This window comes from Dendrobates tinctorius, unplaced genomic scaffold (genome assembly GCF_039654945.1).
Source record: "Dendrobates tinctorius isolate UK_male_01 unplaced genomic scaffold, ASM3965494v1 ptg000095l, whole genome shotgun sequence".
In the NCBI taxonomy this organism is placed as follows: domain Eukaryota; kingdom Metazoa; phylum Chordata; class Amphibia; order Anura; family Dendrobatidae; genus Dendrobates; species Dendrobates tinctorius.
The window spans coordinates 28,812,235-29,063,287 of record NW_027361763.1 but is presented as its reverse complement, the minus strand read 5'-3'; the positions used below and the strand labels follow the sequence as shown (position 1 = coordinate 29,063,287).

At 44.9% G+C, this 251,053-nt stretch overlaps 2 protein-coding genes and 1 long non-coding RNA gene across 3 annotated transcripts; 1 reads left to right on the top strand and 2 right to left on the bottom strand.

The window, feature by feature from the left end:
- Positions 1–10,211: 10,211 nt before the first annotated feature.
- On the bottom strand, positions 10,212–213,603 carry LOC141098791 (uncharacterized). The gene is made up of 4 exons (XR_012234361.1): positions 213,533–213,603; positions 13,510–13,590; positions 13,335–13,426; positions 10,212–12,569 (listed from the first exon to the last, which is right to left on the bottom strand). It is a non-coding gene; the product is annotated as an uncharacterized lncRNA (long non-coding RNA).
- LOC141098790 (homeobox protein not2-like) lies at positions 21,162–24,816 on the top strand. Its single transcript, XM_073586775.1, has 3 exons — positions 21,162–21,636; positions 21,889–22,082; positions 22,253–24,816. The coding sequence occupies exons 1-3, from the start codon at positions 21,303–21,305 to the stop codon at positions 22,409–22,411; spliced, it is 687 nt and encodes a 228-aa protein (XP_073442876.1). The 5' UTR covers positions 21,162–21,302; the 3' UTR covers positions 22,412–24,816.
- A 23,394-nt stretch (positions 213,604–236,997) lies between the features above and the next one.
- LOC141098867 (homeobox protein not2-like) lies at positions 236,998–238,700 on the bottom strand. Its single transcript, XM_073586826.1, has 4 exons — positions 238,376–238,700; positions 237,900–238,099; positions 237,066–237,215; positions 236,998–237,015 (listed from the first exon to the last, which is right to left on the bottom strand). Exons 1-4 carry the CDS (start codon positions 238,698–238,700, stop codon positions 236,998–237,000), a joined length of 693 nt encoding a protein of 230 aa, XP_073442927.1.
- Positions 238,701–251,053: the final 12,353 nt, after the last annotated feature.

Here is a 251,053-nt window from a genome sequence, read left to right as displayed (position 1 = left end):
AGAGAGAAAGGGACAGAGAGAGAGAGAGAGAGAGAGAAAGGGACAGAGAGAGAGAGGAGAGAGAGAAAGGGACAGAGAGAGAGAGAGAGGGACAGAGAGAGAGAGAGAGAAAGGGACAGAGAGAGAGAGAGAGAGAGAGAGCAGAAAGGGACAGAGAGAGAGAAGAGAGAGAGAGAAAGGGACAGAGAGAGAGAGAGAGAGAGAGAGAAAGGGACAGAGAGAGAGACAGAGAGAGAGAGAGAAAGGGACAGAGAGAGAGAGACAGAGAGAGAGAGAGAGAGAGAGAGAGAGAAAGGGACAGAGAGAGAGAGACAGAGAGAGAGAGAGAGAGAGAGAGAGAGAGAGAAAGGGACAGAGACAGAGAGAGAGAGAGAGAGAGAGAGAGAGAGAGAAAGGGACAGAGAGAGAGAGACAGAGAGAGAGAGAGAGAGAGAGAGAGAGAGAGAGAAGGGACAGAGACAGAGAGAGAGAGAGAGAGAGAGAGAGAAAGGGACAGAGAGAGAGAGAGAGAAAGGGACAGAGAGAGAAAGGGACAGAGAGAGAGAGAGAAAGGGACAGAGAGAGAAAGGGACAGAGAGAGAGAGAGAAAGGGACAGAGAGAGAGAGAGAAAGGGACAGAGAAAGAAAGAGAAAGGGACAAGAAAGAAAGAGGGACAAGAAAGAAAGAGAAAGAAGAAAGAGAGAGAGAGAGAAAGAAAGAAAGAAAGAAAGAAAGAAAGAGAAAGAAAGAAAGAGAAAGAGAGAAAGAAAGAAAGAGAAAGAAAGAAAGAGAGAGAAAGAAAGAAAGAAAGAAAGAAAGAGAGAGAAAGAAAGAAAGAAAGAAAGAAAGAAAGAGAGAAAGAAAGAAAGAGAAAGAAAGAAAGAAAGAAAGAAAGAGAGAAAGAAAGAAAGAGAAAGAAAGAAAGAAAGAAAGAAAGAAAGAAAGAAAGAGAAAGAAAGAAAGAAAGAAAGAAAGAAAGAGAAAGAAAGAAAGAAAGAAAGAGAAGAAAGAGAAAGAAAGAAAGAGAAAGAAAGGAAAAGGGAAAGAAAGAAAGAAAATGAAAGAGAACGAAAGAGAAAGAAGGAGAAAGAAAAAGAAAGAAAAAAAAAAACAAAGGTAGGAGAAAGAACAGAGGGAGAAAGAAAAAAGAAAGGGGAAAGAGAAAGAAAGAAAGAAAGAAAGAAAGAAAGAAAGAAAGAGAAAGCGAAAGAAAGAAAGAAAGAGAAAGCGAAAGAAAGAAAAAGAAAGCGAAAGAAAGAGAAAGAAAGCGAAAGAAAGCGAAAGAAAGCGAAAGAAAGCGAAAGAAAGCGAAAGAAAGCGAAAGAAAGAAAGAAAGCGAAAGAAAGAGAAAGTAAGAAAGCGAAAGAAAGAAAGAAAGAAAGAACAGAAAAAAAGAGAAAGAGGGGAAAGAAAGAACAGAGAAAGAAAAAGAACAGAGAAAGGTGAAAGAACAGAGGGAGAGAGAAAGAAAGGGGAAAGAAAAAAGTACAGAGTGAGAAAGAATGAACAGAGAAAGAACAGAGAAAGAGGAAAGAAAGAAAGAAAGAAAGAAAGAACAGAAAGGAGGGTAAAGAAAGAACAGAGAAAGAACAGAGAAAGAAGGAGGGGAAAAAGAAAGAACAGAGCAAAAGAAAGAACAGAGAGAAAGGAAGAGGGCAAAGAAAGAAGAAAAACAGAGAAAGAAATAAAGATACTATAGCAGCCCGACTCACATTGTAGTGCCCACCTGAGCCTCCTGATGCAGGACATATCATGATCCGCTCACATGGCCGGCATCCCCGAGTCCAATGCAATCCAGCTATTCGCACTGTCGGAGGACGACACTGATGGATCTGAAGCATTCACTTAAGTGCCTCCATGGTTCTGTCAGTCACCTCCCGAAATTACCTCACTTCCGGTCAGCTTCCAGCATGTAACTTCTGGTGGAACGTCACATGCGAATTTTGAAGTGCTCCTCTGGTCTCTGCCGTGTACTCCTGTGTCCACGGTAAAAGTAACCTCCTGGCCGGGGCCGTGGGGTAGACTCAAAATCGGGACTGTCCTGCTAGATCCGGAATGGTTGGGAGGTATGAATGCTCCTCACCATACACCTTGTGCATGCATGGCTCCGCCAACACCTCACACACACAGTTCCGCTTTGTATGCCTTGTACACACACGGCTCCGCTCCGTACACATGCGGCTCCGTTTCGTATGCCCTACACATGCGGCTCCGCTCTGTACGCCTCGTACACACGCAGCTCCGCAGTGACATTCCTGAGGCATCAGGGAGGTCCCAGACAGAGCGCTACAGGACCTGGCGGGGAAAATATTCTCCTGGGCAGAGTACACAGTCCTCTCGATAACCGCGGTACACCTAGATATTTCAGTTACTGTGTCACTGCTGGGGGGACTCCCCGGATAGATCTCTTTGCCACAAGGAAAAATTCAAAGATGCCCAGATTCTATTCTCGGAATCCATCAGACGTGCCAGAAGCGGTTGACGCCCCGAGTCAGACATGGGAAGAACCTCTTTCCTACGCATTCCCACCGTTGGCACTCATTCCAGCAGTGTTCAGGAAGATCGGGCAAGGGTTGTGCTGATCGTCCCATTCTGGCCGAAAAGGAGCTGGTTCCCACTGCTGAGATCCATGGCCATAGAGAAGCCAATTGAGCTTCCTCTGTGGAGAGACATCATCCACCAGGGCCCAGTCTTACACCAGAATCCAGGGAGACTACACCTTTCAGCATGGATCCTGAATGGGACATATTGAAGGCTTATTGGACCAAGTCATATCCACTCTCCAGGCCAGCAGGAAACCGGTAACCTCGGCAATCTATTACAAGATCTGGAAGAGTTTGTCTGGAAGGTGGCAGATGCGACGTCGTAGCAGGAGTCAATGATGTCCATCGGGTCTTGGACTTTATCCAGGCAGGGTTTAATATGGGTCTTAGACCCAGCACCCTAAAAGTTCAGATCTCAGCACCAAGTACCTACTTGGACTACCCACTGGCCTCTCACCCAACCTTCGTTCTTTCTATATTAAGAACTGTCACACCACTCTCAACACTCCCTTATAGAAAGATACATTCCATTAACGCATGAAGAATTTGCAGCCATTGTTAGCCCCAATCTCTCCCCTCATGTCATGACTATGCAGTGTTAATGATGTTTCATATCAAAAGTGCCCTAGATGAAGCTGCATCTACTACACAGAACAGCTTGGCAGATGTGGCAACCCCAGCACATGCTGCAAACAAGTGTTCTACAGCAGTGCTCAAGGTTCTGCAAATGTCTGGAGAAAATCCCTTTTTGCTGAATTCATCTATAAGTTTATGCTTAAAAAACATGCAACTCTGCCTTTCACCTCTTCAAAATAAAACTACTTCTCTATCCAACAATCCTAACTGACCAACAATTCTCTTCCTCAGTCCAAGAGAGCAGGCTCCAACCACCAACCTCAGCACTGTAAATCTGCCAATTTCTGCAAAGTGAAAATTGACCATGTCAGGCAGGAAATTTATACCAATCCCCTAATATACATCCTATTCCCTCCAGCTCTTCATCTAGCTCAGTCTTTGAACTTGTCACAGAGGTAGTCACCAGGTGCCTCACATCTTCTCGCCATGCTACCTGCACTATTGACCCTATTCCGTAACATCTCAAGTCCCTTTCCCAGTCTGTCACCACTCAGCTAACTAAAATGTTCAATCTCCCGTGTTTCCCTCCTCCATCAAACATGCCAGCATACACCCCTCACAAAAAAAAAAAAAAAAGCCAACCCTCGACCAGAACTGCACTGCTGCCTACAGACTGGTCTCACATCCCCTTTATCTCTAGCCTTCTGGAATGTTTGGTCTACTCCAGTCTAATTCACTATCACACAGACAACGCTCCTCTTAGTCATCCTTTTCCTTTACAATCCTTGTTCTGCTCCTTAACCTTTATTGAAACTTCCCTTATAGTCTAATGATCCACTGACGGCTAAATCTAATGGTTACTACAGTTCTCCCTGCTGATTCTCCTGGACCTCTCTGCAGCATTCAACACTGGATAACCAGCTCTTCATCACCGTGCTCCGCTCCATCGGTCTGAAGGATACCCCTCTTGTTTCTCCTATTTTACAGACAGATCCTTCACTACCTTTTGCTTGCTCCTCTTCCGCTATTTCCTACTGTTAACATTCCTTAGGGTTCAATCCAAGGTCCCCTCTTCTCTATACACCGTCCCGATTAGCAAAGTCATCAGTAGATTTGGTTTTCAGTACCATATTCAGTAATATTGCTAACACACAATTAATCCCAAATTTCAAAAACTGACCGTCACATCCAAGTATAAGCATAGTGTGAACAGGTGCTTAACCTAGAGTCACCAACTCATACATTCAAGCAAAAAAGGAAGCACACTGTAGCACCAGTTTTTGAAATTTGTATTCATTTGCCTTCTGACTGAGCACGCCACCTGTTAGCTGCAGGCATTTTTAATCAAACCAGGGCCATTTCCCCTCCACAGAGATATAGACTTCAGTCCTAACACAGGATTTTTCATAGGTTCCCATTCAGATGGAGACTACAGTCTTAGTGAGGATTGGCATAGAATAGGGACCTTGAAAACGAGAACTGCCTTAACGTGGCTTCCAGGTACACATAACTTTGCCATTTTATGCACTAAACTTTCTCAATTTTTCATACTTCTAATGCAGTAATGCAATTCATTATTCATTTTTCATGTTTGCATGGCTTGGCGCTACAGTGCACTTCCTTTTTTGCTGGTACACAATTAATCCCATCATCTCCTGACATCACCCTTGCATTACTTAAATACACCAGTGATTGTCCATGGTCTCCAACATGTACCCTCATCAAAACTTGAACTCCTTGTGTGTTTCATCACCAACCTTCTTAAAAGCAATATTGTCATTTCCGAATTCATGTTTCCGTTATCTTGTTCCACTTGACTCAGATGTTTCCTTCACATCCTATCACTTGCTTGACTCATCTGCAACTCAAAAACATCTCTAAAAGTCTACCTTTTCTTATCTTTGACTCTACAAAAATGCTTACTGTTGCTGTTATTCATTCTTGGCTGGACTATTGCAACTCTACTAAGTCAGTCAATCTCCCTCTTCCTAAACTCTCCCCTCAATCCAGTAGCCAGGGTCATATTCATGTCCAACCACTACACCAGTGTCACTACTCTGTTCCAGTAATTGCACTGGTTGCCCATCTGCTACAGAATCCAAAATTAAACGTAAGAGAAAACCAAAATTAGCAGATCCCCTGCAGTAAGTGGCATCAGTGCTTGAAAATATAGGATGCTTAGTTAACATTTTTGATTAAAAAAAAACCTAAAAGCCATCCCACAACATCATCTCTTAAAACCTTACCAAGTGTCGAATGTCTATGACTAAGTGCCGATAAGTGCCGAGAAGGACCGAGGCCCTAATTGATGGCCATCCAGCAGTGGGGAGCTTTTTAAAAGCAATGTTCAGTTCAAAGAAAAGGGAGGCCATGCCCCTATATGAACAGGGTGCAGCAATTAAACTAGAAAGCAAAAAGCATTGAAGTGGAACATAAGATTGTGTGCATGCCATGTGTAGACTGTTCACATTGGCCACTAAACAGACAAAAAAAAAAAAAAAGAGAAAAAAATAAGATGAGCAAATACCCTGCAGTAAATAAATAGCAACCGTGTGTGAAAATATAGGGTACTTGGTTAACATTTTTGATAAAAATGTAAAAGCCATCCCACCATGTCACGGTGACCCTATTCGGGATGGTCCTAACCTCTAGTATTAAAACCTTGCCATGTGTCTAGTAACATGTGAATAAGGGCTGACAAAGACTGAGGCGTACTTCACACTAAGCGAGATCGATGATGAGTCACTAATTTTGTGATGCAACAGCGATCTCGCCAGCGATCTTGCCGTGTGTGGCACGCATCAGCGATCGGCCCCCTGCCGGGTATCGCTGATCATGCAGGAATGTCCTGGGCCATTTTTTGATCGTTGGTATCCCCCTGGCCAGCACGCATCGCGTGGCAGCAGGAGACCAACGATCAGCGAGCTCCCAGCACTGTAAGCAGACGCTGGGAGCTGGTATTCAAGGTAAATAGCGGGTAACTAAGCGCGCGCATTGCTTAGTTACCTGCTGTGTACCCTGCATACCAGCGTGCTTGCACTGGGAGCTGGTATCCAAGGTAAACAGCGGGTAACTAAGCGCCGCGCACACTTAGTTACCCACTGTTTACCCTGGATACCAGCTCCCAGCGCAAGCACGCTGGTATCCAGGGTAAACAGCGGGTAACTAAGCAATGCGCGCACTTAGTTACCCGCTATTTATCCTGGATACTAGCGTCCTTGCTGGTCCTGATCGCTGGTGAGATCTGCCTGTTTGACAGCTCACCAGCGAACATGTAGCGACGCACCAGCGATCCTGACCAGGTCGTATCATTGTCGGGATCGCTGGTGCGTCGTTTAGTGTAATGGGACCCTGAGGCACCCAACTAATTGACACCCAGCAGTGGACGAGAGTTTATCACTCTCACAAAGCGCTGTATGGTTCAGCACCACTACACACTTCCTCCCTCATCTCTGTCCATCACCAATATGTCATATCTATGCCCTCCTTTCTTGTAATGACAGACTAAAATCCTCAATAATCAGAGCCTTCCTCTATCTCCAAGACTCCTCCCGTGCTGCGGCAAATCTCTAGAATGCACTATCCCGAACAATGCAATTAAAACACTGGATATTTGGAATTAAACGTGCCCTAAAGACGCACTGCTGTAGGCTGGCTTATTGACTGACATATCCAACAATTCCCGCTTCACTCTAAGGCTATGTGCACACATTACAGAATTCCTGTGGAAGTTACCGTGGGATTTCCATTCCGTGGGAAAACCGCCTTTTAAATTCCTGCGATTTTCCCATGGAAAAACGCGATTTGCAAGCGTAATTAGCTTGCAGAATGCTAGCGTTTTCCCAAGCGATCTGTAGCATCGCTTGGAGAACTGATTGACAGGTTGGTCACACTCGTCAAACATAGTGATTGACAAGTGTGACCAACTTTTTACTATTGAGGCTGCCTATGTGGCATCAGTAGTGAAAAGATCTAACGAGACCGCGACATCACCACAGGTCCTTGCCGCAAGGCATTACTGGGTACAGGAGTTGGCGGGAGCATCGGTAAGGCTGCGCGGGACGCCGGAAGGTGAATAACCTTTTTTTAATTTATTCTATTTTTTGCAGGGATATGGTACCAAGAGCCTGGAGGACAGTCTCCTCTCCTCCGGACCGTGGGTACCATCCGCAAATGTTCTGCTTACTTTTCGCATGGTGTGCACAGCCACATGCGGAAAGTAAGCAGAACAATGCATTCCTATGTGGGCGGAATCGCTGCGATTCCGCAAAGTTAATGAGCATGCTGCGTTTTTTCCGCGATGCGATTCCGCCGTGGAAAAATCCGCAGCATTAGCACAGCATTGCGGAATCCCATAGGAATGCATGGGATTTTTTTTTGCATTTTCGTGGCAAAAATGCGCATTAAAAACGCAGCGAAAATGCAAAAAAAAAAAAAAAACGCGATGTGTGAACGCAGCCTAAAAATAATACAATGAAAAATGAGGATGAATGAACTCATGGAGATAAACATCCAACACTGCGGAGACCCCATCACATGCTTCTCAACGCAGTGATTCTAGAGCAATGCCCCCCATCCCTTATGGGAAATATGCAAAAACATGCAAGCCGCAGAGACACCATCACATGTTTGTCAACGCAAGCAATGACTAGCCAGGTCTTTCCCCGGTAAGGAACAACCACGGGAAGGGCAGTCTCCAATGAAGCCACCTATGCCAAAACATGGTATCCATCCACAGACAGCTGTTTCGGGGTATTGCCCCTCATCAGTGTGGAGTAGGAAACTGGCGAGTAGGAGCAATGCCTAGTAGAAGACTGAAAAATGAGGATGAATGAACTCATGGAGATCAACATCCAACACTTCGGAGACACCATCACATGTTTCTCAACGCAGTGATTCTAGAGCACTGCCCCCATCCCTTAGGGGAAATATGCAACTAGGCATTGCTCCTACTGGCCAGTTTCCTACTCCACACTGATGAGGGGCAATACCCTGAAACAGCTGTCTGTGGATGGATACCATGTTTTGGCATAGGTGGTTTCCTTCATTTGAGACTGCCCTTCCCATGGTTGTTGCTTCCCGGGGAAAGACCTGGCTGGTCATTGCCTGTGTTGACAAACATGTGATGGTGTCTCCGCGGCTTGTGTTTTGCATGTTTTTAAAAATGCAAGGCACCAGATTTGGTGGCAACATCTGTTTACACACACTCCATGCATTTAATAGCACTCAATTTCTCAAACAAAAGGATTGTTGGCATGGACTCTCCCTGGGTGAGGTTATTATGTCACGTGAGCACTGTGCCCAATCAGCACTGGTGTCGGCATCTCCACCTTTGGAAGTATTCAAGAGGAAGTGAGCTGCCAGCCGCTGAGTGTCGACACTGCTGGAACAATGCTGGTGGAGGGTGTTCCAATTTTAAGGAGGGAAGATATTTAGATTGAGTAGAGTTTGACTTAGTGGACAAACTCTTTAGTATCTGATTATACTGAGTGTATGGAGGTGTCTGACCTTGCTGCTCCCAGCAGAAGTCATGGAGTGAAAGGATGGGGCTGTTGGACTTCAGCATGTCCAATTCTTTGCTCTCACTGGAGAGTCTTGCGACAGTGTACTCCCATTTCTCCATGAAGCCCCATCCATGCCATCTTGAATCTACTCTTAAAACACTACAAGTCCCAGCATCCACATACGACCAACCTTTCCTCCTCCTTGATAGATGTAAGGTGCTGTGGCTTTGAAGACCTGCCAGAAGCTCTTTAGAGAAATAACAGCAGATCTGGGCCTTTAATCTGACGGGCAGGTGGGTCAGACAAGTAATTACGAGGAGTTCTCAGTAGTATGATTACATTGGGACAATCTTATATGGACATGACGTATTGACTATGAGAAACCTCCCGAATTGGCCAGAACTTCCCATATCTGCCGAACTCCAGGGTCTAATAGGAGAACGCAAACAAATCCGAGAATTCCCATTCTGAGACAACCAGTGATTGTGATTCCTGCACATGTAGGTTTTATTCTGGCGTTTTTTTTTTTTATCCTCGTTTTCTGCACTAAACGATGCAAGAAAATCTTCTGATTGTTGCTGCATTATTTGCCTTTCTCCTTTTTTCATGTTTTTTGGTACAAATTTGATGGACGTTTAAAAGGGGTTTTTGTAGACAATTTTTTTTGCTTTTAAAAATGCATCTTATTTTACATGCAGTTTTTAGTTCCCCATAGAGATAACGCACATATCTGCTCTACGCACGTCATTACAGGGGATTGTCTGCTGAAAAAAAATGAAATTGTGAACAAACCGTATTTACATTTGAACAGGTGCCAACAAGCTCCGTTAACCTAAGGCTGTGTGCACACGCTGCGGATTCACCTGTGGAATTTTCCACGCGGATTTCACTAAATCCGCAGGTAAATCCACAGGTCAAAAGACCTGCAGTTTTCCTGCGGATTGGCCAGTGGTTTTCCCCTGCGGTTTGGCACCAGGACAATGGAATAAGTGTCAAACCGCAGCAGGAAAAAAAAAAATTGACATGTCAATTCTTTCTGCAGATTTAAAACTGCAGCTTTTCCGCGGTGAAAAAAACGCAGCATGTGCACTGCGGATTGTAAATCCCATAGACTTACATTGTACTGTACACTGTCTGCAGGACTGCTGCGGATCCGCAGAGGCCAATCCGCAGCAGAATCCGCAGCGTGTGCACATAGCCTAAAAGTTCTACTATATAGGAAGCATTTTTATGGTCATTCCTAGAAATGTGATAAATTCCAAAACTTTTACTGCTGTAACTTCATGCAAACAGGAAAGTGGTTTCTTGCGTTTTCCTTACACTGTAAGACCTCAGATTGTCCAGATCCGATCCCAATCTAATATTAATCCAGCAGCTGATTGTTCTGCAGCATTTATCGGCCACATTAATGTCAATTACGGATTTTATCCCATTTGTAGCTTGAATTTCTGTAAAGATAGGTTCACCCCATCATTAAGGTTTTTTTTTTATTTACATAATATTGTTCACTTTTAAAATAATAAATCTATTGGCAGGGTTAAATTTTACATTTTATATCATTTTTTATTCTACATTGCCTCCTGTTGATTTATAACCAATAGCCTTTTTTTATATATAGTAAAGTAAATTTATTTTTCTTTCTCCACATGGCAATCAATTCATAGGAGATCCCCAAAACTCTGTCAGAGGGTTAATGTGGGAAGAAGGGGGGGGGGGGGAATGATGATGATGTGTACAGCTGCGTGGACACTTGTACATCTCCCATCCTGAAGAATCACCATCCCCTGGTCACAGCCCCATGTCACTTGCCCAGACCCCCAGCATAGGGGGGACCCTCTGTGTTCCTCACTACCGGGTGCTACATTTCCCACGTCGTTACCACAGGGTGAAATTCTGCAGCTTTTTAAGTGAAATCCATTAATAAAATCAACAGAGCTAATGGGGGACAAAGTGCAGCAATTCCCTTTACTAACTCATATAACGAATCTTAAGTCCAAAAAAAGCCGGATTACTTACCGGTAATGCTCTTTTAACGAGTCCACAACAGCACCCACATGAGTGAAGGATCTGCCCATAGGAACAGGAAACCTACAGAGGTTAAAGGGGTGGTCCTCCTCTCCCCCTCAGCTGTGTTTCAGAGTACGAGAGGAACCGCCAAGAATTAGTTCAAATACTTCTCCACAGTTTTAATATATTGATTAACATCGCTATGATCACCAGTGAGAAAATCATTACTCTATCTGTAATACATCTGACTAAGGGAGGGTAGTGAGTGGGTGCTGTCGTGGACTCATTAAAACAGCATTACCCTTCGCCATGATAGCACCCACATGAGAGATTTGCAGAGAACCGTCACCTGGGTAAGATCACCATGTTGAGGACAGCTCTACTAAAAGCCAAGTCAGATGAAGGCAGATCAAGCCTATAATGATTGTAGAAAGTCGAAGATGTCGACCAGGTTGTGGCCTTACATATAAGGTCAATAGATATGTCTGCCTTCGCCGCCCAGGAGGATGCCATAGCCCGAGCAGAATGCGCCTTTTCTCCTGGAGGATTCTCGCCTTCTGCCGAGTAGGCCAAACAGATGTCATCCCTGATCCATTGGGACAAGGTAGCCTTTGTCACACCGTGACCTTTCCTGTGGCCCTGAAAGGGGACACAGAGCCCTACTCTGCCTTCAGGACCGGGTTCTTTCTATGTAACTCAGGACTGCCCTCATCACATCCAACATGTGAAACTTCTCTTCCTCTGGACTTGACGGACTATCAAAAGGAAGGGAGAAAAATTTCCTGTGATCTATGGTAACTTTTTGCCACTTTAGGGAGGTACAATGGATCTGGCTTGAGTTTTACCCTATCCTGGATTATTAATAGAAGGGAGGGTCTACAGAGAGCCTGGACATCAACTCTTCTGGCAGATGTTAAGGCTTCTAATAGAGCTACTTTGTATGAGATGTTTTTTAGAGAGATGGATTCTAACGGCTCAAAAGGGGGGCCAGTTAGGGCATCAAGGACCAAATTTAGATCCCAAGGAGGCAAGCATAGAATGTGGACCGGGTTGCTTCTCACACGCCTTAATGAATCGTGACACCCATCTATCCCCCGCTATATTAGCGCCATAAAGAGCTTCCAAAGCAGAGACCTGGACCTTTAAAGTATTAACTGATAGGATGGGACCTGGGTCTTTCTGCAAGAATTCTAGGATGGCTCTGGTTGGGACTACCTGGGAGAAGGGTTCCATATAGTACTCTAGAAACTTTCTCCACACCCTGCCATATATTGTAGTTGTAGATTGTTTTCTACTCTGCAGTAGTGTATTGATAAGGTTATTGGAAAAGCCCCTTGATCTTGGCAGCAGCCTCTCAAATTCCATACCGTCAAGTGGAGGCCTTTCACTTGAGGGTGACTGAATGGCCCCTGAGAGAGCAGGTCCTGGTCTGCTGGAAGTATCCAAGGGTTGCATACTGACTGGCTTGGAGACAAGAGAACCAAGGTCTTTTCAGCCAGAAGGGAGCCATGAGGATCACCCTTGCTTTCTCTTCCCTTACCTTCCTGATGACTAGCAGTATTAGCATCATTGGTGTAAAAGCGTATGCTAGGTCAAGTTGCCAGGGAAACAGAACAGAGTCTACCCGCTATGTTTATGGATGCGAACCTCTGTACCTGTGTTTTCCCTGGTAGCAAATAGATCTATTTTTGGGAGTCCCCATAGTTCTAGTATTCTTCTGAATATGCGACATTTGAGACACCATTCTCCCTGGCGAAGCGTATAGCAACTGAGGAAGTTGGCCTTCGTATTTTCATCGCCTTTGATGTGGAGAGCAGTCAGGGACAACAGCTTGATTTCTGCTAAGTCGAAGATATCCCTTGTCGTAGACAGACTTTCTGATCACGTTCCGCCTTGATGATTTAAATACGTGACCACTGTCATATTGTCCGAAAGAATTCTTATGTGGGACCCTCGGAGCTGGGGAAGAAAACAATTCAAAAGCATAATCAACCATTTTTAACTTTCCAATTGGAAGAGCATTCTATTTCAACAGTGTCCCAGAGGCCCTGAGCTAGATTATCTCCCAAATGGGCACCCCACCCATCTGGACTGGCATCAGTGGTAATTATTTTGGAAGGTTTTATAGTCCACGGTACTCCTCTGGACAGTTGATTTTGATTTAGCCAACAGGATAAGGAATCTAGCACCTCCTCAGAAAGGGTGATCTTTCTATCTAGACGTCTCTGACAACAGTGCTGTGTATATAGAACCTCATGCTGTAAGGTTCTGGTATGATATTGAGCCGATTGAACTAATGGAATGCAGATGGTGAGGGGCCCCAGGAGGGACATGGCTTTCCTCCGTGACATGTGACGGCTGTCCCTAGATGACTTGACTTTTGAAATTAGTCAATTTTTTTGGATTCTGGGAGGAGAAACCTCTGACTTAGAGTCCAGGTGTAATCCCAGGAAAAACTGAAGGGTTTCTGGGACCAGTCACCTCCAGCATTACTTTCGTGAAAACTCGAGGCGCCCTCAAGAGGCCGAACGGCATCGCTGCAAACTGAAAATGATGGACTTGACCTGCCAGGTTGACTGCCACCCTGAGGTACTGTTGATGTTCGGCATGTATGGGAAGATGGTAGTAAGCATCTTTCAAGTCTAAATTGAAAAGGATTCACCAAGCTAACTGAGAAGAAAACAAAACAAAAAAAAAAAAAAATCTGATTACACGGATACTCACTTAATGGTGTGAGAAGGAACCCAAGGTCAGAGGTGATACTTGATGTCAGGGATGCTTCACTCTGTTTGGTGATCCGTATATAGGAAAAACTGCTGGATAAAGTAGTAAGAATTTTTAGGATTGTACTGACCAATAGAAAAGGTAGCAAGCTGATACCTGGACAGATGGTACTCACTTGAGTATGTCCAAGTCCAATGGTGAATGATCCCGATGTCAGATTTAGGCAATTATAGATCCAGAATAATCTGATTCTTAACTGGGGATATAGCAATGACAGTAAGAAGTAACAATGACAAGTTTGGCCTGAGGTAGAGATAATAGTTAAGTAACTGGAAGCTGCACTTACTGTGCAATGGTATAAATTGCAGTATTAAATGATGGATTCCTTAAGAGCGCTGCTGGAAGTGAAGCGCTGAATTAAGTTTATAGACGGGTAATTTTACTCAGCTCTCCATCTATAACCTTAATTCAGCGCTTCACTATTTCTTCCTTGGGTCTTTTCAACAAAAGTTGTTTTCAACCACCCCGGTCGTATTATGCAGCTGAGGCATGTATAGACTTGATCCACAGAGACGAACAGGACATCTTCTCTAAACACCAGAGAGGATTATTTCCCACCAAAAATAATATAATATAACACCACTAGAAAGACGAGCTATCAAAACTCTTAGAACAAACAAAAATAAAATTATCAAACCGGCCGATAAGGGCGGGGCGATTGTTATTATGAACCAAGCGGATTACATTAAAGAAATCAATAACCGACTGACACGTCCACAAAAAAAAAAAAAAAAAAAAAAAAAAATCTATTGACCCTACCTCAAGGATCAAAATCGAGATAGATGCAATACTGAACGAATATCTAACATGCAACTGCATCGTCCAAAAAACAGCTTCATTTTTATCCAACCCACACCCAGTTATACCAGTTTTCTATGTCCTTCCAAAAATTCACAAGTCACTCACTAATCCCCCTGGATGCCCCATTGTCGCATCGATGGACTCCATTTTATCAATCTCAGTCTTTTTAGACAAAAAAATTTGACCCCAATGGTTAAAAAGACCAAATCATTCATTCTAGACACGGGCCATTTTATCAGGATCATCAACCAATTCTCTACAGTATCGGCACAATGTTTCCTTGTCACATTGGATGTCAAAAGCCTCTATACCTCGATCAAACATGATCTTGGTATAGAGGCAGTAGCTAACCAATTGCAGACTTCCGAGCTCAACCCACGTTCCCAGCGGTTCATCCTGGACCTCTTAGCCATAGTTCTCAATGAGAACTACTTTGTTTGGTGACCAATTCTTTTTTCAGATCTGTGGCACCGCTATGGGTTCGAACATGGCGCCCGCATATGCCAATCTGTACATGGATGCATTTGAGAAAACTTACATATACAATAATAACTAGTTTCAAAGATACTCCAAATGTTGGCTCCGTTACATAGACGACATTTTTTGTCTATGGGACGGAGCAACTGACACCCTCTCGGCTTTTGTGTCTGAGATCAACAACATTAGACCTGAACTAAGGTTCGTACTCAATTGCGATTCCCAGAGAATTTAGTTTCTTGACACGATAGTCAAAGAATGGACAAGGGGGTCTAGACACAGGCATCTTTGTCAAACCCACCGACTTGAGCAATCTTATTATGCAGCAGTTGTCATCCGAAATCTACTAGAGAAAGTCTGCCTCACTCTCAGTTTCAGAGAATGACTAGAATAGTTTCTGACAAGAGTCTTATTGAAACCCGCTTGGATGAGATGACACTAAAGTTTAGAGAGATTATCCAGTCATAATCCAGATTAAAGAAAAACAGAGGGCTCTGGATCATCATCCTCTCCCTAACCATACCCACAAACCAGAACGGGTCCCGTTTATCCACACTCACCATCCGATTATGCCTATGGACTATAGGGCGATCAACAAACATTGGCCTCGCTTATCTGAATCGTACCCACAGATCGCACCTTTTCGATCACCAGCACTAATGTGCAAACGTAGACCACGCAATATTAGAGACCAACTAGTTAAGGCCGACATTGGCAGCTTTACTAAACAACCTAGCCGGTTATTTCTGGGTACACAGAGTAGGCACATTCCCTTGGTTGGGATGTGCCTGCTGTGCAAATGTCAAAGTCTAGCGACATTGTACATCCACACACAGGAAAGATACAGAGCCAGAGGATTATACACTTGTGATACCAACTTCGTGGTCTACTCAAATGTCCATGTGGCCTCCTCTACATAGGGGAGACCACACAACATATTCGCGATAGAATTTCAAGTCACAAGTTGACTATCAGGTTGGAAAAAAAAAAAAAAAAAAAAAAAAAAAAAAAAAAAAAAAAAAGACATGGCTCCCCCTCCCCCACCATTTTTCTTTGGCGAACCACTCGATTTTGCAATTGTGTTAGCAGGTAATTGAACAGGTACCTAAACCGAGATGAGGGGGTAATCATGTAAGGATCCTCAGGGAATGAGAATACTTTTGGATTCACACATTAGCCCCCAGAGGTCTAAACAGGGAACTAGACTTAAATTTTTGGTTGATGTAATTGTTGGATTCCTGTATTGTAATGTTCTAGTCTGATATCCTTAATGTATACCAGTATCACCATGTTTTTTGGTTTTTGTCCAGTGCCATCATCCTAACCTTTTCTATTCTTTAGATTTAACAGGTAACTACCTGAATCACTCCTCTTTTCAAACCATACATTTGGGTAAGTTCTTTCTCCCTCCCTCCCCCTTTTTTTCTTTGGTTCCGATTTTGGTTTTTACTTTTATTTTTAATTTTAAATTTTTACATTTACTTCTTTTTTTCTATATTTTAATTTCATTCTTTTTATTTTATTTTTATATTTATTTTTCCATCATTTTTGCTAATTTTTATCCCCCCTTTATAGTTTATGTTCTTCAATTTTTTCCCCCCTTTTTTTACATTTACATTGATTGAATATTTTTTCCTATAGGTTGTAGATTCGTGTATTTTCAGTTTATTTGCAATTTCTTCATTTCTTCCATATCAAGCCCCCCCTTCCCCCCCCCTCTTATTGTCCAATTTTTATTCCCGCCTTCCATTTACATACAATTTCCCCTACGTAACCTGAGCCCCTGGTTTTCCATCTCCCAGGATGCAGTATTGGCCTTTTTTACCCTTTAAGCAGAATCCTTAGTAATAACCATTACAGACAGCGTGCGTGCACCGATCTGGCGTTCTGCATAATGACATAGTCCTCTGTTTTGAGCCCTTCACGCATGCGCTAGTCTCTGCTCCAGGACAGCTGATGGGGCGGTGCTCTATCGGCTGTGACGTGTTCACCTAGCGCTATACACAGGGGCGCATGCGCCGACTTCCCTCCCAGCTCCAGCCTCACCGCAGATCTTCTGAGCCCGGAAGTAACAACGCGTGCTTCCGTTACTTGCCACTGCCACCTATATGACGATTATAGCGCCATACCCTTTGTTCCAAGCCTCGTCTTGGATGCCACAAGCCTCACTCGGGACCCTATGACCGCGGATGTGACAGCAAACGGGGGGTTTTAATAGCGCCACAGCCACCACAGCATCCCTTACCAGGTGGACAGGACACATTCCACTAAGCACAAGGTTTATTTATTTTTTTCCTCCTATGGACGCTTCCCCTGACAGACCTGAGGTTCCAGGCTATGCCTCTTGTTAACCCTTGCCCCTACCCACATGTTTATACTTTTCTTTTTCTATAGCTTACCCGGGACTCTCCTCCCATGAACGCTACTTCTATTTTTTTTCTCCTCATAAGGTTAGCGGATGAGTATATTGGCCTGTTCAGCATGCCTAATGACGTTTGGATATGTATTTGCCCATGTTTATTTATCCGAGTGTCTGAAATTTTCCCTACTGCTCGGATGGTATATGACCTTGTGCAATCAGTTGATGTGTTTTTGTGGCAGATCAACCTAGCTAGGTGATCTTTTTGATGTAAATACTGTACACTTGTATATATGAGTAGGGATTAGGCATTTTTAACTTGTGATACTTTTTTTCTATGTGTTCACATGTCTCTGTACAAGCACACTTACATTAATGTATTTATTGTGGCAGTGAGGTTTTGAAAAAGACCAATCGTGGTGGAAACGTCAACTTCAACCTCTTCATACGCAAGCCTTATATGTCACTTTTTCCAATGCACCTGGTGAAGCTTGTTTGAAAGGAAGAAACAAAGAAATACTTGCTGACTCTGCAGCGACTCACCTGCCGAGGCTCCCGCCTTCGGAAGTCTGGGTCACATTATTCAGCCGAATCCTCCCGGATGGCGCTTCAGACCGGGGGGGGGGGGGGGGAAGATTAGAGGATGCATGCAATGGCTCCCCTGTGAAGCCCCTGCTGTTCCCAAGGAGACCACACAGGTGGGTGCAATGGCCCAGGAATCATCTTATGCAGGCATTTCCAGGGATTCCTATAGGACCAGGAAACCAACTGAGGGGGGAGAGGGAGACCGCCCCTTTAATCTCTGTAGGGTTCCTGTTCCTATGGGCAGATCCCTCTCATGTGGGTGCTGTCATGGCAAAGGGTAAAACAGTAGGTATGCGGCACTACACAATGCATAAACCAACCAAGTCAAAAAGGGGATACACAACCAGCAGCACCGGTCTCTGGACTTCTCTTAGGTGGATTATGCGTTTTTAACATGGCCTGACCATTGATCTGGTGGTTCCAGTTACTTGTTCCATATGGAGCTCCCCTGGAATCCTTTCTCCCCCGATATAGTGGGCAGAACTTGAAATGTTACTGCACCCACAGACAGTGTAACAAGGGTTTTTGCACAGGGAGTTGTACCACTGGTAACCTTATTTGAAGCCCTACAACCCCTACATATCCTTTACCTGTTAATGTCACCTTCTTGGCTGCAGTCTCCTGATTTGGAGGCTTTTGCCCTTTAGTTTTTTAAACCGTATAAATTGTTTTTTATGATTGAATAAAACAGTATTTATATCGACTCAATCTGTTTGGAATCGCTTCTTGGTAAAAGGTAATGCCCCATTTAACTTTGTTGATTTAACTAATATAACGCCCCAGTGTTAAGGGGGAAAAGAAGGGAGGACCCCCAGCAATGTCACCATTACGTGTGTCTCCCATGGGACTGATGGGGTTAAAATATGAACAGAATGATTGCACAATATTAGAAGTGAGGATTAGCTATAGCGCTTACCAAATAGCTACATCAGGAACCGGATACCTGGAGCGCTCCCGATAATCAGCTGTTGGGCTGTGTGTTGGGTTCTCCATGCTTGTGTTGTGACTGACACATGCAGCTGTGGCGCCGGACAGCTGATTATCGGGAGCGCTCCAGGTATCCGGGTTTCTGATGCAGCTATTCGCTCATCCTAGTGAGGATTGATGCTTAGAGAAAGGAAAAAGTGACTTCATGATCGGAATAACCAGATTGTAAAGAATCAAAACTGGAATAAGAGGAAGGAAAAATGTCAGAAACTGGGAATACGTGGAGCTCAAGGGTTACCAAAGATCAGTGGAGGAACGGACACCAAATGTGGATTGTTGGGCTGGAGACACCGGAGCTGCCGCCATCTTCATCTCATACAGTGACCGAGATTGTCCACAGTATCGGCCGAGGTGAGAAAGCAGCAGACACCGACACTGAATAATCAGATCTCCTCTAATTATCCAATCACACCTCATTATATGGAGCTGAGGGGTCTGATCAGCCCAACTTGTAACAAGAGATTCAAAAAGGTAGAAACAGATTAATACGAAAGTCACTGATATGGGTAAAAGGGGGGGGGGGGGGATTTAAAGCAAAAATAGAAATTAAAGAAAAAAGGACCATAAGAAAATCCTACATGTAAAAATTAGTGAATTACTTAATCAAAGACATACTGATGGGTAATTTAGATTGTGAGCCCCACTGGGGACAAGGATGATAATGTGTGAAAAAACTGTAAAGCGCTGCGGAATATGATAGTGCTATATAAATAAAGAGGATTTATTACTACTATTCTTGCCACTAATCCAAGTGAAGGAAAATATATAAAAAAAAAAAAAAAAAAAAAAAAAAAAAAAAAAAACACCTCAAAAGTACACATGAAGGAGCATAAAAAAAAGAAATTAAACATGTAAAGAGCGAGTCAAGTTTGAAAGAAAAATGCAAAAAAAAAAAAAACCACGAAGTGACAAATAAGTAGTAGAATAAAAAAAAAACAAAAAACTAGTAAATTACTAGTAAAACCTAGCAATTGTGGAAAAACAGTAAATTACTGAACAAGTCATACAAATAATGATTCTGTAGAAGAATAACTTCTACACCAAAAGTTAAAAAATTATATAGTTTCATTTATTCCAATTTAGAATGTAAAAAAATGGAACTTTATAAAGAATATGGAAAATATAAGTAAATAAAGATCAAATTAAGCATCTCTCCTTTATGAATACATATGAGAACTCAGAGCTGGACCCCCGTATGACCCCAGGAGAGCCCACCCTGGCAGCAGAGATCACTTTGGATCTGACTAATGTCCGGTTATTACACATTTGAAAGGTAAACTTGCCACCTTCAGCAAGAAAACAGCCAAACAAACCACACATGCACGATTTTATCACTAAATACAGTTTAAACATTAATTTTCATAAACCTGAAGTAAAAATGACTTGTAGGTGGCACCACAGTCCCCCAAAGCACACTACCAACACATTTGTAAACATGCACTGCTTTTTCACTGATTACCTTTAAATTGGTGTATCATTTGTGTGTGTGGGGGCGAAGTAAACTTGCCCCCTTCAGCAAAAAAACAGTCAAACAAACCACACATCCACAATTTTATCACTAAATACAGTTTAAACATTAATTTCCATAAACCTGCAGAAAGACTCAATGACCTGCAGGTGGCACCTGAACCGGAAAACATTTTGGCCTCTACCTATCAAACCAATTTATTGTATTACCAATCTACATATATAAATACCTGTCTGTGTTCATCAGCTCATGAAATACATTTACATTTTACCAGCTTTTTTTTTCTGAAATTACCTGCGCCCCCGACAACCAGTGTGTGAAAATTTTGCACCGGCCAAGCTAGTTATATACAATTTATTTTATGTCATCTGGAAATGATTAGTAAAGACGGCAATAATAATAAATTTGTAATATTAGCCTTTTAAAGCAATTCTGTAGATTGTACTCACATCCCATATACTTTCTATTATCCATCTCGGTGGTAAAAGACGCAGATAAATATGAGATGTATACATAGATAATGGTCAGATAGTGATGAGAAATACAAGATATAGATTAATAGATATATATGTGAGATGTAGAGTTAGATACAGACACTGATTATATATTTCCATCTCCTTTTCACATCACTTGATTCCGATTATTCATTGATATCAGATATGTGAGATGTAGCGTTAGATACATAGATAAGTTGATAATCAGTTAAATATGAGATCCATTAATAACTACCAGCTAAATATGAGCTGTATACATAGATGAGCAGATAACAGAATCCTGCACCCCGTGGACGGGTGGATCACAGGTCGGTATATAGATACATGGATATATATATATATATATATATATATATATATATATATATATATATATATATATATATATATATATATTTACACTCATCACACGATTCCCGCTAATTATGGATTCATTACAGGTGTCCTGTGTCCCCTGGATTTTGGGGCCAGCTGGGGGAGGCTGTAGGAAGCTTTGCCCCATGGCCATTTCCTCTCCTCTCGGGGGCAGTGTGGGGTCTGTGTGCCGAGCCCACTCCTCCACTCAGTGCTGATCTCTGCTCTGGGCTATTGGCATGCTAATAGTGTATTTGCATTTCACAGAGCACAGCTCTGGATATAAGGAGGCTCAGAGCTCAGGACCCTACATTCTCCAGCAGTGATCACTTGCTCCTGGTACTTCTCACCACCTGAGGATACTTTCCCTTCTCGCAGCCATCATGCAGCCTACTCCCATCTTCCCAGGGCTTGGCCATCACTTGGCTCAGGCTCCTGCTCTGCCAGCAGCCATTCAGGACCAGAAGAGACCCAAGAAAGCATTTGATATTGACTCCATACTTTCCAGGAAGGAGAGACCGGCTCCCCAAGTCATTATGGAGGAACCCGGCTGTCAGATGCCCCCTGCACCCTTTGGCTATTCTTATGGGGCCATGTCCTACCCTCCAGTGTGGCTTTGCCAACCTGCAGCCTTTCCCGGCTATGTCCAGCCCCAGCAGCATTACAGACCACACAGTGGAGGGTGCAGATGTCCATACCCCCTGTGCAGCCACAGAGGTGAGTCCACACTCCAACTTATATTAATTATATATAGTTAGTTTTGGTGCTAATATTTTTACAAAAAGTTGGTTAGCTCAGGAGAGATGTGGATTTTTCTTGAGATTTATTGCTGAGACTTCCATTTCTCACATCACAATAGTTATCTTGGATCTCACTTGTAGAAGTTGTAGCTCTGTGCGCTCCAGCCCTAGGAGCGCTCCTTCCTTACTTCTTGCCTGTGGTAACAGCGCCACCTTCTGCTTTTTCCAGGATATACATCCTTCAGCAACTGTGCCATAGGATCTCTGCCCTGCAAGTCAGGACCCTCCAAACTGAAGAGGATTAGGACGGTCTTCACTCCAGAACAGCTCGAAAGGCTGGAGAAAGACTTCCTGAAGCAGCAGTACATGGTGGGGACAGAACGAGTGGACCTGGCTGCCACACTTGACCTCACAGAAACCCAGGTAAGCACTGGCACATGCACTCTGTTCTCAAACTTTTTGTTTGGCAATGTATTTTTTAGCTGAATGTATTTGCTTTGTAACAGATATAATATGGGTCACTGTACTGTAACTAGAGTCTCACATTTTCTTTAGATCTAAGTTCTCAACTAGGTCTTCCCCTTTCTTCATAGGTGAAGGTCTGGTTCCAGAATCGAAGGATTAAGTGGAGGAAACAAAGTCTGGAACAGAAGAACGCCAAGCTCTCCCAGTTTGGAGTCCTTCCCAAAGAACCACCAGCTTCAGACACCAGAGAGACTGAAGGAGAGGATGAGGTGAATGTAGATCAGTAGATCTCCATCACCTTGTTTTACCTTGACAATTAGGGAAGAGTCACCTGGTCGCAAGACTTTGATAAAGGTCACAATGAAGTGCACAGACTCTCCCATCCCTTGTTAACAGCATGAATTTCTGTGCAGCTTCCATGCTCTGGTCAGGAGAGCTTATGGCTAGTCCAAAGGTTGCAAATCCCATCCGAAGTATATGGCCATCTGACTTTTCTCCAAGTGTGGAGGAGTCTGTAGACAACCTAAGGATGATGCAGTCTCATGCCAAAAAGGCACCACGGACAGGACAATGAGAGCAATGAATTAGTCTCTTGTCTGTGCAGACGTTTAATTTTTGGAAAAACCTAGCTCTACTTGTCACCCAACCAGGAAGGCTCCAAGCGAGAGTTGTGTGATGAACTTCATTATCCTACTTGTGGTAGAGATCTCAGATTTTAAATGACACATTTGTGTCCCATTTTGTAGGCCATTTGGTCACCTCAGAACATTACTATGGAGGTTTCCATATTCTTTTTGCCATCTTCCATAAGTGAAAGGTTGGCTTTACACCTTCATTGCTTGATGTATAATTTTAGGACAGGGGTTCAGTTAATTATCAAAGATCTTCCCGAGTCATTGGAAGGAAATTAAGGTGCAGTATATATGATTTGTCCCTCATCTTACTGTGGTCCTTTCTAGTAACTGTTATTACCCGTTATACTTGCGTTGTCTCAATGCACCATGTATTATTCCCCCATTTGCAGTAGAGTCAAGTAACATAGGATCTGATTTATGGATTTCTTCCAGTTTTACCCTTTAACACCATCAGTACTGGGGTTCTTGGCTGTGCCTGTGTAATATTAATAGCCTGTTCCCTGTCCTAGGATATCTCAGCCCCTATGGTGGCCTGTAAAGGACCATTGTAATTTATATTTGTGCGTAGGCCATTTTATATAAATAAGTTTTATACTGATATTTATTTACCTATTAAAATAAATATTTTTGTTATACGTATTAAATTCTCTCTGGTCAATCTCTTAGCTTTCACACCCATGTATTTTATTATAATGCTCCTCAACCCTAAAAACATCAAATATTAACCAACATAACCAAAAAGGTGATCCATATCCAAATCCCACCCAACAGGTACAAGTATTACAACAGAATTGAATAACCCGTCAGGGGTGATCGAGAAACCCAAAAGCACAAGGACACCAAGGAGTTATCTAGAAAAGTAGTAATTTTACTAAGCACAAATTGCAATAACAGCCCCCCACCCCCAAAAAAAAAAAAAAAAGTGTTAGTGACATGGAGTAAGAAAAGTATGAATAAAAACGAGATATGGAAAGAGAAAATTCACCACATCAATTGGAGACCAGAAAAGAAATCCCTCAAAAGACGCTCCTGAAAAATAACGAGCCCATACCAAAGCCGAGGTTATACTAGAAGCTGTAATCTGACAACTGTGTAATAGACAAGTCATGACGGCATAGTCTAAATGCCAAATAGATCAGGTACAAAACATAAGCAGATCTGCACAGACATAATATACTGAGTATAACAATACAGGGGAATGTAGAGCGTCAATGTAATAAGACACGATATTGACGCCTATTTTCATTTACCAAGTCTATATCCTGTAAACCACATAGATCAGTCACCGTCATAAGGCGATTAAACCCAACAAACCCACTCGAATATATGGTAAGAAATACATTGGGACATGAAGTCAGGTCAGGAACACATGAAGAATTGTGCATAAGCCTCAAACCAACTTACTGTATATATTTGTGTATAAGCTTTTTTTGTGCTAAAAATGCTCACCTCAGATTATACACTAGCCTTGGTCCCAAAAAGCCGGTGGGGGAGCAGCGAGTAAGACAGGAGCCGGCCGGGAAGGGGGAGCGGCAGAGCTGCGGGTCACAGAGCCAGGAGCCGGCGGCTGTGTCCAAAGCCTGTGCCGCTGCAGTAATAGCGCACAGTGCCAGCCGTAGGCTTCCAGCACACATACTCACCTGCCTGCAGACCCTCGGTGAATCAGTGGCACTGCATCTCGTTCCTTGCGCTCTTCCAGCCCAGCGGTCATGTGACGCCGCTCATTAAAATAATGAATATGCACGCATCTCCACTCCCATAGGTGTGGAGCGCATATTCATTACCTTAATGAGCAGTACTACGTAATTGTTCGTCAGGAAGAGCTGTTGGAAGCTGGAACAAGATGCAGTGCCACCGAGGGAGTGCAGGCAGGTAAATAAGATTTTTTTCTTTTAACAGGAATCATACATAGGGATAAGGGGATAAGGAGCCATGCATACCAGGGTAGGGACCGGGAGAGCCATGCATACCAGGGTAGGGACCGGGAGAGCCATGCATACCAGGAAAGGGACCGGGAGAGCCATGCATACCAGGAAAGGGACCGGGAGAGCCATGCATACCAGGAAAGGGACCGGGAGAGCCATGCATACCAGGAAAGGGACCGGGAGAGCCATGCATACCAGGAAAGGGACCGGGAGAGCCATGCATACCAGGAAAGGGACCGGGAGAGCCATGCATACCAGGAAAGGGACCGGGAGAGCCATGCATACCAGGAAAGGGACCGGGAGAGCCATGCATACCAGGAAAGGGACCGGGAGAGCCATGCATACCAGGAAAGGGACCGGGAGAGCCATGCATACCAGGAAAGGGACCGGGAGAGCCATGCATACCAGGAAAGGGACCGGGAGAGCCATGCATACCAGGAAAGGGACCGGGAGAGCCATGCATACCAGGAAAGGGACCGGGAGAGCCATGCATACCAGGAAAGGGACCGGGAGAGCCATGCATACCAGGAAAGGGACCGGGAGAGCCATGCATACCAGGAAAGGGACCGGGAGAGCCATGCATACCAGGAAAGGGACCGGGAGAGCCATGCATACCAGGAAAGGGACCGGGAGAGCCATGCATACCAGGAAAGGGACCGGGAGAGCCATGCATACCAGGAAAGGGACCGGGAGAGCCATGCATACCAGGAAAGGGACCGGGAGAGCCATGCATACCAGGAAAGGGACCGGGAGAGCCATGCATACCAGGATAGGGACCGGGAGAGCCATGCATACCAGGATAGGGACCGGGAGAGCCATGCATACCAGGATAGGGACCGGGAGAGCCATGCATACCAGGATAGGGACCGGGAGAGCCATGCATACCAGGATAGGGACCGGGAGAGCCATGCATACCAGGATAGGGACCGGGAGAGCCATGCATACCAGGAAAGGGACCGGGAGAGCCATGCATACCAGGATAGGGACCGGGAGAGCCATGCATACCAGGAAAGGGACCGGGAGAGCCATGCATACCAGGAAAGGGACCGGGAGAGCCATGCATACCAGGAAAGGGACCGGGAGAGCCATGCATACCAGGAAAGGGACCGGGAGAGCCATGCATACCAGGAAAGGGACCGGGAGAGCCATGCATACCAGGAAAGGGACCGGGAGAGCCATGCATACCAGGATAGGGACCGGGAGAGCCATGCATCTATACATATGACAGGGACGGGGGGAGCCATTCATACCATGTAGGGATGAGGGGACAATGCATACCTGGCTTACACTTGTGTCAATAAGCTGATCCAGTTTTTCGTGGCAGAAGTAGGTGCCTCGGCTTATACTCTAGTATATACAGTAACGAAAACTATATTTAATAATCAGCTTTTGTAATATAATTTATTACACCCCCTCTGCCCTCAAAAAAAAGAAGCAATGGAAGGTATATCCTAGATGTAGCAATTAGCACACATTAGAGGTCTCCATACATTTGGGGGAGTGAAAGACTCCGTAAAGCTGTGTAGATGTATGATTTGCCTCTAGTGTACATTGGACCTTAGGGTGGTTCTTCTGTTCATACAAGGCCATAACAGCCCCCTTGTTATCAGGTCAGTCATTGTCAGCCACAGGGAATAAAACCTGGTACCCTGCAGCTCTAAGTGGAAGGTCCACACCCGGCCAAGAGCTTCAGCTTCATGTGTTTTACCTCCAATGTCTGAACAGAGCTCTACACTGGGGAGGAGCAGACACCACAGGAGTCTCCTAGACTTAGGGCCCCGTCACACATAGTGACTCACCAGCGATCCCGACAACGATATGAACTTATGAGGATCACTGGTGTGTCGCTACATGATCGCTGGTGAGCTGCCAAACAGGCAGCTCTCAGCAGCGAACAGGACAGCGACACGCAAGTAACAAGCGACGCACGTTGCTTAGTTACCCACAGTGTACGTTAAGATACCAGCATGCTGGTGCAGGGAGCTGGTAACCAAGGTACACATCTGGTTTGTAAGCGCCACGCGGCGCTTAGAAACCCGATGTCTACCTTGGTCACCAGCTCCAGCTAGCTGATCGCTGGTCTCCCGCCTGCCACACGCAGCGATGTGTGCTGGCCAGCGGGAGACCAACAACCAAAAAAATGTCCAGACCATTTGAGCACGATCAGCGACACCCGGCAGGGGGGCCGTTTGCTGATAAGTGTCACACACAGCGATCTCCAGAGGCGTATCTAGGCTTTCTGGCACCCGGGGCAAGAATTTGGTTCGGCGCCCCCCCCCCCCCCCAAAGAAAAAAAAGGACATATGTGACTTACACACTTAGCCATGTACCCACGAGCTGCTCTCCCTAATGCTCTCAATGTTCAGTAAAAAACTGAAAGCAGGAAGAGAAGCTCGTTGTCACAAGACCACATCTATGAAAATCGCATATGTATGTGATTTGTATACTTCTGGCCACATTCCGACTAGACGTGCCCGGCCTCGCTCTGTTCATTTTCATTGAGTGAGGCCACACATGTCTAGTCAGCATGTGACCGCATGTATGTAAATTACCGGCACGAGAGAATCCTGACAGCGTTCAGTGAGCACTGTGAGAATTCAGACGTCTGCAGTCACATAGAATGTCTGCAGACTCAGCACAAACCTGGACATCCCCTTTAATGTTCCTAACAAATAAAAACATGAGAATTAGTCAGTATCACTAATAATATTTACATCCAGGTACCTTATAGATGACGTCGTCTCTGCAGTCGTTCTCCTTTTCTTCTTCAGGTCCAGACCCCATGATGAGTTTTCTCATCCACATCTCGTCTCAGTAGACTTCAATCTTCTCCGGTCTTCTGCAGCAAATCTTCACACGATGCCCTTAAAGATAGAAGTGTCATTATAATGCTCCTAAATAAAAATGTCTGCAATATACTGTCTCCTCACACTATTCCCCTCCCTCCTCATACTGTCTCCTCTATCATCCTCCTGTTCACCATACTGTCTCCTCATATATTTACCCCCTCACTCTCTATACTGTCTGCTCACACATATCCTCGACTCCCCATACTGTGTCTGCACACATCCCATCACCCTCACTCCCCATACTGTGCCCACATAAATTCATCCGTTCGCACCCCTTACTGTCTGCACCCATCCCCCATACTGCTTCCTGATATATGCCCTCATACATACTCTTCATTTTGTGTCCTCAAATCTCCCCACACACGTTAAATACCATCCCCACTCCAAATCCACCACACACATTAAGTACCCCCCATCCCCACTCCAAATCCCCCCACACATTAAGTATCCCCCATCCCCACTGAATAATCCCTTGTCCCTACTCCCAAATCCCCCCACACATTAAGTATCCCCCATCCCCACTCCAAATCCCCCCACACATTAAGTATCCCCCATCCCCACTCAATAATCCCTTGTCCCTACTCCCAAATCCCCCCACACATTAAGTATCCCCCATCCCCACTCCCAAATCCCCCCACACATTATGTACCCCCACCCCCACTAATTAACCCCATCTCCACTCATTAAACCCCATACATTAACCCCCCTTCACATTAACCCCCCCACTTATTAACTCCCATCCCCACATTAACCCCCATAGCCACTCATTAACGCACCACTCATTAACCCCCATACTTTAACCCCCACACTTTAACCCCCATCTCTACATTAACCCCCATCTCCACTCATTAACCCCCTCACTTTAACCCCCATCTACACTCAATAACCCCCCACTCATTAACCCCCATCCCCACATTAAACCCCATCTCCACTCATTAACCCCCCACTCATTAACCCCCACACTTTAACCCCCACTCATTAACCCCCCGACTCATTAACCCCCATCCCCACTCAATAACCCCCCCACTTATTAACACCCCCCCATCTCCCATCTTCGGTGGTTCTTCAGCTCCACAGAGGAGCACACTTACCACCGTTTGCTCTGGGCGCCGGGGAGTGACGTCAGCAGCGTGATCACATGATATGATCACGCTGCTGACGTCGCTCTGACCCGGCGGTCAGCGCTAATTCGCCAGTACAATTGCTGCCTGGGAGCCGGCACGGCCTCCTTCTCTGCATCGGCTGTCAGCTTGACAGCCGTCACAGAGAACAGCCGGCTCACAGGATGGTGGGCGGCAGATCGCAGCCGCAGGGGGGGGGGGGGGGAAGACACTGCGGACCACTGCATTAGGCGGCCCGACTGCGCCCCCCTGCTGGCTGCGCCCGGGGCAACTGCCCCGGCTGCCCCCCCTGGATACGCCACTGGCGATCTCGCTGGTGAGATCGCTGTTGCATCACAAAACTTGTGACTCAGCAGTGATGTGATCTCGCTAGCGACAGAAAAGTAACAGTAGTAATTACAGGGATGTGATAATTGTAGGGCAGCTCGGGCTGGAACTAGTAGAGACCATTTTATATTGGATACTGACATACATTAGTGAGGACAGTTTAACACACACACACACACACACACACACACACTATTGCTGGAAACAATAATGTAAGGTACATAGTTAGGAGTTTTTGATCAAAGCACAAAAGCTTCCAACCACGTCAAGGTGACCTAAATATGGATGGTCCCATCGCTAATGTCCTACCTCTCCATGTGCCAAACCAGAAGCCATTTCAATGGGGACTGAAAAGGAGACCATGCCCAGCTTGCAATTAAAGCCTTGTATGGAAGAGGTGTGCAACACCGCTGAGCACTGGAGGGACCCCACACCCCAATGAGAGAGCAAAACAGCCGGAACACTGGATGCAGTGACAAGCAGGAGGCAGATCATAACGGGTGTAACGGTGTCCTCTGTGCTGTAATATCTCTTACATTACCATCCCATGTCTCAGGAGGTCCACTCTGCTTTTCTTCACTTCTGGATGAAGGACGCTGGCTCGAAAGGCTTTGTAACATGGGAACAAATAAAAGATCACTGCTTCTCCACGTATTTCCAGTGTGACATTTTACTCACCGGTCTCAGAATGAATTATTTTTACATATACAAAATATATGTATATATTTTTTTAATTACACATACATATATACACACACACATACAGAGGACAGGACAATCAATATGTGGCGGGCCAGTAGGTAACAGTCTCCAATTAAGACACCAGACGTACACTACAATAGCCGCAGGTGGCCAGCGACCCCCGATCATTTACCATGGGATTTACAAAGGTGGGGGGAGGTCAGAAGTGGGATCTCATTTACCTCTGCCCAGGGGTCGCAGCCGGTCAGTTGCTGCATTAGGGGTATACATCTCACATTGCACCTATCATACATGCATCTCCTATTTGGGTGCTAGGGGGGGTTCTGTAACAGATATTACAGGTGTTACTCCTTCCAGTGAGATAGATAGGTGAAGGAGTAAGTTTGGGATTCAACACAGGAGTAAATATTGAGCAAAAAGGTAAACTTAACAGTGATGTTTTCACAGAGTGGAGGCTTGAAGATCCCACAGTGGCACCGCATACGTGTGAAGCCTCTTGCCTGGTCCTGGAGGAATGCATTGTACTGTCTCCTGACAGCCGTGATGTGTCCCGACTCTCCGATATGTTGCTTCGCAGTCCTGGAAAATGGTGTCGGTGGAGGAGCCTGCAGGACCTCTTTGGAAGGATAAAGTTCAGCGGTGGAGGTCAGGAGTATACTGTCTGACCCCACATGATCCCCCTGGTCAGGTCTGCAGCCCGCTCCGTATACAGTCAGCGGTGTGGTACGAGAAGTTACTTCGGTCTGGGAGGTGAGCAAGACCACGGCCATAGGTGGCTCAAGGTCTGTCAGCGTCTGGGAAGGCAGTAAGCAAAATGGCCTGGCCTTCTGGTATTGTGCAGCGGAGAGTGAGCAAACCTTCCCCTGCTGCGCACACTGCCTTCCCGCCAAAGACCCCGTCTTCCCACGCTCAGAGACTTATATCTGACCCACCCCCTGCAGTCAGGTGCCCAATTCTGTCCTGGTTAGAAAGTATCACTACTGGCAACAAGGGTGACAGCCCCAATAGTTCCGGCCCCGAAATGAGAGAAGCACTGCCAGATATATTACTAAAGACTGGCCCAGTCCATCTTCCTATAAAAAGCAAAAATATATGGTATAAATATTATATTTTAAGGGGTGTGTTGGCCTTAAGTCATGGCCTGCATCCTTTCCTGATAAAACGGGTACATTTAACTTGTAGGAGTGGTATACTATGTGACAATGCTTTATGTTATTCTATATGTCCCCATCTCTATCCATAGTCCATAAAGATTAATAACTTGCAGACATAAGAGTAAAGGCCCCGTCACACACAGCGATATAGTCAGCGAGATCGCTGATTTTGTGACATGGATCAGCGACTGGCCCCCCTGCTGGGTATCACTGATCTCGCTCCATCATCCTGGCCAGTTTTTTGATAGTTGCTCTCCCGAAGGCAAGCGTGCATCGCTGCGTGTGGCAGCTAGAGACAAGCGATCAGTGACGCTGGTTTCCAAAGTAAACAGCGGGTATCTAAGCTGCACGGTTCTTAGATACCCACTGTTTACATTGGAAACCAGCTTGCTCGCTGGTCCTGATTGCTGGAGGGACTGTGTCTATGACAGCTCACCAGTGATAAGCTAATTATGTCTCAGCGATCCCATCCACGTTGGATCGTTAGTGGGATCGCTGGGACATTGATACGTGTAACGGGGCCCTAAGGTCTAGTAATAGTAATGGGTAATATACGATTTAGTGCAGTGGGGGCACTGTAGATTAAGAGGTAAGATAAGGCTATGATAAGAACTGGTTAAGAAAAAGGGGATTTCAAGGTTAGGAGGGGCCAGAGTAGTGACAGTGGAGACACTTCCTGGGTTTAGTCAGTTTGCGACGTGGATGGAGAGAAGTGAGGTTGTTGCAGTAACAAGTTTAAGAAAAGATGTCCAGCAGTCCAGGACCTGAGGGATGAAAATCACAGGAACACACGGGGACAAGAGCAGCATGAGAGCGGCAGTGAGTAGATTCAGTGGGTGATCCCAGAACGTACAAGGCCTACGGTCTGGAAGAGGTTGGAGAGCACCTTCCTTTAGTAGCCCGTTGGAGGGGAAAACAGGCGGGGAATCCCAAACACAAGCTTGTCAGGCTAGTCCGGACGCTGCGGTACCAAAGGACACATCACCAGAACAAAATCTCAGGAGAACAAGGGATAGCACAGAGGAAAGGATCTATGATAAATGAGGATTACTGTGCGATGCATGTGACTGAACTGGATGTGCTGAGTAAAGTGGTTTTGATAAAAATTGAACTTGGACTCATCAGTGTGTGGATATCTGAAACAGGAACCCTGTAACCTGTGGAAAACTCACCTAAAAGTGATTGTTTTGCACTGCACACATCACACAGCAGTTGGGACTTTGTCATCTCTTTGCGGGGTGCCAGGGTGTAAACCAGTAGCCCCTCACCATGACTACCACCCTGGCCACCTTACAGCATGTCCCTTGCCTTTTTACATGGGTCAGAACATATTCTGGCTTTAATCCAATTCTTGGTTTCACAATCTCATAAGGGGCAAGAGACGCCTGGCTATGCTTATGGCATCTGTCAACCATCCTACCCAATTCCCCCAAACATATGAACGTTCAGCTCAGGCAAAGGAGAGAAAGCTGCAGCCATGATCCAGGCTCCATCCAGGCTCCCCAACAAGTCCTCTGATGGAGCATGCAGGGCTGAGGCCTGGGCAGAAACGGATGGAACGGATTGTAGGGAAAGAATTCGGTTATCTACAGAAAAAATACAATTGAGGATATGGGCTTGGGTGTTACGTTGCTGAGTGAGCTCTTGTTGGAGACTGGCTAACTGGGAAGCATTCTCAAGGTCAAAAATTACATAATCCTAGTCTGGTTTTCCTGAAGGAACACCAGTTCCTTTTGGGTGGGAGCTGTGGTCCCAGCGGGGTTCATGGCCTGATAATACTGTTATGGTTCCTGGAGTGGACCCTCTGGGTCGTGGCACCAACCCACCTAGGGCGAGCTGACCTAGTGAGGACCACCCCCTATACGGGGAGTGTAAGGGGAAAGTCCAAGGGGGTAAGGTACCACGACTTCTGGAACCAGGTGGCCGGCTCACAGGAGACACAAATAAAGTGAGTTTGCAGGAAGCAACTAGAAGTGTGCAAAGCATGGACAAAGGGACACACAGGATACAAGATAATACAGGGTGAGTGTACGGAAGCATGGAGAGTACAGGACAATACAAGGCGTGTACATGGGAGTGCACTAGATACAGGACAGTGCAAGGCGAGTATGTAAGGGGGTGGCATTTCTATGGACAGTAGAGACAAACTGCCACTTTAAGAGACAGAACCCCCTTGGCTAGAGCAATTGGACATTCCGATCTCCCCTGCAATAAGACTGTTTTTGGTTTGTTCTGCCTGCTAGGAGAGGGGAGGGGCTGTGTTTCCAGGGTGTGTTCTGAGCTTGGAGTCTGAAGGAAGCTGGCGTGCTGGATTCCATGGGGAGAAAAACGTGCAGCTTAGAACTGACTGAACCTGTGGGATTGCGTACCCTTCCCGGGATAACAAAGGTGGTTTTTCCTGTGTTACTGCGAGGGAGCCACAAAGATATACAAGGAAGGAACAGGCTCGGGATCTTCACACAAGGACAAGACCACATTGCACAGTTTCCAGGGAGGACGTCGCATCATCTTGCAGGGAACTGCAGGGGGCCCCCAGAAAGGAACTGCAACGCCAACTTCACCGTGAGTGTTAACCCTGTGTGCGCACACATGTTTAGGGCTTAGGATAGGCTGCAATAGACAGAGCATGGTAGCCGTGCGGCTGGTGTAGAAGCGGCCAGTGAGGCTAAAGTTAGAGTAGCAGCATACTGTATTTTATTGCATAGTTTTGCTTTTGAGAAATACACTGATCTGTAATAGTGCACCATTTGTACGGCCCAGCTAGAGAATATCCCCTGCATACCCTTGTTTACTTTTTCCTAACACTGCATTCCTTGCCTGTAAATAAATTAACCTTTTGTTGCTTGCACCTCATCTTGTGTACTGTAGTCTCCCTGCATTGTTTTGGTCCCCCAGCCATCGCTTCAAGTACAAGGAAGCACGTATGGCGCACACAGGCAAGCACGCCTGGGCAAAGCAGGGCACGTGCAAGGGAGTGCGCAAGACCACAGAGTTAGGCAGAAATAGAGCGTGTGCTAAAGAGCAAGACAGAGGACAGAGCAGAATGTACGTACGGAGCATGTGCTGGGAAGTACGACAAGGCAGAGTGCAGAACAAAGTAGTGCAGAGTACAGGCACGGAGCAGAAGGCAGAGGACCAGAGGACAGCGCACAGCCACGCCAGGACCAAGCATCCCTATATTCCTCAATTCCTCACAGCTTGGCTCTTATGACTTTAAGAGACCAACTTGACAAATATTCTTGCTATACCCCAGATCACCAGGATTTTATCATCAGTGTTAAAATAATAATTTTTCAAAAGAAAATTTGTATGTTTCTTAAGAAATTTTATTTACAGATTCAAGGTTGTGCAATGGGGGCCAAATTCAGCCCCTCTCTGGCTATTATCTTTATGAATTGGTTTGAACAACAGTATATAGTGATTTAAATCCTTTTCTGGATAGCGTCTATATTTACACACGTTATATTGATGATGTCCTGGTGCTCTGGAGGGGTGACAATTGAAATTAGTGCATATCTCAATAACAATCCCTGCAATATGACTTTCAGCTTTGAACAGAATCCACACACTATTTCCTTTTCGGATCTTCATCTCACGGGTAACTCCCATGAGAAGAGTATCAGCTGTGGTCTATATAGGAAACTAGTGTGTGGAAATTCCCTCTTACAAGCAGCAAGTAAACATCCGAAGCATATAGTTAATAATATCCCTACTGGAGAATATATTAGAGCCAAACGCTGCTGTACAACAGAGGCTTTATATTCTGCTGAATGCCAAATTGATAAACGTTCTATGCAGAGGATATAAAAAACCAATATTGGAGAATGCCAAGAGAAAAACTAATATGAGGAGTAGAGAGGATTATTTAAGGTATAGTGCACACACAGAATTTGGATCTCTCTCCGGTTTCTGAAATAAATTGATTACTATATGTAGTAGAAAAAAAATATCAAGATAGTGGCAATTGTAAAGTACCACCTTCCCATTTTAAATACTGACCCCACTACACAAAAAATTCTTTCAAAGGGTGTTAAATTTGTATCAAAATGCGGGGTTACTATCAGCAACTATCATTCACCCAGTGATCACTCAGCTAATAGGAATTTTCATAGGGAAGCCCAATCCACATGGCTCATATCGTTGTGGCCATAAAACATGTGGTGCCTGCAAATATATGGTTAATTCCAAAAATTTTTCTTCCTTCCAGACAAATAAGACCTATGATATAAACTTTCTCATGAATTGCAGTAGTACTAATCTGGTGTACCTCATTTGCTGCGAACAATGCCGCCTGCAGTACGTGGGATACACCACACGTTCGCTCCGTAAATGATCGGAGCATATTTATGATGCTCAAAATCGTACTACACGGACTCCCTCGGGTGCATCTCGACATTTTTTGCAAATGCATGGGGGTGATGTATCCAACTTAAAAGTTATGGCTATTGACAAACCAAATTTAAAATCCAGAGGAGGTAACATAAATATATGAATTACGAAAATGAGAGGCGAGGTGGATTCTGTGTTTGCAGACAAGAACGCCTGGCGGCTTAAATCTGAAAAATTATCTGAGTTTTTTTATATTGAAGGGAAAAGGGGAATTGTATTGTAAACACATGAGACTCATGCGTTTTTGTGGTTTTTTTGTGTCTCATGCGTTTTCAATTCTATAATATATACTGGGTCGGTTGCCTTTACATGTAGATGGTTTGACGGTACTCTTTGCAATCATATGATCCTTTGAGTTTATTGGCGGTTCACATTGAGTTAATCCATCAGGTGCATACTGATTTGTCTTCAGTTCCTAGCGCAGGATATATGGTTGGGAATTTTTAGTATGTGGTCTTTACCATGGTTTTTTAACCTGTATCCTGATTTTGGATTTTTAATGAAGATTTCTCAATAAAGATTCTATTTTTAAAGTAGCAAGATGTGCTGGAATATTTGGATCTTTGCATTTATGTCAGCTTGTGACATTTCCTAGCACCTTCATCAAAGAACTGCCTCCAACGTGACAAGTAAAAAGGTGAGCTGAAAATATTCATTTTTCAAGCTAGGAAGCGCAATAATAAATCAGGCCCCTCCCAAAGGAAGAGGTAGCCTGATATAGCACATGAGCACTTGGATTTCTGGGTCAAGTCCTCCAAGACCACAGAGAGGACAAATGATATAAAGACCGTTGGCACAACTTCTCAGAATGGTGGTGCACAAGTAGGGTCCCAAACCGTATACAAGTGCAAATTAACTTGGCACACACACGTGGAGATGCAAGTGACAATGAAATTTAATAAGTGCAGTACATACAGTAAACGTTTCGGTCAATAATGACCTTCGTCATTGTACTGAAACAAAGATTACAAAAAATAAACAGAAATATATACAACATAATACTGCTGGGTACAATTGTGTTTTAAATAGCGTTTTTTTGCCGCCCACCATACAAATATTACAGCAAACAAGCAGGATAATTAGAAATAGGAATCATTTGCACTGAAGTACACCAAAATAACAGAGCACGTACCTATATACTGTACTGAATGTACTTGTTTAATAGGGCCACCTGTCCTATAAAAGAACAGTATTGCTGTTTACCCATTGAGTTAATTGTCCCCCTAGGATCCCAGTGAGCCCGTAGTGATATAGTCATTTTACATACCGCAGGTAACTGTGACTAGGTATAATGGACTGGTTATCTGTGAATTAAGAAAAAGCTGAAGGTTAGTGGCGACACCCTAAAGAGGGACTTTGTGAGCACTTTACTGATTAAGGACTGCTGTGCCTTACCGGTAGAAGATTTAAGCGATGTGAGGGCATATGGACGCGGTTTCCACCGCTTGTCATCTGTGCTGCATGGAGTGCGCCCGTTTAGTGCTGGTGCCATATTTATACATAGAGGCTATTATCCCCTCAGGAAGTTCAGGGGCGGAGGTGCCCTTAGCGTGCGGCTCACCAGTGTCACGCTGCGTTCCACAGACATGGAGGCTGATACCGCCGACCGGAAGTTCGGGGGCGGAAGTGCCCCTGACAGGAAGTTCAGGGGCGCCGATGACCCGCACGCTAGGGCACTTCCGCCCCCGAACTTACGGTCGGCGGTAACAGCCTCCATGTCTGTGGAACGCAGCGTGACACTGGTGAGCCGCACGTTAAGGGCACCTCCGCCCCTGAACTTCCAGAGGGGATAATAGCCTCTATGTATAAATATGGCACCAGCACTAAACGGGCGCACTCCATGCAGCACAGATGACAAGCGGTGGAAACCGCGTCCATATGCCCTCACATCGCTTAAATCTTCTACCGGTAAGGCACAGCAGTCCTTAATCAGTAAAGTGCTCACCAAGTCCCTCTTTAGGGTGTCGCCACTAACCTTCAGCTTTTTCTTAATTCACAGATAACCAGTCCATTATACCTAGTCACAGTTACCTGCGGTATGTAAAATGACTATCACTACGGGCTCACTGGGATCCTAGGGGGACAATTAACTCAATGGTTAAACAGCAATACTGTTCTTTTATAGGACAGGTGGCCCTATTAAACAAGTACATTCAGTACAGTATATAGGTACGTGCTCTGTTATTTTGGTGTACTTCAGTGCAAATGATTCCTATTACTAATTATCCTGCTTGTTTGCTGTAATATTTGTATGGTGTGCGGCAAAAAACGCTATTTAAAACACAATTGTACCCAGCAGTATTATGTTGTATATATTTCTGTTTATTTTTTGTAATCTTTGTTTCAGTACAATGACAAAGGTCATTATTGACCGAAACGTTTACTGTATGTACTGCACTTATTAAATTTCATTGTCACTTGCATCTCCACGTGTGTGTGCCAAGTTAATTTGCACTTGTATACGGTTTGGGACCCTACTTGTGCACCACCATTCTGAGAAGTTGTGCCAACAGTCTTTATATCTGAGTATAACCCTTACGTTGAGCACACTCCACTGGGCAAATGACCTCGTTAACCTTATTCTACAATGCCGAGGAAACCTCAAATATTATAGCACAATCCACTTTATCTATTGATTTCCTCAAAATCCCCCCCAAGGAAACTAGGGGACGGGATCTGGAGCGGGAACTCAGACGATGCACTAATTTTGAACTACATTGTGCCACACTCACTGAGTATTTAAAGTTTCAAAGGATACCTAGAGGCCTACATGTTCCTTTGCGCCCTACCCTCTTCAGTGATTCTCAAGACTTCTGCTCACGTTTTGAACAGATTATTAACAAATGTTCTTTTGATCTCATAGCTCTCACGCTAGAGCACTTGCATCGAGGCATCACCAAGTGTAAAGAAGAGATCAACAATATCGAGAGTCAATTGGCCTCCTCTGCTCCCACAGAGGAATTTAACGCTCTGGAGACCAAAATCAACAGAATCATAGAACATCGCCGGGACACGGAAGCGAGAAAAAGAAACAAATTTGCCAGGGACATGGAGGACTACGATCTCAACAGGGTATACAAATGGCGGGAATCCTCCAATTCTATAAACTCTTCCATGTTCCAACTACAGGTCATCAACCGATGTTTCCACTTCTGGATCAGAATACGAGACACAAGCTCCTGTAAATCGTTTTTAGGACAGAGACGTCGATTCAACAGAAGAGGACCCACAGAGGAAAAAGGTCCACGGAGAAACAGACTACAATCGAGTGACTCGTTCACAGGTAATAGCCCACTTGTAATCTATTTGTCATCTAAAAGTCTGAGCATAGCGGAACACCAATTACAGAATGGTCTTTCCTTCTGTCCAAGCTTTAAACACATTTAACTTGGACATGGATTTACAGCGATTTTATAGATCACTAAGATTGAAACTACATTTCTCTGTGAATGTGAGAAATTTTGATTCTGTGTCTACCTTACCTAGTCCAATTATATCCTCAGATAGCCTAGGCCTTAGAAACAAGAGCTATTACAGGCCCCCTATTGGCTCACATGCTCTAGAGACATTTATTTCCTTCATTGATGGTACATTCCAGATTCTCAGGGATGACATCAATAAAGGTAGGGTCCACTTCCCTCGAAATAGGTCCTCATTAGACCAACAAGCATTAAAAAATTTACAAGATAATAAAGATATAATTATCAAACCAGCTGACAAGGGGGGGAGCAGTGGTGGTCCTCGACAAATCCATGTATCAAAATGAAATATATCGTCAGCTTGGTGATACATCTACATAACCGCTACAGGGAGACCCCACCAATGAAATTCAGATCCAAATTGAGGAGGTACTAATGAAATACATCAACAGAGGGGCTCTTGATAAAAAAAAAACCTGTGAGTACCTAACAAAAACCATCCAATTATTCCTGTCTTTTACATACTCCCCAAAATCCATAAAAACCTTGAGAATCCACCCGGAAGACCGATCGTAGCTTCCACTGAGTCCATTTTCTCGCCTATCTCTAAATACCTTGAGAAAATTCTAAGACCACTTATCAGATGTGCAAAATCTTTTATATTGGACACAGGTGCCTTTCTTGACCTCATTCAAAATCTGGGACAAATTCCCAAGGAGGCCTTACTTGTCACCTTTGATATAAAAGATCTGTATACCTCAATACCACATATAGAGGGTCTGAGATCCATGCGTAGACTATTGGAACTATTTGACTTCAACCCTGAACAAGTGAACCTCTGCTGTGACCTTCTCTGGATTGTACTAACAAAGAATTATTTTTTGTTTGAAGATAATTTCTATCTTCAAATCAAGGGCACAGCTATGGGGTCAAACACTGCACCCCCCTATGCAAACTGCTATGTAGCACATTATGAAGAAGACATCTACTTAGATGACCTCTTCCGCACACATGCTTTGGTATGGAAGAGGTATATTGATGATGTCTTCTGCATTTGGGGTGGCACTTTAGACATATTGAACTGTTTCTTCTCTCACCTGTGTTCCTCCTGGCCAGGCTTAGATTTTACGATGTCACAGTCATCATAAAATAAATTTTCTCGATACCATGGTCATTAAAGACGAGAATGGTATTCTTTCAACAGATCTGTATGTTAAACCCACGGATCGTAATAGTTTACTCCATTATGAGAGCTTTCATCCAACAAAAATGAAAAACGCTATTCCAAAATCCCAGATGAAAAGGGTTCAGAGAATACTATCCAATCGGGACATTCAGGAGCAACGAATGGAGGAGATGGGCTTAAAGTTCATGGAGAGGGGGTACCCCAAAAAGTCAATGGTGTTCTGAGGCTCCACCTAAACCAAAAATGGAAAATCGTATCCCTTTTGTCCAGGACTATCATCCCTTAGCATATCGCCTCCATAATAATATACGCAAACATTGGCACCTTCTAAGTGCAGCCTATCCTAATATCAAGGAATTCAAGGAACCATTTCTCCCCTGATTTAGGCGTCCACGTAACATACGAGACCATCTAGTTAGAGCAGATATTGGCTCCGCAGGTCCTCCTAAAAAACAACGGTTTTTGATGAATCCAAAATCAGGTACCTTCCCCTAACTACAATGTACTCCGTGCAATAATGTACTTAAAGGTAATCATTTTTTCCATCCCTATACGGGTAAAAGGTATGACATTAAGGATTATTACACCTGCAACACATCTTTAGTGGTGTATTTGATAAAATGTCCATGTGGACTCATGTGGGAGAAATCACACAACCCATAAAAGACAGGATTTCCAAGCACAAATCTATGATCAGGTGTAAAAATCTACTTCTTCCCATCCCATTACACTTTGTTACAGCGGGTCACAACATTGCCCAACTGAAACTTCAAGTAATAGAGCAGGTTCATACACCACGCATGGGAGGTAACCGTATTAATCCATTATAAAGGAGAGAAGCATATTGGATTCATGAATTGAATTCATTGGCACTGAAGGGACTAAACAAAGAATACGACTTGCAATCCTTTTTGACATCTTAATATACTACTATTCACATAATGGTTCTCCTGATGTCTCTCTCTCTGTTTAATTGTCTCAGAGGTTTTTTAACATGCTTAACCATTAATATGCTATATTTTATGATAAGACTATTATTCTTATAAAACTGACAATCTTAACCTCTATTTCAGAATGCCCGGAATTGAATGTTATGAAATACTATCTGTGAGCACGGACCAACACTGAGCACGTCCCCCTATGCACAGCGTAATGCATATATGTCCGGTATATCTAGTGCCACACGTACTGAGCACTTTGACAACAATCCACCATGACTGACAGCAATGATACACGCCCCCTCTCCTCCCATGCCCTTCCTGGCTATGGAGCCGATGAACCGCACGCTAGGGCACTTCAGCCCCCGAACTTCTGGTCGGCGGTATCAGCCTCCATGTCTGTGGAAAGCAGTGTGACACTGGTGAGCCGCACGCTAAGGGCACTTCCGCATATAGAGGATAAAACTGGAGACAGCAGAGAAGAGCGTGCGTGCGCACACGCTAAGAACATTGTGCAGTCAAGGAACTCAGTATGAGAGGTGCGCATGCACACCCATCAGGACCCCCGAAGCGGCATCTTAAGTGGTGACGTCGGGCCCGAGGTCCCGCCCCCAGGTGAAAGCAGCATAACAGGCGCTCTCATTAGCCTGATTACATTGGGACAATATGGACATGATATATTGACTGAGAAACCTCCCGAATTGGCCAGAACTTCCCATATCTGCAGAAATTCAGAGTCTAATAGGAGACTGCAAACAAATCCGAGAATTCCCATTCTGAGAGAATTAGTGATTGGGATTCCTGCACATGTAGCGGAAATGAACCTTATTCTGGCGTTTATCCTCATGTTTTCTGCACTAAACGATGCAAGAAAATCTTCTGATTGTTGCTGCATTTATTATTTGCTTTTCTCCTTTTTCTTGTGTTCTTGGGTGCAAATTTGATGGATGTTTAAAGGGTTTTTGTAGACAATTTTTTTTGCTTTGAAAAATACAACTTATTTTACATGTAATTTTATGCTCACCATAGCATTTTTCTTTGTCCATATTGCAATCGATTCATAGGAAGTCCCCCAAATGCTGTATCAGAGGGTTAATGTGTGAAGAGAAGGGGGGGTTGACGATGATAATGATGGTTGTATACAGCTGTGTGGACTCTCGTACGTCTCCCACCCTGACAAGTGTCACCATCCCCTGGTCACAGCCTCACGTTACTTGCCCAGACCCCCAGCAAAGGGGGGACCCTCTGTGTTCCTCACTACCAGGTGCTACATTTCCCACGTCATTACCACAGGGTGAAATTCTGCAGCTTTTTAAGTGAAATCCATTAACAAAGTCCGCAGAGCTAATGGGGGACAAAGTGCAGCAATTCCCGATACTAATTCATATGATGACTCTTAGGCCTCTTTCACACTTACGTTTTTTACAATCAGTCAAAATCCGCCAGGTTTTGAAAAAAAAAGGGATCCGCAATTGCATCTCTCTTTTAAATATCCTCATTTTGCGGATCCGTCAAAAAACGGATCCTGTGGCATCCATCCACATCAGTTAACGGATCCGCTTCTCTGCCTTTTTGGCAGATTTTAACTGACAAAAAACTGAAGTGTGAAAGAGGCCTTATATGTAGAGTTGAGCGAAACGGGTCAAAAAATTTCAAAAGTCGCCAACTTTTGGCAAAGTCGAGTTTCATGAAACGAAACCCGACCGTAGGATGAGGTCGGCCACGAGGTCGGCGACTTACGCGCCAAAGTCGTGTTTCAAAAGTTTGTTTTGCGCTCTTTGAGCCAATCAGGATCCACGGACACTGTGGGCAACGTGATGACATAGGCACGGGTCACCACGATCTTTCAGAAGGGCATGCAAGTGATTGGCTTGCTTTGGTGGGCGTCACAGGGGGTATAAAAGAGCGTGCACGCCGACCTCCATCTTACTTCTGCCGATCTTAGTATAGGGAGAGGTTGCTGCTGATTCTGTAGGGAGAGCGTTAGGCAGGGAAGAAGACAAAAAAACTGCTTCTGCTGCTAGCGATTGTGCCTGTACAACACACCAGTCACTGTGTGTGCGGTGCAAGGGGAGGCTATATTGTGGTCGATCAGCGGTGTTGGTTGTTAGGCTGCCTTCTAAGGCTTCCTGACAGCTGCATTGCTGTTTACCCACTGCTCTGCAAACTGCTTTTTTAAAAGCAATCCCAATTTTTTTTTGTCCTGCTGAGGTACTGAGCGTGCATTTTTTCACACCATACAGCGGTGTATGCTCCTCACACAGTACCGTGTAACGGCTGTTACCACAGCCACAGTGAAGCTGTGTGTCACTCTGTGAGAATAAGTCGAGGACATGTTCCGTTCTTACAGACCTGCACCTACTAGTTTTGTCTAGCTTTCAAACAGTTAAATATATTTGCTGTTTGATCACATTCAAAACTATAGAGAGACAGCGTGTGTCAGTCCGTATACTTAAAAAAACACGGAGCTTGACAATTTTACGTACACCTGACAGCCGTGTACGTGCACGCTCCGTACCGTGTAACGGCTGTTATCACGGCCACAGTGAAGCTGTGTGTCACTGTGGAAGGATAAGTGGAGGACATGTTCCGTTCTTACAGACCTACACTCTAGGGAGATTCCTATTCTGCCCAATTCTATATACAACTTGTAGTTTGTGATACACTAGCCAATTTCTGCCTGTGACATAGCGCTCTGATATTCAGTGGGCCTCACACAATCCAAAAGTGTCCAGTGTCCACAAGTGTGTGCAGAAATTCAAAATCTCCCCTGTCCTATAGACACCTTGTACCTTGTTTTACATTACTATATAGTTTGTTGGATTTTGTCTACATTTCTACAAAAAATGAGGAAGGCTGGTGGAAGAGGCCGTGGAATTGGGCGTGGGTTGGCAGCTGGTAATGATGGTGTTGGTGGTGGATCTGATGATCGTGGCAAGAGCAAAATAGGACCGAATGCAGAAGGTGTTGAGCCTGCGTCATCGTCTGGCTCCATAAGGCTTCGAAGGCTTAGTTTTCTAGGAGTTGGCAAACCGCTTTTAAAGCCAGAGCATCAGGAAAAAGCTTTGTCTTACATTGCTGACTCCGCCTCCAGCTCTATCGCCTCCTCTTCAGTTGTAAAAAGTAAAAGCACTGAGTCGTCATTGGAGGCTCATGTTCATGAACCACACCTGTCCTTGTGTCCTTCACCCCAACCAAGATTGAAGGATGACGCAGGCCATACTACTGATTACTCCATGGAGCTGTTTTCACATACCATGCCTGGATCATCAAGTCAAATGGTGAATTACCTAGGCCAAGATGAATCTGACATGGAGTGCACTGATGCACAGCCGCTGATGGATGATTCTGCTGGTACATTCACTCAAAGCACTACATTTTCCTCGCAGTGTACAGAGCCAGATTCTGACCCTGATGAGACTCAGGTGCCCCTTCCCGCACACTATACCACCATACACGGTGACACAGAGGAAGGTGCACATGACATTGAAGAGGAGGTGATGGATGACCCAGTTGTTGACCCAGATTGGCATCCATTGGGGGAAGAGGGTGCTGCTTCCAAAAGCTCAGATGAGGAGCATCCACAGCAGACATCGACATCGCAACAGCTGTTATCTGGCAGGCCTGGAGCACTCCAAAGACAGGTTCCAAACATCAAAAGAGTTGCTGGACAGCTTGTCCAGAGGGTCAAAAGATCACAGCGCGCTAGGCTGCAAAATGTCTGCCAAAGTAGGAAGAGTGCAGTGTGGCACTTTTTTTTGAACAAAATCCTCATGATCAGGCCAAGGTTATCTGTAAGAAGTGAGCAAAGACCTTTAGCCGAGGGAAAAATCTGAAAAGTTTGAATACCAGTTGCATGCTTAGACATTTAACCAGCATGCACTTGCAAGCGTGGACACAACACCAAACCTCAAGTGCCACATGTGCAACTGATCACAAAGAAGGTAGTCAGCAACGCTACATGGTTTCCCCCACTGTAAGCCCACCGGTTAGCACAGCAGCAAATGTTGAGGTGTCATTGCAAGGCCACAGCAGTCAGGGAATCCCACTGTTATATCAACGAAAGACTGATTCTAGGCCATCAGAAAGAACACCAACTCCATCACCATCATCAACCCTCTCTCTCAGTCCGCCCTGTCCACCGCTACTTCCACCATATGCAGCTCTCAAGTCCAGCTCACCCTCCCAGACACAATGAGTAGGTCAAGAAAGTACTCAGTCTCTCATCCGCGTACACTGGGTTTGAACGCCCACATTGCCAAACTAATCTCGTTTGAGATGATGCCCTTTCGGTTGGTGGAAAGCACAGCTTTCCGCGAACTCATGGCCTATGCAGTACCATGCTATGACCTACCCAGTCGCCACTTCTCTCGCAAAGCCATCCCAGCCCTCCACCATCATGTAAAAGACCGCATTGTCCATGCACTCAAGCAGTCAGTGAGTGGAAAGGTGCACCTCACAACTGATGCATGGTCCAGTCGGCATGGCCAGGGCCGTTACGTGTCCATCACTGCGCACTGGGTTAATGTGGTGGATGCAGGGTCCACAGGGGACAGCGGTGGTGGGACAGTGCTGCCTAGCCCACGGTATAGGAAACAGTTGGCTGTAGGCGTTCGACCCTCCTCCTCCAGAAGCGAAAGCTCGTCCACAGAGCGCAGTCGTACGAGCACTCCATCTGCAGCTACCTCTGTTGCACACGAGGTGTCCCCCTATCGAGCAGCTAGTGGAAAGCGTCAGCAGGCTGTGCTGCAGATGATGTGTTTGGGCGACAGACACCGCCGAGGTGCTGGCCGAGTACTTGAAGCGACAAACTGAGTCATGGCTGGGCAGTGTACATCTTGAGGCAGGCAAGGTAGTTAGTGATAACGGCCGTAATTTTGTGGCAGCCATAGCCCTTTCAAAACTCAGCCACATACCTTGCTTGGCTCACACCTTGAACCTGGTGGTGCAGTGCTTCCTCAAAAATTATCTGGAGTTAACAGCCCTGCTCGAGAAGGTGCGAAGACTGTGCGCGCACATCCGCCGGTCGCCTGTACACTCCGTTCGTATGCAGAAGCTGCAGCGATTGCTCCACCTTCCCAACCACCGCCTCATTATCGACATTGCAACAAGGTGGAACTCCACCCTGCACATGGTGGAGCGGCTGTGCGAGCAGAGGCAGGCCATAATGCATTTGTGGGAGGATACACAGCCAGGCACTTTGAGAGCAGACATGGAGTTGACAGGTGTGCAGTGGTCGAAGCTGAAAGACCTCTGTAAAGTCCTTCAGTGTTTTGAGGAATGGACATGGCTGGTAAGCGCAGACGACGCCATCCTAAGCATGAGCATCCCACTTATGCGTCTGCTCATGCAAACTTTGACGCACCTTAAGGAGCAGGCGTCTGCAGCCAATGTTGATGAGGAGGGAATCCTTGATGACATTCAGCCATTGTCTGCTCAGGGACCTCTCCTGGACGAGGTGGAGGAAGAAGAGGAGGAGGATGATGATGATGGGGATGATTACTTAGGGGAGGAGGATGCATCTCGTGGGGCAAGTGAAAATGTTGGCGTGGCAAGGTCTGGTACAGGGTTTGTGCGTGACTGGAGGGATGTGGATTTGCCAGAAAGTGCTCCTCCAACCAGCACTCGCAGTGCATCATTGACACCGGGAACATTGGCCCACATGTCAGATTATGCCTTGCAGATCCTAAAAAGGGACCCCTGCATTGCCAAAATGAACGATGACGACTACTGGTTGGCCAGCATCCTGGATCCACGCTATAAAGGCAAATTACAAAACATCATGCCACAGGAGAACCTTGACCTAATATTGGCTAATAAACAAGCAACTCTGGTAAATCAGTTGCTTGAGGCATTCCCAGCACACAGCAGCGGTGATGGTTCTCACACGAGCCATACGGGCAGCTTGGCAGAGGTGTTCGTGGTGCACACAGCAGAAGTGGCGTTGGAGACAGGGGTTTCATGACAATGTTGTGGACTGATTTTTCAAATACCGCTCACACAACTGGCAATACTGCATCGATGGAAAGTGACAGGAGACAGCAGTTGTCAACTATGGTTACAAACTACTTTTCCTCCCATATCGATGTTCTCCCACACAGGTCATTCCCCTTTGACTATTGGGGCGCTAAACTGGACACCTGGCCTGAATTGGCACAATATGCCTTACAGGAGCTCGCATGCCCAGCTGCAAGTGTGCTATCGGAAAGTCTTCAGTGCAGCTGGATCAATCCTGACAGAAAAAAGGACCCGTCTGTCAACCCAAAATGTGGATGATCTAACCTTCATTAAAATGAACCATGCATGGGTTTCCAAGGATTTTGTCCCACATTCCCCTGATGACACATAGGGTGACAGAAAAATGGCTTGCTTTGGTCCACCTCTTCCTGGGACTTCACCTATTTCGCCTTTTGCATCAGCTGAATGTCCAACATCAACATATGCCACTTTCTAAAACTCCCTAACTGTGCTGCCCCCCCCCCCCCCCCATGGCCGGGGTCACCACCTAGCGCACGACACTGTGCGAGTGCCGTTGCCCTGGACAGGTGGGTAGGCCGACTCTTGGGCGCGGGCACTGGCACAGGGTCCCTCATAGTGCAATTAAGTGTCTGACGTTGGTGGTGCACACCCGCCGTCAGACACCGCCGTACTATGAGGGGCCAGTGCCAGTACCGACGCCCACGAGTGGGCCCCCCTTGCTTGGGCAGGGCCCAGCATTTGCAATCTTTACCTCTCCCTGCTCCTCCGCTGTGTAGTCTGGGCCGTCAAATCCATACTGTGCCTGACACCGTCTGAGCCTGCCTCCTGATGTATAGACCATCTTTTGAATGTGTACGCTATCCATACATGTTATCCGGGGATACGGTACCCTTTCTCACCTTTGTGCAATCACGTGCAAGCCATACTGGGCCTAACACAGTCTGAGCCTGCCTCCTGATGTATAGACATATATTTTTAATGTGTACGCTAGCCATACATGTTATCCGGGGATACGGTACCCTTTCTCACCTTTGTGCAGTCACGTGTAATCCATACTGGGCGTGAGAACGGCTGGCGAGCTGTTAAGCAAGCTACAACACCTGTGGTTTGCACACGTATGTTTTTCATTTTTTCAGGAATGACGGTTAGGCCTAATTCCGGAACTGCGGTTGACCTGCACTAACTGGGAAATCATCGTTCGCGGGTAATAATTGTAATCAGTGATCCCCATCACTAACGTTGTTCAGCGGGTTATCTGCACCTGTAAGCGACAAACGCTGGCCTATTCAGTGTAGCACACATGCAGCCACGGACATGTAAGAGCATGACACACCAGTTATTGGCCAATCTCATGTGCCAGAGCCTCACGTGTCCCTCTAGTAAGCCGGACTCGGACCGCGGGGCATGACGGAGTCTCGTTCGTTAACGGAATTAAGCTTGCAATGTGTGCATCTGTTCTGTAGCTGGCATGATTGAGGTTTCCCAGGTGGAGTCGAATTTAACCGTAGGCTCCACTCCTGGTGGTGCCCTTCTGGACATTCCTTTAAGGTTCAGCTTTGCAACCATACTGCCCACGTAAAACAAACACTTTGCCTTCATGAATGCTGTTTGGAGGGTCATGACTCGTGGGAATAACACCGCCCAATCAGTTAACCTGCTTGAGAGATCCTTCGTTGCTCCCAAGCATGACATCACACTCCCTAGGAGGAAGGTAATGCCACTGTGGCGACCGTACTCCTGGGGGCGACACAAGTGCACTGATGCCCAGCCACTGCTCGATGAATCTGCTGGTACATTGACCCAGACCACTACATTCCCCTCGCACGCTACACGGCCTGAATCTGACCCTGATGAAACTCAGGTTACCCTTCCCATATACAGTTCCATCTTACACGGTGACAAAGAGGAAGCTGCAGATGAAAGTGCAGGTTCGGCCCACCCGCCATCAGACACCACCGTACTATCAGGGGCCCTGTGCCAGTACCGTCGCCAATGAGTGGGCCCCCCCTGCTTGCTCAGGATCACAGCACTTGCAAGGTTGAAATACTGTGCAGTGAGATGGAAGATGGGGGACGACAAGGAGTCCAGACTAGTACAGGGATTCCCTAGCGAGGAGACTTATTTCATTGTTTTCATTGTTGGGACAGCAATTTTTGGGGAGCACTATACTCTGGAGAATGATAGATGGGGCCCACCATACACTGGAACATTCCAAAGGTGGACATCAGACACTGGAGCAGCATTTACAGGGCCCATTATACACTAGAGCATTAGAAATGGGGCCCATTATGTTTGGAGCATTATTTGGGCCCATAAGACAGTGGAGCTTCATCCATGGGGACCAACATATACTGTAGCATTATGTGGAGCTCATCATATACTGTTTCAAACATTATATGGGACCAACGATTCTGTATGGAGAAATAGATGGGCCTCGTCATGAGATGTAAAAAGTGAAGTATTTTTCATTGTACTATACCGCTATTTCTCTGCCGTATCGGAGCATGATGAGTTGTGGTATGTGTTAAAGGGGCGCTCTTTCGCCCAGGGCACATGAAAACCTGCAGCCAGCCCTACCCCCCCCAGTCTGTAGCCAAATAACCCCCATTTTTCAGTGCGTAACTTGTATTATGAAGTTAATTAAGGTTGACAAGCTTAAGTAAGAAGAATTGATGCTTTTGGCATTCAAATGGGCACTGTAGGTGCGTTTCCTGTCCTCCTCTCACTGCCGACTTTTATTCCCCATTGACTTACATTGGGTTTAGTGTTTCGGGACGACCCCGACTTTTCCCTATAATCGGACGATCTTGCTCGACCCGACTTTTGGAAAAGTCGGGTTTCACGAAACGAAACTCGACCCTAAAAAACCAAAAGTCGCTCAACTCTACTTATATGTTCAAAAAAAAGAAAAAACCGGTAGGTATGCGGCGCTTCACAATGCATAAACCAAGTCAAAAAGGTGATACACAACCAGCAGCACCAGTCTCTAGACTTCTTAGGTGGATTATGCGTTTTTAACATGGCCTGACCATTGATCTGGTGGTTCCAGTTACTTGTTCCATATGGAGCTCCCCTGGTATCCTTTCTCCCCTCGATATAGTGGGTAGAACTGGAAATGGGACTGCACCCACAGACAGTTTAACAAGGGTTTTTGCACAGGGAGTTGTACCACTGGTAGCCTTATTTGAAGCCCTACAATCCCTACATATCCTTTACCTGTTAACGTCACCTCCTTGGCTGCTGTCTCCTCCTGATTTGGAGGCTTTTGCTCTCAATTTTTTAAACCCTAAATTGTTTTTTATGATTGCATAAAACCGCTGTTTGGAACCGCTGCTTTGTTAAAGGTAATGCCCCATTTCACTTAGATGATTTAATATAATGCCCCAGTATTAAGGGGGAAAAGAAAGGAGGACCCCCCGCAATATCACCATTACTTGTCTCCCATGGGACTGATGGGGTTAAAATATGAACAGAATGATTGCACAATATTAGAAGTGACACCTAATAGCTGCATCAGGAACCGGATACCTGGAGCGCTCCCGATAATCAGCTGTTGGGCTGTGTGTTGGGTTCTCCATGCTTGTGTTGTGACTGACACATGCAGCTGTGGCGCCGGACAGCTGATTATCGGGAGCGCTCCAGGTATCCGGGTTTCTGATGCAGCTATTCGGTAAGTGCCGTAGCTATTTGGGTAAGGCGTTATCTGAAGCTATTCGCTCATCCCTAGTGAGGATCGGTGCGATCTGACGAGGATCGGCGCTCAGAGAAAAGAAAAAGTGACTTCATGATCAGAATAAACAGATTGTAAAGAATCAAAACTGGAATAAGTAGAAAGAAAAATCTCAGAAACTGGGAATAATATGTGGAGCCCAAGGGTTCCCACAGAACCATTGAGGAACTGACACCAAATGTGGATTGTTGGGCTGGACACACCGGAGCTGCCGCCATCTTCATCTCATACAGTGACTGAGATTGTCCTCAGTATCGGCCGATGTGAGAATCATAGAATCGTAGAGTTGGAAGGGACCTCCTGGGCCATCTGGTCCAACCCCCTGCTCAAAGCAGGATTCGCTAAATCATCCCAGTCAGATGTCTGTCCAGCCTCTGTTTGAAGACTTCCATTGAAGGAGAACTCACCACTTCTCGTGGCAGCCTGTTCCACTCATTGATCACTCTGTCAAAGTTTTTTCTAATATCTAATCTGTGTCTCCTCCCATTCAGTTTCATCCCATTGCTTCTAGTCTTTCCTTGTGCAAATGAGAATAAAGTTGATCCTTCTACAATGTGACAGCCCTTTAGATATTTGTAGACAGCTATTAAGTCTCCTCTCAGTCTTCTCTTTTGCAAACTAAACATTCCCAAATCCTGCAACCTTTCCTCATAAGACAGGGTTTGCCGACCGGTCACCATTCTGGTCACTCTTTTCTGAACTTGCTCCAGTTTGTTGATGTCTTTTTTAAAATGTGGTGCCCAAAACTGGACACAATATTCCAGATGAGGTCTGACCAAAGAGGAGTAGAGGGAAATAATGACTTCACGTGATCTAGACTGTATGCTTCTGTTAATACATCCTAGAATTGCATTTGCCTTTTTTGCTGCTGCATCACACTGTTGACTCATTTTCAGTCTGTGATCTATTAGTATACCCAAGTCTTTTTCACATGTGCTGTCACTTAGCCCTATTCCTCCCATTCTATATATGCTTTTTCCATTTTTATTGCCCAGATGTAGTACTTTGCATTTCTCCCTGTTAAAAACCATTCTGTTAGTTGCTGCCCACTTCTCCAGTTTATTTAAATCTTTTTGAATCCTCTCTCTCTCTTTTCTCTAGTATTAGCTATCCCTCCTAGCATTTAATCAGTTTACCCTCAATTCCTTCATCTAAATCATTGATAAAGATGTTGAACAGTACAGGGCCCAGGACAGAGCCCTGTGGTACCCCACTTGAGACATTCTTCCAACTGGATGTGCAGCCATTTACGACCACTCTTTGGGTCCGATCACTAAGCCAGTTATGAATCCACCTAACAGTTGCCTTGTCCATTCCATACTTAATCATTTTTTCAATAAGGATTGTATGAGAGACTTTGTCAAATGCTTTGCTGAAGTCAAGATATACTATATCTACAGCATTTCCTTGATCCACCCAATCAGTGATACCGTCATAGAAGGAAATTAAGTTAGTCTGACATGATATCTATCTATATCTCTCTCTCGATAGATAGAGAGACAGAGATCTCTCTCGATAGAGAGACAGAGATCTCTCTCGATAGAGAGACAGAGATCTCTCTCGATAGAGAGACAGAGATCTCTCTCGATAGAGAGACAGAGATCTCTCTCGATAGAGAGACAGAGATCTCTCTCGATAGAGAGACAGAGATCTCTCTCGATAGAGAGACAGAGATCTCTCTCGATAGAGAGACAGATCTCGATAGAGAGATAGAGAGATAGATAGATAGAGAGATAGAGAGATAGATAGATAGATAGATCTCGATAGAGAGATAGATAGATCTCGATAGATAGATAGATATCTCGATAGAGAGATAGATAGATAGATATCTCGATAGAGAGATAGATAGATAGATATCTCGATAGAGAGATAGATAGATAGATATCTCGATAGAGAGATAGATAGATAGATATCTCGATAGAGAGATAGATAGATAGATATCTCGATAGAGAGATAGATAGATAGATAGATATCTCGATAGAGAGATAGATAGATAGATAGATATCTCGATAGAGAGATAGATAGATAGATATCTCGATAGAGAGATAGATAGATAGATATCTCGATAGAGAGATAGATAGATAGATATCTCGATAGAGAGATAGATAGATAGATATCTCGATAGAGAGATAGATAGATAGATATCTCGATAGAGAGATAGATAGATAGATATCTCGATAGAGAGATAGATAGAGAGATAGATATCTCTCTCGATAGAGAGATAGATATCTCTCTCGATAGAGAGATATCTCTCTCGATAGAGAGATATCTCTCGATAGAGAGATATCTCTCTCGATAGATAGATATCTCTCTCGATAGATAGATATCTCTCTCGATAGATAGATATCTCTCTCGATAGATAGATATCTCTCTCGATAGATAGATATCTCTCTCGATAGATAGATATCTCTCTCGATAGATAGATATCTCTCTCGATAGATAGATATCTCTCTCGATAGATAGATATCTCTCTCGATAGATAGATATCTCTCTCGATAGATAGATATCTCTCTCGATAGATAGATATCTCTCTCGATAGATATATTTACACTCATCACACGATTCCCACTAATTATGGATTCATTACAGGTGTCCTGTGTCCTCTGGATTTTGGGGCCAGCTGGGGGAGTTTGTAGGAAGCTTTGCCCCATGGCCATTTCCTCTCCTCTCGGGGGCAGAGTGGGGTCTGTGCCAAGCCCACTCCTCCACTCAGTGCTGATCTCTGCTCTGGGCTATGCACATGCCAATAGTGTATTTGTGTGGCGCCTCTGAGGCTCAGTCGCCACAGAGGTACTGCACCTTCTCCTAAGGTGTGGTGCCCCACCACCTAGGTAAGTTGGGAACTCCTTTCCACACTCCAACACATGCATCCCACACACAGGATAGTTCAGGAGGTCCACCTAGCAGCTTCAAGCTGGGGGTAGCAGAGCACCCTTCGTGGAACCCTGCTTCGTAACACGAGATGTGCTGGGAGGTGGGTGGAGTTAGTATAAAAGTGGGAAAGTTTAGAATTACAGGTCAGTCTGGAGTGCAGTCTGGCAGAGGCCAGAGAGAGCAGGCTGACAGCAGGTCAGCCTAATGGGAGCTCAAGGTGGAGGAAGAAAGTCAGTCAGGAGAGGCTGAGGACTGGTCTTAGTGGAATGGGCTCCCGGGAGAGAGAGAGAGAAGGAGTGCTGCAGCTGTCTGATCTGAGTCAGCTGGCACTGGGAAAGGAACAGAAGGATAAAGACGTAGAACTGCAACCTAAGCTTCCATAAGAGAGAGAAGGAGCAGCACGGAACGAAGGAGTAGGAGAACAGAGAGGAGTTGTGGGTTGGAAGAGGAACCCTGCCTATAGGTTCTCAGCGCAAGGCCAGGGTCCGGTCCCCGAGGTTGCATGGACACTTATGGTTCTGCAGCAGACACCGGTGGAGTAATTGGCTGTAAATGCACTACTCCCATCAAAGACTTGGGACACAACAGCAACTGGATAGAGAGCCAGGACTTCTGAGAAGGGAGTCCCCGATAGAGGCTACAGCTGTCAGTCATACAAGTAGAGACTAGGAACACCTAGAGAGAGGCATTCCAGGGTAACCAAGTACTGGAGTGCTTCGCCCTAAAAGGCGCATTGGAGGAGTCGATCAGAAAGGTACATGTTGGCGGAGTGTTGGAGAGGAGAAGCCTGACTTGCCCGGGAGGTTGATTGAGTCTCTGCCCCGGAGGACACGGCATGGAAGCGGGCAACAGTGGCTACTAAGAACTGTGAGTAAAGCATTGAAACTGCAAGCCCTGGTGTCCTCCATTCCTTCTTGCACCCACCAGCACTGCTACATCCCCTGCGCCAGACTCTACACCATCAAAGTGTCCCCCACATCTACACTGCCCTGGGACAACAGCCCTGCCTGTGGAGGGCTATACCATCACTGCTGCATCACACCATCTGTCCCAGAGGATCTGTCTGCAGCGCCGGCTTAACATCTCCCTTGCCGAGCACCAGAGGTGGCGTCACGAACTATTCCACTTCATTAAACTACAACATCACTGCCATTGATATCGGGGCGCCCAGGGCCACTGACCGGGCCACCACTGCTGTGACACATCCCCCTGACACCAGCCCGGTACCGAGTACCCCGCTTGCCCTGGGACTGGGGGCGACCCAATTGCATTTCACAGAGCGCAGCTCTGGATATAAGGAGGCTCAGAGCTCAGGACCCTATATTGTCCAGCAGAGATCACCTGCTCCTGGTACTTCTCACCACCTGAGGATACTTTCCATTCTCCCTGCCATCATGCAGCCTACTCCATTCTTCCCTGGGCTTGGCCATCACTTGGCTCAGGCTCCTGCTCTGCCAGCAGCCATTCAGGACCAGAAGAGACCCAAGAAAGCATTTGATATTGACTCAATACTTTCCAGGGCGGAGAGACCTGCTCCCCGAGTGATTGTGGAGGAACCCGGCTGGCAGATGCCCTCTGCACCCCATGGCTACTCCTATGGTGCCATGTCCTACCCTCCAGTGTGGCTCGGCCAACTTGCAGTCTTCCCCGGCTATGGCTAACCCCAGCAGCACTGCAGACCACACAGTGGAGGGTGCAGATGTCCGTACCCCCTGTGCAGCCACAGAGGCGAGTCCACACTCAACAATAATATATAATTAGTTTTGGTGCTAATATTTTTACAAAAAGTTGGTTAGATCAGGAGAGATGTGGATTTTTCTTCAGATTAATTGCTGAGACTTGCATTTCTCACATCAGAATAGTTATCTTGGATCTCACATGTAGAAGTTGTAGCTCTGTGCCCTCCAGTCCTGGGAGCGCTCCTTCCTTCTTTCTTGCTTGTGGTAACAGTGCCACCTTTTGCTTTTTCCAGGATATACATCCTTCACCAACTGTCCCATAGGATCTCTGCCCTGCAAGTCGGCACCATCCAAACTGATGAGGATTAGCACGGTCTTCACTCCAGATGAGCTTGAAAAGCTGGAGAAAGACTTCCTGAAGCAGCAGTACATGGTGGGGACAGAACGAGTGGACCTCGCTGCCACGCTTGACCTCACAGAAACCCAGGTAAGCACTGGCACATGCACTCTGTTCTCAAACTTTGTTTGGCAATGCTTTTTTTTTTTTTATAGCTGAACGTTTTTTCTTTGTAACAGAAAATATGGGTCACTGTACTGTAACTAGAGTCTCACGTTTTGTTTAGATCTAAGTTCTCAACTAGGTCTTCCCCTTTCTTCATAGGTGAAGGTCTGGTTCCAGAATCAAAGGATTAAGTGGAGGAAACAGTCTGGAGCAGAAGAACGCCAAGCTCTCCAAGTTTGGAGTCCTTCCCAAAGAACCACCAGCTTCAGACACCAGAGAGACTGAAGGAGGGGAATAGGTGGATGTAGATCAGTAGATCTCCTTCACCTTATTTTAACCTTGACAATTGGGGAAGAGTCACCTGGTCACATGACTGATAAAGGTCACAATGAAGTGCACAGAAGTGTAACAGCATGAATTTCTGTGCAGCTTTCATGCTCCGGTCAGGAGAGCTTAAGGCTAGTCCAAAGATTGCAAATCCCATCCGAAGTATACGGCCATCTGGCTTTTCTCCAAGTGTGGAGGAGTCTGTAGACAACCTAAGGATGATGCAGTCTCATGACAAAAAGTCACCATGAACAGGACAATGAGACCAATGAACTAGTCACTTTTCTGCGCAGAAGTGTAATTTTTGGAAAAGCCTAACTCTACTTGTCGCCCAACCAGGAAGACTCCAAGCGAGAGTTGTGTGATGGACTTCATTATCCTACTTGTGGTAAAAAACTCAAATTTTGTAGTACATTTGGTCATCTCAGAACATTAGTATGGTGGTTTTCATATTTTTGCCATCTTCCATAAATGAAAGGTTGGCTTTACACCTTCATTGCTTAATGTATAATTATAGGACATGGGTTCAGTTAATTAAAGATCTCCCTGAGTCATTGGAAGGAAATTAAGGCACAGTATATATGATTTGTCCCTCATCTTACTGTGGTCCTTTCTAGTAGTTATTACCCGTTATACTTGCGTTGTCTCATTGCATCATGTACTATTACCCCATTTGCAGTAGAGTCAAGTAACATAGGACCTGATTTGTGGATTTCTTCAAGTTTTACCCTTTAACACCATTAGTACTGGGGTTCTTGACTGCCTGTATAATAATACCCCCTCCCCACCTTCTGATTGGCTGGAGACTGTTCAGCCCATCCCCTGTCCTAGGATCTCTCAGCCCCTATGGTGGCTTGTGAAGGACCATTGTAATTTATATTTGTATGTAGGCCATTATAAATCAGATATTTTATACTGATATTTGCCTATTAAAATAAAAAAAAAAAAAAAAAAAAGTTTGTTAAACGTATTAAATTCTCTGGACAATCTTAGCATTCACACGCATGTATCCCAATATAATGCTCCTCAACCCTAAAAACATTAAAAAATTAACCAACATAACCAAAGAGGTGATCCATAGCTAAAAAAAATAAGCAAATCTGCACAGACATAATATACCGAGTATAACAGAACAGGGGAACATAGAGCACCAATATAATAACACGGGTTATATGGATATTTTCGCTCACCAAGTCCATATCCTGTGAACCACAGACCGATTACCGTCATAAGGCAATTAAATCCAATGAACCACCTCGAATATATGGCAATAAATACCTTTAGTCATAGGTCTGGAACACAACAGACTGTGCATAAGCCTCAAACCAATTAAATCAAAGCCATATTTTATGATCAGCTTTTGAAATCTAATTTATTACACCCCCTCTGCCCACAAAAAAGAAGCCATGGAAGGTGCATCCTACATATGGCCATCACACAATAGAGGTCTCCATACATTTGGGGAGCGAAGGACTCCGTAAAGCTGTGGAAATGTGAGATTTACCTCTAGGGTACATTGGACCTCAGGGTGGTTCTTCTGTTCATACAAGGCCATAAGAGCCCCCTTATCAGGTCAGGCATTATCAGCCACAGGGAATAAAACTGGCTACCCTGCAGCTCTAAAATGGAAGGTCCACACCCGGCCAAGGGCTTCACCTGCATGTGTATTATCTCCAGTGTCTGAACAGAGCTCTACACTGGGGAGGAGCAGACACCACAGGAGTCTCCTAGACTTGATCTAACAGAAAAGTAACAGCAGTAATTACAGGTATGTGATCATTGTAGAGCAGCTCGGGCTGGAACTAGTAGAGACTATTTTATATCGGACACTTACTGACATTAGTGAGGGCAGTTTAAGGCTAGTTTCACACTAGCGTATTTTACATGCAGCGCATGGTGCCGCTAAACCCCGCCCCGTCCGGTCATCTCCTCCTACTATTGCAGACAGCTGCATGCAATCTGCGCACCCTATCTTTAGCATTTTGGCACGCTTGGCGCACCTTCAAAAGTGAGCAGCGCACGCTAAAATCCTACTAGCGCACTGCCAGCACACCCCAAGCTAAAGATAGGGTGCGCAGATCGCATGCAGCCGTGTGCGATAGTAGGAGGAGATGACCGGATGGGGCAGGCAGGGAGCGCTGCATGTAAAATACGTTAGTGTGAAACTAGCCACACACAATTGCTGGAAATGTTAGGTACATAGTTAGGAGTTTGTGATCAAAGAACAAAAGCCGTCAACCTCATCCAGGTGACCTAAATATGGTTGGTCCCATCTCTAAAGTCCTACCTCTCCATGTGCCAAGCCAGATGCCATCTCAATGGGGAGTGAAAAGGAGACCATGTCCAGCTAGCAATTAAAGCTTTGTATGGAAGATGTGGGCAACACTGCTCAATACTGGAGGGGGCCACACACCCCACTGTATGCAAAATATATATGGTATAAATACTGTATTGTAAGGGGGTGTGCTGGGTTTAAGTCATGCCCTGCATCCCTTCCTGATAAACCAGGTCTATTTTACTTGCAAAGTGGTGTACTATGTGACAATGCTTTACATTCTACTGTATCTCCCTATATCTATCCCTAGTCCATAAAGATGAATAACTTAGGCTAGTTTCACACTAGTGTGTGGCCGAGATGCGGAGAGCTGCAGACTTCCTCTGTGTAGCTCCGCCCACGGCCGCACCTCCTCCTGTCAGCTCCGCCTACCTCTGCGTGCGTACCCCATCTTTAGCATTGGGTATGCAGGCCGTACCGATGTAAGCGGATTCCTCTGCATGCGTAATTTTGACAGTGCGGTGACCTGCGCCAAACGCAACGTTGCATTTGGGTGCAGTCGCCGCACAGTCAAAACAACGCATGCAGAAGCATCTGCATACATCAGCACGGCCTGTGTACCCAATGCTAACGATAAGGTACGCATGCCAAGGTAGGTGGAGCTGACTGGAAGAGGTGCGGCAGTGGGCGGAGCTTCACAGCCGTCTGCACCTCAGTCACACTAGTGTGAAACTAGCCTTAGACAGTATAAGAGTAAGGTCTAGTAATATTAATGGGTATTATCTTTTTTAGTACAGTGAGAAGCACTGTAGATTAGGAGATTGATAAGAACTGGTTAAGAAATAGGGGATTTCCAGGTGAGGAGGGGCCAGAGTAGTGATAGTGGAGAGTCGACCTTTAGTCAGAGCGGGATGAGGAGAAGTGAGGTTGTTGCAGTAACAAGTTTAAGAAAAGGAGTCCAGCAGTCCTGGGCCTGAAAATCACATGAACACGAGGGGACAAGAGCAGCATGAGAGTGGCAGTGACCAGGTTCAGTGGGTAATCCCAGACTGTACGAGACCTACGGTCTGGAAAAGGTTGGAGAGCACCTACCCTTTAGTAACTACTTGGAGGGGAAACCTGGCGGGGAACCCCAAGGACAAACTAGTCAGGCTAGTCGGGATGCTGCAGTACCAGAGGGCACATTACCGGAACAAAATCTCAGGAGAGCAAGGGACAGCACAGTGGAAAGGATCTATGATAAATGAGGATTACTGTGTGATGCCTGTGTCTGAACTGGACGTGCCGAGTAAAGTGGTTTTGTCAAAAATGACCTTGGACTCCATCAGTGTGTGGATATTGGAAACAAGAAACATGCCACCTGAGGAGAACGCTAACCTAAAACTGAGCGTTTTGCACTGCACACAGCAGTTGGGACTTTGTAATTTCTTTGCGGGGTGCCAGTGTGGAAAACAGTAGCCCTTCACCATGACTATCACCCTGGCCACCTCACAGTATGTCCCTCGACTTTTTACATGGGTCACAAAGTATTCAGGCTTTAATTCAATTTTAGGTTTCACAAGCTCATAAGGGGCAAGAGTTGCCAGGCTATGCTTATGGCATCTGTCAACCATCCTACACAATTCCCCGACACATATGAACGTTCAGCTCAGGGAAAGGAGAGAACGCTGCAGCCATGATCCAGTTTCCCCAACAAGTCTTGGGTTGGAACTTACAAATCAACTCTTATTTACAAACTTTTTATTTTTTCATAAAGTATATTAATAATTGTTCTAAATGCAGAAAGTTGTACAAGCTCCGATATTCTGTGTCTTGCACCCATATTACTTTAAACATACAGCGCTGATGGCTGCTAAGGATGGGATGACACTGGAGGTGCAAGAAACATGTGAGGAGGAAAGATCCCTGGTGCCAGGTGCACAGAGACTGGTGGGGACAAGGCTGGTATAACAGGCCAGATTAATCCCTGGTACATTCTGGGTGGGGGGCCCCGTTCTTGAGTATATCACTCAATGGTTCTCATTAAGCATGAAAAATGTGATCTACAGCAGTCGGGGTATAATCTGGCCTAGGCCAATTTATACCCCGGGGTACAGTTTGGCCTAGGCTATAATATACCCATGGTCTATACTCCTCTAGGGCAGAATATTTCTGTGTTTTTGCTGCTGTAGTGCTACAGTATACACAGATGCACATACACAAACCATATACTATTTCATGTGGCTTTTGTCAGATTTTGATGCGGTCTGGAGCACATCCCCTCTACCACGTGACACAAATCTGCTGTGATTCTCCACAAAAAATCCACATCATTGGGATGTGAATTTTGATGCAGATTGGCTGCTGATTTTTTGCCTGTGGAAAATCAGCAGCAAATCTAATGCATGGGAACGGGTGGAGGCATTACATTGAACAGATAGTAGATGGTGCAGTTCCATCAGTGCATAGTTAATGTTATGTGTTGTAACTTGATATGTATGGGTCTCCCAACTCTCCATGATATGCACTTTAAGTTCTCCAGTGTGAGTTCCTATTCTGTCCTGATAAGGTATATAAAGTGAACTTGGAACACCTCCAACAAATAAGTTTTCCAATTTTGACAACAATGGAAGACCAACTGTATGATCAGCTTTTGAGATTCTACACTGCCAAACAAAAAAAGTGCCCCAGTGAGTCTACGATCTACCTCCAGAGAACGTTCAAATGCCAAGTCCAAGTTTAGACAAACATCAAGCTATATCGAGCAGAGAAAGGGATTATTTACTAGGGAAAAAAGGAGGTTCTCACTAAAAGCCAGCTAGTAAGTATCCTGAAGGCCTGTCACAACTCAACTTCTGGTGGCCATTTTGGCAGAGAAAACATTTGCCAAAATTTGACCGTTATTGCTGGAAGGGAATGAAAAACGATGTTCACCAACATGTCAAAGCCTGTCAAAAATGTTTTGGCACAAGTCCCAAAATCAGCAAAGAAGCTCCACCACTCAACAGTATACCAGTGCCTGGAAAAGTATGAAACTTAGTTGGGATTGATCTGATCGGCCCTCTTCAGGAAACAAACGGTAACAAATATATAGTTGCTGCCACTGATCATTTTTCGAAGTGGACTGAAGCAACAGCTGTTCCAGACAAGAGTGCCATGTCAGTAGCAAAATTTTTTTACACCGTTATTTGCCGCTTAGGCTGTATGGACACTTTGATTAGCGACCAGAGAAGAGAGTTTGAACGCAATCATAGACAACCTGATGGATCATTTTCAAAACAGATCACCCAATTTCATCTGCCTACCACACACAAATGGCTAGCGGGAACGTGATAATCAAACACTCAAAGAATCTCTTAGCAAGCATGTCAATGACCAAGGAGCCAACTGGGACCAGTTCATCCCTGGTGTTTTGTTCGCCTATCACATCTGTGCATGCCTCAACCAAGTGCACTCCATTTGAGGTCATGTATGGATGAAAGCCTAAGCTTCCTATTGACCTCAATGTATCAGCAAATGACAATGTGGATGTCATGTCTCTTTCAGATGATGCCAGCCCTGATGTGCTAAATACATTTAACCATTCAGAACAGGATCCACTCAACTAAGTACCAACATCCATTCTGTTCAGGAAAACCAAAAAAAGTATGCCTTTGATCGCCAACAGCAACAAAGAAATCACTGCTGGTACCATTGTTTATATCAAGAATCAATGTCGTATTTGTAAGGGGGTGGCATTGCCATGGACCGTAGAGACAAGCTGCCACTTTAAGAGACAGTGGTTAGAGCAGTGGGACATTCTGCGCTTTCCTGCTGTAAAGACTGTTTTGGTCTCTTATGCCAGCACTGAAGAGGGGAGGGGCTGCTATTCTGTGTGAGAAGGGAGAGCCCAGATTTCTGCAGGAATGAGATATGTCTAAGCTGTGAAGGAAACACTTTGTAAACTATTCTGTGGAAAACTAGGTAGCTTTCCTATGTTGCCATGAGGACAAGACAAGAAAGGAACCCAGAGGAGGGATCCACCGTTTCTAGGAGCATCACTGGACCTGCACACAAGGAAAAGACCATGTTGCACAGATCTTCCAGGAAGAAGTGCGCACCATCTTGCAAAGCTACCCCGGGAATGGACTACGATACCAACGCTACTGTGAGTGTTAACTTCTTCTGTGCACATGTTTAGGACTTGGGATAGGCTGCAATAGAGTGAGCACGGTAGGTGTGTTGCTGGAGTAGCAGCGGCCAGTTTGGCTATAGATAGAGTAGCAGCATACTTTACTTTATTGCATTGTTTTGTCTTTTGAAAAATATACTGATCTGTAATAGTTTGTGTTGCGAGTTCATTCTCTGATTCACCAGTTGTGAGTTCTCCTTCCAGACTCCCTCTGGTGGTAACAAGAGGTAGGGAGGCTGATTTGATCGGTGGAGATCTGCCACCTGAGAATGAGGATGACGATTGGATCTCAGGAGTCTCAGATTGGATTTAAGACAGCCGACGCCCCAATTCAGTTGCTGGCAATTCCTTCTGGCTTGTGAGCTCTTGGTTTTCAGCTCTGTTCCAGTCATCTAAAGCCAAGTTTTTCTGCTAATGTCCACACTTGATTTTGTTGGTCTATTCAGTTTTTTGGTGTGGTCAGCCAGCCAGCCCCGGCTGGGGGCTGTGCTGAATTTCCACTCTTATTTATCAGTATTTTGCCAATTTGCTTTTTGTCCCTTACTAGTTTGCTCTTTTTTTGCTCTGTCTCAGAATATTTCAGAGTGCTGATATAGTGGGAGAAGTCTAGTGACTTCAGGGTTAATTTTGCCATCAGAAGTGTTGGACATTTTTGTAGGGTTTTTTGCAGGTTCCCGTCTAGTTAGTTTGGGCCCCATTGTTTGCTCAGCCTATTTTCCTGCCTGTGTTTGTGCCTTCATCTTGTTTCACCGTCAATACATGTGTGAGGGCTATCTATTCCTTTGGGGTCTGCTCTGGGGCAGATAGTTTTCCCCTTTTCATGCTTCAGGCTTATTTGGTCCTCTGGCTGTGAAGAAGCGTCTAGGAACATGGTAGGTACGCTCCACGGCTGCTGCTAGTTGTTTGGTAGGATCAGGGATCTGCAATCTGCATAGTTACTAACCTCACTGGTTTTCTGTGACTTAGCTTGTTTTGCTTTTTTCTCCTCGGTGACCCATTCATAAGTTTGTGTACTGTGCCATAAATTGTTTTAGGTCATTGCATACTCCTGTTTACACCTTCCTATCACTGCATTCCTTGCCTGTAAATAAATTCTTTGCTGTTTGCACTTCATCTTGCGTACCATAGTCTCCCTGCATTGTGGTGGTCCCCCAGCCTTCGCTTCATATTCATCGCATGGGTTCAAAGATGGAACCACGCTGGGTTGGACCCTACTTAGTGTGGAATCCTTAACCAAGGTACGAGTAAGACTGGCAAGATACTAAGCAACACCTACCATGCCACCAACTTTAAGATTTACCAGGATAGAGACTTTTCTACCACCCCAGTCCCCTGATGACTGTCCCAGTGACTGCCACACAAACACAAGTAAACCAAGACTTTCCACCCACTACCAAGTTCAGGTAGGAAGTATCCTAATACCACTCTTGACCTTGCATTTGGCAGGGATGTGTACTTTGGTTTTATATTTACGCCATGGTTGTCCAAGATCTCATGTGCATCCAAAGGTGATGGGAACTGCGACTTTTGGGCCATCAGCTATGTCCTGAAAGGAACAGAAGACAACTACTTTCTTCTCAGAGCTAAAGTCTGGCAGGCACGATACTGTATAGGCAATGTGCCTCTGACTGCAGAGCCCCTAGGAGAAAGCTAGAAGCAAACTGCAGTGCCAACTTCCCCCCCCCTCCCACTACTCCCCAGGTGATGCCATAATTGGTACGCCCAACGGGAAGAAAGAGGAAGGGGCGTCCAGCTGCACCCTCAGGGGTTAAATCCAGGTGCCTGAGACTTACTCTCCCCGGCTGACCCTTGTACAAACTAAGCCTCAGGCGCCTCAGACAGGCCCCGCCCACTTCCAACCTGCTGCCCCGAACATCCGGCGCCGCAGGCCAGCCTGCAGTAGCCCCTCCCACCTCCTGTAAGAGCAGAGCTGGTCCAGATCCCATGCCACAGCTCCAGATATCCTGTGCCCGGGCTCCTGTGACTTCCGCTGATGTCGCAGCTGGGGCCGGACTAGCCCCACCCACTTCCTGTCATAGCAGAGCTCTGCCTGTGCTTCAGGCACAGACTGGCCAGGTCTGAGCTCCGCTAGCCCAGGACATCCAAATGGCTATGGAACACAGACACCTCCTGATGGGGTCCACACAAGTTACCCCCCCGGCGGCAAGCGCCACTCACCCCACACCTGAGACTTGCAGTGTATCTCCTGTGGGCGCAGCTACACCATCTGCCCGGGACGACACGAGGTCAGGTGTCAGAATCCACAAAGCTGCTGCAGAGCGCGCTGTCCGTTTCAACCCGACCGTTCAACACGCTCTGCAGCAATGTCTCTAAAACAAGTAGCACAGTCACTCCAACCACACCGCCAACCCCCCCCCAATGACCCAACCATGTAGCAATGATGATCAACCCACATTAACACCCCCCTTCTTAAACTCATCTCACACTATATCTTTGGCGAATAGAACGCCCTCCCACATTACACCTCCAATTTCAGCTCATAGCCAGCTTAACCCCCTTCCCCTTTTACCTGAGGCAAACACCCCTAATACACCCCATAACCACTGTGGTCATACGCATACACTGCAGACCCTCACCCTCCTCCGAGGATTCCCACCACCATTCTCGCTGTCCCTCTGTCGCTGTTCCTGCAACAGACAGACGTAGCTCATACAGGAGCCGCCACAGGTCACGTTCCTCTAGATGGCGTTCCCCATCCATATCTGGACGGTTCGAAGCATTTCAGGGTGATGGCAGATGGTGTTGGGCATCCGACAGAAGACGGCACACACGTTCATCCATGGCTGACAGTCAGGGGGTAACTTCTACACCTCCCAGGGCCTCCAGCAAGATAGTCACCCATGAAGGAGCCAGAGTTCTGCCATCAGTGGTAGTCACTCAGCCTCAGGCACATGACAGTTGTCAGCTGCCACTTGCTCCATCTTTGGCTGCCAGCCAGGGAGACCCATTCCCATCTCCCAGGGTCACCAGCCAACCCCGACCTGTTGCATTAACAGAAGCCGGAGTTCCTCCATCTCTGAGCCACTCGTGCTCAGGCGCATGGCAGCCTCCCACAGCCATGCGCCCCGTCATCAGCTACTGGCCAGGGAGTCTCTGAACCATCTCCTTGGGCCGCCAGCCAAGAGCAAGTCATCATTACAGCGGGAGCTGGGGTACCTCCATCCGCAGGAGATGCTCGGTCTGCGCCACACAGCAGTGAGTTCTGTATAATCAATGAGCACAACACCGTACACAATACAGGAGAGAACGAACTAGCAACTGCCATCAAGGCGTTAGTTCACCAGGTCAACACCTCAATTTGCTAGCCTACACAAGGACGCGTTTTTCTGCGGAATTAGCCCGCTTGGTGCACACAGACCTAGAGATAAAACAAAAAATCTGGAACAATGACTACGTGGCCATATGGTCACTTAGCACAGGGCTCCCCAACTCCAGTCTTCAAGCCCCACCAACAGATCATGTTTTCAGGATTTCCTTAGTATTGCACAGGTGATAATTGTTTCACTTGTGCAATACTAAGGAAATCCTGAAAACATGATCTGTTGGTGGGTCTTGAGGACCGGCGTTGGGGGAACCCTGACTTAGCAGACCAACAGTCCATGGATAAGGAAAGGAGGACAGGAGAGTGGTCATATGATAGAAGTAGGGGAAAATTAGCTCATACAATGAACAATTGGCTACAGGCCTTCACAGTCCTCAGCTGCATTATGGGTCAAAAACACCCTGAACGCTGCTCAGTTATTTATTTATCAGGATTTAATATACAACTCAAATCTCATGGTGGTTTCGCATGGAGGCGCTATGACGAGGCGTTCGGCAGGCAGCCAGCCCTGCAACCAGATCTAGGCTGGGGAGTAAAAGTGACATGTCTGGCTACGACTAATGCTTTCACAAAAACATCCTCTCTTTTCCTCAATGGCCACTAGTTTCTCAACAGCCACAGGTCAGAACTCAGTGGTCGTACGGAGACCAGGGGCCTGCCTGTTATTTCATGAAGGAAACTGTTACTTCCAGGCGTCATGTAGATCTACACGACTGCTCAACCTGCGGAGGTGGACACCCTTCATCAAGGTGTACCCGCCAATCAAACGGAGCGGTTACAAGGTATAACCCCAGTGAGCGTAACCACCATGGGCCCCTGGCTAAGCCTTTAACCCAATAAAATCAGCGTGCGAATTTCCCGAGATTTTACATCAGAAAATAAAAAAACAAACAAAAAAAAACAAAAACCATGAACTAGGCAGGATGGCGGGCCCATTTAAAACATTGCCTTTCAGGAAATTCAGAATCTCACCGTTAAGTTTTGTGCCCAAAAAAGAACCCGAAAAAAAAACCGGCTGATACAATCACCTTTCCTACCCAAAAGGCGATTCGGTTAATGACGAGATACTCCATAAGAGACGTCCGTTACCTACGCGTTGTTTGACAGAGCAGTCGAACTCATAAACGCAGCGGGGCCTGGTGCCCTGCTGGCAAAATCCGACAGTCAGATTTCCGCCTATTGCCCATGCACCCTGAATGCTTCCATTTGTTGGGCTGTAAGGTGGACCAACTGTTTTATTCCGACATGTGCCTTTTGATTGGCTGCTCCATTTCATGTCACTACTTCAAGCTTTTCAGTACCTTCCTAGACTCAGTAGTGCGATATGAAACAGGCAGCAATTCAACAATTCACTACCTCAATAACTTTGTTCGTCAGACCTAGGGACTCGAAACTCTGTTCCTTCCTTCTCCAAAAGTTTATATCTCTGCAATTAAGAATACTACTATCACTGGAAAAAAACAGTCAAACCGGGCAACATGCTCCCTGTCCTTGGCATCGAAATAGATACCAATGCAATGGTTTTTCGTTTACCAGCAGATAAATTACAAAAACACTGCGAATGGTAGAAAGCTTCCAAGAAGCTAAAAAAAGTCACCCTTCAGCAGATGCAGTCTTTGCTAGGTTTGCTAAACTTTGCTTGTAGTGTAATGCCAGTGGGCAGAGCTTTCTCATGCAGATTACCACTGGCAATGAAGGGCATTGTTCATCCAGGACACAGAATTAGACTCTACCGCTCTCTGAAGGCGGATTGTTGGTCTGGAGGACATTCCTAGAATCCTACAATGGGCATTAGGGTGACTGGATCTCATATGGGGGTGAAAAAAATGTCAGAATCTTGTTCGTCTGGACCCCACAAAACGATTCCCCTTTCCAGATATTGAGAGAGCCAAAATTTGAGCTCGATCAAACGACGTTAACCCATGCCGCTCGTCGCTCAAAGTTTGAAAAAATCCAAATTGTGGTATTTTAAGATTTAGGTATTTTGCATAGTCTGTTAGACTATAAAGAATGTGACAACAACATTGCAGAAATAGCCCTGACCAAATTTTTGAACATTTGTGGTATTTGAATGCAGAGTTGGTGGGATTATCGTTTTTTGATCCCACCATTACAGACAATGAAAAGTTGTTAATGGCTAATAAATTGCTCAGTAGCACAGATGAACCATCAGAGCACGCTAACCTACATGAGTTGATAATTTTACATAGTTATCTAATCTATTCTAGAGCTTTTGTTAAAGTAGTTTTTGAAACGTCCGAATATAATGCTCGGCATTTGCTTACAACTTGCAGGACATATTGCTTTTGTTCTTCATCTTTTGTCAGAAGGTCGTTAAAGTCGGTTACTTCCTACCTCTTTTAATTTTTCTTTCCTAACTTTTGGATTTACAACCCTAGCGTGCTCTGATGGTTCATCTGTGCTACTGAGCAATTTATTAGCCATTAACAACTTTTCATTGTTAATATAAGATAAGATAGTTAACTCTTATCTTCTGATTGGCAGGCCTTCAAAGTCTTCCTCCCCAACGCACAGCCATCGGGCCTACAGTTCCCTCCTCCCCTTTCGGATACCGTGGACAATCACTGATGCCCTTAATCCACACTTCAGTGACACCGGTTACCTGGCAGGTTTATAGTAAGGCATTTGAAGAGTGGTGCTCGTTAATTAAAGGAAAACCAGTCGATATGTGTGATCAGGTGAGATGCAACGTGTTAGTAGAACTCTTGAATCGGCTCAAGTGTAGAGGCATGTCAGATACATTAGCGCAACGGCATTTATCGGGTATAGCCTTTTTCAGGTACTAGGATGGACAGACGTAACTAAATATTTTTCTCATCAAGCAAGCCGTTAAAGGCAGGAAAAGGCTTCAACCTAGTCAGGAATGTCGTCGCCCCGTTTCGCTAAGTCTGTTACATGATATCGCAATTTCTTCAGTGTACAAGTCACAATACGAGTCAACCCTAATATCTACAGCGCTCACAATCGCATTCTTCGGGGCACTTCGCATTAGCGAATTGGTAGCGCAGTCAAAAACTGCATCGGTAGGCAAGTTAATCAATGAAGATCTTGTCATATGCAGCAACGCCCTATGCATTAGGGTGCAGAATTCTAAATGGGATCCCACCGATAGAGGGCCGTGGGTCTTAGTCAAGGTGTTAAACTGCCCCATATGCCCAGTAAAAATAGTTGGACGCTTTATGGTTATAAGACACGTGAGTAAATTCGCTCTTTCACACACTGACGGGTCCCTGCTTACTAAGTATCAGTTTCACACAATCTTTAAACAGTGCTTAGGGTTAACACCAACTGCCTCTAAGGAATACGGGACACATTCTTCCGGATAGGAGCGGCCACCGAAGCAACTATGGCCGGTGTATCGAAAGTCGAAGTACAGAGACTGGGTGGTTGGAAATCTGTATGTTTTGCCAGATATACAAGACCAGACCTGCTCTAACACATTTTGTCTCTTACAGGCAGCTGTAAGCCCACAGTATGGGTAGTGGGACTTTTTTTTATTGGGCGTGCAAAAGGGCCAAGCTACGCTCTGGTGGAAAAAATTTTGGCTTCCCAAAACAGAATGTCAACTGGAGAGGCATCAGAGGGCTCAGGTGGCATCAGATCTTCCCGGAGATGGTCAACATCGCTAAGACGGCCAAAGGGCTGGCGATACTGGTGTTACATGCCGGCGGTAATGATTTGGGCAAGAATAAAAAGGCACTGAGCTCTACACAGTAATGTCGACAGTGCGTTTTACTGGTTTATTACCGGATATGGTGGTGGCATGGTCGGAGATAATACCACGAGTGGTCTGGCAGGGAGCTAAGGATGCAAAAGCCATTGAAAAATCAAGAAAGGATCAGCATGAGGATGGGCAAATTTGTGAAAGAACTACAGCATCATGGTTTGCCATCACGAGCTAGAAGGAGACAATTCAGCTTTACGAAGACCGGACGGCATTCATCACAGACATCGGGCTCGACATTTTTGGCCGGTTTGCAGGATGGTGTTGAACAGGCCAAAATGATGTTGCGGGGGGGTCAGAGTCCTGTGTAGGTCATACACATGATCCTCCGTGGTGGTAGTGTAGAGGGGGTCAAAGGTTCATAACCTTTCATCGGCTTGCTCGTCCAGCGATCAGTCCATTGCGAATTGTACTTGCCACTCTTTGCTTATTAAATTAGCAAACTGTGACCGACCTGTTCAACCCATCCAGGCCTGTCGGTGTTTTTATCATGGGATTGGTGGGAGGTGGGAAGGCACTGTTTACGTCACATGGATCTGTGCAGTCATCCACCACATGAAAACTGACTTGTTCAAAAAACTGCAGGGCTACTTCTTTGGCCCCTGAGGAAGTGGCAGATCTGCCACGAAACGCATTGGCACAATAAAGCTATGAAGAATATTTCTGTCCATGTGTGGTCAGTGTGGATATATTGAAAAACCAGGTCTTTTTCTTCCTCCTTTGTGACATTGGTATCTACGGGAGTCTACAACGACCACTGGTTCCTTTCACATTCTGCAAGTGGTTGTGACTTCACAACCTGTAAAAGGTGAGTGCACCAACCATGTATTGTCACCCCCCAAAAAAAAAAAATCACTTTTATCACCCTATGTGCGCTCTCTTTCCTTAATTCGAGTTGTGACAGTCAGCCACACAAAAGGCGGTGACACCATAAATTGGTTGATCTATCCTGCAAGCTTCAATCTGCAGTCATCAACAGAACATGCACTTTATCTTGAAAAAAAGCATGATCATTTTAATGTTATCAGTGATTATCTTTGAACGTTTATATTGTATTGTCCGGTCACCAGCCATGTGTACGATTATTGGCCGAAAGCCTTTCTGGAACCAATAATCGCCCCATGTAAAGGTATTTTTATAAGTTTAAGTTTCAGAATGTTATGACTTATTATATCCTGAACAGTCAAGTTTTATGAACTGTTAAGGTTTTCCTGTTGAAGTAAAAAAAAATCTGTTTAGTGTTTGAAACAATAAAATGTGGAAAAATTATGCAATTCTTGATTATATCACGCAATGATGTTCATAAACGTGTCAAATCTGATCTTTAATATAATTTAATATTTGATACTTTAATCTTTAATATACTCAAGAACGGGGCCCCAGACATCGCACAGGGGGCAGAGACAGTCTCTCCCCTCTCTGCATGCTGTATGGGGCCCTGTTTGCTGTCTCTGCCCCCTGTGCACTGCCAGAGGTCCCCGTTTTTGATAGTTCTAAAAAGCGTGAAAAACCTGATCTACAACAGTTGGGGTATATTCTGACCCAGAGGGGTATAATCTGGCCTAGGTCACTTTTACCCCAGGTATATTCTGGGCAGGGGGTTAATCTGGCCTGTTACACCGGGATCACACTGGAGGCACCAAGGGGAAGGGGAGAGGATTATATTTTAGCTGATCCACTGCTGCAAATTATATTCAAGTAGCACCAAAATCCACACAATTTGCTTCTGTGGATTTACAGAAAACTGTATACACAAGAATTCACAAAAGTGGCTACAGAAAAAAATGTCACTAAAAATCACAATTACATAAGAGTACAAAACCCCTCAAACATCTAGACCTTTAACGAACACACAAGAACAGGAGGCAGATGTGTCCAGAGATACAAAAGTAATAGGAAAATGAATTGCCTACACAATCTAATCTAGCCATTGCATTTTTTTACGCCTTTATCCCTTTGTTAAATGTGTTTTTGATTCAAACACTGCTTTATAAGACTATTTTTATAGTGCAGAAAAGTTCTCTTAACAAAGACTGCAGCTGGTCTCAAGCTTCCCATAGAAGCATCTAGGGAATAAAAACCAAACCCCACAGCATTTACGCTACATATGAACATGGATGAAATGTTCAGGCAGAAGATATGATTTCATGAAAACTCCGCCTGAAGAGGCTGTTGTACTGGGCGGTTTTTGTGCTCCCCCCCCCCCCCCCCCCTATAGGCTTTTGTAAAGTTTGAAAAAAGCATGTTAAAAAAGCGCTGTTGCATTCTTTAAGTGCAGAATCAAAGCTTTTCCCACCTATTAAGTGTTACAAACTTGGCCTCATATCAAATAAGGGGGAAAACAAGAAATGCAGCAGCCTCACAATAATCAGGAGAATGAAAACCTTTGGTCACTCCTCTTTAGGGGGTTTTAAGGGTAATAGAAACTGGTTACAGTTATTTTGTTTCTCAAGGAGAGGTTCTTCCTGAATTTTAAATCTGTGTGGCCATGATTGCATCCATAGTCTTGGGCGGCGGCTGTACATCCTTCAAGGGACCAGGTGGCACCCAGGCTCCCCTGTTACTTTGGTTTATAACAAACATTTATCTGACCCTGTTAGTTTGGCAGCTTGTTCATCTTCATATATTTTTATAGAACAGGCAGAAGTCCACCAAACAGGAGGCTTCCTGGCAGACTTCAGAAGCGAGATTTCAAGTCTACTATCTAAAACCTTTTTAACGCCCTGGACTTTCCCACTCTGATGGATCTATTAACCCTCCAATTTCCCAATACCAACAAAAGAATTTCAAAAATTACTGTCCCTGGGTACGTATTTCTCTTTAACCCAACAGCCTGCCCAGTCTCCGTCCACCGGGAAGAAGGGAAGTGGGTGTCTTCACCGGTTTGAGATGAATTCTCCCTTTTAGAGAACCCCCCTTTGTAGCCGGACTTCTGCTTCAGGAGACTGGGTTTGATCCCTGCCTAACTTTCCCTCAACCCTTTTAATAGTTTACAATGGAATAGATCTATAATTTATGTTCAGCAATTTTCACAGAGGTAGGAGTAGTCAATAGGACTTGGTAAGGACCTTCCAACTTAGGCTGGTGCCAGTGTTACTTTATCACCTTCACAAACACTTATTCAGCAGGTTTTTTTAGCTCTCCAGTAACAAAATTAGAGCTAGAGACTTTGTGGCTTAGCATCATAGCCATATATTCTGCTAATGTACAGTCTGCTTCCTCATCTACTCTCTTTTAGGGTTGTAGCTGAGCTAACAGTTCACCATATAGGCTTTCAAAAGAGTCAGCCCTAGAGATTGTGTGACTTGTTTCTTTAGTTCAATGTATGGAAGACCAGGCCAATTTCAGCTTTCTGCAGAGTTTCTCAGCTTGTTTTCAGTATACCATTGTATCGCTCCACCAGCCCTGCTGATTGGTGGGTGGTTGGCAGGGGTTTTCGTTTAGCTCAATGGATAGTATTTTGACTAATAGCGATATTACATGAGTTGCAAAGTGTGGGCCATTGTCAGTATATATTTTCTCTGGAATCCCTATTCTGGATATGATGATTTTTCTTAAGAGGGCCTATGCTATGACTCAAAAAAAGGATAGTATAAATACAGGGTGACAAAAACTAAAAATTAACTATTTGAGGCCAGTTTTAAATACACAATTCAATATATTGAGGTACGCGATTATCCACAAAACAGAAAATCAAGGGTACATATGTAACGCTCGCCTTTGACCATCCCGGTGCTGAACCGGCTACCTGACTTGAGGTTGGCACCCTAATTGATAAAACAAATGGTGCTCCCCTCTCCATGTTGGGTGACCCCAACTGGTCCTGTTGAACCCTGTTGTGGTATGGCAAGTCAAACAACCAGACCCAAATGGTATCCTAAGTGCCATCAACAGCCTACCAGCCTACCTATTTAAGCAGTCATGTAGTTCCCCAACTAAGGGTAGAGGCATGAGTGTGGATGGAGTCAGTGTGGTGCATCTCCATCACCAGATGTGGCCATCATAGTAACAGTCATACAAGAAAGATGCATTCTTGTTCTGCAGAAGTATGATGGCAAAATACTGACCTCCGCAAACACCTAGCTAATGATAAAAGGACTGAAGTTTGCTCCTTCAGTTAAATTCAATAAGTCTCAAGTATTTATAGGTATTAAATACATTGTTTAAACAGATGATTTTAAAATTAGCAGGAGACTGCTGTGAAGCAGTGACCAGTGTCATATGGGAGGGTCGCTATGCTCCCCAGGATGCGTACAGAAGCGTGTTGAGGCCGTGGGTGTGCATTGCAGTCACAGGCAGAGCTATGATTGCAATGCAAAATAAATGTAAGTGTTGATCTTGGGCAAGCTATTTGTCCAAGACAGATTTAGGTAAACCTGCCATGGACTTTTATTTTGTAAACGGACTACAGGATGGTAGTGGTGCAGTCAGTTTCCTTCTTGGCCAGGTTTTCCATGTGGCCTACAGCCACAGGTTCCTTGTAAAAACTCCTAAAGTAGAGGCTTGGGTATGTCCGTCTTGTTTTGCAAACCTGCAGAGCAGAAGGCTCTGCCATAGCTTCAGCCTGTGTGAAGCAACATGGAGCCAAAAGGCCTGGCACCCCCCAGCGTACACAGCGGTGCAGTTGCCCACGATAACGGTCCCAGACTTGTTTTCCAGCTGTGATCTAGAGGATCCTATTTACTTTGTTTTGTGAGTACGCAGATTAAAAGTTGTGCTGTCCCATCTAAAGTTATGATTATATAGATTGTGTTATGTTACCATTCTTTGTGTTCAGTTTTGCATTTGGTCTGCTGCCACCTGCTGTCCTTTTTCTGTATAGCAGACTGCAGCTAATTAATTTTAGTACATGCCTTCCATTTCCAGGTCGGGTGACTCATCTCCCTGCCGGTGGCCATTAATAGTTTCATCTTCACCTGGGAGAGACAGGCTTACCAGGTTGTGAAAGGCATCAGTTTTTTGACCACTCACAATTTGCTGAATCATGCTGCAAACATCTTGCTGTACCACCTCGGTCGTTACACCTGCATTTCTGGAGAATTACTGCATTACCAATCATACGCTGTATGTCCAGATTTCCAATAAACAAGTCTCGACTTCACAATATCTGGTGTGTATCATCTCTCCGGACGCATGAACAGCAAAACAGCAACAATGGTCCTGTCTGCTCTGCACTGAGGAAACAGAAGGTAGGAATCTTTCCCAGCCCAAATCAACTACACCTCCATTCGCCTCATGTGGGGACAAAACAAAAAAGTGACTGTTTTGAACTTTCCTGGGTCACTGCCTTTGTCACACTGCACCAACCCTGCTGCACTACACAGCATATAAAGGGGACGAGCCCATTTTTGTCCTCACTGGAGAGCTTGAGGAAGGAGTTAAAATGCTCCTATCCTTTGGTGTTGATGTTGTGTGGCAGCCATTGTTGCTGTGGTTTTGTGCTGGTGGGGCGGTGCAGTCTGGAGTCATGGGAACTCAGTCTTGCAGCATGGGCTCTGTTAGGCACCAGGCCATCCACCCTGCCGATGCAGCGTTGCTGCGATGGTGGTCAGCCCACGACTCCGCTCAGTTAGGGATATAGGGACCCACTAAAGAGGCTTGCCTGATGTGGCAGTGGACTTCATACAGTCTGATCAAAATGTTAAACTAAGAACCCCATGTTCAGTTATATTTTTTCCTAGTGGCATTAGATCAATGTATGATTTTGGAGGTTCTGTCCATTCTCTTTCAGCATATTGCAAAATTTCTGAGAACATTAGTTATGGTCTACCTGTGCATGCACTGGGGAAAGTTTCATTACTAATCCAAATGGCAAAAAACTATAGTCTCCACATCCAAGAGTCCTGAATGTCCTACAGTTCAGCCAGGTGTCTTGCTGGAGTGATAATTTATAAAAACAATGTACCAAACGATCACCAGTAGATATCCCTTTCTTATATGTGATATCGTGATATGGAGGGATTATCTCTTGACATATCCAGATCTAAACGACACCATATTGTCTTAAAAAGGACCTGAAGAACTCGATTATAATGATTAGCTATGATTCCTAGTACAATTCCCCTCCCCATCTTGCCCCTTGTATGAAGTAGTGTGTTAGAGGTCCAGACTCCCAGCAATGATTTTCTGTTTTGCTTTACAGGATTGTATTACTGTACTCATCCTGGCAGGGATATTGAATACATACAAGATTATAAATACTTTTCTACCTGTGGTTTACTTATAGCTAATCTACTTTATTTTACTTATCAGCAGCTATTTTGATACACCAAATTACAATCAATCCATTGATACAAAATCCCCAGAGTTCTCCAGCAGTCAGAGGGTTAATGTGTGAAGAAAGGAGGGGACGATGGCAACAATGTCCATCTACCACCCTGACAAGTCCAAGTATTGCCAATCCCTGGTCACAGCCCCATATCACTTGCCCAGACCCCCAGCATAGGGGGGACCCTCTGTGTTCCTCACTACCGGGTGCTACATTTCCCACGTCATTACCACAGGGTGAAATTCTGCAGCTTTTTAAGTGAAATCAATTAACAAAGTCCACAGAGCTAATGGGGGACAAAGTGCAGCAATTCCCGATACTAATTAACATAATGCCCCGGTGTTAAGGGAGGAAAAAAGGGAGGACCCCCAGCAATGTCACCATTACATGAGTCTCCCATGGAACGCATGGTTTAATATATGAATGTAACGATTGCAACATATTAGAAGGTATGATCTGAGGAGGATCGGTGCGATCTGACGTGGATCGGTGCTTAGAGAAAGGAAAAAAAGTGATTTCATGATCGGAATAATCAGATTGTAAAGAATCGAAACTGGAATAAGTTAAAATGTCAGAAACTGGGAACAATACGTGGAGCTCATGGGATCCCATAGAACAATGAAGGAATTGCCAAACGTGGATTGTTGGGCTGGAGCCACCGGAGCTGCCGCCATCTTGATCTCATTCAGTGACCGAGATTGTCCTCAGTATCGGCCAAGGTGAGAAAGCAGCAGACACCAACCAGGAGAAGATGGCTCTGATTAAGTAGACCTCTAATTGCCCTATCACACCTCATTGTATGGAGGCAACAGCTTAGCCCAACTTCTGACCAAGAGATTCAAAAAGGTAGAACCTAAACAGCAAAATTAGTGCATGACAAACCTTGCGTCTATTACAAAAAAAAAAAAAATGTGCGATTGGTGAGAATGTGATGCAGATGGCGTTTTTCTATGAGTGGGCAGTGGGACTGTGGAAGGTTCAAGGGCTGGAGGCAGAGCTGGGGAGGAGCCTAGGTGGAGTTTCAAGGGGACCCAAAAATTGCACCAGTATGAGGCTTGAAATTCCTGGTGGCAGCCCTGCATACATTACATAGGATATGCTGGAGCTGATCCATCTCATAGCTCCATCTTTTTAAGTCATCCATACAGCAAGAAATGACAGTGTACCATGCAGCTTGACCAGCACCCACAGGACAGGATCCAAGTAATGGAGCCATAGTGCAGAGGACGATGACTCCACCCACCAAGAACATCCTCTTAAGGTTGCAGATGGACAGTCCAGGCCTGGTTCTGTTAGCAGAGCTAACTCCTGCAGTCAGTTCTAATCTGTTCTGGGATATTCACATTTCACAGAGCGCAGCTCTGGATATAAGGCGGCTCAGAGTTCAGGACCCTACATTCTCCAGCAGAGATCACCTGCTCTTAGTACTTCACCACCTGAGGATACTTCACTTTCTGCTATCATGCAGCCTACTCCAGTGTACCCAGGGCTTGGCCATCACTTGACTCAGGCTCTTGCTATTCCAGTGTAATAAGGTTGCATGGGTTAGCAGTCATGGGCAAGTTCACTAAGCAAAGGAATGTGACCACCCCAGCAAATTGTACATTAAAAGATAAAGTCTTCTGTTTCTTATAAGTTATACGCCCTTCACCAAACATCCCATGGGAGCTCTGCCTTGTAGAGTAAAACCGTTCATACAGAAGAGGATGAGGATGGTCTTCACTCCAGAACAGCTTGAAAAGCTGAAGAAAAACTTCCTGAAGCAGCAGTACATGGTGGTGACAGAACGAGTGGACCTGCCTGCCAAACTGAGCCACACAGTAACATAGGTAAGGACTGGCACATTTGCTTTTTAATTAAGAAAACATTATGGGTGGCACAGTGGCTCAGTGGTTAGCACTGAAGCCTTGCAGTGCTGGGGTCCTGGGTTCAAATCCCACCAAGGACAACATCTGTAAGGATGTAGGTATGTTCTCCCTGTTTGTGTGGGGGTTTCTTCCGGGTTCTCCGGTTCCTCCCACAGTGACGATAATGTATGTAAAGCGCTGTGAAATTAACGGCACTATATAAATATGAGTAAAAATAATAAAAGTGTCTCTTCTGTCTCCAACATAAGAAATGACTTAATCATCTGTTCTGATAACATAACCATATTGCTGTATGTACAGAATATTCAGTTTTTCCTTAGATAATGTTTGTTTCCTTAGTTGCATCTAGTGGCCAAAAGATATTACTGCATAATGTTATGCATTGTACTTCCTGTATTATTTCCCTCCAATACCTAATGTAATCTGGGTAACTTTGCAAGGGATCATGGTCTATCCCGTCCCCCTTCTTTCCTTCAGTCGGCCACTTCTTTCAAGCCTGCAGATTAGAAGCACCTAATCGCTTTCTTTTCCCGTGTTAGTATCAGTGGTATGTAATTATTCTCCCTGTATATTCTGTCTTATATTAGCTAGCTTAGTTACAACCCCTGCTCAGCTAGTAGCTCAGATGGTATGCTATGTACAATGTATATTTCCATGAATCCTATACTGCTTCTATGTATCTGTTTCTATTTGTAGTTTTACCATACACATCTATATCTACGTTCAATAAATCACAGATTCAACTACAGTCTCCCTTATTGGATCCCGGTATAGCGGTTTAGCTGCTTGTTAAGCTATATGAATCCCGTTCATTTAGTGAGGACATGACAGTGTCTATTGTAACTACAGAATCTCATTTTCTTTGGATCCCAGTTCTCAATGTTTTCTTCATAGGTGCAGATTTGGTTTCAGAAGCGCCAAATAAAGTGGAGGAAACAAAAAAAATCAAAAACAGGCAAATTCTCCCATTTTGGAGTTCTCACCAAGGGTTCACCAGCTTCAACCTCCACAGAAGAGGCAATGTCTGAAGACATTGAAGAATCAGAGGGGGTGGAAGGGCTTAAGGGCCTAGAGGAGGAAGCGGAGCCACGCAAAGTCTCAGGTTGCCAAAAGATGGGACGAGGATCCCTGATCATTATCTGCAAGGCAGTGGCAGTTTGGTGATGAGCTGGAGCCTCTTGGCAGTTTAGTCCCAAATCTTTGGATAGCAGGGTAAAGCCACGCTGTAAATGTGGCGCCCCCAGGAGTAGGGCCGCCACAGTGGTTTTGCCTTCCTCCAGGGAGGGTAATGCCAGGCTTGGAAGCAGTGAAGGGTCTCTCTCGCAGTTAACCTATACATGCAACACAGTTCCACTCCAGGCCAGCAGGGGGGACTCTGAACCGGATTTGAAGGGAGGAGTTCTCTGAGGGCCAAGAGGAAGGAGTGGTCAGTTAGTGTGAGGATGTCCACATGTGCAGATGTATGGAGAGAAGCTGGAGGTTGAGCTGAGGAAAGAGAGCTCCCACACAGTGAGTGCATGAACTGGAGCCTGGTCCCCACGGTTGTACGGATACTAACGGTCCTGCAACAGACACCAGAGGAGTAGGAGGCTGTAAATGCCCTACCCCCATCTAAGACTCAGAGGCACAACAGCACAGAGTGAGCCAGGAGAAGAATAGCGGCTACAGCTGTCTGCCATATGAAGAGTGAGTAGGAGAATTTAGAGGAACTTCAGTGTAACTCAGTACTAGGAGTACTTCATTCAGATAAGCGCTAGGAAGGAGACTGCACAGCCCATCTGCCGAGAGAGAATCCCTGAGCTGCTTCCAGGCTAGCCCACTCCAATACCATCTGTAATAAGGACCCCGGACTGCATTTATCAAGAAAAGGTACAGAAACTGCATCCCGCTGTGTCTTTGTCTGCTTCCTACGCTTTCAGCACTGCTACATCCCCGTGCCAACCACATCTACACTGCCCTGGGACTAGAGCTTCACCTGTGGGGAGCTTTCACATCTTTGCTGCACCATACCATCAGTCCCAGTGGATCTGCATGCAGCGTCGGCTTATAATCTCACTTGCCGAATACCACAGGTGGCGTCATGAACTATTCCATTAACTACATTCCACCATTCAACTTCCCCTATTAATTGGGTGCCCAGGGCCACCGCTGCTGTGACACATCCCGCTGACACCAGCCCGATACAGAGAACCCCATGGCCCTGGGAGGGCGACCCATAAGCAATATAAAGAGAAAATAAGCCTGCTCACCAGTAACCACCGCAGAACTCGGAACTCCGTATAGACAGACGTAGAGATAAATAAGGAAAATGATTTGTTCCAGCTCCGTAAAAATTATTTCTTTATTTCATCAGTTTAAAACACAAAACTCCATGTAATGCCATAGCCACAGACACGGCAAAGCAGCTGGAACCAATCATTTTCCTAAAGCCACGCTGTACTTGTCTAGGGCTGATGCTAACACAACGAATGGGCAAGAGAAGACTCCAGAAAATACATGATTTGTTTGGCCTAAACCAGGCCATCAAAAAAGCAGTGTGCGAAGCATCTGGCACAGCGGCGAGAAGAGCCACATGCCGCACACTGAAGAGTGGTGCTCAAAAAGCATTGTCCTATCTTTACATTTCACCCATGACTGCGTTGATCAGGGAAAAGACCCTTGACATAGTGAGCTTCAGGAGCACTAATGTTAAGAAGTCTGTACAGACTTTATGCTAAAGAGGCTGGTTGGTAGATTTTTGATGCTAGATGGGCTCCAAGGCTGGTATTCTGTGAGCGTGGAATGCCCATGCATAGCACTAGAGACAGAAAGTTGGAAAGAAGCACAAAAAGCAGAGGTTGCCCACAAAGAGAAACATGGCTCTGCAAGATGACTGAGGAAAGGTTGCAGAGTGGCCCTGGAGTACAATGAAGCAGGGCAACAACGGGCGTATTAGTCAGCTCACACCCAATGGCAGTCCAGTCAAGCAACCCAAACCAAGCTAACAGAATCTAATGCTCAGCCTACAGATACTACAATGAAGCTAGCGCAGGGAACTGGGGTATTTGTCTGCAGAAACCAGCCCATTTGGAAAACGTTTTTGACGGATGAGTAAAAACACCCAAGGGACTAAAAAGAGCCTGCTTCAGCCATTCAGGCTTGACTTAGTTTTTATTTTGCCCTTTCCTGCTGGATGAAAAGGCACAGGTGCAAGAAATAAAGACTGGTAAATAAGGACTCCCCAAGGAGGACCAGTTCCGCTTGGTCTTAAAAAGGACTGCAACATACTCAAAGAAAGACTGTTCTTCCATTTTCCAGAGCTCTTAACCTAGAAAGGCCAGCACAAAGTAGTCATGGTCAAGGTTTTAAAATGAATTAACCTTGTTTACAAGTATGTATTGCCAAGGACGGCAATATTTAAAGAGTGAGAAGATGTGAGGGAGTGGTTGAGGACTCCCACGTGTCTGTAGTACTGTGTTTAACTGTATTTGACTACAATTTGTCTCAAGTATGACATGGCCAAGAGATGTAGTAATGTTTTATAGTGGAGTTACTCTGCCTGTCATTATTCGGTTAGTTGAGTACAGGGTTAACCATATAGGTGGTCCTTTAGGTGGGTGCTAGCTCCTGTAGGATCTGTGGGAAAGAGGGGACCCAGAGAGGAGCTCATTTCAGGGGAAACAGGACAAAGTAGTGTTTATATAATGAGACATTAGAATTTATTAGAAGTTGGGATGACATGACCATTACAGAATCTGATAAAGAGGAACACATTGTCTTCTTATCCAGAGAATACTACCTACAAGAGGTTAACAGACAACTCAGATACCAATACAAAACACCCAACTAAGACAAGACCCCAAGGGTAAATGCAGAAAAAAAAATGTGTTGCAACATTTTCTTAGGTCACAACTAGACTTAGGTGCCCTAAAAAACCCCCAGTAGATACACTTTTCATACCCAAATTACACAAGTCCTTAGAAAGGCCACCAGGACAACAGATCATATTGGGGATAAGGAGTCTAACCGACATGGATTGGCTTTTATGGCCACTCCTACCCACAATCCCCTCCTATATAAAGGATACAAGCGGGCTTCTAAATGTCCTTTAGGATTTCACATGGCAGGAAGACTTTTCATTGGCATCCATTGATGACAAAGACCTGTACACCAGAACACTCCAGAAACATGGAATAGAAGCAGTGCAGTCCTTACTGACAAATATAGGCAAGGACAAGGAATTTGTGGATTTAACTGATGGAGCTTTGAATTTGATACTCACAAAAACTTCCAATTTAAAGATTCATGTACCTGCAGAACACAGGCACAGCCATGGGCACTGCCGTGGCTTGTACCTTCACAAATTTATTCCATATGGCTTTGGAGGACTAATTTGTACATTCTTTGCATAATCCTTTTCTTCGGTACATTAGGTTATATGTAAGATACGTGGATGACTTCATTGTGTGGGCTGTGAATCGGGAACTTTTCCATGACTGTCACACCTGAACTTAACCAACACCGTGAATATGAAGTTTACCTCAGTGTATGTGAATACTACATTGGTCTTATTGGATGTTCAACTTGGAGGTGAAAGAAGGACTTCAGAAAGCCTTCTTAATCCAACTCCTTATTGCAACACAGTAGCACCCCCCCAGTTTACACTAAAAAAAGCCCTACTTTTTCCTGAATTTGAGACTTATCAACATTGATAATGACAGCTTCACTGAATAGGCCCTGGAATTGAAAAATAGGTTTCTAGAGATGAACTACCCAGATCCTTTGATAGAAGTCATAAATAAGGTCAAAACCTTCTCAAGGAGACCTAACCTTCTCAAGGAGACCTGAGGGGGCACTAAAAGTTGCTCACAGATCACATCCCGAAAGGTAATCAAGTGTAGGAACTGTAATTTGTCCCTATCACCTTAAACCAGCTGATACAGATAGGTGATGTGTTGTGTGAGATTAGAAAGGGTTAGATTGCCTACCCAGGGAACGGATTTACATTAACGCCTCCTTCAAAGAGAAGCTAGGTGGATTATGTGCTCATGGTACCAAGGCCCTACTGGTTTTAATGACAAATTTGATATGTCCATCTTATAGATTTGTATGGATTCATTTTAAATGTTCTAGTTTTATGCACTTTTTAAATCCAGACAGGTGAGGAGGGTAGCTAAATTATGCAACTAGGTTGGTTGATCCACAATATAATTAGGATCCTCGTAATTTCCCTTACGTTTGGACCCGTGGAAGCGCACTCCGTATAAAACGACCATAGTCCAACACTGTCAACATCCACCGTACCCGCTGATATGTATCCACATCACCGAATAAAGACCAGCACATGTAATGGTGAGTGCTGTTTTTTCTCTTTAAAGGCTATCTGTCACTTTTTTTGGCTTTGCAGCTGCTGGCATAGACATTGGTCCTGCAGTGCGCAGGCGTCGGGAGAGGTCTGGCACCTGCGCAGTGCTGAAATCTGCTCTGCCCTCAACAGGGGAGATCAATGCGCCTGCGCCATTTCAGGACGGGAGAAGAGGATGTCATTGCATGAAGGGAGGCGTCGGACCGGACCTCAACACCCATCGGACCGGACCGCCCACCTCGGTGATTATAATATGTGTTTTTCTTCTCTTACAGGTTACATCGGGGGCTTATCTACAGCAATACAGAATGCTGTAGATAAGCCCCCGATGTCTATGCCGGCTAATGGGGGATAAAAAGGGTGAGAGATTCCCTTTAACTGGATATCATGCTCTGTAGTATCCTTTTGGGTATGAATACAAGGCGAGAAGAACCGGAAGGACACTATTGTAGGCGACTTCTACCACCTGGACAGCCTGAAGATATGGATGAACTCTACATCAGATGTCTTGGTTCTCAAAAAAGTACAACATGGTGATCATGGGAGATTTTATCTATCCAGATATTTATACAAAAAAAAAAAAAAAAAATCGTAAATGTTGGATTGAGATAAATCAAGTACATCCCCCTAAAGTCAGTCAAATAAAAATAGGAGAAAACTCCCATAGCATAACTGAAACGAAGACAAAAAAAGGAGTAAACAAACACCATTATTGCAAGGGAATAAGTTAATCTCAGCAGAGTTGGCATGTTAAGTGAATTGGGTTAAAGGTGCAAGGTCCTGGTGGGAACTCAGTCTTCCAGCTATGGGTAAGCACTAGAGTTGAGCGATACCGTCCGATACTTCAAAGTATCGTATCGGATGGTATCGGCCGATCTTTAAAAAAAGTATCGGTATCGCCGATTCCGATACCGGAAGTCCCATTCAAGTCTATGGGACTTCCGGTATCGGAATAAGAAAAACCCTTTCCTGCCCTTGTACAGCCTCTCTGGGGTCTGTACGGGCCTTTCGGGGGGCTGTGCCGGCCTGCCAGGGGGTCTGTGCAGGCCTGCCGGGGGGCTGTGCAGGCATCGTCCGATGGGACTACAAGTCCCATCGGGCGATGCCTGCTACCATGACAGTGATTGACACATTAGCCAATGATGGGACAGTAGTAGTCCCATCATCCGGCTAATGTGTTAAATGAAAAAAAAAAAAAAAAATTACATGCTACATACATACAACATGCATACTACATGCATGCTACATGCTACATGCATGCATGCTGCATGCTACATGCATGCATGCTGCATACTACATGCATGCATGCTGCATACTACATGCATGCATGCTGCATACTACATGCATGCATGCTGCATACTACATGCATGCATGCTGCATACTACATGCATGCATGCTACATACTGCATGCATGCTACATACTGCATGCATGCTACATACTGCATGCATGCTACATACTACATGCATGCTACATACTACATGCATGCTACATACATACTGCATGCTACATACATACTACATGCTACATACATACTACATGCTACATGCTACATACATGCTACATGCTACATACATACTACATGCTACATACATACTACATGCTACATACATACTACATGCTACATACATACTACATGCTACATACATACTACATGCTACATACATACAACATGCATACAACATGCATACTACATACATGCTACATGCATGCATGCTACATGCATGCTACATGCTACATGCATGCTACATGCTACATGCATGCTACATGCTACATGCATGCATGCTACATGCATGCTACATGCTACATGCATGCATGCTACATGCATGCTACATGCTACATGCATGCTGCATGCTACATGCATGCATGCTACATGCATGCTACATGCATGCTACATGCTACATGCATGCATGCTACATGCATGCTACATGCTACATGCATGCTGCATGCTACATGCATGCATGCTGCATGCTACATGCATGCATGCTGCATGCTACATGCATGCATGCTGCATGCATGCATGCTGCATACTACATGCATGCATGCTACATACTGCATGCATGCTACATACTGCATGCATGCTACATACTGCATGCATGCTACATACTGCATGCATGCTACATACTGCATGCATGCTACATACTACATGCTACATGCTACATGCTACATACATACTACATGCTACATACATGCTACATGCTACATACATGCTACATGCTACATGCTACATACATGCTACATGCTACATACATGCTACATGCTACATACATACTACATGCTACATACATACTACATGCTACATACATACTACATGCTACATACATACTACATGCTACATACATACTACATGCTACATACATACTACATGCTACATACATACTACATGCTACATACATACTACATGCTACATACATACTACATACATACTACATGCTACATACATACTACATGCTACATACTACATGCTACATACATACTACATGCATACTACATATATACTACATGCATGCTACATACTACATGCTACATACATACCACATACATACTACATATATACTACATGCATGCTACATACATACTGCATGCTACATGCATGCTACATACTACATACATACTACATGCTACATACATACTACATGCTACATACATACCACATATATACTACATTCATACAATACATACATAGACATACAGTACATATAACATAGAGTAACATACTTACCAATACTTGTCACATTGTTCCCCGAAGCCATTGTCTTTTCCGGAATAAATATTAACATAACAAACCACAAAAATACTCACCCACGATCCGAAGCAGTCCACGAGTGTGTCCCACGACGATCTTGGGTAGAGAACTGCAGCATCAGCTGTTGCTGCCGTTCTCTACGGGCTGCAGGAATCCAATGACGGAAGGTAGGTATCCTTCCGCACTGTATTCCTCCGCCACTTAAAAAAAAAAAAGTCCCTAGTCTCACTTTATGCCATTGCTGTGTGGGAATTTCCCACGCAGCAATGGCATAAAGTGAGACTAGGGACTTTTTTTTTTTTTAAGTGGCGGAGGAATACAGTGCGGAAGGATACCTACCTTCCGTCATTGGATTCCTGCAGCCCGTAGAGAACGGCAGCATCATCTGATGCTGCAGTTCTCTACCCAAGATCGTCGTGGGACACACTCGTGGACTGCTTCGGATCGTGGGTGAGTATTTTTGTGGTTTGTTATGTTAATATTTATTCCGGAAAAGACAATGGCTTCGGGGAACAATGTGACAAGTATTGGTAAGTATGTTACTCTATGTTATATGTACTGTATGTCTATGTATGCATGTAGCATGCATGTAGCATGCATGTAGCATGCATGTAGCATGCATGTAGCATGCATGTAGCATGCATGTAGCATGCATGTAGCATGCATGTAGCATGCATGTAGCATGCATGTAGCATATATGTAGCATGTAGTATGTATGTAGTATTTTTTTTTTTTTTTTTAACATTTAACACATTAGCCGGATGATGGGACTACTACTGTCCCATCATTGGCTAATGTGTCAATCACTGTCATGGTAGCAGGCATCGCCCGATGGGACTTGTAGTCCCATCGGACGATGCTTGCACAGACCCCCGGACATCAGCACAGCCCCCCGGCAGGCCGGCACAGCCCCCCGGCAGGCCGGTACAGACCCCCACAGGGTGCACAGACCACCGGCAGGCCGGCACAGCCCCCCGGCAGGCCGGTACAGACCCCCACAGGGTGCACAGACCACCGGCAGGCCGGCACAGCCCCCCGGCAGGCCGGTACAGACCCCCACAGGGTGCACAGACCACCGGCAGGCCGGCACAGCCCCCCGGCAGGCCGGTACAGACCCCGGGCAGTCCACACAGCCCCCCGGCAGGCCGGCAGAGACCCCCGGCAGGCCGGCAGAGACCCCCGGCAGGCCGGCAGAGACCCCCGGCAGGCCCGAAATGACGGCGCATCATGATGCGCACACACCGCGCATCATGATGACGTCAGTCTGTCAATCAACTTTGAACTTCCGATTCCGATGCCGAATTCCAATATTGAAAAAATATCGGAAGTCGGTATCGGAATTCCGATACAGCAAGTATCGGCCGATACCCGATACTTGCGGTATCGGAATGCTCAACACTAGTAAGCACTACAGCTATATGGCCCCTTTATAATCACTGTCACTAACCCAATTAGCTTTATTTATGCCAACTCTGCTCCTTTAGGACACAATTCTTTCTACCCCCTTATATTAAATATGAGGAACTGCAAAGGTGGTTGTCTGTGTATAATCATATGGTTTGGTTTAGGGCCTCATGTTTTTCCCCACATTTTCAAGCAGAGCAGGTTAGGTATGACCTTGGTCAGATGTAACATCATTTGAAGTGTGACATCTTTAAAGTGTTACATCAGAAATATATCAGAAACAGTCCAGAAATTGGTCAGAAGGTAAGAATAACCACTGCTTTCTAATTTTAATTGCCTTTTTCTTACCCTGCTCTTTAACCATGCTTACATTTGCCCTCACAATTCTTGCTCCAGTAATAGTCTCTGCTTGGCTATACCCAAACCCCTGCACCTGGGAACAAAATAACCATCTCCCCCCCTCTTACCCCCCTACCTCACTTCATCTGCAGACATACTCCTTAACCTCAGACCTCTCCTACTAAAATACAATACAAGTCGATCATTCTCCTTCACCCACCTGCTTTCCCCTTCTCTGCTTCTCACTGCTGGTGACATATCCCCCAATCCTGCCCCCCCCCCATCTCATACATCCCACTTATCCTCACCCCTATCTTTCTCACACTAAGAAACTATCGCAATTCCTCACACTTAAAACCTGTGACATTGACCCCCACCCTCCTGCTCCCTCTCTAGAGCACTTGGAATGCCCGCTCCATCTGCAACAAGCTCCACGACCTCTTTACCTCCCACAACCTTTCCATCCTGGTCTTCACTGAGACCTAGCTGGCACGGCCTCCACTTTACCCACACTCCTCGCTAAGGCAAGAGACATGGTGGAGGAGTGGGTTTCCTTCTTTCTAAAAACTGCTCCTTTAACCCTATCCAGCCCCCACCCTCCGTTATTCTCCCTTCTTTTGAGGTTCACTCCGCTCGTATCTACTTTCCAAATGGCTGTCATATACCAACCACCTGCCTCTGTTCCCTACCTTATCTCAACCTCTCACTTCACCCTGACCACCATCTACTCACCTTCTCATCCTTGCTCTTCTCACCTGCCCCCCCCCCATGTCCAGCCACTAGCACATCCTCGCAGAAACCACGCACACCTAGACAGACTCACTTCTACCTCTGTCCTCCATATCTTCACTCGACGATATGGATACCACCAGTTTTCTACAACGCCACTCTCACACTAGCCATAGACTCAGTCACCCCTCTCCTGCATGGTAAAGTGCAATGAATCAATAGGCAACCCTGGCACAACAACCTCACCAAAAAACTTCAACAAGCATCCAGGGTTGTGGAGTGGCATAGGAAGAAAACACACCTGCCAGACAACTTCACTGCTCTCAAACAAGCTACTCTTGCCTTCAAATTAGCACTCTCCTCTGCTAAACAGACCTATTTCACAAACCTTTTCTCTTCATTATCCCACAAACCAAAACTGTTCAGAACATTTAACCCTCTCTTCCACCCACCATTGCCGAGGACTTTACCACCTACTTCAAAAACAAGATCGACCAAACAAGGCAAACCTTTACTGTTCCACCACCCCAACCACTCCACATACAGGACCTCTGCCCTAATTTAATAATCTCCCTCTTAACCCAACCGCTATACCCAGCCATTGCCCTATATCACTGCTCCAGTTTGCTTCCAAACTCCTTGAACAGCATGTCCATGCTCAAATTTCCTCCCACCTCATCTAAATCCCTCCTTGACATCCTCCAATCTGGCTTCCACCCCCACCACTCCACTGGAACTGCGCTGACCAAAATTACTAGTGACTTACAGCCAAAGCCAACAGACACTTCTCCATCCTCCTTCACAACCTGTCCTCTGGCTTAAACAGTCGACCACTGCCTACTGCTACAGATTTCTTCCCTTGGCATCAAAGACCTTGCCCTGTCCTGGATTGCCTCATACCTTTCTGACTGCACATTCAGTTTCCCACTCCCACACTACCTGCTCATCCCACCCTCTTTGTTGGAGTCTCCCCCCAAGGCTCTGCCCTGGGGGCCCTACTTTTTTCCCCATCTATACCCTTGGCCTAGGACAACTCAAAGTCCCATGGCTTCCAGTACCACCTGTATGCGGACGACAATCAGATCTACCTCTCTGGCCCAGATGTCACCTCTCTGGTGTCCAGTGTCCATCAGCCATATCCTTTTTCACCTCTCGCTTCCTAAAACTCAATGTAGACAAAACTGAACTCCTCTTTCCTCCATGTCACGTATCTTCCCTACCCTATCCATCCATTATGGTAAACGGTATGCTCTCTCCTGCACTTGAAATCCACTGCCCCGGAGTATCTGTAGACTCTGCCCTGTCCAAAAAAAAAAAAAGAAATAAAAATATAAGTCCACACTCTTGCCACCTCCTACTCAAAAATATTTCCAGTAACCATCCTTTCCTCAGCCCTCAATCTACTAAAACTCTCATACATGCCCTCATCTCCCGCCTTGACTATTGCAACACTCTGGCCACCCTGCTAACACTTGCACCACTCCAGTCTGTCCTCAACTCTGCTGCCAGACTAATCGACCTCTCACTATTCCCCTGTCTCTCCCCTCTGGAAATCCCTCCACTGGGTCCCAATTCCCCAACGAGTCCAGTTCAAACCACTATCACTAACCAACAAAGCCATCCACAACCTGTACCCTCCCTATATCTCTGAACTCATCTCCCAATATCTTCCCTCACGTAATCTTTGATCCTCCCAAGACCTCCTACTCTCCTCCATACTTATTCATTCCTCACACCCACCTCCAAGATATCTCCCGAATATCCCCTATCCTCTGTAATTCCATGCCTCAACATGTCAGATTATCCACCACCCTCGGATCCTTCAAACGGAACCTGAAAAATCCATATTTTCAGAAAAGCTTACAGCCTGCAATAACCATTGTTGCCTCACCACCACCCGAGTTGACGCCTCATCACCACCAGAGCTGCTGCACCCTTGTGTCTCTTCTCCACTATCCGGTAGAATGTAGTTTAAGTCGGCAAAGACACTGTCCCCTCCCCTCTGCACTAATTGGTGATTGTAAATTTGTTGACTGTTAACGATATCTAACTTTATATGTAAACCCATTCTCATGTAGAGCACCATGGAATTAATGGCACTATATATATTTTACTTTACCTGATCCACAATTTTATTGAATTTTCTACATTTTTTCATAATATAAAGGCGATTTTTATTCTTTTGCAAGTGTTTACTGAATGTGTGTGTCTTGGTTTCAGCTATTCAGATATTTGTTGGGACTCTCAGGCAAAAGTACTGGGTCCAGAAAATTCTTATTTATTGCTGGCATCAAAAGGTAGAATAGAGAACAAGAGGCTCTAATCTTAGATCCAATGCTTACCAACAGGGCAGAAATGGTTAAGGAAGCAAAGTGGCCCTGGAATTTAGGAGGCAGCGAGCATGCTATCCTTAAATTTTTTATTGCCAGAGGAGAAAAACCATTGAGGACTCAGACTTTAAAGGTTGGATTTCAGAAAGGCAAATTTTAAATGGACTCAAAAAGGGTAGGAAAGGTACAATGGTTGGATGCTCTAAAGGACAGATGTCCAAGAGGGATGGGAGATTTTGCATAATGAAATTCTCACTGCAGTAACAATCCTGAACAGGAAGAATTGGAAGCATTTAAATAGTCCAGGATGGATGAACACAGAACTTAAATCAGTTGTTAATGAAAAAAAAAAAAAATAAAATGGAAAGAGGGGGAATATCTAAAAAAAATTAATTTATATTAAATAATGCTGTCTGCATGGCATGCAGGGCAAAAGTTAGAAGAGCTAAAGCCTGTAATGAAGTGACGCTTGCAAAGGAGATCAAGACACAAAAAAGGATTCTGTGTGTCAGAAGAAAAAAGTCAAAGGTGTTTTAGGATTTTTACAGGATGAGGTGTGAAGTGGTCAAAAATGATGTTGAGAAGGCCAAACGTCTAAATTCCTATTTTGCATCTATTCTCCAAGAAAGCAATCGTAACATCTGATCTTCATAGTGCCATCAAAGGAATAAAAGAATCCCCACAATCCATAAACAGAAAGATGGTGAGGGAACACAGCTAGTTTAAATGAGTATATATCTCTTGGTCCAGATGAATTACATCCTAGGGTAGTGAGCCCTACTTCTATACCAGAAATGATCTTTGAACAATTTATTTAACATCATGTAAGTACTTGGATAAGAATACAGTCAGCATGGGTTTCTAGTAAATAAGTCATTCCAGACTAACCCAATTCCCTTCTATGATGGAATCACTGACTGGGTGAATCAGGGAAGTGTGGTAGATCTAGTATATCTTGACTCTCAATTGATTTGCTGACATCTAATACTATCCTTACTGAAAAAAAAAAAAAAAACTAAGCATATGATTGACAAGGCTACAGTTAGATGAATTCATAGCCAGCTCAGTGACCATGCTCAAAGAGTGGCAATAAATGGTTGCATAGCCAATTGGAAAAGTGCTTCAAGTGGGGTGCCACAAAGCTATGTTCAGGTCCCAGTGTTAATTTTATAAACAGATAACAGAACTAAAGGTAAACTATTCAAATTTGCAGACAATACAAAGTTAGGAAGATATAGCTAACACTAGAGAAGGCAGAAAGGACTCCGAATGATCTAGATAAGCTTGAGCAATGTGCAGCGACTAATAGAATGGTAGTTAAAAGGGAGAAATGCAAGATTCTACAAGTGGGCAAGAAATTTGAAAAGTACATCTGCAGAATGGGAGCAGTAGGGCCAAGCAACATCATGTGAAAATGACTTATGTATACTAAAATCACAGTCTAAACATGAGTCAGTGTGATGCAGCAGCAAAAAAGCAAATAGTTTTAGGATGTATTAAGAGAAGCCTAGAGTCTAGATTATGTGAAGTAATTATCCACCTCCACTCCTTGGTGAGACCTCATTGGGAATACTGTGTGCAGTTCTGGGAACCACATTTTATAAAAAAAGACATTGAAAAACTCTAGCAAGTTCAGAGAAGAGCAAACAGGATGGTGAGCAGATTGCAAAGTGTGTCCTAGGAGGAACAGTTAAAGGATCTGTGAAGGTCTAGCTTGCAAAAATGCAGCCAAGGGGAGACTTAGTAGTCTATCAGTATCTGTGATACTGTGTAAGTTATACATCTATGAGCTAGGGATCGAGTAAGGTTCAGTATTAGTAAGGGGTAATATAGGATTTAAAACAGTGGGGGGCACTGTAGATTAGGAGATTAGATCGAGGTAGGATAAGAACTAGTTAAAGTCAACAGGTGATTGCTAGTTGAAGGAGGTAAAGTAAGACGAGGAAATGTGTTCCTGAGGTTGGGTAGTTAGCGAGTAGGATGAGGAACAGTTAGGTTGTTGGAAGAAACCATGTTTATAGCAGAAGCTTATCTGTCCAGGTCTTACGGGTGGAAAGACACAAGCGAATCAGAGCAGCATGAGGGAGACAGCGGCTAGGATTTATGGAAAGTACCTGGATGTCCAAGACCTACGGTCTGATAACGATTGGCAGCGGCATCCTTTGGTTTCGCCCATGAAGAGGAAAATGGACAGGGAACGCGAGGAAAAGGCTAGTTCTGCTACTCCGGGAGCTGCGGTACCAGAGGATACGCTACAGGAACAAGTGGTGACAAGAAGAACCAGGGGCAGTTCAGGGAAAGGAATGTCCATAACATGTGAAGATTGCTGTGCGGTGTCTAACTAAACTGGACGAGCTAAGTAAAGTTATGTTAAAAATGAACTTTGACGCTGATGGTCATTGTGTGTTGTTGAAGACCAGAATGCTGCCACCTGAGGAAGACTCCAATTCACAAGTGAGTGATTGGCATGGCACACACATCACACATCTGACAGAACACCGAGTTATCATGTCGGGGTGCGAAAACCCCTCGGCATGACTATCTTGGCCCTCATTACACACCTTCCATAAATGAAAAGTTATTTAAGACAGGGGTTTGGTTAATTAACAAAGATCTTCCCGAGTCATTGGCAGGAAAAAAAGCGCAGTATATATTTGTCCCTCATCTTACTGTGGCCCATTCTAGTAACTTGTTACTTTTATACTTGCTTTGTCTCAATGCATCATTCTCCCATTTGAAGCAGAGTGGCTTGTGAGGGGCCAGTAAAATTTAGATCTGTATTTAGGCCATTATACTGTATTATACAATGTTTTATACTGGTATTTGTGTTGAAGATTCTATGTTCTTATTACCAAATTCCTTTCTGCAACGTCTTAGTATTTGTTCATGTTTTGTAATGACAAGCATTATAATAAGATACATTAAAATTTAAACACTTAATTGAGCTTTGGCAAAGCTATAAGTCTTTGATGTACTTTTACACCCCATCCCAAAAAAGAATAGCCATTGAAGGTTTATTCTAGCTGTAGTTAACAGAAATTTATTTAAGTTTGGGGAGTGAAGGACTCCGTAAAGCTGTGTAGATGTGCGATTTGCCTCTAGGCTACATTGGACCTCAGGGTGGTTCTTCTGGAAAAAAAAAAAAAAAAAAAAAAAAAAAAGGGGGGGGGGCTCTTGTTCTTGTATGAACAGGTCAGTAATTATCAGCCTCAGGGAATTAAACCTATTACCCTGCAGCTCTGAAGTGGAAGGTCCACACCTGGCCAAGGGCTTCATCTACATGTGTAATATCTGCAGTGTCTGAACAGAGATCTACACTGGAGAGGAGCAGACACCACAGGAGTCTCCTAGACTTGATCTAACAGAAAAGTAACAGATGAGGGGGGGGGGTGAAACTCATTGTAGTGGCCCACACCTTTTTACATAGTTCATGAACTAGTCTGGCAGCCATGGAGGATGGGGCCAGATGTGGCTTTAATCCATCCAATTCTCAGTTACAGAAGGGTGCAGGAGATGCCTGGTCATGGTGTCTGGCGATAACCATCCCTCCCAATCCCCCCATACATGAACATTCAACTGAGGTAGGGGAGAGAAAGATGCAGCTGTAAGTACAAGCAGGAATACGGGATGCAGTGACAGGATGCAGGCAGAGCAAGGGTGAACAGGTTTATTTACAGGAGAATACTCCACTCAGAGGTAAAAGGTTAAATATAAAGGACATCGGATTTCGTAAGTCGAGGTATAACGGTACAGTTAACGGAAGTTCAGTATCAAGGGTGTCCTAAACCTGCAGCTCCAGCTGCTTACTCCATTGCGCCAACAGCGGCTGGCACGATGTCCTTTCCAGTGTGGCCAAATAAATTACAATACCCCATCTTCTGGTGATAGTGGTTGGTCTCCAGTACCTTCCACTGTCCCTAGTCCATATACTGTAGAGACTGAACAATGGTAAGGGACACAGCCCTGTACGAGTCCAGAGTGGCTCTGCAAGTATACGAAGGCCAAGTAAAGTCACAAGTGTCTGGGGCAGAGATTTACTAGCACACAGTCGGTGTAGGCTACGGTCATGCTCCCAGTCTTTCAGGCGGCACACGGACAATACTCACGATCCTGAAGTGTCTGGCTCCTGGCTTTGTGTCGGCTACCAGGCACACTGACCTTCTCTCTGGTCCCCATGGTTGGCGGCAAGCAACAGCGGTCGCTGGTCTATGTGGGGCTTTTGCTCCCTGGGCAGAGCACTTCTCTCACTGCTGAAACACCTGGCTTAGCTCTGCTCTGTGCGCAAGGCTCTGCACAGCTCTCTGCAGGTGATTGGGCTCCTTCTAGATGGCCCATCACCACACCGGTACCCTGGTGGGGGAAGCAGAGAGTGCTGCTCATCACCAGCACAAGGCTCCCCCGCTTTTTCCTTTTATTCCTCTTCTGTGTGCCCTTTTATGTCCTCAGGAAGGTCCTCCTTTCTCAGGCTTCCCCCAGAAAGCAGGGGAAGGTCTGCCCCACTCAGACTCTCCCCCCCCTTACATTCCCCCTCTTTTTACTAGTCCTTCCATGGGCAAGGATTCTTCGCACTCCAGGATGCTCACCTGAGGGCCTACAGCTGCCCACAATTGTCTCAACACCTTCTGCCTTTCTGGCTCCATCTTCTCCCAGTAAGGCTTGTAGAGGTCACTCCAACCTTTGAGTGAAATGAAGCGGTAGGGGCATTAACATCTCTGCAACACTTTCACATCTTTTTTAACTTTTCTTAGGCTTTGTCAGCAGTTTGTCCTTTTCTTCAGAAACCTTAGGGACTTAGTCCACAGACTGAGGGGTCCGAGCAAAAAGTACTGGCAATTCTCCAAAGCACCCCCCCTGACAGGCGCACTCCCGTCAGGACTGAAATCAAATAGATTAAGACTATGCAGACAAGACCTTTCATTGTCCTTGCTGGGTACTGCAGGTGTCACTTCCCATTGCTTTTCAGCCTCACCCGGCTGCTTGGCCTCTTCCAACCAGTCAAGATCTCTGGGGCTGTCGGGCGTGAACTTGCCACTTCAGAGAGCGAAGCCAGTGGTTCCTCTTCACAAATGAGAATCGTGGATGTGGGCATACTTGGAATACTTGCCACTTGTTCCCTTTCTACAGGTTCCCATAACAGGCAGGGCTACAACAGGCTTCGGTGGATCATTTGATTAGACATCTTTTTCCCTTTCAGGTGGGTCTTCACAGACAGCACCCTTGGATCCAGATTGGAGGATCACCAGACTTGCCTTTTCATATTCTAGAGCTGCTGAATGTAGTGTCTCAGGACTTTCTTCCTAGTCTACCATTTCTGGAAGGAGTACCTAGGGGCAACTTGCTGGTCTTTCATTGGATCAGTGTCCCTCTGAGCTGATGGCCGGCTAACTGTCCACGTCAGAGAACAAGATAAACGTTTCTTCCTTCTCGCAAACAAACTGTGGGAATTTCAGGGACATCTGGCTCTTTCAGGCTGAGTATCAGACATGATGCAGATGGTGTATTTCTACGAGTGGGCAGTGGGAATGTGGAAGGTTCAAGGGCAGGAGGCAGAGCTGGGGAGGAGCCTGGGTGGAGTCTCAAGGGGACCCAAAAATTTTGCCAGTATGAGGCTTGAAATTCCTGGTGGCAGCCCTGCATACATTACATAGGATATGCTGGAGCTGATCCATCTCATAGCTCCATCTTTTTAAGTCACCCATACAGCTTGACCGGCACCCACAGGAAAGGATCCAAGTAATGGAGCCATAGTGCAGAGGACGATGACTCCACCCACCAAGAACATCCTCTTAAGGTTGCAGATGGACAGTCCAGGCCTGGTTCTGTTAGCAGAGCTAACTCCTGCAGTCAGTTCTAATCTGTTCTGGGATATTCACATTTCACAGAGCGCAGCTCTGGATATAAGGCGGCTCAGAGTTCAGGACCCTACATTCTCCAGTAGAGATCACCTGCTCTTAGTACTTCACCACCTGAGGATACTTCACTTTCTGCTATCATGCAGCCTACTCCAGTGTACCCAGGGCTTGGCCATCACTTGGCTCAGGCTCTTCCTATACCAGTGTAATAAGGTTGCATGGGTTAGCAGTCATGGGCAAGTTCACTAAGCAAAGGAATGTGACCACCCCAGCAAATTGTACATTAAAAGATAAAGTCTTCTGTTTCTTATAAGTTATACGCCCTTCACCAAACATCCCATGGGAGCTCTGCCTTGTAGAGTAAAACCGTTCATACAGAAGAGGATGAGGATGGTCTTCACTCCAGAACAGCTTGAAAGGCTGGAGAAAAACTTCCTGAAGCAGCAGTACATGGTGGTGACAGAACGAGTGGACCTGCCTGCCAAACTGAGCCACACAGTAACATAGGTAAGGACTGGCACATTTGCTTTTTAATTAAGAAAACATTATGGGTGGCACAGTGGCTCAGTGGTTAGCACTGAAGCCTTGCAGTGCTGGGGTCCTGGGTTCAAATCCCACCCAGGACAACATCTGTAAGGATGTAGGTATGTTCTCCCTGTGTTTGTGTGGGTTTCTTCCAGGTTCTGCAGTTCCTCCCACAGGGACGATAATGTATGTAAAGCGCTGTGAAATTAACGGCGCTATATAAATATGAGTAAAAATATATAAAGTGTTTGTTCTGTCTCCAACATAAAAAGTGACTCTTAATCTGTTCTGATAACATAACCATATTGCTGTATGTACAGGATATTCAGTTTTTCCTTAGATAATCTTTCTTGTTTCCTTAGTTCCATCTAGTGGCCAAAAGATATTACTGCATAATGTTATGCATTGTACTTCCTGTATTATTTCCCTCCAATACCTAATGTAATCTGGGTAACTTTGCAAGGGATCATGGCCTATCCCGTCCCCCTTTCCTTCAGTCGGCCATTTCTTTCAAGCCTGCAGATTAGAAGCACCTAATCGCTTTCTTTTCCCCTGCGTTAGCATCGGTGGTATGTAATTATTCTCCCTGTACATTCTGTCTTATATTAGCTAGCTTAGTTACAACCCCTGCTCAGCTAGTAGCTCAGATGGTATGCTATGTACAATGTATATTTCCATGAATCCTATACTGCTTCTATGTATCTGTTTCTATTTGTAGTTTTACCATACACATCTATATCTACGTTCAATAAATCACAGATTCAACTAGTCTCCCTTATTGGATCCCGGTATAGCAGTTTAGCTGCTTGTTAAGCTATATGAATCCCGTTCATTTAGTGAGGACATGACAGTGTCTATTGTAACTAGAGAATCTCATTTTCTTTGGATCCCAGTTCTCAATGTTTTCTTCATAGGTGCAGATTTGGTTTCAGAAGCGCCAAATAAAGTGGAGGAAACAAAAAAAAAAACAAAAAAAAAAAAAAAAAAAAAAACACAGGCAAATTCTCCCATTTTGGAGTTCTCACCAAGGGTTCACCAGCTTCAACCTCCACAGAAGAGGCAATGTCTGAAGTCATTGAAGAACCAGAGGGGGTGGAAGGGCTTACGGGCCTAGAGGAGGAAGCGGAGCCACGCAAAGTCTCAGGTTGCCAAAAGATGGGATGAGGATCCCTGATCATTATCCGCAAGGCAGTGGCAGTTTGGTGATGAGCTGGAGCCTCTTGGCAGTTTAGTCCCAAATCTTTGGATAGCAGGGTAAAGCCACGCTGTAAATGTGGCACCCCCAAGAGTATGGCCGCCACAGTGGTTTAGCCTTCCTCCAGGGAGGGTAATGCCAGGCTTGGAAGCAGTGAAGGGTCTCTCTCACAGTTAACCTATACATGCAACACAGTTCCACTCCAGGCCAGCAGGGGGGACTCTGAACCGGATTTGAAGGGAGGAGTTCTGAGGGCCAAGAGGAAGGAGTGGTCAGTTAGTGTGAGGATGTCCACATGTGCAGACGAATGAGAAGCTGGAGGTTGAGCTGAGGAAAGAGAGCTCCCTCAGAGTGAGAGTGCATGAACTGGAGCCTGGTCCCCACGGTTGTACGGATACTAACGGTCCTGCAACAGACACCAGAGGAGTAGGAGGCTGTAAATGCCCTACCCCCATCTAAGACTCGGAAGCACAACAGCACAGAGTGAGCCAGGAGAAGAATAGCAGCTACAGCTGTCTGCCATATGAAAAGTGAGTAGGAGAATTTAGAGGAACTTCAGTGTAACTCAGTACTAGGAGTACTTCATTCAGATAAGCGCTAAGAAGGAGACTGCACAACCCATCTGCTGAGAGAATCCCTGAGCTGCTTCCAGGCTAGCCTGCTCCAATACCATCTGTAATAAGGACCCTGGACTGCATTTATCAAGTAAAGGTACAGAAACTGCACCCCGCTGTGTGTCTTTGTCTGCGTCCTACGCTTTCAGCACTGCTACATCCCCGTGCCAACCACATCTACACTGCCCTGGGACTACAGCTTCACCTGTGAGGAGCTTTCACATCTTTGCTGCACCATACCATCAGTCCCAGTGGATCTGCATGCAGCGTCGGCTTAAAATCTCACTTGCCGAATACCACAGGTGGCGTCATGAACTATTCCATTAACTACATTCCACCATTCAACTTCCCCTATTAATTGGGTGCCCAGGGCCACCGCTGCTGTGACACATCCCGCAGACAACGGCCCGGTACAGAGAACCCCATGGCCCTGGGAGGACGACCCATAAGCAATATAAAGAGAAAATAAGCCTGCTCACCAGTAACCACCGCAGAACTCGGAACTCCGTATAGACAGACGTAGAGATAAATAAGGAAAATGATTTGTTCCAGCTGCGTAAAAATTTCTTCTTTATTTCATCAGTTTAAAATACAAAACTCTCCATGTAATGCCATAGCCACAGACATGGCAACGCAGCTGGAACCAATCATTTTCCTAAAGCCACGCTGTACTTGTCTAGGGCTGATGCTAACACAACAAATGGGCAAGGGAGGACTCCAGAAAATACATGATTTGTTTGGCCTAAACCAGGCCATCAAAAAAGCAGTGTGCGAAGCATCTGGCACAGCGGCGAGAAGAGCCACATGCCGCACACTGAAGAGTGGTGCTCAAAAAGCATTGTCCTATCTTTACATTTCACCCATGACTGCGTTGATCAGGGAAAAGACCCTTGACATAGTGAGCTTCAGGAGCACTAATGTTAAGAAGTCTGTGCAGACTTTATGCTAAAGAGGCTGGTTGGTAGATTTTTGATGCTAGATGGGCTCCAAGGCTGGTATTCTGTGAGCGTGGAATGCCCATGCATAGCACAAGAGACAGAAAGTTGGAAAGAAGCACAAAAAGCAGAGGTTGCCCACAAAGAGAAACATGGCTCTGCAAGATGACTGAGGAAAGGTTGCAGAGTGGCCCTGGAGTACAATGAAGCAGGGCAACAACGGGCATATTAGTCAGCTCACGCCCAATGGCAGTCCAGTCAAGCAACCCAAACCGAGCTAACAGAATCTAATATTCTAATAGCCTACAGATACTACAATGAAGCTAGCGCAGGGAACTGGGGTATTTGTCTGCAGAAACCAGCCCATTTGGAAAACGTTTTTGACGGATGAGTAAAAAACACCCAAGGGGCTAAAAAGAGCCTGCTTCAGCCATTCAGGCTTGACCCAGTTTTCATTTTGCCCTTTCCTGCTGGATGAAAAGCCACAGGTGCAAGAAATAAAGACTGGTAAATAAGGACTCCCCAAGGAGGACCAGTTCCGCTTGGTCTTAAAAAGGACTGCAACATACTCAAAGACTGTTCTTCCATTTTCCAGGGCTCAACCTAGAAAGGCCAGCACAAAGTAGTCATGGTCAAGGCTTTAAAATGAATTAACCTTGTTTACAAGTATGTATTGCCAAGGACGGCAATATTTAAAGAGTGAGAAGATGTGAGGGAGTGGTTGAGGACTCCCACGTGTCTGTAGTACTGTGTTTAACTGTATTTGACTACAATTTGTCTCAAGTATGACATGGCCAAGAGATGTTATAATGTTTTATAGTGGAGTTACTCTGCCTGTCATTCTGTTAGTTGAGTACAGGGTTAACCATTTATTCGGTCCTTTAGGTGGGTGCTAGCTCCTCAAGGATCTGTGGGAAAGAGGGGATCCAGAGAGGAGCTCATTTCAGGGGAAACAAAGTACCGTATATACTCGAGTATAAGCCGACCCGAGTATAAGCCGACCCCCCTAATTTTGCCACAAAAAACTGGGAAAACTTATTGACTCGAGTATAAGCCTAGGGTGGGAAATGCTCCATAGATTATTCCCCCATATACTGCCCCCATAAGAAGCTCCATAGATTGCTGCCCCCATTAGAAGCTCCATATTGTTCCCCCATATGCTGCCCCCATTAGAAGCTCCATATACTGCCCCCATTAGAAGCTCCATATTGTTCCCCCATATGCTGCCCCCATTAGAAGCTCCATATTGTGCCCCCATATACTGCCCCCATTAGAAGCTCCATATACTGCCCCCATTAGAAGCTCCATATTGTTCCCCCATATACTGCCCCCATTAGAAGCTCCATATTGTGCCCCCATATACTGCCCCCATTAGAAGCTCCATATACTGCCCCCATTAGAAGCTCCATATTGTTCCCCCATATACTGCCCCCATTAGAAGCTCCATATTATTCCCCCATATGCTGCCCCCATAAGAAGCTCCTTAGATTATGCCCCCATGTGCTGCTGCTGCTGCATGTAAAAATAAAAAAAATGACATACTCACCTCTCAGTCGCTGGGTGTCAGATACTCACCTGTCCTGCGTCCATGGCTGCTCACCGCTATCTGCCACGTCATCGGTCAGTGACGTTCAGACTGCAGGGGGCGCAGCGTGCACTAATCACGTCACCGCGCCCTCTGCTGTCTGAAGTCACTGACCGATGACAGACAGCAGCAAGCAGCCATGGACGCAGGACAGGTGAGTATCGCTATACTTACCTGTCCTGACGCTGTGTCTTGAGCCCCCAGTTTCTCCGCGCTCTCTCTTCCTGCCTTCAGCGGTCACGTGGTGCCGCTCATTAAAACTCATGAATATGCGCATATTCATGAGTTTTAATGAGCGGCACCACGTGACCGCTGAAGGCAGGAAGAGAGAGCACGGGGAGAAGCTGGGGGCTCAAGACACATCGTCAGGACGGGCAAGTATGACCTGACACACCCGCCCCCCTCCCCCTCTGACCCCCGGTGTATATGACTCGAATATAAGCCGAGAGGGGGACTTTCAGCCCAAAAAAACGGGCTGAAAATCTCGGCTTATATTCGAGTATATACGGTAGTGTTTATATAATGAGACATTAGAATTTATTAGAAGGTGGGATGACATGACCATTACAGAATCTGATAAAGAGGAACACATGGTCTCCTTATCCAGAGAATACTACCTACAAGAGGTTAACAGTCAACTCTCAGACACCAATACAAAACACCCAACTAAGACAAGACCCCATGGGTAAATACAGAAAAAAAAAAAAAAAAGTGTTGCAACATTTTCTTAGGTCACAACTAGACTCCAGTGCCCTAAAAAACCCCAGTAGAGGAGGGAGAAAGAAGAACCTTGAATCACGTTGCAAATCTGCATTTCGTGGATGAGATCAAGCTTATCTAGGCTCTTAGGCAGGACTGAAAACCCAGGAATTATGTCAGGAGCAGAACTGGGACTCCAGCTTCCAACAGCAGCTGGTCTCGCAGCAGTCATTGACAAAAACAAGCCAAAAGAGGAGAGTGTAGCACCTCCTGGAACAGGGACAGTGGCGCTGGTACAACAACCCGACCTCTCCAAAAAGGTCTGTCAGATTAATGTTACCGGTCCCAGGCTAAGCCCCGATGGGTTGGAGCAACACAAGAGATACTGTGACCATCTTCAGAAGAAAACTGATGCTGGAAATTGTCTCGCAGTTTTTAGGGGAATCACTCATGTATATGGGGTGTTAGTAGGAGACCAGATCCCGAAGAAGTCAATGCTATTACCATGGGAGCACTTGACAAATACTCGAACATCAGATGATCAAGTTTGGGTTACACACCTCTTAGCTAAAGGTGATAAAACCTCCTTGTGTTTATTAGATTTTGGCTGTTTGGCTCCGATATGGTATCGCGATAATGGCTATACTGAACAGGTGATTGCAACTTTAGAAAGGGGGGTATGGTGGATGGACATGCCAAATAAGAAGGTATACTCGCATGCAAATAATGAAAGTAGAGATATACAGTATGTTTTTGTGTCTGCAATAGGACAATTAATAGATCTAGATACCAGATTTCTTAAAGATCTCATACCTCATATTGTTGGAAATGGAGACAAGGTATACCAAGTAGCTACAGAAATTGCTACACTCGTGGCTTCTTCTCGACCCCAGTTTCTGGGCTTTACTGATGCTGGATATTGGAGATTGATTAAAACCAGGCTTCAAAAACCTTATGTAAAAATAAATCCATTTAAGCCTACCGTTGACAGCAAGAGTACATCTGAGCAGGAAAAACCGGAGGAGAAGGTCAAGTCCACAGAACCAACCCCAAATGACACAAAGCCGCCAAAGGCAGAGCCCGAAGTGACAGAGGGGAAAAAGACCTCTCTCTGGTGAAAGTGATGCATCATTTGAGCATGTAACAGAGTCAACTGAGACATTGGGAGACGCTGTAGAGGCGGAAGATCCAATTCTCTCTGCTGAGGTACAAAGAGAGATTGGATTATGAAAAATGTGTTAAAAAGATAATGGATTTGAGTGTGGAGTTAGAGGATACCAATGAGAAACTCAGTGACATGTATAACAAATGTCAGCTATTAGACAATATGGTTAAACAATGGATTCGAATAGTGAGTGAACTTCAGGGAACAGTCGAAAGTCAAAAAGGAAAGATAGATGGGCTCTCGAGGAGAGTAGCTGACCTAGAGAAGCTTACACTTCCGATACCTACCCTTCAACCTCCAAAAAAGACACCTGTTGGAGAGCAGCTATGGACTATGACCGTATTTTATCTCAAGCAATTACCTGATGGAGTGGCACCTGCATACTATGAGAAAGCTAAGTCAATTCATGCTGAAGGTAAGATCGAGAAAATAGAAAAATTGCATGAAATACTGAAGCGACTCGTTGAGACTTAAGTCCACAGTCCACTTGGTTCTCCCACCACCTACCTCCCACGCAGCTCCAGGTGGACGGTCCTCCAAGAGTGGACGTCCAAGTCACCAAACGATAAATCTCCATCATACAAATCCTTCTTATGTATGATCAAAAAAAAAAAAAAAAAACCCCAGTAGATCACTTTTCATAGCCAAATTACACAAGTCCTTAGAAAGGCCACCAGGACAACAGATCATATTGGGGATAAGGCATCTAACCAGACCCTGTCAATACACGGATTGGCTTTTATGGCCACTCCTACCCACAATCCCCTCCTATATAAAGGATACAAGCGAGCTTCTAAATGTCCTTTAGGATGTCACATGGCAGGAAGACTTTTCATTGGCATCCACTGACGACAAAGACCTGTACACCAGAATACCCCAGAAACATGGAATAGAAGCAGTGCAGTCCTTACTGACAAAAATAGGCAAGGACAAGGAATTTGTGGATTTTACTGATGGAGCTTTGAATTTTGTACTCACACATAAAACCTTCCAATTTAAAGATACATGTACCTGCAGAACACAGGCACAGCCATGGGCACTGCCGTGGCTTGTACCTTCACAAATTTATTCCAAATGGCTTTGAGGACTAATTTGTACATTCTTTGCATAATCCTTTTCTTAGGTACATTAGGTTTTATGTAAGATACGTGGATGACTTCATTGTGTGGGCTGTGAATCGGGAACTTTTCCATGACTGTCACACCTGAACTTAACCAACACCGTGAATATGAAGTTTACCTCAGTGTATGTGAATACTAGATTGGTCTTCTTGGATGTTCAGCTTGGAGGTGAAAGAGGACTTCTGTGCACAGAAAGCCTTCTTAATCCAACTCCTTATTGCAACACAGTAGCACCCCCCCAGTTCACGCTAAAAAAGCCCTACTTTTTCCTGAATTTGAGACTTATCAACATTGATAATGACAGCTTCACTGAATAGGCCCTGGAATTGAAAAATAGGTTTCTAGAGTTTAACTACCCAGATCCCTTGATAGAAGTCATAAATAAGGTCAAAACCTTCTCAAGGAGACCTAAGGGGGCACTCAAAGTGTCTCACAGATCACATTCCGAAAGGTAATCACGTGTAGGAACTGTAATTTGTCCCTATCACCTTACCAACCAACTGATACAGATAGGTGGTGTTTTGTGTGATTAGAAAGGGTTAGATTGCCAGCCCAGCAAATGGATTTACATAAACACCTCCTTCAAAGAGAAGCTAGGTGGATTATGTGTTCATGGTACCAAGGCCCTACTGGTTTTAATGACAAATTTGATATGTCAGTCTTATAGATTTGTATAGATTCTTCTTAAATGTTCTAGTTTTATGCACTTTTTAAATCCAGACAGGTGAGGAGGAGGGTAGCCAAGTCAGGCAACTAGGTTGGTTGATCCATAATATAATTCGGATCCTCGTAATTTTTTCCCTTACTTTTGGACCCATGGAAGCACACTCCGTATAAAACGGCCATAGTCCAACACTGTCCACATCCACTGTACCCGCTGATATGTATCCACATCACCGAAGACCTGCACGTGGAATGGTGAGTGCTGTTTTTTTCTCTTTAAAAGGGAATCTGTCACCCTGTTTTTGGCTTTGCAGCTGCTGGCATAGACATCGGGGGCTTATCTACAGCATTCTGTAATGCTGTAGATAAGCCTCCGATGTAACCTGAAAGAAAAACACGTTATATTATACTCACCGAGGTGGGCGGTCCGGTCGGTGTCGCCGTCCCGTCCGGAGCCCCCCTTCTTCATGCGATGATGTCCTCTTCTCCCATCCTGTAATGGCTCCGGTGCAGGTGCACTGCTCTGCCTTGTTGAGGGCAGAGATGAGTCCTGCAGTGCGTAGGCGTCAGGAGAGGACTGGCATCTGCTCTGCCCTCAACAGGGCAGAGCAATGCGCCTGCGCCGGAGCCATTTCAGGACGGGAGAAGAGGGCGTCATCGCATGAAGGGAGGCATCGGACCAGACCGCCCACCTCGGTGAGTATAATATAACGTGTTTTTCTTCTTTCAGGTTACATCGGGGACTTATCTACAGCATTACAGAATGCTGTAGATAAGCCCCCGATGTCTATGCTGGCAGCTAATAGGGGATAAAAAGGGTGACAGTTTCCCTTTAACTGGATATCATGCTCTGTAGTAGCCTTTTGGGTATGAATACAAGGTGAGAAGAACAGGAAGGACACTATTGTAGGCGATTTCTACCACCTGGACAGTCTGAAGATCTGGATGAACTCTACATCATATGTCTTGGTTCTCAAAAAAGTACAACATAGTGATCATGGATAGATATTTATACAAAATAAATAAAAAAAAAAACCCCACACCGTAAATGTTGGATTGAGATAAATCAAGTACATCCCACTAAAGTCAGTCAAATAAAAATAGGAGAAAACTCCCATAGCATAACTGAAACGAAGACAAAAAAAGGAACAAACACCACTATTGTAAGGGAGTAAATTAAAATCTCAGCAGAGTTGGCATGTTAAGTGAATTGGGTTAAAGGTGCCAGTTCCTGGTGGGCACTCAGTCTTCCAGCTATGGGTAAGCACTACAGCTACATGGCCCCTTTATAATCACGGTCAATAACCCAATTAACTTTACTTATGACAACTCTGCTGCTTTAGGACACAATTCTTTCTACCTTCTTGTATTTAATATGAGGAACTGCAAAGGTGGTTGTCTGTGTATAATCATATGGTTTGGTTTAGGGCCTCATGTTTTTCCCCACATTTTCAAGCAGAGCAGGTTAGGTATGACCTTGGTCAGATGTAACATCATTTGAAGTGTGACATCTTTAAAGTGTTACATCAGAAATATATCAGAAACAGTCCAGAAATCGGTCAGAAGGTAAGAATAACCACTGCCTTCTAATTTTAATTGCCTTTTTCTTACCCTGCTCTTTAACCATGGTTACATTTGCCCTCACAATTCTTGGTCCAGTAATAGTCTCTGCTTGGCTATACCCAAACCCCTGCACCTGGGAACAAAATAACCATCTCCCCGCTCTTACCCCCTTTACCTCACTTCATCTGCAGACATACTCCTTAACCTCAGACCTCTCCTACTAAAATACAATACAAGTCGATCACTCTCCTTCACCCACCTGCTTTCCCCTTCTCTGCTTCTTCTCACTGCTGGTGACATATCCCCCAACAACCTCACCAAAAAACTTCAACCAGCATCCAGGGTTGTGGAGCAGCATAGGAAGAAAACACGCTTGCCAGACAACTTCACTGCTCTCAAACAAGCTACTCTTGCCTTCAAATTAGCTCTCACCTCTGCTAAACAGACCTATTTCACAAACCTTTTCTCTTCATTATCCCACAAACCAAAACTGTTCAGAACATTTAACCCTCTCTTCCACCCACCATTGCTGAGGACTTCACCACCTACTTCAAAAACAAGATCGACCAAACAAGGCAAACCTTTACTGTTCCACCACCCCAACCACTCCACATACAGGACCTCTGCCCTAATTTAATAATCTCCCTCTTAACCCAACCGCTATACCCAGCCATTGCCCTATATCACTGCTCCAGTTTGCTTCCAAACTCCTTGAACAGCATGTCCATGCTCAAATTTCCTCCCACCTCATCTAAATCCCTCCTTGACATCCTCCAATCTGGCTTCCACCCCCACCACTCCACTGGAACTGCGCTGACCAAAATTACTAGTGACTTACAGCCAAAGCCAACAGACACTTCTCCATCCTCCTTCACAACCTGTCCTCTGGCTTAAACAGTCGACCACTGCCTACTGCTACAGATTTCTTCCCTTGGCATCAAAGACCTTGCCCTGTCCTGGATTGCCTCATACCTTTCTGACTGCACAGAGTTTCCCACTTCCACACTACCTCCTCATCCCACCCTCTTTGTTGGAGTCCCCCCCAAGGATTTGCCCTGGGGCCCCTACTTTTTTCCCCCCCATCTATACCCTTGGCCAACTCAAAGTCCCATGGCTTCCAGTACCACCTGTATGCGGACGACAATCAGATCTACCTCTCTGGCCCAGATGTCACCTCTCTGCTGTCCAGAATCCCAGAGTGTCTATCAGCCATATCCTCCTTCACCTCTTGCTTCCTAAAACTCAATATAAACATCTTTCCTCCATCTCACATATCCTCCCTACCCGATCTATCCATTATGGTAAACGGCATCACGCTCTCTCCCGTACCTGTAGTCGGCTGCCTCGGAGTAACTCTTGACTCTGTCCTGTCCTTCAAACTGCACATCAAAACTCTCGCCACCTCCTGTCGCCTCCAACTCAAAAATATTTCCAGAATCCATCCTTTCCTCAGCCCTCAATCTACTAAAACTCTTGTACATGCCCTCATCTCCCACCTTGACTATTGCAACACTCTCCTGTGGCCACCCTGCTAACTCTTGCACCACTCCAGTCTGTCCTCAACTCTGCTGCTAGACTAATCGACCTCTCCTCACTATTCCCCTGTCTCTCCCCTCTGGAAATCCCTCCACTGGCTCCCAATTGCCCAACGAGTCCAGTTCAAACCACTATCACTGACCAACAAAGCAATCCACAACTTGTACCCTCCCTATATCTCTGAACTCATCTCCCAATATCTTCCCTCACGTAATCTTTGATCCTCCCAAGGGCTCCTACTCTCCTCCATACTTATTCATTCCTAACACCCACCTCCAAGATATCTCCCGAATATCCCCTATCCTCTGGAATTCCATGCCTCAACACGTCCGATTATCCACCACCCTCGGATCCTTCAAACGGAACCTGAAAATCCATCTTTTCAGAAAAGCTTACAGCCTGCAATAACCATTGTTGCCTCACCACCGCCCAAGCTGACGCATCACCACCAGAGCTGCTGCACCCCCGACCTTGTGTCTCTTCCCCACTATCCCGTAGAATGTAGTGCAAGTCCGCAAAGACAGGGTCCTCTCCCCTCTGCACTAGTCGGTGATTGTTAATTTGTTTACTGTTAACGATATCTGTAACTTTGTATGTAAACCCATTCTCATGTACAGCACCATGGAATCAATGGCACTATATAAATAATTTTACTTTACCTGATCCACAATTATTTGGTTATTGAATTTTCTGTGTTATTTTTTCATAATATAAAGGCGATTTTTATTCTTTTGCAAGTGTTTGTTTACTGAATTTGTGTGTCTTGGTTTCAGCTATTCAGATATTTGTTGTGACTCAGGAAAAAGTACTGGGTCCAGAAAATTCTTATTTATTGCTGGCATCAAAAGGTAGAATAGAGAACAAGAGGCTCTAATCTTAGATCCAATGCTTACCAACGGGGCGGAAATGGTTAAGGAAGCAAAGTGGCCCAGGAATTTAGGAGGCAGCGAGCATGCTATCCTTAAATTTTTTATTGCAAGTGGAGGAAAACCATTGAGGACTCAGACTTTAAAGGTTGGATTTCAGAAAGGCGAATTTTAATGGACTCAAAAAGGGTAGGAAAGGTACAATGGCTGCATGCTCTAAACGACAGATTGCCAAGATGGATTTTGCAAAATGAAATTCTCACTGCAGCAACAATCCTGAACAGGAAGAATTTGAAGCATTTAAAGAGTCCAGGATGGATGAACACAGAACTTAATCACTTAAAGAAAAAAAAAATAAAAATGGAAAGAGGGGGGGGGAATATCTAAAAAAAAAAAAAAAAAAATTATTTTATATTATATAATGCTGTCTGCATGGCAAAAGTTAGAAGAGCTAAAGCCTGTAATGAAGTGACGCTTGCAAAGGAGATCAAGACCAGAGAAGATTCTGTGTGTCAGAATAAAGTCAAAGGTGTTTTAGGATTTTTACAGGATGAAGTGTGAAGTGGTCAAAAACGATGTTGAGAAGGCCAAACGTCTAAATTCCTATTTTGCATCTGTTCTCCAAGAAAGCAATCGTAACATCTGATCTTCATAGTGCCATCAAAGGAATAAAAGAATCCCCACAATCCATAAACAGAAAGATGGTGAGGGAACACAGCTAGTTTAAATGAGTATATATCTCTTGGTCCAGATGAATTACATCCTAGGGTAGTGAGCCCTACTTCTATACCAGAAATGATCTTTGAACAATTTATTTAACATCATGTAAGTACTTGGATAAGAATACAGTAATTAACCAGAGTCAGCATGGGTTTCTAGTAAACAAGTCATTCCAGACTAACCCAATTCCCTTCTATGATGGAATCACTGACTGGGTGAATCAGGGAAGTGTGGGAGATAAAGTATATCTTGATTCTCAATTGATTTGCTGACATCTAATACTATCCTTACTGAAAAACAAACAAACAAAAAAAAACAAAAAACTAAGCATAAGATTGACAAGGCTACAGTTAGATGAATTCATAGCCAGCTCAGTGACCATGCTCAAAGAGTGGCAATAAATGGTTGCATAGCCAGTTGGAAAAAAGTGTTTCAAGTGGGGTGCCACAAAGCTATGTCCAGGCCCCAGTGTTAATTTTATAAACAGATAACAGAACTAAAAGGTAAACTATTCAAATTTGCAGACGATACAAAAGCTAGGAAGATATAGCTAACACGAGACAGAAAGGACTCCGAATGATCTAGATAAGCTTGAACAATGTGCAGCGGCTAATAGAATGGTAGTTAAAAGGGAGAAATGCAAGATTCTACAAGTGGGCAAGAAATTTGAAAATTACATCTACAGAATGGGAGCAGTAGGGCCAAGCAACATCATGTGAAAATGACTTATGTATACTAAAATCACAGTCTAAACATGAGTCAGTGTGATGCAGCAGCAAAAAAGCAAATTGTTTTAGGATGTATTAAGAGAAGCCTAGTGTCTAGATTATGTGAAGCAATTATCCACCTCCACTCCTTGGTGAGACCTCATTGGGAATACTGTGTGCAGTTCTGGGCACCACATTTTATAAAAAGACATTGAAAAACTCGAGCAAGTTCAAAGAAGAGCTAACAGGATGGTGAGCAGATTACAAAGTATGTCCTAGGAGGAACAGTTAAAGGATCTGTGAAGGTCTAGCTTGCAAAAATGCGGCCAAGGGGAGACTTAGTAGTCTGAGTATCTGAAGGGCTGTCAGTGTAGAGGGATCATTCTCATTTGCACATGGAAACACGAGAAGCAATGCAATGAAACTGAAAAAGATACAGATTAAATATTAGTAAACAACTTTGACAGTGAGAGTGTTTAATGAGTGGATCAGGCTGCCACGAGAGGTTGAGAGTTCTTCAATGGAAATCTTCAAACAGACTGGACAGACCTATCAGAGATGGTTTAGTGAAACCTGTAATCGAGCAGGGGGTTGGACATGATGACCCTGTGAGATCCCTTCCAACTGATCTATATGTCTTCATGGAATAATAGAAAGGTTCCACCACTGGGAAGTGCGGTTATTGATGTATTTGAATGGTGCTGTTAGTAAAAATGACTTTACGTTTTTAAACTGTGTGGTTTCCTCATTCTGAAAACCTAAGGAAGTGGGGTCATGGATGGCAGATCAGGAAATTTCAACCACCAAAACACCTCAGTGCACATACCCAGGGACCCAAAGTTTCTTTTATTTCAGTAGCAAGCTGGGGTGAAGATGTGCCATTGTCCATGACTACAACCTTGCGCCCAGTTACGGACGCACAGTTTACAGTGGCTGGTGGCTTTCCCGACCCAAATGTGATACTGTGTAAGTTATACATAACATGCCCGAAAATTGTACCAAGAAAAGTCAACTCGTCACGCAAAAAATAAGACCTCACATGACTCGGTGGGTCAAAATATGGAAAATTATAGCTCTCAATATTAGGTGACGCAGAAACTATTTTTACAATAAAAAGCGTCTTTGCGTGTGACAGCTGCCTAACAAAAACCCGCTATAAATAGTAAATCAAACCCCCCGTTATCACCCCCTTAGTTAGGGAAAAATAAAAAAAGAGAAAATGTATTTATTTCCATTTTCGGGCTAGGGGTATGTTGAGGTTAGGGTTGGAGTTAGAATTGGGGGTTTCCACTGTTTTGGTACATCAGGGGCTTTGCAAACCTGACATGGCATCTGATCTCAATTCCAGCCAAAAAAGTCAAATGGCGCTGCTTCCCTTCCGAGCTCTGCCTTGTGCCCAAATAGTGGTTTACCCCCAGATATGGGGTATCAGCATACTCCAGACAAATTGCACAATGTTTGGGGTCCTGTTACTCTTGGGAAAATAAAAATTGGGGTGAAAAGATCATTTTTGTGGAAAATACATGATTTTTTAATTGTACGGCTGTACGTTATAAACTTCTGTGAAGCCCTTGGGGGTTCAAAGTGCTAACCACATATCTAGATAAGTTCCTTGTGGGGGTCTAGTTTCCAAAATGGGGTCATTTGTGGGGGATTTCCACTGTTTAGGCACATCAGGAGCTCTCCAAAACTTGACATGGCATCCGATCTGAATTCCAGCCAATTTCGCAGTGAAAAAGTCAAACGGCGCTCCTTCCCTTCTGAGCTCTGCCATGCGCCAAAACAGTGGTTCCCCCCCACATATCAGCGTACTCAAGACAAATTGCACAATAACTTTTGCAGTCCAATTTCTCCTGTTACCCTTGGTAAAATAAAAAAAATTGAACCTGAAGTAATTTTTGTGAAAAAAAGTTAAATGTTCATTTTTTTAAACATTCAAAAATTTCCTGTGAAGCACCTGAAGGGTTAATAAACTTCTTGAATCTGGTTTTGAGCACCTTGAGGGGTGCAGTTTTTAGAATGGTGTCACTTTTGGGTATTTTCTATCATATAGACCCCTCAAAGTGTCTTGAAATGTGATGTGGTCCCTAAAAATAAAAATGTAAAAATGAGAAATCGCTGGTTAACTTTTAGCCCTTATAACTTCCTAAACAGAAAAAAAATTTTGGTTCCAAAATTGTGCTGACGTAAAGTAAACATGTGGGAAATGTTACTTTTGTTTTTTGGGTGCCAGATCTGACTTAAGAGCATAAAATTCAAAGTTGGAAAACTGCAAAATTTACGCCAAATTTCCGTTTTTTTCACAAATAAACGCAAGTTATATGAATGAAATTTTACCACTAACAAAGCACAATATGGCACGAGAAAGCAATGTCAGAATCACCGGGATCCATGGAAGCATTCCAGAGTTATTACCTCATAAAGGGACAGTGGTCAGAATTGTAAAAATTGGCCCGTCATGAACGTGCAAACCACCCTTGGGAGTAAAGGGGTTAAACGCATATCTAATCTTAAGAAAAAAACAAGCACTTCAATTACTCAATTATTTGAAAAATTAATTTCTTAGATGAAATTATTATGCATTTATATAGCACCATTTATTCCATGGCGCTTTACATGTGAAAAGGGGAAGTATAGACAAGTATAATAAATGTGTAAGACAAGGGACACAAGTACATAAGGAGAGGGGACCCTGCCCGCGAGGGCTCACAGTCTACAGGGATGGGTGGGGATACAGTAGGAGAGGGTAGAGCAGGTCGTGTGGTGGTTCAGTAGACTGAGGACCATTGCAGGCTGTAGGCTTATTGGAACAGGTGGGTCTTCAGGTTCTTGAAGGTTTCCATTGATTGTGAGAGTCTGATGTGTTGCGGCAGAAAGTTCCAGCGTATGGGGTAAGCTCGGGAGAAGTCTTGTATACGGTTGTGGGAAGAAGAGTTAAGGGTGGAGTAGAGAAGGAGATCTTGAGATGATCGAAGGTTGCGTGCAGGTAGGTACCTAGAGACCATGTCACAAATGTATGGAATGGACAGGTTGTGGTTGGCTTTGTATGTCATGGTTAGGGTTTTGAATTGGAGCCTCTGGGCAATAGAAAGCCAGTGAAGGGCCTCACATAGGGGGGAGGCTAGGGAATAGCAGGGAGACTAGTAGATTAGTTGGGCAGCAGAGTGTAGGATGGACTGGAGTGGAGCCAGAGTGCTAGAGGGGAGGCCAGAGAGTAGGAGACTGCAGTAGTTGAGGCGGGAGATAAGAGCATGCACTAGTGTTTTTGTGGTTGAGGAATGAGCGGATCCAGGAAATATTTTTGAGTTTGAGGCAGCAGGAGGAGGCGAGGGCTTGGATATGTGGTTAGAAAGAGGGCAGAGTTGAGGATCACCCCAAGGCACCGAGCGTGCAGGACTGGGGAAATAAAGCAGCCATTGACATTGATGGATAGGTCTGGTGGAGGGGTAGAGTGAGATGGGGAAAGATGATGAATTATGTTTAGTCCATGAATACTATGTACAAATTGAAAAAAAAAAATAAATAAAAAAAAAAAAAAAAAAGGAGAATTTACCCGTGATAATATTCCATTTAACACCTTCCCAAGCATTACAGCTCACAATCATGAAGAATCTAACACCAGTTTAATTAACCAGTTCGTCACCCTGGGTGAGCTCAATATAACCCCCTCGATTTATCCAATGCATTTTCAACATACAGTAGTTCTACCCAATATACACCAGTCTTTGCCATACCAATAATAACCCTACATATTCCGATTCTCCACGGGAGGATCAACTATCACATACTGCACATCAGGGGGATTCCTTAACCCCTTCACTACCAAGGGTGGTTTGCACGTTAACTACCGGGCCAATTTTTACAATTCTGACCACTGTCCCTTTATGAGGTCATAACTCTGGAACGCTTCCATGGATCCCGGTGATTCTGACATTGTTTTCTCGTGACATATTGTACTTCATGTTAGTGGTAAAATTGCATTCAAATAACTTGCGTTTATTTGTGAAAAAAATGGAAATTTGGCGAAAATTTTGAAAATTTCGCAATTTTCCAACTTTGAATTTTTATGCCCTTAAATCACAGCGATACGGCACACAAAAAACTTAATACATAACATTTCCCACATGTTTACTTTACATGAGCACAATTTTGGAACCAAAATTTTTTTTGTTAGGAAGTTATAAGGGTTAAAAATTGACCAGCGATTTCTCATTTTTGCAACACCATTTTATTTTTAGGGACTACTTCACATTTGAAGCCACTTTGAGGGGTCTATATGATAGAAAGTACCCAAAAGTGACACCATTCTAAAAAATGCACCCCTTAAGGTGCTTAAAACCACATTCAAGAAGTTTATTAACCCTTTAGGTGCGTCACAGGAATTTTTTGAATATTAAAAAAAAAAATGAACATTTAACTTTTTTTCACAAAAAAAATACTTCAGGTTCAATTTTCTTTATTTTACCAAGGGTAACAGGAGAAATTGGACTGCAAAAGTTATTGTGCAATTTGTCCTGAGTACGCTGATACCTGATGTGGGGGGGAACCACTGTTTCAGCGCATGGCAGACCTCAGTAGGGAAGGAGCGCCGTTTGACTTTTTCAATGCAAAATTGGCTGGAATTCAGATCGGACGCCATGCCGCGTTTGGAGAGCCCCTGATGTACCTAAACAGTGGAAACCCCCCAAGTGACCCCATTTTGGAAACTAGACTCCCCAAGGAACTTATCTAGATATGTGGTGAGAACTTTGAACCCACAAGGGCTTCACAGAAGTTTATAACGTACAGCGGTACAATTAAAAAATCATATTTTTTCCACAAAAATGATCTTTTCACCCCCAATTTTTATTTTTCCAAGGGTAACAGGACCTTAAAAGATATTGTGCAATTTATCCTGAGTACGCTGACACCCCACATGTGGGTGTAAACCACTATTTGGGCGCATGGCAGAGCTCGGAAGGGAAGCAGCGCCATTTGACGTTTTTGGCTGGAATTGAGATCGGACACCATGTCGCGTTTGGAAAGCCCCTGATGTACCAAAACAGTAGAAACCCCCCACAAATGACACCATTTTGGAAACTAGACCCCCCATGGAACTTATCTAGATGTGTGGTGAGCACTTTGAACCCCCCAGTGCTTCACTGAAGTTTATAACGTCCGGGCGTGAAAATAAAAAAATCGTATTTTTTCCACAAACATCATCTTTTAGTCCCCATTTTTTTATTTTCCCAAGGGTAACAGGAGAAATTGGACCCCAAAAGTTGTTGTCCAATTTGTCCTGAGTACGCTGATACCTCATATGTGGGAGAAAACTACTGTATGGGCACACGTCGGGGCTCGGAAGGGAAGTAGTGACGTTTTGGAATGCAGACTTTGATGGATTGGTCTGCGGGTGTCATGTGCGTTTGGAGAGCCCCTGATGTACCTAAACTATTGAAACTCCCCACAAGTGACCCCATTTTGGAAACTAGACCCCCCACGGAGCTTATCTAGATGTGTGGAGAGCACTTTGAACCCCCAAGTGCTTCACAGAAGTTTATAACGCCTGGGCGTGAAAATAAAAAAAACATTTTTTTCTGCAAAATTATATTTTTGCCCCCAATTTTTTATTTTCCTAAGGGTAACAGGAGAAATTGGACCCCAAAAGTTGTTTTGTAATTTGTCCTGAGTAGGCTGATACCCTACATGTGGGGGTAAACCACTGTTTGGGCGCATGGCAGAGCTTGGAAGGGAAGGAGCACCATTTGACTTTTTCAACGCAGAATTGGCTGGAACTGAGATCAGACGCCATGTTGCCTTTGGAGAGCACCTGATGTGCCCAAACAGTGGAAACCCCCCAATTATAACTCCAACCCTAACCTCAACACACCCCTAACCCTAATCTGAGCCCTAGCCCTAACGGGAAAATGGAAATACATTTTCTTTTAGTTTTATTATTTTTCCCTAACTAAGGGGGTGATAACGGGGGGTTTGATTTACTATTTATGGCGGTTTTTATGTTTGTCGGCTGTCGCACGCTAAAAGACGCTTTTTATTGTAAAAGTAGTTTTTGCATCACCACATATTGAAAGCTATAATTTTTCCGTATTTTGACCCACTGAGTCATGTGAGGTCTTATTTTTTGCGGGACGAGTTGACGTTTTTATTGGTACCATTTTCGGGCACGTGACATTTTTTGATCGCTTTTTATTCCGATTTTTGGGACGCAGAATGAACAAAAACCAGCATTTCATGAATTTCTTTTGGGGGGGTGCGTTTACACCGTTCCGCGTGCGGTAAAATTGATAAAGCGGTTTTATTCTTCGGGTCAGTACGGTTACAGCGATACCTCATTTAGGTCGTTTATGTTTTGTCGGTTTTTTGCAATGAAAACAATTTTATATAAAAAATAATTATTTTGTATCGCTTTATTCTGCGAGCTATAACTTTTTTATTTTTTTGCGGATGACGCTGTATGGTGGCTCGTTTTTTGCGGGACAAGATGACGTTTTCAGCGGTACCATGGATATTTATATGTGTCTTTTTGATCGCGCGTTATTGCACTTTTTGTTCGGTGGTATGATAATAAATCATTTTTTTCTTCGTTTATTTTTATTTTTTAAGGGGTTCGCTAAAGGGGTTAACTAATGGGACAGTTTTATAGGGCAGGTCATTACGGACGCGGCGATACCAAATATGTGTACTTTTATTGTTTTTGTTTTTTTTTTATTTTGAAAAAATGGATTTATTGGGGAATATTTTTTTTTTTTTTTTTTACTAATTTATTTAGCGATTTTTTAAAAATTATTTTTACACTTTTTTTTTTACTTTATTACCTTGTCCCAGGTGGGACATCACTGTCCTGTGACAGATCGCTGATCTGTCACATCACAGATCACTGTGACAGATCAGCGATCTGTCACAGGCACTGCTGCAGACTTCCTCATGCCTGCGCTTTGCAGGCACTGAGGAGGCCAGCTTCCTCAGGCCCCCGAAGGCCCCCGTCGCCATCTTGGATTCGGGGGCCTGGAGGAAAGGAGCCCCCCGCAGCAGCGCTGCACATTGCGCTGCCGTGGGGGGCTCAGGGAAGCACGGAGGGAGCCCCCTCCCTGCCGATGCTTCCCTTTAACCCCCGGTACACCGCGATCGCGTTTGATCGCGGTGTGCAAGGGGTTAACGTGTCGGGGGCGGCCGTGACCGCCCCTGACACATTGTGCCGGGTGTCAGCTATGATAATTAGCTGACACCCGGCCGTGATCAGCGGCGCTCACCACGTGGGCGCCGCTGATCATGGTGACGTAATATTCCGTCCATGGTAATTAGGTCCATGGTCACATGGACGGAATATTACGTCAATTGTAGGTAAGAGGTTAATCCCCAAATACAGATATAATAGAGATTCCAACTCAAAACACATAGTCCCAATTGTCCTCACTGGTTGAGGAATCAGTTAAAATGGAGGAATGGGAAGAATCTACTCCTACCAGTACAAATCACCACTTCAAACATTCATCACTAAATATAACAGACCAAAACAAAAATTCCACTAAGTTGCTAAAACCAAACAAACCACCAATTACTCATGTAAAGAAATTTTCAGACAGATCTAATAACCCTACCGGTATCATCAAAAATGCTAAGACTAAAACAAATCCTACGAAAAAAAAAAAAACAAAAAAACAAAAACAAAAAAAAAAAAACACAGGATTTTTTCCGACCGCAAGCCATAAAACAAAAAAAAAAAAAAAAAAAAAAAAAAAAAAAAAGAGGCAAGAGGGGTGGGAAACTCAAAAATAAAATAGCAAACCTCAAATGAACAGAAAATTTTCAACCTCAGTTCATATCAATCACGAACCGAACAATCACCCTTACAAAAGGCTTAAAATTTGCTTTCACCGCCTCTGCCACACCATTTGACAAGCATAAGTGTAAAGAAATTAAGAAACTTAGCTTTAAAGAAATATTTTTAAAGAAAAGTAACTAACTCTAGTACTCACTATTCTTCTCTAAATACCATCGGAATATCCACATCAATCTTTCAAATCCTTCCATTTTCAACCAAGTTGAGGAGCACTCCAACTCCTTTAAGGCATTTGAAGTTATGCTAACTAAAGATATTAGAAATTTACGCAACCATCCAAAATATGCCTTTCAGAATCTTAATTATCAGGAAAGGAAATCCATCATGTGTCATCATTGCAGCTCCTGAGTGATACCATAGGAAAAAAAAAAAAAAAAAAGAAAAAAAAAAAAACACAACTCTGATGCTACTACAGTCTACATTAAGAAGCTAAACACAATAGCCACTAAAGGTAAATCCCTTGGTATCCTCACAAAAAAAAGGAACACAATCTTTTACCACATTCCAAAGATACATGAAAATGAGACACACCCTCCAGGCAGGCAAATTTCTGGTGTCAATTGTTTAGCTGCAAACCTTTCACGATATGCAGATTCACATCTCCAAAAGTGTGTACCATTACTACCCACATATCTAAAGGATATCAATCACACCCTACAAGTTCTAGATCAAATAAAAAGGCATGAAAATTTCTTCCTAGGTACTCTAGATATATCACTATAAACTGTGATCAACCATCAAAGGATGCCAAGCGGTCAATTTTTATCATGCCCTAGAACTCTATAAAGAACCCCAAATTCAATTTATCATGGATAGTATTGAATTCATTTGAAATCTTAACTACTTTAGTATGAGGATGAAATACTTTCTCCAAACACACGGGACCGCAATGGGAACGAGTTTCACTCCCAGTTATGCGAACCTTTATGTAAGGAAGTGGGAACACGAAGACATATATAAGGATAATATACTACAGGATGGGCTTATTTTATGCTGTCGATTCATCGACTATGTTCTATTTATTTGGGATGGTTCACCTACAACCCTACAACCATTTATCGCCAATTTGAATAATAATGATTATGGTCTTGTATTTACACCCACTGTTAGCAAAACCAGCGTTAACTTCTTAGATTTATCAATCTGTATAGAAAAACTAAGTTACAAAATGTATTCAGTTTCATTCCTATCACCAGTTGCCATTTACCAATCTGCCTGACTACAATTCCCAAGGGTCAATACATGCTTGTTAGGTGAAATTGCACCAACATTGAAGATCATTACACTGAAACCGATCACTTAACTGCAGAATTCGTGGAAAAGGGGTTCGATCCAATAGCTCCAAATCGTTCAAAAAATTTAATAGCAATTATACTAGAGAATCCATGATCCACAAAATTCAAGATCAATCCCACTCCAACCCTCCAATTACCCGTCATTACCAGATTCCACTCAAATGATAAAAAAGTTAATAATTCAGAATTATTGGCGACTTACTACCAAAATGTGTATACACAAAAGCCCAAAACCTAGGCCTTTTATTAGCCCCCACTACAAAACCAGTGATAATACAAATAGACAATGGTTTTGTATCTTGTGGCAGATGCCCGTGCTGTGTATGCACAAAATGTGGTAAAATTACCTACACTTCTTAGTGATTCAAACAATATAAACAAATACCTCAAAATCCATGGTCACCTATCATTCTACAGGGGTTAACTATATCCTTAAATGTCCATGCGATGAAATTTACATCGGCTGCATTAAAAGACGTCTAAGGAACGGGATTAAAAAACACCTAGACAACATAATCAAAGGTTTAAGAGGACACCCCTTATCACAACACTATGAAAACCAGTAAGTCATACATAGGTATTACATTATATGGAAATCAACTGGTCCCCAAAAATCCAAAAAAGGGGGGGGGGGGGGACTATATTAAAAACATGTTGATGGTTGAATCCAAATGGATTTTCACCCTCAGTTTAGCACCAAAAGGGTTGAACCAAGAAATTGAAATATATGAATTTTAAGTGATTATTTTAGTCCTAGGGCCAGATGGGGTTATTCATTCATTTATCCACTTTTTGAAGGACTAACCACTTTTCTCTATTCATTTTTATAGACTAAGATACCATCACAGAAAACTAAAGATAGATGCAAATAAAAATAAAAACAAAAACAGACAAAAAGGTAACAAAACTGTTTTTAGGGTTCACATTTTTAAACAATGCATATAAACTATTCACAGACTTAATTTGACTCATCTATATATGTATATCTTGTTTTTTTATACATTTCATAAGCAATTATAAAAGACATGTACTATACATTATAAAGCATGTAGCAACACCCCACAGTGCACTAGGAATACATAGTGTCTAGTACATGGCTTTTAACCCATCACAGCACTTTAATTAGCATGCAATATTTGTTTCCTCATTTGCATAAAAAATTTTTGACTATAGAATGGGTATATATTTACCCCTTTTCCTTCTTTTTAAACCTTCTCACTATATGGTTTTAGCCTTATATTAATAAAGGATTTTTATTTTTTAATTGTGCCCTATAGTATCCCAATTTTAGGTATACGGTGATGTGATCAAACATCAACCCACCCATTGCTTCTTACCACCAAATTTTAAATTTTATACAAACGAATTCCAGCAGTCCTTCCATCTTTTTTCTATTATTTATGTCCAACCTGAACAGAATTCAGCATATTGCAGACAAATGTATCACTCAATTAGCACATATCTTGGTATTTATTTCCATCATTTTCATTAATCCACTTGTATTATTTAATCATCGGCAGCCACACTAATTAATGGGAAGGTAGTGAGGGCGGGTGCCTACACCACATAAGCACGGTACTGAACACAGGCAGGCACAACCCTGACTAAGAGGGCCAGTGACCCTCAAAACGCGTTGGAAAGTGTTCTGTGTATCCGTCCTATCATTCCAGTGACATCACTGTAGCTCCGCCCCTTCCTTCCCGGCCGAGACCTCAGCGCTGCTTCCGGCCGGGGCATGCGAGGATCCGGCATCCTTCTGCTGCCTAGCAGCAAGCACATCTATAAGGAGTCCCTGCACCCGACACCCCCTCCATTGATACAAAGGAGCCCCACACGCTATACCACCAACGGTGCAGTGCGGCCATTAGGAATCCCAGTGCATGACAGTTGTCTGCACAAAAGATCTTCATACACTATAACCACCAATGGTGTAGCACGGACATCAGGAGTCTCTGTGCAGGACACTTGTTTTTCTTCACATGCTACACCAAGGGTTTAAACAGTGAGTACAATCTAAATATTTTTGGTATATTCACATTAAAGAGCTGCCAATACTTATTTTAGTGGGTTTCGTTACCAGACACGTAAAACAAGCTCTAAGCCCTGTGCCTTTCGGTAACTGGCGCCGATATTTTCAGTAGAACAACTCAACATATATCAGCTTTTCAGCAAACGAATATAATTGGTTTACGGAGCACCTCTAACAAAGATTTTATCACCAGTGAGTGAAACAAAAAACATTTAATTCTTCCCTTTATATTCCTATATTATCAAATAGCTCACAATTTTTCTAGTGGAACCAGTTTAGATGCATGGACTTCTATTCAAACATCACCGACAATTAACGCACTTCTCCACCAGTGCATTGTGCATGATCTTTTGGCATATTACAAATCTAAGTACCGTACATTCACTTATAAGGTCTACACTCTGCCTTCCCAATTCAACCATAATTATATACCATTTCCTTTAGTGGGTGATTCACCCCTTAAATCCATTGCACTTACTTTCCTACTTGCTAAACGGCTGGACCTATATCCACTAGATCACAAATGACAAAGGTGTATTTACTCTTGATTAGAGTTGAGCGACTTTGGTCGGATCAGGTTTCATGAAACAAAATTTGTTTCAGATGAAACTGGTCCGACTAGGGCAAAAAAAGTCAGAGTTTCGTCCGAAACCCGACCCCAATGCAAGTCAATGGGAAATAAAAGTCGGCATTGAGTGAATTTTATTCATCCACTCAATGCCGACTTTTATTCCCCATTGACTTGCATTGGGGTTGGGTTTCGGCCAAAACTCCGACTTTTTTTGCCCTAGTCGGACCAGTTTCATCTGAAACAAATTTTGTTTCATGAAACCCGATCCGACCAAAGTTGCTCAACTCTACTCTTGATTACTCAAATATTTAGCATGGTGATCATCATCATTGACTTTTTAAAGTCACAAATGTCTGGGGCAGAAATTTTCTAGCACAGTCAGGGTGTAGGTTACGGTCACGCTACCGGTCTCTTTCAGGCGGCACATGCACAGCACTCACGATCCTGAAGTGTCTGGCTCCTGGCTTTATGTCAGCCACCAAGCACATACTGCCTGTCTCTGGTCCCCATGGTTGGCAGCAGGCAACAGCATTCGCTGGTCTGTGTGGGGATGGTGCTCCTTGGATGGAGCACTCTCTTGCTGCAGCACCCGGCTCAGCTCTGCACGCAAGGCTCTGCAGGCGACAGGGGCTCCTTCTAGATGGCCCATCACCACACTGGTACTCTGCTGGGGGAAGCAGAGTGCACTTCTCACCACTCTGCGCTGCTTCCCGCTAGTGCCAGACTCCCCTGCTTCACACACCTTTTCCTTTTATGCCACTGCTGCTGCACACCCTTTTCTGGCTCTCCCCACCCTTCTCCATCTCCAGGAAGGTCCTCCTTGCTCAGGCTTCCCCAAGGCAGCAGGGAAGGTCTGCCCCACTCAGGCTTCCACCCAGGAACAAAGGATGCTGCCTTTCTAGTTCAACCCGGCATGCAGGTACACAGTCCGGTCCATCTCCTTACACAGGCATGATTCAGTCTTCTCCAAACTCCCCAAGAAGTCTTGCGTCAGGACAAAAGTCACCTCTTATTTCCAATTCTTTGATTTTTACAAAAAAAATTGTCTAAATGCAGAAAGTTGTACAAGCTCTGATATTCTACGTCTTGCACCCACATTATTCCTCCACAAAGTATACAGCGCTGACTGTCAAGGCCGAGATCACCTTGGAGGTGCACATCATGTGCGGTGAGACAAGTGTAGGGGGTGGAGGGAGATGAAGATGCCGGGGCAAGAGAAGGGTTATTACGTGTGAGATGTTAACCTTCACTTATGTAAAATTTATGTTTTATCCCCATGGCCAGTGTATTATTTCAGTTCTCTTTGCTTTTATGGTAGTCCTTGGGAATGAAGGGCTTACCACTAGAGCAACCATATAGTAGATAGGGATACCGTTTGCATTACACAGGAAATAGATAAACAGTTGGGATTAGCCAACAGTGGTGGATGGATTAGTTTAGTGTTTATAAGAAAGTGTTTTTCTGTATTAGCCAGTCAGTTCAAGTGCAAGTTAGAGGGAGAATGGAAATAAAGCTGGACAATGCAGCAGTGACAGGTGCTAGAAGAGTCAGATGCATCAGAGCTGAATGGGTGCTGTCAGGTCAAGTTTCCCCACAACATAAGGACTCATTCTGAGGTTTATCTGAACTCCTGGACAGTGTTGGGATTGAGGTCAGTAAGAGGTATTGAGCATCATATCTGTCCCCCCTGATGGAGAGGTTAGCCAGGTCGCAGAGAAAGAAAAGGCTGGTGCTCCTCAAGGAAGCGGTTATGCCAGGAGGAGAGTCCCTTGGGCCAGCTAGAACAGTTGTGCTAGGGACAAGTCTAGCAAAAAGGAGATGAAGACTGGCAGGCCAGAAAACATCACTAAAATGGGACTGTTATTCTGTCTGCTGCAGCAGTGTGTAACCAAATTATACAGTAAAGCTTGTGGCGCCTCTGAGGGTTCAGTCGCCACAGAGGTACTGCACCTCCTCCTGAGGTGTGGTACCCCACCATTCAGGTAAGGTGGAGACACCTGACCACGCTCCAACACCTGCATCCCACACAACACAGTAGTGTAGCAAAGCATCCTTTGGTGGCTCCGTTTGTAACACAAAGCATGCTGGGAGGCTGGTGGAGTTTAGTTGGCACCGAAAGAGCGGGAAGAGTTTAGGATTTAGTCAGTCTGACAGTCAGTGGAGGAGTGAAGATCCCCTGAGTGGGATGGATGAAGGAAGTGCTGCAGCCGACCTCAGTGACCTGGGTCCGCTGGCACAGGAGAAGAACATTGATGGAAAGCCTGACTCTCTCCATAAGAACGAAGGATTAGTGCGGAAGGTAAGGAGAGGAGGACTAAGGATTAGGGTTAGAGCAGAACCCTTCCCAAGTTCAAAGCGCAAGGCCAGGGTCCGGTCCCCGAGGTTGTATGGATACTAATGGTCCTGCGACAGATACCAGAGGAATAGAAGTTGTCACCACTTTATTCCCACACCAGACTTGGGGGCACAACAGCAACGCGAGTGAGCCGGGACTTCATAGCAAGGAGTCCCCTAAGCAGGCTACAGCTGTCTGCCGTACAAGTAGAGTTCACAGGAACATCTGACAGGAGGAACTCCAGTGTAACTCAGTACTGTGAGTACTTGACTAAAGGCGCTAAGAGGGAGACATCCAGAACAGGCACATATGTTGGCGGAGTGTTGGAAGGGAGCACTTCATCTTGCCTGGAAGTTGGCTGAGCCCCAGACCTGGAGGACACAGCATGGATGCGGGCACCTGTATGCACAACAGACTGACTAAAGCTTTGGAACTACATGCCCTGGTGTCCTCCGCTTATTCCTGCGCCAACTTACTCAGCACTGCTACATCTCTGCTCTTAACACTGCACCATCCACATCTCCCCTCCCCTTGCCGTCACTTCATCTACTCTGCCCTGAGACTACAGCCCTACCTGTGGAGGGCCACACCATCATTGCTGCACTACACCATCTGTCCCAGGATCTGCTTGCAGCGTCAGCTTAACATCTCCATTGCCGACCACCACAGGTAGCATCACGAATCATTCACTCAAACTTTATTCCATCACTTAATTCCCTTTTACATGGGCGCCCAGGGCCATGGACCGGGTCACCGCTGCTGTGACATTCCCCTCTGAGAGACCGGCCCGGTACCGAGTACCCCGCAACCCTGGCACGGGGCGACCCATTTAACCTATTATCCCCAACCCAAGGTCTCCCGTCTTGTCTGAAGCCCCAGCCAGATTCGATCCCATGAACGGGCAGGTAGAAGATAATCCCAAAGGAACAAGGAATAAAGAACCAACTCCCGCACACTCATGACCGACTCCTTTTTAGAAGAGTGGTTTCAGGGCAACTAGAACTCTGTTCTGACCCACAGGAAACTCCCCCTGTCCCCACCTTCAACGGGATCACTAGCAGCCAGGTGCAGAGACACGCAAGGAGGACAAGGCTGTCATTACAATGGAGGCACCTGGGGAGGGGAGAGCATTATTATAGTTGATTCACTGCTGAAAATTGTAATTAAAAAAAAAAATTGCAGCAAAATCCACACGATTTGCTTCTGTATTTTACAGAAAATTATATCCATGAGAGAATCTGCAAAAAGGAGTTGAGGAAAATCTCTTTAAACCTCAGTTCAATTCCATAAAAACCCCCATGAACAGACCTCTAAAGAACAAAGGTACGAGAGGCTCCTGAGATATAAGGGTAACAGGGGAAAAAAAAGCAAACTACACAATGACAACCTCACGATTATTGCTGCTTTTTTAGGCCTTTTCACCCTTATTGGATGGGATTTTGGTGCAGATGTGACGCCGTAAGTGTTTTACAGTACAGAAAAGCTTTGATTCTCCACTAAGTGTAAATAAGTGCAGCTTTTCTTCACGCCATAGAACACACACACACGAGAAAAAAAAAAAAAAAAAAAGGAAAAACCCCACAGCCAAAACCACATACCGGTAGTTTAGTTTTCATTTTGTGTCATCCACTTTGTGGATAGCTAAATGCAGACTGACGATTACTCCTTCTATAGCTCGATCTATACACTGGAAAAACTGGGAACACTATAGATTTATTGTTTTAAGCAAGGGCTTCATTTTTGAACTTTAGTGTTAAAATTTATGAGAACATTAGCTTAAAAAAAAATGAAAAATCCAAAAATTAATTAAAAATTTGATCACAAAACCTTCCAATATGCATGTACGGTACATACACATTTTAAGTTTAATTTTCACCCTATATATGAAGAATACTCCAAAAAAACATCCTTATTCCATTAGTAAAGTACATGGGTAATGCCTCAAAATCTGATACTTGATTGAGAATCGTCTCCATACTAAGAAAAAAAGAGCATAGAATCCAGATCCATTTCAAGCATAAACATATTTGTCAAAAAAAAGAAGACACACAGAGATAGAGGATAGTGAAAAAACTAATAAAATGGGTAATCACATAAATGGCCTTTTTTATAATATATATATTGAACCCGGATAGTGACTAAATAAAAATGCCAGTGGATGGTAGACAATACACTAGATGTAAATCACCAGTGTTGCAATAAATTGTAGATTATATGGCTCCCATATCTCGGAAAGAAAAATTCAGTGAAGGATATAATAATCCTATATATATGATTAGATGGGAGAGAAAGAACAATTATAAATACAGCACTGGCTATAAAGTGGCATTGAAAGTAAACATTACACCATCCAAATGGTATGTGGTAAAGTATGTTGCTCAGAGGTCGCTCAAAAAGGGCTTCCCCTGAGCAATGTTATATATTACAGTAAACCCGGGTAAAAAGTGACAGTGCCAGTTAGTAGTAGACTGGATGTAAGTCGGCCAGTGTTGAGATTGATGGTGTAACCCCCGTGTGTTGAAAAGTAAAATGACAATTAACACAATTGTCTATCACTATTAAGCAACCATCACTCACAGCACTGGCTGTGGTATATCATAAAGCCGAGTCTGTTCAGAACTCAGCAGTGCACCATATAAACATGTAATGAGACATGTAACAGACCCTGTAGGATAAGGAAGGTAAGCTTAAAGCTGGGTGAACATACCCATCATGTCCTGATGTGTAGCAGGTGCCAACTTGTATACCCCTTCAAGTCAATATATATATATATATATATATATATATATATATATATATATATATATATATATATATATACACACACACACATATACACACACACTCACTGGCCACTTTATTAGGTACACCATGCTAGTAACGGGTTGGACCCCCTTTTGCCTTCAGAACTGCCTCAATTCTTCGTGGCAGAGATTCAACAAGGTGCTGGAAGCATTCCTCAGAGATTTTGGACCATATTGACATGATGGCATCACACAGTTGGCGCAGATTTGTCGGCTGCACATCCCTGATGCGAATCTCCCGTTCCACCACATCCCAAAGATGCTCTATTGGATTGAGATCTGGTGACTGAGGAGGCCATTTGAGTACAGTGAACTCATTGTCATGTTCAAGAAACCAATCTGAGATGATTCGAGCTTTATGACATGGCGCATTATCCTGCTGAAAGTAGCCATCAGATGTTGGGTACATTGTGGTCATAAAGGGATGGACATGGTCAGCAACAATACTCAGGTAGGCTGTGGCGTTGCAACGATGCTCAATTGGTACCAAGGGGCCCAAAGAGTGCCAAGAAAAAATTCCCCACACCATGACACCACCACCACCAGCCTGAACCGTTGATACAAGGCAGGATGGATCCATGCTTTCATGTTGTTTACGCCAAATTCTGACCCTACCATCCGAATGTCGCAGCAGAAATCGAGACTCATCAGACCAGGCAACGTTTTTCCAATCTTCCAATCTTCTACTGTCCAATTTCGATGAGCTTGTGCAAATTGTAGCCTCAGTTTCCTGTTCTTAGCTGAGAGGAGTGGTACCCAGTGTGGTCTTCTGCTGCTGTAGCCCATCTGCCTCAAAGTTCGACGCACTGTGCGTTCAGAGATGCTCTTCTGCCTACCTTGGTTGTAACGGGTGGCAATTTGAGTCACTGTTGCCTTTCTATCAGCTCGAACCAGTCTGCCCATTCTCCTCTGACCTCTGGCATCAACAAGGCATTTCCCGCCACAGAACTGCCGCTCACTGGATTTTTTTTCTTTTTCGGACCATTCTCTGTAAACCCTAGAGATGGTTGTGCGTGAAAATCCCAGTAGATCAGCAGTTTCTGAAATACTCAGACCAGCCCTTCTGGCACCAACAATCATGCCACGTTCAAAGGCACTCAAATCACCTTTCTTCCCCATACTGATGCTCGGTTTGAACTGCAGGAGATTGTCTTGACCATGTCTACATGCCTAAATGCACTGAGTTGCCGCCATGTGATTGGCTGATTAGAAATTAAGTCTTAACACACAGTTGGACAGGTGTACCTAATAAAGTGGCCAGTGAGTGTGTATATATATATATATATATATATATATATATATATATATATATATATATATATATATATATATATATATATATATAATAAAAAAGTCCCTGCAGGATTTGTTTGGGTATCCATACTTATCATAGGCTGTCCACTTGTTTTTTCCAGCATCAGGCAATTTATGTGATTACCCATTTTATTAGTTTTTTCACTATCCTGTATCTCTGATGTGTGTCTTTTTGACAAATATGTATATGCTTGAAATGGATCTTAATTTTCACCCTGTTCATGAAAATTCAGATTCAAGGGAAGCCTTCCAAAAATGTATTAATGACATGAGAAATAAAAACACCAACGTGAAATACAATTTAACCATGAAGGAACAAAATGCCATTAAATGTCTCCAGGATAATAACAGTGGCCGCCCTACAGACAAAGGAGGGGAAGGTGATTATTATATTCAAGGTCTGTTATAACTAACTCAAGATGTTTATTGGAGGATGAAAAAGCCAACTAAATAGGATTATAAAAGGGTTAAAAAAGCATTAAACACAATAAAGGTGTGGATGGCGGGGGGATTTCTAAATAAAGAGGAATCCCAGTTCATTAGCGGTCGGCAACACTGGATTATGGCTTCTCTATATACAGTCAGCAAGGGAAGTGAAGCATCAGAATTTCCTTAATGCAAACAATCAGCATCTAGAAAAGTACATTAATGGCAAATGTGTGAATTTTATTTTAAAACCGCACAATTTTAACCCATTTATGACACATAGGCATGTCATAGGTCGCCTCCCCCTCTTGGGTGCAGGCTCCAGCACCGAGCCCACACCTTTTCCGGCACATGACAGCTGATTTGATCAGCCATCATGTGCCCCGTAACAGATGCAGGTGGCGATCCACCCACAGCAACTAAGTCAAAAAAACAAAAACACATTTGGTAGCACGGTTCAGAAACGCCCAATCAAAACATAAAAGAAATTAGTGTAGACAATAAACCACGTAAGGAGATAAACAGAATTACAGTTTGTATCTAACCAAAATGGTATCAGAAAGGTCAGCTCTGTGAGCAAAATATAAGCCCTCACTCGGCCCATGATCCTGAAAAATTGTGCCAGGATATATGTTTACCATTTAAATAAAAAAAGAACCTCGTATCTACAAACTCCGTGATCTGGAGAATCAGAATGGCAGGTCAGTTTTATCATTTCGTGAACACAGTAGAAAAAGAATTATAGAATTGCACTTATTTTGCAGCACTTTGATCCCCCCCACATTTTCCAGTACAGATTAATGACCGTAGTTCAAAAGTGCAACTTGTCCAGCAAAAGACAAGCCCTCACATGGCCATATGGCTCTGGGAAGAAGGGGAGCAAAAACCAAAGGTGGTAAAGGGGTTAAACACGAGGACTACTATGGAAACTAGGTTTGCACAGATTAATGCACATTTGTATGTAGGCAGATGGGAGGATCAATACATCTTCCCTAATGATGCACTACGCGAGAACCTAGTCTTCTGGCACAGGTTTATAGACAATATATTTGGTCTGGGGTGAATCAGTTTTTCAGAAGTTCAAAAAATGATTTTCTATTTCATCTTTATGTCAGTGTTAGTTACCAAAAAAATAGGTATTAGACCTACCGGTAATGATGTTTCCAGGAGTCCATCCTGACAGCACTATGGAGGACGTCCTCCTCCTCCTTACAGGGACAGGAAAGCACACGAGAGGTTAAAAGGCCATGTCCCACCCCCTTTCCCTCAGTGATTTGACAAGTACCACAAGGTGGATGATGCTAGTAACGGTTTAATGAAACAGTCATATTACAGCATATGACATAACATAATACAACATAGTATAACATAACAGGGAGGGAACTACCCGTGCTGTCAGGATGGACTCCTGGAAACATCATTACCGGTAGGTCTAATACCTATTTTCCAGGACGTCCACCTGACAGCACTATGGAGAGTACCAAAGCACCTCCTCAGGGTGGGATTACTGCTTGGAGAACTTTTCTCCCGAATGCGGTTTGTTGGCCAGCTAACACATCTAGTTTGTAGTGTTTGCAGAATGTATTAAGACTAGCCCAGGTTGCCGCTCGACAAATTTGATCAACTGACGCCCCTGCCCGCTCGGCCCATGAGGCCGATACCGCCCTTGTAGAGTGGGCTTTTAAGGAATCAGGCGGGCTGGCGCCTTCAGCCTGGTAGGCGTCCGAGATTACTGAGGTAATCCAACGCGCTATGGACGCCTTAGAGGCCTTCTTCCCTTTATTCCTACCACCAAAGAGAACGAACAGGTTCGGGTCGATACGCCAACTATTGGTGGCCTCTAGGTATTCTATAACTGCGCGCCTCACGTCTAGCGAGTGGAGCCGCCGCTCCTTCTCATTTCGGGGATTATCACAGAAAGAGGGTAACACTACCTCCTGGTTCAGGTTTCTTGTGGAGGCTACCTTCGGGGTAAATGCCGGGTCTAACCTAAGGATTATACTATCCTCTCTTATCTGGAGGTATGGATCCTTAGTGGATAGGGCCTGGATCTCCCCTATTCTTTTGGCCGTGGTAATGGCTACTAGAAAGGCCGTTTTACGAGTGAGAGCACGGATGGGTATCTTCTCACTAAGGGCGAAAGTGTCCGAGCAGAGGAACCGAAGTACCAGGCCCAGGTCCCATGGCGGGGTGAGCTGCCTAATCGTGGGACGCAGGCGTTGTGTGGCTTTTATAAACCTTATCACCCAGGGATGTGCAGCTAACTGATAATCAAAGAAGGCGCTCAAAGCTGAAACCTGGACTTTTAGAGTGCTGGGCTTGAGGCCTTTATTAAAGCCTGCCTGCAGGAACCCTAGTATGTTAGGGAGATCCGGGGTACCTGCCACGAGCTCGGACCTGCCACCCTCCAGACAGAATCTCCTCCATATCTTCCGATAGATTGCCGACGTCACCGGCTTCCTGCTGGCCTGTAGGGTGGATATGACCTGCTCCGACAATCCTTTTGCCTTCAGGATGTCCCTCTCAGGATCCAAGCCGATAGATGGAGTCTTGCTGGGCCCGGGTGGTGGATCGGGCCCTGGTGGATGATGTTCTTCCACAAGGGCAGCTCGACTGGATCTTCTACTGCCATGGCTCCCAAAAGGGAAAACCAGCTTCTCCTCGGCCAGTATGGCACTATCAATATCACTCTTGCGTGGTCCTCGCGTATCTTTCTGAGCACTGCCGGTATGAGGGCCAGTGGTGGGAACGCATAAGAGAGGGATTCTCCCCAAGTCTGACTCAGGGCGTCTACGCCCTCTGGATGGTCCATCGGATTTAAGGAGTAGAATCTGGGAACCTTCGCGTTCTTGCGGCTTGCGAAGAGATCTATACTGGGGTTCCCCCAGCGCTGACAAAGCTGGTTGAAGATCTCTATGTTCAGTTCCCACTCTGTCGGGTGGATCTGTTGTCTGCTCAGGTAGTCCGCCACTTCGTTTTGGGAACCTTCTAGATGTACCGCGGTCACGGATCGAACTGTCCGTTCTGCCCACGTGAATATCTTTTCCGCCAGTGCCTGAAGTGGTTGATGTCTGGTTCCTCCTTGGTGTTTCAGGAATGCCACTGTCGTCGTATTGTCGGATAAAATGCGGACATGACGACTCATTAGTACCGACCGGTTTCTCCGCAACGCTTCCCAGACCGCGAAGAGTTCCTTGAAATTGGAGGATCTGGCCTTGATGCTTGCTGGCCACTTCCCCTGGAAGATCTTCCCTTCTATGTGGGCTCCCCATCCCCACGCACTTGCGTCTGTGGTGACTACCACGTATGGAGAGGTTGTCCAATGCACGCCCACCTGAAGATTCCTGGCCTGTAACCACCAGCGAAGGGACTCCTTTACTCGTCCTGAGAGTCTTAGGGGTTTGTCTAGCGACGCCTGACTCCTGTCCCACCTCGCGAGAATTTCTCTTTGTAACAACCGCGAGTGGAATTGGGCCCAACGGACACACTGGATGCAGGCTGTCATAAGGCCCAGGACCTCCATTGCTTCCCTTATGGAGCATTGACGCTTCAACAGACCTCTGGTTCTGGCCTGAATGGACTTCTGCTTCTGCTCGGGTAGCCAGGATATTCTGTCGGCTGAGTCTAGGAGGACTCCCAGGAATACCTTTCTGGTGTTTGGAGTGAGGTCCGACTTCTCCCAGTTGATCACCCAGCCCAGGAACTCCAACACAGTAGTTGTTCGGATCCTGTCTCGGATGAGCGCTTCCTTGGATCTTGCCACCAGTAAGAAGTCGTCCAGGTACAGCACAATCACAATACCCTGATCTCTCAGGTAGGCCACCACCTCTACCACCAGCTTTGTAAAGATCCTGGGAGCTGAGGCCAGCCCGAATGGAAGACCCTGAAACTGAAAATGGCAGGTCCGGGCTGGTGAACTGATCGCAAACCTTAGTAGGCTTTGGGATGAGGGATGAATAGGAACCTGATAATATGCCTTTTTTAGGTCTAGGGTGCACATAACTGCGTCCCTGTCTATCAGAGGAATTGCGGATCGGATTGACTCCATCCGGAACCTCCTGTATCTGACCCAAGCATTTAGTGGCTTCAGGTTTATGATGGTGCGGGCCTCTCCGGATTTTTTTGTAATTACAAACAGGGAAGAGTAGTGACCTTTCCCTCTTTCTGATGGTGAAACTGGTATTATGACCCGAGTCTAGCATGTCCTGAAGATCCGACCACATTGCGGAGTCCTCCTGGACGACAGTGGGGCCAATATATCTGTCGGGGGGAGGAGAATAGAGCTCTATCCTGTAACCCTCTCTGATGGTTCTGAGAACCCACTGATTGTTGGTGACTCGCGACCAGTTTGCTGCAAAGTGGCGAAGTCTCCCCCCAATGCCTATGGCGTCATTGTCTCCTCGACCTAGATGTCGATGCAAATGGGGGATCTCTGCTCTTCCCACTTTGGCTGAAGGAGCCTCTGTAGGAGCTTCTATTAGACCTCGCCCGGCCCCTAAACTCTGACTGTCCTCTGAAGAAGGAGCCTCTCCGAAAGGACTGGGACCGTCTGGGCTTTTCTTCCGGGAATCCCTTATTCTTATCAGACACCAGCTCAAGGATATTATCCAGAGCTGGACCAAACACCCTCAGACCCGAGAAAGGGATGGCACATAACTTGGCCTTAGAAGGGTTATCTCCCGACCAGGATCTAAGCCAGACTGCTCGCCGGGCCGCATTAGAGAGGGAGCTGTTTCTGGCCGCAAACCTAACTGATTCCGCCGACGTATCCGACAGGAACGCCGTGGCTGATTTCAAAAGAGGAAGAGATGCTAGAATCTCTGACCTCGGGGTCTTGTTGGTTAGGTTTTCCTCCAACTGCCCCAACCACAGGAACATAGACCTGGCCACCGAGGTGGCTGCTATGTTGGCTCTAATCAGGGCCGCCGACGTCTCCCATGTTCTTTTTAACAAGACGTCCGCCTTTCTATCCATTGGGTCTCGAAGACCGGACGAGTCCTCGGCTGGGATAGCCGATTTCTTCGTAACCTTGGCAACCGGGACGTCGATCTTAGGGACCTCTTCCCACGCCCGAGTTTCCTCGGGATCGAAGGGCAGTCTATTTTTAAAGTTTCGGGAGAGTGTCAACCGATGCTCTGCTTCCTTCCACTCCTCCTGGATCATTGCTTTGATGTGCTCGCTCACAGGGAACACCACCTGTTTGCGGGACACCAGTCCTCCAAACATTAAGTCCTGTCTGGACTGTGGCTTAGGGACTTCTTCCATCTGCATGGTATTTCTGACCGCGTGTACCAGCTCGTCCGTATCCTCCAGTCTGAACAGGTACTTTCTGTTCTGTTCCTGACTATCCCCCAGGATCTCGCCTTCTTCCTCCTGATCTGAGTTCCGGAAATCGGAATCCTCGCTAGGGCTCGCCTCTGATACTGGGACTGGTTCCCACCTCGGACGCTTGCGACCTGGCCCAGGGCTGGGGGATCGACGGGACGTAGAGGCCTGAATCTCTTCCCTTATCAGCGACCTCATTTCGGAAAGCAGAGATGGCTGTTCCTCGCCTATGACCCTGGAGGTACAGGGACCGCATAGGGTCTTGCTATAGGTGTCTGGCAGCTTTACTCTGCACACCGGACATCTGACTGATTTGGCGGTAGCTTTCGCCGGGTCCTTTCCCGAGGGGGACTCAGCCGGGGTTCCCTTTTCCTAATAATATAAGGGGCACCTCATCAGATCTGGGCTGTGGGGACGAGTGGGGAGGGTGGTCTGCGCTATGCGCACTTACCCCTCCACCAGATGCAGTGTTGCCTTCCATCCCCTGGCGTCTGATGCAGTCACACAGCCTGGAACCGCCTGTGACGAATCTGGAGAAGGCTTTGGTCCAGGAGCGCGCGCGCCCTGGATTTGAAACCGGCGTCTGACGTCACCGGATGTGACGCTGGTAAGCCGCGCCTCCACTTCCTGCCGGGCATCTGCGCGCGACCGCGCTCGGCGCGAGCCCCCGGCTTCCACTGCCCAGCGTCAGCGTCGTTCTGCGGGCTCGGACCGCCGCCCCGCTTCTGTCGGTGCCCGCATGGCCAGCCGCCTGCGGGGAGCCGACCCGTCCTGGAGCCGAGAGCCCCCCCACCGGGAGGAACGGCTCCCTCCAGGAGCGCCGTCCTGCTCCTGGCCTTTGGAACCGAGGGACTCCCCACCGGGAAGTTTCGGCTCCGGGACCTCTTGACAGGGGAAGGATTGGACCGGCCGCACGATCCCCTGGGTCCCTCCGGTAAGCTCTCGCGTGTCCCTCCGTGCAGGGACAGGAAAAACACTGAGGGAAAGGGGGTGGGACATGGCCTTTTAACCTCTCGTGTGCTTTCCTGTCCCTGTAAGGAGGAGGACGTCCTCCATAGTGCTGTCAGGTGGACGTCCTGGAAATACACAATGGGTTAGACTATATAGAAGACTAATATTTGAACTTGCAGGAAACCCAGTGGATAGCAATAGTTCTATTTCTACAAGCTAAAACACAAAAACAAAGTTTGCTTTTAGTATACATGCAGCACATAAAGGCATGATTCACTTTGGCCATAAAGCACAAAACCTACAAGAAGCTAAACAAACCATGCTGTAACTAAGTAAAAAGCAAGAATGCTTTTAACACTGGGTTCTTAGCAATACTGCTTTTGATCACAAATAGCATAAAAGCTGTCCCACCACAACAAGGTGACCCTGATTGGGATGGACCTACACTGTGTAATATTGAAAACCTGTGTGTCAGAATTGACCTTAGTGTGAATAAGGGCTGACAAAAAGGACCAGGTCCTGACCTGTGGACACTAGGCTAGGGGAAGCTTTTTAATGTAATTTCCAGCTCATAGCCCTCAATGGCCATTTAATGTGCCAAAAAATACGAGACTATAGAAACTGTAGCAAATGCCAAGACTAACGTGAAAGAAAAAACTGCTACGTATACAGAAATAAAAAGATATGATTGGTTTAAAGGAAAAGTCCAAGCTACAGTTAAGGACACGTGACATCTACACTTATTGCTAAATTCACAACATAAAAATAAGGATTTGATGCAATAGATACACCAATAATACTAATACAATATTTTTCAAACGCTAGTTTGCGTAGCTATATATTTTGCCATCCCACAGGATATTCCAACAGGGAAACTTACCAAATTGTCCATGGCTCATCTATTGAAAGGCCCGGAGTATTGGAAGTTAAGTTGCCCCTACTATTCAAGAGCCACGTTCTAACACTAGGAGCATCAAATCCTTTGTAGATAGAAAAGGGTTTTTTTCAGTGTAGAAAATGAAGTGTGATGTAGGTTACTTTGATTCAACTTACAAAATAAGAACTTTTCAAAGTTCACAATTGAAGACCAACAGTGGCCGGATATTGCATTTAATTTCCAAGCAGTAATGATATATAGCTGGCACTAAAACAGCTAAAAAATGGTTATCAATTCTGCATGATCACCTACAAATTTGATTGACTGCCTTTGTCCAAACATTGCGCTGGCAAACAGAGGCTGCCTGACTGGCACATATGGGGAGTCCAAATAGTAAAGAGACAGGTGCAGGAGGGATTTTATTAAACCAGTCACACATTAAGGCCTGTTTCACACTTCAGTAATATAATTTATCCATCTGAGGTGGGCAAATTTTCTTTTTCATATTAATACTGTTAAGTTAGAAACTTGGAGGGCCAGTAAGTTCAGTTCAAATGTGTGGTGACCTCACACCCTAGTTGGTGAGCTGGAAGTTGCAAACGTTGCTGCAGCACTGACAGCAGTTGTATCAGACTTGCAGAAATGGGCACATGTGATGTACTTGCAGAAGTAGCTCATGTAGATGTGGGTAGGTTTTGAGAAAATGCTGAATCACCAAATTGAGCACATGCACCAGGCATGGTACATGGGCAAGGTTGCCAAGCCTAAGAGCTGCCACCAGGTTACAGCCATTGTCACACAGGACCATGCCTAGTTGTAAGCTCAGAGGCAAGAGAAACAGATTAGTCTGGTCTGTTAGACCTTTTAAAAACTAAGCAGCGGTGTGCATTTAGTCATTTAAGCAGACTAGCTTCAGCAGTGTCTTTTGCTGCTGAACTCTGAATTCTCCAGTGCCTCCACCCCCTTAATCCATTTCTGGGTGCTTGTTGATTTTGGGGTCATTCTCCTGCTTTAAGACCCATGACCTAGAATGCAAACTCAGCTTTCTTCTACTGGACACTACATTGCAACCCACAATCCTTTGGGAATCTTCACATTTCATGATGCCTTGCATACAGTCAAGGCACACAGTGCCAGAGGCAGCAAAACCTCCAAATATCTTTGAACCTCCACCATATTTGGCTGACTGCCCTGTTTTCATATGTAGGCCTCATGCTATTTACAGTGAACAGTAGAATTATGCGCTTCACCAAAAAAGCTTTAGCTTGGTCTCATTGGTCCACAAAACACCTGCTGGCCCTGCAAAAATATTTATAGTACCAATAGAAAGAAAGAAAAAAAATGTGCCCAATTCAGATGGATAAATGATATTGCAGCAGCAATATACAGTATGCAAAGCATAGCTGTCTGCTGGCCCAGGGGCCAGAGAGGAAAAGGATAGCCCAGGCTGAGGGAGCCATAACCAAGACAACGTATTGTGCTCTAACAACTAAGCTTGGAAGGATCAGTAAAGGTAAACTGTTCTTCTCAGTGTCACACGTTTGTATTTCTGGAATCAAGGAGTCAGCAACAAAACCGCATATACATCCACAGCACAAGGGAAACCAGATACCATTTACTTGTGGTAACACAGCAGCCCCTCGTCTACAACTACCGCCCTGTGCACCATACAGCACCATAGTGCTTTTCCAGAGCTCTTGAACTACCAGTATTGGAGCCCCCTATATTTCAATCAACAGCAACTGACTTGAGAAGGGGTGGGGGGGGCGACTTGCTTTTTTGTGGATTGAGTTGAAGCTTTTTTGGGAACATTTTACATAACGTTTGGGATAACAGTTATCCAGTGCTCTACGCTGAGCTTTTACATCAGGGTTTCCATCTAAAATTACCGAGTAACATGATTCGGATTTAGTTATTTTGGACTGTCTGGCCTCTGTTCAGCAGTGTCCTTTAGAGGCGCACAAAACTGAGGCCAACAGCACTTACGCATGCCTTAAGAGACAGACACCGCTGGATCATAGGCTGGACACTCCAGTGACTACATCTCATTATAGGGAATCAGTCGTGGGTTTCATTTGAATCACGCATCATGGAAACCTTGTTGCAAGCGCTCAGATAATGTATTTGTATTCCACAGAGCACAGCTCTAGCTATAAGGCTGCTCAGAGCTCAGGACCCTACATTCTCCAGCAGAGATCACCTGCTCCTGGAACTTCTCACCACCTGAGGATACTTTACCTTCTCCCAGCTATCATGCAGCCTACTCCAATGATACCAGGGATTGGCCATCACTTGGTTCTAGCTCCTGCTCTGCCAGCGGCCATTGAGGACCAGACAAGACCCAAGAAAGCATTTGATATTGACTCAATACTTTCCAGGGAGGAGAGAAACTCCCCGAGTGATTGTGGAGGAACCTGGCTGGCAGATGCCCCCCTGCACCTCATGGCTGCTCCTGTGTGAACTATGCTCCAGTTGCATCAGGAGAGCTGCTGACCAGTTTGAGTGTTGCAATCCCCAGCCGTCTCATCACTGATTGTAGAGGGGTCTGCAGACCACTACAGGATGATGCAGTCCTTTGGCAGACACCTACCATGAACAATGAGGCAAATGAACTAGTCATTTGGTGCACAAAGGTCATGTTTGAAAAAACCTTATTCCCATTTTTATATCAACCATGAAGACTCCAAACATGTTTACTTGTGGTAGACCTGTTAGAACTTGGATGAGACACTGGTGTCCCATTTTGCAAGACAGCATTTCAGTTAATTGAATAAAGATCTTTCCAAGTCATTGGTAGAAAATAAGGCGCAGTATATACACTATTTGTCCCTCATCTTACTGAGGTCCTTTCTAGTAAATGTTACGGTTATTTCCTCAATTCTTGCGTTGTCTCAATGCATCATTCGCTTATTTGCAGCAGAGTCAAGTAACCTAGGACCAGATTTGCCGTTTTCCTCCAGTTTTAACCTTTATCCCCATCAGTACTGGTGTAATTGGCTCTGCCTGTATGTAGGGGGTGTGTGGCTGGCTGATTTGGGCCCTGCACTCCTGTGCAGCTTGCCTACTGAAACCAGGTACGTTTCATGCGTTTTGTCCTAATGTGTGGATTAATGTGCATATATGATTAGTGTTCAATGACAAATTATAAACATTTGTGTTAATGCTCTTATATTATGCTTTGCTAATACACACTAATTTGCTTATGGGGCCATTCGAGTCCTCATCGCCAATCACCCAGTGTGATTATGTTACCCATATAATCTTATACCGTCACTTTATAGATGATCTGATCATTTGGAGGGGAAGTCAGGAGAAAGCAGAGCAGTTCATCGGTCAGATGAATGCGAATCAGTGGAGAATAACATTCTCCGCTAAAATAATGAAAAAATACACTTCCTAGATTTGGAATTGTCTCATAAGGAAATTAGTAAAAAAATTTTGTTTACAAAAACTGACAGTAATGGCTTTCTACATTACAACAGTGCGCATGATAGAAAGTGGAAAACAAATATTACCTTCAGTCAATTTCATAGAATTAGAAAAAAAAAAAAAAAACTTACAGATGACTACATTGATCAGTCCAAAATTTTAATTTAAAATTTATGATATAAAATATCCGAAAAAATTAATTCTGAGTGTATGAAACAACTTTGAAAAAAATGCAGGATCAATGCTTAAACGAAAGGATGAAATATATTAAAAGAAAAAATGGAATTAAGAAAAACAATAGATGGCAATACAATTTCATAACAGCATACAATCTTAATATTAGGAGGATACTCAATAAATATTGGTATCTATTGAAAAAAGATGTATAGCTGAAAAAAATTCTACCAGAAAAATCTAATACCACGTTCCATAGGGCACAAACTATAAGAGGCATTATTGCCCCCAGCCACTTAAATCACAGGGGGGACAGAAAATTAATCTAACAAAAAAATGGATAAAATAAAAACCATAAAAAACTGGTGTTTTGCGATGCAAATCAAAAAAGTGCCGTTGCTGTAAAATCAGATCACAAGGCGACTGGGATTCACTAACAGCACGGGAGAATCTTTCCCAGTTACACAGAAATTATCCTGCGACAGCCAATTTGTGGTATATGTCATTACATGTGCCTGTGGCGCTCAATACGTGGGACGTACTACACAGTCCCCGAGAACACGAAAGAATGGCCACAGGCACAATGCAAAAAATGGCTTCATGAAGCTCAGTTTGTCTCGACACTTATGCTTGAAGCACAACAAACAATTCAACATGTAAGTTACACCAGGTGAGCAAATTCAGGAGAACTGCTCTAGCCGCACTGAGAAATTAAAGCACAAAGAATCCTATTGGATTTTTAGAATGGGGACTTTACATCCGGACGGATTTAATGGAGTGATTGGGGGGGGGGGGGGGGGAAGTTTTCCATAACTAATTAGCACTGCTTTTATAATCTGTTTTTTTTAACTTATTTTAGTCAACCATTTAAATTCGCTATTTATATTATATTTTATGATATTCATTAACATTTTATATATATTATCTGTTATAATCTAATTTAATCATTTTTTTTATATACCGTATTTTCCTCTTTGTAAGACGCACTTTTTACCCCCAAACTTGGGGGGAAAATGGGGGTGCGTCTTACAAAGAGGATACACCTTATCGGGTGAAGGCCGCAGGGGTGTCTGTCGGCACTGTGGGTGTCTCCAGTTCCCATCCCGGGGCTCTGCCGACATTTTGCAACAGGCCAGAGCCCCGGGGCTCCCTCTCGGTTCCCCCTGTATTGGCTGGCTCCGGCAATATGGCAGCCACCGCCGGGGACGGCGCATGCGCTGATGGTGATCTCGAGGGATGAGATGTCAGCACTGAAATCTCATCTCCCGAGATCACCATCAGCGCATGCGCCTTCCCCGGCGGTGGCCACCATTTTTCTAGAGCCAGCCAATACAGGGGGAACCAAGAGGGAGCCCCGGGGATCTGGCCTGTCGCAAAATGTCGGCAGAGCCCCGGGATGGGAACCGGAGACACCGCTGGGCACGTGGAGACACGGCTGGGAACCCCGAGACACCCACAGTGCCGACAGACACCCGGACACCCCTGCGGCCTACACCCAGTAAATGTCGGCAGAGCCCCGGGCTGCTGCACAGACCCCCCTGGTAGCAGCACGAGCCCCCCTGTCAGCGCGCTGCACATTGGAGCACCCTCTCATCCCTTCCTGCGGCCTGCAGTATCACCCCACTCCTGCCTCCTCCAGCAGCGACCCTGGGACCCCGCTTCACTGCAGCCACCACCCCCAGTAAGCAATAAGACACCTGGATTGTAATAGGCACCATTTTATTAAAAAAGTTTTCCCCATTTTTCTCCTCAACATTTGTGGTGAGTCTTATAAAGCGAAAAATACAGTAGTTATATAATGCATTTGCTTTTACTACCATTATGTCCTCTTGTAAACTTCTAACTTGTATTGCAGCTCTATAGTGGGTGTGTTAGGAACTCATTTTATAAAGCCATCCACAATTTTGGAACACTTATCACAACATACCTGAGGAAGACATTTTATACTGTCGAGACGCGTTGTATGTGCTTTTTCTTGAGAAATTTTTTAAACCTTTTTTGTTTAATAAGAAGCCTTGGATCCTACACCTACAGGAGCACAAATAGCCTGGTATAGAGTTTATTGGAATACATTCCTATGGTTACTTGGTCTGAGGGACTCACTAGCTACCAGGGATTTGCAGCATATCGACCACAGAAGAAATCCACCTTTGAACACCTAAGGGTCCTAAGTGACCTATATGCAAGATATCAAGATTTATAAAAGGCGAGTGACACCTACATTCACCTACAATCTAATTATACATTTAAATCGGTGCACTTTCTTTCCTACCCTTTTACCAGGAACTTCATTATACTGTGCTAGGGACAGTTAGCAACTCAGGTGTGGCATAGTTCAGGGTTAATGTTAAGGGAGCTGTATGCTAGATTTAGATAAAATAAAAATAATTAAGGGTATGTGCACACACTGCAGATTGGTCTGAGGATTTTTCCACACGGATTTTGCAAAATCCGCAGGTCAAAAATCCTGCAGTTTATCTGGCTATAAGGCTGCTTAGAGCTCAGGACCCTACATTCTCCAGCAGAGATCACCTGCTTCTGGTACTTCACCACCTGAGGATACTTTCCTTCTCCCTGCTATCATGCAGTCTACTCCCACCTTCCCTGGGCTTGGCCATCACTTGGATCAGACTCCTGCTCTGCCAGCAGCCATTCAGGACCAGACAAGACCCAAGAAAGCAATTGATATTGACTCAATACTTTCCAGGGAGGATAGACCGGCTCCCCGAGTGATTGTGGAGGAACCCGGCTGGCAGATGCCCCATGCACCTTATGGCTATTCCTATGGGAACTATGCTCCAGTGTTGCTCTGCCAACCTGCAAATCCTTTGGGAATCTTCACATTTCATGATGTCTGGCACCCCCAGGAGAATGGCCACCACAATAGCATTGTCTTCCTCCAGGGAGGGTGATGTCATGCCTGGAAGCAAGGAAATGTGTTGCGAGTTAATTTTCCCCTTCACTGTCGATGTCTGATGAACTCCCTCTTCTGGTGAAGGAAGGTAGTGAGGCTGATTACCAAACACCTGATCTGGTAGATGACTGGGTAACAGGAACTGCTGACTGGATATAAGGCAGCTGACACCCTTCTGAGTCGCTGGTGATTTCTCTGCTGGATTCTTGGAGGCCAGTCTGATTCCTGCTTCCCAAAGAAGTTTTTGCTCTGCTATTGAACTTAGTTTTGTTTACCTTGTTTTTTTGGAGTTCAGCCATCCCCGGTCGGGGGTGTGCAGAGTTCCATTTTTGTCTCTGATCAGTTTGTCTTTGCTCTGTCTTCAGAATTTACCTGAGTGCTGATAGTCATTTTGAAGTCCTAGCGACTTCAGGGCCTGTTTTTCCTATCAGACGGTTGGGACATTTTTTGGTAGGGTTTTTTGCGGATTGCAGACAGCAGCTTTTCTATCCTGTCCTTTTTAGTAAGCTTGGGCCCCATCGTTTGCTCAACCTATCTTTCTATCTGTGTTAGTGTTTTCATCTTGCTTCACCGTCATTATATGTTGGGGGCTGCCTATTGCTTTGGGATCTGCTCTGGGGCAGTTTAGATTTTCCCTTTTTTTAGGCCTATTTAGTTCTCTGGCTGTGATCGAGGGGTCGAGGGGTCTAGGGCATCGTAGGAACCCCCCACGGCTACTGTTAGTTGTGGATAGGATCAGGGGTCTGCAATCCGATAGCTACCAACCTCTCCAGTTTTCTGGACTTAGCTTGTATTTTTGTTTTTTCCTCCTTCGGTGACTCATTCATAACAGAATCACCAGCCCCCACTTCTTTGAAGGCCCTCCAGAAGTTTTTGGGTTTTGCTAATTTTTATCGTAAATTTATAGCTAATTTTTCTGGTATTGCCAAACCATTGACTGATTTGACTAAGAAGGGTGCTGATGTGCTAATTGGTCTCTGGAGGCTGTTTCTTCCTTTCAGGAGCTGAAGCGAAGGTTCACTTCTGCTCCGGTTTTGCGGCAACCTGATGTCTCACTCCTGTTTCAGGTAGAGGTGGACGCTTCTGAGACTGGTGCAGGAGCTGTTTTGTCCCAAAAGGATCCTGTAACATCTAAAATGAATCCCTGTGCTTTCTTTTCCCGAAATTTCTCCCAATCCGAACATAACTATGATGTGGGGAATCGGGAACTGTTAGCCATGAAATGGGCATTTGAGGAGTGGAGACATTGGTTGGAGGGAGCTAAACATCAAGTCGTGGTCCTTACTGACCACAAGAATTTGATTTACCTGGAGTAGGCCAAACGCTTGAATCCTAGACAGGCTAGGTGGGCCTTGTTTTTCACACGTTTTGATTTTGTGGTCTCTTCTTCCGGGCACTAAGAATGTCAAGGCAGACGCCCTCTCTACGAGTTTCTTCGCTGATTCTCCTGTTGTGACCAAGCCTGCTACCATCTTAGGTGAGGGGGTAGTTCTTTCTACCATCTCACCCGATTTGAGACGAGCTCTGGAAGACTTTGAGGACAAACCTGAGCATTGTCCCATTGGAAAATTGTATGTTCCTGACCAGTGGAGGAAGAGAGTGATGTCTGAAGTTCATTGCTCTGCATTGGCTGGTCATCCAGGTATTTTTGGTACTAGCGATTTGGTGAGTCGGTCTTTTTGGTGGCCCGTCTTGTCTCGTGATGTCAGGAATATTGTGCAGTCCTGTGGGACTTGCTCTTGGTCTAAACCTTCTCGCTCTAGTGGGTTATTGATGACTTTGCCGGTGCCCAGGAGGCCATGGACCCATATTTCAATGGATTTTATCTCTGATATGCCCGTCTCTCAGAGAATGACTTATCTGGGTGATTTGTGATAGATTCTCTAAGATGGTCCATCTTGTACCACTCCCTAAGTTGCCATCTTCCTCTGAGTCGGTGCCCTTGTTTTTGCAACAGGTGGTTCGCTTGCACGGGATTCCTGAGAACATTGTATCTGAGAGAGGAGTTCAGTTTGTGTCTAGATTTTGGAGGACTTTCTGTTCCAAGCTGGGAATTCAGTTGTCCTTCTGTGTTTCACCCTCAGACCAATGGGCAGACGGAGAGAACAAACCAGACTTTGGAGTCGTATTTGAGAGGTTTTATTTCTGCTGATCAGGATGATTGGGTTTCATTTATGACCTTGGCCGAATTTGCTTTAAATAGAGCTAGTTCTGCCACTTTGATGTCACTTTTTTGTTACTTTGGGTTTCATCCTTGATTCTCTTCAGGGCAGGTGGAGCCTTCTGCCTGCCCAGGTGTTGACACTGGTGGAGAATGCACCAGATCTGGGACCAAGTGGTGGATAAGTGGTCTCTCTCCCAGGAAAAGGCCCAGCGGTTTTCCAACCGGCATAGGACCATTGGTCCCCAGTTTAAGGTGGGTGATATGGTTTGGTTGTCAAAGAATATCGCTATGAAGGTGGCTTCTCCAAAGTTTAAACCTAGATTTATTGGACCTTAAAAGATTTTGGAGATTCTTAATTCAGTCTCTTTTCGATTGGCTCTTCCTGTTACATTTAAGATCCATAACGTGTTTCATAAGTCTCTGTTAAAGAGGTTTGTTGAGCCAGTAGTTCCTGTGGTGGCACCTCCTGACCTGGTATTGGTTGAAGGTAATGTGGAATGTGAGGTTGAGAAGATACTGGATTCTCGCCTGGCTAGACGGAGACTCCAGTATTGGGTTAAATGGAAGGGTTATGGCCAGGAGGATAATTCTTGGGTCCCTGCATCCGATATTCATGCTGAAAGATTGGTTCGTGCCTTTCATCGGGCCCATCCTGATCGTCCTGGTGGCGTGGATGAGGGTTCGGTGACCCCTCCTCAAGGGGGAGGTACTGTTGTGAGTTCATTTTCCCCTTCACCGTCAATGTCTGATGAACTCCCTCTTCTGGTGAAGGAAGGTAGTGAGGCTGATTACCAAACACCTGATCTGGTAGATGATAACTGGGTAACAGGAACTGCTGACTGGATATAAGGCAGCCGACACCCTTCTGAGTCGCTGGTGATTTCTCTGCTGGATTCTTGGAGACCAGTCTGATTCCTGCTTCCCAAAGATATGGTTTTTGTTCTATTGAACTTTGTTTTGTTTACCTTGTTTTTAGGAGTTCAGCCATCCCCAGTCGGGGGTGTGCTGAGTTCCATTTTTGTCTCTGATCAGTTTTTCTCTTTGCTCTGTCTTCAGAATTTACCTGAGTGCTGATAGTCATTTTGAAGTCCTAGCGACTTCAGGGCCTGTTTTTCCTATCAGACGGTTGGGACATTTTTTGGTAGGGTTTTTTGCGGATTGCAGACAGCAGCTTTTCTATCCTGTCCTTTTTAGTAAGCTCGGGCCCCATCGTTTGCTCAACCTATCATTCTATCTGTGTTAGTGTTTTCATCTTGCTTCACTGTCATTATATGTTGAGGGCTGCCTATTGCTTTGGGGTCTGCTCTGGGGCAGTTTAGATTTCCGCTTTCTTTCTTTAGGCCTATTTAGTTCTCCGGCTGTGATCGAGGGGTCTAGGGCATCGTAGGAACCCCCCACGGCTACTGTTAGTTGTTGTGGATAGGATCAGGGGTCTGCAATCAGATAGCTACCAACCTCTCCGGTTTTCTGGACTTAGCTTGTATTTGTTTTTTCCTCCTTCGGTGACTCATTCATAACAGAAGTGTCTCTCTCGCAGTTAACCTATACATGCAACAGTTCCACTCCAGGCCAGCAGGGGGGACTCTGAAACGGAATTAAGGGCCAAGAGGAAGGAGTGGTCATTTAGTGTGAGGAGGTCCACGTGTGCAGACGTGTGGAGAGAAGCTGGAGGTTGAACTGAGGAAGGAGAGTTCCCTCACAGTGAGAGCGCATGAACTGGAGCCTGGTCTCCACGGTTGTACAGATATTAATGGTCCTGCAACAGATACCAGAGGAGTAGGAGGCTGTAAATGCCCTACCCCCATCTAAGACTCAGAGGCACAACAGCACAGAGTGAGCCAGGAGAATAGCAGCTACAGCTGTCTGCCATACGAGGAGTGCTAGTAGAAGAGATTTAGGAGGAACTTCAGTGTAACTCAGTACTAGGAGTACTTCACTCAAATAAGCGCCAAGGAGAAGACTGCACAGCCCATTTGCCGGGAGAGAATCCCTGAGTTGCTTCCAGGCTAGCCTGCTCCGGTACCATCTAATCAGGACCCTGGACTGCATTTGTCAAGTAAAGGTACAGAAATTGCACTCCACTGTGTCTTGTCTGCTTCCTACCCCCCCGGCACCACTACATCCCTGTGCCAATTACACCTACACTGCCCTGGGGCCACAGCTCCACCTGTGGGGAGCTTCACCATCTTGGCTGCAACACACCACCAGCCCCAGAGGATCTGCATGCAGCGTCGGCTCAACATCTCACTTGCCTAACACCACAGGTGGCGTCACAAACTACTCATTCAAACCATAAAGTTTCCCCCATTACCTGGGCACCCAGGGCCATGGACTGGGTCCCTGCTGCTGTGACACATCCCACTGATACCAGCCCTGTACCGAGTACCCCACAGCCCTGGGAGGGCGACCCAGATACCTTGCACAGAGTCAAGGCACACAGTGCCTGAGGCAGCAAAACCCCCAAATATCATTGAACCTCCACCATATTTGGCTGACCACCCTGTATTCATCTGTAGGCCTCATGCTATTTACAGTGAACAGTAGAATTATGCGCTTCACCAAAAAGATTTAGCTTGGTCTCATTAGTCTACAAGACACCTGCTGGCCCGGCAAAAAAATATTTTTAGTACCAAGAAAAAAAATGTGCCCAATTCAGATGGATAAATTATATTGCAGTAGCAATATACAGTAAGCAAAGCATAGCCATCTGCTGGCCCAGGGGCCAGAGAGGAAAGGGATAGCCCAGGCTGAGGGAGCCATAACCAAGACAACGCATTGTGCTGTAACACCTATGCTTGGATGGCTCAGTAAAGGTAGACTGTTCTTAGAGTGTCGCCTGTTTCTAAGACATCAGCAACGGCAGCAAAACGGTATATACATCCACAGTACAAGGGAAACATGGCACCATATACTTGTGGTAACAGCAGCCCCCCGCCTACACCTACCACCCTGTGCACCATAAAGCACCATAGTGCTTTTCCAGAGCTTTTGTACTACCAGCAATGGAAGCCCCCTATATTTCAAACAGACAACTGACTTGAGTAGAAAGGGGGGGGGGGGGGGGAGGCGACTTGCTTTTTTGTGGATTGATTTGAAGCTTTTTTTGGGAACATTTTGGATAATGTTTGGGATAACATTCATCCAGTGCTCTACACTGAGCTTTTTCATCCAGGTTTCCATCTATAATCACCGAGTAACAGGATTCAGATTTAGTTATTTTGGACTGTCTGGCCTCTGTTCAGCAGTGTCCTTTGGAGGCGCACAAAACTGAGGCCAGCGGCACTTTTATGCATGCCTGAAAAGACAGACACCGCTGCATCATAGGCTGGACACTCCAGTGACTGATCCCTATAATGAGATCTAGTATTGGGTTTCATTTGAATCACGCATCACGGAAACCTTGTTCCAAGCACTCTGATAGTGTATTTCAAAATCTATGGAACTTTTTTTTGGACTTTATGCGCTGCTTAACAATCGACACAATTCCAGTTGCGATGAGAGATTGATGTTTTATTCCCAACACGTTTTGAAGTAAAAGTTACTTATTCCTCAGGGGATGACAGACATTCCCTGAGGAAGAAGTTTTTTTTACTTAGAAACACATTGGGATAAAACATGAATCTTTCATCTCAACATGAATTGTGTCTATTGTTAAGCAGCGTATGAAGTCCATAAAAAAACTTCTATAGGTTTTGATATATCGGTCACTGGTCTGGCCCTTGGACGTGCAGTAGCTGAACACTAATTTTATGTGCTCTCTCCTATAACGGGTGATTAAATATTATATATTTGTACAAATTTGATCGGATAGGACCCTATTTGCGCTTTTTTCGTTTCTGAAGTACAAATTGCAGATAGTGTATTTGCATTTCACAGAGCGCAGCTCTGGATATAAGGCTGCTCAGAGCTCAGGACCTTACATTCTCCAGCAGCGATCACCTGCCCGTGGTACTTCTCATCTGAGGATATTCTGCCTTCTCCTGGCTATCATGCAGCCTACTCCAATCTTCCCAGGGCTTGGCCATCACTTGGTTCAAGCTTTTGCTTTGCCAGCAGCCTTTGAGGACCAGACAAGACCCAAGACAGCATTTGATATTGACTCCATACTTTCCAGGGAGGAGAGACCTGCTCACCAAGTGATTGTGGAGGAACCTGGCTGGTAGATGCCCCCTGCACCTCATGGCTGCTCCTATGGGAACTATGCTCCAGTGTTGCTCTGCCAACCTGCAGTCTTCCCCAGCTATATCCAGCCCCAGCAGCACTACAGACCACACAGTGGAGGGTGCAATTGTAATCAATTGTATGTAATTAGTTTTCGGTGCAAATATCTTCACAAAAGGGTAATTTTATCAGGAGAGATGAGGAAGGGTGGTCAAGAATGGCTGAGACTTGCATTTCTCACATCAGAATAGTCATCTTGACTGTCTGGTATATAGATAAACAACTTCTACACCTGAGTCCTAGGAGCGCTCCTTGCCTTTCTGTTGCCTGTGCCAACAGCACCACCTTCTGATTCTACAGTAACTGCCATAGTATTAATGCCCTGCGAGATAGGACCCTTAAATCGAAGAGGGTTAGGATGGTCTATGGTCTAGAAAGGCTGTGGAAAGACTGAAGGAGTACATGGTGGGGTCAGAACAAGTGCCGCATTGAGCTTCACAGAAAGCCAGGTAAGGGCTGGCACATGCCTTCTGTGACTGTTCTCAACTTCAGCCCTGTTTGCATTTTTTTTTAAGCCAAACATCTGCTTTCTAACATATATAATATGGGTCACTGTGCTGTAACTAGAGTCTTACATATTCTTTAGATCAAAGTTCTCAGCAATGTCATATCCTGTCCTCCAAAGTTCAAGTATGGTTCCAATATCATAGCATTAAGTGGTGGAAATAAAGTCTGGAACAGAAGAACACCAAGCTCACCCAGTTGGGAGACCTTCCCAAAGACCCACCAGCCTCAATTTGAGACAGCCTGAAGGGGATGAGGTGGATGTTGAATATATCTCAAATTGTGCTAGAACTAAAGTCTCACCTTTGCTTTAGGTCCCAGTTTACAATGTCTTTGTATTTCTTCATAGGAAAAGGTCTGGTTCCAGAGTCAAAGTGGCAGAAGCAAAATCTAGAACAAAAGAAGGCTAAACTGTCCCAATTTGGAGTCCTTTCCAAAAAAAGGCACCAGCCTCAGAACCCACAGAAGAGAGGAACACTGAAGGAGAGGATGAAGTGGATGTAATGTATATCTCCACCACCTCATTTTCTTTAGACCATTAACAGAGAGTCCCCCAGTATAACTCTGAAGGGAATCACAGCCCAGTGTTTGGACTGGTCGGCAGCTCTCCCAACCTGACTGATAGCACGCATTTCTATGCAGCTGTCACACTTGCATCAGGAGAGCTATTGACCAGTTTGCAATAGAGTCAAGTAGCCTAGGACCAGTTTTCTTCCAGTTCTAGCCTTCAACCCCATCAGTACTGGTGTAATTGGCTCTGCCTGTATGTAGGGGGTATGTGGCTGGCTGATTTGGGCCCTGCACTCCTGTGCATGCTTGCCTACTGAAACAATGTACGTTTGATGTGTGTTTTCCTAATGTGTGGATTAATGTGCATATGTGATTAATGTTTATAATATGCCCTTGAATAGAACCCATGGTGAATATTCCTCAACTCTGGAATCCTGGCCCTTGGTGACAGGGAGCATGGAGGGCATCGCAGGCTCGACCAAGATTCCAGTTCTTAGCCCGTTGCTAATGCCCCTAGACATGCAGTCACGTGATGCCTGGCCTGCGGTGCATGCCTCAATTAGCACCTCCCCACTCCTTACCCCCTCACTGCAGCAATCACTGGGTGAGGGCCCCTTCACATTCCCTGAGCAGGTAGCCTGGATTGTGGGGGTGGTAGAGAAGAAAAAAGTAAACGCCATGGCAGTCAAAGAAACAAATGGCATCCTGTGACACATGAACTAGGCTGCTGGATATGGCTTCATCTGTGAAGCCAGGACCTTTGATAAGGTCTTTGTGAGTGCAAGCTCTCTACACCATTAGTGGCCCTTGCAGGAGGGTGACCGGGTAGCTTTCTACAAAAATATAGGGACCCAAGGCTTCTTTGCAGTTGCCGTGGACCTGCTGCCCCTAGTGGATGACGAGAAAATGTGGGCATACCTGGAGTGGGACCAAATGCAGAAAGCACGGCTCTGAAGGCCTCAGGTGCAAATGAGGCCTACCCTCGCAATGCTCTGGCACACCAGAAGCTGCAGGGCCAGGGAGGATGTCAGAGTGATGGAGCATGGGCCCAGAGCCCTGGAAATGATGGGACTGGGAGGAGAGTGGAGAAACAGCAGCTGGTGGATGCTCCTCTGGTACCAGATGTGACAAACAGGGACAGTGACTAACTACACCTCGAATCAGAAAGTTGAGCTAGTTGCACCAGATGTGAAAGAGTGGAACTGTTCTGCGTCCCAAGGGCAGGCACCCTGAAGACAAAGCAGTAAGAGGGACCGCAGTTGAAGAAAGTTGCAAGTTTTTGTTTTCACCCCTCCTAGTTTTGTTGTGCTTTCCCTGCTGGATTGCAGGACTTAGACCTTGAAGAGACTGTCCTGTTGACTGACTGCTCTAAAGACTGTAGTTGTCTTTGCTTAACCTGAATTTTATTTGCAGGAGGTTAACTGCAGCGCACATGTATTTTGATGGGACTGTGGTCTAGAAATAGGAGGGAGGGGGATAACATGTGCAGGAAGACCTGATGAGTGAGCTGGGTCAGAAAAGTATGGACTGCATGTTTCTGGACTGTTGGAGCTGTAGCAAGTTGGCCATGATGATATTGTGAACTCTCAAGGCAGTTTAGGGACTGGTCAGCAGACCTGGAGAGTCCTGTGGAGAACTGTCTGTTTGGGTCCTGTATGGAGAGGGACCAGAGTCAAGTGGACCTGTAATCTTTTCTGGAGAATCTGAGGATTGAGCCGGGTTATACAATGACTGCGCTCACATGATTGTGAGCTGGTGTGAACTGAACCGTTTGCTCTGGGGTCCCAAGTAAGTGGGATTTGTGCTGGTCCTGAGCTGTAATAGGGTCAAATGTGGTGGACTGGAGCAAAGTTCTTTTGATGTAATGAATAATTGTTTAAGTTATTGATGTTATAATATGTCTCTACATTATCTTGTACTGGTGAGGTGTACGTTTGACCAGTGCCGCATGGTTGGGGACAATCATGGTTTTAGGAGGGAGGTATGTAGGGGGTGTGCAAGCTGCTGATTTTGGTCCTGCACTCCTGTGCATGCTTGCCTACTGAAACTGGGTACATTTGATGTGTTTTGTCCTAATATGTGGATTAATGTGCATATATGATTAATGTTTACAATATGCCCTTGAACAATAGTGTGTTCATGCACTTATATTATGCTTTGCTAGGGACAGTTACTCAGACAGGTGTGGCATAGTTTCAGGTTAGTGTTACGGGGGCACTATAGAGCTGTATGCCAGATTCAGATTAGAAATAATTAACTGGTTTCAGCCAGAATAGTGATAGTTAAATGTTGGTACTGGATAGACCAATGGGAAGATAGTATGGGAGGAGTTAGCTGTAGTTTAGGAGAGTTTCCTCTGGTGTAGTTAATTGTTGCAGAGTTGAACAGAGGAACAGTGCAGAGTTTGAGCAGTGAGTTGCAGTTGAGAGAACTACTTAAAGAAGATCTGGAGATGATAGATCTAGGAGCATGTGGGAAGCGAGGCAGCCCGGCAGAATCAGTGGCTAGTCTGGATTACCTCCCGTAACCTCTGGGACTTGTGGTCCAAACAGGATTTGCAGAGGCAACCAGATTTTTTTTGCCCAGGATGGGGAGTACCCAGTATCAGATAGTTGGATTTCTCAGGAAGCTGTGAGTCTGGAAGATAAGGTGAAGGAAAAGAGCAGGGAAAGCACAGGGGACAGAGTTCTCTTGACTTTTGAAGATGGCTGGACTGTAACTTAAAGAGCCCAAGTTGAGTAAAGTTTTATTGGAAAAGAACAAGAAATATTTGTGTGTCTTAAGAAGGATGGGAGCTTTGCATGCTGAAGAGGTTCCTGACCCACAGATGTGTGAAGCCCTTGAAACAGGCAACACCACAAAATGGACATCCTCTTGTTTATGTAGCGGAAAGAAACAATTGCAGTAAAATCCACACGATTTGTTTCTGTATTTTACAGAAAATTATATCCATGAGAGAATCTGCAAAAAGGAGCTTAGAGGAAAAGCTCTTTAAACCTCAGTTTCATTCCATAAAAACCCATGAACAGACCTCTAAAGAACAAAGGTACGAGAGGCTCCTCAGATACAAAGGTAACGGAAAAAAGCAAACTACACAATCTCCTGATCATTGCTGCTTTTTTTAGGCCTTTTCCCCCCATATTGGATGGGATTTTGGTGCAGATGCGACACCTTAAGTGTTTTACAGTACAGAAAAGCTTTTATCCTCCACTAAGTGAAAATAAGTGCAGTTTTTCTTCAAGCTATAGAGACTCAAAAAAAGAAAATAAAGAGGAAAAACCCCACAGCCAAAACCACATACCGGTAGTTTAGTTTTCATTTAGTGTCATCCACTTTACGTGATAGCTAAATGCAGACTGACGATTACTCCTTCTATAGCTCGATCTATACACTGGAAAAACTGGGAACACTAAAGATTTATTGTTTTAAGCAAGGGCTTCATTTTTGAACTTTAGTGTTAAGTTTGAGAATATTAGCTTAAAAAAATCCAATAATTAACAATTTGATCACACAACCTTCCAATAAGCATGTACGGTACATACACATTTTAAGTTTAATTTTCACCCTGTTCATGAAAATTCAGATTCAAGGAAGCCTTCCAAAAATGTATTGATGACATACAACAGATAAAGAAAAACCACCAACGTGAAACACAATTTAACCATGAAGGAACAAAATGCCATTAAATGTCTCCAGGATAATAACAGTGGCCGCCCTACAGACAAAGGAGGGGAAGGTGATTATTATATTCAAGGTCTGTTATAACAAACTCAAGATGTTTATTGGAGGATGAAAAAGCCAACTGAGTAGGATTATAAAAGGGTTAAAAAATAAAAAAAATCATTAAACACAATAAAGGTGTGGATGGCGGGGGGATTTCTAAATAAAGAGGAATTCCAGTTCATTAGCAGTCAGCAGCACTGGATTATGGCTTCTCTATATACAGTCAGCAAGGGAAGTGAAGCATCAGAATTTCCTTAATGCAAACAATCAGCATCTAGAAAAGTACATTAATGGCAAAGGTGTGAATTTTATTTTAAAACCACAGAATTTTAACCCATTTATGACACGTAGGCATGTCATAGGTCGCCTCCCCCTCTTGGGTGCAGGCTCCAGCACCGAGCCCACACCTTTTCTGGCACATGACAGCTGATTTGATCAGCCATCATGTGCCCCGTAACAGATGCAGGTGGCGATCCACCCGCAGCATCTAAGTCGAAAACAAAACACATTTGGTAGCACGGTTCAGAAATGCCCAATCAAATCAAAAAGAATTAATGCAGACAATAAACCACGTAAGGATAAAATAAACAGAATTACAGTTTGTATCTAGCCAAAATGGTATCAGAAAGGTCAGCTCTGAGCAGAAAATAAGCCCTCACTCAGCCCAAGATCCTGAAAAATTGTGCCAGTATATTTTTAACATTTAAATAAAAAAAGAACCTAGACATGTTCAGTATCTGCAAACTCAGTGATCTGGAGAATCAGAATGGCAGGTCAGTTTTATCGTTTAGTGAACATGATAGAAAAAAAACAAAAATCAAACAGAATTGCACTTTTGAATTTTTACGCACTTTGATCCCCCACATTTTCCAGTACAGATTAATGACGTCATTCAAAAGTGCAACTTGTCCAGCAAAAGACAAGCCCTCACATGGCCATATGGCTCTGGGAAGAAGGGGAGCAATAACCCAAGGTAGTAAAAGGATTAAATATGAGGACTACTATGTCCAGCAATGGGGGACTGCTATGGGAAGTAGGTTTGCACAGAGTAATGCACATTTGTATGTAGGCAGATGGGAGGAGCAATACATCTCTAATAATGCACTACGCAAGAACCTAGTCCTCTGGCACAAATTTATAGACGATGTTATTGTATATTTGGTATGAGGGTGAATCAGGTTTTCAGGAGTTAAGTTATAAGAATGATTTTCTATTTCATCTTTACATCAGTGTTAGTTAGCAAAAAATACACTTAGAGTTTGACTTTATAGAAGACTAAAATTTGAACTTGCCGGAAGCCAATGGATAGCAATAGTTCTATTTCTACAAAAAGCGAAAACACAAAACTAAGTTAGCTTTTAGTCTGCAAGCAGCACATAAAGGCATGGTTAACTTTGGCTATAAAGCACAAAACCTACAAGAAGCAAAACAAATCCTGCTGTAACCAAATAAGTAAAAAAAGCCAAGAATGCTTTTAACACCAGGTTCTTAGCAATACTGCTTTTGATCACAAATAGCATAAAAGCCGTCCCACCACGACAAGGTGACCCTGATTGGGACGGACTTGCGCTGTCTAATGAAAACCTTACTATGTGTCAGAATTGACCTCAGTGTGAATAAGGGCAGACAAAAGGACTGGGCCCAACCAGTGGACACCAGTCTGGGGAAGCTCTTAAATGTAATTTCCAGCTCATAGCCCTCAATGGATTATTAATGTGCCTAATACACAAGAGCAAAAACGGCTACATATAAAGAAATAAAAGGATATAATGATTGGTTTTAAAGCAAAAGTTCAAGCTACAGTTAGGAACATGCAACATTTATACTTATTACTAAATTCACAACATAAAAGGATAAGATGCAATAGATACACCAATCACACTAATACAATAATTTTTAAACCCTAGTTTGGGTAACTAAATATTGCTTTGCCATTCCACAAGATATTCCAACAGGTAAACTTACCAAATTGTCCATGGTTCATCTATTGAAAGCTAAATTGCCCCTACTATCCAAGAGCCACATTCTAACACTAGGAGCATCAAATCCTTTGTAGATTGAAGGGGGGGGGGTTCAGTGTAGAAAGTGAAGTCTGATGTAGGTTATATTGAAAAGTTCTTTTGCAAGTTGAAGCAAAGTTCACAATTGAACACCAATGTGGGCTGTATGTTGCATTTAATTTCCAAGCAGTAATGATTAATAGGTGTTAGTGCCAGCTATATGTTATGTCCACATGATCACCTACAAATTTGATTGACATCCTTTGTCAAAACATTGCGCTGACAAACACGGAGGCTGACTGACTGGCACATATGGGGAATCCAAATAGTAAAGAGACTAGTGCGGGAGGGATTTTATTAAACCACTCACTGATTAAGAGACAGAAGATCTTTGAATTAGACACATTGAAGCCCAGTGGCCTAAATGAAAACGTTTGCTTTTCGGTGGAATTGGATAGGCCTATAACAAGGACTAACCAGCCTATTTTGGGCCATCACTAATGAAGGAAGCCGATTCCTAAGTGTTTCGGAAGCAATTTGTCCAGACATTGTGAAGTCACAACACTGGTTCACCAGCACAAACGGGCATGGACTTCATCAAGCCCCTGCAGCTTTTATGACTTCTAGGCGTGAGCCACCGGCCATATACGAGATGAACACCCACTAGTGTTTAACACTCAAGCACATTGACCAACAAGGTATTTGGACTACAGCATTTGGCATACGCAACTCCAACATGCAAAGATTGGGGGGTATCCATATGGAACTTCAATGTATAAATGAAGGAATATCTATGTGCCAATTGATACCACTATTTCAACTATTTAGAACAATTTACAACACCCGTATCTACATCTTCTATACAGGACTGTTATATGGGGGGACTGAATTCCTAAATATTCACCAGTAATTGCCCAGGTGCTACATTTGACTGCACAGCTCCTATATAGCACGTGAATGACGACACAAGTCATATTAAAATGTTTGATTAGGCCTCGGTGTGAAATACAGGTGCAATATTGAGCTTAAAGCTAACCTGTCACCCCCTGCAGGCATTTTTAAGTAAAAATTCCACCTTGTGCAGCGCTAATGCTGCATTGTCAAGGTGGCTCTTATATTTAGCGTCCTTTCCACCGCAGAAATAGTTTTTAAAATTGGTATACCTGAAGTTTGACCAGGGGGCAGGTCTTTCCCCCTCCGACACAGATGCCTCACATCCACCACTCATTTCTTCCTTGAGTCTTCACTCTGCCTCCTCAGCATTCTTTTGAAATCCTGGCACCTGCGCTGTACTATTTTTCTTGGGCATGCAAAGCTAGTGCTGCCAGTGCTGACACATCACATCCTGGCCTTCCTATCGTGCCTGCATGGAAGCACAGCCAGAGATGCCGCCCCACAGTCGCTTATGATTTATTCACACTTCGGGGCTGGGAATCTTGGGCATGCGCAGTAGTTCTCTGTGGCTCTCATGCCCCAAGTGTTATGAGTCACCGGAGGGAAAAAAAAAAAAAAAGCAGCAAGCTAAGCCCAGAAAACCGGAGAGGTTGGTAACTAGCGGATTGCAGACCCCTGACCCTATCCACAACTACCAGTAGCCGTGGAGCTTGCCTACGGTGGTCCTAGACGCCTCGTCACGGCCGGAGAACTAAATAAGCCTAAAGAAAGGGAAAATCTAAACTGCCCCAGAGCAGACCCCAAAGCAATAGACAGCCCTCAACATGTTTTGTCGGTGAAACAAGATGAAAACAGACACAGATAGAGAGATAGACTGAGCAAACGATGGGGCCCTCACTAACTAAAGGACAGGAAAGAAAAGCTGCTGTCTGCAATCACACAAAAAACCTTGCCAAAAAAAAAATGTCCAACACATCTGATAGAAAAAGGCCTTGAAGTCACTAGACTTCAAATCACCATATCAGCACGCAGGTATATTCTGAAGACAGAGCAAAAGATCAACTGATCAGAGACAAAAATGGAGAGATTCAGCCCAGTCCCAGCCAGGGCTGGCTGAACACAAAAATTAAGTAAACCAGACAAAACTCATATGAATAGCAGAGAAAAATCAGCTTTAGGAAGGCAGGAACCAAACTGGAAACCAAAGGCCACAGTCAGGAAAAATCACCAGCAAGAAACTAGGGAGTCGGCTGCCTTAAATCCAATCAGAAACTCCTGATGTCCAATCGCAGTCCTCTTCCTCAGGTGGCCGGTCTCTGCCATTTAGATCAGCTTCATTACCTCCCTTCACCAACAGAGGGAGACCAGATAGAGAACTCACAACTCCTGTCAGCACAGCCAGCTCCATAACCCTCACCAGAAGCCAGAGGCAAACCCCAAAATGAGCTCACAACACCCAAGATTCCCAGCCCCGCAGTGTGAATAAACCCCAACCTGGGGATGGGCAGTTTCATGAGGCAGACTTGGTAATGGGCAACTAGGACATTGCGCCAGAAATCCTGAATTGGTTCAAGCCAATTATACATGGAGTCTGTAGTCTGTTTGAAGCTACGCACAGGAGTGCAAGTAGCTGTGAGTGTTGTATGTTACTTTTGAATTGTGAAAAACTGGAAGGGGAGTAAGTTCGTTATCAGTGAGCACTAAAATGCTTGGGTACTCACCATCAGGCAGCCCCCACAGATTTTTTTTTTTTTTTTTATTTTTTATTTTTTTTTTTTTTAAGTGCCAGCATACAGCTATGCTTTGCCTAGCCATAAATTACTACTGCAATATAATTTATCCATCTGAGGTGGGCAAATTTTATTTTTCATATTAATACTGTGAAGTTTGAAACTTGAAGGGCCAGTAAGTTTAGTTCAAATGTGTGTTGACCTTACCCCAGTTGGTGAGCTGGAAGTTGCACACGCTGCTGCAGCACTGCCAGCAGTTTAAAAGGCTTGCAAAAATGTGGACATGGTGTATTTGCAGAAGTAGCTCATGTAGATCAGGGTAGGTTTTGAGAAAATGCTGAATCACCAAGTTGAGCACGTGGGCCAGGCATGGTACATGGGCAAGGTTGCTAAGCCTCAGAGCTGCCACCAGGTTACAGCCATTGTCACACAGGACCATGCCTAGTTGTAAGTTCAGAGGAAAGAGCAACAGATTAGTCTGGTCTGTTAGACCTTTCAACAACTAAGCAGCAGTGTGCATTTTGTCATCTAAGCAGATTAGCTTCAGCAGAGCCCGTTGCCGCTGAACTCTGAATTCTCCAGTACCCCCCACCCCCTTCATCCATTTCTGGGTGTTTGTTGAAGTATGTTTGGGGGTCATTGTCCTGGTGTAAGACCCATGACCTAGAATGCAAACTCCGCTTTCTAACCGTGTGTACTACATTGCAACCCAAAATCCTTTAGGAATCTTCACATTTCATGATGCCTTGCACACAGTCAAGGCACACTGTGCTAGAGGCAGCAAAACCCCAAATATCTTTGAACCTCCACCATATTTGGCTAACTGCCCTGTTTTCATCTGTAGGCCTTATGCCATTTACATTGAACAGTAGAATTATGTGCTTCACCAAAAAAGCTTTAGCTTGGTCTCATTTGTCCACAAGACACCTGCTGGCCCTGCAAAAATTATAGAACCAATACAAAGAAAAAAAAATGTGCCCAATTCAGATAAAATTATATTGCAGTAGCAATATACAGTATGCAAAGCATAGCTGTCTGCTGGCCCTCTTAAAATAGTGATCACCACTTGTGGGAGTTGTGAAGCTGGACAAGTAGCCTAGGGGCCAGAGAGGAAAGGGATAGCCCAGGATGAGGAAGCCATAACCAAGACAATGCATTGTGCTGTGACAGCTAAGCTTGGATGGCTCAGTAAAGAAACTGTTGCATTTGTGTGCTCGGCGCAGTGCAAAAAGGGCGCAAGCGCCGGCCAGAGTAGCAGCGCACGACCAGCGTAGTCAATGCTAAATATAGGGTATGCTGATCGCATGCAGAGTCATGCAGTCAGAGGAGGAGCTGATGGGAGGGGGCATGGCTGGGGCAGAGCTTAGCAGCAGCCGTGCGCTGAACCCGGTAACGCTAGTGTGAAACCAGCCTAAGAGTGTCACCTGTTTGTTTCTGCAATCAAAGGAGTCAGCAACAGCCAGCAGCAAAACTGTATATACATCCACAGCACAAGGGAAACACAGCTTTTACATCAGGGTTTCCATCCAAAATCGCCAAGTGACGTGATTCGGATTTAGTTATTTTGGACTGTCTGGCCTCTGTTCAGCAGTGTCCTTTGGAGGCGCACAAAACTGAGGCCAATGGCACTTTTATGCATATGTGGTGCCCCTGAGGCTTCAGTCGCCACAGAGGTACTGCACCTTCTCCTAAGGTGTAGTGCCCCACCATCCAGGTAAGGTGGGAACTCCTGACCACGCTCCACACCTGCATTCCACACACAGGATAGTTCAGTGGGGCCACCCAACAGCTTCATGCTGGGGGTTAGCAGAGCACCCCTCATGGAACCCTGCTTCGTAACACGAGATGTGCTGGGAGGCAGGTGGAGTTAGTATAAAAGAAGGGGAAGGTCAGGAAGAAAGGGGAGAAAGTGAGAGGGAGAGGAGAGAAGATGGATGTCTGAAGGACCTGCTGCAGCAGGTCCCAGTGATATGGGCTGCTGGCATGAGAAAGACAGAAAGATTGATAAGATTGATAGCCTAACCTTCCAGAAGAGGGAAAGAACAGATCAGAACGAAGGAGAATAGAAGGACGGTGGGAAGTAGGTTGAGAAAGAGAACCCTTCCAGTCCAGAGCGCAAAGGTCGGGGCCCGGTCCCCAAGGTTGAACGGATCTTTATGTCCAGCATCCGACACCGGTGGAGTAGTGAGCCGCTAACGCCTTGCTCCCATCAAAGACTTGGGACACAACAGCACTTTGATAGTGAGCCGGGACGCAGTGGAGTCCCCGAAGCAGGCTACAGCTGTCTGTCATACAAGTAGAGACTAGGAACACCTAGAGAGGCATTCCAGGGTAACTAAGTACTCGAGTGCTTCGCACCTTAAGGTGCATTTGAGGAGTCGTTCAGACAGGTACATGTTGGCGGAGTGTTGGAGAGGAGAGCCTACCTTGCCTGGAGGTTGGCTGGAGTCTGGACCTGGAGAACACAGTGCGGAGGCTGGTGTGTGTGAACTGCAAACAGTGAGTAAAGCCTTGGAACCGCACACCCTGGTGTCCTCCAGTTATTCCACACCGCTACATCTGAGTACCTGTACTTACACCATCTACGCCTCCCCGCTATCATTCCATCTACACTGCCCTGGGACTACAGCTCTGCCTGTGTGGAGCTTCATCTCTGCTGCACACACACACACACACACACACACACACCAGTCCCAGTGGATCTGCCCGCAGCGTCAGCCCAACACCACACTTGCCGAGCACCACAGGTGGCGTCAGGAACTTTCCTTAAACTATTCTACCAGTAATTACATCTCCCCATTACTTGGGCGCCCAGGGCCACAGACTGGGTCACATTCCCCTGACACCGGCCCGGTACAGAGTACCCCACAGCCCTGGGAGGGTGACCCACATGCCTAAAAAGACAGACACCGCTGGATCATAGGCTGGACACTCCAGTGACTACATCTCAGTCGTGTGTTTCATTTGAATCACGCATAACGGAAACCTTGTTGCAAGCGCTCAGATAGTGTATTTGTATTTTACAGAGCGCAGCTATGGATAAAAGGAGGCTCAGAGCCCAGGACCCTACATTCTCCAGCAGCGATCACCTGCTCATGGTACATATCTGAGGATAATTTGCCTTCTCCTGGCTATCATGAAGCCTACTCTAATCTTACCAGGGCTTGGCCATCACTTGGTTCTAGCTCCTGCTCTGCCAGTGGCCATTCAGGACCAGACAAGACCCAAGAAAGCATTTGATATTGACTCCATACTTTCCAGGGAGGAGAGAGCGGCTCCCCGAGTGATTGTGGAGGAACCTGGCTGGCAGATGCCCCCTGCACCTCATGGCTACTCCTATGGGAACTATGCTCCAGTGTTGCTCTGCCAACCTGTAGCCTTCCCCAGCTACTGTATGTCCAGCCCCAGCAGCACTACAGACCACAGTGGAGGGTGCAATTGTCATCAATTGTATGTAATTTGTTTTTGGTGGACATATCTTCACAAAAAGCTAATTTGATCAGGAGAGATGAGGAAGGGTGGTCAAGAATGGCCGAGACTTGCATTTCTCACATCAGAGTAGTCATCTTGACTGTCAGGTGTAGAAGTTGTAGATCTATATACCAGAGTCCTAGGAGCGCTCCTTGCCTTTCTCTTGCGTGTGCAAACAGCACCACCTTCTGATTCTTCCAGGATATACATTCTACAGTAACTGCCATAGTATTACTGCCCTGCGAGATAGGACCCTTGAAGAGGGTTAGTATGGTCTAGAAAGGCTGTGGAAAGACTGAAGTAGTACATGGTGGGGTCAGAACGAGTGCCACATTGAGCCTCACAGAAAGCCAGGTAAGGGCTGGCACATGCCTTCTGTGACTGTTCTCAACTTCAGCCCTTTCTCCATTTTTTTTTTTTTTTTTAAATGGAAACACAGCTGCTTCCTAACATACATATAATATGGGTCACTGTGCTGTAACTAAAAAGTTTCTCCACAATGTCTTAACCTGTCCTCAAAAGTACAAGTCTGGTTCCAAAGTCATAGCATTAAGTAGTGGAAATAAAGTCTGGAACAGAAGAACACCAGGCTCTCCCAGTTGGGAGCCCTTCCCAAAGACCCAACTGCCTCAATTTGAGACAGCTTGAAGAGGATGAGGTGGATGTTGAATATTTCTCTAACTGTGCTAGAACTTAAGTCTCACCTTTGCTTTAGGTCCCAGTTTTCGTGCAGGCTGAATGGATGTTCTACCTGCGGCCGGACTGTGGAGCCCTGGGCAAAGGGATTGCTTGTGGGTGCCCTCCCTTCCTTCCTTGTGGGAATGGTGGCTGAGGGCAGCATAGGGTTAAGGTGGTGGCTCCCCTCCCCTGTCTGAGTGGGGCAAATGGAAAGGAATTTCCGGCCAGGGGAGGGTTGATAAGGAGAGGCTCATGTGACATCCGGCCTCTCCTCAGCGCTGGGACTCAGAAGCGGATGTGATTCATGCTGTCTGCTGGTGAGAGATGGCCGATTCCACAGCAGAGGCTGTGAGGGACAGGATTAGGAGGGAGGATCATGGTTCACCGCGCTGCTGTGCAAGCAGGAACTCGTCTCCCCTCCTGCAACAGACGCCGTTTCCGGTGGCCCGCAAGGCGTACCCGCCCACTGGAGTTATAGCCCCACCCACATGACATCACAGCGCACTCGCGGTTTGCGCCTGCCTTTGTAACGCTCCCCCACCATCTTGAAACACATGCAGCAGCCGGTACTGTGTTAAGCAAGGAGACCGTGCCGCTGCATAGTGCACATACAATTAACCCCATCGCGCACCTTCTGCAGCAAGGCATGGGGGCCAAGCAAACTAGCAGCTCCTCCACTGCAGAGGAGACTGCTAACAATGCCCCATCTACTATTAACCCTTCCATGTCAGCTCCTGGGCTAGGGGCTGCAGGGGAGGAGACACAGGACCTATTGTCACCTTCAGGGGTGGTCCTCACTGGGCAAAATATGGCAGGAGGAACAGGCGAGGCATTGACGCTGCCTGCGCCTACCCTCACGGTGGCTCCCAACGTGACACGCTAGCATACTTAGTGCAGGGGGCCCGACCCTCAGTCGCCATAGGAGGGGTCACGGAAGCCACACTACAGTTTCATCCTCTGCGTCCTGTTCGTCTGACACATCGGATCGGCACGGAGGGCGAGGACATCTGGAGAGTCGCGCCGTCACCGCCGCAGCCCGAGACGTTCCAGAGAACACCGTTCTAGGACTGAAGATTTAGCACCGTTAAAGCCCGCCACTGTTCCTCTGCAGCGAGCGGAAAGTACCCATATGCTGGGGCAAGGGGGGATGCGGCGGCGGCAGCACCAGCACTTAGGGCCTTGTTAAGCCAACTCCCCATGTTTGGGCAGGGCAGAAGGATTTTAGTGAATCCTGCAGTATTAAATGCTTCCGCTCCCAAGCCTCCCCCAGTCCTGGCTAGCGTGCACAAAGACGTTTATTTCTGCGGCCTTTCACGGCTGGGAGTGCACTTGGATGCGGAAACAAAGGAAAAAATATGGTCAAATGAGTTCGTCGACATTTGGTCCCTGGTGTCCACGGACCAGAGTACTGTGGATAAGGAGCGTCGGGTACAAGACAGTTTTTGACCGAAAACCAAGAGTTGCAAAGACAATCAATAATTGGTTACAAAGCAATTTGTGTGCTGGGCTCGGTCATGGTCGAGAAGCATCCGGAAAGGTGTTTGGAGCTTTTCGCTTATATCGACTCAATTTACAACTCGTATAAAACACATGGTGGATTGGCATGGTGGAGGTATGACGAGCATTTCAGATGCCGTTGTCCTTGCAGCCAGCCTTGGGTTGGGGTGTGAAGGCCACGGATGCTTGGCTCCACCTCATGATAGCACAGAAACCGGCGTCATCCTTTCTGCAAGCAGCCTTGGCCTCAGCAACCGGTGGTGGGTCCGTGGCTGTGCGCAGACCTGGAACATGCTGGCTGTTCAATGAAGGCCACTGTAGGTTTTTCGGCTTGTACAAATACAAGCACAAATGTTCCAGCTGTGAAGGAGCCCACGCAGCTGTTAAGTGTACACGCCCTCCCGGTAAATTGCCAGCCAGACCGACCCCCGCAGAAGCCAAAGACACCAGTGAGCGTAGCCGCGATGGGGCCATGGCTCGACTGGTACCCCAATAAGGAGGCGGCCTCGTTGCGTTTTGGATTTTCATTCAGCTTCTTTATTCCTTTTAAATTTTTGCAGCCGTCCATCATTCGCACCGAACTTAAAATCGGCCAGAGAACTTCCGGAAGTTGTTGGAAAAGATTCAAAAAGAGGTTAACGCCGGAAGAAAGTCTGGCCCCTTTTCTACCCAGCCTTTTCAGCATCTGAGAATTTCCCCTTTGGGGCTAGTTCCAAAAAAAAAAAAAAAAAAGAGGGTAAGTGTCGCCTGATTCAGCATCTCTTACCCAAAAGGGGAATCTGTTAACGGAATTACCGACGAAAATGCATCTGTGGCGCCCCCAGGAGTATGGCCACCACAGTGGCTTTGCCTTCCTCCAGGGAGGGTAATGCCAGGCTTGGAAGCAATGAAGGGTCTCTCTTGCAGTTAATCTATACATGCAAGACAGTTCCACTCCAGGCCAGCAGGGGGGACTCTGAACTGGAATTCAGGGTAGGAATGCTCTGAGGGCCCAGAGGAAGGAGTGGGTAATTAGTCTGAGGAGGGTGAAGTGTGCAGACATGGGGAAGATGCGCAGAGATCGAGCAAGGAGGAAAGGCTCATCTCCATCGAGAGCGCATGATCTGGGGCCTGGTCTCCATGGTTGTATGGATACTAATGGTCCTGCAACAGACCAGAGTAGGAGGCTGTAAATGCACTACTCCCATCTCAGACTCGGAGGCACAATAGCGTGGAGTGAGGCAAGAGAGGAATAGCGGCTACAGCTGTCTGCCATACGAGGAGTGCTAGGAGAAGAGGATCAGGAGGAACTTCAGTGTAAGTCAGTACTGGAGATACCTCAAGTAAGCGCTAGGAAGGAGACTGCACAGCCTATCTGCTGAGAGAGAATCCCTGAGATGCTTCCAGGCTTGCCTGCTCTGGTACCATCTGTAGTCAGGACCCTGGACTGCATTTATCAAGTAAAGGTACAGAAGCTGCACCCCACTGAATCTTTGTCTGCTTCCTACCCTTCCGGCACCGCTACATCCTCGTGCCAACCACATCTACACTGACCTGGGACTACAGCTTCACCTGTGGGGAGCTTAAACATCTTTGCTGCACCATACCATCAGTCCCAGTGGGGCTTAACACCTCCCTTGCCAAACACCACAGGTGGCGTCACAAACTATCCATGTAATCTACTACAATCCACCATTCCATCTCCCTATTACTTGGGTGCCCAGGGCCACGGACCGGGTCACTGCTGCGGTGACACATCCTGCAGATACCAGCCCGGTACCAAGTACCCCACAGCCCTGGGAGGGCGAACCACATCCGTGTCATATGTTTCGTTTGACAGGGCTGTATCTTTAGTAAGGAAAGCTGGAAAAGGGGCTTTACTGGCAAAGACCGATATTGAGTCCGCATTCCGACTTTCACCGGTTCACCCCGATTGCCACCATCTGTTGGGCTGTTTTGCAGATGGAAGTTACTTTTATGACATGTGCTTCGGAACCTTTTTGGAGTGGGCCGTTCGGTGCGCTGCTGGTCTCTCGTCAGTTACGCATTACTTAGATGACTTCTTTTTCGTCGGCCCTGCTAATTCTGATGTATGCCAACAGCTCCTTGATAAGTTTTGTTTCCTAATAAGAGAATTTGGGGTTCCGTTGTCAAAGGTAAAAACATTCCCACCGGTTACTAGGCTCTCATTTTTGGGCATCGAGATTGATTCAGAAGAAATGGTTTTTCGACTTCCGTACGACAAGGTTCAGAAACTCAAAGATCTGTTAGAAGGATTCTGCTCGGTGAGGAAGGTCACGTTAAAACAAATGCAAGTGTTGCTAGGCCTTGTTTTTGTGTCCAAACCTATGCCTATGGGAAGGATTTTTCCAGGCGTTTATCGCTTGCGAAGAGAGGCGTTAAGCTCCCTCATCATCGTATTCGCATTAAGCCGAGTAGGAGAGATGATCTGTTGATTTGGAAGGAATTTTTATCATACAATGGTCACACGTGTTTTCAGACCCTGGAAATTACTAACGATGATATCTTTTTGCCGACGCTGCTGGATCTTCTGGCTTTGGCGCAATTTTTGGCACGGAATGGTGCGGAGGCGAGGCCCGATTCTTGGTTATCCCGAGGATGGGTGCGGAACTTGACCCTTTTGGAACTTTTTCCCCATTGTCTGTGCAGTCGACATATGGAGCGACTCCATGCGTAACCGCAGAATTCACTTGTGGTCTGATAACATGAGGGTCGTACAATCAATTCCTTGTCGTCTTCGTCAATGCCGGTTATTAAATGTCATTTTTTAGTGTTGAAATGTTTATGTTTAAACATTTGGTTCAGAGCGCAACATGTCCCTGGGGTGAATAACACTGTTGCGGATGCTTTGTCTCGTTTCCATTGGCAGAACTTTCGAGAGACCTGTCCCAGCGCCCAACCGGAGGGGTGATCCTGCCCACTCAGTATGTGGGAGGTAGTGGAGCTGGATTAATGCCGCTAGTACAGATGTCCTTAGCACAGTCCACATGGACGGCTTATGGCAAGTCTTGGAATGAGTGGTTACAGTTTGTTGGTCAGAGGTCGTTGAACTCCTCAGATTCTCTTTTGGAAACCCTGTCTGAATTTTTGTTACACCTTCATCAGCAGGGAGTGTCAGGCACACAGTGGCGCGTCACCGCTTAGCAGGCTTATCCTTTTTCTTTAAATTAAATGGCTTGCCGGATGTTACAAGAACCTTTATTATTCGGCAAGCGGTGAAGGGATGGGTCAGAGAATGCACCCGGGGCGACAACAGAAGGCCCATTTCATTTCTGTTACTACCACCAATCATTGGGGTTCTGCCGGAGGTCACATCAGCTTTTGAGAGGTCTCTTTTTTGCAGCAGTTTTTGCCATCGCTTTTTCAGGGCTTTCAAGGTAGGGGAACTTGTAGTGGCTAAGAAGGGAATGGAAAGCGCACTTCTGTGGGAAGATGTCATAGAGGGTGATACTTTGCGCATGAGAGTCAGGAAATCGAAGACTGATGTTGCAGGTGTTGGCTTGTGGATTACCGTCCGCGCTATATTAGGGCCGCTGTGTCCACTTGGTTTAGTCAATTCATAATTAGCTGATAGGCGCAACGGTTTTTCTTTAGCTTACGAGGATGGGTGATCGGTCACCAGATACCGATTTCAAACGATATTACATAAATGCTTGGTGTCTTTGGGCCTTCCTGCATGGGAATTTGGTACACACTCCTTTAGAATCGGAGAGGCGACCAAGGCAGCTAGGGCTTATTTTTCTGGACCTGACATAATGCGCATTGGGAGATGTAACTCACAATGTTATGCAAGATATGTTCGCCCTGACCTTTTTCAGTTAAATTGTATTTCTTTGCAGAAGAAATGCGACCGGCTGTGTGGATCGTAGGTCATTCTTACGTTTATTGGGCTGCACGGAGAGCGGAAGTCAGGCCAGGAGGTTGGTGCCTGGGCTTCCACAACTGATGTATTCTGTAGAGGAGTAAGGGGCCTGACTTGGCCACAGGTGCTACCTGAAGTAGTTCAGATCGCTCAAGCGGCGATGTCCCCAGTTGTTCTAGTGCTTCACGCAGGTGGGAACGACATATGATCCTATCGGTTAGCCGAGTTGTTCACCATGATGCGTTCGGATGTGGACCGTTTTCACACCTTTTTTTCAGAATTGGTTATTGTCTGGTCCAAAATCATTCCACAGGTGGCTTGGCAAGGTGCCAGGGATTGGGGGGGGGGGCGGTTGAGCGGTCCAGGCGCACGCTCAATGCACGTATGGCTCGATTTGTTCGTTTCAGGGCCGGGGTTATAGTGCATCACAGGCAATTAGAGGGTGAGAACACCAGATTAATGCTGCCTGACGGGGTCCACCTGACCGATATACGCTTGGACATTTTCCTGGCGGGAATACAGAAGGGGATTGAGCATGCCTTTTTTGTTGGGGGGGGGGGGGGGTGGTCGGAGCATAGTGTAGGACCCTCTGCTCCTCCTTGGTGCTAAGTGTATTAAGACATCGCAGGCACAAAGGCTGTTATGCGCATTGGGAGTCTGACGCGCACCACGCTTTGTGTTTGGCGGTTTTGTTGGAATGTTGTTAATGTAAACACTGGAGCGAGAAAGGGTTTTTTCCTTAATGCTGTGACCTTTCTTACCCAACAAAAGATTTACAAAATATATAAAGACATTTAAATGGGAAAAGTTCAATAAAAAAGTTATATGACTGGAATAAAATTGGCGTGATTGTTTTATTGGTCCTGGGATGGGCATCAGGGGATGTGGTTCTGTGTTGGGTTTCACCAGTCTACAATGTCTTCACCTTTCTTCATAGGAAAAGGTCTGGTTCCAGAGTCAAAGTGGCAGAAGCAAAGTCTAGAACAAAAGAAGGCTAAACTGTCCCAATTTGGAGTCCTTCCCAAAAAAGGCACCAGCCTCAGACCCCACAGAACAGAGGGAGACTGAAGGAGAGGATGAAGTGGATGTAATGTATATCTCCACCACCTCATTTTCTTTTGACCATTAAGGGAGAGTACTCCAGTATAACTCTAAAGGGAATCACAGCCCAATGTTCGGACTGGCTGGCAGCTCCTGACCAGTTTGAGTGTTGCAATCCCCAGCCGACTCCTCACTGATTGTAGAGGGGTCTGCAGACCACTACAAGATGCAGTCCTTTGCCAAACACACCTATCATGAACAATGAGGCAAATTAACTAGTCATTTGGTGCACAAAGGTAGTCTTTGAAAAAACCTAACCCCATTTTTATACCAACCATTAAGACGCCAAACATGTTTACTTGTGGTAGACCTGTTAGAACTTGGATGAGACACTGGTGTCCCATTTTGCAGATCATTTAGGCAGATCAGAACCTTCTCACTGAGGATTTGCATTCTCCCACCACCCCCAATCTTCCAAAAGTTACCTTTATATTTTCAAGACTGTTTTGTGTAACTTAACAAAGATCTTCCCAAGTCATTGGAAGAAAATAAGGCGCAGTATATACAATTTGTCCCTCATCTTACTGTGGTCCTTTCTAGTAATGGTTATTTCCTCAATTCTTGCATTGTCTCAATGCATCATGCACTATTGGCTTATTTGCAGCAGAGTCAAGCAACCTACAGTAGGACCAGATGTGCTGTTTTCTGTGTTTTAACCTTTAACCCCATCAGTACTGGTGTAATTGGCTCTGCCTGTATGTAGGGGTGTGTGGCTGGCTGATTTGGGCCCTGCAGTCCTGTGCAGCTTGCCTACTGAAACCATGTACGTTTGATTTGTTTTGTCCTAATGTGTGGATTAATGTGCATATATGAACAATGTTTATAATACACCCTTGAACAATAGTGTTAATGCTCTTATATTACACTGTGCTAGGGACAGTTAGCAAGTCAGACAGGTGTGGCATAGTTCTGCGTTAAAGGGAATCCCCCAGGCGTTTTAAGTAAAAGAGCCACCTAGTGCAGCAACTAATGCTGCATTCTGTTGAGGTGGCTCTTTTACTTAGCGTCCCTTCCACCGCCGAAATAAGAGTTTTTAAAATTAGTCAGTCAGACATACCAGAATTTTGACCGGGGGGCAGGTTTTTCCCCCTCTGACACCAATGCCTCACATCCATCATTCATTTCCTCCTTATGTCTTTGCTCCGCCTCCTCTGTGTTCACTTTAAATGCTGGCGCCTGCACTGTAATATAATCTTGGGCATGAACAGTTAGCGCTGCCTGTTCTCACATCACTTCATGGCCTGGCTATCGAGCCCACATGGACGCGTTGCCAGAGATCCCGCCTTCGCTTGCTTATGATTTATTCACACTGCGGGGCTGGGAATCTTTGCCATGAGAGCCGTGGAGAACTACTGCGCATACCCAAGAGTATATTACAGCGCAGGCGCCAGCATTTGAGTTTAACACAGGAGGCGGAGCAAAACCTCAAGGAAGAAATGGATGGATGCGAGGAGTCTGTCAGAGGGGGAAAGACCTGCCCCCCAGTCAAAATTATGGTATGTCTGACTAATTTTAAAAATGCTTATTTTGGCAGTGGAAGGGACGCTAAATAAAAGCCACATTGACAGAATGCAGCATTCGTGCTGCACAAGGTGGCTCTTACTTAAAAATGCCTGAAGGGGGTGACAGGTTCCCTTTAATGTTAAAACCTAAAACGGGTCGGTCACGACCCTAAAATTAGAGGAAGGTTAAATGCATACAAATTCTACATACATTTGTTTATTGCATCAAGACTGACTTTTTCAGGAACTTATTTTTAAACAAAATACAAAAAAACAAAAAAACACTATTTTACTAAATTGTAAATGCTCTTATTAGAATTATAACATTTGTGTTGTTGGGGTCAATTTCTACCCAGGTCTAATACAAGAGTAAAAAAAAAAAAAAAAAAAAAAAAAAAAAACAATAAGTCCCAAAACTGAACTCAAACACAATATAAACCAACAGCCCACAGCCAGCTCTACCTCCAACAAATTGAGTTAGGGACATGTCCAGGCATGTATGGCCAAATCAGCTTAGAGTTGGTACTTTCCAGAGTATACATCTCCAGTTTACACATGCAACAATGAGGAGAAGATTTGATGTAAGCCAAATTCTGGATTATATCTTAGATAATGAATCAGAGGACACAGCAGCAAACTGATACAGATGAACAGGTTTCTAAGGAGGAAGATGATGTGGAGTATCAGCCGGAAGACAGACAGTTCTGATCAGTCTGATGAGGAGGTCACTGGCGCTGAAGCTGCTCCCGCTGAAAGATTCAAATCCAAAAGTGGCAAGATAAGTTGGAGCTCAGTACCTCCAGATGTACATGGCAGGGCAGATGCTGCAAATGTCATAAAAATGACCCCTGGGATCACAAGGTTTGCTGTGACAAGAGTAAGTGACATCAAGACATGTCTTGATCTGTTTATGCCATTGTCAATAAAAAAAAAAAAGTCATTATTGCTATGACAAACCTTGAAGGAAAAAAAGTCCACGGCAACATGTGGAATGACCTTCATGATGATGTCCTGGATGCCTACATTGGTGTTCTTCTCCTTGCTGGAGTGTACAAATCCTGCAATGAGGCCACTGATAGTCTCTGGGACGCATCAACGGGCAGGAATATTTTCCGGGCAACAATGTCACTTCAAAAGTTTCAAATGATATCAAGAGTCCTCAGATTTGACAGACGCCAGAGCAAAATCTGACAAACTTGCTCCCATCAGGGATGTTTGGGAGAAATGGGTGCAGCTCCTTCCACTGATGTTCAACCCAGGGCCAGAGGTGACAGACGAACGTTTTCTCCCTTTCCGTGGAAAATGCCCCTTCCGGCAATACAGGCCAAGTAAGCCAGGCAAATACGGCATAAAAATCTGGGCAGCCTGTGATGCAAAAACTAGCTATGCATGGAATCTACATATTTACACAGGCAAGTCTGCAAGCAGCATCCCTGAAAAAAAAAACAAGGAAAACGTGTAGTCCTCGATATGACTACTGGGTCACATTACTTGTGACAATTTTTTTTTTACCAGCTATGACCTTGGACAAGAACTTCTCAGAAGGAAAATCACCATGGTGGGCACAGTGAAAAAAACAAAACCTGAGCTGCCCGCTGAATTGTTGCAGACGGACAGGGCCAAACTTTCCTCAAAGTTTGTTTTTACAGACACCACCACTGCTGTTTCATACTGCCCCAAAAAACGACAGAATGTGGTACTGATGTCCACACTTCACAAAGATGCAGCTGTGTCATCAGGAAGTGACAAAAAGCCCAGAATCATCCTGGACTATAACAAAAACAAAGGAGGAGTGGACAAACTGGACAAGCTGACTGCCACCTACACTTGCCAGCGAATGACTAGGAGATGGCCAATGGTTGTATTTTACAACATCCTTGAAGTCTCAGCATGAAATTCATTTGTGTGTTGTGGACCCACATTCACCAAGGATGGAATTCAAAGAAAAAAAAACAAGCGGAGGATGTTTCTTGAGGAACTAAGAAGATCCCTTGTCAAGGCGCACATTGACCAAAGTGAACGAGTGCCCCGAGACCCAGCCGCTGCAGCCTTGGTCCGACAACTCCAGAGCACAAGCGCTTTGTCCACACCCACAGCAACACAAAGAGCATCATCACCAGCATCCTCCTCAACCAGGCCTGCCTCAACATCAACCACAACCCTAGTGAGACCACCTGATTCTAAAAGAAAGAGGTGTCAGGTCTGCCCTAGCAATAAGGACAGAAAGACAAACATCGTGCTGCGCCTGCAAAAAATACCTCTTCAAAGAACACACAAAAAGTGTCACTTTTTGCCACACATGCATCTAAATACTAATGCATCTAAAAGCTAGTACTTGATCTGTTGATTTGATTTGCTTGATTGATTGTTGTTTTTCCTAGAAAAGCTACTTTTTATTATTGCTATTAATATAATTTTCATCTTTTATTAGTATTAAAGTTCTATAAAAAAAAATTGTTTTTTGCCTTTCATAAAGTAGTTAGATATGGGTCAAAATTGACCCGTAACACCATAGATGTTAGAGTTAATATAAAATATATATGTATATTTTTTTTTTACATTTAAGGGAGCTGTATGCTAGATTCAGATAAGATACAAATAATTAACTGGTTTCAGCCAGAATAGTGATAGTTAAATGTTGGTACTGGATAGACCAATAGGAAGTATGGGAGGAGCTAGCTGTAGTGCAGGAAAGTTTCTCCTGGTGTAGTTAGTTGTTGCAAAAAGTTGAACCGAGGAACAGTGCAGAGTGAGCAGTGAGTTGTGGTTGAGAGAGAACTACTGAAAGATCTGGAGATGCTAGTTCTAGGAGCACATGGGAATCCAGGCAGCTTGGAAGAATCAGTGGCTAGTCTGTGGGTTACCTCCTGTGATGTCTGATACTTATGGTCTGAACAGAATTTGCAGAGGCAACATGATTTTTCACCCAGGATGGGGAAAGTGGATGGGGAGCACCCAGCATTGGATAGCTGATTACTCAGGGAGCTGTGGGTCTGAAAGAAGTTGAAGCAAAAGATGAAGGAAAGCGCACGGGATGAGTTCTTGACTTTTGAAGATGGCTGAACTAACTGTTATAAAGCAGCCTAAGTTTTATTGGAAAAGAACAAGAACTCTAACTATTTGTGTGTCTGAAAAGGACTGGAGCTGAAGAGGTTCTTGACCCACAGGTGGGTGAAACATTTGACATACAACATTGCTACATAAAAGGATGTCCATTTTGTGTTGAGTGTCAGGGAGTAGAACAAAACCTCTCGCCATGACAGACCCCCTGGTCCCTGTTACAAATTGGCATCATGAACAGGATCAAGAACTTTTGCATAAGGAATATGGAGAAACTCCTGAAGTGGCAAAGATGGCAGCCGTAATGCCAAGATGGTGGATAATGGCATGGAGATGGATTAAGGTCGACTCCACCCATCGTGGACATTTTGCAAGGAAAGTGGCATGAAAATCCAGCTGGTGGGGATGGTGCCTTGTGCCTAGGCCCCATCCCCTGGTGAGTGGTGGCCAGCCGTGGTGGGCGATGAAGAAAGACATACCTCCTGTACCAGATTCCTGAAGGGAAGGAGGAGTCCAATGGTGAAGGGGAGGAATGGCTAGAGGCGGTGGCACACTGGCCTGGGAGGGGCCAGGAAGAAGAAACACATGTGTCAGATTTGAAGGCACGATTACAGGATCAGATGGCAGAAGATAACATGGTACACTGTGTCCAGGCTTGCGGCAGGATCAGCTGCATGGAAATGGAAGTGGAAGAAGGCCCAAGGCTCACCCTGGACAGCTGTGGGGCATCTTAGACTATGGAGGATCCTGAGAGCTGGAACCCTGGCCCTCAGTCGAGCCTGCGACACCTTCCAAGCTCACTAAAATTAGAGTTCTTAGCCTGTTGCTATATATAGCTTACTAATTCACATTTGTTTTTTTTCTTGTGTAGTTAAGGGGGGCACAAGTTAAATAGCCACGCCAGCTTGGGCATAAATATATAGTATGTATGTAATATCCTTTACTGATACGGTTTAGTGTGTTATTACATAGTATGAGGAACACCACGTTAAGGCATCACTAATATTTGTATATTGGTTATTAGTCAAGTTTGACATTAAATATCAGAATCCAGTAGAAGTTTAGGAGAGTCTCCATTTAAGATCTATTTTTGGTGGAAAAAGTATTAAGTTACGTACCGGTAACGGTATTTTTCGGAAGCCCATGACAGCACCACGAGAGAGGGGATCCGCCCCATAGGAACAGGAAACCTACAGATACAAAAGGGCGGTACCTCTCCCACGCATCAGTTGGATTACAGAGCTTGAGAGGCTACCATGGTTAGTACACAACATATGATATATACAACCTATCTACCCTATTTAACAGAATTATTTCATACCATCTCCCACATAAGGTGATTCTATGAACAAACTTCTAAGGAGTGCACCCCTATATGTGAACAAAGGAGGGAACTAAGGGTGCTGTCATGGGCTTCCGAAAAATACCGTTACCGGTACTTAACTTAATACTTTATTCGGACTCCCATGACAGCACCACGAGAGAATTACAGAGATGTAAACTAATTTAGGGAGGGACTACAGCCTGCAGCACCCTTAGCCCGAAGGTGAGGTCTGAGGAGGCACCCATGTCTAACCGATAGTGGTTAAAAAAGGTGGAAGGAGATGACCAGGTGGCCGCCTTACATATTTGATCAATTGATACTCCAGATCTCTCTGCCCAGGATGATGCCATGGCCCGAGTGGAATGTGCCCTCAGGTTCTGTGGAGCCGGACCGCCACCTGCTGTGTAGGCAAGAGAGATAGCCTCCCTAAGCCACCTTGCTAATGTGCGTTTTGATACTCTGTATCCTTTTCTGGAACCTTGGAAGGATAGGAATAATGCGTTCTCCTTCTTCCAAGGATCCGTGGCTGCTAAATATGTCAGTAAGCACCGCCTAATATCTAATGGCTGAAGTTTCTGCTCTTTAGGGTTGGTTGGATTAGGGAGGAAGGAAGGCAGAACTATCTCCTGTGTCCTGTGGAATTGTGTTGCTACCTTGGGAAGGTATGCTGGATCTGGCCTTAGGATCACTCTATCCTGTAAGAACTCTGTAAGGAGGCAATCTGGAGAGTGCCTGTATGTCGCTCACCCTACGTGCGGATGTTATTGCTACCAGGAATGCTGTTTTAAGGGATATAATCTTTAGTGAGGCGGAATCTAAAGGTTCAAACGGACTTTCTGTCATGGCTGTAAGGACTAAGTTTAAGTCCCACGGTACGCATCTGTCTTTGTGTATAGGTCTCGATCTGGCCGCTGCTCTGATGAACCTTGCTACCCAATAATCTTTTGCAATATCAGCTGCAAACAGGGCCCCTAAGGCTGAAACCTGTACTTTTAGCGTACTTGTGGAGAGACCCAATTCAAAACCTTTCTGGAGAAATTCCAGAATATGTTTCGTGGGAATTCCATCTCTGATGTCAAAGTGAAAGGTGGATAGGAAGCGTTTCCAGGTCCTAGCATAAATATTAGTGGTGGTTAATTTTCTGCTTCTTAGGAGGGTGTCAATTAAGTTCTTGGAGAACCCTCTATTTTTTAATAGTGACCTTTCAAACACCACGCCGTCAAATGAAGTCTCGCTACTTGTGGGTGGCTGACTGGCCCCTGGTAGAGGAGATCCGGAAGGTTTGGTAGTACCCAGGGATCGCCTACCGACATGGTCCTCAACCACGCGAACCAGGTCCTCCTGGGCCAAAAGGGGGCAATCAGTATGACTCTTGCCTGATCCTCTCTGATCTTCCTGACTACCAGGGGAAGAAGATTCAATGGTGGGAAGGCGTATGCCAGAGAAAAGTCCCATCTTATCAGTAGGGCATCCACCGCCAGGGGATTTTCCCTGGGGTTCAGAGAGCAGAACAATCTTTTTCTGTTTTCTCTGGTGGCAAAGAGGTCTACCTCTGGCTGGCCCCATCTGCGGACAATCTGGCGGTAAATGTCTTTGTTCAAAGCCCATTCTCCTTGTCTTAGAGCCTTGCGGCTTAAAAAGTCTGCTCTTACATTGTCCTTTCTGCTGATGTGGAGCGCGGTCAAAGATAGACAATTTCTCTCTGCTATCTGGAGGAGCCATTCTGTTATCTGCATCAGAGCGCTGGAGCGGGTTCCACCTTGGTGGTTGACATATGCTACCGCTACCTGGTTGTCCGAGTGTATCCTCACATGATGGCCCTGCAGGTAGATAATGAGTTTCTTGACTGCTCGCTCTATCGCCAATAGTTCTCTGGTTGGATGAGATTTCAGAATTAGAATCCCACTGGCCCTGTACCACTATGTCCCCCATATGGGCTCCCCGACCAAAGGAACTAGCGTCTGTGGTTATAATACGGGTTATCTGTGCTATCCAGGGCACCCCTGACACTAGGTTCTCGCTCTGAAGCCACCATCTTAGTGATGTAACAGTTGAGGGGCTTAGACACATCCGACCTTGTAAGGAGCCTCCAAGGGCCCTGCTATTAATCAAGACGTCGTTTTGAAGGGTTCTGGTATGGAACTGTGCCCACCTTACTGCTGGGATGCATGAAGTTAGAGAACCTAACAGGGACATGGCCTGTCTGAGGGTCATAGATGGGTTATCCATTGCCCGAAGAACCTGCTCCTGTATCTTTTGTAATTTATCTAGTGGTAGCAGGCACCGCTGAGTGTCTGAATTTAGTATCAATCCTAAAAATTTCTGTATTTTTAAGGGCTGGAGTCGGGATTTCTCGTAGTTTAAAATCCATCCTAGGTTTTCTAACCTGGATCTAGCCTTTTCTATCTGGGATTTACAATGACCCATCGATTTTCCTACAATCAAGAAATCGTCTAAATATGGAATGATTAAGACGTCAACCTCTCGTAAGTGAGCCATAACTTCGGCCACTAATTTTGTAAAAACCCTGGGTGCTGCTGAGAGACCAAAGGGAAGGGCTCTATACTGAAAATGACGTACTGTGCCCTCTACTGAAACTGCCACCCTCAGGAACTGCTGGAAGTCTGTATGGATAGGTACGTGATAGTACGTGTCTTTCAAATCTATGACTGCCATAAAACAACCTTTAAACAATATTTTTATTGTTGTATTAATGGACTCCATTTTGAATTTATGATTAATCAAAAATTCGTTAAGGGAACGAAGGTTTATAATCGTTCTGAATGTGTTATCAGGTTTCTGGATTAGAAACAGGGGAGAGTAAAACCCTCTTCCTCTTTCAGCCTCTGGGACCTCTACCAGAACATTTTTCTGACATAGGCTCAAGACTTCCGCTTCTAAAGCCGCTTGTTCAAGATGAGAAGATCTTAAGGGGGGTCAGTTTAAAGGTGTCCCGCGGGATCTGGGTAAATTCCAACCTAAGCCCGGTGGATATTACCTTGCGCGCCTAGTCACTATTCGTAATTTGCGACCATGCCGGGAAGAAGGATGACAGTCTACCCCCTACGGGAACCGCTAGTCATTGATTTGATTTCTTTTGATCTCTTGACGAGCGTGTAAACATATAGCCCGTACCTCGTCTCCTGTCTTCCCATCTGGGTCGATCTCTAACAGGTGAAGAGTTGCGCCTTCTCCCCTGGCCAAATCTCCTTCTACCAAATGGGCGATGGTAGGACGCTGATGAAAGGTTTGGGAACTTTTTCTTGTCGTCCCCCGCCTTTTCAAGCAGCTCGTCTAGGACAGTTCCAAATAAGTATTCGCCCTCACATGGAATCGCACAGAGCTTTGCTCTGGACTGGATGTCTCCCTGCCAGCACTTTAGCCACAGGGCTCTGCGAGCTGCGTTAGAGAGACCTGCTGCTCTGGCGGCCATTCTCATTGCATCCGCTGAGGCATCTGCTAGGAAAGCTGCTCCCTCTTGGATGGTCGGTAGGGCCCCAAGAATTGTTTGTCTTGATGTACCCTGCTTTAGTTGTGACTCCAACTGGTCCAACCAGACCATCATGGACCTGGCCGTGCACGTTGAAGCCACTGCTGGTCTTAAGGACCCGGCCGTCATCTCCCAGGTGTTTTTCAGGAAGGTATCAGCTTTCCTGTCTAAGGGATCTTTAAGGGATCCCATGTCCACAAAGGGGAGCGAGGATTTTTTTGATGCCTTCGCAATGGCAGCGTCTAATTTGGGGGCTCTGTCCCAAGAACTTACTGCCGGATCGTCGAAGGGGTATCTCCTTTTGAGGGCTGGTGGTAGCGACCCTCTTTTGTCCGGTCTTTTCCACTCTGTGGATCAGATCCTGTATCTTTTGGTTTAACGGAAAGACTCTCCGCTTCCTCTGTTCCAGCCCACCGAACATGACATCCTGCATGGATAAATGGGGCATAGGCTCCTCTACCTCCATTGTCCCTCTGACTGCTTTGACCAGCTTGTCTACCCGGTCAAGAGGCAGACAAAATCGCCCCGAGTCCTCTTCTCCTGAAGAGGACGAGGGAGATGAAGCCTGGGAGTCTCTGCTTTTTCTCCACTCTGCTGAGGAATCAGACTCCGCCGGGACCTCGCCCCTTAGACTTTGCGGCTGAGACAAGGACTTTAGGGTTTCCCTCATTTCTACCCTGACAATGTCTCTCAAACTCGCCGCTACTGCAGGCGACTCTTCTGCCACCGTCTGCTGAATACAGGGGGGGCACAATCTTTTGAGGCACGCGTCTGGTAATGGGCATGCACAGAGTGCGCTTTCCCTATGTTTATTTTTATTTGTAGCTTTTTTTCCCTAGAAAAAGAAAAACACAGAAGGGGGGTCCCGTCACTGAGTGAACTTTCACGAAGATCACTTACCAGTGCCACAATCAAGTCCCGGAGAACGAGGGGGATTTCTTTCAGCCGATGCTCCTGTCTGCCTGGAGGAGCTTTTACGAGTGGACTGGTCACTTCGTCCCGCATTACTGTCACGGGACCCTTTCTTTTTCTGTTTGACCTGCCGAAGGTCATCCAGGGGAGGCAGTGATGTCTGCCGCTGCTCTCGATCGCTTTCCATCACCACTGCTGCTGCTGCTGCACACTGCTGCATGTAGTAATGTGGCCAAGGCAAGGTACCCTGCCCGGGTCCCGCCTAAATACCCCTCCTCCGGTCAGCAGTTTCCATGCCGCGCCCCTCCCCCCCTTAATGGATCTCCCTACCCCAGCTGGCGCCCCACCGCGCGCCACCGGTGTTTCCGATGGGCGCCGCCATCTTGGGATCGCCGCGCATGCGCAGTAGCGCGCTGACCCGGAAGCGCCTCCTCCGCCCGCCCCCTGACGTCACCGCTACCCCGGAAACGCCGGAAGCTCTGCGGGACGCCCGGGAGCAGCGCCCGGTCGCAGCCCTCTGCACAGCGCTGGCAACCTATCTGCGCCGCTGGAGCCGGGAATCCCGGGCGGGAAAATACTTACCGGCGGCGGCTTAATTCCGGAGACGGCCATCCTCCGGACGCCGCTCCCTGCTGTCCACGCCACCGCCGTGATACCCATCCTGGGCCACCGTGGCGTCTTCCAGAAAATCCGAACCAAGCCGAGGTAGGAGACCCCCTCGCTACCGGTGTCGGCTGGCCGGCCTGGGATCCCATTCTACTGTAGGATCCCGTCCCCTCAGGAACAGGAAACCAACTGATGCGTGGGAGAGGTACCGCCCTTTTGTATCTGTAGGTTTCCTGTTCCTATGGGGCGGATCCCCTCTCTCGTGGTGCTGTCATGGGAGTCCGAATAAATATTCAGAATTGAGAGTCCTCAGTGGTTGATACCTTTTAATGGCTAACTGAAAAGATGGTAGCAATGCAAGCTTTCGAGACTACTCAGGTCTCTTCAGGCATTTACTAATACAAAATCTGAAGGGTCACATTTATGCACAATACAGCACAGAACAAAGGCAATAGATAAGACAAGTGACATGACCCGAGACCTGAGTAGTCTCGAAACCTTGCAATGTGTTACCATCTTTTCAGTTAGCCATTAAAAGGTATCAACCACTGAGGACTCTCAATTCTGAATATTTTTCTATCTACTGGCTAACATAGTACAAAGATATACATCTTTCCTGTATTTTTGGTGGGAAACACCATTTCAAATGGCAAATCAGGCCAACTGGAGATGGTTTCTCGTGTTTTGCTCTCGATATCTGTGGTCATTGTCTGAACTGAAAAAAGAGGGAAGACAAGCCAGTGTTACCAAGGTCAGAATGCATAACATAGTGCATATGCACATTACATCTAACTGTACTCAAAATGAGATATTTAGCAAAAAAAAAAAAAAAAAAAAACACAATTCAATTGAGCCACCCCGCCAAGGCACTCTCATGTGGGGGGTCCTACTCTACGTTTTTAATAAACACTGCCATTACGGCCACCTAGATACATTAAAAGCAAGACCACTTTAAGTGCAATCCGTACCATACTTTATGTATTACGTTCTGACCATCAAGCAGTGCTGGCTTCTCCCCCCCCCCCTTTTTCTTGTTATTGTCTGAACTGATCATCCTGGAGGGACATGGACAGAGTGCAGATGGGTGACGCAGTTTTTCAACCAGAGTTATACATGGGACAAAATCTGTAACATAACCCAATCTTGTTTTCTTACCAGTCAGATATTTTAGGTTTGCTTGCTTTGTATGAAATGAATCGTTGAGGGTTTAGTGTGATCTATACCAAGGTATTCTGCCAAAGAGGAATAGTCGTTCTCAAGGGAAAGTCCAGCTGGTCAGGAAGTGGCATTCCGGAAGTAAAAGGAACCTTTTTCCAGCAACACAGAAGAGACAAGGTGGATGACAAAGATGGCCCCAAGAAGAGAGTATGGAAAAGCTTGGCAACACAGTACCCCCCCTACTACACCCAACCCTGCAGAGTTGCTGTAGTCTGCCCTATTGGAGTAAGCAGGTGATCATAACCTGTATAGACAGATGATCAGTCTTGAATAAATCAAAGAAATGACATGCTAGCTAAACTAGGAGGCTAGTTGCCAAAACATGCGTCAGGCTCTTGGGTGTGCGCCACATTCCAAACCACAGCTAGCCAATGTTAAAGATAGGTACTCAGGCTGCATGCAGACCTAAGCGGAGCTGAATGGAGGAGGTGTGGCAGTGGGCGGAGCTTCACGGAGGAACTACGCAGCCCTCTGCCTAACCTAGTGTGAAACCAGCGTCAGTGTGGTTCTTTGTACATGTACTTGTCTGTTCCAAATTAAATGGTGAAATGTGTCTCGGAAAGGTCCCACAATACTTAGCGATGACTGATGTTATGCCTGTGCTGGCTCAGGTCACATTGCCAGGTACTGCAAAGGGTCAGGAGGAAATATCCCTCTTAAATATTATAAATGTGGTTCCTTTGGACATACTACAAGGAACTGTTATTTCACAAGTAATTGTGAGGGGGTCTAGCAATATTGTCATGGAGCACAGGCATTTACACATACAGAAAGGCATTTTCTCTCAGACACTTTGAAGGTGCGCCGATAGCGCCAAAATGCAACACGGTGTGTTCGGCGCACACCAGTGCACCTTCAAGAGTGTGCAGCGCGCTCCAAAATCCTACTAGTGCATTGACAGCGCACCCTATGCTAAAGATATGCTGATCACATGCAGCCGTGTGCAATAGTAGGAAGTGATGACTGGATGGTGCAGGCAGGGAGCGGGGCTTAGCGGCGCCATGCACTGCCTGTAAAATGCACGAATGTGAAACCAGCCTAAGACAACCGGCCCAGTACTGTGTATCCCAGTGTCCCTGGGGCGCCTCACATGCATCACGGAAACCTTGTTGCACTCAGATAGTGTATTTGCATTTCACAGAGCACAGCTCTGGATATAAGGCCGCTCAGAGCTCAGGACCCTACATTCTCCAGCAGAGATCACCTGCTCCTGGTACCTCACCACCTGAGGATACTTTTCCTTCTCCCTACCATCATGCAGCCCACTCCTATGATACCAGGGCTTGGCCATCACGTGGTTCTAGACTCTGCTCTGCCAGCGGCCATTGAGGACCAGACAAGACCCAAGAAAGCATTTGATATTGACTCCATACTTTCCAGGAGGGAGAGAGCAGCTCCCCGAGTGATTGTGGAGGAACCCGGCTGGCAGATGCCCCCCGGCACCTCATGGCTGCTCCTATGGGAACTATGCTCCAGTGTTGCTCTGCCAACCTGCAGCCTTCCCCAGCTATGTCCAGCCCCAGCAGCACTACAGACCACACAGTGGAGGGTGCAATTGTAATCAATTGTATGTAATTAGTTTTTGGTGCATATATCTTCACCAAAAGCTAATTTGATCAGGAGAGATGAGGAAATATGGTTAAGAAAGGCTGAGACTTACATTTCTCACATCAGTATAGTCATCTTGCCTGTCAGGTGTAGAAGTTGTAGATCTATATACTAGTCCTAAGAGCGCTCCTTGCCCTTCTCTTGCCTGTGCCAACAGCACCACCTTCTGATTCTTCCAGGATATACATTCTACAGTAACTGCCATAGCATTACTGCCCTGCGAGATAGGACCCTTAAATCGAAGAGGGTTAGGATGGTCTATGGTCTATAAAGGCTGTGGAAAGACTGAAGGAGTACATGGTGGGGTCAGAACAAGTGCCGCATAGAGCCTCAGGTAAGGGCTGGCACATGCCTTCTGTGACTGTTCTCAACTTCAGCCTTGTTTGCATTTTTTTTTTTTTAAGCCAAACATCTGCTTTGTAACATTTATAATATGGGTCACTATAACTAGAGTCTTACATATTCTTTAGATCAAAGTTCTCAGCAATGTCTTATCCTGTCCTCCAAAGTTCAGGTTTAATTCCAAAATCATAGCATTAAGTGGTGGAAATAAAGTCTGGAACAGAAGAACACCAAGCTCACCCAGTTGGGAGCCCTTCCCAAAGACCCACCAGCCTCAATTTGAGACAGCCTGAAGGGGATGAGGTGGATGTTGAATATATCTCCAATTGTGCTAGAACTAAAGTCTCACCTTTGCTTTAGGTCCCAGTTTACAATGTTATCACCTTTCTTCATAGGAAGAGGTCTGGTTCCTGAGTCAAAGTGGCAGAAGCAAAGTCCAGAACAAAAGAAGGCATACTGTCCCAATTTGGAGTCCTTCCCAAAAAAGGCACCAGCCTCAGACCCCACAGATGAGAGGAACACTGAAGGAGAGGATGAAGTGGATGTAATGTATATCTCCACCACCTCATTTTATTTTGACCATAAACGGAGAGTACTCCAGTATAACTCTGAAGGGAATCACAGCCCAATGTTCGGACTGGCTGGCAGCTCTCCCAACCTGAGTGATAGCATGTATTTCTATGCAGCTGTCACACTTGAGTCAGGAGAGCTGCTGACCAGTTTGAGTGTTGCAATCCCCAGTGGACTCCTCACCGATTGTAGAGGGGTCTGCAGACCACTACAAGATGCAGTCCTTTGCCAAACACACCTACCCTGAACAAGGAGGCAAGTGAACTAGTCATTTGGTGCACAAAGGTAGTCTTTGAAAAAAACCTAACCCCATTTCTATACCAACCATGAAGACTCCAAACATGTTTACTTGTGGTAGACCTGTTAGAACTTGGATGAGACACTGGTGTCCCATTTTGCAGATCATTTAGGCAGATCAGAACCATCTCACTGAGGATTTGTATTCTCCCACCACCCCCAATCTTCCATAAAAGAAAAATTACCTTGAAAATATAAAGACAACATTTCAGTTAATTTAATAAAGATCTTCCCAAGTCATTGCAAGAAAATAAGGCGCAGTATATACTATTTGTCCCTCATCTTACTGAGGTCCTTTCTAGTAACGGTTTCGGTTATTTCCTCAATTCTTGTTTTGTCTCAATGCATCATGCACCATTCGCTTATTTGCAGCAGAGTCAAGTAACCTAGGACCAGATTTGCGGTTTTCTTCCAGTTTTAACCTTTAACCCCATCAGTACTGGTGTAATTGGCTCTGCTTGTAAGTAGGGGGTGTGTGGCTGGCTGATTTGGGTCCTGCACTCCTGTGCAGCTTGCCTACTGAAACTGGGTACGTTTGATGCGTTTTTCCTAATGTGTGGATTAATGTGCATATATGATTAATCTTTATAATATGTCATTGAACAATAGTGTTAATGCTCTTATATTATACTGTGGTAGGGACAGTTAACCACTCAGGTGTGGCATAGTTCAGGGTTAATATTAAGGGGGCACTATAGAGCTGTATTCTCTATGCTAGATTCAGATTTAGATAAGATACAAATAGTTAACTGGTTTCAGCCAGAATAGTGATAGTTAAATGCTGGTACTGGATAGACCAATAGGAAGCTAGTATGGGAGGAGCTAGCTGTAGCGTAGTAAAGTTTCCTCTGATGTAGTTCCTTGCAGAGAGTTGAACAGAGGAACAGTGCAGAGTTTGAGCAGTGAGTTGCAGTTGAGAGACAGAAGAACTGAAAGATGACTATCTGGAGATGCTAGATCTAGGAACATGGGGGAAGAGAGGCAGCCTAGAAGAATCAGTGGCTAGTCTGGATTACCTCCCGTGACCTCCAGGACTTGCGGTCTGAACAGGATTTGCAGAGGCAACCTGATTTTTTGCCCAGGATGGGGAAAGTAGATGGGGAGCACCCAGCATCAGATACCTGGATTACTTAGTGAGCTGCGAGTCTGGAAGATAAGGTGAAGGAAGAGACCAGGGAAAGCGCATGGGACAGAGTTCTCTTGACTTTTGAAGATGGCTGGACTGTAACTTATGAAGGAGCCCAAGTGGAGTAAAGTTTTATTGGAAAACAAGAACTCTGACTATTTGTGCGTCTGAAAAAGGAACTGAGCTTTGTATGCTGAAGAGGTTCCTGACCCACAGGTGTGTGAAGCCCTTGACACAGGCAACACCACAAAATGGACATCCTCTTGTTTATGTAGCAGAGTGTCAGGGAGTACAGACACCAAAACCTCTTGCCAGGATGGACGCCCTGGCCCCCCGTTACATGTATATTATCCCATCACCTTTTGATTGTTCAGCCTGTCCTGTCATACATCTCAGCCCCTATGGAGGCTTGTGAAGGACCAGTGTACTTTGTATGTAGGCCATTATTTTATATAAACCAGATGTTTTGTACCATTATCTATTTATACTCTTGTTTCCAAAGTGTCTGTGTGGGCACTCGTCTCTTAACATTTGTTCCCATACATTTTATTGTAATGCTCATTACTTAAACATTGATTAACTAATTGCCCCTCTCAACTTTTAGTAAAGTTTTAAATTTTTGTAATCTATCCCCCCAAAAAAACAAGCCATTGAAGTTATATTCTAGTAGTAGCAATCAGCACAAAGTAAAGGTCTCCATACATTCGGGGAGTGAAGGACTCAGTAAAGCTGTGTAGATGTCCGATTTGCCCTCTAAGGTACATTGGACCTCAGGGTGGTTTTCTGTTCATACAAGGCCATAAGAGCCCCCTTGTTATCAGGTCAGTCATTATCAACTACAGGAAATAAAACTGGTTACCCTGCAGCTCTGAAGTGGAAGGTCCACACCCAGCCAAGGCCTCTACACTGGGGAGGAACAGACACCACAGGAGTCTCCTAGACTTGATCTTCTAGCATGGGGTTTCTATAAATCCTATTAATTTCCCTGATGAAGGAAACCACGTTTTTTCCAAAACTAGTCGGAGAGGAATTGGTCCACTGTGCTCCCTGTAATCTATCACGTGACCGGTGACATCACAAAGGTCCTGTTGGCTCATCTCACGCTACAGCTTCACATCATGCACACTACACGCCACTGAAAAACGGGAGCGTGGAGTGTGTCACCAGCCAGGACAGCACTCCTGAAGAGCCGTGGTATTAACCCACGTTTATCTGGCAAATATTCAATCTGACTTCACATCAAGATATACAGTGCTCTTTGGAGTCCAGACATCCACTCAGATTATACCTTAAGGTAATAACTACTTAAACTAGGAGCAATTCAGTTCATTTGTGTATTTTTTTAGTTCACTACAAGCTAAAGGGGTTCATTATTAAGCCCAAATTTTATTTGAATCCTATTGCTTTTACTGCAGAAAAATATGCTGCAATTCCAGATTGTGGACACGCAGCCTCATTTATCAAACTTTTCTAGAATTTCAAAAAGCACATTATTTTGTCTAAATGTATTAAGTTTTACAAGCTTTAGGCCATGTACCCACGTTGCAAAAATGCTGCAGACATTTCCGCAACATTTCTACATTCCCGCCGCAGGTAAAACACATTCAAATTCGCATGTGTTTCTCCCCACAGAAAAAAAGCATTTTGCAAGTGTTTTTTGCTTGGAAATGTGTTGATAGGATGTTAAAAAAAAAAAAAAATAGTTATTCTCACCTTCTGACAGCCCCTGATCTGCTCTGTGGAGCTCTCTGCATCTTCTGGTCCCAGTCATGCTTTGAGTGAAGGACCCGAGATGACGTCACGCTTGCGAGAGAGTGATGTCAGAGGTCATTTGCACAAAGCATTACTGGGACCGGAAGATGCCAGTAGCGTGGTGAGAGGCGGGAAGGATTTCGGGGCCGCCAGAGGGTGATTATATCTATTTATTTTATTTCTATTTTTTACAGGGATATGGTACCCAGGGCCTGGAGGACAGTCCTCTCCTCCAGACCCTGGGTGCTATCCGCACATGATCCGCTTACTTTGCGCATGGTGGGCATAGCCACATGCAGAAAGTAAGCGGATCAGTGCATTCCTATGTGTGTGGAGTCCCATAGCGCATCCCATGCAAACCTTTCTTTGCGTTTTTGCAGCAAAAAATGCAAAAATAGAATTAGACTTACCGGTAATTCGGTTTCTAGGAACCATCCATGACAGCTACATCGGAGTAAGTCTTCCCCACCCTAATAGGGAACAAGAAGAGGTTAAATACCCCCCTTCCTGCAGCCACCAGTGTTTTCCTGAACACCAGTATGAATAGTTACCAAAGTGCTGGAATCATCCAATAAGAATATTAGATAGGGAGGGAAATTAGTGCTGTCGTGGAAGGTTCCTAGAAACCGAATTACCGGTAAGTCCAATTCTATTTTCTCTAGTCACCTTCCACGACAGCTACATTGAAGTAATGCCAGCAGCTAATGTCATCACAGCCTGCAGCACTCGTCTGCCAAATGTTAAAACCCCATTGAAATTTAGCCTGTAACGCCTGGTGGATGTGTGGATGGACGACCAGGGGCGGTTCTGCATATCCACTCTGACGAAGCATTCCCCTTTTTTGCTCATGATGTTATCGCATCGGTAGAATGTGCCCTCAGTGAGGTGAGTGGAGCCAGCTTCTGTGATGCATAAGTCAGGCAGATTGTGTGATCCAATTCGTGATTGGGTTCTTTGACGCCTTCTTGCCTTTTGTCCTGAGAACTGGATGAACAAATTCTGGTGAATCCGCTGGGCTTCACTCTATTGTCGGTATACAGGACCACTCTGCAAATGTCGTGTGGAAGGTCTCTTCCTTCGGGTTGGAAGAGCTTGGGCCGAATGAGGACAGTACAATGTCCTGATCCCTATGAAATTGAGTAGAAAAGTGTGATCTAATCTCAAGATAATATTATCTGTAATGATTGCAAGGTAAGCTTCTTGAATTGACAGGGCCTGCAATTTCCCTATACGTCTAGCCATAGTAATTGCGACTAAGGACGATTTAAAGGGTTAGATTTCCATGGTCAAGGAATCTGAGGTTTGAGCACACAGTGTTGAGATCCCAAGGAGGCCCCTGACTGCAGAGTATAGGATGAATCCCAGCTGCCGAAGCCATAAACCTTAGGATCCAGCGGTGGCTGGGGATAAGGCTCTGTTCCAGACCTTCTGTAAACGTCTAGAGTCTGTGCTGCACCGAGATGGAAAGGATCAGGGGTGCCTGGAGAGCCCCAGGGCATAAACCTTTCCCAGACCTTGGCATAGATGGCCTTGGTTATCGGTTTTTGGCTTTCCTGAAGGGTTTGGATTACCCTATCCGAGAGCCATTTGGCTCTTAGGAACTGGGCCTCAATAACCATGCTGCCAGGTTCCCTTTGCCTACATCCAGGTGTAGCAGAGGACGGTGAAGGAAGTCACCCTTTTTGGGGCAGAAGCCAGGACCTTCCTGGGCCATGGCAGGTAGGGCACTGTACCACTTCCAGGCCACAGCGGGGTGATTAGTATTGTGGGAACTCTGTCAGTCTTGATTTCCTGAGATTTTTTTTTTTTGCCCGCATCGGTATGGGTGGGCAGGTATATGCAAGGTTGGAATCCCACCATTGGGTGAAAGGCACCTATTCCTTGTACTCCGTCCATGTGGTTGAGAGAGATGAATACCCCTGTCTTTGCATTTTGCCTGTTGGCGACTAGGTCCACCTCTGCCCCATCTTGAGGCTAGGGACACGAATACCGTCTGGTCCAGGCGCCATTCCTCCGGATGAACGTCTTCTCGACTGAGAAAATCTGCCTGGGTGTTGTCTGATCCCTTCAGATGCACTGACCAGGAGAAGATCCTTGTTGCTATTGCCTTCATGCCAGCGTACTTTGTACCCTCTTGGCTGGAGATAGGCCACTGTGATCATGTTGTCCGAGTAGATGCAGACGTGGAGATTTTGGATTAGTGATGACGTCTCAGCGCTTTCCCTACCGCCTTCAGTTCTCTCAGATTTGAGGAACTGGTACTGATGCTCAGCAGCAATCGCCCCTGAAAATAGGATCTCTTTACTACTGCACCCCAGCCTCGTTGGCTGGCATCTGAGCAGAGTGTTTTCAGGGGAAGCTGAATCCGGCTGACTCCCTTCTGAAGATTTCGGTAGTTCAACCACCTCAGGGCCGGTTTAACCGACCAGGGAGGGGGAATCCTTCAGGACAATGGAATTTTTAGCCACGTAGGCCAGACAGATCCTGGAAAGTAAAAGCACGTGGCTTAGTGGGCCTGAGCCCATGAAACCACCTGGGTGCATGTGGTCCAAGATCCTAGAGCATACCTTGACTCTGAGGGTCAGTGCCCACTAGTCCTGAACCAGGTTCTTGGTGGACAAGGTCTACCTGACAAACCATAGGTAGGAAGGATGTCTTCCCCCTTGAGTCCGAGAGAACTTCCAGAAGCTTCCTTTTCGTGGAGGGATAGGCCAGGTTCGGTATCCAACCCAGGGATCTTAATATCCCTGGGGTCTTTCCTATATCCATCTTCTGGCATGATAGATGGTATAGAGAAGAGGAAGTCATCCAGATATGGGATAACGCCTATCCCCTGGCACTGGATGACAATCACTGCTTCCGCCATGATCTTGGAGATAACGTGGTCAGATGGATTGGCACATGGTAATATGCACCCTTCAGCTCAACTGCTGCCATTACCCAGCTCTGTCTGATGAGCGGGACTGCCCCTGATTGACTCCATTTTGAATTGCCTGTACCAGACCGATTCATTTAATGGCTTCAGGTTTATGACGATTCAATTCTTCTGATGGCTTCCTCACCAGGAAGGGACGTGCATAATGGCCATGTCCTTCTCCCGCTTTGGCACCCGTGCGTTCTACCGGAGCAGATCTTTGGTAAGGAGCCCTGAAGGTGTGGAGGCTGTAGGGAGGTTATCCCTAAGTATTACAGGGAAGGACTCTCGAACCCAATTTTTAGTCCATGTCATATGGTACGATGGACCCACTGATTTGTGGAGATGGACTGCCAGTGGGTGAAAAAGCGCGAGAGATGACCCCCAACCGGGCATCATTGCTTTTCTGGGGTCTGTTGATGTTTAGGGACAAGGATGTTCCTGCCCTTGCCCCCCCTATACTCTTGCTGAGTATGTCAACAGGACCAGGGATTCCCAGGCAGTCTCCTGCCAGTACTGGCCCAGCCTCAAGCTGCTTAGCAGCTGTGATCTGATGAGGGGATGCAAATTTAGCTTAGATTAGCTGTTCACAGAGGTTTGGTCACAGGAGGGATGAAAAATCTGTCTCCTAGGATTTCTATGTTTCGGAAGAGATCCTTTTGTCCAAACCTGTGTCCAGGATAGGCTTGAACCCATAGTGGCCCTGGAAGGGGATGGTGCACCCCTTGGAGATAATTTGCCACCCTTAGGATTTTAACCAGGGCACTCCTCTAGAGTTGTTAGAAAGGACAGCTGCTTTTTCAGCTACCCGGACCTGGTGAGAGCAGTCACGCTCAGCCTAGAAGAGCTGGTGCATTAAAGAATTACCCAAGACCTGCGAATTACAGGCTGGTCTTCCTGGTCCTGGCCTGGTCTCAAGTTGTTTAGCGACTGCCAGCGGAAGCATCGGCTAGGAATCTCGTTGCTTTCTGCAGTAGGGGTAGAGCGTCAGGTATCTTTCCCCCTAAGGTGCCCTGAGTCTGTGCATAATCGCAGAGACAGGGCATGTGAAAGCCATATTAGCTTCTAGCAGATTTGTAGAGGTGTCACAGGACTTCCTTGATAAGCTCTCAAACATATTTTCCCTTGATCCATTGGATCTTTGAGTTGGGAGGAGCCCTCAAAGGGATAGGCTTTTTTTATATACATGGAGGCCTCCTTTTATGAAGAATCAGATTCTGTACAGGACACCTCCTTAGGGCTTCAGCCCAACATCTCATCCTGTACTGTGTATTTAACATCTTCCTCCTCCACCTCTATGATGCTCTTAACCATACTGATTAGCTCACCCACTTTAAGTGATATTTCTTGTTCCCTGGTTTTAGAGGTGGACATGGAAGAGGAACCCTCAATCTCCCGAGCGTCCTCTGAATCCAGTAACGCTCAAAGTGGAAGAATGCCACCCCCGGCCAGCGTGAGCCCCTGGGAACCAGCAGCACGGAGGAAGAGGAAGCCAGGGAGCTATATGGAGGACCCCAGCACGCACATCACCGCCTCGCTTTACCCCCGAAGGAGGTACAGGAGAGGCGGGAAAGTCCAAAGTCCCACCATGCAGGCAGAGACGGGAGCAGCCACCGAAGAGCAAGGCCTCCGACCTCAGCTGCCCAGCATCTGACAGGTATCCCAGCTAATATTGGGCGTGGGGTGCTCCCGATCGCCGGCCACGGCAGCACCGTCGTAGACCTCTACTTGCCCCATAGGGGACAGGAAAACACTGGTGGTTGCTGGAAAGAGGGGTATTTAACCTCTTCCTGTCCCCTATTAGGGCTGGGAAGACATCCTCTGATGTAGCTGTTGTGGAAGGTGACTAGAGAAAGACGCAACATGTGCACACAGCCTTAATTATTCTATGTCTTGCACCCACATTACTTTGTGGAGGAATATACAGCACTGATTGATACGAAGGCTGGGATCACACTGGATGTGCAGAGAACATGTGAGGAGACCATACCCCTGGGGCCGGGTGCACAGAGACTGGCAGAGGACAAGGATGGGATCACACTGGAGGCACTTAGGGGAAGGGAAGGTTTTTCTTTAATTATTTCAATAGATCCACTGCATAATAAAACATTGCACCAAAATCCATACGATTACCCTCATTGGTCACAATTTGCTGTTTTTTTAACTACTTTTACCACTGTGCAAAACACTTTTACATGATTTTCTTCCCTTTTTCTTGGCCAAATTTTTTATTTTCTGCTGGTACCCATCCCTACCACCATCTTACCTTTGCCAACATAACTTGCTCCAGTGAGCACATTACCTGGTTATAATATCTTTGTATAGGATTCACCCTATGGTCTGGGGCACCATTTTACCTTCAGTGTTTCTATATAGAGGACACCCAGTTATACACAGTCTCCTGACATCACCCCTGCCTTACTACAAAATACCAGTGATTGTCTTTCTGCTGTCTAACATTATGTCCTTAATCTAAGGCCATGTTCACATGTCCTGATATTACTGGTACGGAAAAGAGAAATAAATCCCGGTGATAGCAGTGTCCCCTGTGTTTACCATCCATGTGACTTGTACTGACGTCTGGGAAAGCAGTTCAGTTAGCACTGTTTCCCAGGTGCTGAATCCAACTCTTATTGGCGCATGGTCTCCCTGCGATCAGCATGACCAGTCGACCCTGATGAGAGTTGGAGTCAGCAGCTACCATCTGTATAGCACGAATTAAAGGGAATCTGTCAGCCATATTAGCCCTATCAGCCACCGACACCGCCATCAGGGGCTTGTCTACAGCAGGAGCCGCGGCAGAAGTAACGAGGACGGCATCGTATGAAGATGGGAGGCACCGGACCGAGCCATGACACCCACCGCACCTGCCTCCCGGTGAGTATAATCCAACTCCTTTCTTATCTTACAGGCTACATCAGGGACTTATCTACAGCATTACAGAATGCTGTAGATAAGTACCTGATGGCAGTGCCAGCAGCTGATAGGGCTAAAATGTGACAGATTCTCTTTAAATTGAGTGTCAACCACTTGGTGAAGCAGCTCCTATTTAATGATTGAGATGAAACCCTTTCTTATAGATATGGCCAACCCTAGGGTAACACTAAATTAAGGTCAATGGACAGGTGGCTAAATTGAAGGAATTGCTTCAGTTTTTACAATGACCAAATGATTAGAAGCTGAGGATTTAAGTACTGGCATTTTCAGAAAGGCGTGGGACAACTTGCCATTTTGCATTGCTACTTCAATGAAACCGAGACATTTTGCTAATAGAAAATAAAATTCTGCCCATGCTCTCCTCCATCATTGCTTGCACCGACAGCCAAATGGGGCCTCCGGCCATCAGCATGAACAACATTGATTGAGGCGAGAGCAGCAGCAGACTCTTCCACCCCATTATTCTTCTTCAGCATCTGACATGTGAGCAGGCACCATGGCGTCATTACAGCACGCCCACTGTTCTGACATATCCGGGTCTTCACCTCACAGGATCAGCAGACTGGAGCATTGAATGGAACATGAAGAGGTGAGCATTGTATTAATTGCTTTAAATCAGTGACTGGTGGCCATAATAGAACATGGAATAGCATGGGTAGGTGCATTATACAACATGGAAGCTTATGGGGGCACATACTATGTGGAAGGTTATGTGGGGGGTCACCATACTGTTACTGTCTGAGTACAGTAGGGTTGTCATACTGTGCATGTAGAGGCTAATTTGGAGGACTTCAACATGGGGTTTCATACTGTGTTTGGGGGCACGTTTGTCGTCATTTTATTAGAACAATGAATGAGGAATCTAGGACTTCAGCAGGAGGAAAACTAATGTAAAGGCTGGAAGTCTGGCACACTTTTTGCTATGGGGCCCTCATGATTTATATGTACAACCCTAGTCTAAACCTGTGAAAGCTGTGGATCTGAACAGCATATCAGGGGAGCCAGACCAGAAAGGGATAACTCTGGCTGAAAGAGACTTGACCAACATTGTACTGTGTGGTAACCAAGATGGAAATTGGACTGTTCAGTAAAGTTCACTTATTTGAAAAGGATCAAGTGTTTCCTATTCAATGTGATACAGGAAAGATGTATATCTTTGTACCGTGTTAACCAGTAGATAGAAAAATATTCAGGATTGAGAGTCCTCAGTAGTTGATACCTTTTAATGGCCAACTGAAAAGATGGTAACACATTGCAAGCTTTCGAGACTACTCAGGTCTCTTCATCAGGCTAGACTAATACAAAATCTGAAGTCACACATTTATGCACAATACATCCTAGGAAAAATGCAATAGATAAGACAAGTGACGTGAAGCAGAACTATCAATATGGGAGAGGGAGAAACCTAAATATAAACATTGGACCAGTTCATGGATAAGGAGTCCAGATGTTTTATGGTCCTCTGATTGGGGTCTAGTTCTGTGTTGTGATGCCCCCACAAGGTTTTAAAAGGAAATTCCTTAATTGATGTAAAAAGACAAATGCATGTGACACATTCATTCCAGCACTGAGAGTGTCAAAGGTAGTCATAAATTTGTACTCCCAAACTCCTCTCTGAGAATTGAAGTTACCTTTCAATACCAGTAATTTCATATCCACATTGCTGTGATCAGGGATACAGAAATGTTTTGCCACAGGTAGATCCATTCTTTTTTCTCTTATTGTGTGACGATGAACAAGGATGAATGCTCATCGTCACACAAGAGAAAAAAGAATGGATCTACCTGTGGCAAAACACTTCTGTACCTCTGATCACAGCAATGTAGATATGAAATTACTGGTATTGAAAAGTAACTTCGATTCTCAGAGAGACGAGTTTGGGAGTACAGATTTATGACGACCTTTGACACTCAGGGCTGGAATGAATGTGTCGCATGGATTTATGTCTTTTTACATCAATTAAGGAATTTCCTTTTAAAACCTTGTGGGGGCATCACAACACAGAACTAGACCCCAATCAGAGGACCATAAAACATCTGGACTCCTTATCTATGAACTGGTCCAATGTTTATATTTATGTTTCTCCCTCTCCCATATTGATAGTTCTGCTTCACGTCACTTGTCTTATCTATTGTATTTTTTCTAGGCTGTATTGTGCATAAATATGTGACTTCAGATTTTGTATTAGTCTAGCCTGATGGAGACCTGAGTAGTCTCAAAAGCTTGCAATGTATTACCATCTTTTCAGTTAGCCATTAAAAAGTATCAACTACTGTCGACTCTCAATCCTGAATATTTTCCTATTCAATGTGTGACTGATGCAGGGTCCAGGAATGCAGAGTCAGCATGGTCGCTACAATTCACAAGGAAAACAAGACATTTGTGGGGTGCTAGGGTCTGGCAACAGCAGCCCCTCACTCATGACTACTACCCCAGTGCAAAGCATCATGAAATCTGAAGATTACCAAAGGATTTGGGGCCACAAAGTAGTGCCCACTGTCAGTATGGAAACTCCGCTTTTTAAGTCATGGGTCTTCCAGCAGAACAATGACCTCAAAACTTCAAGAAAGCCCCCAGAAATGGATGGAAACAAAGCAATAGAGCATTCTGAAGTGGCCATCAATCGGTCTGGATCTAAATCCCATTGATCACCTGTGAAGAGATCTTAAAATTGCTGTTGGGAAAAGTCTCCTTTACATATGAGAGGCTTGGAGCAGTTTGAAAGAAGTCATCCAAAATTCCAGTTGAGAGATGTGAGAAGCTTACTGATGGTTATAGGAAGCAAGTGCAATCGATTGCAGTTCTTTATTCCAAAGGGAGTGCAACCAAATACTAAGTTGAGGGTTCCAACAATTTTGTCAGGCCCATTTTTGAGGTTGTTTAATTTTTTTCTTTGCATTGTTCCAATACACACAAATGAAACAAACATGTCTATAACAAAATATATATGCAATAGCAAAAATTTGTGGGAGAAATATTTAATTTTCTGGAACAATTTCAAGAGTGCCAACACATTTGACCACGACTGTACATATACACCCCATAGGATCGCTGCCCTGCAAGACAGGTTCCTCCAAACTGTACAGGGCAAGAAAGGTCTTCACTCCAGAAAGGATGAAGAAAAACTTCCTGAAGCAGCTGATTATGGTGGGGACAGAACGAGTGGATCTGGCTGTCACAAAGAAATGCAGGCAAGGACTGGTACATGCACTCTGTTCTCAACTTGAGTCTTTTTGGGTTTGGCAATGCATTTTTTGCAGAACATAATCCTTAAAAAAATAAACTATAATATATGGGATACTAATGTAACTAAAGAGTCAAATTTTCTCTAGATCCCATTTCTCAACATGGTCTCTCTTCATAGGCAAAGGTCTGTGTAGATGTATGCATGTATGACCAGCAGTAATTAACGTTTGTCTTAGACTACAGCTCTCCACACAGATCATGAACTCATGTTATCCTGAGAAGGCAGTCTCCTGACTCCAATCTCCCCAGGGGGCTTTCCAGAGAATCACACAGTGGTGACATTTCACACCTCTTAGCTCTTCTGAAGAGATGCCAACTGGTGAACACTAATCTATGAGAAAGGTTACACAGTATCAGAAAAAAATAATGTATCCATTGGTAAAATAGCCATGGTCCAGTCACAAGCCAGCAATTAGATTATTAACATGGGAATCCAATTTCTAGACCAGCCTCTCAAGTCACATCTGTAAGTTATGCAAAACAGAAGCCGCGGAGACACCATCACATGTTTCTCAACGCAAGCATGTGATGGTGTCTCCGCAGCTTCTGTTTTGCATATTTCCCATAAGGGATGGGGGCAGTGCTCTAGAATCACTGCGTTGAGAAACATGTGATGGTGTCTCCGCAGTGTTGGATGTTGATCTCCATGAGGTCAATCATCCTCATTATCACATCTGTAAGTTAGGCCTACACAAAGAAAAGGGTTCACTGTGAGGGGCAGCCTAGCTGTTGCGCTCCATTTCATAATCCACCCCTCCCTTGGGGACAGAACAGACTGCAAAGTTTAATATTTCCATAAGTTTTCTCTTTTTATTTTTGCATATTTGTATGTCACTTTATTTCCATTTTTTAATATCCTTTATTGTAAGTACTGTACCTTTTCTATTAAAGCTTAAAACTTTAATAAGTCTGAACCTTGTTGCTCTAAGGAATCCATAGCCTTAGAGTGCTCCTGGTGATTGGCACATAGTACTAGTATTCCTGGGACTCATCGCCCGTGTGTTCGGTGAGTGGTGGCAGCATGTATGAGCGGGGGGGGGGGGGGTTGAGTGGTCTGTGTCAGGGTGTGATTTATGCTCCCACTGCAGCATAGAAGACAGGTTGAATGCTGGTCTGAGAGATTAGCCCTTGCAGGCGCAGGCCCAAATCACATGCTGAGAAGCAGGTACGTGACAGCCTGGTTCTACAATCACAGAATAAAGTGGAGGAAACAGTCTAAATCAAAAAATGCTACACTGTCCCAGTTTGGAAATCTTCCCAAAGAGCCTCCAGCCTCAGATCACACAGAAAAGAATGACATTAAAGGAGAGGATGAAGTGGATGTAATCCAGTAGATCTCAATCACCTTTTTCACGCTTGACTAGAGATGGGCAAACCTGAATAGTAAAGTTCAGTGTCCACACTGAACACCTACTGTTCGGGCAAGGACAATGAGCACGAGCTTCACCAGGAAGTTTGTGCCACTGTTTGGGTTTGGCCCCGTGAGCAGTGTTTGCTACTCTGTCATGCGCATGACAGCGCAACAAACTCCGCTTCTGATCGGCAGTAAAGTCACTACCGGTCAGACAGCCACAGTTCTCACGCTGTCAAATGACAGCACAAGTGCTCAGCTGTGATCAGATGTAAAAAGTTTACCTCCAATCACTGGTGTTCTGACATCAGCTGCCACTAATAACAGCAAGAGTATTCAGCCAGCTCCAGCACTGTATATAAAGGTGTGGGTTTCCCTGTATTTTATAACCAGCCAGTCAAAACTCACAGCTGGGGGCTGAAACATAGATCACATGATTTTGTGCAACATTCTCCTGTGTCCCAACTATGAGATATGCCGTATTGACTGATTCATCTGTTTAATTTTATTTTTATTTCCCTTTTTCTTTGTCCATTTTTTTGCATCATGTAATATTCATTATATTTCTTTTTTTCTTTCATGTCTTAACAGCAATCAAAAAATTCTGATGAAGGTCCCATGTTGAACCGAAAACGTTCAGAATAATTGTTTTTTTGGATGCCAATAAAATTGATTTTCTCTATCATAAATCAAGTGCCAAGTTAATTATAATTTCTATATATGGGCTTTATACCCTGCTTGTGCACCAGAGACTTACTACTTTGAGTGCCTTGTTGTTTCTACTATTTGAAGCCTTCCTTCTCAAGTGCACCATCCAATGTCAAGCGAAACTTTCTCCTATAACACATCAGAGACAGTGGAGATTGTTTCCAAAGTAACTGCATCAAGCGATTTCCTTCAGCCCCCTGCACGAGAAGTTAACAGGGACCTAGAATGGGAGTTGAAGAGCTATAAACCTAGAATTACATTCCATCACATTAGCTGAATATTTACAGGTTCAACGTATACCACAAGGTTTATAAAAGGAGTGCCTTTACAACCGTTTTTCAAAGAAGACAGAGTATTGTACTAAGTTGTAACACATTTTAAACAAATGCTCATTTGACTTCATGACCCAGACATTATCTTTCTTGCAGAAAAACTTGGACAGTGTTAACTCAGATATGTGCTATAGAGAGTCAGCTCTCTAGCACCATGACACAGGAGGAATTCCAAGATCAAGCAGAAAAATCACGAAAGTCTACGGTCACACGTTAGATCTAGAGAAGAGGAAGAGATCCAAATTTATGTGAGATACAGAAGATTACCTACAAAACATCATACTTCACAAAGTTCCTCAGGATCAGCAGACAGCAGATCTGGTACAACCAACAACGCTACCTCAACATCTTTTTTAGGCCTAAACCAGGGCCGCCAAAGAGGAAGACGAGGCAGGGCGGCCAATGCCACAGGGGAAGCCAGAACCAGAACCAACATAACGATCAGATCACAGGTAATACACCATTAGTTATTAATATCCCCTCAAAGAACCTAGATACAGACCAGTTAAAGGTACTCCAAAAGGGGCTCTCATTTTGTCCATCCTATAAATTTAATTTCTTTGAATTAAACATGAACCTACACAGGTTTTATAGAAACCTGAGACTCAAGGTACATTTTTCCCCACAGCCCATCACAATAGGCCAAACCAATCCAGCCCTACTACAATTCAAAGAGCTAGGACTCTGGACACAGCAGTTATGCCCCCCAAAAACAGTCCACCAGTAGAAACTTTCATCTCCTTAGTAGAAAGACATACATCACCTCAATAGGGAGGTAAACCAGGGTAAACTCCATTATCACAATACCTTATCCAAACAAGAGAAAGCAGCTTTGGACAAATTATCCTTGGACAAGTCACTAGTTATTAAACTGGCTGACAAGGGAGGAGCCATAGTGGTTATGAACAGGATAGACTACCTCAATGAGATCTACAGATAACTCCATGATAGGGAAGTATATATGGCCATTTCATACAATCCTCTCAATACCATCATCAATAAGATTCAGCATAATGTAGATCATATGGGTGAAGGTACGATACATAAGAAACTAGGGGAATTTCTTCTAAAAACAAATCACACCCGTATTTTATACTTTGCCAAAAATCCATAAAAGACTATGAAAACCACCAGGATGCCCAATTGTATCCTCTACGAATTCTATTCTATCCCAACCTGCCATGCTATTAGAAAAGATCCTCACTCCATTGGTGAAAACCACAAGATCATTTTTGAAGGACACTAATACATTTTTAACTCATTAAAACTTTAGACCCTCTCTCACAAACATCTATTCTGGTCACGTGGGACGCAAATAGTCTGTACATGTCTATCACACATGATGAGGGCATGAGAGCTACTGAGAAACTTATGGAGAAAGCAGGTGTTGATATTAAAATCCACAATCTTTGTTCTGACCTTCTGGGACTAGTGTTAAAGGATAATTATTTCCTATTTGAGGATGTTTTTTATCCAACAGGACACCACAATGGGGTCACATGTAGCGCCCCCGTACGCTGTGGCCTACATGGCATCTTTTGAGGAGGAATTTGTTTATACCCACACACTATTCATACAACACTCCAGTGTTTGGGTCAGATTCATTGATGATATATTCTGTGTTTGGAACGGTCCTAGCGAAACACTGTTACAGTTTGATAATCATATAAACATTTGGCCTGAAGTAAAATTTAGTCTCCAATACAGTACAGAGAAAATGAGCTTCCTGGATACGTTGATCTGTAAAAATTATAAAGGAGAATTGTCAGTTGACTTATAAGTTAAACCAACAGACAGGAATAGCATCTTGCACTAAGAGCTATCATCCCCCTGCCATCAGGAGGTCAATCCCCAGGTCCCAATATTGCAGTGTCAATAGGATTGTCACTGATGAGGACACAAAGGAACAAAGGTTGGTATAAATGACTAAAAATTCACTGAGAGGGGTTATCCTAAAGGGCTATTAACTGAATCTAGATCATAAGTGCCCCAGAATTATAAATCCCAGTAACCACATACCATTTGTGAACACCTACCATTCTTATTCACGAAAGATTCAGGCTATCATCAATAGACACTGGGGTATACTGTCTAGTAGCTACCCTGCCATTCTCGAGTTCCAACAGCAGTTTCTTCCATGTTACCGTAGACCCAGGAATCTTAGGGACAATTTAGTGAGAGCAGATGCAGGCTCAAGTACACTGGTACCTAAACAGACATTCCTCCGGACTCAAAGACAAGGGACTGTAATGTATAATAATTAGATCTGTCTCTTTAAGCAAGCCAGACTTATGGGACTTGGAGGGTGGAGACAAGAGGGATGAGAAGGGAAGTTTCACTTCTGGGTCGCATGGGAATGCAACTGTTATGCTGTGTGCTGGAGGACGAAGAATAAAACATATCTAAAGTTTAATACCTTGAATTCTTCATAACGTGTGGATATTACAACTGGCGACGAGGATGGGATATAATCACCTACTGCTGTGAGTATGGACTCTATTTTACCGCTTCACACGCCAGTACCACTGAGAGACCATCATGGCTGACTACTTGCACACATTCCCACAATTTGATATGACTGATGTCATTAATCTCTCCCATAACTGGAGAAAATGGCTAAACAGATTTGAGAATTTCCTAGAAGCCATGGACATAAAGGAGGAGAAAAGAAAGCTTTGCTCCTGCATTGTGCAGGCACAGGAGTCTATGACATATACAGTACATTACCTGCAGCAGAAACAGACACATACAGCAACTGCACTAAAGCTCTCACTGGCTACTTCAACCCCAAACAGAACATCAGATATGAAAGATATAAATTCAGGATTGCCAAGCAGCTTCCAGAAGAGTCCATAGACACTTATGTCACACGGCTGAAAGAGTTAGCACATGGATGTGCCTTTACAGATGTAGATGATGAAATCCTAACTCAAATCATTGTCACCTGCTCGTCTAATAACCTAAGGCGTAAGGCTCTGCAGCAGGATATCTCTCTACATGATTTGCTCAAAATGGCCCATGCTATAGAAATAGCAGATCATCAGGCTACCGTAATGGAGAATGGGGATAAATTACATGTGCATAATCTCAAACAGAAAAATTTACCAGACAAACAAGCCCAGAAACAGAAGAAATGTTATAGATGTGGACAGGATTTCCCTCACCACCAGAACAAATGTCCAGCTATGGGACAAACCTGCAGTAAATGTGGAAAAGGGAATCATTTTGCAGCTGTTTGCAAATCAGCGCACTACAAGCCTCCGCTGCCTATGACAAAATCTGCAGATGTAAAAGTGATAAATCAGGACACAGAAGACATGTCTGCGACTGAGAACTATGTGTTCACTACCTCTGTCACTGGTTCAGTACAGTCTCCCTGTGTTACACTCTCAATCTGCAACACTGACATTACCTTTACAATAGATACAGGAGCTTCAGTGGATATCATAGATGGCACTACATATGAACAATTGAAAACAAGGCCAGTCTTACAACAAGTGCAGACTAAAATCTTTCCTTATGGATGTAAAACACCTCTAGCTATAATGGGACAATTTGATGCTGAAATTAGATATAAAGAAGACAGGCAGAAAACCACTTTCCACACATTACAAGGATCGGGAGGCTGTCTTCTCAGCTATCACACTGCCTTGGAGCTAGGGCTCATCCAGATTATTCATACCATAACTGACCCTGCGGATATGGATGTACAAACTATGGTGAACAGCTTTCCCTCCCTATTTAGTGGTTTGGGAAAACTAAAGGACTCTCAAGTACACCTTCATGTGGATGACAATGTTCGTCCAGTAGCCCAGCCTCACAGGCATATTCCATTACACCTGAGACAGAAGGTAGAAAAGGAACTCCAATTGCTCATGGATGAGGACGTTATTGAAACTGTTACTGGTCCCACTCCGTGGGTCTCTCCACTTGTGGTAGTTCCAAAACCAAAGACTCCTGATCAAGTGAGACTGTGTTGACATGCGCCTGCCCAACACCGCTATCCAGAGGGAAAGACATATCTCACCCACGATTGATGACATTCATTTATTAAATGGAGCCACCATCTTCTCAAAGCTCGACCTCAATAAGGGATATCAATTAGAACTGAGTCCAGAGTCCCGATACTTGACCACATTTTTCACCCATGTGGGCCTCAGAAGATACAAAAGATTGACTTTTGGAGTCTGCTCAGCAGCAGAAATTTTTCAGGATGCCATAAGGAGTGTCATTCAACACATCCCAAATGCCTTTAATTACAGTGATGACATATTGGTTTTTGGTAAAACTCAAGCTGAGCATAATTGTGCTCTATATGCTATCTTCGAATGTCTGCTTTCTGCTGGACTCACTTTAAACAAAGAGAAGTGCGAGTTTGACAAGGGTTCATTAGAATTCTATGGTCACATCTTCTCGGCAAAAGGAGTACAACCAGACCCCAAGAAAGTGGAAGCTATCAGAACAGCCTCAATTCCACAGGATGCCAGTGAAGTGCGTTCTTTCCTTGGAATGGCAAGTTACTGTGCTAGATATATTCCGAATTTTTCAACAATCAGCAATCCACTATGGGAACTTACAAAACAAAGTTGTATTTTTCAATGGTCTCAAGACTGTCAGGCCTCTTTTGAAACAATTAAAAATGAACTCTGCTCGACAACCACTATGGCTTATTTTGATCCAGCCCTTCGAACTGATTGTGGACGCCAGTCCCGTAGGACTGGGTGCTATTCTAGCACAGTACAAGGTTAACAATCAAAATCCTCTCATTTCTTATGCAAGTAAGAGTTTAACAAACACTGAAAGAAAATATTCTCAACCTGAAAAAGAAAGCTTGGCAGCTGTCTGGGGATGTGAACACTTTCACTTATTTCTCTATGGAGCTCCCTTCACCATTGTCACAGATCATCAAGCACTTCTTACAATTTTTGGAAATCCCAGAGCTAAAATGCCTGCATGAATTGAACGATGGGGCCTACGTCTACAGGACTACAACTATAAAATTGTTTACAAACCTGGAAAATACAGCAATCCGGCTGATTATCTTTCAAGACATCCTACTAATGATGATATACCTGTGCATTCCTCCATTGAAGAATACCTACGTTTTGTTACAGATCATGCCGTGCCAAAAGCACTTTCTCTTGATCAATTTATAAATGAAACAAAAAGACAAGACACTCTGTGCCCTAATACAAATCATCCAAAGTCAAAGGTGGCATGAAATTCAAAAGGAAAAATTTCCTGATTCTGAGATTGATCTGAAAGAGTTAAAACTATTCTCAAACGTACGTGAGGAATTATCAGTCACTGAAGAACACCTCATTCTTCGAGGTACCAAACTAGTTGTACCTAAGACTTTGCGTAACTTAGTCATACAGATAGCACATGAAGGTCATTTAGGAATTGTTGGCACAAAAAAGTTACTCAGAGAAAAAGTGTGGTTCCCAAATATGGATCACTTGGTGGAAGAAAAGATTAGACGCTGTTCTACTTGTCAATTAATCACTCCATCATCAAACTTAGAGCTATTACAAATGTCTCCGTTACCCACTGCTGTCTGGGAGGAAGTGGCAGTCGATATATATGGACCATTGCCAAATGGCCAATACATTCTCGTAATAATTGATGAATATTCTCGATACCCTGTCATTTCATTTATCTCTTCAACATCTGCTAATAATGTCATACCAGAGCTGGTTGACATTTTCTCGGCATATGGTATTCCAAGAGTGGTTAAAACAGACAATGGACCTCCATTCAATGGACATGTGTTTACACAATTTTCTGAATACTTGGGATTCAATCACAGGAAAATCACACCTTGCTGGCCGCAAGCCAATGGAATTGTGGAACGTTTTTTGCGCACTCTGGGGAAACGTATCAAGGCAGCGAGTCTGGAGCACATCCCACTGAAACAGTCATTATACAAATTCATGCGTAATTACCGCAATATGCCACACTCCACTACTAATGCTGCTCCAGCTCATTTAATGTTCAGCAGAACCCTGCGTATACATCTCCCTGATGTGACCAGCCATCCCCGACCGAGTGACTCCTCAGTGAGATCCACAGATTTCTCCAACAAACAAGCCATGAAATGTTATGCAGACAGAAGGCGAAGGACACAGTCAAGTGCCATCGAAAGAGGGGATGTCGTGGTGGTACGTCAAAGACCAACCAACAAGACCTCACCTGTATATGGTCCTGCAAAATATTATGTTACTAAAAGGAAAGGCAGCATGATCACAGCTGAACGAGATGGACACTCCATAACGCGAAATTCTTCATATTTTAAAGTCATACCGCAGAATGATGACAATGAACTCTTTGGTGGAAGATTTGATATCCGATGGTGGAGAGGACCAACAAGAGGTAGCTGGTCCATCAATAATGAACCCTCTCAATGAGCCCAGACGTTATCCTACACGAGAGAGAAGAGCTCCATCGAGGCTTATTGAAGAAGTGTAACTACAGTTGTTTTTTTGTTTTTTTTTGTTTGTTTCTCTGGTTTTGGAATTGAACAAATAAGACAAAACGGACATATGATTTCTTTGGACGTTTTCATGTTGTTGCATTTATCAGTAATATGGATTATTTATAGTAAAAAAAAAAAAAAAAAAGGGGATGATGTAATGTATAATAATTAGATCTGTCTCTAAGCAAGCCAGACTTATGGGACTTGGGGGGGGGGGGGGGGGGTGGAGACAAGAGGGATGAGAAGGGAAGTTTCAGTTTCACTTCTGGGTCGCATGGGAATGCAACTGTTATGCTGTGTGCTGGAGGACGAAGAATAAAACATATCTAAAGTCTAATACCTTGAATTCTTCATAACGTGTGGATATTACAGGGACCTTTCCATGTCTGGCATGTTTACAATGCAACATACAGAGGGGTAGTCAAATTTTCCACCCCCAGACCGGGCAAGCAATTCCAGTCAAAGGATTTTACACATGTGAATACACACATGTGGTCTACTTGATCAAGTGCCCATGCGGCCTAGCCTACATAGGTGAGACAGATGGTTAAGGATAGGATATCCCAACAAATCGAATATCAGGTGTAAGTGAACGCACCTTCCTCTACCCCATTTCCATGACAAGGGACACAGCATCTCAACTTAAATTCCAAGTTTTGGAACAAATCGAACCCAGCAGAAGGAGGGCAAAACAGGACTAAAACCCTCAAAAGGAGAGAAGCCTACTGGATCTTTACACTCCAAACCTTGGAACCAAAAGGCCTTAGACTATGATGTACACAGTATCTTATGAGATTAAGGGGTTTAACCCTACAATAAGCATTTCCTTGTTAGTTTAAGTTTAGCAAAATAAGTATATGTACTACTAACCTTACTTCTTTCTCTTCTCTCAAATAGAACCGTTAAATCTACTTCTCACCTCCCTACTGGGCACCCTTGTTCACTTGGTACAGTATATGCTTAACTATTAATCACAGAGCTATATTAACTTAGACCATTTATTACATTAGGTTAATATACAAACAATGTATCTTTGTTATACTGCTCATTATACAAAATTTATATATTACAGAGAGTGGTCCATACAGAAAAATTACCCTTTTATATGAAAGCAGGTTTGGGTGTCTATATATATTCCATGTGTGTATACATGTGTATAAATACATGTGTATATGTGGTGCCCCTGAGGCTCAGTCGCCACAGAGGTACTGCACCTTCTCCTAAGGTGTAGTGCCCCACCACCTAGGTAAGTTGGGAACTCCTTTCCACACTCCAAGCCCACACAACAGGGTAGTTCTGCACAATCACATTGCAGCTCAGTGCTTAGAGAGTAGAGCTCCTCTGGTGGTTCCCTGCATGGAACACTGGATGTTCTGGGAGGTGGGTGGAGTTGAGATCCATATAAAAGGTTGGGAAGGTTTAGAATTACAGATCAGTCTGAGGAGTGGAGTCTGGAGGTCAGTCTGACGGGAGGTCAGGCAGGAGAAGGACAGTCAGTCAGGAGAGTCTGAGGACGGGTCCGAGGAGAAGGAGTGCTGCAGCTGCCTCAGTGACCTGAGCCTGCTGGCACAGGAAAGGAACAGAAGGAGAAAGATGTAGAACTGCAGCCTAAGCTTCCATAAGAGAGAAGGAACAGTGCGGAACGAAGGAGTAGGAGAACAGAGAGGAGTTGTGGGTTGGAAGAGGAACACTGCCTATAGGTTCACCGCAAGGCCGGGGCCCGGTCCCTGAGGTTGTATGGACACTTATGGTTCTGCAGCAGACACCGGTGGAGTAGTTGGCTGTAAATGCATTACTCCCATCTAAGACTCAGGGCACGACAACTGAATAGAGAGCCAGGACTCTGGAGAAGGGAGTCCCCGAGAGAGGCTACAGCTGTCTGCCATACGAGTAGAGCTGTTAGGAACATCTGACAGGAGGAACTCCAGAGTACAATGGTACTGGAGTTCTTCACACCTTAAGGCGCAGAAGAGTAGTTGTTCAGGAAAGGTACATGTTGGCAGAGTGTTGGAGAGGAGAATCCTGACTTGCCCGGGAGGTTGATTGAGTCTCTGCACCGGAGGACACGGCACGGAGGCAGGCACCAGTGTGTACCACGGACTGTGATTAAAGCTTTGGAACTGTAAGCCCTGGTGTCTTCCATTCAATTGTGCGCTAACACCGTCAGCACCGCTACATCTGGGTACCAGCATTCCTCACACCGCCTGCGCCTATCCACAACCATTACAACTACACTGCCCTGAGGTTACAGCTTCACCTGTGGGGAGCTACACCATCTTTGCTGCAACACACCATCAACCCCAGAGGATCTGCACACAGTATTGGCTTAACATCTTGCTTGCCAACCACCACAGGTGGCGTCACGAACTATTCCATTCCACTTAAACTACATCACATTCCACCATTACTTGGGTGCCCAGGGCCACGGACCTGGTCACCGCTGCTGTGACACATCCCCCTGACACCGGCCCGGTACCGAGAACCCCGCAGCCCTGGGAATGCGACCCATATATAACCAGGGTGCCTCTACTGGCACTCTACAGCGCAAGTATCGATAGCTTAGCCATTTTTTTCATATAATATGAACTGTCTATTTCCACATTGACATGCGCACTGGCCAGCATCTCCATTAACTGTTCCTTTCTCTCACAACATAGGCACAACTAATCAGGTCACCTTACCACTAAAGCACAGTTTGTGCCTTACTTCATTGAGTGCTCCTTTTTAACATGCACACATATTGACCGGCACCTGCAATGTTTTCCCTACAAAGCGCAAGCACAAAGATCCAGGTCACATGACCACTATGACAGCCCGTCTAAACGCCTGTTTACCGACAGCGCAGGCGCCGATACCACAAACCACGTGACCATGATGACGCAGTACATTGCGTTAACCCTGCCAGGTTCTAAACCCAGAAACTCTTGATTGAGCATGGCGTCCTCCACATACAGCAGTCCAGACCTCATGCCAGAGGGGCCACCATTACAGGTAATCCATATGGCTATTGTTCTCCACCATGCTTTACTTGAGGTAATCCTGCATTGACTCTATGCAATCCTTTCCATGCTATTCCACAGCGACAGTTGTTGCCATACTTCAGTGCATTCTTACCTATGCTCACAAGTACAAGCATCCAGGTAAATACAGAGACGACCACCCTCTTAACCTTTCTATGAGCGAACTATGGGAGAATAGACCGTCATACATAATATGGGCATTTCACTGTAATATGTTCACTGCACTGTATAGCGTGATATATAGAGCCTGATGTTCTTCTCTTCCCTCCCAGGAGGACCAAAAAAACCGATCTGCATATAAACCAAATATCACTTTAGATCTCTCTGAATGGGCCACAACTCACATTATCATGGAGCACCTATATCCTTTCACTATTCTGAATAAGTTTGTGAGGATGAACACCGCTGATCTTAACCAGCATAAGAATGATTTATTTTATTCTTTCCTTAACACTGAGTTGTACATATACAATTATTGAAGAATCATTGATCACATGATTTTGTGGAACAATCTCCTGTGCCCCAACTATGAGATATGCCGTATTGACTGATTCATCTGCTTAATTAATTTTATTTTTATTTCCTTTTCTTTGTGCATCATGTAATATTCATTATATTTCTTTTTCCTATGTCTTAACAGCAATCAAATAATTCTCTGATGAAGGTCCTATGTTGGACTGAAAACATTAAGAATAATTTTTTTGGATGCCAATAAAATTGATTTTCTCTATCATAAGTAGAGTGCAAAGTTCATTATCATTTCTGAAACCCTCAGCTGTCAGCATTAAACAAGACTATCAAGAATAGAGGTGACCCCACACCCCCTCCTTTTTTTCCCCATCTTTTACCACCAGCCTGGCTAAAGCAGACAGCTGAGGGCTTGTATTTTCAGGCAGCAGGGGAGAGTTCAACAGGAAAACTTCACTGTGGTGAACTTGCCTCTGCAATGTGAGACTCATGATACTAGCAGGGATCTCACCGAGATCACCACAGTTCAGCTTGGCTGAGATTGCAGCGTCAGTTACTGGAGGCAAATTCAATTATGCCACCATTGTTCACTGATGCTGTGCTTGTAGCAGCTCATTCACCATTGGTTCTCAGCCTGGATGGTCACATCTTGTACCTTCAATCACAGCTGTGCATACGCTGTCTTTTGACAGCATGGGAACTGTGGCTGTCTTACCAGCAGTGATGATCCAACAGCCAATGAGAAGCGGTGTTTTCATGCACATGACTGACAAACACTGGATGTACGGGCCCCATTCAAGTGAGTGGGGGTTGTGCACCCAAACATATTGTAACTGTTTGGCCAACCTCGAATATCTTGGTGTCCACCCATCTCTACTCTTGACCAATAAAGAACCTGTTAACAGGATTGTGCTGAGTAACTTTAGTGTCAGGTCAGAGCTGTTATACTGCTTACAATGAAACCTGGTGATGAGAGCGGTCTTGTGGTTGTTTAATCTGTATTTGTAGATCAGTTATGATCTGGTTGTGCTCTGGGGTGACCTGTAGGTGGGGCTTTATGTGGTGCTCTGCTTAGATATTCATCTGTAAGGGCTTTTGACAGGTCAGTGATCCACCCCCTATTTTACATAACGTATTTCTTATTTAAAATAAAAAAAGGTACATTCATCATGCAGTTGGCACCTGCACTGTAGCATGGTGCCATCTATAGTATCCATATTTTCATTATAATTTAGTCGTACATTTCTTTAGGAAAAAAACAAATGTCTTAATGAAAATGGCACCGACAGTGGCTCCTTTGCAGTAGCATCTATCGGCAAGCCTATAGATTGTACTGCGCAGGCGCCATCTTGATGAAGACAATTTTTTTCCACTAGCAAAATGTCACCAGGGCAATTTTGATTGAAGCACAATGTTTCTACAAGCCGGTGGCTCTCCTGACCCGAGCATTATAGCAGGTATTGTTATGCAGTTGTCATGCTTTAGTTAGCAGAGCCGCTGGCCAGTTTGCGTGTTGAGATCCTGTTCCAATTTCTCCCCAAGTATTGAGGAGTCTGCAGACAACTACAGGATGTTGCTGTCCTTCGCAAAAAAAAACCCCACACCGGAACAATGAGACCAATGAACTAGTCACTTTGTGCAGAAAGGTCATCGACGGAAAAGCCTAACCCTAATCTTCCTCCAATTAGGAAGATGCCAGCAAGAGTTGTGTGATGAACCCCACTTCCCTACTGGTGGTAGACCTCTTAGGACTTGGAGGAGACATTTGGTGTCCCATTTTGCAGACCATTTTAGACATTGAAGAACCTTCTCACTGAGGACTTTGCATTCTTTCCTCCATTTTCCATAAAAAGTTACCTTTATATTTCAAGCCAGGGGGTCGGTAAATTAGCACAGATCTCCCTCAGTCATTGGCAGTATATAAGGCGCAGTATATACTACAGTAGTTGTTCCTCATCTTACTGTGGCCCTTTCTTGTAACTGTTACCCTTTATACTTGCATTGTCTCATTGCATCATGCACTATTCCCCATTTGCAGTAGAGTCAAGTAACCTAGGACCTGATTTGTGGATTTCTTCCAGTTTTAGCCATTAACACTATCAGTACTGGAGCACTTAGCTCTGCCTGTATAATATTAATACCTCCTCCCCACCTTGATTATTCAGTCGCATCCCCTGTCCTATCATACATCTCAGCACCTATGGAGGCTTGTGAAAGACCAGCGTCATTTATATTTGTACGTAGGCCATTATTTCATATACATCATATGTTTTATATCCTTATTACCAAGTAACAGAAATCCCATATGGGCTGCTGCAATGCCAGAGGATGGAAACAAAAGCATTTTTTCCCCCTCAGGCAGAGGCCACATCAGCTCAATAATCAATTGTAAACCAGAGAAAAAGAGGAGCAAACGATGATTAGCAAAAATGTCAATAAATTTTATTAAATATCATAAGGTACACAAAGTCAACTTGACACTGACACCCAATGGACTCAATGAGTCCTTGAGTTTTGCTCCGTTTCTATAGGTTAATATATATCTTAGCTTCCCCCTTTTTCTATGGATGTGAATCATACATGGTATGAAAGAAATAGCTCATCTTCTACTGGGTACTTCATATATTGGAGTGTTCTTTTGCTCAATTTTTTATTTACCTAGCCATATACAAGACATCAAAAAGCAAAAAAACACAAATATCCTGAACTAAAAATGAAAAATAAACTGCAAATAATGCATAAAGGTAATAAGGGTATTTAGTAAACATAATTTTGATCAAAATAACGTACAAGCCTACTCTAGTAGTTAAAACCTTTTCATTTGCCAAGTGACGTGAATGTGAACAAGGATCGAGCAGCTGAACCACTAGTAAAAGCTTAGGCCAGACAGGATGGTTTTCCCAGCTCAGAAAGAGGGCGGTCACACCCATATATGCACCGAATGCACAATTAAATGAATTCAGTGCATATATGGGTGTGACCGCCCCCTTTCTGAGCTGGGAAAACCATCCTGTCTGGCCTAAGCTTTTACTAGTGGTTCAGCCGCTCGATCCTTGTTCACATTCACGTCACTTGGCAAGTGAAAAGGTTTTAAATACTAGAGTAGGGACTGTCGCACAAGGGTTGCTGTGACGTGGTGGGATGGCTTGTACATTATTTTGATCAAAATTATGTTTACCAACTACCCTTATTACCTTTATACATTTGCAATTTTTTATTTTTTAGTTCAGGATATTTGTGTTTTTTGCTTTGTTTTCTCTGGTTAATGGTCATGTGTTAATGTGCACTTACATTGTGCATACACATTAACTTACTTTCTCAGTTCAGATTCATTTTTTATATAAAAGACATGTCTATGGATGTACATTGGTGCATATTTATACACTAGCACCAATATCCCTTTCAGCGTTCTAGAATTTCCCTCCTTTACACACCACTTCTTCCCTGGCAGTTTTTTTTTTTTAATTTTGATTTTATTTCAATTGTTTTTGATCTTTTCACTAATTGTTCCTTATGTCAATTATATTTTGTATCTAGTGACCTTGATGGCATTGCGCTCTCACAGATCTTAGTTTGGCTCTGAACTTTGGAAAATGGGACTCAGCAAGGGTTAAAACTTTGGAAATGATTGCATTTTTGTAAGTTATGATTGATTTACTTGTGATACTGAATGTATATATCATGATACCTTTATCCTTTTTGTATTTGTGATCTTTATATAATCATGTCCTTTTTCTGACTCATGTATGGGTGATTGTCATGTAACCCATTGTTTGATTATATGCACCATCATGTGGCCTTGCGCATCACTATGTGGTGGCTGGTGTCCTGCCGACAGATGGGCGTCTTTATGCGCCACGTGTGTACTGGCTTCTATGACCGGCGTTCATGTGTACTGCATGACGCCTTTTCTGTGCTGTAGGACCTGCAGTCCTCAGGGCGCATGCGCCGCTACCGCCATATTCTTTAGCTGATCCTGGTCATGTGACCAGGTTCAAGGGGTATTAGAAGGTCCTGTGGAGACCTATCCACCACTCCTTGATAAAGCGGCTCTGCATTCTGCGAAACGCGCGTCAGGTTCCCTGCCAGACGCCCACCCTCCACACCCATTGGTAAGCCCCCATACTGGATTCATTGCCAGCCCTTTATATTACATGTGTAGCTTGCAGTCCCTGGATTGTTGGGGAGGTCTGTATATATGCCTCCTTACACTACGCTGCGGGCTATCCTTGGGATTTACATTTTTTAAGTGGACACTTGGTGTTATATTTTAATAGGGAAGATACATAATGAGCACATACAGAAGACTGGGGTTTACCATTACTTATGAAGGGGATGTTTTTTTCCATCTTGGCTGGAGGTGTGGGCCGCTATGCAAGTTTCCAGCCACAATTAAATTGGCACTATATGACTTTGCGCACCTTATATGATACTTAAAAATGTATTGACATTTTTTGCTAATCATAGTTTACTTCCTTTTCTCTGGTTTACAACACCTTATTACCAAATAGTCTGTTGTCACTAACAATTGTTACCATATATTCTATTATAATGCTTGACACTCTTAAACATTTAACACAAAAAATAGAAAATCAATCATCAACTTTTGCAAACTTATAAATCTTTGTAATATATAGTTAACACTTTACTACACCCCCCCTCCCCCCAAAAAAAAAAAAGTCATGGAAGAGATATAGCCTAGATGTAGCAATCAGCACACAATAGAGGTCTCCATACATTTGGGGAGTGAAGGACTCAGTAAAGCTGTGTAGATGTGAGATTTACCTCCAGGGTACATTGGACCTCAGGGTGGTTCTTCTGGGGGCTTTTAGGTCTTTTATGAACAGGTCAGTCATTATCAGCCCCAGAGAATAAAACCTGTTACCCTGCAGCTCTGAAGTGGAAGGTCCACACCTGGCCAAGAGCTTCAGCTTCATGTGTATTATCTCCAATGTCTGAACAGAGCTCTACACCGGGGGAGGAGTAGACACCACAGGAGTCTCCTAGACTTGATCTAACAGAAAAGTAAAGCCCCCGTTACACATAATGATGTCCCAGCAAACCCACCAACAATCCAACAGATGGGATTGCTGGGACATAGACAGCCCCAGCGATGCTGGTTTCTAGTGTAAACAGCGGGTATCTAAGAGCCGCAGCGCCACCCGCTGTTTACCTTGGAAACCAGCATCCAGCGTCACTGGTCTCTCGCTGCCACACGCAGCGAGGCGTGCTGGCCAGCAGGAGACCAGCGATCAAAAAACAGCCCGGGCCAATTCTGCACAATCAGTGATACCCGCGACACACAAATACTGATGAAAAACACTGACCAAATACTGATAGTGTGAACATGGCCTAAGTGTGAGTCATCAGTGTAAAATATATATACACCCCATTAATTAGCAATGTTACCAATAGACATATCCTAAGTGTTGGTCCAAGATAAAAAACCTATAATAAATCCCAGCCAAGCACAATACCACACAGACATACCTCCTGACACAGCCATTTAAGCAGGGGTACAATACCAGGACTCAGCAGCCCCTTCCCTATAAGGCCTGGAGCACAGCACTGCACCTGCTGCTCACTGTCTCCTGTATTTGTAGCCTCTGGTTAATGGCGGGAGGTAAAGCAGCTGATTAGGCCCCACCCGGCCATAGCAACAGCCCAATATACACCCCTAGTAACCAAGATGGCAGCCATTGTTTAGCTCCTCCCTCCTGTGACATCATCATATACGCCCATATACGCCCATATATTGTCCTCCACCGCCCCAGGCACAACAAGAGTGAACCCCTCTATATGATATAGCGGGGGGCGCCCAGCATCCAGGGAGGACATACCCCTCTGCGTGACGCGGTGGCCATGTATCATCCAGGCCGCCCACCATGACACTTCTCCTACTATGATCCCCCAGGTCCGAAGCGATGTCATCTGTGCATCCGGCTCATCTCTACTTGGGACCTGGGGATTATTTTTTGCTCCTTCATTCACAGAACTTTCCCATCTTTATGTAGCGTCACTATACGACATCCGGCGTCTGTAAGGCCGTGTTCACACGTTGCAGTAATTCGGTGTTTTTTGCTTTCTGCAAGATCCGCACCAAATTACACAATCATAATCTTCTCTGGTTGTTGCATCTTTGCTGAATTTTTTTGCCTTTTCCCCTTTATTTGATGCGTTTTTGGTGCAGATCACAAGCCGCGTTTTAAGCGTTTTTTTCATACAGAAACGTTTTGATTCGGCACTTAATAAAGTATCTGCAGCTTTTTTTCATATGGTTTTTAGGCTCCACAGAGAGAACAAGAGAGAAAAAAAAAGCCGCACAGTTCAATGGCGCTCTTAGGCTGTGTGCACACGTTGCAGATTGTGCTGCGGATTTTTTCACGCAGATTTGGCAAAATCCGCAGGTAAATCCGCAGGTCGAAAGACCTGCGGTTTATCTGCGGTTTTACCCTGCGGTTTGACACCTCTACAATGGAGCATCTGCCAAACCGCTGTGGATTCCGCACAAAGAATTGACCGCAAGTGCACAGCAGTTTTTGTTTTTCATTGATTTTAATGGTACTGTACCGCAGGGCCAAAAACGCTGCGGATCCGCAGCAGAATCTGCGGCGTGTGTACATACCCTTAGACCACAGGGGGCGCAGTTCTCATGAAATCACATCCACGTTTCGTGGACAGTGAAATGGCAAAATTTCTGTGCAAAAAAAAAAGCGGCAGAAAAAATGCAGCATTTACACCACATGTGAACAAGGCCAAAAAGTCCAAGCAAAGTCTATGTATCTTCATGAAATCTCCGCCCTCGGTGCGTTTATAGAGGATGCTGAACTCTGCGGCTTTGGAGATATATTTCTCTATAGACTTCTATGTGAAGCTTGAAAAAATGCATGTAAATAAAAAAAAAAAAGTGCCGTAGCATTTTTAAGTGCAGAAACAAAGCTTTTCTATAGTACAGTATTAGGCTAAGCCGCTCCCCCTCCAGTCAGTTCCTCCTCTGATCGCATGAGGCTGCATGCGATCAGCGTATCCTATATTTAGCGTTGGATACACTGATCATGCGCTGACAGTGCGCTAGTCTGATTTTGCTGGCGCTGTGTTGCATTTTTGTGCTCTGGGCGCAGCACCAGCAAAATCAGACCAGCGCACGATCAGCGTATCCAATGCTAAATATAGGATACGCTGATCGCATGCAGCCTCATGCGATCAGAGGAGGAACTGACCAAAGGGGGCGTGGCCGGGGGCGGACTTAGCGGTGGCCCTGCGCTGCGCCCATGAATGCTAGTGTGAAACTAGCCTTATCGTGTTTGCTGCGTTTTTGCTGCAGATGTGAAACCGCATTTCTATTGCTTTTTTGCGTTAGAAACGCGGTTTCACATCTGCAGCAAAAACACGGCAAATAAGGGGGGAAACACATAAAAGAGAAGCAACAAACATGCAATAATCAGATAAGATTGCTACTGCGTCGTGTGGTGCCGACACCTGCAGAATATCTGCAGAAAAAAAAACGGCAGAACAAGCTCAGAATTTTAGCTACATGTGAACACGCACTCAGCGCTACATTTTTATTACTTTTTTATGGGTTTATTAGAGGAAACAAAAACAATCACAACATTTTTTAAGCCATTTACTGATCACCCCGGGGAAGGGGAGGGGATCTTTTTTTCATTTTAGTTGAACGACTGTTATATATAATAGAAAAACTGCACCAAAATCCACATGATTTCCCCCTGAGGCCACAATTTGCTGTCCCCCTCCTTATCATGACTGCGGCTCTTATGCCTTTTTTCACCTAGTTTTTCTTTTACTATTCTTCAAAACACTATTGCTTTTCAGGTGAGTTTTTCCTCTTTTTGGTCGAAAATCCCCACCCCCGCCGATCAATCCCTGTTGCTTACTTTTATACAATCCATTCTTTCACACCTTTTTCCCATGAAGCAACACTTTTCCTCATGTTATTACTTTTCTCTCTCTTTGTGCATTGCACCTGCTGACTGTATGTTCCTGTACTTTTCTTCACACTATAAGTGAGACACAATTCTTTACCATTTTTCCTTATCCCTCAGCTCTCTATCCCCTTACTTTTTGCCTTCTCAGCAGCTTAAAGACACAGTTCTCCCACAGATATGGATGGCAGAGTACACACAGTTGATTTGGCACAATATTCCCACAGATATGGGTTTCAGAGTACACACAACAGCTTTTGGCTCAGTATTCCCACAGATATGGGTGGCAGAGTACACACAGTGGGTTTTGGCACAGTGCTCCCACAGTTATGGGTTGCAGAGTACACAGCAGCTTTTAGCACAGTACTCCCACAGATATGGGTGGCAGAGTACACACAGCGGCTTTTGGCACAGTACTCCCACAGATATGGATAGCAGAGAAAATACAGCGGCATCCGGTCAATGTGTGAACAGCAGCAATATGTATGCCTCCTAGACAACCCCTTTAAATCAAAGCTACATGTGTTAGCGACACGCGTTGGGACTTTTTGGGCCTCATTGCTTTTGTATTTATGCATCATTTTTTTCTTGTCACTGCTGGCTTAGACCTCTTTCACACATCAGTTTTTTCCAATCAGTCGCAATCCGTCAAAGTGTGAAAAAAACGGATCCTGCGCAGATTGGGAAAAACTGATGCGACGGATCAGGTTTTTTTTAATGGATCTGTTGCAGCAGTTGTAGCTTGCGGTAAACTTTGTCCCTTGTGCTTTGAGAGAGAGAGCGAGAGATAGAGAGATAGATATTATTCCGGGCATACTCAGTTGTAAAAAAACAGAATTCGTCGTCGGATTACGTCTTTTGACAGACAGCGACGGATCCTGCGCTTCCATTATAGCCATCGACAGATGGCGCTGGACCTGTTGCTGTCCGACTTTTTGACGTAGACAAAAAAGTTCCAATGTCCGTTGTATCCACCCGACAGACAAAGAATTTCTGACAGATCCATCGAACGACGCGTGAAACGTGCAGCCATCCATCGCAATCCGTCACTAATACAAGTCTATGAGAAAAAAACAGATCCAGCACCATCAGTTGCTGGATCTGTTTTTTTCACAAAACGACGGATTGTGACTGATGGCAAAAATCTGATGTATGAAAGAGGCCTAATTATTTGCATGGTAGTTATACTTATTGAATTGAGGATGTATTTTTGTTAACCCGTTTATTTATACTCTATTGGGAGTTTCTGCATGTCTATATATGCATTTTATGGATGTTTTTGATTGTTTTTATGTTTTTTGCACTTTGTGTTCTCAATAAAACCTTTTTTCACTTGCTATGTGGCGTATGTGCACTTTTATTTGTGCTGTCTTTTTCTTTCTTTTTTGTCCATTACATGTTTTCATGTGCAGTAGTTTCACCCTTTATTATTATTTAGTAACTATTATGAGCGGTGCCTGCTAATTTCTCTTTTTCATGGGTTGTACTGTTCCCACACTCTGGCGCCCCACAGATAAAACACCATGTCCCTTCTGCTGCATGTGCAGCGTGCCCAACAGTAAGGCTGGAGTCACACTAGAGAGAAATTTGGACGAGTGAGAGGCGTAAAAACAACGCATTGCACTTGAACCAATGATTCTCTATGGGAGCAGCTCCCATCATCCGTATATTTCTCTCCCGTATTTTACGGGCCGAGACAATCACAGCATGCTGCGATTGTCAGCGTATTATGCCTGTAATAAACCAATGCAAGTCTATGGGGGTGCAAAAAATACGCATTACACACGGACCACATGTGCGACTTGTGAGAAATATGCAAGACTTCTCCTGGTGACAGGAAATGGGCCAAACCATTATCAGGAAACTTAGACATGCAAATTAGCTCAAAAAGCGCTCCAGACATCCCGGAAGAATGCCTCCACGGAGTCCTGCAGCGTGTCTACCCACATTAATGTGGAGATGCTCATCGTTTTGGTCGAGGAAAGGCCCGAACTTTGGGACCAAATGGATGCACATTACTCCGACAGTGGCCAGAAAAGAGGCGGCATGGAGGCGCATCTGTGGGCAGATGTTTCCTGAGTTTGTGGAACGTCCACGTGAGACCCTAAAATCCTATTAGAAGGAATTTTTGGATCATTGCTTGTAAGCAAGAATCTGCTTTTAAACTGACACTCTACTAGGCCACATGACGATGTAAAATGTATAGAAACTGTTTGTTCAAATTTCAGCAATGTACTAAGAATTTTTTTCTGTCACATTGCAGTTGAAGATGTGATGAGACGCTGGAGCAGCATCCTTGACCAGTACCGGCGGAAACGTCAGCAGCGGGCCAGGAGTGGGACTGCAGCACCGACCAAGCGGAAGTACATATATTTTGACCACCTTGCTTTTTTGGCTCCTGTTATGGATCTCAGACCGTAAGTACAGACATCACACCACATTACACATATGGTGTTTAGGGTCAGATCTCCAACCTTTTTTTTTTAATTACATTTCCTATTAGAACTCAGTCCAACCTCACAGAGAGGGAGACAGGGTCAGATTCTGAGGCCATTATAGACCTGGTCGGGGGAGGTGAAGAGGTGGCTGGCCCATCTTCTGAACCTTCCAGCTGCAACCCCCAAGCTCCACCTGCACCAGCACCAGCACTTGCATCAGTTCCTGTACCAGGACCTGTCCCCGCAGCTGCACCTGGATCTGGCAGCCTTGAGGAACCAGGCAACAGCAGCAGCCCTACTCTACGTCTGGAGGGCTCCCCCCAGCCTGCTGCCATATCCCGCTGTGGGAGACGAAGGTGAGAGATCCCTGCCTCTCATACCCAGAGGCATGTTGACACAGGAGTGTTCAATTACCTGTCCAGGGCTGCCCTGGATGAGGGTGAAGAGGCATATTCACGCAGCCTGGCCCAGTACCTCCATCCCCTACCCCGTGAGGTGAGGCTACGTGTGCAAGGATCCATTCAGATCCTCATTGATGCATGCTCACACCCCAATACTACATATGAGGTATTTGAGTTCCTGGAGAGGTGGCAGCTCTCACCCCATAACCTTCTCCGCCTTACCCCCCACCCAGATGTGCATGCTCAATTAGGATCTGAGGTACCTCCTGCGCATGTGCCTAAACCTCAACCCATTCCCCCAAACCAACCTTGGCCACAACAGGCCCAAATGACAGCCTATAACCCACCTGCCCAATATGGCCACTTGTACAGGCCCAGTGTTGGAGGCTGGCCCCAACCTGGATTTGGACAGCATGGCCATATTGGGGGATTATGATGCACGTGGAAACCATAATCTCCAGGAGTATAATCTCCATTATCCTTATGGCCACTTCAGCAACCTGACCCTGGCCACATCATACCTCAGGGCCCAGATTATGCACCCCCACAGGGTGATGGTCAATCTAGTCACCCAAGCCAGCAACAAAGAGAGGCTGGTCTCCCGCCCACACTTCCACCAACATACCAAGAATTGTAAATATTTTTCTATTTCTCTGTTTTTGCTTTAGCAAATTTATGTCGATTTTGTTATATTTGGTTTTGCAAATCAAAAAATGTGGGCACATTTTTCAGGCCCAAAAAGCCACATGACACAAATATGGTATTGTCACGGCGCCGCCAGACTCAGGGTCTGCTGTTCCGGCTTCGGCCACTAGGAGGCGCCGGACTAGTATGTCGCCGCCAGACTCAGGGTCTGCTGTTCTGGCTTTGGCCACTAGGAGGCGCCAGACTCAGGGCCTGCGGTTCCGGTCTCGGCCACTAGGAGGTGCCGGACTGTCACGTTGCCGTCGGACTCAGGGAAGGCTGTTCCTGCCTCAGCCACTGGGAGGTGCCGTGGTTCGCTCCAGGGTGAGGGTGGTGACAGAGAAGAGGCTCCTGCACAGGCATCTGGTGGGCGCAGGCTCCGCCCCTCTGTCAGTCATGTAGGGCTTACTGCATCTCCATCTGGCCTGGTCCTGGGGGCGGTCCTAATTACATCATCAGTCCAGGAACCTGTGAGGGAGGACCTGATCCCTTAAATACTTTGGGATTGGTCTTGGTTCCCCCTGTGTGCTAGTTGTTATTTGCTACCTTTGAATCTGACCCCTGCCTTGATTCTGACTCTGCTACTGCCTAACGATTCTGTACCTCTGCTGTCCTCCTGGTTTAGGACTCTGACTTTGGCCTGAATTTGACTCTGCTATTGCCTGCTGTTTTTCTACCTTTGCTCCCCTCCTGGTTAAGACTCGGATTTCTGACTTTGCTTTTGGTCCCGTTTTTAACCCCTCTCTGGCGACTGTCCTGCTCTGGCCACTGCTGCTCATATTCAGACAGCGCCTCCTGGGCTCTGCTGTAAATCCAGATCCCTGTATAGGGGTAAAGGGTATCGGAGTTGCTCGGGGTGCTGTCTTACTGCAGCCCAGACTTGCAGGCGGACATCACATTATATCCGGCCCAAAGAACTGCTTTTTGTATGTATGTCCATCAAATATAAAAGCAGTCTCCTGAATTTTTTTTTTTCTTCCTTCTTCTGACTGAGCTGATTTCTTGGCCTAACACCTGCTTCAGTGCACAGCCTGAAGGAACACTCCCATCTTACTATACCAGCATGCTGCAGCCTGGAGACTTCAAGGGAAATGCTGAGCGTCAGAAATCCACATTCCTGGGACGTCTGCCTCTGGGCAGCTCTGGTCGTGTTGGCCCAGAGGCTCAGGTATTGCCCGCAAATGCGGCTAAACTTTTGTTACCCGTCTCTCTCTCGTTTTCAAAGAAATCTGTGTGTGAAGGCCTATGTGGATTGTGGTTCCGCAGGCAACTTCATGGATTTTTTGCTTGCAAAGAATCTTGGTGTACCTTTGCTAAGGCTTAATGCCCCTATTCACACCACTGCAATTAATGGTACATCTATTGTCCAGGGTGGAGTGGAATTTGTTACTACAGAAATTGCTATGTCAGTGGGGGCATTACACACAGAACATATGTCATTTTTTGTTATTCACAATTTATCACATGAGGTCGTTTTAGGTATGCCATGGTTGCGCCAGCAGAATCCTATTATTGACTGGCACCAAGGGGATATCGTGTGCTGGAGTCCAGTGTCAGAATCACTGTATGTCGCTGTACCAAATTAAAATTAAAACTCCCTTTATACCATATGCATTCAGAGACTGAGGATGACTTTTCCATAGTGGAGTCTGAGAAATTACCTCCTCATAGAGAGTATGACTGTCCTATAGACTTGGTTCCAGGTGCTCGTCTCCCTAAGGGGAGAATATTTAACCTCTGATCCAGAGCGTGTAGCCATGAATGACTACATAGCAGACAGCTTGCAAAAAGGTTTTATTAGACCCTCCACTTCACCTGTAGGGGCTGGGTTTTTGTTTGTAGAAAAAAAAAGATGGTGGACTCAGACCATGCATAGATTATCGTGAGCTGAACGCTATTACTGTAAAAAATCAGTATCCGCTTCCACTCATCCCTGATCTGTTTAATCAGCTACTGGGAGCCCGTTGGTTCACTAAACTTGATCTCCGGGGAGCTTACAATCTTGTCCGCATAAGAGATGGAGATGAGTGGAAATCGGCGTTTAACACACCCCTTGGTCATTTTGAATATCTTGTGATGCCAGTTGGGTTAAGTAACGCACCTGCCGTGTTCCAACACTTTGTGAATGATATCTTCAGGGATATCTGTGGGGTATATGTAGTGGTTTATTTGGATGACATCCTGATCTACTCTGCTGATGTTCTTACACACGCGCAACATGTCCGTTTTGTGCTCCAGAGATTTAGAGAACATTCTCTATTTGCCAAGTTGGAAAAGTGTGTTTTTATGGCTGAGGAGGTACAATTTTTGGGGTACATGATTTCTGCTAAGGGGTTTCGCATGGATCCTGCCAAGATCCGACCCATTAGAGAATGTGTACAACCCAAAACTCTAAAAGCACTGCAGCGATTCTTGGGATTTACTAATTACTACCGTAAATTCATCAAAGGCTTCTCTGAGATCGCCAAACCGCTCACGGATCTGACCTGGAAGGGGGCAGACGTGGTTAATTGGAAGCCTGAGGCACTTCAGGCATTTTCTGTTTTAAAGGATTGCTTTTCTGCCAACCCGATATTAATTCAGCCTGATCTAGACCGCCCCTTTGTGGTAGAGGTTGTTTTTTGAGGTTGGGGTAGGCGAAGTGCTTTCCCAAGGCACTGCCTCCCTCACTCAACTCCGGCCATGTGCCTTCTTTTCCCGAAAATTCTCCCCTACTGAGAAAAATTATGATATAGGGAATCGGGAATTGTTGGCCATAAAGTGGGCCTTCGAAGAATGGTGCCACTTCCTCGAAGGTGCTAAACACAAGGTTACAGTGATCACAGATCACAAGAACCTGACCTACTTGGAGTCAGATAAAAGACTGAATCCTAGGCAGGCCAGGTGGGCTTTGTTCTTCTCAAGGTTTAACTTTGCGATCACGTTTCGTCCAGGGACTAAAAATGTAAGGGCTGATGCCCTCTCTCGAAGTTTCTGCCCCTCACAGGCTGAGGACTTGGAACCAGTTCCAATACTGGCCAATGGGATTGTTGTGTCGGCCGTGTCTCTGGACCTTCTGGAGGAGATCCGTAGATCCTCAGAACCAGTCCCGGACACGACGTCCCCCCAGAAATTGTTCGTTCCAGTCCCGTTTCGGCTACAAGTTCTGAAGGAGTTGCATGACTCTGTCCTGGCAGGCCATCCTGGTGTTAATAATACTACCAGACTAGTGACTAGGAACTTTTGGTGGCCGACGGTAGTTAAAGACTGTAAAGATTACGTACTAGCTTGCGAAACTTGTGCTCGTGCTAAGTCTCCCCATAATCGGCCTGCTGACTGGCTCCAGTCTTTGCCTACCCCAGAGAGTCCATGGAACCACATGTCCATGGACTTCATTACTGTCCTGCTGCCCTCAGAAGGGAAGACATGTACCTGGGGTGGTGGTAGACAGCTTCAGTAAGCAGTGTCGTTTTGTTCCCCTGTCTGGACTACCTAATTCAGAAACGTTGAGTAAGTTGTTCGTCATTCATGTAATACGACTGCATGGCGCTCCAGTGAATATCGTGTCCGACCGAGGAACGCAGTTCGTTTCTAAATTCTGGAAGGCATTCTGCAAATGCATTGGTGTTGAATCATCCTTCTCCTCCGCTTACCACCCTGAGACCAATGGTCAAACTGAGTGCACTAACCAGGCCCTAGAGCAGTATCTCTGCTGCTATGTCTCGGAACATCAATCTGATTGGATGGAACATCTCCTGTTAGCCGAATTCGCCCTAAATAATCAATACCAAGAATCCATAAAAACCACCCCGTTCTTCTGCAATCTTGGTTTACACCCACGTTTTGGTTCATTTTTGGCTAAGATGTCGGAGCTCCCGGGGGGTAGAGAAATCCATACATCACTTAAGGACCATCTGGTCAGAGGTGAACTCAAACTTGAAAGGCTCCCAGGTCAGACAGGCTTTGGCCGCAAATAAACGGCGGTCCAAGGGGCCGCACCTGGGAGTCGGGGACAAAGTTTGGCTGTCTACCAAGAACATTAAACTTAAGGAACCATCTGCCAAACTGGGCCCCAGATTGATTGGTCCCTATGAGATTTTAGAGGTAATTATCCCTGTAGCCTTTCGTTTAAAGCTCCCTCAGTCTTTCAAAATACCCAATGTTTTCCACAAATCCCTCCTCAAGATGTACCACTCCCCAATTCATCCTGTCCAGTCCCCTCCTCCTCCAGTCTTGGTCAAGGGTGCCGTAGAGTACGAAGTCCAAGGTATCCTTGATTCCCGTTTAGTGAGAGGCTCCGTGCAATATTTGGTGCATTGGAAGGGCTATGGTCCAGAGGAGAGGTCCTGGGTCCCCGCTGGTGACATCCATGCCAAGGGGTTAATTAGAAGGTTTCACCTCCTTCACCCTGACAAACCGGGTTTTGAGGGTCCGGAGGCCCCTCTTAGAAGGGGGGTACTGTCACGGCGCCGCCAGACTCAGGGCCTGCTGTTCCAGCTTCGGCCACTAGGAGGCGCCGGACTGGTATGTCGCCGCCAGACTCAGGGCCTGCTGTTCCGGCTTCTGCCACTAGGAGGCGCCGGACTGACACGTCACCGCCAGACTCGGGGCCTGTGGTTCCGGTCTCAGTCACTAGGAGGTGCCGGACTGTCACGTCGCCATCGGACTCAGGGACGGCTGTTCCTGCCTCAGCCACTGGGAGGCGCCGTGGTTCGCTCCAGGGTGAGGGTGGTGCCTGTACAGGAGCCTCTTCTCTGTCATCAGGTGGGCGCAGGCTCCTCCCCTCTGTCAGTCATGTAGGGCTTACTGCATCTCCATCTGGCCTGGTCCTGGGGGCGGTCCTAATTACATCATCAGTCCAGGAACCTGTGAGGTAGGACCTGATCCCTCAAATACTTTGGGACTGGTCTTGCAAGCCGCCGGATATAGTCTTGGTTTCCCCTGTGTGCTAGTTGTTGTTTGCTACCTTTGAATCTGACCCCTGCCTTGATTCTGACTCTGCTACTGCCTAACTATTCTGTACCTCTGCCGTCCTCCTGGTTTAGGACTCTGACTTTGGCCTGAATTTGACTCTGCTATTGCCTGCCGTTTTCTACCTTTGCTGCCCTCCTGGTTAAGACTCGGATTTCTGGCTTTGCTTTTGGTCCCGTTTTTAACCCCTCTCTGGCGACCGTCCTGCTCTGGCCCACTGCTCATATTCAGACAGCGCCTCCTGGGCTCTGCTGTAAATCCAGATCCCTGTATAGGGGTAAAGGGTATCGGAGTTGCTCGGGGTGCTGTCTTACTGCAGCCCAGACTTGCAGGCGGACATCACAGGTATTCAGTATCCAAAGTTACCTTTTGGATTTATAAAAAGTTTAAAAATGCCAGGTTTGACTCTTATTTAATTCTTTCACGAACCCCAGAAAAAACATCTGTAAGCAAAAGTAACTGAAAACACAAATCAACTTAAAGGAAAAAAAGATTTTTATATAGATACACATATGAACATTACAACATAGATACAGCCTGATCTTGCCAGGTAGTAGCACCCTGATTTGAAACAAAATAATGTGTGAACACATCAGACTTTGAGTCCTGAGAGCGGATGACGTAAAGGGATCACATGTGGCCTAGGTCTATCCCCATTGTCCACCGCACCTTCACCACCATCAGATGATGAAAAATCATGCATTCTAGTGAAGTTATGTAGGACCACACAAGCTTTGACCTCATTTACGTTCGCTTCACTCAGCTAAATGGCTGACTGGAGGACCCGCCAATTCACACAAAGAATGCCAAAGGCGCACTCCACCAGTCGTCGGGCACGTGATAGGTGCAAGTTAAAGATCCTGTGCTGGTGGTCCAGGTTTCTTCGCGGATATGACCTCATGACATGCCTGGTTAATTGAAAGGCCTAATCCTCCACTAGGACATAAGGCACAGATTCTTGATTGGTGCCTGGAAGCTGACGTGGTGGTTGGTCCAGCTGGTTATTGCGCAGCCGCCAACCCATAATGGAAGAATTGAAGACTCTAGAGTCTCCAGTTCATCCATAAGCCCCAATGTCTACAATTATAAACCTGTAGTTACTGTCAACCAGAGCCAACAAAACTACAGAAAAATATTGTTCATAATTATAGAATTGGGACCCTGAGTTGAGCGGCTTACACACACGGATATGCTTCCCATCCAGTGCTCCAATACAATTGGGAAATTGGCAGTGCTCCTCAAATCCCCTGGCAATCCTCAACCAGTCTTCTATCTTGGGCTCAGGCATGACCACTTGATGAAGGCTGGTCCAGATTTGTAAACATGTAGCTCGGACTATGCCAGATATGGTAGATCTCCCAATCAAAAACTCAAGATAGAGTGCGGCATATGAAAGACCAGTTATGAGGAACCTACAATTAAACAAATGTAGAGAAATAAAACATTACTACATGCAAAAGGTTTCACAAATAACATAGATCACCCAAACCGTGTGTAACTAACAAGCAAGGCAAACACTACATATAGACAAGTCAAATGGCTGTGAATTTAACATAAACATCATAGTATTCATACTTACAGCAGAGATTTGGGATATATTAAGAACATTATTCAGCAAAAGGGGTCCCTGACAAAGAGAATTCTTTGGAAAATGCATCATCAGCATACAGTATGTGGCTGAGGAATACATACCGTAACGTAAGGCGAAGGCGCTCCTCAGCAGAGATACATTGGTGTCCTGGAAGGTGATCCCTGGGTGCACTGTCTCCAACAAAACATCAAAGGTGGCAATGCTCATGTGACAATATAGGAAAAACTTGTCAGGATGTGTACGAAGAGATGCATAAAGCCAGTGAAAATGGCCTTTATTGAGGAGTTGCCTCAAATGCGGACGCACCCACATTCCTCTCCTTCTCCTCGGATCCACACTCACTGGGTATGGCTGGCCAAAGCGGCGGGACAAAAGCCAGTTGTATAGAACAGTCACTTGGGGTGAACTGAAGTGTGTCTGACATGTTGGCAACCAACTACCAATACTCCAACACAAGCACAGCACCAAAATGGCCAGATTGGGGGCTGCCACCTGTTGTAGAGGCAATAAATAGGGTTGCTGATGATATAAATTATTTACAGGCCTCAAAACCGTTAAATGTCCATTTTGCAAGGTGGCGAGAAAAAACACTATACGGATTACATACGGATGTTTACATGCGCAAAATACGTGGCCACACCCTGACAACAGATGACGTACTGTTCAGGGAACATTTCTGCGCATTACGACCGTAGAATACGGTCCTTACTTTTATACGTTAAGTGTGAACTTTACTAAACAATAGAGCATCCATCACATTGGCAGCACAGGTTAGACACAGATGCGTCTTCTTATCTTTTATTGCCACCCAGGCAGGCCCTACCCTCTCTATAAGCTTCCTTTTCCTGGCAATCCCTGCCATATCTCTGGACAGTCCATGTCCCATCAGTGTCTTCAATGTCACCAGCCCCTCATCCTCTTCCAATTGGGAAAGGTGTCAGAAATGCCATCTCAGCGACTTCCGCCCCAGTCATAGACCCCGAATCCTTCCTGGGGATGGTCCGATTGAGCTGGTGCCTGTCACGATCCATTTTTGGATCTGTGGTAGATCTGATTTCTCAGATTAAAACTTTTTTCCTTTCAGGCCATTGGGGATTAATGTCAGTTTTTTCGCCTGCTGGTGTAATTGCATTGCTGCTGGGTTTGCTGGTGTGGGTGGTGACCACTCCCACCATCCTTCAAGAGGTCACCTGATGCATCAGCTGACTGTCTGTGTTAGAGGACCACTCTTGGAGGAAGGAGCTCGCTGGGTGCAGTGGTGCTTTGCCGAGTCCGCTGATCTGGTGTCTTTATCCTGCTGTGCGGTGCTTTGCAGCAGAAAGCTAAGTGTTGCATTTTTTTTGTTACGTTGTCCCTTTTTGTGTCTGTCTTTCTATTCCTTTTATAGTATTAGTGCAGTGGTGGGCCCAGTGCCCTCACCTGCCAGTTCCCTACTTAGGGATAAGAGCAGGACAAGTGAGGGATTAGGTATCCTGCTCGGCGACAGGGTGAAAGAACCCATATAGGGACGATAGGGAGAGCTGGGCACATCCTTAGGTGAGTGCAGGAAGTGTCCATTTCCCCTTTCCCTATCGACAGGGCCCACCATTGTTATTGTTTCTCTGGTGTTCCCTTGTGTGTTATGCTGTTTGTGACCGAACAACAGTTGGGTCGTGTGACACTGGGTCAGTCACTCCATGACAGTGCCTGATTGGTTGCACTGCATCCTTTAAACAAGCTTTATTACTCTAAACAGAAAGCAAAAAACACAAATATCCTGAACTAAAAAGGAAAAAATAAACTGCAAATATTGCATAAAGGTGGTAATAATAAGGGTATTTAGTAAACATAATTTTGATAGTTTTTTTTTTTAAGCTTTATTAGTCTGTTGAACCCGAACAGGAAATTGGACGTTTCATAAAAAGTCTGTGTTTGGGGTTCAGTACCGGACACTCAGTGTACCAATCAGGTTCGCTCATCCCTAATAATAACAGCTGGTAGCAATTTTGCTGCATTTCATCAAGTTGGAAAAGAAAAATATGGACTTAGTAGCAATTTTTTATGTTTTTTTTATTTGATTTGTGCCAAATCGATTCTCTGATCTTTAGTATCAATCATTCCACTTTCCAGAAGACCATCTACTGGTGGAGAAGTTGTCAGATGACTTCCAACTTGTCCAATCTTTACTATCCTATTCTAGCCATTCTAGCAATCTTCTGTCCGTAAAGAAGCTCAGGCAAAAGGGGAATGTAGTTACTTTTAGAGATAACAGCTGCATCATCTCAAAGAAGAGTCACACTCTTGCAAAAGGAAAAATCCAAGATGAACTTTATCAGCTAAAATGCAAAGAGAGTGTACAGTGCTATTGACGCGCACTAGAGGCCGTAGGATAAAGTCTATGTAGTGATTTGTGACGCCAGTTGGAGTGTTCAACTGTAGTATAGCCGGCACTGCAGATGATCCCTGGGGGAGTAGATGGTGATGGCAGTGCAGATGTTTAACCCTCTCCAACCAGAGCAGACCCTCAGATTGTGATGGAAGTAGAAGGCACAGAGTAATAAGACAGGAGACAAGGAAAGTCACTTTATCATTTACTGTAGTTCAGGTGCAGTTCAGAGGAAATATTACAACTCTCATCAGTTTACAGTCTGCTTTATGCATAAGTTCTCTGTTTTTCCCCTTCCCTCCCTTACGCTTTTCTCATACCCCTCCCCCTTTCCCATCCCCCTCCTTCCCCCGCTCATATTAATGTCCAGATGTGAAACACTTTTGTCATTACTGTATGGTTTTAAAATTTGTCAATAAAAATATTGGAAAAGGTTACAGTCTGATTTGCAAAATGGGAGTTATCCTTCCCTCTGCTTGTGACTCAGTGTAAGCTTCCTGCTAGTCTAATCCCTTCTAGGACCAAGGCTTCCCGGAGTGTAGAAACTTCCAGTATAGCACTACTCACTGTGTATTTCCCCATTGGCATCTTGCAGCTTTGGTCCTGTGAGGCAGCTCAAGTTCCTTCTTGCACAATCCTTAACTGATCCTAGTTCACTGCAGTTTTCCTGGGGAAAAACACTCTGCTTTGGTTGTGTAAATCCACACAGTCTCTCAGCTTACCACCCTGCTCTGAAAGCATGGATGGCCTAGGGGCTGATTCCCTGATACTTCTTCGCTTTGGATGAACCACATGTCATCATAGCTCCCAAGAGCATTCTTCTCCTCCTTCACTTCTGAAAACATGAACTCTCAACTCCTCCCCCTCCCAGTTAGGGTGTGTATGCAAAGCTCTAAGCTTCAGACAAGTAAAGGAGTGAGGTGAATTGTGTGTGTGTGTGTGTGTGTGTGTGTGTGTGTGTGTGTTGTGGTCCCTAGCAGAGAAAGCATAACTCCCATTGCTTACAAAACACATGCAAAACAGTACATATTTAACCCTTTTGTGGCGGTAAAGACGTAGGGCACCACATTATAAAAGATTTACATATGAACTATATCCATGTATGGCACAGACGTCTTGGGCACAGAGACCCAGAATCAGTAAGGAAGCTAGCTCAACTTGTAAATCGTATTGAAATCAGCCAGTATAGTCAAATGATGAAGTGCACTAGCTGTCTTAAAGGGAAAATGTCCAAAAATCCTTTACTAAAATAAGCACCAATAGATCTGCACAGCCTCTGGATCTGATTCATACAGATGTATGTGGTCCCGTGAGTGTTCAAACTCCTAGAAAACAGCAACAAGTGGATCAAAGGCCACAAATCTCTCACATATGTAGGAAGTCAGCAATCGAGATAAAATTAAAACATAACCTTTAGTGTTAGAAGTAATAAAAGCTACCAAGATAAAGTGAAAAAATGCAATAAAATACTCACTCAATCTAATTGTCACAGACTATACATAAGGTGTCTGTATAAATCTCACAACAGACTACGAATCATGTAAATGTGGCGCCCCTGAGGGTTCAGTCGCCACAGAGGTACTGCACCTCCTCCTGAGGTGTGGTACCCCACCATCTAGGTAACGTGGAGACACCTGACCACACTTCAACACCTGAATCCCACACAACATAGTAGTGTAGCAAAGCACCCTTTGGTGGCTCCCTGCTTGGAACACGAGGCGTGCTGGGAGGCGGGTGGAGTTTAGTTTTGCACCAAAAGAGCGGGAAGAGTGTGGGACTTAGTCAGTTTGTCACAGGAGTCTGACGAGGTCAGTCTGTGAAAGGAGATCCCCTGAGTGGGATGGAAGAAGGAAGTGCTGCAGCCGACCTCGTTGACCTAGGTCCGCTGGCACAGGAAAGGAACATTGATAGAAAGCCTGACTCTCCATAAGAAGGAAAGGATTAGTACGGAACGTGAGGAGAAGAAGAGAACTAAGGATTAGGGTTAGAGGAGAACCCTTCCCAAGTTCTAGGCGTAAGGCCAGGGTCCGGTCCCCGAGGTTGTATGGATACTAATGGTCCTGCAGCAGACACCGGAGGAATAGAAGTTGTCACCGCTTTATTCCCACACAAGACTTGGGGGCACAACAGCAACGTGAGTGAGCCGGGACTTAGTAGCAAGGAGTCCCCGAAGCAGGCTACAGCTGTCTGCCGTACAAGTAGAGTTCATAGGAACATCTGACAGGAGGAACTCCAGTGTAACTCAGTACTGTGAGTACTTCATTAAAGGCGCTAATAGGAGACGTTCAGAAAAGGCAAATATGTTGGCGAAGTGTTCGAAAGGAGTACTTCATCTTGCCTGGAAGTAGGCTGAGCTCTTGACCTAGAGGACACGGCACGGATGCGGGTTCCTGTGCCGCAACCAACTGTGAGTAAAGCTTTGAAACTACATGCCCTGGTGTCCTCCACTTATTCCTGCGTCAACCTGCCCAGCACTGCTACATCCCTTGCGCCTGACACTACACCATCTACGTGTCACTTCACCTACTCTACCCTGGGACTACAGCCCTGCTTGTGGAGGGCTATAACATCATTGCTGCACCACACCATCTGTCCCAGAGGATCTGTCTGCAGCGTCGTCTTAACATCTTCATTGCCGAACACCACATGTGGCGTCACGACTTATTTAATCATCATAAGCACACTGAACATTTTCCCCCTTTTTACAATGGGTACCCAGGGCAACGGGCCGGGTCCCAGCTGCCGTGACATCTCCCATTGAAGCTCATCGGGCCCGGTACCGAGTACCCCACGGCCCTGGGAGGGCGACCCATAAACATGTGACTATTCACAGTCCCAGAGTTTTGAATGACCGGACAAAAAATTATTTTGGTCAAAGAAAATCAAACTATGACCAAACAATGCTAATGAACAGCTTTCTTGTTAGGATATATTCTTACAATTTTATGGATCAGAAAAGGAGAACAATCTCTGCCCTGTATGGGTTATAAAGAAATATAATATGTTCATGAACCTTATGATGACGTCATGAAAAATCCATTAACACATATAGTTAAATGTAAAATGGAATAATCTCACCAATATATATAGATGTCCCATTTCAGGAGTCATGTGTCGTCAGGAAAAGAGGGATGAACAATTCACCCTATTTTGCCCTGTCAGAGCTAACATATCCTGACCCCAATGACTCCTGCCTTAACAAGGGCAGTCCACATCTGACCCTCAATTAATAAAGCCGTGTTATGTCCCTGATCATCCCTGTGAAGAGATTTTCTCACATTTATTGATGACTACTCCAGATATACAGTCGCCTACCTGCTTCACAGTAAGGATGGCGTTCCACAGAAACTTGAATATCTTGCTGTAGTGATTAACAAATTTGGAAGAATGCCAAAAGCCCTGCGTGCAGATAATGGAACCAAATATACAAGTGGTAAGGTGCAAACCATTTTGAAAAGGATGGAATCGTGTTCCAGACTACAATTCCATACAACCCAGAGCAAAATGGCATTGCAGAGAGAACAGTACTCTCCTTGAAAGTGGAAGAAGTATGTTTGATGCGAATCTACCTAGAACGTATTGGGGACAAGCCATCATGACAGATTGCCATCTTCAAAACAGAGTGCCAGGTAAAGCCACAAATAAAACTCCATATGAGCTATGGAGCTGCGAGAAGCCTAACCTGAAGCACCTCAGGATATTTGGAAGCAAATAGTTTGTGTATGTTCTCAAAGAAAAACATTCCAAGTGGGAATCGCATGCAGAGCAAGGAGTCCTGGGGGGCTATAACGAAACTCAAAAGGGATACAGAATCCTGCACCCAGAGACCAACACAGTAACAATCAGCAGAGATGTAATGATTGATGAAAACTCTGTATCACTCAAATTCCATGAAATTACACCAGTTATTCAACCTAAGAAGCAAGAACAAGAATAACAATCGCCAAACCCAGAGGCCGAAAAGGAAAACACTGAAATGTGGATAAGCTCTGAAGCCACCAAGGAAGACACAGAAAAACCAAGTCAACCTCCAGTCAGGAGATCAGAAAGGCCAAACAAAGATATCCCAGCTAGATGGCTTTCTTATATGGTCAGAACACTTCCTAAACCAGTTTGGAATGTCAGAAGCCAAAGGTGCGTCAACACCAATGGATCCATCCTACTTAAAGTTGGATGGAGAAGATCTGCTACCCAGCAATGAGTTACAGACAAGCAGTGGAGGCGCTTCTGTACATAGCAACCACAACTCGTCCGGATATCACAGCCACAGTCGGAATTCTCTGCAAACGTGAAAGCAAGCCATGACTTAGAGACTGGAATGCAATTAAGAGAATTCTTCAATATCTTAAAAAAACTCAAAGGTTAAATCTTAAGATATCTGCAGCAGGAGATCTCATGCTCAGAGGTTATGTGGATGCAGATTAGACTGGAGATTCAAATGATCGGAAATCAACAAGTGGTTACTTGTACAAGTTAAGAGAAAATTCAATTTCTTGGTCCAGCAGAAAACAAGTGTCAGTCGAATTATTTTCTACAGAAGCAGAATAGATATCTTCTGCTTATGTAAGTCAAGAAATAATTTGGTTAAAACAACTTTTGGAAGATTTCGGCAAGCCATTAGCTCAACCAACAGTTATCTATGGAGACAACCAACGAGGCATTAAACTTGCCAGCAGTGAGAGGACTAGTGCAAGGACTAAGCACATTGATGTAAAACATCACCACTTACGTGACTTAGTGGAACATGGTGTACTCAAGTTTGTTTAATGCGAGTCTAACAAGATGATAACTGATGGTATGACAAAGCCATTCTCAAGAACCAAGTTTGTGGACTTCAGAACCGCAATGGGACTAACAGGATAAGCAGTTGTTGAGTGGGGTTGTTGGAATATGTTTGGTGCAACAACTCCATTCCTATCTAGGAGTGTTCAGTTGCTAGATTTGATTGCTGTTTATAAAGTTAGAAAACTCCCAGAGGCTCACACAGGGAGAGCATGTGACTGTATTTCCTGTTTTCCACAAATGATTTATTCCTGATCTATTAAGCTTATCATATAATGTTCCTTATTGTTCCTAAATAAAGAAGCTCTGTTGTCATACGCTTGGAAAGTATCCTGAATAATCCTCTGCAAACATGCAGCCTTGGAACAGACACCAAAAATCACAAGCTGTTGTGAGGGATTTCGCAATGCACTTCATTCCATGTTCCACTGCAGTCATCCCAGCTTGTGGTTTCTCTTTGATGGATTGCAAAAGGACCAGGCTTGCCACAAATTAACCCTGGCTAATGCACAGGCTGGTCGCCTTGACATAAAAAAGAGGAAGTATGAGGCGCTGTTTCACATGGTTGCAAATTCTGTACAGGACTATCACCAGGTGGAAGATAAGCTAAAGTACTTAAGGAGAATAGCTAATTTGCAGGTATTCAATAATTATTTAATAAACCGGAGTCATTGTTAATAAACTTGTGGGGAATTTTCGCCGACATTCTTCTTTGTGCAATGTGTTTTCAACATAGTCTTTCCCATGCTGCATAAAGTTTGAAAAGAGAAGACAGACAGACAGGATAGGTAGATCGGGCTTACCAGTCTCCCGCCCATTAAGCCTCTTGCATATTCACTGCATTGACCTGCAAACAGCCAATCACAGACGCTCAGACTCTGTGAGAGCCTCCGTGATTGGCTGTTGCAGTCTGACTGAATTTCCTTGATCTGGACAGTGTTTGTGCTTGGTTTCCATACACATTGGTGTAGGGTAACGAATCTGCTGTCATAGAGTGTTAAATAAATGATTAAAAAAAAAAAAAAAAAAAATTGTAGGGCTTTCAAATTATTTTTAAGTCTAGCCAGATGATAGCGGACAGCTGTGAGCTGCCACCCTCAGCTGCCTAATTTTACCTTGGTTGGCAAAGAAAAATGTGTGGGCTCTGCCCTATATTTAATTGCCAGCCAAGGTAAAACTAGGCAGCTGAGGGCTGGTATTCTCAACTGGGTGAGGGCCCATTATTTTAGGGCTCCCCACACTAAGGAATAGCAGCCCACAGTCCTGAAAATGGTGCTAGGGTGGCTGTATCCATACTTGTATACTATCCCCCTGTCATGCAGAGCATCTCACCTGTAATTCTATATTATTCTCCTGCCCTGTAGAGCATCTCACCTATATTTTTATATTCTCCTGTCCTGCAGAACATCTCACATATACCTGCATACTATCCCCCAGTCCTCCAGCACATTTATCCTATAGATCTATGCTATTCTCTGTCCTGCAGAGCATCTCACCTATAACTCTCTACTGTTTTCCTGTGGGTATTCATGTCTGTGGGCAATTTTCTGTGGCCATTTTTCACATATCATGTGAACATCCTCACCTTGCACCTGAACTATCATAGATCTGAAACTTTGTGATGCTGCAATTGGCAATTTTCCTAGTGGGCAATTTTCCATGTGGACAATTTCCTGTGTGGGCATTTTTTCTGTGGACCTTTTCTGGTCATCGTTCTGCAGGACTGGTATCTTACACTATTTGGTCACCATATGGCGGTAATATCAGTGTTGGTCTTTGTAGAGATTATTTTCAGTAAAAGCCCAGTCATCTGCTGAGGTTCTCCTGCATTCAGTATTAGGGCTCATACTCACATGCGAGAAACTCAGACGAGTCTCGCACGTCAATACTCGGCACTGCTGCTGGCAGTCGGATCGAAGCATTCAGCTATATGTATTTCTATGCAGCCACACGCTCCGCTCCCGAGTGCCGAGTTTTGACGTGCGAGACTCGTCCGAGTTTCTCGCATGTGAGTATGAGCCCTTAGGTTGCACCACCATAGTTATAATCAAGGTTACCTGGTTAAGAGCCCACTCAGAAGTTTTGGCCCTTCTGAATCAAAACCCTAGCTACACCTCTGAATTTAATACATACATTCAGTGAAAAAAATCCACAGCTCGGTTGTTTTAAAATCATCATTAGAAGTTTTGGTCTCCGTGCATTCAGGTGGGACTGTGAGGTTGGGTTATGGGTAGGGTCTTCGTCTTTGCCACGGCCCATCTGCTGCCTCTGTAACATCCCCAGATTTCTGTAATGCAGAGGATGGTGATTCCCGCTCAACAGTCTTGCGGGTGCACTGGCACGTCAGCTTGTCAGGCTTTACAAAGGTATCCGGCACTCCAACAGTGGCCAGAAATGTACAAATTTATTTCAGGAACATCCCGAGATTTTTGTATAGTTAATTTGTCACACATTTTTTTGCTGCCCCTGATAAATCCCCCTTTGAAAGTAACTTTTTAGGGGTTTTAGAAATTTGATATTTTGCCTTTGTAATATACCCCATTACCATATTTTCTTCCCTTCTATCTATAACACCATGTGGGAAGTGCTGGCTTATCTGCCTGGTTCTTGCTGTCTTAGTAGCTGATTTGAACTGCAGGTTTTACAAATCTTATACCTGTGTGATTTTCTCTGTTCTCATCCCCCCATTGCTCAGACAGTGAGTGGGTTTGTGAATAGTTAATGAGCCTTGGGGGGAGGGGAACAGAGAAGGACACACAGGTATAAGATTTGTAAAGCCTGCAGTTCAAATCAGCTACTAAGACAGCAAGAACCAGGCAGATAAGCCAGCACTTCCCGCATGGTGTTATAGCTAGAAGGGAAGAAATGGGGTATATTACAAAGATTAATCACTTTACAAAAGATGATTATTAAATACATTTAAAAAAAAGCTTTGGTTAATATTTCAATGTTTTTATTTCAATGTTTTAGAATTGAAAAGCATTAGCATTCGCTCTCATGTTTGTTATTATAAGGGAAGAGATTGTCTCTGGTCAATTAGGTAATAAGAGTTTAAAAAATATTTATTTTAAAAGACAAATCAGTAAAAAACATCTGATTTAAATAAAATAATGGCTTATGTACAAATATGCAGTAACAATGGTCCTTCACAGGCCCCCATAGAGGCTGAGATGTATCATAGGACAGGGAACGGATTGAAAAATCTCCAGACAATTAGAAGGCAGGGGAGGGGTATTAACATTATACAGGCAGAGCCAAGAACCCAAGTACTGATCGTGTTAAGGCCTAAAATTGGGAAAAATCCACAAATCAGGTCCTAGATTACTGGACTCTGCTGCAAATGGGGGGAAAAGTGCATGATGCATTGAGACAATGCAAGTATAAAGGGTAACAGTAACATAGTTACTAGAAAGGACAACAGTAAGATGAGGGACAAATCATATATACTGCGCCTTATTTCCTGCCAATGACTCAAGGAGATCTTTGCTAACCACCCCTGTCCTACAATTATAAATTAGACAAAGTATAAAGACAATTTTTAATATATGGAAGATCGCAGAATTATTATACAGTCCTCATGCCAAATGGTCTACAAAATAGATCACCAATGTTTCATCCAAACTCTAAGAGGAGATGAAGAAGTCCATCACACATCTCTTGATTGGAGTTTTCATGGTTGGAGGACATGTAGAGTAAGGTTTTTCCAAAGTTGACCTTTCCTCCCCAAGTGACTAGTTCGTTGGGCCTCCATCTCTTTGTCCATAGTGTTTTTTGGCCAAGAAAAATTGCATCATCTTGTAGTCAGCAGAATTCCTCAATCTAATGGTCAGAATGAAGGTCTAGGTGAAGATCTACAGAACCACATTTACCTCATCCACTACTTCATTCTCCTGCTCTTCTCTGGGGTCTGAGGATGGTTGGTCTTTTGGGAGGACTCTAATCTGGGATATTTTGGCCATTTTTTGCTCCAGGCTTTGTTTCCGCCACTTTATGCGGCGATTCTGAAACCAGACCTTCACCTGTGAAGAAAGGAGAAGACATTGTTAAAAACTAGGATGTAAAGACACTGAGACTCTAGCTACACTACAGTGATATATATATATATTATGCAGAGTGCTTTGAAAAAGTGTTGATGCCAAGTGAGTATTCCACATTTTTACCTATTTTCACGTTACATCCACATACTTATGTATATTTTATTGAGACATAAGTCCCAGAGAATCTGTGACGAGATGTGAAAATGACTGATCACAGACGTCTCCAGCCAATCTCACTGAGTGAGACCGCGTGTACAAAGAAGGGGCAAAATATCACCTCTAGAGGTGCAAACCTGGAGAGACAGACTCCAAACAATGCAGAGAAAGCTGGAGAGAAAGGTGGTCCTACAAAGTACTGACTCGGGGTGAATACAAATGAACCTCACAATTTTCATTATTATATTTTTAAAATTATTAGAAACCCTGAATCATTCCCTCTACACTCCACAAATACTTGTTACTATGTGTGGGTGCCACATAAAATCCCATTAAAATACATGTAAGTTTGTGGCTGTAATGTGGAAAAGTTCACAGGGTGTGAAGACTTTTCAAGGCACTGTATATAATATATTACATAGAAAATCCATTCAGCTAACAAATAAATGCATTTCCAAATCCAAAAGGGCTCAGTTTGAGGAGAGTCAGAGTGGATGTGCCAGTTCTTACCTGGGTTTCCGTGAGGCCAAGTGTGGCAGCCAGGTCCACTCTTTCTGTCTCCACCATGTATTGCTGGTTCAGGAATTCCTTCTCCAGCCTTTCCAGCTGTTCTGGAGAGAAGATCGTCCTAAATCTCTTCGGCTTGTAAGGTCCTGTCTTGCAGGGCAGAGATACTATGGGACGCATGGTGCAGAGTGTGTTTGTAAGATCTGGAAAAAGTAGAAGGTCTCGATGTTAGCACAAAGAAAAATGAAGGAAGGTAGGAAAGAAAGAAGGAAGGAGCGCTCCTAGGACAGAAACACAGAGCTACAACTTCTACAAGTGAGATCCGAGATGATGATTCTGATGTGAGAAATACAAGTCTCAGCAATTGACCTAAAGAAAAAAAATCCACATCTCTCCTGATCTAAACTTATTGTAAAAATGTTATTAGCACTAAAACTAATTAGATAGAATTATTATAAGAATGAGGAATGTGGACTCACCTCTGTGGCTGCACAGGGAGTACAGACATCTGCACCCTCCACTGAAGTGCTGCTGGGGCTGGACGTAGCCGGGGAAGGCTGCAGGTTGGCCAAACCATACTGGAGGGTAGGACATGGCCCCATAGGAGAAGCCATAGGGTGCAGGGGGCATCTGCCAGCCGGGTTCCTCCACAGCGACTCGGGGAGCCGGTGTATCCTCCCTGGATAGTATGGAGTCAATGTTGAAGGTTTTCCTTGGTCTTGTCTGGTTCTGAATAGCCGGTGGCAGAGCAGGAGCCTGAGACAAGTCATGGCCAAGCCCTGGGAAGATAGGAGTGGGCTGCATGATAGTTGGTAGAAGGCAAAGTATGCTCAGATGGTGAGAAGTTCCAGGAGCTGGTGATCTCTGCTGGAGAATGTAGGGTCCTGAGCTCTGAGCCTCCTTATATCCAGAGCTGTGATTTGTGAAATGCAAATACACAATTAGCATGTGAATAGCCCAGAGCAGAGATCAGCACTGAGAGAGAAGTGGGTTTGGCCCACAGACCCCACACTGCCCCCAAGAGGAGAGGAAATGGCCATGGGGCAAAGCTTCCTACAGCCTCCCCCAGCTGGACCCAAAATCCAGGGGACACAGGACTCCTGTAATGAATCCATAATTAGCGGGAATCGTGTGAGTGTAAATATATATATAATATATATCTACGTGTCTATATACCGACCTGTGATCCACCCGTCCACGGGGTGCAGGATTCTGTTTTCTGCTCATCTATGTATACAGCTCATATTTAGCTGGTAGTTATTAATGGATCTCATATTTCACTGGTTATCCACTTATCTATGTATCTAACGCTACATCTCACATATCTGATATCAGTGAATAATCGGAATCAAGTGATGTGAAAAGGAGATGGAAATATATAATCAGTGTCTGTATCTAACTCTACATCTCAGTTGTGTACCAACCAGACATTAGACAGATCTATAATCTCCTCTCTGCTGCCAGGGTGGGCTCTCTTGGGGTCATACGGGGGTCCAGCTCCGAGACTCTTATATTATGCATTCATAAGGGGAGAGATGTGTAGATTTTTTTTCTTACACATATTTTCTATTATACTTTTTGCATATTTGTCTTTTACATTATAAATTCTATTCTGCCATTTTATATATTTTATATTTTAATACATTGTGAAATTATTTTTGTTTTATTTTCAGACTAGAATTGGCCTTCATTTATTCTTACACATAATCAATGATCTTGTAAAATATGACACACTTACATTTTATTTGTAATTTTACTTGGATTAGTGACACAGGTTAATAGTCATTCACTAATTTTGCTTTTTATTCCACTTTACTGTTTTGAAATGTCTTTTCTATTTTCTTTTGCTTTTCTTTCCCCCCTTTTTTCCTGTATCAGTGACTTTTGTATTGATTTGTTTCCACCTTTTGAGTCTCTTGGTTAGAAGTTGGACTGATGCCTCATCTCCATACAATGAGGTGTGATTGGATAATTAGAGGAGATCTGATTCATCAGTGTCGTCTTCTTCTCCTGGTAGGTGTCTGCTGCTTTCTCACCTCGGCTGATACTGAGGACAATCTCGGTCACTGTAAGAGATGAAGATGGCGGCAGCTCCGGTGTCTCCAGCCCAACAATCCACATTTGGTGACAGTTCCTCCATTGTTCTGTGGGAACCCTTGAGCTCCACATATTATTCCCGATTTCTGACATTTTTCCTTCCCTTATTCCAGTTTTGACCCTTTACAAACTGATTATCCCCATTATGAGATCACTATTCTTTGTCTCAAAGCATCAATCCTTCTTAGATCTCAGCGATCCTTCTCATGGCTCACCAATCCTCCTCAGGTCATCACTTCTGATATTTTGCAATTATTCTTTTCATAGCTTAACCCCATCAGTCCCATGGGAGACACAGGTAATGGCGACATTGCTGGGGGTCCGCCCTTCTCCCCTCAACACTGGGGCATTATATTAATTAGTATCGGGAATTGCTGCACTTTGTCCCCCATTAGCTCTGTGGACTTTGTTAATGGATTTCACTTAAAGAGCTGCAGAATTTCACCCTGTGGTAATGAGTGGGAAATGTAGCACCCGGTAGTGAGGAACACAGAGGGTCCCCCCCTATGCTGGGGGTCTGGACAAATGATATGGGGCTGTGACCAGGGGATGGTGACAATTGGCCTGGTCAGGGTGGTAGATGTACAAGAGTTCACACAGCTGTACGCCATCATAATCATTGTTCCCGCCTTTATTCACAAAGTAACCCTCTACCTGCTATAGAGCTTTGACGACTGACTGTGATGTGTTGTGAGGAAATCTATTCGGGTATATATACAGTGAAGGAAATATGTATTTGATCCCTTGCTGATTTTGTAAGTTTGCCCACTGACAAAGACGTGAACAGTCTATAATTTTAAGGGTAGGTTAATTTTAACATTGAGAGAGAGAATATCAAAAATAAAATCTAGAAAATCTCATTGTATAAATTATATAAATTTATTTTCATTTTGCAGTGAGAAATAAGTATTTGATCCCCTACCAACCATTAAGAGTTCTGGCTCCTACAGACCAGTTAGACGCTCCTAATCAACTTGTTACCTGCATTAAAGACAGCTGTCTTACATAGTCACCTTTATAAAAGACTCCTGTCCACAGACTCAATTAATCAGTCAGACTCTAACCTCTACAACATGGGCAAGACCAAATACCTTTTATAAGGATGTCAGGGACAAGATCCTAGACCTGCACAAAGGTTGAATGGGCCACAAATCCATAAGTAAGACGCTGGGTGAGAAGGAGATAACTGTTGGTGCAACAGTAAGAAAATGGAAGAAATACATAATGACTGTCAATCGACATCGATTTGTTGCACCATGCAAAATCTCACCTCATGGTGTACCCTTGCTATTGAGGAAGGTGAGAGATCAGCCTAAAACTATACGGGGGAACTTGTTAATGATGTCAAGGCAGCTGGGACCACACTCACCAAGAAAACCATTGGTAACACCACATTATGCCTTAGGCTACTTTCACACATCAGGTTTTCGGCGTCAGGCGCGTTCCGGCGTCGTGCCGGAGAGCCGGATCCGGCAAATGTTTAGTAAAACCGGATGTAACGGATCCGGTTTTCTGCCGCATCCGTCTTGCTCTTGACAGCCAAAACCGGATCCATCTCCGGTTTTTAAAATCGCCCCTTGTGGCCTTCCGAAATGGATTGGCTACAGAAAAACTATATATAGCGTGTTCCTACAGCCCTTCTTTGACAGGTTGTAGAGGAGAAAGTGCAGGTTGGAGAGAAGAGCAAGTTACTGGCGAAGATGGATGTTGTCATTGGAAATATTTTGAAGAATTTGGCGGATTTTACAGCGGAGGCGAATCGTTTGGGGGTGATTGTTCTGGAGAAGGAGAGAGCGAGACAGCAGCGCATCAGGCATCGTAGACGACGTTTGTGGATCCACCCCATCACAGCCAAGAGAATGACGCGTGGGGTCTATTCTACACTCTGCATGGACCTTAGACGAAACCCGGATAAATTTTTTTGGATATGTTCGGATGAAAATGGAGAATTTTGATTACTTGGTGGAGCGCATTGCACACCTCATAAGAAAAGCGGACACCTATTGCTGCTTCTCTTTCACCCGCAGAGCGTCTGGTGACTTTAAGGTACGCCACATTTATTGGATATGCTCGCATCAGAGCACACTTTCACTGCAATCTTGTTGGTGGTAGTTTGTATCTCCAAGTGTTATAGCTCAGTTTTGGTATGTAATGCTGTGATTTTAAACTAATTGATTGTTTTTTAATTCCCCACAGATTTCTTGCAACTGGAGAATCCCTTTCGTCACTGCATTTCCAGTACAGACTCGGGATTTCCACCATATCTGGAATAGTGAAGTACACATGCCGTGCACTGTGGGACTCCTTAGCTGAAGAGTTTTTACCAGAGCCCACAACAGAGAGGTGGATTGAAATTTCAGAAAAGTTTCAACAGATATGTCAGTTTCCCAACTGCTTGGGCGCTGTGGACGGGAAACATATCCGCATTGTAAAGCCAGCCGGATCGGGATCGGAATATTTCAATTACAAGAAATATTTCTCCATTGTCCTCATGGCCATCGCTGACGCGGAATACAAATTTATTGCTGTTGATATTGGGGCCTATGGCCGCTCCAATGACTCTCAAGTTTTCAAACTGTCTGCCATGGGGCGTAAACTGTATGGAAACACCTTCCAGTTCCCACCCCCTAGACCGCTGCCGCAAACATCTGGTCCACCTATGCCATTTGTCTGTGTAGGGGATGAAGCCTTCCAGCTGTCAGAACACCTTTTGAAACCGTACTCTAGCAGAGGATTGACAAGACCAAAACGCATTTTTAATTACCGCCTCACAAGAGCAAGAAGAATGGTTGAATGTACCTTTGGTATTCTGACAGCCAAATGGCGGGTCCTACTGACTGCGATCAACCTCAAGACAGAAACTGTGGACGAGGTGATCAAAGCTTGCGTGGTACTCCACAATTTTGTTATCTGCAAGGAACCCATTTCCATTGAGGACACATCTGAAGAAACCACCTTGCAAGATTACCATGACATTACCACTAGAAGTTCTGTGACGGTTTCAGTAATGAGGGACAATTTTGCACTATACTTTGTCACCTCAAGGCAGAGTACACTGGCAGGATGACAGAGTGTGAAAGATTTGTGCCCTTAACCAAACTTGTGTACTTTCTGTACCAACAGTATATACCTTTGCCAACCAAAGTTGGCTATCTTGTCATGGTCTTACTATTTTTACCTTTAGGCCACAGGTGTGTACCTGGTTGTGTTTTATGTAAAGTATTTCACCTTTTTACAAAAGTTGTGTACATTGTTAGGAAATCACCAACAATAAACACAACTTTTTAGGTGAAATACTTTGCTTCAAACACAACCAGGAACACAACTGTGGCAAAAAGCTAAAATTTACCCACAGTTATATACCTGGTTTTGAATACCTTTTTAGCTTTGAAATACCCTGTATTTAACCTTTTTTTAAACATAGTTCGCCGCAGAAAGAAATGACAGACAACCATTGTAAAACGATAATTTACCTTTTATTTAAAATATTTTTTTTTTGTAAAATGTTTTTAAAGTGCCAAAAAACTTTTTTAATAAAGGTTTTAAACCCAATGGGCATTTTTATTAAAAAAACATTACAAATCTGTGTAGCGTGGGGTGGAAATACTGCTGGAGGGGCTGCGGGACACTTCGACACTGGGAGTGTGGAGAGAGGACTGGGATCGTGGTGGGGAAGGAACAGTTAGAGGTGAAGGTGTGCAAAAAGCTACAGAATGGGTGGACATGTGGGAGGCAGAAGAGGTGGTGGGCGGTGGAGTGGAGGGTTGGGCAGGGACTGTAGGAGCAGATGTTGATGGAAAGTTGTATGGGGAAGGAGTTTGGTACGGGGCAGGTTGCTGGAAGTGGGGAGGTGGCTGGTATGTAATAGGAGGGGGAGGATGGAAAGTGGCTGGAGGGGGTGCAGATGTAATAGGAGGGGGAGGATGGGAAGTGGCTGGAGGGGGTGCAGGTGGAGGAACTACTGGGGTGGGAGGAGGAGGTTGGGAGGTAACGTGCTGGAGAGCACCGTGGCATGAATGCATTACATGCATCTGCTGGGTAGGAGAGAGCGTTGCCATGCGCTCCACAACAGACCTGAAAAAGGTGTGGTTTGGCGAAGATCTTGCTTCTGAATGCATGGTTTGCAGAAGTGTCTTCACCTCCAGAATGCTGGAGTTGATCTGCTGAAAGCCTGCGGAGATTTGCTCTGACAAGACTTTTAGACAGTTCTGGAAAGATGCATTCAGATGCAAGAACTCTGGCGCATAAGTCTATTCCTGACCCCTCTGCCGCTGCTGCCCAGTACCCGCAGGTGTACTAGAGGTGGCAGGGGCAGAAGGGTGGGGTAAAGGGAAAGCGATCTCCTCACCAGCAGCTTCATATAATGTAGGCGGCCACGATGCTCCTGTGCTGGTGGATGGGACAGATGGGTCGAATGTGTGGGAAGGTTGGGATGGTGCAGATGTACCGGGGTGGTCAAAGTGTCCCTCAGTGCCGGTCTCCTCAGGGATCGCCTCAGAAGGGTCCAATCATGCAGGCTTCCGAGTGCTGCTCACCGTGCTGTGGAATAAAGAGAAAAAAAAAACAATTAAAATAGTGACATGGCATGGCCCTGGCTGAAAAAAAATTGTTACATCTAAACATTTTTTTTTCACATGTGGTGTGTATTTACCTTCTGGTGACCATTGTATCCCGGAGGAACGACAGGGCTCGTGCGTACTTGTACTTGCTCCTGCGTCCTCCAGATCCACTCGGGGCCCGCATCTCTTTATTGAACTCCTTCTTGAAACGAAACGATCCCTCACAGACCGCTACCGCTTCACAATTCTGTCCCCTGAAATGAGAAAGGAGTGGTTAGTATACAACATCAGTGTTTCCCAAACTCCAGTCCTCATGGTCCCCAGGGGTCATGTTTTCAGGATTTCCATAGTAAATAGAAATCCTGAACACATGATCCGTGGGGACCACGACGACTGGAGTTCAGGAAACACTGGTTTACATCAAGCAACCGGTACTGTATATACTTACGCTCTTTAATCTGGGCCCGAGCATCGAGGTCCTCCCAGCGGCCCACAAGGAGCGAACAATTTCCTCCCAGAGTCGTCGGGTAACGATCAGGTCAGCGTGGCGGCGGTCAGCCATATTCCAGAGTGGCTCCCTTTCTCTGACGAGATCGCTGAGGTGGTCAACATCAATTCCTCCATCCTCACCGTCTGAATCGGGAGCACGCTGTGAAGGCTGTTAAAGTAAAATAGAAAAATAGCAAAATTAGTCACCACACTTAAGACATGAAATAAAAAGTGTACCAAAATTTAACTTAAATATTATACTTACACGCTGGTGACCGCCGCATTGCTGTCGCCGACGACCCTGGGAGGCACTGTGAGGACCTCTTGGCCGAGCACCAGATTGGGAAGACTAGAGAAGAAAAGAAAATAAATTGTGTTTGGATGTTGTCATTTGTTTGCTGTGTGTGGTCTGCAGTACATTGTTTTCTATGTGTTGTGTGTAGTGTGATGTTGTGTTTCTGCGTTTGATGCAAAAAACTTACCAATTGTGAGCCCACTCCAGGTGTCTGTCCACCCCTTCCTTCTTCTGAGAGCTCCTCTTCAGCTTGTGATTCCTGTTTTGAAATAAAGGGCAATGAATAGACATATATTACAGAGATGATGGATTTTGGAAATAAAAACTTACTGTCAAACGCTGACGATGCGAGGGAGGGCTCCCAGAAGAAGATGTGCTGTCCTCTTGCTGGCCAGACTCCATGGCTGTGGGTGGTGCTGCTGCTGCTGCATCTCTTGGGCGGCTGTTGAATAAAGAGAAACAAAGGGCCTATGAATATCTTGATATTCCATGGCCCTAGTTTTGAGGAATGGGGGATTTGATAATTACCGTCTCATCTGCTGCTGGACTCCCCTCCCGTTGTTCAGCATGCTGCTCCATTTGGGGTGGTGATGGTGCTGCAGTGGTCTCCTGCCTTCTCCTGCGCCTGGTTGCTGTCTTGGGTGGCATGTTGGGTGTGGCTGAGGGTCCCACTGTCATGCTTTTATATATGTGTCTTGTGGGCAGAGCTACTGAGCATGCTCAGACCCAAAAAAACGGATCTGGCCACCAGATCCAGCGCATTGCGGCGCTCATAGGATTTCATTGTGTGAAAAAGCCGGACACGCCGTATCCGGCTTTTTCGCCGGAGACAAAAAACGTTACAGTAGCCGTTTTTTCCAGACGCCGTATTGCGACACATTGCCGGATCCGGCGAAAACCGGATGAAACGCATGACCATCCGGCCCGATCCGGCGCAAATGCAAGTCAATGGGGGGGAAACCGGATCCGGCATTGCATTTCGCCGGATCCGTTTTTTGTCAAAAGTGCCGGATCGCGCCTGACGCCGAAAACCTGATGTGTGAAAGAGGCCTTAAAGGTTTAAAATTCTGCAGTGTCCACCAGGTCCCCCTGCTCAAGAAAGTGAATGTGCAGGCCTGTCTGAAGTTTGCCAATGAACACCACCTGGATGATTCTGTGAGTGATTGGGAGAAGGTGCTGTGGTCAGATGAGACAAAAATTGAGCTCTTTAGCATTAACTCAACTCAGTGTTTGGAGGAAGAGAAATGCTGCCTATGACCCAAAGAACACCATCCCCACTGTTAAACATGGAGGTGGAAACATGTTTTGGGGGTGTTTTTCTGCTAATGGCACAGGACTACTTCACTAGAGCCATGTACTGTAAAATCCTGAATGACAACCTCCTTCCCTCCGCCAGGCGGCACGATCGCACGGCCTCAGGTTGAGAGCCACTTTGATCATGTGCGGGTGTCAGTTGTGTGCGACAGCTGACACCCTGCAGCAATGCACACAATCAGTGCTAGCACCGATCGTGGGCATTTAACCTCTCTGATGCCTCTGTCAGTAGTGACAGTGTCATAGAGAGGCATCTCACAGGGAGGGGGCTCCCTGCGCGCTTCCATCAGGCCACCGCGATGTGATCGTGTTGGCCTGATGGTCTCCATGGAGACCCCTGGCATCAAGATGGCCACGGGGTCCTTCTGGGTATTGGAGGGAAGGTGGCTTGCGAGCGCCTGCTGAGCAGATGCCGGTATTCCTCCTTCCCTGCCTGTCACATCCTGATGTGATACTCCGCAGATCAGAGTGTCAGATCAATGATGTGATATAACATAATAATGTCCCATCTTGGGACAATGTAAAAAGTTAAAAAAAAAATTAAAGTGTATAAATAATTTTTTAAAAATCCCTGAATAAAGAAAAGAAGAAATTTTCAATAAATTTATTTATGAAAATAAAAAGCAATAAAAGTGCACATATTTGGTATCGCCACGTCCGTAACAACCCGCTCTATAAAACTGTCCCACTAGTTAACCCCTTCAGTGAACTCCATAAAAAAATAAAAACTGAAAGCAATAACAATGCTTTATCATCATACCACTAAACAAAGTGCGATAAAACGCAATAAAAAAGGCACATATAAATAAACATGGTACTGCTGAAAATGTCATCTTGTCTCGCAAAAAACAAGCCCCCATACAGCATCATCAGCAGAAAAACAAAAAAACTTTTAGCTCTAAGAATAAAGTGATGCAAACATAATTATTTTTTCTAAAAAAAAGGTTTTTATTGTGTAAAAGCGACAAATCGTAAACAAAGATATAAATGAGGTATTGCTGTAATTGTAGTGACCCAAAGAATAAAGCTGCCTTATCAATTTTATTATATGCAAAATGGTATAAAAAAAACAAAAAATAGAAAGCAATTCCTGTGTTGCTGGTTTTTGTTCATTCTGTCTCCCAAAAATTATAATAGAAAGCAATAAAAAAAGTCATGTGCCTGAAAGTGCTACCAATAAAAAATGTCAGCTCGTCCCGCAATATCAAGCCCTCACATGACTCTGACAGCCAAAGTCTAAATATATTATAACTCTCAAAATATGGTGATTTAAAACTAGTTTACACAACAAAAAGCATCTTTTAGTGTGTGGCAGCAGCCAAACATAAAAACCCGATATAAATCTGGTATCGCTGTGACTGCACCTACCGAAAAATAAAGTTGCCTAATCACTTATACCCCACAAGGAACAGCGTAAAAAATAATTAAAACCAATTCTTCACCTGCTGTTTTTTTCATTGTGCCTCCCAAAGATCACAGTAAGGCTTGGCGCACATATAACCTGCGCTCACACCGGGGTTTCTGTGTAAATCTCTGAAAAAAGAGGAAGCATGAGGCGCTGTATCACATGGTTGCAACTTCTGTACAGGACTATCACCAGGTGAAAGATAAACTAAAGTACTTAAGGAAAATGGCTAATTTGCAGGTATTCAATGATTATTCACTAAACCGGATTCATTGTTATTAGACCTCCTTAATAAGCTGTTCTTAATAAACTTGTGGGTAATTTTCTGTGTGGGCAATTTTCATCGACATTCTTCTGTGTGCAATGAATTTTCAACATGGTCTTTCCCATGCTGCATAAAGTTCGAAAAGAGAAGACAGACCGATAAGATAGGTAGATTGAATGGAATAGACGCTAGAATGCGTAGCTCGGGCTTACCAGTCTCCCGCCCATTAAGCCTCATGCATATTCACTGCATTGACCGGCAAACAGCCAATCACAGACGCTCACACTCTGAGAACCTCTGTGATTGGCTGTTGCAGCCTGACTGCATTTCCTCGATCTGACTGCATTAGTATATGGTAACGAATCTGCCATCATAGGGTGTTGAATAAATAATAAAGAAAAAACTTTTGGGGCTTCAAATTATTATTAAGTCAGATGAAAGCGGACAGCTGCAAGCAGTCACCCTCAGCTGCCTAATTTTACCTTGGCTGGCAAAGAAAAATGTGTGGGCTCTGCCCTATATTTAATTGCCAGCCAAGGTAAAACTAGGCAGCTGAGGGCTGGTATTCTCAACTGGGTGAGGGCCCATTATTTTAGGGTCCCCCCACACTAAAGAATAGCAGCCCACAGCCACCCCTGAAAATGGCATTAGTGTGTCTGTACCCATACCTGTATACTATCCCCCTGTCCTGCAGAGCATCTCACCTATATTTCTATATTATTCTCCTGCCATGCAGAACATCTCACGTATACCTGCATACTATCCCCCTGTCCTCCAGCACATTTATCCTATATATCTATGCTAGTCTCTGTCCTGCAGAGCATCTCACCTATAACTCTCTACTGTTTTCCTGTGGGTATTCATGTCTGTGGACAATTTTCTGTGGGCATTTTTCACATACCATGTGAACATCCTCACCTTGCACCTGAACTATCATAGATCTGAAACTTTGTGATTCTGCAATTGGCAATTTTCCTAGTGGGCAATTTTTCCATGTGGACAATTTTCTGTGTGGGCAATTTTTCCTGTGGACCTTTTCTGGTCACCGTTCTGCAGGACTGGTATCTTACACTATTTGGTCACCATATGGCGGTAATATCAGTGTTGGTCTTTGTATAGAGATTATTTTCAGTAAAAGCCCAGTCATCTCCTGAGGATCTCCTGCATTCAGTATTAGGGCTCATACTCACATGCGAGAAACTCAGACGAGTCTCGCACGTCAATACTCGGCACTGCTGCTGGCAGTCGGATTGGAGCGTTCAGCTGTATGTATTTCTATGCAGCCACACGCTCGGCTCCCGAGTGCTGGGTTTTGACGTGCGAGACTCGTCCGAGTTTCTCACATGTGAGTATGAGCCCTTAGGTTGCACCACCATAGTTATAATCAAGGTTACCTGGTTAAGAGCCCACTCAGAAGTTTTGGCCCTTCTGAATCAAAACCCTAGCTACACCTCTGAATTTAATACATACATTCAGTGAAAAAAATCCTCAGCTCAGTTTTTTTAAATTCATCAATAGAAGTTTTGGTATTCGGGCATTCTGGTTGGACTGTGAGGTTGGATTATGGGTTGGGTCTTCGTCTTTGCCACGGCCCATCTGCTGCCTCTGTAACATCCCCAGATTTCTGTAATGCAGAGGATGGTGATTCCCACTCATCAGTCTTGCGGGCGCATTGGCACGTCAGCTTGTCAGGCTTTACAAAGGTATCCGGCACTCCAACAGTGGCCAGAAATGTACAAATTTATTTCAGGAACATCCCCAGATTTTTGTAGTTAATTTGTCACACATTTTTTTTGCTGCCCCTGATAAATCCCCCTTTGAAAGTAACTTTTTAGGGTTGTGTTTTTTTTTTTTTTTTTTTTTGAAATGTGATATTATTTTGCCTTTGTAAAGTGATGAATCTTTGTAATATACCCCATTACTGTATTTTCTTCCCTTCTATCTATAACACCATGCCGGAAGTGCTGGCTTATCTGCCTGGTTCTTGCTGTCTTAGTAGCTGATTTGAGCTGCAGGTTTTACAAATCTTATACCTGTGATCTTCTCTGCTCTAGTTCCCCTAATGCTCAGACAGTGAGTGGGTTTGTGAATAGTCTCTGAGCCTTGGGGGGAGGGGAACAGAGAAGATCACACAGGTATAAGATTTGTAAAGCCTGCAGCTCAAATCAGCTACTAAGACAGCAAGAACCAGGCAGACAAGCCAGCACTTCCCGCACGGTGTTATAGATAGAAGGGAAGAAAATATGGTAATGGGGTATATTACAAAGATTCATCTCTTTACAAAAGATGATTGATAAATACATTTAAAAAAGTTTTGGCTAATATTTCAATGTTTTTAGAATTGAAAAGCATTATAATAAGAAACATGAGAACAAATGCTAAGGGAAGAGATTGACCAGAGACAATTAGCTAATAAGAGTTTAAATAACATTTATTTTAAAAGACAAACATCAGTAAAAAAACATCTGATTTAAATAAAATAATGGCTTGCGTACAAATGTGCAGTAACAATGGTCCTTCACACGTCCCCATAGAGGCTGAGATGTATCATAGGACAGGGAACGGATTGAAAAATCTCCAGACAATTAGAAGGCAGGGGAGGGGTATTAACATTATACAGGCAGAGCCAAGAACCCCAGGACTGATGGTGTTATGGCCTAAAATTGGGAAAAATCCACAAATCAGGTCCTAGATAACTAGACTCTGCTACAAATGGGGGGAAAAGTGCATAAT

Excerpts from the sequence above, each read along its gene's own strand:
- LOC141098790 (XM_073586775.1), top strand. The coding sequence starts at position 21,303 with ATGCAGCCTACTCCCATCTTCCCAGGGCTTGGCCATCACTTGGCTCAG. Across the intron at positions 21,637-21,888 it reads CCCCCTGTGCAGCCACAGAG|GATATACATCCTTCAGCAAC; the intron begins GTGAGTCCACAC and ends TGCTTTTTCCAG. Across the intron at positions 22,083-22,252 it reads TTGACCTCACAGAAACCCAG|GTGAAGGTCTGGTTCCAGAA; the intron begins GTAAGCACTGGC and ends CTTTCTTCATAG.
- LOC141098867 (XM_073586826.1), bottom strand. The coding sequence starts at position 238,700 with ATGCAGCCCACTCCTATCTTCCCAGGGCTTGGCCATGACTTGTCTCAG. Across the intron at positions 238,100-238,375 it reads CTCCCTGTGCAGCCACAGAG|ATCTTACAAACACACTCTGC; the intron begins GTGAGTCCACAT and ends TACTTTTTCCAG. Across the intron at positions 237,216-237,899 it reads TTGGCCTCACGGAAACCCAG|GTGAAGGTCTGGTTTCAGAA; the intron begins GTAAGAACTGGC and ends CTTTCTTCACAG.